The following is a 288,358-nucleotide window of genomic DNA, read 5'->3' on the forward strand; positions in this document are numbered from 1 at the left end:
TGCAGGGTCTTGACCTAGGGTCCTGACATTCTGCCGGCAGGTGGTTTCCTCTGCAGTACACGCACTGGGTGTGCAGACGCGTAGGTCGCCTTAATATGTCTTGTATTTTGGCCAGTTCCGTCTTGACCTCGGCCAAGCCATGGTCTGCCTCGGCGGCCTTCCCCTTATCGTGGGATGACGTGTTGGATCGCTCGCTAGTGGTTGGCGTTCGTTCTAAACTTCGTGGGTTGATTTCTCCCGGGTTCGAGCTCCTGGAGCTCCGCTCCCTCAACTGGTCATCGACCCGAATGGCCTCCTCAAAAACCCTAGCCACCACGTCCCTTTGCAAGCTCGAGTTGCCCGCTAGTGCTTTGTACAATTCTTCATCCCGAATCCCGCTGATGAACACGGTTGACACTGCCCTGTCGGTCGGTCTTTCACCCAAGGGGATTCTCTTAAGGAGACTTCTAACGTGGGTCACGTAGTCACGGATGCCCTCCTTCTCCTTCTGCTTGACGTTCATCAGACGCACTAGCAGGTTGTCAGAGTATCCGGATTCGGCAAATCTCTTGACGAAGAGGTCCTTGAGGTTATTGAAGTTGGCTCGTTCTACATCATCTAGACTTGTATACCACGTCCTACCCTCATCGCTTAAGCAAAGTTCGAATGCTTGCGAACGCTGGGTCTGGTCGTTGAGGCCATTGGCTTCGCAGACCTGCTCGAACTACTCGACAAAGCTGTACGGGTCGTCCGGTGGTTGGTACTTGTCGAGTTGCTTAGCGACAATAGGTATTTTGGCTTGGCTCTTTGAACCCTGGGTTGCCCCTAGTCCTGCAAGTAGCGAGGTTGCTAGTGCTGCGGCATTTTGTTCCGCCGCGGTGTTATCGAGCAGCCGTTTCATGAGGAGCTCGCCCAGTATCAGGTCTCCCTCGAGTGCTCTTTCCTGGTCTGTTCGGTTTCGGCCAGCCAAGTTCAACACTCGCTGCACCTCATGCAGCTCCATGCTTTGCCTTAGGCTCCTGGCTTGTTGGTCCCTATTATAGTCTACTATGCCCTGCAACGCCTTGCGGGCTAGCCTCCTCTCCTCCTCTAGGTCTGCAATAATTGCCGTCCGCTGTCCTGCCATGGTGTTCGTATCGGGCGTGCGCATCGTAACTGCTCACCATTTGCTATATGGCTTCCGGAAACGTGCTAACATCTAGCTCCCCCGCAAACCGATGATCTGAAACTCCCTCTGTCATGGTGAAATCCTCACGCTTGGTTGTCAGTCAAATCCTTGTCGTTGTTGCTCCTTGCTTGATCCTGCCCTGGGCTCTGTGCGTCTTCACGCTTGGGTTTTCTCCTAGTGGTGGGTTTTTGTTTTTTTTTTGGCAATTTATCTGAGTGAGTTCTTTTTAATTTTTGAATGCAGTGCTCAACTTAGGGCCACTCGTAATTGTGTTATCCTCGTGCACTCGTGCTCAAACAGGCTTTCGACTTTCCTAAGTGTTCTTCAAGTGCGGAAATTCAATCAAAGTGCTGTGAGTGCTTTCCCTGCGCCTTGCTCACTCTTGTTCGTTTTGGGCCTGACAGGCTTTGCTACTCTATTACTGGTCGCCTTATGGGTCACAGGGCCCTATGCTGCTTCCTGTTGCGCACGTGGGGGTGGGCCACTGGGGGAGTGCCCTAGCGTGCTCCTAGATGGGTCAGGTTTTGTTTTGGTTTGACTCTGGGAATCGGACGTCTGATTTACCAGTGGTCCGATTGTGGGGATCGGACCTTGTATGTTAGGGCGAAGTGGGGGTCTTAGGGTCGGCGTGTCCGATTCTCAAGAATCGGACGGGCGAGTGTGCGAGGAATCGGTCCGATTCTAGGAGGTCCGATTCTAGGAGGTCCAATTCTAGGAGGTCCGATTCTCGGAGGTCCGACTCTAGGAGGTCCGATTCTAGGAGGTCGGATTAGACATGGTCCGGACTGGTGACGTGTATTACTCCGTCCGATCGGACTGGGTGGGTCCGAATCAGGGCGTCCGAGTGGTCCGAGTAGTTGAGTCGGACGAGTTGGTCCGAGCGTCCGATTTTAACAAAAGGGACTGGTCGGTCCGAGTGCCACATGGCACGTCCGATCGGACCAGTTAGTCCGAGTTTAGTGATTGAACGGGTGGTTCCGATCGGACAATTGTCCGAGTGTCCGATTCTGGGAATCGGACACTGGGCCGGTCGTCCAATTCCGCCGGTCCGATGGGTCGCGCACACCGATTTACTCGATTTTCACTAGGTGTATTATCCTATTGGTCGTGCGATTACCCCGCGACAGAGTTGGAGTGGGCGGACGAGATCGATTACCTGAAGTACCCGAATGCGATGTCCTCCTAGCTCCAGTCTGCCCAGCTCGCTCACTCTCTCACTCTCTGTCTCTTTCACTCTCCGTTGGTTGGAAATGGGGTCCTCCTGCCCCCCCCCCCCCCAGAGTTTTATACTCTGCTAGTTCTGCCCTACACCCTCCAGGTTCCTTCCCTGGTGTTTCTTATGCCGTTACCTTGCATCTACTCCATTTTTTCCCTTTGTTCCTGTGATTTCTCCCTTGTTTCACAGCAGCAGCCCTCTACCTTTTCGTGTGTGATTTCCTACTGCTAATCTATCCTAAACACATCCTGAATCGAAAACAAAACACTGAACCAATTTCTCTACGTTTTCCAGTCATTAATAACCAGATTGTTCCAAAACACTTACATGTTCTGAAGATCAAAAACATTAGACTTCCTACCTATCTCAAGCTCCGTTTCAGGGTGGATGACCTACTTCGATGCTCGATATGGGGCGCGCGAGTGCTCGAGCTTGAATCCGTGGTCCCGGCAACGGAACCAAAATGTGGGAGCTTTCGGTCAACCGCCAAGACCCACGGACCGCTTATTGTTCAAGCGTTCCAAGCGAGCTCTCATGGCTATCTCTCACCTAGCCGACGCGCCGTCGATCCTACGAATGCAGTGAACTTACCTTGATGCTTGATCGAGTGCCCTCCTCCCTCTCACACTTCGGTAGCTCCACGATTCTTGATGCTAGCTCAAGCATCCTCAAGCCTCCTCCTTCTCCAAGCCTCATTCTCCATAGCCGCGCGCGCAAGAGAAGAGAAGAAAGGAGAAGAGGAGAAGGGGGGAGGAGATGGTGGAGAGCTTCACCCTCTTGATTCCTTACTCTCTCAAGTGCTCACTCCCTCACACTCTCCCACTTCCTCTCTCAAGAGCACACACAAGCAAGAAGAAGGAGAGAAGAAGAGAGGAAGAAGAAGACTAGTTTTGCCACATCAAAGAATGAGCTCTTCATTCACTTTTCAACTTTATATACAAAACTCTACTTCCCTTTTGGGCGGTCATTCCGTTTTTTCCTTTTTTACATGGCCGGTCATAGCCCAGGCCCTGTTTTCATTGTTCTTTTCTCTTCCTTGCTTTCTTTTCACTACCCTTTTCTCTTTACAAATAGCACGGGTGAGAGCCCGGCACTCTTTTACAAGATTTTAGGGTGCGCTTTTTATGCGCCTTTCCCTTTTTGTGGTTGCCTTGGTCTTTAACGGTTGTCCTTGCGCTTTTGGGCTTTTCTCCTTCTTTTCCTTCCGTCGGGCTACCTTCTTTTCGCCTTTGCCCTGCGTCTTCTCTGCTTTCTTTCGTTCTCGTCGTATTGGGGTTAACACGAGGCGAGCTCCCTAGGTATGTCCTGCCCTTAATGTGCCCTGAACAATTGTGAGGGACATACAAAGGGCTAGGGGATTAGGGACGGAGCCAGCCGACCAAGGTCACTGGACGTACCTAATTTGAGGACCCCTAGGTGCGGTGCTGTGATCGTGTGTGCTTTTTTTTTCTTTTTTCTTTTTCTTTTTCTTTTTCTTTTTCTTTCTTTCTTTCTTTTCTTTTCGTTACTTTTCTTTTTTTCTTTCTTTCTTTCTTTTCTTTTCTTTTCTTTTCTTTTCTTTTCTTTTTTCTTTTTGTGGGAAAAGTGAATACAATCAATGCCATACATTGAGACTGTTAGCCTTTCATTTGGATTGGGAAATGTTGGGATTCAAAGGATATGAAGAATTGATATTACAGAGATGATTGTGTTACGAGCCTTGATGCTAGAGGAACTTTTGTTGAGATAAAGAGATACACTTGAGATTTTGCAAACCTCTTTGTAACATGTGAGACATCTAACAATTGAGGTAGCACTTGGAGTGAGCTGTGCATGGACAAGGGCAGGGCATCGTGCGAATTGAATCCTGGATGATGAAGAGACGTTCGCCCTTGTTGAGAGCGTGGCTCCTGCCGGAACATAGAGTTTGGCCAAGAAGGAGGAGGTAATCTTTGGCCATGCTCAGTTTTGGCGGTATGTGCTTTTTCTGCAGATGTGTCCTTGGGTTCTCATCTAGTGGCATTTCTGTAATGGCTTTTGTTTCTTGGTATTCCTGTCACTTCCTCCATAATGGTTCTTTGTGGGGTTGGTGGTCTTGTGGTGACTTGGATATAAAACGCTTCTAGACATTGACTTGTGTTATTCTGCATCAACTTGTCACTTCGTGAGAGTACATGCATGGTATATGCTACAGCTATAATTTATATTTTGGGGCCTCTAGAGACTAGTATAGTAAAAGTTTCAAAACTTCTTAATACTAGCTAGTGGTGCAAAACACCAAAACCAAGTTGTAGTACCAATAAATAATGGTATGTACAAAGTAAACCACTATTTGAGGCTCCTCTAGAAGGTGGATTGAATTACACAAATGTATGGAATAAACCATCAACTTCACTTGCCATTTCCAGGTGATGTTCTCATGATGTTTGGCTATTTCTAGGTTTCTTTTGTGGATTACCATAAGCTTGATAGCTTGAGATATGTTGATATCAATGTTATGTCCCCTACTTTCTCCGTTCATTAATGTTAACATTGTTGATTTCTTCATGAAAAACTCATGTAAAGATATTAGGATCTTCACATGATTCAATATGTTGTGGATGTTAATCAATATAATTGCTTCCAACTCTTCTGACTTACTCTACATAGCATGGAAGCAAGGATGCTAAAGTAGTTCATCAAAGATTTTCTTCCTAGCATATGCATCCATCCCAATGGTTGATAACTAATAGTGTTCTACCATGGATTGATATATTCTAAATTTATTTCACCCATCAAGCACCCAATTATTGCATTCCATCCTAGAATTGACCATTATGTCTCATTGCTTGTGCTTTTCAGAAGCTCAATATTCTTGTTTGATTTTTTGCATGGAATTTGAGCCTCCCTATTTATTGAAGAGCTCTTAAAGGATTCCATTATTGCAAAGGATTTGCTTACAAGATCAATAAGACATGTCATTACTAGATGCTCACTCTTTACAGAAATGTAAAAACATCTTGTATTGATTTACAACAATACTAGCTATGCATATAGGATATGGTTGTGTCCCATGAAGGATGTAGAAGAGGAGCCAAGAGAGTGCACACTAAGACTACATCAAAGTGTGAGTGTGTGCCCCTTGTGATGCCTCCAAGAGAGAGAGAGAGAGAGAGAGAGAGAGAGAGAGAGAGAGAGAGAGAGAGAGAGAGAGAGAGAGAGAGAGAGAGAGAGAGAGAGAGAGAGAGAGAGAGGGGGGGGGGGGGGGAGGAAGGGAGGAAGGCAAGGAGATGCAACTTGGAGATATCTCGAACAAAATGCTTTTAAAGATAAATCTCATAGGAGAGCACTTTAATTTCAAAGTGTGTAAGCACAAAGACAAGGAGAAAGAAAGAAAAAAAGAACGAATGAATGAATCAATGAGAGAGAGAGAGAGAGAGAGAGAGAGAGAGAGAGAGAGAGTGTGTGTGTGTGTGTGTGTGTGTGTGTCCACCTATAAGAAATCATATGTATAACATGCATTCATATGATATTAATAAATACCCGTTCTTTACATGGGATAAGGCCTTAAGATGACCCCTTTTACTTTACTAAACTTACAGATTTTTTTCAAAGTATAATTTAAAAAACCCTTTTGTAAATATAATTTTGTAAAGTTTACTAAATATAATATCCCTTCTTTTGAATTCACATGGTATCTTACATGTTCTACAAGGGGTGGACTCCCCGGGGTGTGTGTGTGACTATAAGGTCGAGACCTATAACCACCAATCTATTTCTCCATTTCATTAAATAGAGAAGAGCTATTTTTTCATGTATAAATTACACAATTTAATTTTTATTATATCTAACTATTGAGATTCTCTTTAAGATTATAAGTACTTTCAAATGTCAAAAAGCAATGTCCATAACATTACTTTTTAGGCCACCTATACCTTGTTTTACCCTCACCTAATTGATTAGCTAATGAAAATGGAGTGATGGAGGCATGTAAATATCTGAGAGTTCAAGGAGGGTATAATTCTATCATGGTGTCATAGATATGCTAGCCAAAATAGACCTTGTAAAGACAACTTATAAAGCTTCTAACACTACAAGACTATTTGTCAATGAGATTTTCAAGCTCCATGACCGATTCAAGAGAATTATTAGGTGATCAAGATTCCCTATTTACTTCTCGCTTTTGGAAAACCATATTTGAACCCATTGGAATGCAGTTCTATTGTAGTACAATTTATCATATGTAGAACAAAGGTCAATCAAAAAGAGTTAATCAAGTGATAGAAGACATGCTATGCGCTTATTACTACAAAGAGCCCATAAGGTGGATCCAATATCTATCATTAGTGGAATTTGTCTACAATGCCGCTTATCATAAAATGACTCTATTCTAAGGTTTCTATGGGTAAGATTTCTATCAGGGGATTCACTATATATATACCCTCTATATCGCATGCATTTAAGGCATATTTAAATATACCCTTATCTAAAAAATTTCAAAATATAGCATGCCACTTTTCTATTCTAAATGGCCCCTTTATATGACACCCTTTTGTATGTAAAAATTGTGTAAAAATGGTATATTAAAATCCCTTCTTCTAAATCCACATAATATCCTTACATATTTATGATCCCTCCCTCCCTTTGAGAGATTTCTCAACTCTACTCAACTTCTTCGATCCAACTCTATTTGTAGATCCATCGTTAGACATAAAGAGTCAATCAAGTGATAGAAGACATACTAAGGGCCTATTGATACAAAGAGCCCAAGAGTTAAACTCAATATCTATCCTTCATGGAATTTGCCTATAATACCTATTAACATTAGAGTATCAAAATGACTCCACTATAGACTTTATATGGGCAAGATTGCTCAACTCTTCTCAACTTCTCATATCAAATCCTAAAGGTGAAATCCAAAAATATGTTAGAAGATATGGATGAACAAGTCAAGCCAATAATGCAAGATATCCAAGTCGTGAAAGATTATTAGAAGGCATACATTAGTCTAGGGAGGCAAGGATGAGTCTTCAAGGAAGGGAACATGGTATATCTCCATGTTTGATTCAAGAAGATTTTGATATCCTCGGCAAGTTCAAGAAGCTAAGCCCAAGCTACTACAAACCCCATTTCATGAGAAGCCTTCTGTTACTATACAACCAGTTAATTAGATAGTCTATAGCAACCGATGCTTCAACGGCCCAAGACCATGATGTTAGACAAGAGGTATAGGTGCATTGCTTATTTTGAGGCATCTACTAGAGATAGATGTCAGTTGATTGGTTTGCGTCCTCTATGGATTATGTTGGTGACAGATATTGGTGAGCCTCTTACCTATGATGATGAGGCCATGCACAGAGGTGATAATCACTCTTGAAAAAGGGCCATGTAGTCAAAGTATAACTCACTACAAAAAAATCATACATGGGATTGGGTTCCTTTTCCTAGTGGAAGGTGTGCTTTTTGCCATGCAAGGGGATATACAAGTTAAAAAGTACCCCCAGATGCCCCAAGCCAACCTATAAGGCTAGATTGGTCGCTAAGGATTTTAAATAGGAGCATGGTATTGACTTTGATGAAGTCTTATCTCATGTCGTCAACATGACTACCCTATGCTTGGTTTTAGCTTTGGTTACACAACTGGATCTAGATCTCTATCAGATGGATGCCAAGACAACTTGCTTACATAGGGACTTGCATGATGAGATTTATATGCATCAACCTAAGGGCTTTGAGAAAAAGGGCAAGGAACATTTAATATGAAAATTGAGAAAGAGTCTTTATGGCCTTAAATAGGTATCTCGAAAATGGTATCACAAGTTTTATGCTTTCATACATTCATAGGGATATACCCATAGTGATATGGATCCATGTCTATACACAAGAAAGGCCCATGATATCATAGGGATATACCCATAGTGATATGGATCCATGTCTATACACAAGAAAGGCCCGTGATATCAACCTTGTAATTTTGGTACTCTACGTGGATGATATATTGATTGTTAGGAGCACTCATGATGAGTTACAGATACCCTAAAAACTCAACTCAAGAAGAGCTTTGAGATTAAGGACATGGGATAGGCCTCACATATTCTTAGAATGCACATCATGTGTGATCATTCTAAGGGACTCCTTTATTTGTCGCAAAAGGAGTACATCTATAAGGTCCTTGAGCGTTTTCATATGCAAAATGTTAAGCCTATTGGATATCCTTTATCTTCTCATATGAAAGTTAATCAGTCTAGTATCTACACTCTGATGAGTAGAAGGCTAAGATTACCAAGATCCCTTATGCATTTGCAATTACCAGTTTGATGTATGCCACAATAGCCACTCGCCCTAACATAGCATTTATAGTGGGAGTTGTGTCACACTATATGGCTATACCTGGCACATGGCATTGGGATATCGTGATAAATAAAAACAAACAAGAGGGGAGAGAGATGAAGAACCCAAGAGCGCGCGCACGCACACACACACACACACACACACACAAAAGTAATGGAGACTTGAGAACACGAAGAGGTAGGGTTGAAATCTTCTTCTTCTTCACCCAAAAGAACTAAGTCTATAATATGATGGATCCACTAGGAAAGAAGAGGTGGCATAATGAATGTGCCATAATCAAGGATAGACTACATGGGTGTAGTTTAGTTGTAGAATCACTGGCATATCCTCACATCAGTCACCTAACATGCCAGTCAATAATATCATGCCACATCAATAAAGCACATAGTAGATGCGAACTCATGTAGAGCTCAACATCTCAACACTCCTTCTTAAGCTCAACGTAACCTTGTGAAATCTAAGCATAGTCCTAAAGCGTTGAAGCTTCTCATCTCCTAAGGCCTTGGTGAAAATATCACCAGCTTAATCCTTTGTGCTGACATAAACTAAGTCAATATCACCTGTTAAAACTCACTCCCAAATGAAATGGTAATTTATCTCTATATATTTTGTCTGTGCATGATAAAGTGGGTTCCTAGCCAATTGAATGCTACTAAGGTTATCATAGTAGATGATAACCTTCTTATCCACCTACATCCCCAAATCATTGAGTATATACTAAACAAGGCAATTGTCGCTTGTTTCTTGTTACTCCAAGTAGCAACAACACTTCAAAAGAAAAACATAAAACCAGTAGTAGATCTCCTATCTAAAATACTACCAGCCCAATTTGCATCTGTGTAACCATGCAAATCCAATGGTACACTTGCACCCATAGAATTAGGCATAGTCTAATATGGACTTGACATAATGCAATGTGCAACGCACTGGATCCAAATATAGCTTCTATGGAATCTGCATAAACTAACTCTCTGAACCAACTATATAGTTTAGGTCTGGCCTAGTGTTAATCAAATAGATAAGACTACCCATAGTCTTCTGATACATAGTGACATCTTCAATCAAGTCACCGTGATGTGCACTAAGCTTAACATTAATATCCAAAGGTATATAAATAGGCTTGTAATAAGCCATACTATACTCCTTCAACATATCCAACGCATAATGTCTATGTAATAACCATATACCCTCTAGAGTCCTAATTATCTCTATGCCAAGAAAATAGCATAGCTCTCCTAAATCCTTCATCTCAAATTCAACCTTGAGAAGACTGTTTACATCGTCAATCTCTCTCTTAGTATCACCCGTAATGATCAAATCATCCATGTATATAGTAATGATCACAATACCTGCATCACTCTCATATACATAGAGTGAGCAATCAATCTGTGTTCTATGAAATTCAATGCTAACAAGGTATTTTGTATTCTTGTTATGCCATGCCCTAGGTGCTTGCTTCAGTCCACATACAAGGCCTTACAAAGCCTACATACATAATCCAGATTATTCTCATTCACATAACTAGGTGACTACTCCACATAAACTTTCTCTTGCAACTCCCCCTATAAGAAGGCGTTCTTAACATCCATTTGATGCATGATCCAACCTTTTAATGTAACCTACTATAACAACCCTTATAGTAGCCATTTTAGCCACTAGAGCAAAGGTATCCTCATAATCAATACCATGAGTCTATGCATACCCTTTGGTAACAAGCCATTCTTTATAGAGCTCGATAGATCCATTGATATTATAAATCCATTTGCAGCCAATAGCTTTCATTGAATCCTCAAAACAAGTGGGTTCCACATCCTGCACAACCTTATCCATGCATGCATACACAGTGATGAGCTACAAACTTATAATATGTTAATCATTGTGTTGGCTTTCTCACTCACTTAACCTGCATGGACCTAAATCACTACCAGGTGCTTTAGTATCCTCTTGTGCCTTCCACACACCATGTGTTTTAATACATGGAATCCCAAACTTTTCATCCAAGCTCTGCTTAGAGCCATCTGAATCAACATCAACATGAGAGAAACATGATGATATATCTGTCACAATAGGTGAGTCCCCATGACTACGAGACTCTTTTGGTCTACTCAATATCTATGATGACTACTAACCTATTTTTTGCATAACCACGCTCTATGCTCATCAATCCTCAGTGTATTATGCACATTACTGTACCAGCTACTCATTTCATTAAAAACAACATCGTTGCTAACTATCAGCTCACATATAACAAGGTTGTAACATCTATATCCCTTCTGCTCAAGAGAGTACCTAACAAATACATATTTTTCTATTTTGGGATCCAATTTACCATGCAACTCGTCAAGAATATGAACATAACCAATACATCCAAATACTTTCAGATGGGACAAATTTAGCTTTCTACTCGTAACTTCTCTTCAGGTGTTATACCATATACAACAAAAGTGGGTGTCCTATTCATAATGTACACAAGAGTAGCAACTACTTCAACATAATAGTAATGAGGCGAGTTTCTTTCTCACATCAATCCACGAGCCACCTCTACAATATGCATGTTTTTCCACTTAGCAACACCATTTTTCTACAGAGTATATCTACATGTATACTGCCTCTATATACCATTTTTTTTACAAAAAAACAAAAAACTCATTGAAGAGATATTCGCCCTCTTCATTTGAACTTAGGAATTTAATATGCAACCATATCTCCTTCTCAACTAAAGCCTTAAAGCTTTTAAAGTGAGTGAACACCTCACTTTTTTCACACATAAAGTAAACCCATAGTTTGCAAGTATGATCATCAATGAAGGAAAGATAATACTTGCAACCACTGAAAGTTGCAATCCTTGTAGAACCCCACATATTAGAATGCATTAATTCAAGTAGCTTCTTGCATACATGCTTTTCATGTGAAAATGCGTGTATTGCTTACTTTCCAAGTTAACATGCTTCACATATTTTATGCATCCCATCAACTCTAAACTTAGGTAAGCTATCCACAATCAATTTTGACTGCATATTTTTCAAATGTTGTACATTCATATGACCAATTCTCTTATGCCAAATTTCAATATTAGCCACAATAACTGAACCTTATGCAAATATGGCAGCATCCATTTCAAGTAGACTTACATCAAGATCAAACAACCCGCCATCATGTTTTCCTTTTGCAATCAACCTACATTCATTTTTTAGATATTCTATATAACAACCATTAGATGTAAACTGAATCTGAAATTCCTGTTCTACTGTCTAGCCAACAAAAACAAGTTTTTAATCATGTTTGATACATATAGCACATCAGCCAACTACTTAGTTTTGCCATCGTGCATACTCAAAAGAACATTTCCAACATGAGTAATGGGATGAGCTATATAATCCCCACTCTCCATATAGCCAGATGACCTTAGATTGTGTATCTCTCTAAACCACTCTCCATGAGAAGTCATGTGGTTAGAGACACTTAAATCTACATACAATATATTATTCTTTGATGAACCATCAATAGTCATAGTGTTCGTAAAGTGCTACATAACAAATAATTGTTCACTTCTGTCATCATTGTTTCTACTATTGGATGCATAGTTACCTTGTTGCTTTTTTTCATTTAATTTTAGTCTTCTTTTTAGAGCAATTCTTAGAAATATGGCCTTTATGACCACAATGTCAACACTCTCTACTATCACTAGAATTCTATTGCCTATTAGAATCTATAACTTGCCATTTTTGGCTTCCCCTTCCTTAAGAGTATCCTCCTCTATTTTGTTGTGCATCATAACCTTGACTATGATAACCACCTTGGTCTCTACCATGACTTGTACCTCTACTAATAGAGTAAAATAGTTGTTCAAACTTGCTTTTGCTTCAAGAAGAAGAGGAATCCAAGTCAAGGTTCTTCTCCTTAAGTATCAACATAGAAATCAAGTCTGCAAAATCAGGGATATCATCCCTTCTTTTCATAAATGACTTGAAGTTTTCGTATTTATCTCCAAATCCATTTAAACATGCACACACAACATCATCATCATCAACTACCACACTAATAGATCCAAGAGCTTCCATGGTACTCTTTATCTTCAAGGCATAATCATTAATGGATAGGTTTTCTCTTTTCACTTGGTTCAATTCTAACTTGAGCTACAGCTTTTTGGCCTTTATATTTACTTCAAATAACCTTGCCAAATTCTTTCATACAATAGCAAGGGTTTCAGATTCTTGCAAATAGCCCATCATGCTATTTGTGACAGTAACAAATAGCCAATATATAACTTTACTCAGTATCTGCTCCCAATCTTTCTTAGCCTTTAATTGTTCCACAGTAACATTTCGTGCAAGAACTTCAATTGCTACTGCCATGTCTCCTTCAATGTGATTTCAAATACCTTTGCTATTCAAGAAATTTGTCATCTTGAACTTTCATGCATGATAATTATTCTTATCAAGCTTCTTATTGACAATTTGGTTGAAGTTGTCAAACATTTTGACAAAATAAAAAACCTTGCAAAAACCTGCAATTTGCAAGCAAGTTAATACCAAGTGCATCACAACTAAACATGCAACCTTTTTTCATTGATTGTACAACAATAACTACAATATGCAATCTGTATGCAAATGCCTTTTGTGTTTGCAACTAGCAAACACTTGAAACCTTATAGATTCAAAATCTAAAACTTGTGCACATGTAAATGAGAGGCACAACTGAAACTATAGTATACCCAAAAACTATTGTCGGGGCCTACTTGCAAGTCTAGAATGGAGGCCTAAATGACCTCAAAAGCCAAAAATCACAACGGGCAAGCCCTAAAGGGATTGATCTACAATATATACACCGTTTTTCCTACTTACCAAGTTTCACTGCAATCGAAGGCTATAGCCCTGCTAGCCTCAAAGGCCTCCTACTGCTATAACCTAATGCAAATCGAGCAAGGTGAAAGAGCTTCTTATATGTTGCTTGCTTCCATGCTCCGACGTCTTCATCTCAACTTCAATTGAGCTTCTCAACTATGGGATGGCTCTAATACCATGAAAATAGACCAGATGGGAGAGAGGTGAAGCACTTATGAGAGGACACACACAAAAGCAATGGAGATGAGAGAACATAGAGAGATAGGGCTGAAATCCTCTTCTTCTTCTTCTTTCTTCTTCTTCACCCAAAAGAACTAGGTCTACAACATGATAAAAGACTAATATAAAAGTACCACAATATATGTGCACATGGTTACTAAGTGTGAACCCACTAGGAAAGAAGAGGTGGTATAATGAATGTGCCATAACCAAGAATGGACTACATGGATGTAGTCTAGCTATAAAATCACTGGCGTATCCTCATATTGGTTACTTAACATGCCAGTGAATAATATCATGCCACATCCTCAAGGCATGTAGTGGATGCCAGCTCATATAGAGCTCAACATCTCAAAAATGAAGGATATCATGTGTATCTTGAGGACATTGCATGCATGTGTATATGTTATGGTGGCTAGGATACAGGAGTTGTGGGGGTAACTAACTTTGATTATGCAAGACATGTAGACAAAGTCTACCTATGGCTATATCTTCACCTTTGCTAGAGATGTTGTTTCTTGGATGTCTAGGATGTAGAAATGCATGGCTCTATCTACTATAGAGGCAGAGTATGTTGTAGCCACAAAGGCTTGGAAGGAGGCTCTCTAGTTAGGCCGTCTGATCATAAACCTTGGTATTAGTAATGTAGTCCTTATGTTGCATTTAGATTCTATGAGTGCTATTTAGTTGACTAAGAATTTGGTCTTCCATGAAAAGACAAAGCACATTTAGGTACATTACCAGTTTATTAAAGAGATTATTGATAATGACAAGTCCATTAAGCTTGATCAAGATCTTAACTAGCCCAAATCATGCAAATCTGCTCACTAAAAGTCTCTCAGCGGAGCGTTTTTCCTTCCTTAGGAAGCTTATGGGTGTTGGATAAGATGACGTCTTTCTTCATCCTATTGTAGTTTATGTACATCTGTACTTTGTCACTTTTTTCTTGTTCTCTCCTAACACTAGGGACACATTTGCCTTTAAGTGTAAGGTTGCCAGGGGTAAAGGTACATGTGCTTACACATTCCATGTATTACTATATTGATAGTACCCTGCATACCTATACAGTGCAAGTGGAAGGCACCTATCACTATTACTTCATTCTTTATTCTTTCAGTGACATTTGAATAAAGGAAGGCCAGTCACACATTGTGTTCGTTGGAGTTCTCACATCTTGAGTCTCTCTCTCTTGCTCTCTTGCACCATCCACCATAGCTCACTCCTCCATTGCTTTTGCCTGCTCGTGCTCTCACTCAAGCTTCTCCCTTTGAAGATGGAGGAGGTGGGAGGGATGATTGCACACGTCCTTCTTCTTCTTCTTCTTCTTCTTCGCCTCCTCCTTATCTTGACTCTTTTTTGTTTTCTCCTTCTTTTTCTTTTTCTCTTCTTCTTTTCTTATCTTTCTTCCTCTTTTTCTTCCCTCCTATCCTAACCCTTTTTTTTTTCTCCCTTTCCTTTTTTCGGGTTTCAAATTAAATATAAGGAAGAAAAAAAACAATATAATTAATTATACCTACTTGTCATAGATATTTGCCTCACACTTGCGACACATTTGCCTTTAAGTGTAAGGTTGCCAGGGGTAAAGGTGCATGTGCTTACACCGTCCATGTATTACTATATTGATAGTACCTTGCACACCTGTACAATGCAAGTGGAAGGCGCCTATCAATGTTACTTAATTCTTTATTCTTTCAGTGACATTCGAATAAAGGAAGGCCAGTGTAATTTATGATTTTGATTCTTTACATGGATGACTTATGTTGGAAAATATATATTCAATATGTATGCCTTGTTTGCATGAATCCAAACATGAAAGATTCATATTCTTGGCATGAGAACCACACGGAATAGAGATAATAAAGTTCTTTATTTGTCTCAAAAAGAGTACACATTGAAAGTATTTGAGTTTTTCAATATGGAAAGGGGAGACCACAAGCATTCCATTGCTTTTACAAGTGAAACTTAGCTAGGAGGAAAGCCTCAAGTTGATTGAGTAGAGGGTAAAAACGGCAAATATACTTTATGCATCCATGATTGGTAGCTTGATGCATACTATGGTAGCTACATATCTAAACATTTTTATCATGTAGCACTAGTCACATTTTGTAAGGTGGATATCAGGAGTATTAATGTATTTTGTGTTGGTAGCAAATATTTAAGGATTTGAAAGAAAGGTGTAAGTCACTATATAGAGTGTTTTTAGGAAAATGCTTACGCAAGTGCGGTTGGTTGCTAGGTCTCTAACTATGAAGGTTTGAAATGAGAAGAAGAAGAAGTAGTAGTAGTAGTAGTGGTAGTGGTAGTGGTAGTGGTAGTGGTAGTGGTAGTGGTAGTAGTCACACATAATCTATCAAAACCTTTATTTTCAATATCCTTGTATAGTATTGTGTAGATAGTACTAAAATCCTATTGGTAACTTAGAACTTCAATTGTAACTATAATTGAGCCTCTTTCATTAGGGTCATGGGTGATCCAGGTTTCGAAACCCTATTGAAAATTAATCAAGATACCTTACCTGAGGCTCAAAGTATAACGTAACATTGATGTCTCCATGCCCTGCAACATAAGTAGAAATGTAGGTGAACTAGCTTCACTATTTCTAGCTCTTTAACCTACACTATGCATCCACAAAGAAACAAACTCCATAGCATTTAGAACAAGGAAAACACCTTGAAAAGCATATTTAACTTACACATTCAATAGCTACAAAGGCTAAAGCTCATCGTATGAGCCACAAAACTTCTTTGAAGTTTTCCCAACCCATAAAGAAATAGCATTTCATATACCATGCATATTTACCTTATGCCCTACAAAATTCTCATCTTCTTATAAGCATTTCAATACTTTTGTAGTAGATGGAATGAGCATAAGTGGCGATTCCTTCTTAATGGCATCTATGCATTCCATCCATATATCACATTGGATAGCATTTGCAACCATCACATCAACATCACCAACAAAAGACAATATTTTTATGCAACAGAAGAGTTATGGTTTGGTAGAGTTATTAATGAAAATTTATGAATAAAATTTTTACAAAAGCCAGCTAAACTTAGAAAATAATGAACTTTATGAACAAACTTATGTGTTGGCCACTCACTTATAGTAGTACTTATCTTTTTTGGATCAACTTGTATACCTTTGACAGAGATTATGTGACCCAAATATTCAAATTGGGTTTGAAAGAAACTACTTTTAGAAGGGTTAGCATAAAGATGGTTGCGATGCAGCAAATAAAAAATGATTGACTATTAGGGATGGGGGGAACAGCGATGCCGGTTTCCGATGAAAATTACTGGCGTCGCTATTTGCATAGCGATGATACCCAGACAAAAAAAAAAACGGCCGAAACCCAAGTGCAGCATTTTGCGAAAGAGAGAGTGAAAGATTAGAGAGCGAAAGAGGGTGGGAGAGGGAGAGAAAGAGAAGGAGGGAGAGCTTACCCCTGCCGTCGCTGCCACCGCCACTGTGCCGACGTTCGCGAAGAAGAGGAGAAAGTGTACGAAGGGCGAAGAGGAGCCGTCGTGAAGAGGAGACAAAGCATTGTGTCTGTTGGAGTTCTCACATCTTGAGTCTCTCTCTCTTGCTCTCTTGCACCATCCACCATAGCTCACTCCTCCATTGCTTTTGCCTGCTCGTGCTCTCACTCAAGCTTCTCCCTTTGAAGATGGAGGAGGTGGGAGGGATTGTTGCACACGTCCTTCTTCTTCTTCTTCTCCTCCTCCTTATCTTGACTCTTTTTTGTTTTCTCCTTATTTTTCTTTTTTTTTTACTACCACTACCACTACCACCACCACCACCACCACCACCACCACCACTTCTTCTTCTTCTTCTTCTTCTTCTTCTTCTTCTTCTTCTTCTTCTTCTTCTTCCCTCCTATCCTAACCCTTCTTTTTTCTCTATTTCCTTTTTTTGGGTTTCAAATTTACTACTACTACTACTACTACCACCACCACCACCACCACCACCACTTCTTCTTCTTCTTCTTCTCCTCTCCTATCCTAACCCTTCTTTTTTCTCTCAACCCTTCTTTTTTCTCTCTTTTTCCTACTACTACTACTACTACTACTACTACTACTACTACTACTACTACTACTACTACTACTACTACTACTACTACTACTACTACTACTACTACTACTACTACTACTACTACTACTACTACTACTTCTTCTTCTTCTTCTTCTTCTTCTTCTTCTTCTTATCTTTCTTCTCTCCTATCCTAACCCTTCTTTTTTCTCTTTTTCCTTTTTTTGGGTTTCAAATTAAATACAAGGAAGAAAAAAACTACTACTACTACTACTACTACTACTACTACTACTACTACTACTACTACTTCTTCTTCTTCTTCTTCTTCTTCTTCTTCTTCTACTTCTTCTCCTCCTCCTATCCTAACCCTTCTTTTTTCTCTACTACTACTACTACTACTACTACTACTACTACTGCTACTACTACTACTACTACTTCTTCTTCTTCTTCTTCTTCTTCTTCTTCTTCTTCTTCTTCTCTAACCCTTCTTTTTTCTCTCTTTCCTTTTTTTGGGTTTCAAATTTACTACTACTACTACTACTACTACTACTACTACTACTACTACTACTACTACTACTACTACTACTACTACTACTACTACTACTACTACTACTACTACTACTACTACTTCTTCTTCTTCTTCTTCTTCTTCTTATCTTTCTTCTCTCCTATCCTAACCCTTCTTTTTTCTCTTTTTCCTTTTTTTGGGTTTCAAATTAAATACAAGGAAGAAAAAAAACAATATAATTAATTATACCTACTTGTCATAGATATTTGGCATTAGCACATTCATGCCCCTCTTATTCCACACAAAAGAAAAGTTTGGAAAAACCTAAACTATTCATCATGTAAATTTTGAAGTCATTGCAAAAGCTTCTCTCCTATTCTATAACAAGAAACCATGTAAGTGACTTCATAGTTGATGTGTCCTTGGTCCTGACACGATGGAACCAAATTGTTGGGCAACACACGCTCAAAATATTTGGGACGTTTGAGCATACTCCTATTTTTTTTACTACATTATTTATGACTACCTCTCACAATCTCTTGCACACAAATGCAACCATTTATTTGTAGTAAGTGGCATGGCCTTCCTTCAACCCCATGAAGGATGCTCCTTGCATACTCCATGACTCATGATGCACTCGTTCATTCCTTACCCTATAAGGCCATTGTCATGCAAGAGAGAAGCATGGGTAAGACATGAGAGAGTACTAGAGAGGAGACATTAGGCTTCATCCTTTTGGTCCCTCACACTCTCTTTCCTTTAATCTTTACCCCTCCCTCCCTCCCTTACTCTCTCTCTCTCTCTTACAATGACAAGAAGCAAGAGAGCAAGTACAAGAAGTTTGTGCACATGTGAATAGCTTGTTCTACTCCATCTCAGCCTCTTTATACACAATTTCTATGATTAGGATTTCCCCTATGCCCTTGGGAATCCAACCCTTTTAGTGGCCCAATGACTCAGTTGATTGGTTATCTCTTATTGTATGCTTTTCTTAGGGTGGGAAATGGATAGAGCCTCTTCGGTTTGAATCTCAGGAGCCTACACTTATGTTATAAATTGCATGGGATCAAGCTCGGCTTGCGAATTTACATGACAAATTAATACATATGGCGTAATTGTTTTACAATTTAATTGTGCAACTGCCTTGTGCACATTTCAATAATTAATCATTGATTTGTGATTCACCACTAATTTTATAAAATCACAAACATACTATCATTCCAATAACTCATGTGCATTCTCACATACTGCAAAAATGCTATGAATATCGAAGCAAAATGTTCAAGAGAAAATGAAAGGTCTAAGGACTCTCATGACCTCATTTGAATGGATAGATGCCTCAAGCTCCCTCATGACCTTATTTTCTTCTCTCTCATTTTGCATTTGAGCACAATCATTCTCAATTTGATGATTAAGCTTCTCCCATTTAACAACTAGTGTGGCGTGTAATGCCTCTCGCTTGTAGCCTTCTCGACTCTCCTCTATCTCCACAAAGTGGTCCATAAGATGCCTTTGAGTATAATCATTCTCAATTTGATGATTAAGCCCATCCCATTTAAAAGCTATGGTAGCATGTACCGCCTCTTGCTCCTAGCCTTCTCGACTCTCCTCTATCTCTGCAAAGTGGTCCATAAAGTTGCTAAGTAGTCTCCCCAAGATCTCTACCTAATGTTGTCTAGTTTTGTTTGCGGTGCTTGTGTCCACTGGTTGTGGCACTCTCAACTAGAGATTGTTCTTATGCAATAGCCTATACTCTTACTTTTGGCAAGGATGACACATTATCTATGTCGCTTAGTGGGTCTACACTATTGGAAATGCAATCCACACTTGCTAGAGAAAACTAGCTCATTATTGGTGTGGTAGTGATGTATTGAGACTAGGTTTGAATCCTTGGCCAAATGGAGGAAGATTTGCATAATTGAATAGACTGTAGGTCATCCATCACCTTAAGATTTTTGGGGCTAGATGGCTCGCCCAATTATGGGAAACTTTTGGTTAAGTGTGCATTTGCATGAACAATACTGGGATGGGTGACCTCCCTGGAAGGGGAGGTAAAAGGGCCTCCACCCAAATTCTAACTTGGTATCAGAGCTTAGGTTGCTAACTTGGGTGGCACTAGGACCTCAAGCAAGGTGTGGCTTGAGGGGGGGTGTTGGAAATGCAATCCACGCTTACTAGAGAAAACTAGCTCACTATCGATGCAATAGCGATGCATTGAGACTAGGTTTGAATCCTAGGCCAAAATGGAGGAAGATTTCCATAATTGGATAGATTGGAGGTCATTCATCACCTTAAGGTTTTGGTGGCTAGATGGCTAGTCCAATTATGGGAAACTTCTAATCAAGCGTACACTGGTGTGAACAATATTGGGATGGATGACCTCTCGAAAAGAGGTGGTATAAGGGCCCCCACTCAATTTCTAACTTGCATGAGCTGATGTTGCTACAATTACAACCCATAATCTTAAGATAGACCATTTGAAGTGATTTCATGCCAAGAGAATGATGAGGCATATATTTAGATTGTGATTTCATACTAAAAGAATGAAAGATAGAATGAATACTTTTACAAATGCAAAGTTTGCCTTGGGAAAGAACAACTTTGGAAAATCGTAGCATATTGCACTTGGAGTATCGAAGCAAGTGTCCACAATATTATCTGTCAGGTCCACAACTTGACCACCTTCAAGACGGCTTTTGATGCTATCATATATAGATATGTCAAAAGAGATAGATAGCCTTCTTACCTTCTTCTCCTGCTAGTCACTTGCCAATACAATGGATGACTTGATGGAATTTAATTCTTGTGGTTGAAAATTGCTTTCCATTCACAATTAATGCGATTCCATCTTGTTTTTCATTGCCTCACTGTCCTCTGAACATTGCATTTTGTGCATTACTTCGCCAATGAATCCCATCTCCGACCAAATCTAATGTGGATAGGCAGCCTACTAGACTCAATCATATCCTCCAAGTCTAGTTTCATTCAAATGAGGACATGCGTCTCTTGTCTGTCCCATGGGTCAATGTTTTGGGGCTGGAACTCATTTGTAGGAGGTTGAGTGTTGCTATTAGTACCACCATTTGTTTGAGTGTTACTATTAGTACCACTATTTGGTGGGGTTCCATCGTGCACACGTTGCTTTGTGGCTCCTAGTGTGTCTACTTGATGCTCTTCCTCATTTTTTGCAAAGGGCATGTTTTGTTTGGCTCTCGTCAAGAAGATGACCTGGACTATGGGTGGCGGAACCAATGGCAATACTAGAGGCCATTCCCAAGTGCCTTGCAACAAGTCTATGCAAGGGGTAGACCCGCTTCTAGGAAGCCAAAACATTTGTGTAGATGGTGATGGAACTATTTGGGAGAACATTCGATGGTTGACGACATGACATGAGAATGCTTGTATGTGATGAGGAGGTGAGTTAAAGGGATTGTCAATAGGCCTTGGGAAAAATAGGCTCATGGTAGCAATGTTATAAGGAAGAGAATGGAAGGGATTGGTTAGTGTAGCAAGGGACATATTGCTGCAACGACCACTCCATGCTCCAGGGGGAGTGAAAGGGGATGGGCCAAGAGAGAAAGGGATGGTAGAAGCACCCATTCTAAGAACTCTAATGATGGGAAATGCATATGTTCGTGTTGAAGGAGAGCATGTCATGGTGTGTTCTATGACGCATTTATAGATTGGAAGGGTTCATTGTAGATGTCAACTTGAAGTTGAGTTGATGGCACAAAAGATTCATCAAGGCCATTGAGATTGTTGGCTTGAGACTGGTCATTTGAGGCCATGCTAACATCATGGAAGCAGGATACAAAAAGGGGATCATATTATTAGGAAAAGGCATACAAAAAAAGGGGGAGGGGGAACAAACTTATCTATTAGGAAAAGGCATACAGAAGGAGGAAAAACAAACTTATCTTATCCTTTCTTAATACAAACTTAACGCCTTGGCGAACTAGTGTGCATATATTTCTACAAGCATCAAGAATGCATGCTTATGAATGCTACACAATAATGACAAACAACCAATCATGAAATAAAAAATGCATATGCAAGATTTAATTAGAGCAAGTACATATGAAAGTTTGTGATAAGTGCATGCCACAATTAAGTGAAATAGAAAAGAAATTATTAAATACACGAACTAAGTTGCAATGGTTGCGTTAGACAATACAATTTTGACATGCTGAACTGAAATATAAGGAGAATAATACAATGGAGCAACATAATTGTAGCATTCAACATGCACTTTATACTTTGTGCATATTACAATTGATTAGGCCAATGTGAAGAAAGTGTAGAGTGCCAAAAGACACAAAAGCCTTACAAGTTTTAAATAGTGACCGTAAACCGTCAGAAGGAGCTCTTTTATGCATGATTTTAATATGTTTCGAAGCACACAAATTACAACCTAATGACCCTATTTGCATGTGGAAGGCCCAGTTGAATTGTATAGACTAAATATGCAGTTATTATTATAATGACATGTGGTATTACAAGAAAGTAATGCACTTTGAAAACGTTAGAGGATTGGCATAGTAATTCATTGATTCCTACTTGCCCTGGGGATTCGATTTGTTCTTTGAAACTCAAATCAAAGAAAAAGTGAGATTGTTTAAACTGGAGTCCTTATAACGGTAAAGTGAGTTCACAAATCAACCACACGTTAGCAGCAACGACGTACCTTAAGAGGTGTATTGACTTTGCACGGAGCTACTACAAATACACACCTAGCACAAAAGAGGCTAATGCATAGAGGACCCACACGAAACAAAGGGCTCTATAAATATCGAAGAACTTCAATGGCAAACTTGAATTTTTTAAGACCAATTGTTTGTAAGCAAAAATCTCCTCATCGTCCACTATTTGGGGATTTGAATGAATGGGTTGTTTGAAGTCACTTACATTGATGAAGCACGATCTGCATTTACAGGCTATCGCAAGGAAGGCTAGTTCGCAATTCAAATGTAAACTTGCACACTATTTAATGAAGTTAGCTTCCTTATTGCCTCTACACAAAATTGGAAGAAATCATGACCATAGGCACAACATGCAATGAATGAATTGCAAACACAGAATTATGGGAATAAATTAAACAATCACAACAATAATAAATGCATCCGTTCAACAAATACCTTGGCTTCTGGACATGCATGGTGGGAGGATGCAAGAGAGTAGAAGATGCCAATGATGGAGGGTAAGAACAAGAAGCAACGCATGAAGCGAATAGTGATGAGCATAATGCGTCGAGACAAGGCTGGCATGCAATTCAAATGAAAACTTGCACACGATTTATTGAAGTTAATCCCCCCATCGAGTTTGGACAAAATTGGAAGAAATCACGATCGAATAGGAAGTGGCATGCCTTGCATGAAGTGGACAGTGATCAGCACAAAGCCTTAAGAACTATGCATGGACAAAGTTGCATTTAAAGAAGCCTAACAAACTAGGCTAGAGAGATTTTGTGTGTGTGTGTGTGTGTGTGTGTGTGAATGGCAAAGAAAGAGACTAGATTTTCATATGTTCATGTGCAAAACCTTGAAGTTGATTGCACAAGACAAAGACAACATTGTAGAGTAGAGACAATGGGCTGTCAAGGTGGTGGAGGAAGAGATGCTTGCTGTCGTCGATCAAATAGGCATTGGATGGGGGCAATGCAGGCCGAATGGTCCAATGTCAAAAGAAAGCTTCATCACGTGCCAAAACCCCTAACTGGGAGGAGATTTTGAGATGGAAAACGGGAGGATTCATGACTCTTTGAAAATTGGGGGTTTTGATAGAAAATTGGGAGCCTCCCCCACGCGTCTTGAAGGGGTTCCTGATCTTTTGAGAAAACCTGATCCTAAAACCCATGCCAAAACCCCCATCCTCCCCCCCCCCCCCTGTGAACAATCCCATAGATTTATGTTTGGAGATCATTATTTGGCAAAAATAATAAAATTTAATAATAATTTTATGGCAGGTTATTAAACACCCTCACAGCGCTAGCTCTCTATACTACTAAAGCTTGAAATCTACACTGGGATATGAACTTTGCTTCTTAGGCTGGTTACACACCAAAAAAGGGCCGCCCACTTTTTAAACTTTGACCAATCAAAACACTTATTTAAAGGTTGGCGTCCGCAGTCCTTTACACACTGGAGAGGACATGACCTGTTGTTTACTTGTTAAACAGGTGAACTCCCCGCCCACTTTTGGACGGGGAGTCTCCCCTGCCCACTTTGTAAAGTGGCGAACAAGGGTGTCCTTTTTACATTTGCAACCAATCAAAAGATTTATAAGTTTATTATTTTTTATTTTTTTACAAACTGTGTCCCTTTGGTGTGTAAAGGTATGATGCCCATGTTTGTGCTCAATTTCAAAAAGTGCATGCCCACACTCTGGGCGGGGGTTGGCCGTCCATTACTTGGTGTGTAACCAGCCTTAAAACGACACACAGATGCTTTAATGGCTACTCTACTACAACTCTCTTTTGCCTCTCCTCCGTAAAAACACACACACTCTCTCTCACAGACTCACTCTCTCTTGGTATCTGTCCGTTGGTTTGTCTGCCTGCAAGCTAATTGATCGTTTGTCATAAAAGGCAAGGAAATCATGGAGTCCGAAGCCGCCGAAAACTTCACAGCAGGTTAGGTTCCTTATTGTCAGTTAACTCTGGATGCGCAAGTTCAAAATCATTAATACGAGGAGCTGAGCAGGAAATCTTGCCGCTCAAGCGGATGAAATGGAGGTGCTTCAGTCCATATATGGCCAGGACTGCATTTTCCATAAAGACAATCACTTATGTGAGGTTTGTGCTTTGCTTCTTACAAGCCGTCTTCACAGTCTTTTGGATATGCTTTATTTATTTCCTGTCCTGTAACTGCGGTAAAGTGCAACAAATGATTGGTTTTCATGTCTCCATGCACGACCGGTCTCCAAGTTGTCCTGTCGAATTTAATTTACCGGAGGTGGAGCCTAGCAAAGTGAAGTTATAGAAATAGAGATGCCCTTATTGGTTACGAGCAATCATGGGACTGCTGAATGTGAACAAAGTGCAGCAAGTTTACAGGACATGGTGCATGTATGGAGAAAAATAATTTCGAATGAGTAATCGATGTGATGTTGTGATGCTGCCACAGTCTTCATATCTCCAAGTTATGTCTTGAATAGTAGCTTGGTGAATACACAGAGCAGCTGCAAGCATATTGGTTGTAAATCGTGAGTTATAGACAAGATTCATCTTGAGAAAAGCAACTCAAACTATGTGCTTGCAGATGATATGATAAAAGCACATCAATTAATGATTGAAGCAACCAATAGGTTATCAAAGAGCGACCACTGCAATGTCAGAGACTAGCAAGTAGCAATAAACAAACAATTCCAGCCCAGAGATTTGACTACAATCTTGCTAAAAACTTAGAAAATGTCCATACCATGCAAACAGAAACATTAGGCAAAATTTGAAACCTAGGAATGTTGTAGGAGGTTGTGTCAGTTGCTTTAGAGAGGAGAATAATGTTTCGGTTGACCATGTAAGTTCACTGGCAGATACGTCTAGCTTTTAAAGCTATCCATATGTCTTATTAAAGCATCATGCTAGGCCCAAGTGTTGTTAAGCATCATTGCCATTTTTTTGAACCCTCTTGTTTGTAACCTCACATGCAATGATAGGGTACCCCTTGAGGGCCCATTGGATTTGAAGAAGGAGAAGATTGATGTAGCTGTTGGTTGCTTTTTCCATCATAATCTCATTGACTTTGATATTGGCAAGGTAAAACCATTAATTAAGAATTTTTGTTAATGAATCAGTGAATATTAGATCTCACTATTTGTTAATTTTATTCCATGGCTACGGGACAACATGTACTATTAGGTCAAGGTATTTCAACAGAATGTTGAGGATTATGGTGCTATATACATACAATCATCATCAGAGACCTTGCATACTACATCGTTAGAGATGGGGAGACTCAAGGTTGAGCAAGTTGCAAAGATAATAAAGTTTTTATGGGCATGCCATGGGGTGATTCTTATCCCAAATGGTTGGAGTGACACATGAAAGAGATTCATCCATGGCTTGTTGCATTCTCTCATGGTGAAAAATGATGCTTCGGGTACAAGGCTTGTTGATGTACTTGCCCATGAGTGGACATATGGGATTGATATAGTTGGGGTAGAGAATGTTGTGGGTTTTATGACAAATGGTGAGCCAACAAATAGAGCTATTGATGCAATACTTGAGGGATATTATCCTCACATTACAATGTTGTACTACATCATGTGCTTGTACCTCATGAGTTCACAAAGAAGTCAAGAAAGATTCTCCTCTAGTACTTTGACACTCAGTTTGCTTTCAACTTCTTGATGTTGGGTTGCTTGAAAGAGTGTAGTGGTGCAATGAGAGAGGTTATCTTCAGTGATGAGTTCATGAATTCTCCCTTGTCTTGTACTCTTGTTGGGTTAGCATGCATGGGTATAGCCGAGGATATGGGCCTTTGGAATGAGTTGAAGCGAATTGATGCCATGGTTTTGTTAGCAACTATGTTTGTCATGCACTATCATCTCCTACTTGTGAGCCTCAATCTAAGTCAGACGGGGACATTTGGAGCTTTGACATGTTTGTCGTGTGCTTTCATGGAGGAGCCAGCTCTATTTGAGCATGCATTTCTTGGCATGTGCAGCCCCCCGTAGATTGTGACCAGCCATCCTAGATTGTGATTGGTCCTGTTTGCCGTTTCGGCATTTATGATGCCTTCATTTGCATTTTCCACATTCTTTTTGTGCAGCTGATTGCATGAAATGCTGTTGGCCAGATTTTATGGCTTCCTACTTGGTAGATCATTCTTCTCTCTTCCTCAGCAAGTGCTCCATTGGTTGCTGCAGTCTCCTCCATCTTCAGCATGGACAACATGCTGGATATTCTCTGTCTCCATCACTGTCACCGTCACCGTCGGTGCTGCTGTCACCATCGGTGCAGCTGATCGCATTAAATGCTGTCGGCCAGATTTTATGGTATCCTTTGATGTTGGTTGGCTAGATTTGGGGGATTTATGTTATTTATAGACAAAACTAGTCGGTAGATCATTCTTCTCTCTTCCTCGGCAGGTGCTCCGTTGGTTGCTGCAGTCTCCTCCATCTTTAGCATGGACAACATGCTGGATATTCTTTGTCTCCATCACTGTCACCGTCGGTGTTGCTCTCATTATGTCAGGTTGATCTGGTGCCCTCATTGACACCTTGGGTTGTGTGTAGGAACTAATCGGTCCACTCTTTTGTATTCAACATTCTTCTTTAGTTAGTTTAGATTTCTTTATTCATTTCTTGCTCTCTCTCTCTCTCTCTCTCTCCATGTTTGTTGTTCTCTTTTGACGCGCACTCTCACATAGTATCAAAGCCGAAGTGAGTACATAGAGTTACCCCATTGAGGGGAGACTGCCTGGGCTGAAAACACAAATTTTCAGCCTCAGGTCCTTGCTGGAAACACATATTTTCTGCATTCTACTGATCTGTACAACTCAAACGGGACATCTACAGCCCTTCCTTTGCGGAGATGTAGCCATTCTTCACTATTTGGGGCCATTTGTAGCAAAACACAAATTTTTGTGGGTGTTTGTAGGTGTTGAAGATGTCTTATCGTTGGTTCCAAGGCTTTGATGACTCAAATGAGGAGTCTATTCATACTCCCTCAGAGAGGTGGTGTGATCGCCGTGTAGATCGGAGGTCCTAGCCCCATTTGAAGGAAACTCTCTTTTGACAGGCCACATAGATTTGAGCAGCCATCTACTCCCCTCTCTCCATGTCTCCCATGGGGCTTGGAGTTTGTTGCCCACCCTATTTCTTGTCAGTGGAGGATCCTAGAGTGGGCTCAATGATGGATCATACAACCCTATGGGATTGGCCCAATTCTAGAGCTCAATCTTTTCTCTTTATGAGCTTACAAGATTCTGTTCCAGTGCATGTGTGCAAGTTGCAGGGGCAGGTAGAAGAAGTGTAGATGAAGCTTGCTTCTTTGTACCATGAGTAGACATTTGCCCATCGGATTACTCTTGAGAAGCAATTACGGATGTGCACTATTGATGAGTCTTCTTCCATGACGGATTACATCAACAAGTTAGAAAATATGAGGGACAATCAACAAGTTAGAGAATATGAGGGATACACTTTCTTCCCTTGGTAGGATCATCTCTTTGGAGAATATGGCCATGGTTCTTTTGACTTGGTTGCCACCTTCGAAGTACGATGTCTTCTACACAAGTCTTCTTACATCAAGGACTCGAGAGACGCTTCTATGGGAGGAGCTTGCCCCATTTGTGGATAGCAAGCTAGATATTCTCTATCTCTGTCTCTGCACTGTCTTTGTCACTGTTGGTGCTACTATCATCATTTCAGTGTGATTGTGTTGTGACGCCTCGGATTGTGTGCAGGGATTGATCAATCCACTCTTTTGTATTCAACATTCTTTTTCAATTAGTGCAAATTTCTTTCTTTCAACCCATCGTGCATCTATTATGTCTTGTAGATGCTATGTGGCCATGTATTGGCAAGGTCTACAAGGTTATGCCATAGGATGATTGAGAAACTATAACAGCTGGTGCATGATAATGGTTAGTATGAAGGAATCCATAACTTATGTGTCACACAGTAGGACACCTATAGATCTCCTTTGCATGCAATCGCGTTTATGTTGGGCCTAGAGTTTCAAGGTTGTGGGTAGGAGAATGACAAGGAGGTCCGTGATCTTTGGAGATGCATCTTGGAGTGTATGGTACTTGATGAAGCCATGAGATGCATGGTCATGGATCAACTTACAACTTACATGTCCTTTAGAGGTTCATTTGGTTGTGTCAATGCACAAGTGGATAGATTCACTATAGAGGGTGGTTTGTGGTGGAAAGATTTTGGATATTATGGGCTTGAGCTTTAGCGGTGACTGGCAGTTCACATCTTAAACTAGGTTGTTAGTTGCTCTTGTTCGGAGCAATTTTGGAGCTCTTGCAATCATATTGTCTCAAAGAAGAGGAGCAATCTTGGTGTGCAAAAGGCTAATGATCTTGACTTCATCAGTGAAAATTTTTGTAGTATTGGGCTGAACAACTACCAGATAAATTTGTTTTTATTCCCTTTAGATTTAGTATATAGATCTACTAATCTTGGTGTGCAAAAGGCTAATGATCTTGACTTCATCAATGCAAATTTTTGTAGTATTGGGCTGAACAACTACCAGATAAATTTGTTTTTATTCCCTTTAGATTTAGTACATAGATCTACTAATTTTGCAAGGAGGATGGACATTCCACTTGGGACTGGCCATTCTATCGGAGGAACTAGTACATAATATAAGCCTATTTTCTTTTCTCCTTCATCTACTTATGTGTTAGGTATTCCTATTTTTAATTTGGTATTGGGATCTTTTGTTCCTACTCTTTATAAGATTTTGGTGATAATCAAGAGAGAGAAGGCATTGTTCAATCTATTCATAACAACTCAAGTCTTGAAGAAGACCGATATCTTTATCTAAACACAAGAAGAGTTGCTAATAAGACAAAAATCAGTTATTCCTTGTAGGTTTCCTTCTTTTTCTTTTCCTTCGAGAGTTCTAGTTCTCAAGGTTAGTTTGAAGTTGGGAAAACATTACATTCTTCTTTTACATCATCATCCACATTTCAATTTCAAGGATTAAATTAAAAAAACCAATTTGATGAATTTATATCCACCTTGTCATCACCTAACTTTTAATTCCCACCCAACCCACTCACTTGTTCTGCTATGTCTCCATTTCCATTCACACCTTTCACTTTTCCTTTCCAAACACCACTAGTTACATCTCCCATCACACCTTAGTGATATCTCCTATCACAACTATTGCCTTATGCTTGATTGTTTGACTAGTTCCATAGTACGACCACTTACTCTTTAGAGAGGGCTCTTGTTACCACTTCTCATAAGGGGCAACAAATGAAATACAAGAAACAAAATCAAAATCCAACTCAAACTCAAACTCAAAATCAAAACCAAATCAAGTAAATTACAAGAGAACACCTAGTGTGCTCTCAAACTTGGGTGGCAAAATGTACCTTAAAAAATAGGTATTGCCAGTAGCGTCAAAAGGCTAGCCATTTTGACGATGAGTGTTGATCAAAAGCAAGAGGCACCCAACCTAAACCCAAAAATTAGAGAGAGAGAAGAGGACTTTGACCCACATTGTTGTTAGCAGATATGTCAGTTCATGGGTGAGTCTATGCATGTGATTTAGTGGGCTAGGGCACCAGTATATTTCCTACATTATTTAGGCATTATATGTGGCACTTTATGATGTCTATTTTGGGCATTTTTATGCTGGTCGACCAATATTAAATGCTGGCCAACCTACTGCCATTTATGGCATTATTTTTGCCTATTTATTTCAGGCACTCCTCCATAGTCATGTATTCATCATGTGACGTGTTTTGGGGGAGGGAGAGGAGCAGGTGCCATTGCCTTCACAATCGGTGACTCACATTGGTTCTGCACTATCTCATATCTTGGTATACAGATTCCATTTCCTAAGCATCTCTTTGCTGCTGAGTTCTTTGTGTAGTGTTCTTTTCTTTTGCAGTGTTTCTGTTTCCTTTGTCTCTTGTGTTCAGTAGTCTATTACAGCAGTTTTCCACACTTCCATAACTGCATCCGCCTCTGACATGGTATCAGATTGCAGGGTCATTGTTCTTGCTGCTGTTTTACACTATTTCAGGTCTGAGTTTTGACTTTTAGTCTGTTGTTTAGACGTGTTTCTGACTGCTGCGACTGACTCAAGCCTGCAACCATCTTTTGATTATTTTTGGCCTGTTTCATCAGCATTTTGCTGACTACCATTTGCATTCGCTGTTTCTTGTGGCTGTTTCAAGGCTGGAGACCTTTTTTTGACCCTTCTACATGAATGTTTTGGTGCCTGCTGGCTGAGGCGACCTGTTTTCCTACAAGATGATTGCAATTATTGCCGTTTCTACCTCCCTTTTGTCATCAGCATTTGCAGTTTGCTCTTTTGGTTTTGTGCAGGGCTGGGCAACAGGTTTCAGGCTGTTTTTTGGCTGTGTTTGGTTCATATTTTCCTTTTGTGATACATTGCTAAGCTTTAGAGAGGGTTCATGTGCATCCGATTGTCATGTTCTCATCACTATACTTTGGTTACTATTGCTATTTTCTCTATGTGCTTTCTTTACTGCAAAGAACTCATGCAATCCTTGTGAGTCTATATTTTTGGCGCACTTTTCTCGTGAAGATCCCTTGTCTATCTTCATCTTATTTGTATCTCCCTCCTCATGGCTCCTCCTACATCTCCTCCTGATGGTCAGCATGCATACATTATTTACTCATCTCCTTTAGGTTTTTGTGAGGATTCTATCTCTTGGTGCTTTAGATGTTCCAATTTCATAGAGGGGTGCCATATGACGGAAGAAGAATAAGTCTCAATGCTATTATTGTGGTAGGAAGGGACATCTCTAGAAGGACTATAGGACATTAGCGGCTTTATGGCAAGAGTAGGAGTGGACGGTGATAAATAGTCGCGACTCTCTGTGTGTGTCTTTCTCATCTCCAAGTCTAGGTTAAGGCTTGAGCTATGTGACCCTGGCGATGGCTACAAGGGCCTCCCTTTTAGGTTGCTAGTGTAGATGATATGGTCATCCCTTACAACTCTTCATTGCCAGAGAGTGGTGAGATGGGGTCATAGAGCCTCATCTATATAGATATATAGATGCACGGGTTCTTGAAAGGGGTTTTTTCGACGCATCGATTGAAGTTTGACAAGTTCAAATCCTGGAGCTGAGATTGACATCTAGGTTCATGATGAGTTGGTTCTTTGATAGAGAGCGGGTTTGGCTCCTAGTCTAAGTTCACATGAGGGGATACTTTGGCTATCTGGCCAAAGGCAGAGAATCCATGGTCACATATGTTCAAAGGCATTTTTGATAGGCTGGTGTCTTGTATGCTACTGTGAGACATTCTTGACAGATATTGAGAGCTGCTATAATTCTTCTCTATTTTTAGGAGATGCTATGGTTGACACTGACATTAAGTTTTCTTCGAGGCACCTTGGTGGTGGCTTGTACACCCATTGCTTGGGTATCCATGGTTCTACTATGGTGGTCCTTGTTGTATGTACTATGATGCGACATTTTCATTGTATATTGTATTGTATTGCATCACCCATGATCTGAGAGAGGGTGTTAGTAGATATGTTAGTTCATGGGTGAGTTTGTGCATGCGATTCAGTGGGCTAGGGAAGGAGTATATTTCCTAGATTATTTAGGCATTTTATGTGGTATTTTATGATGTCTATTTTGGGCAATGTTTATGCTGGCTGACGAGCATTAAATGTAGGTTGACATGTTGCCATTTATGGCATTATTTTTACCAATTTGTTTCAAGCACTCCTCCACAGTCATATATTCACTAGTTGATAGGTTCTGGTGGAGGGAGGAGAGGAGCAAGTGCCAATGCCTTCACAGCCAGTGACTCACATTGGTTTTGTACTGTCTCATATCTTGGTATATGGATTCCATTTTCCGAGCATCTCTTTGCTTCTGAGTTCTTTATGTAGTGTTCTTTTTTTTGTTGTGTTTCTCTTTCCTTAATCTCTTGTGTTCAACAGTCTATTACAACAACTTTCCATTGTTCCATCACTGCATCCACTTTTAACAATTGCCACCAATCTAGGCATCATAGTGAGAACATTGTTTTTCTAGTGCAAAATGGTCTTAGAGTGATGCTTTTAAAGTATATTTGAGTAATTGTGAAGTCTTTATCTTACATTTTTGAAAAAATATCTTAACTATTCCTATTTTTGAAGTTCTCATTAGTATCCTTTCCTTCATTTTTTGTAAAAGTTACATGTCGTAGCGTACAAAATCTAAGTGAGGAGTTGAGAGTGAAACTAGCCTTCCTTTCGTGGATGGGTGGTAGCTCCTTGATTACAATCTAGTTACAGTAGCAACATTTATTACAAAACTGAGAAATGCAAATTAACTTACAATCTTGGACAATGGATACCCTCTTGGCCCCAAAACTGATGCTCCTTTCGGTATTTCTTTAACTTAATTGAAGAAGAAGTTGATGTACAATGGGATTTTTCCAATCCCTTTCGGTATTCCAACTTTCTTGCTATCCAAAATGAACAGCAAGTCTTCAATTAGATTTGCCTTTTGATTCGGGTAGTCAATTGGCTAGGAAACCAGGCTTCATTACGTGGATGGGTGGTAATTTCTTGATTATAACTTAGTTACGACAGCAACATTTATTACAAAACTGAGAAATACAAATAAACTCACAATCGTGGACAATGGATACCTTGTTGGCCCCAAAATTGGCGCCCCTTTTGTGTTTCTTTAACTTAATTAAAGAAGAAGTTAATGTACGATGGGATTTTTCCAATCCCCTTCGGTATTCCAATTCCCCTTGTTGTCCAAAATGACTACCATGTTTTCAATCTTATTTGCCCCTTGATTCGGGCAATTAATTGGCCTTCACTTGCTCTGATGGAGATGCAAAATTCCCCAAATTCTTTGATTTTCTGGTCTCTCTACTTGAATTTGATTGAAAACAGCTTTAGCCTTATTGAATCCAAGTCTTGGAGCTTTAATTTTTGGCATGCTTCTCGAAGCTGTTGTTAAATCCTAATTTCTGCTGCAAATTAGGGTTTAGAGCAGAGAAATCTGAAATTTCTCAGCTTTTGGTGATCTCACTGTTGTAATCTTCAAAGCAAGGTTATAGAAAGGCTGGGTGATGAGGGAGAATGCTGAGAGGAGAGAGAAAATTCAAACTATCTTCATTAAGAACTAAAGAAAATCAGTCACTTATTGCTGCTGCCTTGTCTCAACAGCCTATAGATGTTGTCACCCTACTGCTGATTGGTCTTCTCCTGCCCGTGGTTGCCTTAGAAGGTCCTCCAATGGCTGCAAATCAAACCAACAACATCTTCTCCCTCTCCCTCTCTTTTTCCAGCTGAATGTGCTAAAATGCATGGCATCCTTCCCAAATGGTTTTTCAGCATTATTTATAATTAAATATTAATTGTTAGTCTTTAAATAGTGAAAATTAATCTAATAATTGTTTTGGTGCCTAGAAAAATAATCTGACTGGCCAATAATTAATTGGCCAGGCAACTTTCATTCTTGAGTGTCTTTGCGCTATCTTTGACCATCAGATTGGCATTAGGTACCCTTAAATGCCGCTTCTCTAGTGTCACCAACCGACAATTATGGCCAAATGAATGACCAAGGCTAACAATTGGCACTAGATACCACCAAGAACCACTTATAGCAACTTTTACCTTTGACATCTCGTGATTTTCTTGGATCTCGGGCTTGTAAATTTACTCTAACCCCAGTTACACCTGACATGTGTACCATTTACTTTAACCATGTGATTAAAAATTAATCCACATGTTAAGTGATGTTTCAAAAATACATGTCCTCATGACAAGAGAACATATGACAAATAAGAGGGGAACAGAAACTTCTTTAATTCCAAACAAACTAATACAAAGTGGCTTGGTTCACTCGTGCGCTTTCACTATGAAGCTTAGATGGTGGTTTATGTAGGCTATCTCGTGGGTTATGTGTTGATGCCCTTTGATCCATGATCCAGGCTCCTTAGACATTTAAACTATCACTAAATGTAGTTGTTGCCCCTAGTGTCCTAGCACGAAATGACACTAGGGTTAGGGTTTATTTTAGGATTTCCTATGACGGTTAAGCTGTTAGGGTTTCATATTTTATTATTTAAAGACACTTCGTGCCTCATTTTGCACATGTGTGGCATTATTTAGTGTGATGGTCTAGAGTGTTGTACTCTCTCCTCTCTCTCTCTTTCATTAATTCGTTATTTCTTTTTCATGATCGAGTATTGTTGTGCATCGATTAATTCTTTCATTCTCATTTGTTTTCTATTAAATTAATCTCACAATCACTCTAGCGCTACACCTCGGCCGACTACTTCTCGAGACTGCTTCTAGAAGCCATTGCCATCGCACTAGCTTTTGTCGTGTTGGTTTTCATTGTTAGAGATTGGTATTCCTTGGATAGGCAAGTGCAGGTTTGAGCAGTTTTTGGCGGGTGTAACGGGCAGTCCATGTGGTAGGCAGTTGATATCAGTAGGCGACAGGCAGGGCAGGTGACACGTGTCAGGTTGGACAACTATGCTGTAGTCTGACTGTGCAGGTCGGTCTGTTTTTGTCCAGTAGGCTGCATTTAATACAGCTGACCTGCATTATTTGATGTATTTTTCTTGGGCTATTTATAGGCCCTAGTTTCCACATTCTTGGATAGTTGTGTTCTTAATTTTCAGACTGTAGACTGTGGAGACTGCCCTTGGTTTTCACAGAGTATGAGATCTTTGAGGTGGAGACATACGCAGGCATTCTCTCTGCACCTGTGTATATATCTACATCCTTATATAACGTTCTTCATTGTAGATTTTCTGCGCTTCATTCTCTTATTCTCTCTCTCTCTCTCTCCTCTCTTTCTTCACTCTTTGTCTTGGCCATACGCTTCTGCAATGCTTCACTTTGACATGGTATTAGAGCATTGAAGGACGGACCTACCTGAAGAGGAGATTTCAGCACGACACAAGGTTGCGTTTTAGTGTTCAAGGGTGAGCAAGAGGACTGCACATCAAAACAAGGCTGAGGCGAGTATGGATGTGTGAGAAAGGAGCAAATTTGGTGAAGTTGTGATTTTTGCTATTAGAGAAGGAACAAGGCTGCATTTTGGACCTTTAAGTGTAGATTTTACCTTTTCATCGCCTTTGGCCTGTGGCAGGTGAAAAAGGAGTGGGATGAGTAGCAAAGAGTCCTAGGAGGTTGCTTTTACACAATCAGAGGGGGCTGTTTTTTTGTGTTTTGTGCAGGCATTGTAGGTGAATATGTCTTCTAAGGCAGAGATAGAGTTTTAGGCGATCATGGTCATGAAGGTGCTTGTGTTACCAGCTCTTCCATTAGATCAAAAGCTCGATGGTGAGAACTACCTCATTTGGCAGTTATGATGCTTGCCATTTTGGAGTCCTATGATTTGGCAGAGCTTGGCTATTCATCATCCTTCGTATGACGAGTCCAGACTCTCTTCTAGTGACAAGTTGGAGTCGGCAAAGGCTCAGGCACATTGGGACAAACTCAATGCTTGCATTTGCTCGTTTTTATTTCTCATGCACTATAGTCGTTCTCTCTCATATTGAGCATTTGACGGTGGCTCGAGAGATATGGTTGGGGCTTGATCAGATATATAATCGTATGACTGTCATGAAACGAGTTTCTTTGGAAGTGCAGATGCGGACCATGAGTGTCAACAAGTCATCTTCTATGCGGGAGCATATTAATAAGCTAAGGTAGCTTCAGATGCAGGTACAAAATGTAGGGAAGGTGATCACTTCTGAAGATATGGCGATAACTCTTCTTTCATAGTTACCGCCCCATTTCAGTGGTTTTTATTTCGCCTTGATTGCTTTAGGGTGGCCTGCGACTCTTTAGTGTGAAAGTAGTTGGTTCCTATGGTATTGGACCAAGAGGAGCAATTGAAAGGGACCAATGCTTCTAAATCTAAGGCCTTGGTTGGTCAATCCTCTTATAAGAAGGGGAAGGATCCAAAAAAGGAGGAGGACAAATCAAAGAAGGACAAGAAAAAGGAGTCTACTTGTCACATCTGTGGCAAGACAGGTCATTGGATGAAGGATTGCCCCGACAAGGAGAAGGAGGAATCTTCAAAGGATTCTTGAGCGGTGGCTGCTTGTTTATCAGCTACTTTCACCTCCACTTGGAGGTTGTTGAGGAATTGACCCTAGAGGCTTTTGATGCTACGTTGATGCCCCCATCCACTTGGGAGTGGATTATTGACAATGGTGCCTCATGACACATGGCTCCTACAGCAGGTGTTTCTCATTTGCGGCCTTCACATGGTGAGATTCTTATTGGTAATAGTTCTTCTATCCCTATTCAAGGACGGGGTGACACGCATCTCATTCCAGATGGGCGAGGTGGTGCCCATTCATTCAAGGTGCTTTATGTGCCGGCCTTGGGATGCCATCTACTTTTGGTGCACAATATTTGTGCCCTTTGTCTCTTTGTTAAATTTGATGTGGAATTTTTTCGGATTCTTGATTGTGGATCGAGGCAAGTTTTTCCTTCAGGTTATGAGGAGAATGGAGTCTATAAGTTGTAGTCTTATTCTGCCTTGACTTCTCTTCTTCTTACCTTTAAACTTAGTCCGAGCTTTGGCATTTACCTTCGGAAGGCATCTAAGGAACAACTTGTTTGATGTTTATCTGATATTGTGGTGAGCCAGTAGCCTTATGTATCTTGCATCCATATGTAACTTGTTTGATGTTTATCTGATATTGTGGTGAGCCAGCAGCCTTATGTATCTTGCATCCATGGGAAGCAAACTCGTGATGCTATTCCGAGCAAGGCTTTGAGGCGGTCTTCAACACCCTTGGAGCTTGTTTGTACCGATCTTTGTGGACAGACGAGGACAAAGTCCCTTAGACAGAGCTTGTATTTTATGCTCATTGTGGATGATTACAACAGAATGACATGGGCTTATCTCTTGCAGTTGAAGTCGGAGGCTTTTTCCAACTTTACGGATTGGTTGGTCTTTGAGAAGAACTTGCTCATTTTTTTGTAGATCGTGGTATATTCACCAGGAGTTTGCCAATACAAACTCCCTTCAAGATAATGGCATATTGGAGTGAAAGAATCGTAGTGTGATTGAGATGGACTATACCATGATGGAGCATCATTAGACACCTCAATGTATATGGGCTGAGGTTGTGGCTATTGCAGTTCACATACTTAATCAATTCCCTACTTCTGTAGTTGTCGTTGTGACCCCTTATGAGGTGTACTTTGTGTCTAAGCCAGATGTTTTTTATTTTTGGGTTTTTGGGTGTGATGCATATGTTTACATCCCGAAAACATAGCGTGACAAATTTGAAGTGCCTTCCAAAAGACAGGTGTTTGTGGGCTATAGCTCGTAGTCTCAAGGTCACTGGTTATATGATCCCGTTAAGCGGGATGTCTACACAAGTTGTGATGCTCGGTTTGTGGAAGTTCCAGCTTCAGAGGGGGTTGAGGAACACCCTATTCTTGGAGATCCCGGTGATAGCTGATGAGGAGCTTAGTTCTTAGCTGCCGGACTCACCGATTGCGCCCCAATAGTCGGTGGGCCTTTGAGAAGCGATGAGGCGAGATCTGGCCTCCTTCTCATTTGACACTCTTCGTGATGCAGGGATTGAGGGGTTCCTTGAGGAGTGGTAACCGTAGGATGGCTTGCAGCATTCTCGATGGAACTAGGCATACCACACCGAGCTTGTATACACTAATTACTGTTTAATGACTCGTGTCATGCAGGATCGGGAGCCAACCTTAGTGAAGGAGGCTTTACAGCATGATCATTGGTAGAGAGCAATGGAGTAAGAGCTAGAGTCGATTGAGAGGAATGACACTTGGTACCTTGTGCTGAAGTCTGCTCATGAGAAGATCATTGGAGTCAAATGGGTCTTCAAGACCAAATACCGTTGTGATTGCATGTTGGACAAGCACAAGGCCCGCCTTGTTGCTAAAGGTTTTGCACAACGCCCAGGCATTGACTTCCATGATACTTTTGCCCCTACAGCTCGGATGGCCACTATTCGCGTAGTTCTTGTGAGAGTGCGCAACGGAAGAAGAACACGAACACAGAGGAGGGGAGAGAATGTGCTGAGAATGACTGGGGGGGCTGCTATATATAGCCCCAGGCCAGAAAACTGGCCGACCTGCCAAATTTGGGCCGATTGCACACCAAAAAAGGGCCAGTTTGGGCTGTGTGACTCCCGGAAAAGGAATGCAGACACAAACAGCAGATACAAAGCTGACAGAGCTCCTCTGTCTCTTGTCAGACTCTGACAGGAGCTCACAACCAGGAGATGACAGACTGAGAATGAAAATAGAGCAGGCTAACACCCCCTCTTAGATCCTGGGAGGGTCTGAAGACCTAAGAACCGCATGTGATGAAGCAAAGAAGCCTGAGGCAAAGGCTTCGTGAAGAGATCAGCCGCATTGGCCGCCGTAGGACAATAGGCCACCACCAGCTCCGAATCCACGATCTGCTCTCGAACATAGTGATACTGAACCTCAATGTGCTTCGTGCGAGCATGAAACACCGGGTTCTTCGCCAGAGCAAGAGCACTCTGATTGTCCACGCGCAGCTCCGTAGGTCCTGTCTGGGAAAAGCCAATCTCCGCCAGTAAGCGATGAAGCCAAACTGCCTCCATAGCGGTCGAACATAGGGCCCGATACTCACCCTCTGTAGAAGAAAGTGCCACAGTAGGCTGCTTCTTGCTGCTCCAAGAGACAGCACCGGATCCAAGGGTGAAAGCATAACCTGTAGTGGATCGTCTCGAATCCACATCACCTGCCCAATCAGAATCACTCCATCTAGAAAGGGTGATCCCATCTCCATACATGATCCCGTAGGATCGAGTCCCCTATAAATACCGAAGAACACGCAAGGCTGCCTTCCAGTGATCCTGTGTAGGAGTCTTCAGAAAAGAAGACAACAAAGCCACCACAAAAGAGATATCCGGCCGAGTGTGAAGCAGCCAGATGAGAGAGCCTACAAGGCACCTTTAACGAGTGGCATCTGTAAGGGGGACTCCATCTGCCAAAAGCTTGGACTCAGGGTCCATGGGGCAAGAAATAGGCCGACACGCGACCATACCAAACTCCGAAAGAAGCTCGGAGATGTACCTGTGCTGCGAGATAAAGATGCCCTGTGCCATCTGATAGATCTCCAGGCCTAGAAAGAAGTGAAGGATCCCTAGATCCGTCATGTCAAACTCCTGCTGAAGAATGGACCGAGTATGCTCCACCTGCTGAGTGTCGCTCCCTGTAATGATAAGATCATCGACATACAAAATAAGGAAAACACAAAGAGAATCCACAACCCGTAAGTAGAGGTTGGGATCATGAGCGGAGCGTTGAAAGCCACTCTGTAGAAAGAAGCGGTCAATCCGCTGGTAACAAGCACGAGGAGCTTGCTTCAGGCCATAAAGAGCCTTCCGCAGCCTGTAGACATGATCCTCCTTCCCCTGGACAAGAAAACCAGGAGGCTGAGAAACATAAATCTCCTCCTCAAGGACGCCATTCAGAAAGGCTGACTTGACGTCCATCTGATAAACAGGCCAATGGTGGTGAGCTGCAAGAGCCAAAATAACTCGAATGGTGGACATCCAAGCTGTAGGAGCAAAAGTCTCGAAGTAGTCCAATCCTGCTCGTTGTGCAAAACCCTTGGCAACAAGCCTAGCCTTATACTTGTCCAAGGAGCCATCTGCAAGATACTTGGTCTTAAAGACCCATTTCACACCTATCACCTTCCGTTTCTTGGGACGCGGTACAAGCTCCTAAGTATGGTTTCGCTCGATGGAATCGAGCTCTGCCTGCATAGCCTGTCTCCAAATATCCTGTGCAAGAGCCTCCTCCACAGTGGAAGGCTCAGAATCCTGAAGAATCTGAGACATAAGAGCATAGTTCACACACAGTGAACTATCCCGCTGGGCCTGTAATTGGGCCGATCGACATGGACCTGTAGAAGAAGCAGGAAAGTGAGTAACACCTGAATCCTGCATGAGCCGGCGATACCATAAGGGAATCCTAAGAGACTCCTCATGCTGCGAGGGAGACTGAGTAGTCTCCGGAACCTGCAAAGCACCCGTATCGGAGAGGGACACCCCCTCACCAAATGAAGATAGATCCTCCTCACCGAAAGAAGGCTGTGTATCCCGAGAAGACTCCTGAGGGGAGGCTGAAGGGGTGGAAGAACTCGTAGAAGAAGGAGTCACATCCGCCAAAGGAGAAAGGGAAGCCGTAGGAGGAGGAATGGGTGGGGTGCTAAGGGGTATCCTGGAAGGTAGGGAAGGTGGGGGGGGGGGGTCCGGCGATGTCGCAGAAGCGCCTATAATAGAACCATCAATCGGATCCTTAGAGGCCGAAGCCTCATCAAAGATCATATCCCTGCTCACCTCAACCTTCCGTGTTGTTGGGTCGTAGAGCCGATATCTCTTCGTGGTCGTGCTATAACCCACAAAGATAAGCTTTCTGGACTTAGAGTCGAACTTCGTCTTCCTTTTCTTCTTGTCCATATGGACAAAAGCATCGCACCCAAAGATGCGAAAGTGGGACACGGAAGGCTTTTTCCCAAAGAAAGCCTCATAAGGAGTCATGTCCTGTAAAGCCGAAGTCGGAGAGCGGTTGCGAATATGCGCCGCTGTAGCCACCGCCTCACCCCAAAGGAAATGAGGAAGACTCCTATGCTCCAGCATAGATCGGGCCATCTTGACCATGGTCCGATTCGCACGCTCCACCACACCATTCTCGGATGGTGTGTTCTGATGGGAATACTCCACCCGAATACCATGATCCCTGCAAAACCGAGAGAAAAGGTGAGAAGTGGACTCGCCACCGTGATCAGCTCGAACGCCTCGAACTTTGGAAGTTGTTTGGGTCTCCACAAACGCTTGCCACTCACAGAAACGGGAGTACGCCTCGCTCTTGTACTCCAAGAACTAAGGCCACACATAACGACTAAAGTCGTCCACAATCAGCATCAAATACGTGGCCTTCCCAAGGGAGGCCATGCCCATAGGTCCGCAAAGGTCGGTGTGAACCAACTCAAGCGGAGAAGTAGCCCTCCTAGAGGCAACCTGCGGGTGAGGCTGCCTATGCTGCTTGCTCCTCAAGCAGCTAGGGCACAAAGTGTGAAGAGGAGGGAAATCTAGAAGTCCCTCCACCATCTTTCTCCGAGAAGCCCGTCGAAGAGAATCAAGGTTCAAATGACCATACCGAGCATGCCAAAGCAGCCCAAGCTCATGGGAAGTCCTCGCAGCCAAGGCTGTGAGCGTATAAAGCCCACCCTCCTGTGTACCCGTCCAAAGAGCATCACCTGTAGAAGCATCCTCCACTGTGACTGCATCCTGAGTAAAAATGACTTGGGTACCTAGCTGAGTAAGGCTATGCACAGACAATAGGTTAAAACCCAAATCAGGTACATAGAGAACTTTGGCAGACGAAGACCGCCTGTCAGAAAACATAGGTAGAGTCCCCACGCCTCGAATAGGAACTGTAGAATTGTCACCGATGGTGACAGTGTCCCCTCGGGAACGAAGATCCTGAAGCCAATCCTGTCGGAAGGTCATATGTGAAGATGCTCCACTGTCCATGAGCCAAGGCTTCTCCTGGATGGTAGAAGCTAGGGTTGTATCCTCCTCAACAAAGACATGCACAAACGTAGATTCTGTCTTGGCTGGGGCCGCCTTCGAGTCCTCCTTGGGCTTCAAATGGGGGTACTTCTGCCAACACTTCTCCTCGGGATGAGTACCCTTCCCACAGTGGGGACATTTGGGCGGCTTCTCCTTTGCATCCTTCTTGTCGTCCTCCTTCTTGTCCTTGGCCTTCTCCTTCTGTTGTTTCTTCTTCTTGCCGCCACCTGTACCTGCCGTAAAAGCCTTGGTGGAGCCACTGGCACCCACCTCTTTGAGTCACTCGTCATGCTCCAAGACAAGCGGGGAAAGTTCCTCCCATAGGAGTTTCTCACGGGTCCTCGAGGTGATGAGGCTGGTGTAGAAGACATCATAACGGGGTGATGGCAACTGAGTCAACAGAATCATTGCCATATCCTCAGACGATATCATACGACCAAGGGAGGCTAACTCGTCTCGCATGTCCTCCATCTTTGTGATGTGCTCCTTCATGGAAGAAGAATCATCAAGACTGAGCATCTGCAACTTCTTCTCGAGAGGGAATAGTTGGAACCATCCAACTTATCTTCCTTCGGAAAGGAAGGGAGAATCGGCACCTGAATAGAGGGAATCAAGGAAGGCATCCGCACATCTGAAGCAGTCTTCATGGAAGACACCTTCACGGTGGATGGAACCCTCTGAGATGCATGGACTGAAGAGGGACGAGTGCGAGGAGGCTCCTCCCGACGTCGAAACTCCTGATAATCCAGCCTCCGCTCAGAGGAATGATGAGAAAGGAGCTCATCCTCTGAGTCTTCAAAGCCTGAAAACTGGTAAGATATCTTCCAATCTGCAAAATACCAAACACCAAAGAAAACTGTGCCGAAGCCGAAGTATGACCAGCAGTATGGTCACCAACCACCAAGACGCAGGCTGTGACAGCCTACAAACACCTGAATCTGTAAAACGCAAAGATAACTGATGAAGATCACCAGAAAAGAAGCTGCTAGCACCAAGACGCAGCCTGAAAGTGGGTCGCCAGCAGGAGATGCGCCGCCAGGAGTGGAAACAACCATCAGATCTGCAAAACGCAGCCTGATGATGTGTCGCTCAGCTGAAGGAGGGACTGCCTGATGGAAAACGCAAGCAGGAGGGGTCGTTGGATGACGTGGGAGCCTCGGGAGGAGTCGTCTGCAGCAAACGCAGGAAGAATGGCCACCTGGAGGGGCCGCCTGGGCAGTTGGAGATGAGGTGACAGCAGCAGAAGATGGCTGAGGTATCTCTCCACAACGTTAGGTCCTCCGTGCTCTCAGTCATGCGATGATACCATGTGAGAGTGCGCAACGGAAGAATAACACGAACACAGAGGAGGGGAGAGAATGTGCTGAGAATGACTGGGGGGCTGCTATATATAGCCCCAGGCCAGAAAACTGGCCGACTTGCCAAATTTGGCCGACTTGGCCAGATCTGGCCGGCCTGCCAAATCTGGGCCGACTGCACACAAAAAAAGGGCTAGTTTGGGCTGTGTGACTCCCGGAAAAGGAATGCAGACACAAACAACAGATACAAAGCTGACATAGCTCCTCTGTCTCCTGCCAGACTCTGACAGGAGCTCACAACCAGGAGATGACAGACTGAGAATGAAAATAGAGCAGGCTAACAGTTCTTACCTTGGCTAGCCATAGCGAATGGTTGGATGTAAAGTCCACCTTCTTAAATGGGGAGTTCAAGGAGGAGATCTATGTTGAGTAGCCTCCAGGCTTTGATTCTTCTGATGGTATGATGTATAGGCTGAGGAAGGCTCTTTATAGCCTTAAACAGGCTCCCTGTGCTTCGAATGAGAAGATTGACTCATTTCTCCAAGAGAAATTGGGTTATTGGCGTTCCAAGTCTGACCCCTAGCTTTATGTTCACGCCTCAGGTGGAGGTCGTGTGTTGTTTGTCCTTTATGTGGATGACTTGATTGTGATGGGTGACCATGCTCAGATGGTCGAGCAGATGAATGCAACACTTCATGAGAAGTTTGAGATGACGGATATGGGCCTTCTTAATTTCTTCCTAGGTCATGAGGTCTATCAGATTCCCAGGGGGATCTCTATTTCCCAACAACGGTATGTATAGGAACTCTTGGCTACATGCAAGATGGCGGGATGCAAGTCTCTTACGACTCTTGTGGACTTGAATTGGAAGGCTACAACTCATTTCGATTGTCCTTTGGTGGATGCTACCTATTATAGGTAGTTGGTTGACTCCTTGATTGGCTTCTCAATACTTGTGTTGACTTACGTTCTACTATAGGTGTGCTAGTTGGTTTCATGAGTGAACCCAAGATGGTGCATTGGCAGGCTGCTTAGAGGATTTTGCGGTTTCTCCGTGTCAGGTGTAAAGGCCCTTTTACTCCTGCTTCCATGTATAAATTTACTTGTACATGTGACTGCACCCTTGTGGGTGTAAGTGTACCATACCCTAAGTATAAATACATTCTTTTATTTTTTTTGTGTACCACATTGGTACACACCCAATTCGAGTCTCCACTCTCTTAGCACTCTCTACTGTTGAATACACCTCATTCTCTCTATGCACACCACTGAACTCTCGCCCCCCCCCTTCAAACTGGTATTAGAGCTCCGGTGAAGGTGTGCGGACTTCCTGAGGACTGTATAGGTCAGTTTCTGCATGCGCACACAAAGAGACCGGCAAGTTGTCATTTTTGTGTGCAGACAAGAGTGTCTTCAGCAGGCGACAGGCAGGCATGACCAGCGGCAGGTGGCGGCACTAGCATTTGACCAACAACTGCAGGCGGCACCAGCGTTTGACCAGCGATTGCAGGTGGCACCAGTTCTTTCAAGCGATAGCGGGTGCAGGTCACAAGCAGGGAGTGGGCATCACGTTTTTGACCAGTGGCGACCTGCGGTACTCTGCGTGGTAGGTGGCGACCATCATGCTGGTCATGTTGGCATATTTTAGGCAGTTTTCATCATGTTTTTTTTTTCTTTTCAATTTTTGCAAACAGACCCGTTGCTTACTGACAGGGGTTCACGTGCGCAAGAACATTGCTCAGATTTGTACCCAGAAATTTGGGGCCTTTCCCAGATTTGATGCGGTTCATGCAAAATAGAGACATTTGACCCAAAAACTGCAGACATTGTGCCCATTTGCCCGGGAAATTTTGGGGCTTTTCATGTACAAGTAAAATTTTTCTCAGCTGATTGAATTTTACTGAAATTTGTGCACAGGGATGATGTATTAATGCAATTGGGGCAGATTTATTGCAAAAATTTTGGGGCTTTTCACATCGGTGATGCATTTTGAGCTGATTTGTGCTCTGACAGTGAAATTACAGCAGACTCACTGCTGAGTGGGAGAAATTTGGACTTGGGATGTATTAAATGTTGTAAAAGTGCAGCTTCTCTTTGTACATGTATTGCTAAATGCTCATTGTGCAGTGAAATAGTGGTGCATACAGCACTTGGGTTATTGCATTTGGGCATTATGGTGATGTATTATTGAAGTGGGAGCTGCCTTTTATGCATATGTATCAGATTTGGTTCATGTATATGCTGTAATCAGCCCTAGGGACTGAAATTGCAGAAAAATTGTTGCTTCTTGGGCACTTTTGGAAGTGCAAGTTTGAATACTTGTTGTTATATTCAGCAACCTTGCTATTGGCTGAAAGTATTCATCATTTTATTGTTGTTTTTGTTGCTGTAAATGGCTGGTAGTGCTACCACATTTGACACAAAGAATCTTTTTGAGATTCACAAATTTGACAGCAATGGCTTTGATCTTTGGAAAGATCGTATGTAGGGTATACTTTTTTTGAAGGATTGTGATGATGCTTTGGCAGAACATAAACTTGTTGAATTGTTAGACGATGATTGAGCTAAAATGAATAAGAAAGCCATCACTTATGTCAAAATGGCAATCATAGATGATATCTTGGTTGATAGCAAGGGACTCAGCATTGCATATACAGTTTGGGAGAAACTGAAGGCTAGGTATGAGAATACGACTCTTGTCAATCAGGTCCATCTCATGCGAAAATTGGTCAACTTGAAGCTCGATGAGTTTAAGCCCGTCTTAGAGCATTTAAATGCTTTCACTGGTATTTTGAGCCAGTTATAGGATGCAGGCTTGCTAGCTTTTGATCCTAAGCTGAGGGCTATCTTCTTGCTCATGACTTTGCGAGATTCATGGGAAGCATTGGTTGTGTCATTGAGCAACAACCCCGAATTGACATTTGATGGTGTGCATGGTTCTATTCTCAATGAGGAGATTAGATGCAAGACAAGTGGGGAAAATAGTGGATCAGTCTACAATGTAAGTGGACGAATTGAAAAGAGGTCAAATGTTGCAAAGAAGCATAAAAATCATAGCAAAAGTAAGGAAATACAGCAAGATATTACTTGCTATTAGTGTTGACGCAAAGGGCATAAAAAGCCCGATTGCAGGTACTATAAAAAGGAGCAAGAATACAAAAAGCAGGCTAATGCAAAAGGCAAAAGGAATGAGAAGGATGGCAGCTCTACCCCTAAAGAAACAGAGAAGGCAAATGTGGTATCTAATGTTGTTATTGAGGAGATAGAAGAAAATAAAGATGCTGATTTGCCGGTTGCATCTTCAAATCCACATGCTATGACAATGGAAGACATGTATATTACTTAAAGGGATGTGATAGATGCCTTGTTGTTTGCTAATGATAGTTTGTCTCAATTGTGGATTGTTGACAGTGGTGCTTCATTTCATGTAACTCCATTTTTGGAGTGATTTTCTTCTTATGTAGCAGGTAACCTTGGGAAAGTTTACCTAGGGAATAACCATGTATGTGATATTAAAGGAGTAGGCATCATACACTTGGCTCTTGAAAATGGCTAAGAATTGATTTTTCATGATTTTAGGTATGTACCTGGCATAAAGAAGAGCTTTCTTTTTGTTGGCAAGTTAGACAATAAGGGTTACTTCACTACCTTTGGTGGTGAAATGTGGAAGATACAAAAAGGTTCCATGCTAGTCACTAGTGGCAGTAAAAAGGGAACTCTATATTATCTTCATTGCAAGGCACTTCCTAGAAAGTTTGTTGCAATTGCAAAAGTGTTGTCATACATGGAGTTATAGCATAAGCATCTTGGACACATGAGCCAAAAGGGTTTATAAGCACTTTCTTCACTTTGCAGAGTTGATGTGAAAAACTCAAAGCTTGACTTTTGTGATGACTGTATGTTGGGAAAACATGTAAAGAGTTCATACTCTCATGCAGCCTTTAGGAAGGCATGTATTTTGGATTGAGTCCATTCTGATGTATGTACCATGCCAATAAAAACTCATAGTGGTTTTCATTATTTTGTATTTTTTATTGATGACCATTCTAAAAAGCTATGGATTGAATTTCTTAAGTAGAAAAGCAAGACATTAGAGGTCTTTAAAAGGTTTTATGCATTTGTTAGTACTCAAAAGGGTTTAAAATTAAAATGCATAAGAACTGACAATGGGGGACAGTATGTATCTAAAGAATTCAATAAGTTTTGTGATATCAATGGGATTAAATCCATTATCTAATGGTGTGGCTAAGCGAATGAAGCACACTTTATGTGAAAAGATTGGATGCATATTGTCCACGGCTAATCTATTGCAATCGTTTTGGGGAGAGGCACTTAAAACTATGGTGTATATTTGCAACCGATCTCCACATCATGCACTTGAAAGTGGCATCCTTGAAGAGGTTTGGTTTGGCAAACCTACTTCATATAACCACTTAAGGGTCTTTGGCTTTGCAAATGATGAAGGTGAAATGGGTTATAGAGTTTGGGTTAAGCATGAAATAGGTATTACGCAATTGAGATGTGGTATTTAATGAGTCAAAGATGTTGAAAATGCCACATCTAGTGATTTAGACAAAAAGAAAGTAAAATTTCAGCATGATCAGCCATTGAAAATTCAGCTCCATTCGATGTTGGTTTTGGCTGTAATCAGCGTATCATTATTGAGCCAGATGAGAATGGGCAGCAAAGGGATATATTGAAAATCAGTTTGGGCAACAAAATCAGCATGCTGAAAATGAATTACAACAGCTTGAAAATGTATACAGTAACCTGAAAATGCAGTTTAACAGCCAAATAACGAGGTCATTGACATTCCTTTGGATGTGGATCCATTGCCTGACAACATAGATCATCGGGTGAGAAGGTCTACATGTGTCAGGAGACCTATACAAAGGTTTGATCCCTCTTTGAACTGCATTTTACTCATAGATGAGGGTGAGCCTCTCACATTAAAAAGGCATTATCGTGTGAGTTAAAGAAAAAGTGGGAGTTAGCTATGCAAGAAGAAATGGAATCTTTGTATCAGAATGGTACTTGGGATTTGATTCCATTGCCCAAAGATAGGAAAGCTATTCCTAACAAATGGGTCTATAAAATCAAGTGTGTGGATGGCAAATCTAAATACAAAGCGAGGCTTGTGGCTAAGGGTTATACATAGAAAGAGGGGATTGACTTTCAGGAAGTCGTTTCACTTGTTGTCAAAATGATCACTCTACGAGTATTGTTTGCTATTGTAGCATCTATGGATCTTGAACTTGATCATATGGATGTTAGAACTGCATTATTGCATGGTGATTTAGAAGAAGAGCTGTACATGAAAGGGCTTTGTTATGCTAGGGAAGAAGCATTTGGTGTATAGGCTTAAGAGAGCTTTTATGGTTTAAAACAGGCTCCTAGACAGTGGCATAAAAAATTTGATGCCTTCATGCTCTCACATGGGTTTAAAAGAAGCAATGCAGATCACTGCTTATATATAAAGAAGGCTGATGATGGAAGCCTTATAATCCTTATGCTTTATGTGGATGATATGCTTATTGCTAGTAAGCATAAAAGCTAGGTTAATGCATTAAAAAGACAGTTGAATTCAACTTTTTCGATGAAGGACTTGGATGCAGTTGAATACATTTTGGGTATGTGTGTGACGAGAGATAGAGAGCAGTAGCTCTTATTTCTCTCACATGAAAAGTACATTAGCAAAGTACTTGTAACAAACCTTTTGTATATGGTTCAAGCACTTGGTGTTTGTGGTTTTGTTTCAATAAATTCTTGAAAAGGGAGAGGGGCCGGTTTCCCTCTCAACGTGGTGTTCTCTTTTTTTTTTCTCTCTCTCTCTCTCTCCTCTAATTTTTCATGGTGATAATTGATTAAGTTGGTTAAGTTCAAAGTATTGTCATTCTCACGTTCTTTCCCCCACTTACATTGGTATCAGAGTAAGGACTTCTTTGCAAGAACTTTTTTGGGTGACAAGATCTTTGGACCCAATTTTCTCACCATGTCAATAGGCGAAGAGGAGAATATAGGTGAACAACTGGAAGGCTCTCGATACTCTGTATTTTTATGCTTCTCTGATTATGAGAAGATACAAAGATACAAGGAGTTGGAAACTGATCAAGAAATTCAAGCTTTGATGGAGAGAAGGGCTAAAGCATGGGTTAAAGCGAAGGTCTTTGAAGATTGCCTTACTGAGAAGGCTCTTGAGATAGATGGTATTATGGCTGCGAAGGCCTACCTTAGCATGAAAGGTATCAATGTTATTGATGCAACTAAGTCTACAAAAGGTAACATATCACCTATTGTTTGAGGATTCACCCAAGCGGTGACTTCAAAGTCTCATCATATACAAGGTGCCTCCTTGTCCCAGGAATCCGTCTATGAAGAAGAGCATGGAGAAAGTCAAAGAACCGGCTATTTTCATGGTAGTTGAATCTCCAAAGATGCTCTTAGCAAAGGAAAATGATGCTAAAAGAGACTTCAGGCTTGGAGAGAAGAGCATTAAGTTTGACGTTTTATATAGTAAGAGAGATTCTCAGAAAGTTGTGTCTTTTACTAGATAAATGATGCTGCTTTTGGTGGTGAAGATTATACAGAAAAATAAAAAATTAGAATGGTTAAAATGCATCTAAAGAATGCCGCTTTGAATTGGTGGCTCAAAGTTGTTCAAGAAAAAAGGGAACCCAAGTCTTGGAAAGAGTTTAAGGAGATGTTCAACAAGAAGTTTTCGCCTTCATCCTTTCAAGCTAATGTACAACAAGAATGGGATGAGCTAAAGCAAAGCCATGGAGACAATGTTGAAACATATATCAACAGGTTTGCAACCGTTTCTCTTAAGTTTACATCTCTTAATGAAGTTCCTTCCAATATGGAGATGAGAAAGTTTATCCATGGATTGCATGTGACGGTACGACGAGCTGCCAAGATGACAAAGCCTGATACTTTGGAAGCAGCCCAAGATGCAGCTTTAGAAGTTGAAGGATTGTATATGCCATGGATGCTTGGTAAAGCCTCAAAAGAAGAACCACAAAGAAAGAAGATCGAGATGTTTGACTAAAGAAAGGCAGATAAACAAGAACCAAAGCATAAGAATGAAGGTAGACTACCTTTGCCATCCTAAAAGAAGCTAATATATTAGCAATTAGTAGAATATACAAGAGAAGGACAATGTTTCTCTTGTGAAGAAAGAGGTCACATGGTTGGTCAATGCCCTAATAAGACAAAGAAGGAAAACCGATCCCTAAAGACACCCCAAGCAAATGCCGTACTTAAGGAATCCTTGCAACAGGACAAAACTCTATCAGAGAAAGGGAAGCTTTTTATGGCTTGGGGTAAGATTGCTAATCAACCCGTTCTCATTCATTTTGATACAGGGGCTACATATCATTATATTCGTCCTCGGATTGTTGAAGTTCTACATCTACCAAAGGAGAGGTTTGGAACACCAGAAATGTTAGGTGTTGCTTTTCAAGGAATGGAGTCTGAAGTTACTTTTTTCTTAGGGAACTACGAATCGAGATACTCGGATTGTTGAAGTTCTACATCTACCAAAGGAGAGGTTTGGAATACCAGAAATGTTAGGTGTTGCTTTTCAAGGAATGGAGTCTGAAGTTACTTTTTTCTTAGGGAACTACGAATCGAGATAGGAGCTTATGTAGATCATGGGAGTTTTATCATGGGAGATCTTGGTCATTATGATGTTGTATTAGGAATACCTTGGCATAGAAGAATAGATCCAACCATTGATTAGAATGAAAATAAGTTTAGATTTCCTTTTAAGGGTAAAAATATATCTTTTGATATGGGAGTAGAAGGAAATTCTATTCTCATCTTATGCCATGTACAAATTTGTAAAGCAATGAAAAAGTCTATTTACTCGTATTTGATTTTTATCAAAGATTCTAACAAAGAGTCTAGAATTGAAGAATCCATCTCAGATATGAATGAGGATCGAATGAGTTTCTTAAAGGAGCATGAAGATTGTTTTGTAGATACTTTACCTTATGAGTTACCACCAGAGAAGCTAGAAGATCATCACATTGATCTCATTCCTGGGAGCTTACCTCCAAGTAGGCCACCCTATCCTGTGAGTCCAACACAACAAGAGGAAACCATGAAGCAAGTGAATGAGCTCTTGGAGAAGGGTCTAATAAGACCCAATTCCTCACATTTTTGCTCTTTAGTCTCTTAGTGTAGAAGAAAGATGGATCTTGACGCATGTGTGTAGACTATTGGGCACTCAACAAAATTACAATTTGGAATAGATTTCCCATTTCAAGAACTAATGATATCTTGGATAGATTGGATGGATCCAAAGTATTCAACCTGATTGACTTAAAGAGTGGCTATCATCAGATAAGGATTGCTCCTCAAGATATTCATAAAACAACATTCAGGATAACTTTTGGTTTGTATGAGTTTCTTGTGCTACCATTTGGTTCCACTAATGCTCTTGCAACCTTTAATAGAATGATGGAAAGAATCTTTAGTGCACATTGGAAGTGTAAAGGTACTTTCCTTGATGATATATTGGTTTATTCAAAAGATGAATAAGAGCATAAGTGACACTTGAAAATAGTGTTTCAAAAAGTCCGCAAACACAAACTTTATGTCAATGGCAAAAAAGGGAGTTTTTCTTAGAAGAGATTCACTACTTGGGCCATATTGTATCCAAATATGGAATTTGGATGGATTCAGAAAAAGTGAAGGCTATTATAGAATGGCCAAAATTGACTAGTGTTCATGAAGTTCGAAGTTTCTTGGGATTATGTTCTTATTAGAGGAGATTCATTAAATGTTTGCAGTTGTAGCTGGACCGTTTAACCGAGAAAGCAGTGGCATTCCGATGGACCAAACTAGAGAAGCAAGCTTTTGAAGCTCTAAAGTTCTATATTAGCAAAGAACTTGTTTTGAATATACCTAATTTGTCAAGATATTTCTTTGTGGAATGTGATGCTTCAGGAGACTACATTGGTGCAGTCTTAAACCAGGAAGGGTATACATTTGCTTATGCAAGCAGAAGGTTGTAAAATGTAGAAAGAAATGCCACTACCTATGAAAAGGAGTTAATGGCTATCATTTAAGCTTTAAAATATTGAAGACATTATCTTTTAGGTGAAGAATTTCTTATAAAGACAGACCATGACAGTTCTAGACATTTTCTCAACCAACCAAAGATTTTTGAAAAGCATATTTGATGGGCCAATTATTTAGCTCAATTTAACTTTCAAATATTGCATATTCTTGGAAAGCAAAACAAGGTACCTGATGCCTTGTCAAGAAGACCTCAGATTTATGCAATGTCCATGATTTATCATGCAGATCCCTCATATGCTTTTGATGAAGATTTTAAAATCATATGGGAGAATTTACAACTTGGTAAAAGAGTAAACTCTTATGCTATTAAAGATGGGTTTTTATGATGGAGAATAAGTTATGTGTTACTAAAGATTTCATGCCTAAAGTAATTGAAGAATGTCATGCGGCACCTTACATGGCTCATCGTGGTATTTTGGCTACAACTAAGATACTTAAAATATATTTCTTTTGGCCAAGTCTTTGACGAGATAATGGGTTACCACAATCCATTGTGGGTGACAAAGATCCACAAACCACTAGTCTCTTTTGGCGAGCTCTTTTTGAAAATTTGGGTATAAAGCTTACCTTTTCTTCTTCTTATAATCTTAAAACAAATTGTCAAAGTGAGATAGCCAATCTCACAATATTGGATATGCTGAAGTGCTATTGCCATTAAGCCAACCAACATTGGGAAAAATATTTGTCTTTGGTAGAATGTGTCTATAACAATACAATTCTTACTTCTACAGGTAAAGTATCATTTGAGATGATATATGGAAAACCACTTTTATTATCTATTTTCAAAACCAAGAAGGAGATATTTCATGCTGATGAGTTCATGGTTGATTTGGATACAATATTCGCCCAAGTTAGATGAGCTATTCAAAGATCTTAAGAAAAACAAAAGAAAGTAATAGATACGTATCGAAGGTAATTGATTTTACAAAAAGGAGATTGGGTGTGGCTGAAATTTGACAAAGCTCATCTAAAAAGCTCTAACAAGCCTTCATTCCAAGTCGTTGCAACAAGAAATTACGGATCATTTCAAGTCACTGAAAAGATTAATGATATTTGTTACAGGTTACAACTTTCAGAGCATTGAAAAATTCACAATGCTTTTCATATCTATCTTCAGAAGCCTTATGAAGGGCCTCCACCATTGGAACTTGTAATAGAGGATCCACATGAAATAGATGAACAGGAGATATGAGAGCAGATAGCATTTCATATAATTAGAATACGAGAAAGAAATATTTCTAGAAAATTGCTTTTAAAATTTTAAAATTACTCTAATTTAGATTCTAAATAGATGCTAGAAGAGTATTTTAAAGACTATCTAGAAATACTTGCAGCTTATGAAGAAGCTATAGGATCAAAAATACTTCAAGCAACGTCTTGAGGATAAGATAGATTTCAAGAGAGAGAGATGTAAAAAATCTTTGTATATGGTTTATGCGCTTAGTGCTCGTGGTTTTGTTTGGATAAATTCTTGAAAAGGGGGAGGGGCTGATTATGCACGGTTGGCCCTTGAGTCCTCCAAGCAGCTTGCTAGAGAGGATGATACTTCATGTTGGTATGCACAGATGTCGGCTTGGTTTGAGCTGCATGGCTTTAGCATGGACAAGTTACCCTCCTTCCAGTACTACCTCGATGCACCATCTCTTGATCTGAGCAGGTCAGAGATTCGCAAGATCATCAGGATGGATCTTACCCAGTTGGATATCAGGCGGACATGGTTGATACCAAGGCAGGAGCTAGGGACGAAGATGGCTTTCTACCGCGAGCATTTTCTTCATACTACAGATGATGAATTTATTGTTCGCGCGCGATACATGGACATCCCCCTTCATGGTTTCAGATGTACTATTGGCTAGTTGCGCACCTCCTCACATCAGCTAGAGATTGAGATTGGCAGATATAGATCCATCCCACCGAAGGAGCGCATTTGCCAGATATGCCAATTAGAGCCAGAGACAAAGGAGCATTATGTCTGCCATTGCCCAGCGTATTATGAGGTCCGTGTTTGTTTCCTCTGTCGCTTTAGAGACGGATTTGGACCACTATCTAGAGTCATGGATTTTATCGATCAGCAATGCCTTGGCCTCTTTTTTCTCGAGATACGACGGCTTCGTGACATGCGCCTCAGGAGTACAACTGCTCTAGAACATCGAGGCCCTTCACAGAGGCAGCTCACAAACTCCTTTGCAAAGGAGACCTTGAAGACTTCAGTACAGTTATAGCCACAGTCCACACGAGAGTCTCTCTCACCGCCACAGTCCACACATAGACAAGGAGTACTGATTGATCAAGCCATTCAACTTAGCCGATCCAGACGTCCTAGGCCTCGACATAGACACCAACGACACCTTCATAGGTGAATACAAGGGATTATTGCTTGGGCTAGAGCTAGGCTCTCCATACCCACATGAGATTGTATCATTTGGAGCTCATTATTACTAGACAGAGCTCTATGTTTTACACATAGCTATAGTTAGTTTCCTTTCTTATTTTGCTTTGTGCTACATATTTTGCCCAGACAGTTGTACCATCATACACATGATTGTAACTCATGGTCTCATAGGTCATTTTGGCCTTTTGTAGACGTTAATATATCATTTCATTTCATTTCTCTCTTTTAATTTTTCATGGTGATAATTGATCAAGTTGGCTAAGTTTAAAGTATTGCCATTCTTATTTTTTTGGCTCCTTCCTCTTTTCAGGAATTTATTGAAACAAAACCATGGGCACCAAGTGCTTGAACCATATACAGAAGGGTTGATTTGTTGCAATTTTGAAAACTAAGGTTTTGAAACCCTAATTTTTGCAAACTCCGGGCAGCAACTTGATTCTTTTCTTTAGTGCTTGAATTAGATCAAGCTAAGTAGAAAGTGTTTCTCGGAGAGTACAAAGCATGTGGCTGAAATTTCAGCATGAGAGCTTGTTTTAAATGAAGAGAGAGACCTTAATATATAGGTGTGGGGCTTAGGTGCTTAAAAGTGGAAAGTAGATGTTACAAATGATAAATGTTTGTTGAAAATGACAAGTGTAGGGATACATGTCTCTTCAAAATGACACATGCTCTCTTCTAGATGCCACATGTCATTTTTCTAGAGAAAGAAGCTTCCAAACCTTGCACTCTAAAAATCTCTCAAATGGTTAAGAATTTAAGATAGTTGTTGGAGACAAAATTGTTCCTTACAAAATTTTGGAGCCTTTGATGTAAATAGAATTTTCATTTGAGCAACTTTAAAAAATAGTAACCTCCTAAATTTTAAGAGTTGCCGAATTTAGCTTTTGGAGAGCTTCATTATATAGGTTCACTGGTTGATGGTTTGTTTCTTTAATCATGAATATTAGGTTTCACTTTTTGAAACCACTCATTATATAGACTTCTAGTCAATGTGACTATCTGAGTGTAAAAGTCTTATTATCCGAGCTTTTTGGTCAATCTGGCGGTCCAACTAAAACTTTCAATTTCTCTTGGACATCTTGTCAATGACGACTCAAGTATAATTATAGGGCGTTTTGGCCATTGGTCAGCCTTAGATAGAAAGATGGACATTTAATCATATCTTAAAATACTTAGATAATACAAATCACCTTTCAAAGTATATGAGCATCAAATTGATTTGGAATCATTGAGCAAATATATCTTGATAATATTGATATACAAAAGGATTGTTTCATAATGTAAGTGTGGGAAGAATGTGAGAATGATAATACTTTGAACTTAACCAACTTAATCAATTATCACAATGGAAAATTAGGGGAGAGAGAGAGAGAGAGAGAGAGAGAGAGAGAGAGAGAGAGAGAGAAGAGTTGACACCATGTTGAGAGGGGAATTGGCCCCTCTCCCTTTCCAAGAATTTATTGAAATAAAATGGTAGGCACCAAGTACTTGTATCATATACAAAAGGTTTGTTAGATACTAAGCCACTTGGTATTCCTTTACCACCATACCTTAAGCTTAGTAAAGAAGATTACCCAAAAGATGATAAGGTTGCCAACTCTAAGGAGAGTGTTTCTTATGCTTCAGCTTGTGGATCACTCATGTATGCTATGGTTGCCACTAGACTTGACATTGCTCATATAGTGGGAGTCGTGAGCAGGTTTATGTCAAATCCTAGCAAAGTGCATTGGGAGGAAATGAAATGCATCTTTCGGTATCTTAAAGGCACATGAAGAAAATGTATTTGCTATGGAAAAGATATGTTAGATTTACAGGGATATTGTGATGTAGACATGGCAAGTGACTTGGATACTTGCAAGTCTTCTAGTTGGTACATATTTACCTTAACTGGTGGGGCCATTTCTTGGTGCTCTAGATTAAAAAATTTATAGCACTTTCTACCACTAAGACTGAATATATTTCAGCCATTGAAGCTTTGAAAGAAGTTGTTTGGCTTGGTCATTTAGTCAAGGATTTTGGGCTGCTCACCAAAGCACCTATACTTGGATGTGAAAGCCAAAGTACTGTATGTCTAGCTAAGAATGCCATGTTTCATGCACGTACCAAACATATTGATGTGCGGTATCACTTTATCAGACAGGTACTTGATGATGGTCTAGTCACACTGACTAAGATCAGAACTCAAGATAATCTTGTAGATGTTCTCACTAAAAGCATTGCATTCAGCTAGTGGGAGTTGATTAAAGGTTTGCTAAGGACCTTTAAGTGGGAGTTTGTTAGGTGTAAAGGTCCTTTTACTTCTACTCTTATGTATAAATTTACTTGTACATGTGACCATACCCTTGTGGGTGTAAGTGTACCATACCCTAAGTATAAATACATTCTTTTATTTTTTGTGTGTATCACACTAGTATACACCCAATTCGAGTCTCCACTCTCTTAGCATTCTCTATTGCTGAACTCTTTGCGCACACCACTTGAACTCTTGCCCCTCCTTCACTCCGGGGAACGCCGGATCTTGGGCTCTATTATCGAGTAGGTACAGGTGCTACAGACTTGGTACTTACATGATGGAGTGATTTAGATTGAGCTGGTGACGTGGATCATCGGAGACTCATGACAGGTTATTGCTTTACCTTGGGTGCTGGTGTTGTTTCATGGTGCAACAAGAAGCAACTCATAGTTGCCCTCTCTTCAATTGAGGCAGAGTATCGGGCGTCTTCTAGTACATGTGAGATAGCGTGGCTTCATAGGCTCTTGGAGGAGCTTGGTTGCCCACAGAGAGATACTACTGTTCTTGAGTGCGACAATGAGAGTTGCATTGCCTTGGCCAGGAACCTTGTGTTTCATGCTTGGACGAAGCATATTGAGATCCAGTATCATTTCGTTCGGGAGACGATTTTGGATGAGATCATTCCCTTGATCTATTGCAAGACAGAGGACTATCTTGTAGACTTGTTTACAAAGGTGCTTCTTCAGGCTTTACTTCGACAGTACTCCAGATCCGTTAGCCTTCTGCCATGTCTAGGATCTAATAGGGGTGTTAGAGATTGGCATTCCTTGGAGAGGCAGGTGTTGATCTAAGTAGTTTTCAGCAACTACACCAGGTAGTCCACGTGGTAGGCAGCTGACGTCAACAAACGACAGGCAGGATAGGTGACATGTGTCATGTCAGACAAATGTGCTGTAGTCGGGCATTTTTTTTCTAGTTGGTTGCATTAAATACAGCCGACTTGCATTATTTGATGCACCTGGGTTAAGGAAGACCAGGGATGTTTTGAGAGCACCTGGGAGTGAACCTACTTTGCGCAGGTCTACCAGAGCTAGGTATTCTATGGATAGGCTAAAATATGATGGATTTACAGCCATTCACTCTACATATATGGTCAAAGTGATACAAGAACCAGAACCCACTTCTTTTGAGCAAGCCATGGGAAAAGAAAAATGGGAGAAAGCCATGGATGAAGAAATGGATGCCTTGGAAGCAAATGCTACATGGGAATTGGTACCTTTGTCTAAAGGTAAGAATGCAATTGGCTGTAAGTGGGTTTATAAGGTGAAGCACAATGCAGATGGTTCTGTGAACAGATACAAGGCAAGATTAGTAGTCAAGGGGTATGCACAAACATATGGCATTGATTATGAAGAAACATTCAGTCCGTCTTAGGTTATTTATAGGCCTTGGTTTCCACACTCTTGGATAGTTGTGCTCTCAGTTTCAAACTGCAGATTGTGGAGACCGACCTTGGGGTTGATAGAGTGTGAGATCTTCGAGGTGGAGACATACGCAAACATTCTCTCTGTACCCGCGTATATATCTGTATCCTTATATAACATTCTGCACTACAGATTTTCTACGTTTCATTCTCATTCTCTCTCTCTCCTCTCTCTGTTCACTCTTTGTCGTGGTCATACGCTTCCGCATTGCTTCACTTTGACATTCATTCCCCCGACTAGTGGTCTTGACGGTTGCACGCCATTGTACTACCATTGTCGTTGCCAATTGCTTGCCTTGTTGTCAACCCATAGAAACATGAAACAGTCGGAACAGCCTCTCGACACGCGGAATTGCCGTCCTTGGTATAAAGCCGTCATGGGACGCGTTCCAAGTCAACGGAACGTTCCCTGTCCTGTTTCAGACAGGGAACGCCATGTGGCACCCACTTACCTTCGGCGGGCCATTGCTCTCGCCCGCGATCGTTTGCGATTCTGTGCCCAATCGTCTCGCGTTTCCTGCCTGCTGCTCCCTCCCGATCCTGTTTCCACCCCCCGTGACCAGTCGGCACAGTGTCTGCTAGCCGCCAATTCCCTCGTCCCCATCTCCTCCCGCCTCGCCTCCAAGCTCTCTTCTTTCTTTTTCCTTCTCTTCCTTCTTCTCCTCTTCTCTTGAGTCTTCCTTCTTCTTCAAGTTCTAAGTTCTCCATTCTTCTTCTCTTCTCTTCTTCCTTCTCCCTTCTCTCCTTTTACCTTCTCTCTTGACTCTTGAGCCTTCTCTCTTCTCTCGAGACTGGAGTTCTTATTTCTCTCGAGCCATTATTATTTTAATTTTCAGCTTGAAATGGCTTCATCTTCCCGCCCCGCTCGTTGGGCTGGTGGTCGAGGAAGAAGGTCCGATGATTGGTCTTGGTGGGAAGAAGTAAATGCTGATCGCCCATTGAGTGGTAGAGGATCTCGACCATGGACTTGCAAGCTTTGCCCATACAAGCGAACTAGTGGAGCAAATAAGGTAATCCATTGAGCCGAGCATTTGTGTTTCAAATTTTTATCGATTTTAATTCTTCAAAGTTACTTAAATATTAAAATATGGAATACCAATTGCTACTTGTTCCGTTTTATGTATAATCAGGTCTGAGCTCATCTCATACATAAGCCAAATTCAGAGGTACAGTTTTGTCCAAATGTGACCTTGGAGAAGCAAAGGGAGCTTCTGACTGTGTAGCAAGTCAACAAGCTTATCTTGCATCTAGACCACGACATGTTTCAGTAAACCCTGCAACTTTTGTGACACCATCCCCATTAGATGTGTCTAGAGCAGGGTCGGTATCAGGAAGTGCTACCTCCATGTCTACTGAAGACATTGCATTGGCTATGGCATCAACAACGTCTGTGTAGACAGAGCACACTTGATACTAGTTGGGATCCCAAGAAGAAGGAACATGTGGATACATCAGTGGCACATTTTTTTAATCATGACCACATTCAATTTCGTGCAGCCAGGTCAGAGTATTTTAAATTGATGTGCAAGAAGATTGGTGAGTATGGCCCTTTGTATGTACTTCCATCATGAGAGACATTACGCACCACTTTGCTTGACAAGGAAAAGCGCCTTGTTGAGTAAGAAACAGTGACTACAAAGAGCCTGTGGGCTAAAAATGGAGTTTTCTTGATTGCTATTGGTTGGAGTGATACATGCAAGTGATCCATTCATGGTATGGTTGCTTATGGTTGCTTATTCCTGTGGGAAAATGTATTTCATATCTTTACATGATGCATCGGGGACAGGAAAGTTAGCAGATATACTTGTAGCAGAGTGGGTTACAGGTATTGAGCTTATTGGCCTAGAGCATGTTGTGGGATTTGTTGCAGATGGAGAGCTCGCAAATAGGGCAGTAGGTGCTATTATCTAGGGATATTATCTGCATATCATAGTTTCATATTGTATGGCTCATTGCTTGAACAACCTACTAAAGGATATTGGTAACCTATCATGGATTGCACTTGTCATAGAGTAAGGAGCTCAAATGGTTAGCTTTGTTTTGAATCACAAGTTTCTTTGCCATCACTTCTCTTTGCGGTCGAAGAAGACACTTTTAAAATACTTTGATATCAGATTTGCCTTTGACTTCTTGATGCTAGGTTGATTAAGAGAATGGAGTGGTGCCTAGAGGCAGTTATGTCTTAGTGATGAGTTCACCTCATCAACATTGGTAGATACTCCTATAGCTATCTTATGCTTGGAGAAAGCAAATAACTCCACTTTTTGGGATGATGTAAAGCGGATAGATGCTATGGTATTACCTATTGTTCATTTATTGAGGATTATGGATGCTATGCAACCTTGCATTGGCAAGGTATATGAGGCTATGGATAGGCTGAATGAAAAGTTGCAGGAGTTGGTACCAAATGATGAGGCGTATGAGGAGATATGCCATTTAGTTGTGATGAGGTAGAACTTCTATAGCTCACCCATGCATGCAGCTGCATTTGTTGTGGATATCCTGAGTTCCAAGGCAAGGGTTAGGAGAATGACACTGAGGTTATGGATGCATGGAGACTTATATTGTCTCGTCTAGTGTTTGATCATGGCACTAGGCAAAAGATCAGAGATGAACTTTCATGTTATAGGACCTTTCGGGGTTCTTTTTGGTTGTGGGGATGCACAAGAGGATCGCTGTAAGATTGGGGCAGCTTTGTGGTGGGAGGACTATGGTTCAGATAGTCTTGAGTTGTTGCAGCAACTAGCCATTCGTATTTTGAGTCAGTTAATTAGCTCCTCTTGTTTGGAGCGATTGTGGAGTACATACGCTCACATTGCTTCAAAGAAGAGGAACCGTCTTGGTGTGGAGAGGGCAAACGATCTAGTATTCATTAGTGCTAATTTGAGGATGTTATGTAACAGTATGACAACAAAGCCCGATCCATTCATAGAGTGGGAGATGCAGCAAGAAGAGGAGACACATGTTGATGTTGAGGGAGATGCAGCAATTCATGGTACACATGATGATGAGGTTGGCACTTCAGGAGTAGCTAGAGCAGCCTCAGATCATGATGATGATTTAGTTTACTTATCATGAGTCTCATGATACATGACACATGTACATTGTATTGTATATGATATTATGATCATTGATGACGGTGTGACACTTGGGCTGTTGTGCCATGCCGATATTATATTTGTACTTGCAGTCTTGCAGTTGCCCTTTGGGCTATTTTGGCATGCCACATTTTGCTTCAATCTAGAGATTAGACTTTATTTTTTAGGTAAATAAGCATGTTCTTTCAAAGATTAGACTTCATATTTGTAATCTTTTAAGTTTTTTGGCAATGGGACCATAGGCACATTTCAGCTTAGAATTTAAAGTTTAGTTTATTGTTCATTGTTTTATCATTTATGGCATATGTATTATGCATTTTATAATTGAATAGCTTACCTCTTGAGCCTTGTAAGTTGCAATTCAATTTCTAATGAGTAGTTTTAGAATGATGCATGATATCTTAAAGTTAAAACTTAAAATGATTTGTCCTTGTGGATTATATACCTTGGTTTTAACACTCCAGAGTCCACATGGATTATCGCTTGAAGCCACATTGGTTGCATCAAATTGCCACGCTTGGCAAATTGCATGGTGAACGTTTGTGTTGGTGTGGACAACTTGACATTGTTGTGCTGCCTTGATCGTCAACAATCGCTTGAAGTTTGCCACATCACCGCCTGTCCCTTTTGTCATCTAGTCGACATGCTATTCTCTTACTTTAGACATGTTGGCGATCAAGGCATCAACACAATTATTTTCTTGATTAAATAGAATAATTATTCTATTCTCTCACTTCAGATATCAACAAGCCCTTGATTTGTGTGCGAATTTCACTCCAATTTTACCACCAAAATTGGGGCTTTTCAAGAATTTGGCATTTTTCATTGATATTGAGGCACAATTCATCATTAGGCGCAACATTCGACATCTTTCGAGTAAATCAATATTGAGGCTCAATTCACCTTCTAGCATGGAATTCAACAATAATATTTGGGTAAAAAATTTACCCAAATTCTTCAATTTCTCGTCATTTTTCGGCTAATTTTTGGGGCTTCTTCTCAATTCCACCACCAAGGTGCCCAAAATTTGGGGCTTTTGCTTGAATTCATTCTCTTAGCCCTGGACGTGTTCCAAAATTATATTATTCGGCTGGTGGCCCTGTTCTTTCCCGACATTGAAGACAAATTTGATAATTTTGGTGTATTATTGGGCAAATTTTCAGTATATTCAGCTGATATCCACATTATTGGAGTGTTTTCAGCCATTAAACTTTGATTTATTACCCTTGATGGGATAATATTTATTTTTGAAAAAAATTATTTTTTGCATATTTTTCTCTCTCCTTAGCAGAAAAATAGTAAGAGAAATTATTATTATGCATATTATTTGACTTCAGTGAGGCAGACAATAATTGTTCTACTAGTGGCTTTTTATTATTTGGGCATCTATTTTCTCTCTTCACTTGGAAAATATTATTTAATGCTGATCTGATCATTATTTATGGCTAGCAATAATAATGATGTTGGGCATGCTTGGCGCTGACTACAAGCTTGATGGCACCAATTATCCAATGTGGGCTTACATGGTGCGTCATCTTTTTTTTGCGAAAAATCTATGGCACATAGCCAGCCGCACTGAGCAAAGGCTGGCTTCTCCAACATTGGCACGACCTCTTGCTTCCATATTGCGAGGTGGCTCTCATGATGCTGAATTATCTTTCTCTTCGACAACGCCTCCCACTCAAGATCAGATTCGATGGGATGGCCATAACACCCAAGCACATGCCCTAATCGCTTTATCTATTAAGAGAGCCATCATTCCATACATCCGATCATGCAAGACGTTTAAGGAAGCATGGGATAAGCTTGCATCTTTATATCAAGTGTGCAATGAAGCGTGCATTGCTTACCTACGTAAGAAACTGGAACATGTTTGCATGGAAGGAGGAGGTAATATGGATGCCTATCTCACCGACATTAAAGATTAGCAATTATTAAATATTGATGAAGAAGTTCCTGATAACTAGCATGTTTCCATCAATCTTAAGGGTCCACCAGAGTCATATCAAGGTTTTGCTACCACCTTGCGGTTGGTAACTATGGGTAACCAAGCTACCTACAGCTTCGACTAGCTTGTATCTCTTTTGTTACGGGAGGATTAAAGCTGCCTCAACCGCAATGCTACCATGGCAATTGGATAGGCCTTTTCCACCCATCATTGTGGAAAAACTAAGCCCAAGCTAGAAAACAAGGTTGCTGGTTTCAAAACAACAAACTTTGATGCTGGTCATTCTTTTTTCTCCACCCCTTCTACATCGAAGACACCCTCCATACTAGTCCATCCTCTTTCAATCCTCCAAGGGTCCAGTCAACAAAGCTAAGAGGTGTAATTATTGTTGGAAGATAGGGTACGACATCACTGAACGTCGTAAGTGCATTGCATTAGAGGAGTCTGGTCTTGCTCTTACACATGAGACCGCGGACTATTGTCAGTTTAAGGATTAAACTTTTTTCATTCAACGGCAACATAATCCTTCTATTCATGGTACTTGTTTTTCTATTACTGATGTAGCTTTTACTTGATACTTTGATAGTGGTGTATCTAAGCACATCCCCTCTTGCCGAACATTATTTACATCCCTCTCTAGTGTACCTGAGGGGTGTATAGTTGTGTGCGCTAACAATGCTTCTTATGTAGTTAAAGGCATGGACATGTGTAGGTTCTCCCCGTCTTGGGCACTCCTTTGACATTGCATGATGTTTTGTATGTGTCTGGCATCAAGAAGAATCTTATCTACATTTCAGCCATTGCTACTTTCGGGTTTCGCGTCATTTTTGATGGCCCCCTATTCTTGATAGGCACCTTTACTAAAGGTCTCTACCGTCTTGATATTTATGATTAACAACTTGCTGAAAATCCTATTGACAGTGCCTTATTAACAAAGGAATCTTTTCATGATACACATTTATGGCATTAGAGGCTTGGTCACATAAACTATTGAGCATTGATGAAGCTCCAATCAAAGGATAAGATCTTCCAAAAATTCACTTGCCATCAAATCACATTTGTGAAGGCTGTTTACTTGGTAAGGTGCATTGATTGTCCTTTCCTAAGGATTCTTATGTTCATTTGCCATCTATTTTGCGTCTCCTTCATAGTGATGTTTGTAGTCTTATGCTTACCAAATCCATTGGTGGATTTTTATATTTTGTCACATTCATAGATGATAAATCCCGATTTACTTGCGTGTTCTCTTGCTTCAATATTTTTATTGCTATGGTGGAAAACCAAAGCGGCTCTTGCCTTTGGACCCTTCGCACCGACAAGGGGGGTGATCCACCAGGTTTGATTGATAATGGCTTTGGAGGGGTTTTCTTTTTATAGGCCAAGTAGGTATTTAGGTTGGTCTATTTGCCTCGAGCCCCAAAATAGGGGTCCTTGATGACTCCCATACCCCACAACTTGATGTAGTGTGCCTTGAGCTGGTACTAGCTTAAGTACTCTATATAACCCAAAGGCTAGATCCACAAGGTTACCTTTTTGCCATCCGATCACATAGACCTCATGTGACATATAAGTCAGGGCCCAAGCTCACTCATGTGACGTACAAGTTAGGGCCCAAGCTCACTCATAGCGTCTCCTCATAATAGACCTCATGGCGTCTCCACAAGGTTACCTTTTTGCCATTTGATCACATAGACCTCATGCGATGTACAAGTCAGGGCCCAACCAATGTCCAAGCTCACTCATGGCGTCTCCTCATAATAGGGCCTTATAACTTTGAGCACCATGGATCATTGGTGGCACCTTATGAGGGTGGGGCATTGAGCATATCTAATGTTTTTCTTATAGTTTTCATATATTTCTCAGATTTTGGCTACATGGTATGTGTTATATTGATGTGTGGGCCCACAACACACTCAGTTTTGTAGCCATGAACATCACTTTAAAGAATATTGTGTTTATAGTACGTTGTACAATGGAGGAAACGTAAAGGGAAAGGAAATCATGAGGCCTAATTGGGTGTTGGACCGTCACTCACTCCCAATGCCACAACGCAGAATTGATCATGATGATCCCTTCAAGATAGCGATCTCTAATATATGTTAATAGCACATGCACTAAGAAGCTTAAAAAATATATGGCCCTATTTGCTTAAAGAGATGTAGCGAGTCGAATCAACATAGCACATGAGTGCTAGCATACAATCCCTTGGCCTTTAAAATTGCAACTAAGTGCCACTAGACCAAAGGGGATGGGCCATGTAGGCTCTAACCTAAGTGACTTAGATTGTTGGCCAAGCTCCCTATGCATTTCCTGTTCCTTGTTCCATGTTACTATGGCAGAAGTTGCATTGCACTTTATTCATTCTTGGATGAATATTAGTACCACTTGTATCTATCAACTTTCATGATTGGGATTGTCAGATTGAGGAGGTAAGAACAAGTGATTGTGGGTCTGACAACCCCAAGAAAGGGCTATTCACTTTTCCACATGAATATTGCACTTGAACTGTTGGTTGCCACTGGAAGGGTTGACAACAGCAAACTATGCTTTTGTCTCGACTGCTTTACAATGGCATTGGAATTTTTCAATATGGATAGAGCTGCCTTGAACAGGGCACAAAATGGTCCATCAAGGCTCAAAACTGGGAACATGGTGGTAGCCTGCTATCCCTACTGACAATGAGTCCATTGAAGCTTTGGCTAACAAAATGCGAATCTGGCTGAATGCTGTGCTGAAAGTACATGTTTGCGATGTGTTTTTATGCTGGAATGTGCATAAGATTTGTTGAGAAGGGTTGTGGGAGCTCTCACTTAACCAAACTTTATATATCTCACTCTGATTTTCTATTAAACAACTGCAAGTAGGCAAGCACTTTTTGTAGAGACTGGACACTCCTTGGAGGTCAAGGTTTGATGAGGAAATCAGGTGCAAAATATAAACTTCAACAAGTAAAAAGGGGCTGGGATGAGACACCTTCCAACTTTAGAGGCACTCTTGTGTGAAGATGAGCTCTTTGCACAAGTTGGCCTTTAGGGCATACTAACACAAAATTATGTTTTGAGGTTGATGCAAGATGTGCAGATGTCTAGTCTTCGGTTGAAACATGTGATCCTTGTTGCACCTGAGTCTTCAGCCCTTGGTGTGGAGGGTGGTCCTTCAAATCATACCTTGTTGGATATGCTAGGAGAGGAGAAGGTAGACATATTGTAATATCCTGAAGAAACAAGCCCTGTTCATGATCTCTCTGTTGGAATCTGATGACAGTCATATGAACAAATTTAGCCAGGTGGTGCATTCATGTTGTTGCTTGAACTTACGGATAGTACTTATTTGTGCGCAACGCTTACCAGACTTGAGCAAAATACTTACTGGAAGCTATCCTTCAAAACAGGCAAGAGAGGCATGTGTTTTTGAATCTCTATCTATGACTAGGCTGAAATGACCCCAGTTATGTCGAGCAATTGAGCAGACTTATGGTTATATGGTCTACGATTCATGTGTCTTTTATTCTCTTTTCATTCCTGATTTCGCAAGTTGCAGTCAGATTTATTATTTTGATGTGATGATTAAATGTAGTCACAGTGATAGTTTTGACAGCTGGATTCTTTAAATAAAAACTCTCTTTTGTTTATCCTTGGCAGGTATTTGTCCACCCTTTGGATGGTTCTCATATTATCCCCTTACAGTTGTGTGTCTATTTTCCCGATTCTTATCCATCAACATCTGCACCCATATTAGAGCTAGAAGCACCCTGGCTTCTGGAGGAGATTCGGCAGAGGCTTAGTGAAGAGTTGCACAAGAGATTCATGGAGAATCTTGGGAATGTCATTGTTTTTTCATGGGTAGAGTGGTTGAAGGTATGCAAGGTTCCAACACTTCTGATCAATTTCTCATTCCACAGTTGCAGAATGGATCTTGCTAGAATGTTACATTTTGTTCCATAAGTAATGTAACCTTATATTTGGATAATCATGTTTCAAGATGAACTTATCTTGGTGCATACCAAATATGACAGGTTCACAAGCACCCATGCCCTTAGGACTACTCCTTCATTTTTTCCTATGAAAGGAGGGAGTGAAGCCACAGTCATTCAGTTATGTACTTGGAAATTCTTGGTTTTAAGAGAGGGAGCTTGTGCAGTGTGTGAGCTGGTGCTCAACCATTTACTCTTGATTCCCCTAGAGGATTCCTATTCCCAGTTACATTGTCTCTTGCATTTTATCTAGTCTCTCTTTCATTGAGCTTGTGTATTTCATTATTCTGCTGCCTGTTTTGCTCTTCTAACATGGGTTCAGATGTTAGGGTTGCTAATAGAGATATGCTTCTGATTGATTGCTGACATCGTGTGATTTTCTACATATTTTGGCAGTGACGTGCCCTGTATTCCCTGCTTTGGTGTATTTTGACGTTGCCAGCAGGCTGGCTAGCGTTTGCCACCACATGGCATTGGTGTGTCTGCATTGATCTCTTTGCTGTTTTTGTTGGGATAAAGGGCAGTGCCCGTGTCCACCCATAAGGGCCAGGCTGTACATAGTACATATACCTATCTAAAACATTATTGAGGTGCACTCTTCAGTACCACAAATCGTGTGTGTCTATCTCTTCTTTCTCTCTCAACCTGCATCTCTACACAGAAGCTCTATTGCAGCTACCTCAACAAACTAGTATCAGAGCTTGGTTTAGGCAATTAGGAGCTTGGCATTTCTTCAGGTGTAGGAGCTTGAGGTTGAAGAAGAGTTCACTGTGAAGAGTCTGCAGGCAGGGCAGCAAGGTTTGAAGCTTCTTCTTCATTCAACCTTGTTGGCATCTATCATTGGCCACTTGGGGACCCTCCCCATCATCTCCAACACTTTGACCAGCATTCTAATCCCTTCAGGGCTGAAGGTGCCATTAGCATGGGTATGCAGATTTGTTTTTCAGCATGCTCAGGACCTACAACAGCTGCTCCTCTTCATTTGGCATCATGGTTGTGCTCCAGACTTTGCATCTAATGCTTAGCATTGAGCATTGAAGTGTAGTTTTACACTTAAGACTGATATACATTCAGCTCAGGTTTGAAATACACAGTATTCAGATCTGTAATAAACAGGGCAGCACCTGCTCTCTTGAGATTGATGCTCATTTGATGGCTATTGGATATCTTGATGCTGGATGCTTTGGGAATCATGTGGCATTGTCTTGAGGCCATTGTGAGCTAATCTTGGCAAGGATTTGGCTTAGTTTGCAGATGTGCTTGTGGCTGGAATACATAGTCCACAGTCTGCAATTTATAGGCAGCTCTCTGTCCTTTAATGACACTGGTCCTTGGACATGCATGTTAATGCGTATACATGCTCAAGTGATGTCAAGACACTGAGGAATGATATGCCTATGTATTGAAGTGCATTTGGGCTGATTTTGACTGAGATTTCACTTAGTTTTGACAGAGATTTTGTTGCTGGAATAACAGGGCTGAATGACATTTTGAATGTGTATGCATTATGTCTTGCTTCTAGACTTGGTCTCGGGCAATCTATACCATGTATTCATGCTTATGGTTGATGTTACATGCTTGGATTTGATTCCGGAATGCATTTGAGAAGTAATTAGAGCTCATTTTTTAGATCAGCTTTACTTACAGGTCTATTGCTATACATTCAGGACAATTTCCTGAATTGCAGGACAGCCACCTGTATTGTTAGGAAATTTTGGATAGTTTCTTGAATTACAGGACAACCACCTGTATTGTTAGGAATTTCAGGACTGCACTTTGTTTTTGTCAGGAAATTGGTATGTCTACTGTCATTGAATGCTTTTGAGGCATTTTGGGCAATGAATTGATGTATGTTCTTGCTGTACATACTTCGGGATATTCTTACTACTGAGTGGATTTTGAAGCTTTCATTGCTTGGCATTAGCTGTCATTTACTGTCATACAGTTATTTAGCTGTGAATCATGGCTAGCAGCAGTGACAATCATCTTATGCATATGAAGAAGCTTGAAGGAGCACACAACTTTGCAGTTTGGGAAAAGCAGTGCTATAATATCTTGTTGCAGAAGAAGCAAGCAAAGCCGATTAAAGTAAAGGGAACAAAACTAGCTGATGTAGAGCAGGATGATTGGGATGAGCTGAATGAGCTTGCATGCTCGACCATTGAGCTATCGATTTCTGATGCCTTGCTGTTTAACATTGAAGGGTTGAATTCTACTTATGACATTTGGAAGCGACTGGAAGAGTTGTATGCCCATAAGAGTGTGACAAGCAAAGTCTACTGGCTGAAGAAACTCATGGATTTACGTATGAAAGAGGGTACTGTAATGTCTATTCACCTCAGTGAGTTTAACTCCATTTTCAGCCAGCTTTTCGCTTTGAAGTTCAATATTGATGATGAGTTCAAAGCTACATTCTTGCTTTGCACTCTGCCAGAGAGCTGGGATACTTTCAGGAATTCTATGAGCAATTCCAATGCTATGCTTTTGTATGCTGATGTAGAGAGTGCTCTACTCATGGAAGAAATGAATCGGCAAAACAATGCATCTAGTAAGTCTTCCAGTGCTTTGCATACTAGAGGCAGATCACATCTGAAAGGCAAATCTGATAGCAAGGGATGCAATAAATCACATGGTAAGAATATTGAATGCCATCATTGTGGCAAGAAAGGTCACCTTAAACGTGATTGCTATAAATGAAAGAAAGAGAAAGGGAAGGGCAAGTAGACGGATGATAGTAAGGAAGAGAAGAAAGAGAGTCAGCACTACTAAGAAGTGCAATGTAAAGATCGAAGAGGTGAATGTAGTCAACCATGAGAGCGACAATGGGAATGATGTACTCTTTGTTTCTTCATGTTTCAGTGCACATGCTTTGATAGCCGATACGGATGATAACATGTACACTTGGATTTTGAATTCAGGTGCCTCTTTTCATGTTACCCCTCACCATGAATGGTTTACAGACTATACAGGAGATCGACATGGTATTGTTCATCTTGGGGATAATTATACATGTGACATTGCAGGCATTGGCAGTGTGCAACTGCAGTTTTAGCATGGATTTGTCTTCACTCTTTAGAATGTAAGGCATGTACCGCAGCTCAAGAAGAGCTTGATTGGTACTGGTCAGCTAGATGACGATGGTTTTCATATCACCTTTGGTGATGGAAAATGGAAGATTTGTAAGGGATCTAGGGTTATTGCTAGAGGTTGCAAGAGTGATACTTTGTATCCACTTCATGTATCTAGTGTGCATGACCATGTTGTCGTCATGACCGAGCAGCCAAGTGTTTCCTTGTGGCATGGCCGGTTGGGACATATGAGTCAAACAGGATTGAAAATACTTTCTCGTTTGGGTTACTTGCCTTGTCTTCGTTATGCTGATTTTGAGCAATGTGATCATTGTGTTTATGGTAAGCATGCGTAGACATCTCATAAAAAGTCTCTTTCATTGAAATCTTTGCCTCTAGAGTTAGTACATTCTGATGTATGTCAGATGCTAGGATTATCTCTAGGAGGAAAGAAATACTTTGTCACATTTGTTGATGATGCTACTCGGAAGGTATGGGTTTACCCTATTCGTAGCAAGGACGAAGTGTTTGACAAGTTTTAGAAATTCTTGGCATTGGTTGAGAATCAAACGGATAAGACACTTAAGTGTCTTTGCTCGAGGGTTGTCAGGTACGAAAGGGATATGGTACGGTACGATAAAACACGGTACTAATTGGTACCTTATGATTTTATAAGGTATGGTATGATATTAGTACGAAAAAAAAAACTTTATTATTTTGGATTATAGATAATAGAACACAAGTTTAGAGCTAAAATAGCAATGCCACTTGAGTTAATAGGATGAATACATGAGGATAAGAAGGAAAAACCTCATGTACAACATGCACAATGCTCTACTAGAAGACAGATGGGAGTGTATATGTAATACATCAAAGAACAAAGCAAAGTTTAGGGTGGATGGACAAACAGGCCCTTCATTCTTGTGTGTGTGTGTGTGTGAGAGAGAGAGAGAGAGAGAGGGGGGGGGGGAAAAAGAGAGAATCTGATCGCACGATGGCGGACCTGGCGCCCCCGTGACCTAGCGACGGGATTCTGGCCCCTGCGTTGCCATCGATCCCTGCCGTCAAACCTTGCCATCGCTGTACCACCGCCCTGTTGACTCCTGGACCTGCGCCCCCCTCTCCGCTGACGCCTGGACTTGTGCCCGTCGCCTGTTTGCTGCACCCCGCCCGCCTCATCGTCGGTCCGTTGCATGCTGTCGACGGCTGGCTCTGGGCCCGACTGAGTTCGCCAGGCAGTCGCCTCGCCCCTAGTCACCTGATGCACACCAGGTCGCCTCGACAGGCTGCGCCACCTATCCCGATAACCAGTACGCCCTCGCTGTTGTCCCGTCTGCCCTCCGTACTCCGTCTACTTCCGGTGGGCGCCTGCAAAGAGCATCTTGTGGTGACGCGCGAGCGAGAGAGAGACATAATCGGGGAGCACGCGACGGAGTCTCGACACAGAGTACAGAATTGACCTGCCCCTGTACAACAAGCGAGAGAGAGAGTGAGCATGAGTGAGAGAGCAAGAGAGTGAGAGACAGTGAGAGAGGACAGAAGCATGGCTGGTTTGGATATGGCTTTTATCGACCAAACGGTGGCAGCACTTGGTCCGGATTCTGATACAAAGGAATCGGAGGATATTTCCTTGCACAGAGGAGATGCCTCCTGGTTTTGACTTTCAGCTTGTGGGCAAACGCTCCAAGCATACTTCCGAAGAGACAATGGGTCATCAGGAACGTTCTTATACTCAGGTTGCCTCTGATTCTGTGGATTCGCAGGAGATTGACTGGGAGCATTTGCTGGAGTTTGCCAACACTCTGCTTGGCGATTATGTCCAGCATAATCATGAAGCTTTTTCTGACTCGGGAATTGAAGAGGTTCTGGAAGCCACGGTGGATCCGAAAACTGTCTTGCGCTCTTTTTCGGTGTTTTATGACCATGCGGTTATACTCTTCTTCATTGGCAGGATCAGTACTTTCCCATATTCGCCAGTGGCTGCACCATTTACTACAAGGGGAGTGTGTTGAGGAGATTTTTGTTGGGCCCCGAGGCTTCTATGAGGTGCTGCTGAAATCTAAGAAGCATCGGATTGAGCTCCTGTCCAAACTGCCATTGTTCTTTGATCGCCGTTTGGTCCATGTTGTGCCATGGCGCCCTATGGCAGACTTTCAGCGCCTGCTTCAACGTGAATGCCCGGTGTGGGTTGAGGTGGAAAATTGCCCCGGCTGTCTATTGGCCATTGTTAAAGGATGCCATGGCCGTTGTGGGAACGGTGCTGGCCCTCCGAAGCCTAAGGGCAATGAATCGAAACCGTTTGTGTATGTTATGGGACACTGCCAGGAAAAGGCCTGCGTGGCTGTGCCTTAATTGCTCTGGCATGCATCCTTTGCACTTTTGCTTGAAATGGGGCAACTTTGCAGGACACTGCTTTTTGTGTGGAAAATTGGGGTATTTTATGGCCGAATGCCCAGAGAGGCAACCGTCTTCAGATGATGCGCATGTTGTGCTGCCTATGGATGACATGGTGCTTGATGCTCCGTCACAGGAGGAAACCCAGCCACCTAATGTTTTGGATAAAGGTAAACAACAGGTTTTGGGTTTGGATTCCCGTAGCAATGACTGGCTACAGGCACGTCCCAAAAAAGGTAAAAAGTTGGATGCTAGCCTAGCGGATTCTGGGCCTAATGTGTCACAGGATTCCATGCGCACGTATATGCGCACGAAAGAAATGTTCTCTTCACAGCATGCTGTGCGTACTATGGTTCCTCCTGCTCCCCGTAATCAGTCTACGAGGAAAGTATATACAGATGGTCCAAAGGGCCTACCTGCTAAGTTGGCGTTACACCCTGGGATCGTCGTTATCCCGTTCCATCCCCAAGACAGTGGATATCCCATCTACCTCTAAAGCTGGCCGTCAGAATTCTTTTGCAATGTTAGCTGATTTTCTGGATGGTGTCCTTGATATTCTAGCAGAAAAGATTAAATCGAGGCAAGCGACGCCTCATTCCTGATTTTCTTTTTGAAGATATATGAAGATAGCCACGTGGAATGTGCGAGGCATTTGTTCTCGCCATAAGCAACATGCCATGTGGACTGTCTTGCATGAGAATCAGTGGGATGTCTTGTGTGCGGTTGAGCACAAGAGCCACGGTGGAGCAGGAAAAGTTGTGGATTGCCATGGGTTTTGCTTGTTTTATGCAGGGACACATGCTATGCATTACTCTGGTGTGCTTATGATTGTCAATGAGAAATATCAGCCTGTTCTTATTAAAAATGATGTACAGGGCCGCTTTGTGGTAATTGAAATTTTATTTGAAGGAGAGATCTTATGGTTGCTGGGCTTCTATGCTTTGAATGACCCTTTATCCCGACGGGATCTTTGGAAGACTTTGCAGAGCTCCATGTCACTTGGCAGAAGGGGTTTTTTGATGGGGGATTTCAATATGTGTGTTGACTCTTCACAGTCCACTTCAGGGCATTGGGTGATGGATGCACCGGAAAGTTGGGTGTGGAATGCCTTTGCTCTTGCGGTACTTAAGCAAGATCTATGGTCTTGGCTACATCCTTCTTCTACAGGGTTTACTTTCCATTCCGCACAGTATGCAACTACATGGTCGCGGTTGGACCGAATGCACATCAGCACATCATGCAGGATGATGATTTTCTTCCTGAGATGCTGGAAATGAAAGTCTTGCAGCAATATGCCTTGTCGGACCATTTCCCTCTCCAGCTTGAGATACTTGCACAACCCATTGCACCTTTTATGCAGTTGTTGGATAGACTCCCTTTATGTTTCAACTCGTCTTATTTGAAGCATTCAATCTTTCAGGGCTATATGTAGCAATTGATTGAGAGATTTTTATTGGACTTCACCTCTGAGGGCACGGCTTCCTTTGAACGACTGCTCTCTAATGTGCAGCGGGTTGTTCGGCGGTATGGGATCCATCATGCCTCTCTTTATCGGTGGCGTCGACATGCAGCGGAGGACTTACTGGCTTTGGTTCGTTCGCTACTGGTGGACACCCCAGATGATGAATTTCTGCTGGCATTGGCGATGCGTTTGGCTGATCTTATTAAAGAATTTCAGTTGAAATCTTATCAGTAGGCCAAACTGCACAATTTGACTGACAATTTGCAAGGTAGTGCTTGTCAGACTCATAAGTTCTTTCGCGCACTGCATGTTTCTCCTGCTCGAGAAAATATGACTAGGCTCCAGGATTCAGAAGGTCGAATGGTCATTGATCTGTAGACCATTGTCAATATGTGCAGGAATTATTTTCTAGATCTTCTTGATTCTTCTCCGTCACCTTCTGACCAGGTTACGCATGCACGCTCAGTCTTCTATGATCTGGTCCGCCATGAGGTTCCACTTGATATGCAAACTACTTTGGAGGCAGATATTTGTGAGGAGGAGGTTATGGATATTTTGTTACAGCTGCCTAAGGATAAAAGTCCCGGTTGGGATGGTCTCACCAACGAATTCTTTGAGAGCTCTGGTACCCAACTGGTGAAGCCATTGGCGGCTATGTTTCAGCAGGTTTGGGAAACAGGGTTCATGCCTTTCTCATGGAAAGAAGGCCTTATCAAACTGCTTTCAAAGGTTCCTTCGACGTCAATGTTGCAACATTGGAGACCAATTTCTTTGATGGGTTCGATATATAAAATCTTTTCCAAAGTGCTGGCGAATCGGCTCCACAAGCACCTTCCAGCTATTGTGCATCCTCTTCAATATGGTTTCATTAAGGGCCGCAACATTCTGCATAATATCTTAAATGTGCAAATGGCTATTGACTATACAAGGCACTCTAGTCAGGAAGTGGTATTGATTCAATTGGATTTGGAAAAGGCTTTTGACTATTTAGACTGGCCTTTCATTGCAGAACTTATGTCTACTATGGGTTTTGGTACTCGGATGTCCCGATTGATCTACACCATTAGTGCCGCGGCTTCTTTGCGAGTTATGCTCAATGGTGGTGTTATAGAGCCATTTGTCCTTGCACGCTCGGTGAGACAGGGTTGCCCTTTGAGTCCTCTCTTCTTTGCCCTGGCGACTCATCCGGTTCTTTCAATGTTATCTTCAATGGCAGCTTCTACTCAGCTGGCCGGCTTGTCTCTTCATTTGGGACAGCACTTCATTAGCTAATCTTTGGCTGATGATAGCTTTATGATTTTGCGTGCGGACAAGGACAACATTCGCAAGGCATTAGATGTTTGGACACTCTTTGGTTATGCTTCTGGTCTTCGTATCAATGCTTTCAAATCAGCTATTCTCAGTTGCACAGAGTCTGATTTACAGTCATTGGGCTGGCAGGGCCAGGTTGTTCCCCGTGGTTCCATTGTCAGGCAACTTGGGTACCCTTTGGGTGTTGATGTTCGGCCAAAGCAACTACTAGAGTGGGTTTCATAGAAACTGGCAGCTAAGTTTATGTATTGGAAGTCGCAAACGTGGCCCTTCCATGTTCGCCTCAAAGTGGCTCAGACAATTATGCTGGCAATGCTCACATATTTCTTGCCATTGCTGTCGTGGACGCCTACTACTTTGAAGTTTCTCACTTGCCCCATTCGTTTCATGTTATGGATGAAGGATTCATTGCATGCAGGTATTTCATGGATTTCGTGGTCACATACATGTACCCCCAAACGCTTGGGTGGTGGAGCGATTTTGGATGCAGAAACTCATATGCTGGCACTTCGTTGGTCTCTTTTTCGTGCCATGTGTGTGGATCATCACCCGTGGGCCATTATAGCCCGTTATTTTCTTGAGGACAGCGGGCTTCGGCATGGTAATACACAACTTCGGAGCTCCTGGTGGCATGTCCTTAATGTAGACTCTCGGTTTTCCAGTCCGTCCTCATCCCTGTTACTTCATTTGGTCGGCTCCTGGAAAGTGGTGCTCCAAAAGGCGCGTTGGCATCCAGTGGAGGACCGCTTGCATACTAACTCTTTTCAACTGGAATTGTTGGCAGTCTCCAGATTACTTTCATGGGAAGACAAACATGAGCTTAGACCAAAATTTAACCGCATGGCCCGTTTGGGTGTGACTTCAGTTGCGGATGCCACCCTTGCCAGTCATAATGTCTTCATATTGTTTCGTACTACCAGGGGACTTTTCAGAATCCCGCGTGGATACCGTGATTTATGGGAATAGCTTTTGTTAGTGCTTCAGAGCAAGCAACCCTTTCCTGCCCTTGCTGTGGATTGTCCTTGGCAGGACTGGGACCTTGCAGGTCGGTTGAGTTTGGAAAAGGCCTCAGCTAATCAGGTGTACCATCTTCTGATTAAAGATCATCAATGGCTGGTTGTTAAAGCTAATACTGTATGGGGATTGCGGAAATCTTAGTCATGGTGGAAGGCAACTGTGATGGAGGGATGGTTGAATAAGACACATTTCAAATGCAAGGTCTTTCTTTGGAGGGTGATGATTGGTGGTCTTCCTCTTGCCTCGGCCGCCCTTTCCAAGCATCGAATCTCGAACGGCAATTGTTTCTTCTGCACCACTATTGTGGAATCGGCCCGTCATCGATTTATTTCTTGCCCGCTCGCTAAGAATATCTGGTCGCCCTTGTCACAGGTTTGGCGAGCTGTGGTGGGCTTCTCACTAACCCCTTTCGATAGGGTTTTTGTGCGCCCAAAATACCCCACACCGCCACAGTTGCATATGAAGATCTTATTCCACTTTTTTAGATACTGGGGATGCTGGCACAATTGGACCACTCAGAATGCCTTTCTTTTTGATTCGGCCTCTAATGTACCGGGACACATTGCCAGGCTTAAAGGTCTCTTGCATTGGCAGATAGATCTCATTTGGCACTCGGACTTGCTCCCTCGGGAGGACTTACTTCCTTGGCATATGGCAATTTCCTCTGCGTCTTTGCCATGACTTGTGTAACTCTTTTGTGGCTTCGTACTGGAATTTTACACACGTTGGCTTAGAGCCCTCGTGTATCTTGTAATCATGTAAACTTGTACCTTTTTTTTCGTAATTAATACAATTACCTTTTATGAAAAAAAAAAGAGAGAGAGGGGGGGAAAGGGATGCTCTTGGAATTGTATACTTATCTTGGAAGTTGGGGGAGAGAGAGAGAGAGAGAGAGAGAGAGAGAGAGAGAGAGAGTGTGTGTGTATGTGTATGTGAGAGAGACTTGGAATTATGATAATAAACATAAGGCTTAGGAGTTGGAAGATATTGTATGGTTTAGTCTTCAGAGGCCAAAAATAGCTTGTTTTTTGGTACGAAATGGTACGGATACGTATGGTACGGTATGAATCATACAGAAAGAACTAGTCCGTACGTAGTGCGAATGCAACTATGCTTCGCAGAGCGACAACGGTGGGGAGTATGTGTCCAAAGCCTTTGAGACATTTTTTGACAACAAGGGGATAAAGAGGGAGCTCACTGCCCCTCATAATCCATCCCAAAATGAAGTTGCAGATTGCATGAATTGGACCATACAGGATACTGTCTCATGGTGCATTACCCCATGGCTTTTGGGTAGAGGTTGTTATGATAGCCGTTTATCTGATTAACAGGTCACCGAACAGGTCTTTGGGGGGAGAGTCCCTCATGAAGAGTGGTCGGGCAAGCCACCTTCTTATACTCATTTGCGAGTGTTTGGCTACGAGGCTTTTGTGCACATACGGAAAGAAGAACGCAACAAACTGGAACCAAAGTCCTGTAAATGCATATTCCTAGGATACGGTGACAAGGGTGAGATGGGGTATAGACTGGCAATTTAATGTATGCTATGGTTGCTACACGTCTTGACATTACTTTTGTAGTGGGAGTGGTTAGTAGGTACATGGCAAACCCTGGCAAGAAGCATTGGGAAGTAGTGAAAGGTATTATGAGATACCTCAAGGGCACAAAGGATTGGTGTATCTGCTTTTGTAAGCATAAGGCATCTGCCATTGGCTTTACGGATGCGGACTATGCTGGACATGTGGACTGTAGGAAGTCCACTTTAGGATATGTGTTTACCTTCACAGGAGGATCTGTTTCTTGGATATCCAGGCTGCAGAAGTGTATTGCACTGTCTACTACGGAGGTAGAGCGTGTGGCTGCCATTGAGGCATGCAAAGAGGCCTTATGGTTGTCACGTTTGGTTGCTGAGCTGGGGATTACTGAGGTTCTTGTCCTCCACTGTGATAGTCAGAGTGCTATCATGTTAGCACGGAACCTTGTCTTTCATGCAAAGACAAAACACATACAGGTGAAGTATCATTTCATCAGAGAGGTGCTTGACAACAAGAGCATTGAGCTGGTCAAGGTGAACACTGATGATAACCTTGTAGACCTTCTCACGAAGGGTCTCCCAGTAGAGAGGTTTGCCCATTGCTGGCAAAAGATGGGTATTGGATAGGTATAGTCTCTTCAGCTTTGTAGGTACTTAGACTTAGCTGATTCTTTTCCTCTACCTTGTCTTTCATGCAAAGACAAAACACATACAGGTGAAGTATCATTTCATCAGAGAGGTGCTTGACAACAAGAGCATTGAGCTGGTCAAGGTGCACACTGATGATAACCTTGCAGACCTTCTCACGAAGGGTCTCCCAGTAGAGAGGTTTGCCCATTGCTGGCAAAAGATGGGTATTGGATAGGTATAGTCTCTTCAGCTTTGTAGGTACTTAGACTTAGCTGATTCTTTTCCTCTACCTTTGGGCACATTGCCTTTAGGGGGGAGGTTGTTGGGATAAAGGGCAATGCCCGTGTCCACCCGTAAGGGCCAGGCTGTACATAGTACATATACCTATCTAAAACATTATTGAGGTACACTCTTCAATACTACAAATCGTGCGTCTCTATCTTTTCTCTCTCTCTCAACCTGCATCTCTACACAGAAGCTCCATTGCAGCTACCTCAACAGTTTTGTCATTCTAGAAAAACCTGATGGCTGGTGTGTAGTGTGTCTTTGGGACATTGACATTGTGTCATGTGTTTGATCCCTAGATGCTTTTGGTGACTACAGCCAACTGCAGTTGTCTGTGTTGATGCTGCTACTGTGATGCCTTCTCCCTGATTGTTGTTGAAACTGGTGTTGCTGTGATCTTGTTATGCTGCTACTGCATTTGCGGACTGCTGTTGCTGTGATGTCAATGCTGACTGGAATTTAGTTCTGAGCACTGATTGCTGTTGATGTCATTTTCCTGTCTCTTGTGGTTGTCCAATGTGGCAGTATTGATGTGCTATTTTGCTGATGCCCATGCCTTGATGATTGAGAGTCTGTGCTGTTGCTGTTTCGCTTTTGTTTTCACACATATTACCAACTTTGGCCTTGTATTAGCGTTCATATGAAATACTTGTGAGGATATTATCCATGTATTACATGCTCTACGCTTGAGTTTTTTTTACAGGTAATCACATTGCTACTGTCTCTCTAGTTCCAACCACGGTAACATACATGTAATTTTCATTTCTCATTTCACTACAATATGATCCACAAGTGCCCTTGTAATTGAGAGATTATTTATTCCAACATATTTTATGGAGTTGTGGTTGAGTCCTTTGGTGCTCACTAGTGCTTTTGAAGGAGGGTGTTGGAGTTCAACATGCACAGGAGTCTTTCTTCCATCGCGATGCAGTGAAGCAGTGGTCACACTCATGAAGGAGAAGAGAAGGAATGGTGTGGCCTAGTGTCGCATTTGAAGAGATGAAAGATGTGAAAGACATGCTGCTTTTTCATGTAGTGGATATTGTGGTCGTGCTTGGTGGAGCACGAGATTGCATTCAAGTCTACAGAATCTTGTTCTCTTTGGGGCATATTGATGAGTGGAGTGAATAGTTCTTCTTGGCTATAGTGAAGTTGCATGCCTTTACAAGCTCCTAGCCTGCTCTAGTGGAGGTATCTTGGTGTCACAACGAGCTGTTCACAATCACTAGGATTGAATTGTATCCTCCTTAGACACAGGTTAATCCAACTACAAAATTCATGCTGATAATAGAGCTTGTGTGGATATAGGAGGTGCAAAGTTGCTAGCTTGACTATTTTTCTTTTAGAGAGGGATTATGGCTCTTGAGCTAAAATAGGCTTTACAACTGATTAGCATTTTCAAACAGTCTCAAAAACATGCTTAATTAATGAAAACACAAATTTGGTGCATGGTTCAAGAGAGTTTCAGTGGTTCCCCAAAGCCCTAATTTTTTGGGGTACCCTTCAATATCTATAAATAGATAGTTTGTCCACCATTCAGCCTTATCCTTTGGTGTAGGTTTCTCACTCTATCATTTAGATTTTAGCCATCAGCCACCTACCATCTGTTGTCTAGTTATCACCGACTACAGCCCATCACTATCCAACCCTAGGCGTCATGTTTTCAACCATTGCGTTGCTGTTTGGAGGTCTCCATTTGTGGCATCATCATGCACGTGATCAGCTTGCGTTTTCAGCATTTGGTACCAAGCGGCAGGCTGCTGCCATCTCTCATACCAAGCTACTGTTGCAGTACTTGTGCTTTGCTGTCCAACAGGCCGTATACATCAATAAACACCTCTCCTATTGTCGCCTTAGTTTCCTGACACTTCGGTTATCAGCGTTTGGTGTTTTCTGTACTCCAACACTCCAACTAGTGGTCACAACACTTGGGATCAGTCTCTAGTGGACGTTACTCTCCGACACTACCTTGTTGTGCCCTTGGGCATTCCGTACACTATTACATTCATTTACAACATTCATCCATTTCAGAGTTTCTTCTCTCTGTGTTTGAGTTTTGAGACTTTGCATTTTGCATTTAGGGTTTGAGTTTTGCTTGTCTCTGTTTAAGTCTTTGTGTTTCAATCTTGGTCGTACATACTATGTTTCCTCAGTGCAAACCCTAGCATATCTTCACATGGTATTAGAGTTGATGCTCTTCTAAAGAGTATCCTATGGGATTGTGGAGCCTAGTCTTTATGTGAGACTCACACACGACCCGATTTTGACACATATATCTTAGGCATCTTCTTCTTCAGATCCTATGATGCCCTGTTAGTCTTCTCCATCATTGGCGGCTCTGAGAAGGAATTATGGTGTCGAGGAGGAGGTAGACAAACCTTTACCTTTACCATCTTCTTTTTCTCGATTTGGTCATTGTACAAATGAAGAGTTTGAGGAGAACTTGCACATCATGTGTAGTTCGGTTTATACTCCTCCAATGAGTACTACTACTTTGTCTAGACCAATTGGTGAGATTGGCCATCTCTTTGATCTTGAAGGAACCACAACATTTGGCATTTTTCGATCCATCTCCTTTATCTCAGCCAGGCCTTATGTTAGGTTCCTATACCCCTTTTGAGTCATATGAGCCAAAACCCTCTCTTGTTTCTCCTTTTGGTGTGCAGGAGCCGGATGGTTTTCAATATGTTAACTTTAATAGAGGAGGCTCTCGAAGTAGATAGTCTTCATCGGGTATGTCTATACTATCTACTTCATTTGAGCAAGTAAGCCACACTTTTGGACTTGGTCCCATGCCACCACTATCTTCTCCACATTCTAATCTACTCACATCTTCATTTCAAAATCTTGGATTACATTTCACTATCACTTAAAGCATATTGGGGGTGGATCTTCCATCTCCGCTCCCAACATCTTCTCATTCTCCATTCCACCATCTACCTATCCTTCATTCACTCCATCTCTTGGTATGCCGTTAGGGGGAATGCCACCCTTTAACTTTGTACCTACCACCTATCCCCACTTTACCCCATCCTTTCACTGTGGGATGGTTGTGATAGATATTCCCCTCACTATCCTCAGACATTCACAAATCCCTACACGACCTTTGAGACGCAAGGATATCCATCCTTTGCTTATGGACTCTCGTCACACATCCCTTGAGTCACTCCTATGCAAGGATTTCCATCCATTGCTGGCCGTGTTCCTATCCCTCTACCTTGGGCTCCGTACGCAGTTACCATACCCATATCCAATTCGCCCTTACTCACATTTGGATCTGTTATGTACACTTTTCGTATGCATGGTGGTCACTCTGGGATTACTTCCTAAGTGTTCTCCACTCCATCTCCTTATCCTCCCTATCCACCCTATCCCCATTAGACATCTTTTCCATCTCTTAGCACTACCACTCCTATTGCACGCAGCACCTGCCAAGAATGCCTTCATGGATAAGACTTGTTTTAATGTGTCAAATTTCACCACTTGATCGAACCCTACCTCCATTAGACACCTTTTCCATCTCTTAGCACTACCACTCCTATTGCATCGGCCAAGAATGCCTTCATGGATAAGACTTGTTTAATGGATCAAATTTCACCACTTGATTGAACTTCATGTAACAAGTGCTCGAATCTTAGGGACTTTGGGACCTCATCGTTGATACCACTCTCGATTGGCTCACCTTGATCACACTCATCAATGGAGAGCATACATTGCCACAACGAATGTTGAGTTGATGTAGGGGTTTTTTCTTGAGTTTGACTCTCAATTACAATATTTTTCCCTTGTATGTGAGCGTTGAGTCATCTCATTGATTGCTATGCGGCTTGAGATCACACTTGATATATCAATCTCAATTTTGAGCTTTAGGAGTTTTCCATTAAGCAAGGGGATGATTTGAAAGTCAAGTTGACCGAATATTGGCAGTTTCTTGCCGAGTTTACTACTATTAGCTCCCCAAAGTTAGGCGAAGATCAAGTCATGTTCTTCTTGAATAAGTTGCCCGACAAATGCTTCCATTTTATCTAGCACATTATCTCACTACCTAGATTACCAACCTTCTATGATTTCGAGTGTGAACTCTTGTATTACACGAGGTTGCATGATCAAGTCCACAAGAAGTGTACATTGCCACAACGAATGTTGAGTTAATGTAGGGGTTTTTTCTTGAGTTTGACTCTCAATTACAATATTTTTCCCTTGCATGTGAGCGTTGAGTCATCTCATTGATTGCTATGCGGCTTGAGATCACACTTGATATATCAATCTCAATTTTGAGCTTTAGGAGTTTTCCATTAAGCAAGGGGATGATTTGAAAGTCAAGTTGACCGAATATTGGCAGTTTCTTGCCGAGTTTGCTACTATTAGCTCCCCAAAGTTAGGCGAAGATCAAGTCATGTTCTTCTTGAATAAGTTGCCCGACAAATGCTTCCATTTTATCTAGCACATTATCTCACTACCTAGATTACCAACCTTCTATGATTTCGAGTGTCAACTCTTGTATTACACGAGGTTGCATGATCAAGTCCACAAGAAGTGTTTCACACATCCATTCAAAGGGGCGGGGTTGGTTGTCTCTTTTTCGGGAGTGAAAACTACCAGTGGTTATTTAGCTAAAAATGCATTAGCTTTACCTTGCTTAATTAATGAAAAAACCTTGTTTATTTAAAAGAAACGCGATCCTAGAGAGTTTTTGTGTCCCATAAGCACAAACCCACTTGGGAGAGCCCAAACTTTCTATAAATACATATGTTGCTCTCCATTCAGCCCTCAATCTCGTTTTTGCAGATTACAGGTATTTCAGCTTACTGCCTACGCGCTGTTTGTGGAGGACATCTCAGCCAAAGCTGTCCATTGTTGTCTACATCAGTTGGCGCCTGATTTTCAGCTCTCTTCTCGCAGTTTGGAGCTGATCCCAGCTAGCAGGCGATTGTTGTTCCTGCACAGACCTGCTATCGTACTACTTGCTACGTCATCTGCAGCCTGCGTTTGGCAGTTTTCTCTCTCCTTCAGTTGTCGCCCAGCTTTTGTAGGCTGTCACTAGGCTGTCCAGCTTGGGTTTGGCAGTTTTCTCTCTCTTGCAGGCCGTCCTTGCGTTTTTAGTATTTCTCTCTCCTATAAGCTCTCTTGCTTGCATTTTTAGTCTCTCTCTCCTGCAGCTTGCATTTTTAGTCTTTCTCTCTCCTCAGTTGTCTGGATCAGGTCTAGCTTCTCACTGTTGCGTTTCTTGATGTTCGACGTCCGGAGGCTAGCCGCCTTGCTGCAAATCGGGATCCGTTCGGAGTACGATACATTCTTCAGCTCATTACCCTTGCCTTGATCCTTGAGATACAAGAGTTCAAGGTTTAGTATCCATTCACCGTATAGTGTGTTTGTTGCATGAGCATTGTATATTCAGTAGTTATATCACTTTAGTTATTTTTTGTGTTCATTGTCTCTGAGTTACCCTAAACGTAACTGTGTTGTTTTATGAGTCTGTGCTTTGTCATATAATTGTTATTTGTGTTTCTGTGTCAGAGTATTTCTTTACATGGTATGAGAGCTTGATACTCTTTGAGAAACCTAGGCCTTTGATCTGAAAGCTCTCCTCAAGAAGTAAATACAATAGTAGGTTCAAATGACTTCGAATACATCAACATCAATTTAGTCTCGAGAATAACCTATATGCCGAGAACCGGGTGAGAGTAGGTAAAACAACTTGCTCCACAAAGTTTTGACATGGTGGAAGACACTTCTGACAACACGGAAGAAAGGCTATACAAGGTTTCCATTAAAGAACATCGTGTGATCATGGACTTTAGATGAAAGAAGATTGAGAAGCTCGATCGAAGGATTGCCCTTCAGGAGAAGCTACTCAATGAAGGTATGCATGAATTTCTCTCTTCAGATGTTGCGCATAAATATGATGATATTGCAGGGCTGTCGATACCTCCCTCAGGGATGGGCCCTCCTGTTGGAGAAAGAGATTTGGAGTATGTTTCATTCTTTCATCCTCTTCTGTCCACTCCGATGCAAGGTACTTTAGATTTATCTTTTGTTCCTTCGTCTTTTACCTCTTCTGCTTTGCAATATGCTTGTAGAAATCATGAAGAAGATAGAGTACAATCTGTTGACTACGGAAAAGGTTCTCTTGAGGATAAATTCTTGTATGTTAACACACGTCGTGGGGATTTTAAGAAAAACCCAGGTACCTCTTCTTCTACCCTTCCTTCTTTTTAGTTTATTTCTCAAAATTAGAATGAATTTGGTGTTTCTATTTCTACATTGCATGGTGCATCACGATCATTATCATCATTCAATTTTCAATTATTAAATGGTAAAAATGAACGAAAGGCATTTGCACCTTTCACACCATAAATTCAAAACGTACCCATCCCACCACATTCTTCTGTTGCTTTTCCACTTTCTTTCACACCATTTACATTCCCTATCAAACACCTCATGTTGCACATCAGACTGCACCGGGGGTTTATGAAAATATATGCACTGCCTTTAAGATCTCATCCTTTTCTCCATCGGGTGGTGTTCCACTTACTTCTCACACACTTTTGGAATCATTGCAACCTGGGTATCCCCTCGAGTCTCTCCGGAGTGTGGATTAGTTGGTACCACAGCTTGCTTATATAGCATTACCTAGTGGACCTCCTGGTCATTCTGATGTGCCCTAGCCAAAATCTTTGGACAGGGCTTTCATGTCCTAGTGCCTTCATCTCCATCGGCACCTTATAAAACCATTCGTGTTTGAGTGCCTTCGCATCAATCGGCACTCATTGGATATTCCCAACCTATTTTTGCCTACCCACCTTTTTTCCCTCGTTCTTCCTGTCAGACACACCCTCCACCACCATCTTACCCTCCACCTCCATCTTATGCCACTTTCTCGACACCTCATGGTTCCACCTCATCTTCTACCAAGCATGTTTTCAATGATAAGACTTATTTTAACGGGTCAAACTTTACCACTTGGTCGAACTTGATGAGACATGTCCTTGACTCCCAAAACCTATGGGATCTTGTGTAGGGGTTGGAACCCCAACTCGATCTCACACTGGTTCCATATGAGGTTGTCCACTCATGGAAGGCTAGGAATGCCTCCGCTATAGTTGAGCTAATGCAGGGCTTATTGCCTGAGTTTCATTCTCAGCTTCAGCATTTTGAGTTAGCGTCAGAGCGATGGGCACACTTGACTGACCGCTATGCGGCTCGGGATAGGACCCGTCGAATAAATCTTGACCATGAGCTCTTACTCTTCAAAATCACAGAACGGGATGACTTGAAAGTCAAGTTGATTGAGTATTGGTGACTTCTTGTCGAATTCTCTACTAGGGGGACTCCCAAGTTCTCTCTGACGATCAAGTCATATTGATTCTGAACAAATTTTCCAGGAAATACTTCAATTTTGTGGAAGGTATAGTTTCAAAGCCTACCATGTCTACTTTCTATGAATTTGAGTGTCAGCTGTTGCGTTATGCATAGTTGTTCGATCAATTTCATATAACCTCTTTCTTAGAGGGGGCTTTTGTTGCTCATTCTTAGAAGGGGCAACAAGGAAAGGGCAAACTAAATCAAACCTTCACTTAAAATAAAAAACAAAATCAATTCAGGGAATCACAAGGAAACTACTAGTCACAACTCAAATAAGGGTGGTAGAATGTACCTAAAAAGAATAGGTATTGTCAACATTGTCAAAAGAATGGTCATTTTGACGACGACCAGTGTCGTTCAAAGGCTAGATGTACAACATCCAAATCCAAGTCTCAAATCCCCACCCCTTAATCTAGCAACCCCCAGCAAGGGAGGTAGGGTGATGGCAAGGGGCAGTTTAAAGGTCAAACTCATACTGCCACCGCTTAGCCTGTTAGAAGTAGAGTCATCCCCTAGACAGGCAGCCAGACATGTTAGCAGAGTACGGGAGTGCCACGTTAGCAGAGTACGGTGGAGGATACGTCAGCAGACACCATGTCAGCTGTGCAGTCGAACACATTTTCTGTCTGCAGTTGGCTAGTTTTCTGCTGTCGGCATCCGACCTGGTACTGTTATTTATTATTTTTTGGCTATTGATAGAGGGTTTGTGGCACACTCCAGCATTTATTCAGGAACTGATCTTGAGATCTGTTAGCTGAGACAGACTGTGCTTGGGTTGACGGAGATTGAGGTCATCAAGTCGGAGACTCATGCATATATTTTCTTTGTCCCCGTGTATATTTTTGCACTCTTATATAGCATACTACACTGCAGATTTTCTGCGTTACACTGGCTCCTTTTCTCTCTCTCAGTCTTTGTCCTATGCTTCTGCATCGCTGCATTTTGACATGGTATCAGAGTGGTGAAGACGGACTGACTGAGGTTGAACCTATCTAAAGAGGAGATTTCAGCGCAACAGAAGGCTGCGTTTCCAAGATTCGAGGGCAAGCAGGAGGGCTGCGCATTGGATCAAGGTTGAAGTGAGCATGGGCATGCGGGAAAGGAGTCTAATTTGGTGAATTTGTTGTTCGAAGGGGAGGAAGGCTGCGTTTTTAGGTCTTCCATTGCAGATTTTACCTTTTCATTGCCTTGGGTGCGTGAAGAAGGTTTGGGCAGTGAAGGAACCAGCCCTAACACGCTGCATTTACACAGTTAGAGGGGGCTGATTTGCGTTTGTGCAGGCATTGTAGGTGAACATGTCTACAAAGGCTGATTTGGAGTTCTAGGCGATCATGGACAAGAAGGTGCGTGTCCTACTGACTCTTTCATCGGATCAGAAGCTTGATGGTGACAATTACCACATTTGGCAGGTGATGATGTTGGCCATTCTTGAGTCTTATGATGTGGAGGAGCTTGTGTTGGAGAAGATCAACCGATCCTCGATGCTAGATGAGTCCAAACTCTCTTCTAGTGCTTGTGCGGAGTTGACCAAGGCCCAGTCTCATTGGGACAAACTGAATGCAGGATTCGTTCTTTTCTTTTTTTGTCTTGCACCATAGCAGTGATAGCTCACGTCGAGCACTTAACGGTAGCTTGAGAGATATGGTTGTAGCTCGACTAGATGTACAACCGGATGACCCTGATGAAGAGGGTTTCTTTGGAGGTGTAGATGCGGACCTTGTCCGTGAATTAGTCTTTTTCGCTTCGGGAATACATCAACAAGCTTAGGCAGCTTTAGATGCAAGTTCAAACCGCGGGGAAGCCTATTTCCTTCGAAGACATGGCGATCACTTTACTGTCCCAGTTGCCGCCATGATTCGGTATCTTTTATTCCGCTCTTATTGCATTAGGGCGGGAGTTGACTCTTCGGTGAGAAGAGTTGGTTCATATGGTCTTGGACCAAGAGGAACAATTGAAGGGACAAAATGCTTCCAAATCGGAGGCTTTGATTGGTCAAGCCTCTTAGAAGGGGAAGGACCAAAAGAAGAAAAAGGAGGACAACAAATCCAAGAAGGACAAGGTGAAGGAATCGACTTGCCGTATTTATGGTAAAACCGGTCATTGAAAGAAGGATTTCTTTGACAAAGAGAAGAATGACACCAAGAAGAAGGACACGAAGGATTCTGGAGCAGTGGCTGCTGCCTCATGAGTTGCTTTTTTACATTTAGCAGTCATTGAGAACTCTACACCAAAGATTTCTGATGTTGCGACGAACAGCTCCCTAGGCTCGAGAGTGGATTGTGGACAGTGGTGCCTCACGGCATGACTCCTTCCGTTGGTGTTACCCTTTTGCGACCTTCGTATGGGCAGATTCTCATTGGAGACAGCTCTTCGGTGTCTATTGCTACGCGGGGTGAGATGCAGCTTATTCCAGATAGACGTGGTGGTACCCACACTTTCGAGGTGTTGCATGTGCCAGGCTTGGGATATCACTTACTTTCGGTTCATAAGATTTGTGCTCTTGGCCTCTTGGTGGAGTTTGATAGTGATACTATTCGAGTCCTTGATCATGGATCAAGGAAGGTTCTCTCTGCAGGGTATGAGGAGGATGGCATCTACAAATTAAAGTCCTCTATAGCTCTTACCTCTCAGACACAGTCCGAGCCATGGCATGCTCGGTTTGGCCACCTGAACGTATCTTCGGAAGGTGTTGTGAGGATCGTTTCACGTTTGTCCGATATAGTGGTGAGCCATCAGCTATGTGTCTCTTGCCTTCGTGGAAAATTGCATCGGGATGCGATTTCCGACAAAGCTTCGAGGCAGTCTACTACACCCATGGAGCTTGTATCTACGGATCTTTGTGGGCCGATGAGGACCGAGTCCCTGAAGGGGAGCTTGTACTTCATGTTGATCGTAGATGACTACAATAGGATGACTTGGGCCTATTTCTTGACTTTGAAGTCAAAAGACTTTCTTCCACTTCAAGGATTGGCTTCTCTTTGAGAAGAACCGATCTAGCCGGTGATTGAAGACCTTGCATTCAGACAAGGGTGGTGAATTTATGTCTAATGAGTTTGCTCGTTTTTGTGTAGATAGGGGCATTCACCAGGAGTTTGGTGTTAACGGCATTTTGGAGCGGAAGAACGAAGTGTGATCGAGATGGCGCGCACCATGATGGAGCACCGACAGACATCTCAGTTTCTGTGGGCCGAGGCCATGGCTACCGTAGCTCACATCCTCAATCGATCTCCTACTTCGGCTCTTGACAGGATGACTCCTTTTGAGGCTTACTTTGGGACTAAGCTTGATGTCTCTTATTTCAGGATCTTTGGGTGTGATGCCTATGTGTACATCCCGAAGACTTAGCGTGACAAGTTCGAGGCGGCTTCCCGACCACAGGTTCTTGTTGGCTATAGCTCCCAGTCCCAAGGTTATCATCTGTTTGATCCTGTCAAGGGGGATGTCCAAACGAGCCGAGATGTGTGGTTCGTGGAAGTTCCGGCCACAGAGGGGGGTGAGGAGCACTTCATCCTTGGAGATCCAGGGGAGAGTTGGGCTCTCGAGACAATTCCTATGTAGCCAGAGCCTCTTCATGGAGATTCTTCTTTTGATTTAGAGTCTTTCCTTCCACTGGCGACCCTCGAGGAGCTTTCACCGGTGGATGTACTTGAGTCTTCAGTAGATGGAGAGTGATGTCCTCCTCCTCGTTGGGCCTGTGACACACTTCGAGATTCAGGGGTCGAGGGGATTCCTGAGGAGTGGGAATTGTAGGATGGACTGTGGAGGTCACGGAGGAATCAAGCCCATTCTACGGAGCTTATTTGCTCTAACTATTGTTTGATGACCCGTGTTATGTAGGATCGTGAGCCCATTTTAGTTAAGGAGGCTTTGTAGTCTGACCATTGGCGGAAGGCTATGGAAGCCAAGTTGGAGGCTATTGAGAGGAATGACACTTGGACTCTTGTGCCTCGTTCCTCTCACAAGAAGGTGATTGGCGTCAAGTGGGTCTTCAAGACTAAGTACCTTAGCGATGGTTCTTTGGACAAGCACAAGGCTCGCCTTGTTGCGAAAGGTTTTGCTCATTGCCTAGGCATTGATTTCCATGATACTTTTGCCGCCTTGTATGGCCTCAAGCAGGCTCCGCGTGCATGGAATGAGAAGATAAACTCGTTTCTTCAGTCGAAGTCGGGATATGGGTGCTCCAAGACCGATCCGCAGCTTTATGTGCACACTTCCAAGGTTGGTCGTGTGTTGTTTGTGTTGTGTGTTGATGATTTGATTCTGACAGGGGATCATGTATAGAAGGTCTGAGAGACCAAGACAACATTACATCAGATGTTCGAGATGACGGATTTGGGGCTTTTTCATTTCTTCTTGGGTCACAAGATTTATCAGTTTCAGAGGGGGGGTTTTCATCTCTTAGCAGAGATACATTCAGGAGCTCTTGGTGACTTTTGAGATGGAGACTTGTCGGACCATTACTACTTCTATGGATCTGAATTGGAAGGCCACTTCACACTCAAATTCTCTCGTGAAGGATGCTTCCCGCTATCGTCAGTTGATTGGATCTTTGATTTGGCTTCTCAATACTCGTGTTGATCTTTGTTTTGCTGTGGGTCTTTTGGCCGGGTTCATGAGTGAACCAAACATGTTCATTGGCAAGATGCCCTGAGGATTCTTCGGTATTTGAGGGGCACCTCTGACTTAGGGATTTCTTATGCAGCAGGTACAGATGCTTCCGATCTTGTTCTTGTAGGTTGGAGCGACTTGGATTGGGTTGGTGATGTGGACCACTAGCGGTCTACTACAGGCAGTAGTTTTACCTTGGGTACAGGTGTTATCTCTTGGAGTAGCAAGAAGCAGCCCACAATAGCCCTTTCTTCTATTGAGGCAGAGTATCGGGCTGCGTCTTCGACCACATGTGAGGTTGTGTGGCTTTGGAGATTGTTGGAGGAGCTTGGCTGCTCCCAGACTCGTTCTACTCTTTTGTGGTGTGATAATGAGAGTTGCATTGCCTTAGCACGGAATCCTGTATTCCATGCCCGGACAAAGCACATTGAGATCCAGTATCACTTCATTCGGAAGAAGCTTCTGGATGGGACTATTGATGTGGAGTATTGCAAGACAGAGGATAATCTTGCAGATTTGTTCACGAAGATGCTTCCCCAGGCTCTTCTTCGGCCGCATTCCAGATCCCTTAGTCTGATGCCTTGTCGAGGATCTGAGAGGGGGTGTTAGAGGTAGAGTCATCCCTTGGACAAGTAGTTGGATACGTTAGCAGAGTACGGGAGTGCCACGTCAGCATAGGACGTCAGAGGACATGTCAACAGGTGCCATGTTAGCACTGCAGTCGGACAGATTTTCTGTTTACAATTGGCTAGTTTTCTGCTGTCGGCAGCCGACCTGGTGCTGTTATTTATTATTTTTTGGCTATTTATAGCCAGTTTGTGGCACACTCCAGTATTTATTCAGGAATTGATCTTGAGATTTGTTGGTTGAGACAGATTGTGCTCGGGTTGATAGAGATTGAGGTCATCAAGTCGGAGACACACGTAGATATTTTCTCTGCCCCCGTGTATATTTCACATCCATTCCTAGGACATCGATTGCACTTTCTAGGACCACTTACCCACCTCGCCGTATGCGATGGTAACCACATTTTTAGCCTTTCTCTTTTTAGACTTCCGCTGTATACTTACATACTCATTGCATTGTACTTAGCTTTGTTTTCTTTTATTTTCATATCTGTTTTTTGGAGCATCTTACTACTCACCTCTGTGCTTGCAGATTTTTTGATCTCTTTTGCAAGGTTTTGTATTTTAGTGTTAGGCTAACATGCAAGCTTGCACCAGTCCTTGGTAAGCTAGAGAAAGGGGATGTGCGCCATTGCTTTCATGGTTTCATCTACTTGGAGTTTTGCTCTTCTACTAGCATGGAGGCTTCCTTTCTTGCAGCCGATCGTCTTGCATCTCTCTTGATGCTATCATGGTTGTGACTTCTATCCTTGCTCTTCTAGTAGGGATTTTTCATTATTTTCATCCACATGGTTCTTGGCACCGCATGAAGATCGGCATCCTCAGGTTTCTCTTTCTTTTTCAGCATTGACATCTAGGTTGAGAGGGGGTTCCTATCCTTCTTGGTATTCTACAGGTTTCGGCACTTGTCTTTGACATTGACCTTTCTCCCCTTGTTGTACCTTCTCCTATGCATTGCATGATTTCATCATCTTTGTACTAGGGCACTTGGGCAAGTGAATAATTTCCTCATGGGAAACACTGTCTAAGTGGCATCTGTTGCATGAGCATTCTTGAGCATGTAGCATACTATGCATCCTATTGTGTAGAGCGCCACTAGACGGTTTCTAAGTTGTTTCCATTGGCGGATTACACCACCATCCTTCTTCACATGATACTTCATCACCTTTCTCTCGTTATTGATATCCTTGAGTGGATGGGTAAGCATGTAATGTTTTGTGATGTGTTGGGTGTACCATCCCTACTTCCGTATTCTGGGTCACTGTTACTTGATTGGTTGCTACCCCTCGAATTCGCTTTCCACCCCCTAAAAAAAAAACTGCTCAATGTGGTTTCATCCGCTTTTGTAGGGCTTGGTAGTCGACTGGGCAGCCAATGAGCACCCTTTGTTTGATGCCTTGTCCTCTCTCGGTTGACAACTTGGACTCCCTTGGTAAGATAACCATTGCCTCTGTAGTCTTGGTAGGCCACTAGGTAGCCAACATGCACCCTTTGTCTGATGCTTTGGTTACTTTGGGGTGGGACGCTTTGGGATACACATTGCTAGCCTTTCCTTTTAGACTCAGTTTTGGGCTTGAGAGGGGGTGTTGAGCTTAAGACATGTTTTACATCTGATTAGCATATTTGAAGCCCCAAAACACGCGTGCTTAATGAATGAAAAACACAAATTAGGTGCACGGTTCGAGAGAGTTTTAGTGGTCCCCTAAAACCCTTTTTTTTTTTTGGGCAACCTTCAATATCTATAAATAGATAGGCTGCCCACCATTCAGTCTTATCCTTTGGTGCAGGTTTCTTACTCTACCGTTCAGATTTCAGCCATCAGCCACCTACCATCTGCTGTTTAGCTGGCACCAACTGCAGCCCATTACTATCCAGCCCTAGGTGGCTTGTTTTCAGTCATCGCCTTGTTGTTTGGAGGTCTCCATTTGTTGCGTCATCATAGCACCTGATCAGCTTGCGCTTTCGACATTTGGTGCTAGGTGATAGGCTGCTGCTATCTCTCCTACCAGGTGACTCTTGCAGTACTTGCGTTTTTGTTGTCCAGTAGGCTGTCTACATCAGAAAAATCTCTCCTGTTGTTGCCTCAGTTCCCTGACACTCTCATGATCATCGTTTTGTGTTTCTTGCATTTCAACTAGTGGTCACAGCACTTGGGATTTGTCTCCGGTAGACTGCACTGTCCGACACTACATTGCTTTGCCCTTGGGCATTCTGTACACTCTTACATTCATTCACTTCAGAGGTTCTTCCATTTGCGTTTGTCTTTGTATTGAAGTTTTGAGTTTTGGCGTTTGGCACTTGGGTTTAAGTTTTGCTTGTTTCTATTTAAGTCATTGTGTTTTAGTCTTGGTCGTACATGTTGTGTTTCGTTAGTGCAAACCCTAGCATAACTTCACAATGGCATCATGACTTCTGTAGGATGCCTTTTACCAAGGCGCATCTAGTGAAATGCACTTTGTTGGAGTATCTATGGTGTATCCTAGGTGTTCTTGTTATTTGCTTGTCTGCTTGTGCTTTGAGAGAGAGTGTTAGAAGCGGTCATATCACAAGTTCATGGGCACTTATGCACTTAATTCATGGACAGCCTTTTATTGTTTATTAGATTCTTGGCCAACCTATTTTGTGCCAGCACAACTCTGTTATTTTTGTTCAACCAATGTTTTTTTGATTCTCATAGTGGATTCCAATTGCTGGTTAGATTGTTTCATGCGTTTTCATATTGTGTCCCTTTCATTGATCTTTTCTCTTTTATTATTCTATTGCTTGTTTTGCTCTTCTAACAGCTTCGGCAAGAAGGGCTTTGTTTTTTGGCCCCCGGTTTTGCGTGCGGGCGGCCGGGGGGCCGGGGGGGGGGGGGGGGGAAACGGGTTTTTTAGGGGAACATGCAGACTGGGCTGGGCTCTAAGTTTCAGTGACCTTTTTTCCTTCTTTTTCTGCTTGAAATTTTGAAGTAGTTCTTTTGACAAACTGGACTACACCTAGCAGCTAGGATTGTCTTCTGAAATTTTGTGTGTTCTTGTCTAACTCTATAACCTTATGTCTAAGTTGTGAGGAAACCTTTGTTGTTAAGATTGTCGTAATATCTTGTAGGAGCAATCTTGGTTATGGGAGCAGGCAGCAAAGTGGACTGAAAACAATAAAGGTCACGTTGAGCCTTCTTTTGGTATGAGATAGTTAGATTATGTTAATATTCATTGTGCTAAGTCTTTCATATCTAAACACGACATGCATATTTCAGTTTAGCAACCTGCACCAGTTATGACATACTGCAGCGATTGAACATACATATAACTGCATCTCACAATGTTTCTTTATTCATTTTGTAACAGGTGAAGCTGAGAGCAGAACTATTGATTGGAAAGGCTCCTCTTCTGCAGTGTAAGTCTCAAATTCAGGTGTAATCTGAACAAATATTAGCAGTGATGAGAAATTTGTGAGATGCATAATCATTAGGGTTGAAGGCACAACACATGCACTTGAGGATATGAAAGCATTACATAGCGTAACATGTGAATGCTCAGATCTGTGCAGATGGTAAAGGGATTGTGTATGCCATGCTTGGAGCCTGTTTGGTGCTCTTACCCTTCTTTGATCAATGAAACCTGTATGGAGTTGTATGTTGGTTATAATTGTTTTGCCATCAATAAACAGGTAGGCATGAGAGGACAAGGCAAGTCATACTAATGATTTTCCTCAATAAGAACTATTTGTGGATTGATGTATTGAATGTGAAGGTGCCATGTGATGGCTACCATGTGTGGTGAGTCGATAGTGTTAGCCTTAATAGTATTGGCATATGTGATTGTGTCTTCCTATGTATAGGTATCAAGGTCTCTCAATGAAACCGTCTGCTTTGGCCCTCAGAAAGTGGTCCCTGTAGTATGACATCTTCAAGGGGAGTGGTTGTTGAGGTGTAATCCATTTGTGCTGTATGTGGAGCAGCTGATAGAGATCCTGACTTATTACCAGGTTCCTCTCAATGTGAGAGAAGTGTATGGACTGGGAGTTTGGGTCATAGTGATCCCCTATCCCATGAGCCATTGCTCCAGTTGTGTGTACCATGATCTCTCATGTCCTGCTTGTGCAGCTTGCTTGTTCTCTCCTTGAAATTTTTTTTGGATGCATACTATTACCTTGTACTTTGTAGATGAAGCCAATGATCTGAAAAAGGCCTGCATCATCTAGGGGTGCTGCAAACTGTACTCTGGTGACCTCATGTGGCACCGATGGTTTGCTGCGGATCATTTGTGGGAGCATGCTAATCTGCAGTCTCTGCATCTGCGTCCATAAGGATTTAACCAAACCATGGGTCCAGATAGGTGCTCCATGCATCATAGCTGGTGTAACCACTGACCTTGTGTGCGGGGCTCATGGAAGTGTGCTTGATGGCACTCTCTCCCCAACATGGCTAATGCTGTATATCCTCATGTAAACCAATCTCTAGCTGCCTGGGACATGCTGAATCTCCCAACAGATGTGGTAAATATAACCACCAAATAGACATAAGAATCCATCACCTCCACTTGTCCTGCTCCTAGAGTGGGAACAGTCCTGGGTATTAGGAATGGTGAGTGAAAGATGAGGATCTTGGTGTTCCCAAGATTCACGGACAGTCCCCTCTGTATGTAGAAATGTGTAGAGCATGGAGATGTTGCTGTAGACCCTTCTCTGATTCAGAGACCATGACAATATCATTAGCATAAAGCATAATAGAAGCTGATGGTTGACAAAGGGTCTCCATCATCGTAGGAGGTATTGCAAACTTTGCTGTAATAATCTTACATCGTATTGATGGTTTGCTGCTGATCATTAGTGAGAGCTTGATAGTTTGTAGCCTCTTGATCTGCATCGGTAGGGATGCAGTCAAACTAGGAGTCTAGATAGGTGCTTAATTTACCATGGCTGATGTGACCAACGTATTAACCACTTGCGTGTGTGGGGCTCATGAAAGTGTGGTTGTTGGTAGTCTCTCTCCAACATGGCTAATGCTGCATATCCTTGTGTAAGCCGATCTTTGGGTGCTTGTGACTTGTTGAATCTCCCAATGGATGCCATAAATGTAAGCACCAAATGGACAGGAATCCACCACCTCGACCTATCTTGCTCCTAGAGTGAAAACAAACATCCTTCATACTGGGGCTGATGTGTGAAAGATCATGATCTTGGTTTCTTAAGATTTACAAGTAATTCTCTCTATATGTAAGTATTATGTAGAGCATGGAGATATTGCCATAGACCCTTGTGCGACTCAAAGACCAAGATGATACCTCATTAGCATAAAACATAATAGGAACTACTGTACCTACTATGTCTACCCTTGCATTGCCACCTTGTGTGATGCAGTCCTCTATCCTATGGATGTAGATCCAAAGAATGTCCTTTTTATAGGACAGTGGTGTACATTGAGTACATCAATTTATAGCAAACAGTAAATCCATACAATAAATAATAAAGTGAAAATTTGACACTTTATCACTTTGGGCTAGATTGCCCTCAAGAAATCGAGACGAGTTGACACTTGATTAGTGTAAGGAATCAGGGAGAGAGATGGACAAAGGCCAGTCAAGAAGGGTAGCAGACATGCTCCTTGTTCAATCCATTATTATCACACAGTCAAGTCAACTGTAGTACTACACACTCATACAAACAAACTAGTAACCTAGATCTAACCATGGTTAAGTCAGTATGACTTAACCTTATGCAACTAAGGTAAACAACTGACTAAAGACTATGAGCTTGACTCTCAACACTCCCCCTCAAGCTCAAATGGGGTACTTCACTCCAAGTAGCTCTCTGAAATGCACAAACGTATCTTTACCCAATGGCTTGGTAAAGATATCTGCAACTTGGTCTTCTGTCCTCACATGGACTAAATCAATGTCACCTGCAATCACTTTTTCTTTGATAAAGTGATAGTGTACCTCAATGTGCTTAGTTCTAGCATGATAGATAGGATTATTGGCTAGGAGCACACTGCTCATATTGTCACAATAGAGTGTGACAGGCCTGACTTCCTGCCTACCCAAATCATCAAGAGGCTTCATGAGACATGCTGCCTCACATACAGCTAGTGCAGCACCTCTATACTCTGCCTCAGTACTAGAGAGAGCAACTGCAGGTTGCTTCTTACTGCTCCAACTGACCATACTACTTACTTCTAAGGGAAAATTCACATATCTTAAGATCCTCCTCAGTGCATCCAAGTGAGGCTTCATAGGCTTTTGCATAAATTGGCTAATTAGTCCAATTGAATAGCTAAGATCTGGTCTAGTAATGGTAAGGTAAATCAGGTTACCCACCATTTGTCTATACATAGTGACATTCTCAATCTCATGTCTAACATTTGCAAGTAGCTTAACATTTTGTTTCAATGGAGTGCTCAAAGACTTGCAATCCAACATACCATACTTGGTTAACACGTCTTGTGCATACTGCTTTTGCAACAACCAAGTACCATGAGGTGTAGAGACAACCTCAATCCCAAGGAAATACTTTAGTTCACCCAAATCTTTGACCTGAAATTCAGCATGTAACATTTCCTTGATCTCTCCAATTCCCGTGACATCATCACCTGTAATGATCAAGTCATCCACATAGATGACTAATATCACATAACCAGCCCTTGTCTTCTTTGTGAATAGGCTAAAATCAGCCTTGCCCATAGTGAAAGCAAGTTTCTGTAAGCATGCAGTTATTTTAGCATTCCAAGCTCTAGGTGCTTGCGTCAGCCCATACAATGCTTTCTTCAATCTACACACACGTGTAGGAAATCAGGATGTACATGACCCTCGGGCTGATCCATGTATACTTCCTCAACCAAATCACCATTGAGAAAAGCATTCTTCATCCATCTGATACATACTCCATCCTCTAGATGCTGCCAATGCAATTACTGTTCTCACGGTTGCCATTTTAGCAACGGGGCTGAATGTCTCTTCATAATCAAGACCATACTGTTGTGCATACCCTTTTGCCACAAGTCTTGCCTTGTATCTTTCCAATGTCCCATCTGATTTGCACTTCACTTTGTATATCCATTTGTAACCAATAGCCATTTTGCCTTCAAGCAAATCAACCAAATTCCAAGTGTCATTTTCAGCCAATGCTGAATATTCCTTATCCATTGCCTTACACCAATGATCATCTAAAATATTTTAGAAAACTTTGTGGGTTCCTTGAAGCTAGTGACTTTTGCCATATATGCATAGGGCCTCATTGTGTAACCACTGTATATAAGCTTATCCACAGGCTTCTTGACTCTTTTTGATCTCCTTAATTGAGGTGCAGTATGAGACTCTCCTCTCTCACGAGGTGGTACGTATCTATGTCTCACATCAGGAGTCACAACTGATGGAATACCAAACTCACTATCCAAGCTGTCAGTGCGAGATGAATCATAACCACAAGTGAGTAGTCCTGTAACATCATCAAGTTTGCCTTTGCCTTTATCCACATTTCTCCCCCTCATTGACATACTCCTGTCAGTGGATAGAGATGGTGAAGTCCTCAATCTACCTGTCCAAGGACTAACAGATGTAGTAGCATCTTTAGAAGGCCCAGAAATTTCTGCACTTTCATTTGTACTTGCATGTACATAAGTCTCCTGACAAGCATCATCATCATTCATCAAGACGGTCTTCTTCTCATGCCACTATTTCAACTCATCAAATACTATATCTCTTGAGATTAATGTCTCATGAGTGGAAGGATTGTAGCATTTGTACACTTTCCTATCCTGTGCATACCCAATAAAGATGGCCTTTTTTGCCTTTGGATCAAGCTTCTTCCTCTTCTCATTTGGAATATGTATATATGCCAAGCATCTAAAAACCTTAAGATGGCTAATGTCCGGCTTTATCCCATCAAGCCTCTCACGAGGAGTCACCTCATGTATCCCTACTATTGGTGTACGATTCATCACATACACAGCAGTCATTACAGCCTCTGCTCAATATACATTTGGTAGGCTCTTCTCATTCAGCATGGCTCTAGCTGATTCCATGATTACCCTTTTTCCCCTTTCTGCCACACCATTTTGTTGTGGTGTGTACCTGCATGTCAATTGCCTTTTTATCCCATGGGCTGCCAAGAAGTGATCAAAGTCTTTAGAGACATATTCTCCACCACTATCAAATCTCAATGTAGCAAGCCAATTCTTTCTCCACATGTCTTTTGAAGTCCTGAAAAGTATCCGTAACATCACTCTTGTGCTTCAGCACATATAACCATGTGTACCTACTATAGTCATCTATGAATGACACATAGTAACGTGATTTCCCAAGAGATGCATTCTATGAGGGTCCCCATATATTAAAATGTACAAGCTGTAATGGTCTAGTAGTAGTGCTTACATGTTTCATAAATGGAAGCCTTGATTGCTTCCCAAATTGACACGACTGACCATGTCCCAATTCCACATGCTTGAACTTAGGGAGTCCAATTACAACTTGCTTATGCTGCATATTCTTCAGCTTTTGAACATTTACATAACCAATCCTTTTATGCCATATCTCAATGTCCCTTATTGCAGCATTGTCATGTGAGTACATAGTAGCATTCAATGTTGGAATTTTCGTATCCAATGTAAATATCCTACCATTTTTTTTGCCTTTAGCAATGAGTTTGCATTCTTAACCATACTCTTCAATGTAGCATTCATCTCTATTGTATCTAACTTGTAGATTTTGTTCAACCATTTGTCCCACAGAAAGCAAGTTTTTGGTTATGGAGGGTACATGATAGAGACTCTTTTTCTTGTTACCATGCATCATGAAGGGAACAATACCTGTATGCATAATGTCATGCTGCGTATCATCCCCTGTGTAAACATATCCATGAGCACCTTCTACCAATGTGTCAAACTACTCTCCATGAGGAGTCATATAGTTAGATACCCCTGAGTCTATATACCATACATCATCTGCTTTGCCTTGTGTAGGCAACCATTTCTTCACATGTTGCATAGCAAACAATCTGTCATCCTCCTGCATACCACTAGAAGAGGCATAATTACCATGTTGCCTCCCTCTTGCTTTCTAATCATTCTACTTTTTGTAGCAATCCTTAGCTACATGCCTGTATTTGCTACAATAATGACAATCCTTATTTGCATTTGATTGTTGTCCATGACTCATTTGAGGCTGCTGCCAAGTGCCTCTTCCTCTAGATGAATAACCCCCTCTTCCACGAGCATTTGAGGCACCTCTATTTGCTTGAGGTTGCCTATTTTTCAATCTAGTAGCTTGCTGTCCACGGGCTGCATATGCATTTCCAGCACCTCTTCCTCTAAAGTTTGATCTTCCTCTTTCACCTCTACCCCTTTGATTTGAGTAGAAGGCACTGTCCCTGCTGTTTTTAGATCCATTGGAACTTGTATTGAGTCCAAGTTTCACTTCTTCATGCAAAAGAAGTGCCACAAGTTCATCAGAGTCAGGTTGCTCTTGACGTACTGATATGGGAGTGTCAAACTGCTTATACTCATCTCCAAGATGATGGAGGATAGTGGCCACCAAATCATCATCCTCAACTTCAGCTCCAATTGAGCCTAGCTGTTCTGCAATGGTTCTAATCTCACTTACATAGTCTTCAATAGACCTTCCATTCTTGGATATGTGGTTGAATTTTTGCTTTAGTTGTGTCATTCTTGCATGAGTGACATGTCCATAATTCTTCATCAATAAGTCCCAAGCAGCTTTTGGTGAAGTACAGTTTGCAATCTGCATAGCTTTTGTGTCTAACACACATAAGGACAGCCAATGCAAGACCTTGTTAGCCTTTTCCAACCATGTCCTATGTGCTCTTAATTGATCTTGTGTTAGAGGTCTATCCTCTGATAGCTTTGGCCCATCTTTAAGACCTGTGACTAGGTCCCAATAGGCTCTTCCAATTAAGAAATTAGACATCTTGAATTTCCATAGAACAAAATTGTTGTAGTCCACCAGCTTCTCACCAACTATCTGAGTGATAGTGTCATTCTCTCCTGTGTTTGCCATTCCAAAGTTTCAGCTTTACAAAACAAGTTTGAATGTAGAGAGTCAATCTCCCAAAATGCCAGCAGGCAATGTACTTCAATGACCCTTGCAATTCACAAAAGGTTTATAACCACCAATCTTCCTTTAAAGTTCACCTTCTCTCTTGTGTTTGCCATTCCAAAGTTTCAGCTTTACAAAACAAGTTTGAATGTAGAGAGTCAATCTCCCAAAATGCCAGCAGGCAATGTACTTCAATGACCCTTGCAATTCACAAAAGATTTATGACTGCCAATCTTCCTTTAAAGTTCAGCTTTCGAGCATGGAACATGCACAGATAGTGCTAACAAACTCAACCAGAATTACATACAACAGAAAATGAAGCTGCAGCATTCTGAACTTGCTATTGATGTGCTGTCTTTAACATCTTCTTCAGCATTGATGTCAGCTACAACTGATTCATTGTTTCCTGTTTCAGTTGACACGGAGTTATCTGCTGCTATTACATCATCAATACCTCCTAATGCATTCTCTGCTGAGACCTCCTGTATAGCATACAATTGAGAGCAAACTTCAGCTGTTAATGAAATTGCACAATTTCCAAAAAACTTTACATTCCCTGAAATAAACTAGTGTGATCATACAATGTCAGCTGCAATGATCTGATAATCCAACTTGGGGCCAATAAAACATGATGACACTGATCAGGACAATGGAAAGTATGAAACTGAAACTGCAGAACCAGTCAGGAATCTTTCAGTTTTATACTGTCCTTCCATTTCTTCTTGTTTTGCTGCCACAATGTCTTTCCCACTTGGATGAACCCATCATCTTGCCAGATTTACACTCATTGCAGAAAACTTGATGCAGCATAGGGAAACAATCAGCTTCCTTTGGACAGCATACCATAGGTACGAAATCAGGGACTGTATCTAGTTTGATCTCCATATTATTAGGCTTCTGAGATTTTTCTGTTTTTGCATTGTTTCAATTCCAGATGACCTCTTGCAGTCAGGACATGGCATATTCAGCTCCATTTCCTAAGTCCTTGAGGCGCTTGCTGCTGATCTTGTCACATTCAACATGAATCCTTATCTTACATCTGTCACACTGGACCAGTCTTGTGGCATAGGCAATCAAAACAGCAGCTGGGCGCAATGGATACATTTCTCCGCCATTCCATGCCAGCAGCTGTCTTAGTAACGTCGCTAGCATGCTCTTTGGAATTGCTCCGTACTAGATGTCGGATGCCCTGGCATGCTATCACGAAAGCCTTGCAAGCGGACAAGCTGTGCGTACAGACCATTGGAACACTGCATGAGGAGGCGATGGGGACCAATCTCACAAATACAGCCTTATTCCAGCACTGCAATCAAGTGGGCAGAGTGAATAGTGGAGAGATGGTGGCAACTGTGATAATGGTGGTACGTGTGTGAGCGACCATTTTCTCAAGGGCCTCTTGAACCAGAGCCTCAGACTGAGTATCAAGTGCACCGGTGGCTTCATCCAGTAGCAGTATCTTGGGCTTTCTCAGAACAGCTCTAGCTATGGCAATTCTTTGCTTCTGTCCTCCAGACAGCTGTATTCCCCTGTTGCCCACATGAGTTCTGTAGCCTTCAGGCAAGGAGCTTATGAAACCATCAGCATTTGAAACCTGGGCAGCTTCCCTCACCTCTGCCTCTGTTGCCTCCTGTCCACCATATCTTATGTTCTCTTCAATGGTTCCTGTAAACAGGACAGGTGGATGAATGTGAACCCAATGATAAGGTGCCTCTTACCAATGGCTATGTTTCAAGCTCTGATACCATGTAAGGAATCAGGGAGAGAGATGGACAAAGGCCAGTCCAGAAAGGTAGCAGACATGCTCCCTGTTCAATCCATTATCATCACACAGTCAAGTCAGCTGTAGTACTACACGCTCATACAAACAAACAAGTAACCTAGATCTAACCATGGTTAAGTCAGTATGACTTAACTTTACGCACCTAAGGTAGACAACTGACCAAAGACTATGAGCTTGACTCTCAACAATTAGCTCCAAACAATTGCGCCCCTTGTAGGTATTTCTTTTCACATTCATCCCAATGCCTGTTGTACAATTGAGGCTTGACTTGAATCCTCAAGAAGAGTCAAACCTTGCCTTGAATTTAAGAGGTTTGCTCTCAAGAATCCCCTTGTGATGTATTGATTGATGCAATTCTCCACAACATTTGGAATACTTTTGTTGTCCTTTGTAACCAGCAACCACAAGATCCAATTTGCCCCTTGTTTTCATTAGCAATCATTAGTGCCATACAAGCCACTCTTATGTGTGAGCCTCAATTTGAGTCAGATGTGGGCTTCTAGAGCTTTGACATTTGAGATTATTTGTCAGTTTGTGTCCTAGACACTTCTGATGCACAAGTGCATGTTTATTATGGCATAGTGGCCATATTTTAGGACGCATTAATTAGGTTGGCCATATTTTGGGCTTCTACATCAGGTTGGCTAATCCTTGGTTTTTTTGGCTATAAATAGCCAGCTCACACTCCATTGCATTCATTCCATCATATCATCTTTTCAGCTAGCCCTTTGTCATCATCTTCATCTCCTGCCTCTGTTTGGCGCCCACATTGATGCCTAGAGCTGTGTGTTAGGGCTAATGAATATCTTTGAGAGTGCAATAGAAGAGATGCATGAACATGGAGAGGGAAGGGAAGAGAGAGACTGTTTACGAAAAAAAGAAGGGAAGAGAGAGACTGAAATGAATGCAGAGAATGGAAGGACGAGAGACTAAAGGGAACACAAAGAATGGAAGGAGGAGACTGCATTGAGCTGAATACAAAGAGGACCAATCAGTCCTTGCATGAAGCTCGAGGCATCAGTGAGGACGAAGCAGGGAATGCAGACTATGGAGAGAGAGAGTGCTGGCAGCAGTTGCAATGGACAAAATGACCAGCAATGGGGGAAGGGGTAGGTATAAATAGGTGTCTCTGCTAGGAACTGGATGATGAGAGCTGATGGTATCATTTAATGCAGTCTGTCAGCCTCAAATGCTGCTGACAGCTTTGCCAGTGTGAACATAGCCCAAAAACTAGCACAGACTGAAATGCATTGAATTGATCACAAACTGACAATGTGAACACACTAAAACTGAAAAGCAAAGCTGACAACTGAAATGTAAGGGCTGTCAAAGCTCCGATATCTTTATCAGACTTTGAGGAGCTCAAGCAAGAAATGACCAACATAAAATACATGAAATGCTAATAGCCCTTGCCAGATCTTGGGGATTTGCTGAAGGCCAATAACCTCATGTGATGGAACATACAAACCTGAGATAAATTCTTTGTGAAAAGTCCAATGTATTGTCCTTTGTAGGATAGTAGACCATCGCTAGCTTGGACTCCACAATTGCTCTGGAACATGATGGTATTTGTAACGTGCCTATCTAATGGATCCCGATGGTGTGAATGTTTGGTAGTCCATTGAGAAGTAATCAAGGTTACTTTCATTCGGAACTCCTTGGAATAACTGAACTCCCTCGCCTACCTCACAAGGAAGCTATGCTTCAGCTCCAAAGGGATCAACTTGAAGTGGAAACTAAAGTTATTACTACAGTTTTCTACTAGGATTTTTTAGCATCAGCTTTGAGGTGACGGCTTTGCTATTAGCCCTCAAATTGAAGTGGACCATTGCTGCAATTAGTTCAAAGAGAGTAAGAAACAAAGAGGAGCAATGCACATCGACACCTCTATCCATAAGGTATAGTTTGGACTCCGGTCCCCTAAGACGGCGTTGTTCGGGATCTAGGACAACACACTAGGACAGTTAGCATTTGGACCTTCCTAACTCGTCCTATTCTAGTGTTTCGATTTTCTTTTGAAAACCTCTCTACTAATTGAGACCACCTTGTTGTAAGAAAGACCCATTGGGATCTAACCATCCGCTTCTCTTGAGGAGTAGTTTTAGTTTTTAAATTATCTAAATACATTTTAGTTTGACATATAAAGCCAGCTTCGTTAGTTAACCCATTAAACAGTATTCTTTCATGGAAGTCTAAGCACGAACACAAATACAAGAGAAAATAGTTCTTTTGGAGAATAAATATTTGTTTAAATTCCTTGTTTTTATTCTGTTCGGGATCTAGGACAACACACTAGGATAGTTAGCATTTGGACCTTCCTAACTTGTCCTATTCTAGTGTTTCGATTTTCTTTTGAAAACCTCTCTACTAATTGAGGCCACCTTGTAAGAAGAAAGACCCATTGGGATCTAACCATCCGCTTCTCTTGAGGAGTAGTTTTAGTTTTTAAATTATCTAAACACATTTTAGTTTGACACAAAAAGCCAGCTTTGTTAGTCATCCCATTAAACAATATTCTTTCATGGAAGTCTAAGCACGAACACAAATATAAGAAAAAATAGTTCTTTTGGAGAATAAATATTTGTTTAAATTCATTGTTTTTATTCTTATTATAATAGTTGTTTTAGTTCATATTAGAACGCCATATGAAGGCCCAAAAAAACCCACTAAGTTTGCCCTTAGCTAGCATTGGGGCCTTTTGGGAGATCCATCCTAGGCTCATAGGGGGTAAGCTAGTCCTAACACCCAAGGCATTACATCTAGAGTCCCCTTGGCTCCATGGTGCCTCCTAGCTAAATGATAGGTCCCTATGGAGAGATCTCTTATGCCTGGTGTTGGTCCTAGCAGTTGGAGCGGTAGTTCAACTCTTTGGTGAAAAACTAATGCAACTAACCTTGGGGGAGGTCTATTGTGTATATCCGAGAGTTAACTTGTGGATGAATTGTTTCTTAGAATCCATAAATAGTTCAAACACTCCTTTCAATGAGACAAGTAGTATGATAAGTATTCTTGTGGATAAGTGTTGTTCTAAGCTCCGAGTCTACAAGCATAGGTTTCGCTTGACTTAAGTCATAGTTTTATCTTGGGTCTTAGGCTTTGCTGATGAGATGCCTATCGTTGGTCTATTTCATTCCCAATCTGAGTAACAAGAATGAGATGATGCTTCTATTTGAAGCATTGAAGGGCTTTTTTCTTCGGAAGGTCTAAGTATAGCTAAGTTATCTTTTTGTTTCAATTTGATTAAGATTTATTGGTCTAAGTATAGCTAAGTTATCTTTTTGTTTTAATTTCATTGAGATTTATTTTTATATCTTATCATGGAGATACTCTGCCACACAATTTTCCAATGAAGAGTTGGTGTGTTTTTCGAATCCTTGCTAGCTTGAGAGATCAATCATTCCCTACTAGTTAATCTTATGAGATAATTAAGATAGTACTTAACATCATCCCTAGTTATCTTAACTTGAGTTTTTTTCTCCTTTCAAAAGATAGAAGTTAATATTGATTTGTGACCAATCAATCATTTTCTCATTGCAATATAGCAATCCAAATTGTTTAAAAAATTCTAAGAATGGATTAGGTACCATCATGATAGGTGTTATTTCTATTGGAACTTCCCTCCTAAGCACCTATGCCTTTGTCCATCTACTTGATCATTAGGCTTTCCACAAGGATCCTAGGGCTCAAGTTATTGCAATCTATGTTGTTGTCATTATTCAACTAATATTTTCATTATTTTTGTATAAAAAAGGTCTTTTCAAAGCATAGGGAGGACAACTGGACTTGAAATATCATTGGTACGTACTATTTCTTACCCAGCTAAAACATTACTTTGTTTTGGGGCCATCTTGCGCTATCAATTGTCCTAGTGCCTCTCTCGTCTTGCTTCTTTTTTGGGCCTTTGTTAGTCTTGTAAGGCTTGTGCGTCCTTGAGGCAAGGCTTGGTGAGGTAGGAGGATAAGCTCAAAGGATATATGGAGTTGAGTAAGAAGAAAGTCTCGGCTTATGAGGAGTGAGCTCGATAGTAAGAAATAAAGGGGAGATATGATAGATTGGATGTTTTTGATGTATTCTTGGGTGAATTTAGGATGGAGAGTAGGAGATGCAATAAAGGTAAAGGTGAAAATTGGACAAAAATAGTGATAGGGAATGGAGAGGGGATTGGTTTAGATAGTTAGGAGTCACTAGTTTTGAATTGGGATTAATTTGGATGGAGGGAGGAGAGTGATTTGTAGGGCAAGGTGATTCGCAAGGAGGAGGACGAGATGAAGTGGCTTGATTCTTGGAGTCCTAGCACGTCTCTCTTCACTTTCTTTCTCTCTTTCTTTGTCTCTATCTCTTCTCTTTCTCTCTCTCTCATCTCCCTTCTTTCTCTATCTTCCTCACTCTTTCTTTCTATCTTCCCTCTCTCTCTCTCTCTCTCACACACACACACACACACACACAGTGTGTGTGTGTGTGTGTGTGTGTGTGTGTGTGGCACAATTGATAAAAAAAAAATCTGTAGTCCCAAGCCTTGGTGGCTAAGGCTTTATTTATTTTTTTCCAAATAAAATGTGGCTGATTATATTACTTAGAAAAATTGATTACAATGGAGTGTTCATGCTCAACAGACTAGCTGGAGCTGATGAAAGTCACAAGTATATCATGTATACAAGCCTCTCAAGGCGGTTTTTGGGGGGGGGGGGGGGGTGGGGCAAGAAGCCATGCCATGGAGGGGGGGTGTATTGCCATCTGGGGCTGCTTGCCTGCATCACGAAAAACAGATCCTGGCCGCCGCAAGTGCGCATGAAATGACATCGGAGCTCCTGTGGAGCCTTGGGATTCACCTTGCACCTGATCCCATCGCCCGCGGAGGGAGTGGATGATGGAGATCCATAGCTTTGCTAAAGTCACCTGTACTGAAAGTCTCTCTCTGCCGAAAGCTTCTTGACTTCGCGCCTTCCAGATATGCCAACTAGTAAGACTCCCTATGATCTCCCATACCTCAGAGCGGTCTGCTGTGGGCTCTAGTACCTAGCGGATGGGTAGCGTCTCCAAACAAACCATTGCGCACGACCTTGTCTCGATAATGAATATCATGTCCTGCATCTCGGCCTCATACAGAAGGTGGCGGCTCTGGTTGACTGCCTGCCAGCAAAAAGCTCCCCACGAGATACATCCAAGGTTGGGTGCTATACGGCGAAGGATGTGGCATGCACCTCTCCACACAAGCTGCGCCGCCTTACACAATCAAAGGCAGTGCTTTGGTGTTTTCAGAGGCTGTCGTGTGCAGTGCATACAATCTTCCTCCTGCTGCATCTGAACAAGCCAACTTCCCACTGCCAAGCCTCCATGTGCCACCAGCCATAAGAAATACGATACCCTCCTCGATCTCCAACTATCCCATAGGCGGCGCCAGAAGGTCCGTCGGAAAGGCTCTGTGATGCCGTGCTTCACCTAGTGCGTGGCGCCCAATCCATATCCTCCTGCATCAGTACATGTCTGCCAATCCTGGCAGTGTACTCCAAGAACCTCGGTGGCTTCTTGGCGAGCGCGGTGGCCGGCCATAGCCACTCCCCCAGGTCCCACTCCAGCTCATCAAGTGGCCTACTCCTAGATCCAGAGGCGCTACTCCCTGAGCTCCTGCCAAAAGACAAAAGGGTCCAACCACCATGTCTTCCCCTGAAGGCTAACCCCTCATCCTGTTGCCCTCTGTCAAGGGCCAGATCTCCCCCTGCTCTTGTATGGTGAAGAGGGTTCCAGGTGGAGCGCCGCCCACTCTATGTGCCACCTGTAGGGGGATGCCTGCTAGTGAAAACCTAGCGGCCCATACCTCTCCGGGCTCTATCGGCTCTTGTCTCGGGGGAGCAAGCCACTCCTGAGGTATTGTTGCGTCTATCTCTCTTCTCCTGAGCTCCACTCCTCTTTGGTAGTCATACTCGCTGCAGTAGGTCCTTGTTCACCATCTTGTACACCTCTTGCCATGTCCTGATGGTACGAGCCGGGCTGGCCTCCCAGCCAACCCACGGAATGTGGGGGTACTCACCAAGTTGTGCTCCTTCCCGATCTTTGACCTGGGGGTTCCAGATTACTGGCTGACGATCTATCTTCTCCTGGCAACTTGGGAGGCTTTGGATTAGGGCCTTATGGAGACCTTGCCACACGCACGCGGATAGCTGCGCAAGAAAGGTGATCTGGGCAGGGTGATTTGGGCTGACGTGAAGATCCATCTCAGGGACAGCCTCCACTCACCGCCAAGCCTTAGTCTACAGTCTTGAAGACCCTCCTGCACTAGGACCTTCCATGTCTGCCCTTCTGGTGTGAGGCCGTAGCTTGCCCAAGAGAGCCATACTCTGATACTCTTGATCTATGATTCCCAGGTCTCCCTCTGACCGATGCCGTATGATGGTCGTCCATGCCACCTTGGCCTTGGAATCCCTGGAATCGTTTGACCTAGATCAAAAGAAATTCCGCACTAGGTGGCGAAGCTGCACTATGCAGGATGAGGAGAAGCACCAACATGAGGCGATGTACCAGGCCGTCGCTAGGAGGACCTGTTTAACCACCGGGGCTCGACCCGCTAGTGAGAGGTGAGCCGTACTCCAGTAGGTCAGCTTCCTCCGAATAGAATTAAGGACTGGGAGAAACTGCTGGGCGGGAGTGATGTCGAGTCCCACCTGGAACCCTAGGTAATGGACGGTTTGCCCTTTGCTCACCCATCTAAATCCCAGGTGGACGCTCCACTCCGTGCTAGAGTCCGGTCAACCGACTTTCGCCGGTTGATTTTTGCTCCCGCTGTAGAACATAACACCTCAAGAGCCAGCCTTACTCTCTCCAGCATCAACTCATTGTCCTCTATGTAGAGTGCTGTATCATCTGCATACTCTGAGTCTAACAACTCAGTCTCCTCTCACGGAAAGTCGAAGGCCGCGTAATCCGCTCAGAGGTGACATGAGGAAATGAGACATCGCCTCTGCAAAGAGTAGAAACTGGTACGGGGCCAGGGGGCAGCCCTGCCGGACCGATCTCTTCAGTTGAAACTCCACCCCTCGCCTACCACCTATGAGAACCCTGTTGGTGGCGGATCTGTAAAGTGCGGAGACCCCGCGAATCCAAGCCTGGGAGAAACGCAACCTCACCATGGTGCCCTCTAGGAAATCCCAGTCCACACTGTCATAAGCTTTCTCGAAATCAAGGAGTAGTACAGCTAGTCTCTGCCCACTGTGCTGCGCCCACTCTGTCGCCTCAAAGAAGGTGAATATATTGTCTAGGATGCTCCTATCTTGGACAAAGCCTATCTGTGTGTCATGGATGATATCTGGAAGCACAGGGCGTAGTCACCTACCAATCATCTTTGCCACTACATTATAGGCTACTGACAATAAGATGATCGGTCTCCACTGGGAAAGCTCCAACCGGTCTCCCCCTTTGGGGAGAACACTAATAAGGCTTGTCGAAAGACTCCCTGGCATGTGTCCTGAAGTGAAAATCTCTTGGAAGGCCATCAGTAGGGGGTCCTTCACCACCTCCCAGTAGGTGGTGAAGAATGCCTTAGAGAGGCCATCCTCTCCCAAGCATTTCTGCTCATCTTGTGTATGAAAAGCCTCCTCTAGTTCCTTCTTTGTGAAGGGGGACTAGAAGGGAGCGTCCCATCTCTTCTGTGACAAGGGATGGGATGTGATCCCAAACCTGCTGCCTACATTGCTGTCCTCTAGCTGAGGTTGTCTCCTGCTAGAAAAGGTGCCTGCTGTAGTCGGTGTGGCAATCTCCATCACCTCATCTGGGCTAGAGCGAGTCCTTCCATACTGATCTCGAAGGCTGCATATCTGCTCTCCTGAGGTGCGAGGCTGGTGCACCTGGAAAGACTCCCTGCACATCGTATCCCCCTTCCGCACTCAGAAAGCTGCGGAGGTGCGGAAAGAGAACTCCGATTGCCTGTTCTCTAAGCCAGCAATGGCTGCTCGTGTGTGTGCCTTCTGTGCGTGGAGGGTGGGGTCCCCTAGTGCCTCCTGTAATAATCATTGCGTGGCTGCAAGGTCTTGCCGCAGTGCTCTCTCCTCCTCCTAGCTCTGCTGCCTGGCCTGTATGGCTGCCTCTTGGTAGATACTACTCGATTGGGTAGGACCTTTGCAACCTCCTCTGCCATCCGGTCCCTCGTGCCCCACTCCCTGTTCCAAATCTGCTCTATCTATCTCGTCACCTCCGACAGGATTGTGTGTGTAGGGTAGATCTGGCCTCCACGAGAGCCATCCCACTCTCCCACATAAAACTTGTCCAATCGCTCAAGCAGGATTCCACCTAGCCGCCTGTATTCCCAAGAGAAGTCCAATGACCTCTCCCTCCTGTGGAAGGCAGGGTCTCTCCAGGCATCGCGTGCTCCTATTGCCAGTAGAAAGACCTTCCATGCCTCTTGCTCCTCCCCAGCCATGCCCTGGTAGTTTTTGCCTTTGCCCTGTTGGTCCTTTAAAGCCTCCAGGTTGTTGAAGTCTCCTCCAACGATCCAGGAGTCCACCTTTAGGAGTACATCCACGATCTCCACCCAGAACCTATTGCGTGCCCTAACCTCCATAGAGGCATAGACATTGAGGACTCCAAGGCACGAGTTCCCAATATCTAGTGTGATCCATAGAACCGTCGCTGCCACTAACATCCCGTGGTCTTATACATAGGCGGTGAGACTCGGGCCGATAGAGGTGCATACACCTCCACTTCTGCCGTGGGCACCTATGGCGTGCTCCCAGTAAGTGCGCAAGCTGCCCGGGAGAACCTTCCCTACCCGCTGGGCCTGAGTGGGCGTGAGCTTGTGCTCCTGTAGAAGTAGGATGCCGATCCGTCTGGCAAGGGCAAGCTGGAGCTCTTGCCGAAGAATCAACTTCCTAGAATCACATGCCCCACTATAGTGGAGACTGTTCACATTCCAGGATGCAAGGTGTAAGCTCATGGGGAAATCTGTGACTGACCGAACAGGCATCTGTTTGGTGTGGAGGCTGCTGATGAGGAGGAGAAACTATGGGGCATGCAAGTGCGCTTTGCCGTAAGTGTGGACGGTGAACTCCAATCCCCCATGGTGGCCCTCGGTTGGACCATAGGGGTGATAGATGCTTCAGGTGGTACTATTAATGCATCTATGAGCCATGCTGAGAGTCGTGACTCTGTACACTGGTAGAAACGGGCCACTTGTGCTAGGAGCCACTCAATCACATCCCGTGGAGCTCTCCATTGTGGAGGGGCTCAAAAGATGATGCTCAAGTGTGGGACCTCGGCACCAGTCTACCAGTTAATGTCCATCATGCAACTAGGCCACTGCTGTGCAAATAGTGCTAGTCTTTCTTCTCCCATCCATTGGGAGATGTGGTCCTCCACCTGACTCTTCAACTCCTCCTCTATCTGTGTTGTCGTCCAATCCCCTGAGTGAGAGGACTGTAAGGAAAAAAGCGTAGTTTGGTCCATCCGATGGTGCTAGTAGATGGACCTTGCCCCTCCTTGACTTACGAACCAAGAAGATCTCCACCTCTAGAGATAGTGGCAACTCTCCACGCTCTGCAACTCTCAGATAGAACCATGGGCCACTGCGGAAGAACTCCTGTGGCAACAACTGTGCTTGTCTTGGGAAGGTGTGACGGGCGGCAGGGGAAGATGAGCTGGTGGCTAAGTGGGAGGGGGAGAACTGCTAGTGCGAGGAGGATGTAGGCGTGTGTGGCTCATCACCTCGTGTGGGGGGGGGGGTGGGTCTGGGGGGGGATCACCTGAACCGGGGGCGGATCGGGGGGGGGGGGGGGTGCTCAGTAGGGGGGGTGGTGGGGGGAAAGAAGATGGAGGGATGGTGGGACGGTCGGAGGTACATGGCGGGTTGGGGGGGGGTTGGTGGCCCTGGAAGGGGGGGGCGTGGGCCTGAGTTAGTGGGGGGGTCATGGGTGGTTGGGGGGGGGGGGTCGGTATGGGGGCTATGGGATCTTAGGTGAGGTAGTCTGTGGCGTGGGTGGTGGATGTGGGGGGCTGCGGTCCTGCCGAGTGGGGTGGGGTGCGGAGTGCTCTACTGAGGGGGTGTCGCTCGCCCTCCTGCTCCTTGCTTCCTGCTCCTTGCTGTCAAGGCTGCGTCCGAGGAGTTGGCTGTAGCTCCCTTGCCGTCTCCCTGTTTATCGTCTTTGGACCCGTGTGAAGTCGTCAGTGTCCACTTGTGGGCCTATCGACTTGTGGGGGGGGGGGGGGGGGTTTGGTGTGGGGGCTATGGGATCTCAGGTAAGGTAGTCTATGGCGTGGGTGGTGGATGTGGGGGGCTGCGGTCCTGCCGAGTGGGGTGGGCTGCAGATCTATCTCCAAGAACTTGGGTATACTCTTTGTGTCTTTCACGGCCACTTGTACCTTGGGGACTCCTGTAGCTATCACTACATTTGCAAAGGAGGTAGGAAGAACTGTGCCGAAGAGCCCCGACCAAAGTCCTCCACTAACCAGCGGTACTCTATTGCCAATCCGGGGAAAAGTAAAGTGACTGGGTGTTTGAGAAATCTGTTGTGGAGCTCAAATGACTCCACTGTGAAGCCGCTGTACCAGGGAACCATGTGAATGACCCCCTTCGTGGAGGCATAGGGCGAGCTCTCCACTAACAAGCTGCGTCCGCAGAGGTGAGACGAACCATGAAGATCCCACGGCCCATGAGGACTGCCTCCTTGATTTGCGCTGTGCCAATGCGTAACGTAGAGTGGAGCCAATCCCGAAGCTGGGCCCTAGATGGAGAGTGTCCTATTACTTGACCGAAAATCGCTGTTTCTTTAAGCTCCAGCTTTGTGGCACGGACGGGCAAGAGCTGTTCCTGAGAGAGGACAACGGGCAAGGTGTTTGACTAGGGGGCACTCGTAGAATGCGTCGCGTCTGACCACAGGTTTCCATTGTGCTTCCCTATTGAGAACCTACCAATCACACTGTTGCACTGCTAGAGGCGGGAGTGTTGCTGCAAATGGAGGGAGCAATCGGCCCCGGGGGGGGGGGGGGGGGGCGATGGTGAGGAAAGGGGGGGGGGGGGATTTTGTTTTTTGATGCCGATAGAGGCGCTGTGGGTGCCACGGATGATGGTGTGGGAGGCGTGTAGGCAGGTGGCCGCAGGGTAAAGGAGATGGGAGACAATGCGGGTGAGGTACCAGGGCGTGGGGGGGGGGGACTAGGTGTGGGGGTGACTAGGGTGGGGGGAGGTGCCAGAGCGGGGGGGCTGTATCGGGCAGGTGGGGGGGGGGGGGGGTTAATCAGGCGGGGGGAAGCAGTAGGGCGGACGAGGGGGAAGCAACAGGGCGGGGGAGACACCGGGGCGGGAAGGGGAGGGGTAGCGCGAATGGGGTGCAGGCGGGCGGAGCCACAAGCGATGGTGAGGAAAGGGGGGGGGGGGGATTTTGTTTTTTGATGCCGATAGAGGCGCTGTGGGCGCCATGGATGATGGTGTGGGAGGCGTGTAGGCAGGTGGCCGCAGGGTAAAGGAGATGGGAGACAATGCGGGTGAGGTACCAGGGCGTGGGGGGGGGGACTAGGTGTGGGGGTGACTAGGGTGGGGGGAGGTGCCAGAGCGGGGGGGCTGTATCGGGCAGGTGGGGGGTTTAATCAGGCGGGGGGAAGCAGTAGGGCGGAGGAGGGGGAAGCAACAGGGCGGGGGAGACACCGGGGCGGGAAGGGGAGGGGTAGCGCGAATGGGGTGCAGGCGGGCGAAGCCACAAGGCAAAAGGGGTGCAGGCGGGCGGAGCCACAAGGCAAAAGGGGTGCAGGCAGGGGGGGGGGGGCAGCGTGATGGCGAGGAGGGAGGGGTGTACTGTGATGGCAAGGAGGGGGAGGCGCAGCTTGATGACGAGAAGAAGGGGTGGGGGGGCAACGCGATGGCAAGGAGGTAGGCGAGAGGGACCCCGGGGGGGGGGGGGGGGGGGGGGGGCGATGGCCAGTTAGCGGGGTGCAGCTCGACGGGGGTACGATGGCGGGGCGAGGGCAGTGGTGCGTTGGTAGGGAGCCTCAAAAGTAGAATTCGAGGACTGCAGCTAAGGCTTTATATAGCCTATATAAAGCCTTAGCCAATGTCACTCTCTTCCTCTTATTGTCGTACTTTGAGCTGCCATGGCCTAGCTTTACTAAGATTGATTCACGATGATGATTGTCTTAGAGTGTAGCAATGTGGATGTGAATGACTGTGACTAAGAGTGAACAGAGAGAGAGAGAGAGAGAGATTGAAACACAGAAAATCTGCAGTGAAGAATGCTGTATAAGGATGCAGAATTATACACGGGTGTAGAGAGAATATCTGCGTATGTCTCCACCTCGAGGATCTCGATCTCCATCAGCCCCGAGAGCAATCTCCGCAGTTTGCAGGCTGAAATCTGTGAGACACAATTGCCAAGATTGCTGAAATCACAGCCTATTTATAGGCTGAAAATAATGCCTAAAAATGATCAGGTGGGCTGCATTAAACTGATGCAGTCTGACTGCTGCCACGTGGCATTTGCTTGTGTGGCTTGGCTTGCCAGTCCAGGGAATGACTCTAACACCCCCTCTCAGATCTTGGACAAGGTAGCAGATGGAGGGATCTAGAATGTCGGTGAAGTAAAGCCTAGGGAAGTGCCTTCGTAAACAAATTTGCAAGATTGTCTTCGGTCTTACACTATTCCGCATCGATGGTCTCATCTAGAAGCTTCTCCCTGATGAAGTGGTACTGGATCTCTATGTGCTTTGTCCGGGCATGGAATTCTTAATGAAGCGTGTTTTAGCTCAACAGACCACGTGTAAAGGCCTCCTTGCTAGTTGGTTAGCTATTACTATAATACCAATCCTGAAAGTTGGAGACCCCATGGTTCCTATGAACTATAGAACAGTCATGGTTGGCCAGGTGCTAGGTATGCTTTATGGATCCATACTAGAGCATGAGGTGAGCAAATGGGCAGAGAAGCACCAACATTGGGCATGTGGATAGTAGGCAGGGTTTAGAAAATCTGTTTAAATTCAATGTGTTTATTCGGGGAATACTGGTTCAAGGTCTTCCCCTTGCCTTGGCACTCTTAAAATGTCCTATTTAAACTGGTTGGTGCTTCTTTTGTATGACGAGCACAGAAACCTCTCATCATCTGTTCTTTCTTGTGAAGTGGTGAGAAGAATTTGGTCTCTTTTGTGTGCTGTTTGGTCTTGAGTGATTGGGCCCTCCATGCTTCCTAAGGACTGGGTCTTTGGAAACCCCAAATTGCTAGACTCTATGCAGTCGCATGTGAAGGTGGTTTTCTACTGGGTTGTTGGCACATATGAACTACTTGGAACGCCTTCATTTTTTTTCTCCTTTTGGAATACATAGCAATGTTACCCGTGTTCTGAGAGGTTGCATTCATTGGCAGGTTGCCATGATTCAGCTAGCAGATGTTCCTAGACATGATTTACTTGGCTTGCAACGTCTTTGGTCTCCTTGTCAGTCATATAGACTGTTTGTAGTTATTATTGTACATCTGAACTAATACAATTACACAGAGAGAGAGAGAGAGAGAGAGAGAGAGAGAGAGAGAGAGAGAGAGAGAGAGAGAGAGATTCTCTAACCTATCATTATGCAGCATCTCAAAGCAGTCAAAAAATGAAATGATCCCAAGTGATGACAAATTTGAAGAGTTCAATGCAAAGAACTTGGAAGAACTTGATACAATTTTGGGTATCATCCATGGTGCTTCTTTCACTGAAAAGAAAAGTGAGTTTATAACCTTGTGCTGCTTAATGGACCTTTGCTCCTTTTCCATTCATTTTGAGGCTCTTTTTACCTCAGGCACTTTTCAGGCACACCTAGCTTCTGTCAGTAGCGTGGATCAGGTAGAGACTGTGATGGAAGCTTTGATGCAGAACAGAAAAATTGCTGGGGCTACACATAACATCATGGCCTATCGTATCAGCATCCCAGAAAAAATTACAGTTAATCGATTTTCACTTTCAGTGCTGCATTGTCATGTTCTTCTTTAATACAGTTAATCACTTTTCAGTTTCTGTGCTGTATTGTCATGTTCTTTCTTTCCTGGAAAATAATTAAGACAATATATTACCACCCTCATTAGCACTATGCGTTTGGTTTGTCTTCGGGAGCATGCAATAATTGTTGGCACCCCATAAAAAGATTCAGTTAATCACTTTTCACCTCGGTGCTGTATAAAGGTACTGTCATGTGCTTTATTTGGGCAAAAATTAAGACGATATAGTAGTACCCTTATTATGTCTATGCATTTGGTTTCACTGTGGAAACATTCAACAATATTTTTTTCCCCCTGTGAACTAGCAAGCAGGTTCTACAAGACTATGATGATGATGGTGAAACTGCAGCGGGAGGTCGCCTTCTTCATCTTCTACAAATTGTGGATGCCATTAATGTGGTAATTTTGTGTATATTCGAAAGTGCAAGGTGGCATCCTTTTTGGCTATTTTGTCTTGACACCATATGAATTATAATTGGCCATGTTGTTCAAGCTTCCAAGTAGAAATCACTTTTGAAGTCCTTTTAGGAAGCACAATTTGGTTTTAAATTGAAGTATATTCAAAGGCACAAGCACTATAACTCTCAGGAACAGCTAATCATGCATAATTTTCTTTTAATATACAATCGCATTCCCCACAACCAAAATCCTTGGCCTTTCACGTAAAGGGCATTACAGCTGTATGTAGACATGCTCTATATCGTAAACTAACCATCCTTTCTAGGGTGAATGAAAAGAGAGATGACACTTTTATCTGGTGCAAAGGCAGGCAGCATAGAGTTTGGCCGCCTTGCCAACCATTGAGAATTGAATTCCTCTGTTAAAGTATCTTCACTAGAATAATGGAAAATATGAGAAGAATGCATATGTAGCTACTGGTCCAATTATAGGAAAAAGTTGATGCCTGGATTAAAGGGGAACTTAGATCCTTCTACTCATATATTATGTGCTGATTATGATATAGACAAGGGAACATGCTGCTCAACAATCCACACTCCACACCAGCCTATTTGCAATCCTACATATGCCCATTCTCTGTATCTGGAGAGTACATGTGCTTAAGCCTCTTGGTTTTGCGGTTGCCATTGCAACGTGGGAGACAAAATCAGTTGGAACCATCCCTAGTATTCTTCTCTGGGAAGATCTTCTGATTTTATCAATCTTCATGTTTTTCAGAAGGATCTCTAGGTTCCAAGGAAGGTTGACCAGAAGTGGTGTACAAAGCATAACCTGTGAAACCAACTAGTGAGCAGGACATAAAAATGGTGACCAGAGTTGCAGTTTCTTTGGCTAGCTAGTCCAATCCTTGACAAATGCATGCTTGAAGAAGGCTCCAAAGGCAAGGATCTCAAAGTAGATTTGAGAGCTTGGTGAAAGGGGTGAGTTAACCATTTTTAAGGCCTCATTGACTTTTTGACCAGCCAGCCCATCAAATTCAAAACAAGCCAAAATCTCAAAGTTTATTTTTTCAATAGGGCATTCGTTTTGGTCCATGTTTTATAAAGTGAGTGATTGCATTCGACCTGTCACATGGCATCCAATTTTCCTGCCATACAGATGTTTGCCTGGCTGCTTGCCATGTTAGCATTGCTGCAAGAGTGACCCTGTTTCTGGGTAGCATTCATTGCCACCATAAGGGTTCATCATAGCAAGGCTACTTTCCAAAGTACCCAATCATGCTAAGTAAGAAACTCTTGCGCTGGTACTCATCCAAGCAACCTCATTAACCATCGCTGTAAAGAAGTGTCTCCACAAGTTGGAGAATTCTCAATTGGTGAACTAGCTTTGCATTTGGGAGGTCTTCTTTAGACTTTGAAGAAACACTGACAGTTATGGACTCCAGAACTTGAGAATTCAAACTCCAAAGCACACACTTGGTTCCCTTGTTGACACTCTTTCATGGCTGTTACAAGGAAACTTGGTTTCTTCTCCCAGTAAGGCAAGACATCTCCTTTTAAGAGCCATTAACAACTTTTATATTTGCAAGAGAGGCAAACTCCACATCTATGTCCCATATACCTTATTCTCCTTGTGATCTTTATTAGCATTGAAAAATTTCTATCTCCAGGGGAACCTCTCTAGGAGAAGAGCTATGCCACATTACCTTTGGTTCCATGTTATTTGCACTCTGCTATTCCCCACCACTTGTGGGTGCTTATACAAAGAAAACACATCTTGGACCAAAGCTCTCAATGTTACTTGAGCTGTGGTGACTCTCGGTCTTGGAGCAAACCATAACAAAACAATAATTGTGTATATTTTACTGGAGGAATTCAAACTTCAGAGTGTTGCGATCCCATATCACAACCTAAATCCAAATTGAGTCACTACCACTAATTTGTGGTGAACTCTTTCCTTTGCCAAGGGCCCTTATCATGCTTGGGACTTTTTTGCTTGTACGTGAAGTATAGACATTTGTTCTCGTCCTGCATCTAGTGTTTCCCCTGACCAATAGTTGACTGTGGGGAGAAGTCACCTCTGCACTATCCTTGGACTTGCATCAGCCTCTCTCCCTTTCCCTTCGCTGTAGTGCCTCTTTTCTTTTGCTTTTGCCTCTTCTTCTAAATGGGAACTCACTCTATTGCTTGCCCCCATGTGGTCACCATATATGTCATCGCTAGCAAGAGAAAAAGGGTTAATCAATTAGGAAAGTGATAAACTTGGCGATCAACACATCCAAATCCTCATTTGGCTTTACTTGAAAGACTCACACTCGCAATTGGTTGTGGGAACTCTCCCACTAGAAGTCGAGTCTGACACAACTCCCCCACTAGGAGCCAAGCTTGCTTGGGGTGGAGGACAAAAAGAGGAAGAGAGTAGTTTTGTAAATGAGAGGCTGAAGCATAAGGAGGGTGGAAGATGTGAAGACACTCTAGGGTTTGCAGAGGAAACACACAAAGTGTATGAACATGACTAACAAACCATTGAACTTAGACAAGGATGTAGATGAAGAAGAAGAAGATGGATGAATGCTGCAACTCTTGAAGGGCAATTGAGGGAAGATATACAACTCTGTGTGCTCAAGGGATGTAAGCTGTCCAACAGCCATACTCTGTTGTGGGAGTGAGCTGAGGGACAATGCTGGAGAGTGTTGTCCTTTGTGATGAATCTTAAGTGCACCAAACCACCAACCTCTGACACTCGAGTCTGATGTAGGCAATAGCCTGAGCCTGTATGGTAGCAAAGGCAGCAGTTGCTGACTGATGGAGGGCATCAGGGGTAGGAAGAACAGCAAGGGATGCCATCAGCAGCAGGGTGTAGGTCTCATGGTTAAAAGCAGCCATTGAAGGGTGGGCTACTGTCACCAAATGCAACCCTAGACTGATGGGCTGTAGGTGCAGAAGTCAAACACAACACAGCCTTTGATGATGACGTCAACATGTGGAAGATGATGCCAGGGCTGTAAATCGTATTGCTTGACTGACAATAGTTCAGATATGGTAGAGAGGCACTCTTGGGGATGGCTATGGCAGGAGAGGAGGGTGAGGACTGTGGTGATTATGAAGAAAGTGGAGGGGAAGCTTGCACAGATGAGGGTGAAGATGAAAGATGTGGGATGAAAGTGGGAGTGCACATTGAGTCCCCTTGTATATAACATTTTGATCCAGATGATGTATTGAAATGTCTCTTGTGTCATCTTTATTGGGGCTGATTTAAGTCCCAAGCTTGCGGGAGTGGTCTGAGGGAGGAGCTGGAGTGTGATTTCAATTGGTGGTAGATCCCAAGTGTTGTAGCCACCAGCCAAAGCTGAGAACTGAATGGGCAGGGCAGCAGCTGGCAACAGCCAGTTAGGGGCTGCAGTAGTGGAGGAAGCTGTCCAATGCATGAGAAGTAGTCAGCAGACTGTTCCCTGGCTGTAGACAGCAGCAACACAGGCAGAACAGGTCGTGCGAATGGGCTGAATGCTGTCATGAGCTGGCTGGAGCAGAATGCAGCAGGTAGGCACCTGCAGAAGGCTGTGCGACAGTTGGTAATCAGGCTCCATGCTGAAGCAGTTGGTGAATAAGTTAGCAGCCACTGGGTGAGGAATTGAGTGCAGTAAGCACTTAATCCCCGAGTTGCTAGGTGACTGAGCACACAGTCTTTTTATGGATGAGGAATCAAGTGTGGGAGTTTGCTATGGGACACAAAAATTTAAACGAGCTAATTAAGGTTTAATGTTTAAATGCTCGCTTATTAGCTCAACACCTCCATCCAGATTGCATGCATGGTGATCAAGTGCAATCTTTTATTTAATGTCCTAAAGCAAGAGCAATGGAAAAAGATGGTGAGAACCATTGCCAATGTGGGCCCATGTGAAGGATGGAGAGGTGTTATATACAATGACATGAGGACGAAGAAGATTAATAAAGAGAATGTTGAGCTAAAACATTCATTACTTGCTGATTAGCCTCTTAAACACCCCAAAACAGACTAAAAAATGCTATTTTAGAGTAAAACCCTAAAACAAGGAGCGGTTCGAGAGAGTTCAATGGAAACTCTAAAACGGGGAGCGGTTTGAGAGAGTTTAGTGGAAACCCTAATTTTTGGGGCGCCCTTCCACATCTATAAATAGACAGGCTGTCCCCATTCAGCCTCATTTTGTCTTTGTAGGTTTCTCACTCCATGTGCAGATTTCAACCATCAGCCTCCTTCCATGTGGCTGTCCAGCCCTCGAGACTACTGCCACTCCATCCGTGTTTGCTTCTGCTGCTGGTGCCTTCATCCATGGTGAGGTTAGCTGCTGGCGACATTATCATCTGCTGCGATCTAATCATCCAGTCATCGCCAACCATATCAGACACTATTTCAGTCTGCTGTTTACAGTAGACCGTGCATAGTTTCCGGCCCTTGATCTATGGTACACTGTTGCGTTTACTAGTTTCCAACCTCAAGACTGCTGCGTTTTGGTGACCAGCCTGCTGCCATTCACTATTCAACACTCCTACACTTCGACTAGTGGTCACTGACTTGGGATCAGTCTCCGGTGGACGTCACACTCCGACATTGCTTTACCCTTGAGCACATTGTACACTCTTACATTTATTTACAGCATTCATTCACTTTATAGAGTTGTGTTTTCTCTCTCCCTTCTTCTATTTGTGTTTGAGTTTTGAGTTTTGCGTTAGGGTTTGAGTTTTGCCCTCTGTGTCTGTGTCTTTCTCTTTGTGTCTCTGTCGTGGTTGTACACTCTGTGTGTCCTCAGTGCAAACCCTAGCAGTTTTCTTCACAAAAGAGAAGGAGAGAATTGATAAAACCCTTGATTCTATTTGGGCCGCATTGACAAAATATGGTTGCTGCATTCTCACCGACAGATGGAGAGACCGTAGGAAACAGAGCATCATCAACATACTGGTTTTATGTCCACTTGGCATATATTTTTTGCGGGCCGTAGACATTGGCAAGAGGGAAAGCGAAACGACCGGCACATTCATCTACCACCACATTCGGCAAGCTATCATTGAGATATATATTGCCTTTTTAAATTTTAAAGTTGTTGCTTTCATTATTATAATTTTTAATTCATGCCCCCTGGAGCTTTCCTTATAATAAATTTGAATTTGTGCTATGTATGATGTGGTTGTAGGTGGGCCCGTCAAATGTGGTACAAGTTGTTATTGACAATGTATCTAATTGTCGGCGCATGGGCTGTTTACTTGCGGCCGAGTTTCCTTCAATAGTGTGGACTCCATGTGCAAGTCATTCTTTGGACTTGTGTTAGGTTTCTTTTGTCTATTAAATGCAAATGAAGAAATTGATGAATCACTAAAATCATATTGACCATCAAATGTAAAAGCGGAAGGAAAAGATTTAGGAGGAGTACTTACCATAGATTCTTGCAACTTTTGTTTACGTTTTCTTAAGTTCAAAAAGAGAAATCTGTCCTCTTTAGGGCTTATGAACCAATACTTGGTATTAAGCGTTCCTTCATCTTGAGCATCACCAATATCTTGCTGAAAGGAAGAAGTAAACTTAAAAGATTGAGTAGTGTTAGCGTGCTTACCTAATATAGGAGTGAATAAAGGTGAAGAAGTACATGGAAAAGATGAAAGAGGTAGAGATGGAGATGATTGCGGTAGAGAGGAAAATGGTTTATACTCCATACCAGTTTCCATGTTTTACCTTCAATCTCTTGTTGAGCTTGATATATGAGGATGAGATCATATGGTTTGTGGACCCCATGGTAGTTCAAAGATTCTTTGGCCATTTCGGATGGAGGAGCAAGTTGTGAAACCCACTTCATTGCATGTCTCGATATGCTAGGCTTGGGAGCATCATGATGTGGTGGAAGGGAACCTTGCTTTTGCAAAAATATAAATGAAAGCGTATGATACAACATAAACTCAAAAGAACATAGTTAGGGTTAGGGTGACTCAAAGACGATGAACTCAATGGAATCTGAATGAATGACTGAATAATGAATATACAATGCTCATGCAGCAAACAAACTGTGTAGGAATGAAAGTTGGATCCTAAACTCTTGTGTCTTGAGGATTGAGGCAGAGGAGCTGAACGGGAGAGTGTATTGTATTCCTAATGGATCCCGAAATGTAGCAAAGGCAGCCTCCGAGAGTCGAACACTAGCAAATGTACCATTAGTGTCGGCGGATAGGTAGGGAGAGAAAACTGCAAACACGGCAATCCACTGAGTGATTTAGTAGTATGCAAATCTAACAGAGTGACTTATGCTATTAGGAGATTTGGTTTTGAGGATTATGCAACTCACCATTGTACATATATGGTGAAGATAATTGAGGATAGTCATTTAAGGAGGCTATTATATTCATAAGGATGTAGCAATGGATGAGAAAATGACTGCAATGGGGCCATTAAGACTTGGAATCTAGTAATTTTTTCCTTAACCCAAATTTTCATGTTGAAAATGAAAGAAATAAGCAATTCAATTGTGTACAAACTTGAGCTATTGGTGTAGCAGACTAACTGCAGCAAAAACGCAGGTATGATGACATGGCAGGCTGATGGTAGTAAAAACACAGGTATGATGTGGCAGTCTGTACAGCAGCCAGAGATCACAAACGTAGTAGTTCAGCAGTTCGCCAAGTGTAGATGATGTGGTTGATTAAGAAACACAGTAGAAATTGATGTAGATTGTGTGATCAAGGTTGTAAGCATACACCTGATGGATGAAGACAGCAGTGGGTAGCTTTGGTAGAGATGTCCTCTGTGAACGGGTTGTGGGCAGTGAAGCTAGAGGGCATGAAACCTACAAAAACGAGATTAAGATTGAATGGAATTGGGACCCTGTACCACGCAAACTCTCTCGAATTGTGCACCATTTAAGGTTTTCATTAATTAAGCATTTCGGGGGCCGTTTAAGTGGCTAATTCAGCATGTAATGCTTATGTTAGCTCAATAGATCCATGCCATAACCTCTAGTTTGGTGTTTCCAACGGGACTAATGTCAATAGATACTCAGAAACGTGTTGAGAGCCCTCCATCACAATCCCATGCGGGATCTTTAGGATAATAGGAGAGCTACCAACTCTTTGTACAGAGAATCTACATAGCATCTACCTTCACGTTTACTAATTTTTGAAAACTATGAACGGTAGTGGAATCATGGACTGATCAATTCAAACAGTAATGGAGCAGGCAATGTTTCCAATTATGGTAATGGAATGAAGGTAAGTATTGAATATGTCTATAGTGCACAACAGATTGTTGAGTTGGTATTTTGATTTGCATTTATTGGTAAGAGTTGTACGCATATGGTTCCCATTGAAATTACAAGTCTGCTCTGACAGCTGAAAATTGTGTTGATGTAACTGGCAACCTATCCTGCTTAGGGACATTATATTTTCTACTGAAGTTGCTTGAATGTTACCCTGATGTAGACTTGTTTGGCATACATATATACAGAATCACGGCTTTGAAAGAGATTTTAGCTCGCAAAGAAGAAAACATATTGTTCAGATATTGGCTGAAGTGCTTTCTGTGACAATTTGTTTGTGCAGATCAATTCATGTGTCATTTTGTTCTCCTGTTTGTGTGCATCTGAACAGGTAGTGGTGGTTTCACGTTGGTTTGGTGGTATTCTTCTTGGGCCAGATAGATTTAAGCATATTAACAACTGTGCCCGGTCTCTTTTGAACTCTTGTGGATACATAAAAGGATCAGGTCAACCAGGTCCTCACAAAGACAAACACAAGGTGCACTCAAAAGGAGCCTTACAAAAAGGTATGCATAATTAGGACTACTTTTATTCATTGTTTTGCAGGGACTATTTTGTCAAGTCTGTGAATGGTCTTTTTGCAGGCAGGAAACAATAGATGGTAGAGCTGATTGTCAGCACTTTATCATGATGTAAATGGTTTTCACTCCTACATAAAGGGAAGGTGGAAGTACCCACCTAACAATTTTGGTGTAGCACAAGAAAAAATGAAATTGGTTTGTTCTGTTTATGTTGAATTGTAAAACTAAGTTGAAAGAACCAAATGCCTGAAGTATGTGAAGTAGAATAAAGGCCTATTATGGTTTTTAGTTTCAGATTTGGGTGAGATGCTTAGGTATGTGAAGAGTAGATATTATCTTTTATTTACTATTGAATGAATATACCTTTCTCTTATTGTACTTGCTTCTTCTACCTTGCATGACTTTTTTGCGATCTTTTCCCCCTGCATGTCGCTCTATTTATAATTCTCTTTGTCGCTAAGGGAAGTTCCAAACCTCTAAAGGGCTTCTGGAACCTCCAAAAACCTTCATGGGACTTCATGGTAACACCTGTCATGAGGCACAAAAAAGGCATAGCGGAATGACACACAAGATATATCAATAAGGAATCTTTGTATTCATGATATCAAGAGATACAACATTGAGGCACATCTCAAGACTACACCTGCCTGATGCCGCACGTATGAAGGTTCACCATTGAGTATAGGGAAGCACACATAGAGTGGAAATCAAGCTGAGCTTAGAGTCACAACTACTCTCGATATAGGTGTTTCTGGCTCTTAGTGTTATAAGATTCGAGATACATGCTTGATCTTCTTATATGCTTAAAAGATATATGGTGAATATTATGCTGGCACAGAGAGAGAACATATAAGAGAAAAGAAAGATGTAGAGAGAAAGAGAGAGAGATAGAGAGATTGACAACACACCAGGGGCTGCAAGGTGGGCCAGTCTCCCCTCCTTGTGGAGTTATATTATTGACAAGGAGCAAGCTCCTCCGTTACGCATAAACCGGTTCTTAACTTGTAGATCTTGGGAACAATATCACAGTTCCTTGCACCATATATAACCGGCTAATACTTGCATAACTTGGAAGTTGATACCTTTTGATCCTTCTTGAGTCTCTCCTTCTTTTCTACACAATGTGTAGGGATATTCTCTTGGAGCTTGATTTCAGCAGAGCTTCCGCAACCCTTGCACCTTCTCTCCTACACAATATGTGTAGGGATCTCCTCTCAGAGCTTGATTTCAGCAAAGCTTCCGCAGTACTTTGTGAGATTCGAACTGCCTTATTTTCTCCTCTTGCATGTACGTAAAGTGATGCTTCCTTTATCTCCTCCACACCCAAGGAGAGCCTCCTCTTTTATAGGCTCCAAGAGCTTCTCTTCGTGGAGAGAGACTTGAGTGCCAAGATTGGAAAGGTTGATCTTCATGTAGGATGTGGCTGTTTCAGAATCTACTCTGTAGTACAAATTTTGAAATATCTCTTTGTGCGTTGCTCAGATGGAAAAACGTCCAACACGAAAGTTGTAGATCTTGTTGTTTTTGATAACCTACTCAGGCTGTTTTGAGAGATCAGCTTTCTATCGCGAGATATTTTAAAAATGAATTTACCATGTCTTTTTAAAGAAAAAGTGGCTTTTTAAACTCTATTCTTAACTTATGGTCCATGCAATATCTTGAACCATAGATAATGAGAGTTCATTAGATTGCCTTGGGTCTCAACCTTAAGATTGACTTTCACACAAAAGCTTGTGTCATTTTAGATCTTAGAAAGGAAAAATCACTTTTTTTTTGACTTCCTAAGGATCACATCTCTTGTCTTTCTTAGTACGAGAATCACCTCTCTCGTTTTTTCTTAGTGAAAAAAATACTTCTCTTCTTAATTCATGTAGAGAGAAAAAACCTTAAAACTTGACTTGTAAGGGAGAGGATGATCCCAAATGAATACAATGCTCATCACATACAAGTAAACGTTTCTAGGCGTCCGCGGATATACACCTAAATACATATACACAATGCTAATGCACTTCCTCTTTTTAGAACTTAATCCATTTTCATTTATGTGTAACTCCTTGGTTCTTGTGTACACCCTTACACTTGCTAGAAACTTCTTTCCCCCTTCATAACTTGTACTACTTGTACTAGATATCCCCGTCACAGTGCTCCGATCACCCCATTAAGTGATGCACTAAGAATATTGGTATCTAAATGGTCTCATGGCCATGCTAGATCATCATCAACACTTAAAGAAAAGTGAGTTATTAATTTATTAACATAAATTTATTAAATAGAGAATGCGTAATAAGCAATCAATTTAGTGACATCCCTCTGGCTTCTAAACAGTTGGCCTCAACTGTAGAGGGGATACATAGTCCTTAAAAGGATCTGGAAAGTCTTGTAGTTCTCTCTCAATCATAAACTAAGCATCCAATGGGGGATAATTATTAAACTTAACCAGATACTTACGTAATACCTTACCTGAGCTGAGAGTATTGTCTTGATGGTGTAAAATTCTTTCAACCACAAGGAATTCTTCTGTTTCTTCTATGTCAGGTAATTCTTCCTTGATTGGTTTCATTGGAAGTTCTTCAATATAGGGATGTAGCAAACTTATATGGAAAGCATTATGAATGTTTCAATGACTTGGTAGATCCAAATAAAAAATCACATCGTTTATCTTATCTGTGATCTTGAAAGGGTCATAATAGCGATTAGAAAGCTTAACTAATTTATCCTTTTGACCTTTCAACTTATTCAAAAGCGAGCCTTCTTAAACTTAAGAAGAACATACTGTCCCAACTTGAGATCTAACTTACAACGATGGTTATCAGCTTTGCATTTATGCTTCTCTTGTGTCCTTTGGATAATAGCTTTTACTTGAGTGAAAGGTATATCAATGTCTCTAACAAACTCATATGTTGCAAAGATCTTACCCTCATAAGAAGAATGGATGGTAAATGAGGCTCACCATAGATGATCTAAATGGGTGCCTTACCAATACTAGAGTGCACCGTGTTATTGTATGCAAACTCTACTAAAGGCAAATACTTTTCCCATTCTCTTTGATTATCAGAGGCATAGGATTTCAAAAGGTCCAGAATAGTAGAATTAGCTCTTTCACTCTGCTCATCCGTTTGAGGATGATAAGAGGATGAAAATTTTAACTGAGTCTCGAGTTTCTCGAAGAGAGCCTGCCAAAAGAGGTTGGTCATGCGAGGATCTCGATCACTTATAATGGACTTAGGCATGCCATGATACTTCACAATATGAGCAATGAATAGCTTAGCCGTATGATCGGCTTTGATTGTCTTTCGCACATGTATAAAGTGAGCTTACTTATTACTGAATCTATCAATGATTGTCTAGATTGCATTTTTCCTTGCATTTGTGTGAGGGAGCTCCATGATAAAGTACATGGCTATACTTTCCCAAGGCTCATTGGGAATAGGTAATGGCTTCAGTAGACCAGGTGGTTTATGTTTGTCATACTTTACTTTTTGGCATGTCTTGCACTCGCGGATATATATTTCAATGTCAGCTCTAAGAGTGGGCCAAAAGAAATATATTTCCAATGCTTGAGTAGTGGGTAGAATACCCCTATGTCCAGCATATGGAGATGCATGTGCTTCATCCATTACCTTGTGTCGCAATGGTAATGCTACACAAATTGCTTGATGATGATATAAATAATCATCTCGAATCGAGTATGGTGTAATTGATTGACCTGAGTTCAGCTGATCCCATATGGTTGAGAAGTTGGAATCAGTTGCATACATTTTGGGTAAATCCATTAACTTGTTATGGTAAATAGTTATGATTGCATTCACTCGAGGTCGTGGTGATAGAGCATCTGTTACCACATTCCTAGTTCTAGATGTGTGAAGGATTTGGAAGTGAAATATAGATAAGAAATTTGCCCAACGCATCTGTTTCTCTGAGTGCTTCCGAGTGAGGAAGTATCTTAGACTTTTGTGATCTGTTTTAACAACAAAATCTACACGAAGTAAATAGTGTTTTCATGCTTGAAGAGCATGTACCACTGCTATAATCTCTTTCTCATATATTGGAGCATGTAACTCATGGTCCTTAAGGCGTCGGCTCTCAAAGGTTAAGCACAACTCCCATGTAATCCCCAAAAGCATTGTAGTGAACTTCAAAAGGTTTTTGAAGATCTGGAAATATGAGAATTGGTTCTTGAACCACAAGAAACTTAATTCTTTCAAAGGCTTGTAGTTGCCTTGATCCCCAGCGAAAAGGCATTCGCTTCTTAGTAAGGTCATGCAGAGGAGATACATCATACACAAAACCTCGTATGAACCTTTTGTAGTATGAACATAGGCCCAAGAAACTTCTAACTTCATGTACTGAATTAGATGTAGGCTATTCAACAATGGCTCAAATCTTCTCAGTATCCATTCTCACCAAATTGTGAGAAACAATATGGCCCAAGTAATGAATTTTCGAAAGAAAAAATTCACTCTTCTTAGCATTGACCTGTAGTCTATGCTCGCAAAGCTCTTGAAAAACAATAAATAGATGTTTTCTATGCTCTTCTTTAGACCGTGAAAATATTAGAATGTCACCAAAGAAGACACCTTGAACTTTGAGTGAGGTCTGAAAATTCTCTCCATCATTTGATTGAATGTGGCGGGTGCATTAGTCAAACCAAATGGCATGACTAAAAACTCGTATAGTCCAAACATTGTTTGTACGAAAAGTTGTCTTATGAACATCTTTAGGTGCTATTCGTATCTGGTGATAGCTGGTCTTGAGATCAATGCGACTAAAGATACTAGCCCCTTGCAGTTTATCCAATATATCATCTATCCTTGTTGGGATAGGAAAACGATTCTTCATTGTGATTTTGTTTAAAGATCTATAGTCTATGCATATACGAAAAGAACTGTCTTTCTTTTAAACAAGTAAAGATTGGAGAGCAGTATGGAGAAGAACGAGGTTGAAGTAACCCTTTTTCCAATAGTTCATTTACTTGTTTTAGGATGTCCTCTTGCTAACTTGCACTTACTCGGTAAGGCGGTTGGTTAGGGGGTGAACTACTTGGGATGAGATCAATTGTGTGATCTTCCAGGCACTTAGGAGGTTACTCTTCTAGGAGTGAATCACCAAAATAATCTTTATATTGTTTAACAAAATCATGTCTAGCTTGATTGATTAAAGAGGGGTTCGTTTAAAGGCAAGATTTAGAAGCATTAGTTGGTATTGTGTGTTCATTAGAGGCATCAAGTGCCCTTGAATCATTAGGTTCTTTTGACTCTCTCACCAAATCATGTACGCAGAAATAACTTTATTTATTTCTTTAGAAATGCTAACATGACTAACCATTGGCACATGCCAATCTCCAACATCAACAATGCATACTATGTTTCGACCCTTGAATTGAAATGCAAGGGTCTTCTTAACAATGCATACTATGTTCTGACCCTTGAATTGAAATGCAAGGGTCTTCTTAACAAAATTGGAAAGAGGTCTAATCAAAACTCGTCGATTGTTGAGTGTCCCCCACCCTTTAAGAGTTTTCTTGTCATTTGAATGAGTGTTAGCTTGCACATTCGGAATAGAATTTGAGGATGGCGGAGAAGGATCTTTAACCGCATTTGCTTCCTTCCTTTTGTGAGGAGAATCAGGCTTCCTCTTTGTATGTTTGTATCTCAGAGGGTGAGAGATATTTGTGCTTCTTTTTGTTACCCTCTAGCTTTGAATATTGGTCATGGGTAAAGGTAGGTCTTCTTCGATTAGTCCTGCCTCTTGGTTGATCATAGAGCTGCTCTTGTCTAGCTCTATAAGAACTCATCTCCAACTTTTGACATGTACCAGGTGTATGCAAACTTGCAGCTATGATGGTAGACTCCATTATGCGAGATAAGGTTTCATGTGGATACATCTTCATGGTTCTGTGTAAATGAGGGAGTAGGCTAGCTTCAATCTTCTTTTTTTTCTCTTCATTGTTGATCTTCATGAAAGGAGTAACCTTGAGAAGAGTAGACCAAAACTTGTCCACATAACTACTGACCTTCTCATGCTCTTTTTGGCCTAGCCAATCCCACTCCTTGACATCATTCTCAAAATCACGAGGTGAGAACTAAGCATAAAACTTCTTTTTGAACTTTTTCCAAGTCGTAGGTTTCCTTCCCTCCAAAATGAGAGTCAACCACCAATTGCTAGCGATGTCTTTCAAGTGCATGCCTACTTGCATGAGCTTGGACTTTTTCGAGAAATTACTATCAGAAAAAGCAACTTCAAATTGCTTGACAAAGGCTAACGCCTAAGCAGGATCTCTCTTACCAGAGTAAGAGTCAAACTTTATGTCCTTGTCCCAAGTCTTAAAAGTCTTAGTCTTCTTAAGCTTGCTTCTCTTATGGTCCCTCTTTGTCTGTTTGCGGATTGCATGATACTTAGAACCAAGAGAGTTTGAACTAGAAGATGAGGAGGAGGAGGAACTTGAGGAATCAGCGGAGTAGCTGGTTGTTGAGGGAGTTGTCTTCCTTATCCACCTCACTCGAGGTGAGGTATTTTTACTCTTTTTGACCCGAAAGTCCTTCCTTCTAGGAAGCTTCTTAGTAATTGGATGCTTTGCACCTTCACCATCAATTAATATAGTAGTGTTTCCTTTAGTATCACCATCTTTTGGAGGATTCGGTCGTTCATAAGTAGCTTCTTCCCTTGCTTTTAAGTTGTCAATCGATTGACATACTTCGGGAATCTCCAATAATCTAAGATACTTTGTCAATTGAGCGAGTAATTGCTCACTTGTAGGCTCTTCATCAATTGCCATCTTTACCTTTTTCTTGCAAGGATCGCCTTTACTTTGAGAAAAGCAAAGAGACCTACTCTGATAACATTGTTATAAGATTCGAGATACACGCTCGACCTTCTTATATACTTAAAAGATATATGGTAAATATTATGTTGGCATAGAGAGAGAATAAATGAAAGAAAATAAAGATGTAGAGAGAGAGAGAGAGAGAGAGAGAGAGAGAGAGAGAGAGAGAGAGAGAGAGAGAGAGAGAGAGAGAGAGAACACACTAGGGACAGGAAGATGGGCTGGTCCCCCCCCCCCTTGTGGCGTTATATCATTGACAAGGAGCAAGCTCCCCATTACACATAAACCAGTTCTTAACTTGTAGATCTTGGGAACAAGATCACGGTTCCTTGCATGGTATACAACCGGCTAACACTTGCACAACTTGGAAGTTGGCATCTTTTGATTCTTCTTGAGTCTCTCCTTCTCTTCTACACAATATGTGTAGGAATCTCCTTTTGGAGCTTGATTTCAACAGAGCTGTCGCAATACTTGCACCTTCTCTCTCCCAGACAATATGTGTAGGGATCTCCTCTTGGAACTTGATTTCAGTAGAGCTTTCATAGCACTTGCAACTTCTCCCTACATAATATGTGTAGGGGTCTCCTCTTGGAACTTGATTTCACCAGAGCTTCCGTAGCACTTTGTAAGACTCAAACCGCCTTCTCTTCTTCTCTGGCATGCATGCAAAGTGATGCTTCCTTAACCTCCTCCACACCCAAGGGGAGCCTTCCCTTTTATAGGCTCTAAGAGCTTCTCTTCTTGGAGAGAGACTTGAGTGCCAAGATGGGAAAGGTCGATCTTCATGCAAGATGTGACTGTTTCAGGACCTATTGTGCAATACAGATTTTGAAATATCTCTTTGTGCGTTGCTCGAATAGAAAGACATCCAACACGAAAGTTGTTTTCGCCATTTCAAATAACCTTGGCGGGCCGTTTTGCGAGATCAGCTTTTTATCGCAAGATATTTTAAAAATGGATTCACTGCGTCTTTTTTAAGAAAAGTAGCTTTTAAACTCTATTCTTAACTTATGGTCCATGCAACCACCTTGAGTCATAGATAAGAAGAGTTCATTAGATTGCCTTGGACCTCAATCTTAAGATTGACTTCTACACAAAAGCTTATGTCATTTTAGGTCTTAGAAAGCAGAAAATCATTTCTCTCCTCACTTCCAGAGGATAACGTCTCTTGTCTTTCTTAATGAGAGAATTGTCTCTCTCGTTTTTTCTTAGTGAAAGGATTACTTCTCTTCTTAATTCATGAAGAGAGAAAAGACCTTAAACCTTGACTTGTAAGGGAGAGCATGACCCTAAAAGCGTGACCCCAAATGAATGCAATGCTCATTACACACAAGTAAACGTTCCCAGGCGTCCCCTGGATGCACACACAAATACATATACACAATGCTAATGCACTTCCTCTTCTTAGAACTCAATTTATCTTCATTTATGTATAACTCCTGGGTTCTTGTGTACACTCTTATACTTGGCAAACACTTCCTTCCTCCTTCATAACTTGTATTGCATGTACCAAATATCCCTATCATAGTGCTTTGAGTGCCCCTTTAAGTGATACACTAGGAATATTGGTCTCTAAATGGTCTCATGGCCATGCTAGATCATCATCAACACTTAAAGAAAAGTGAGTAATTAGTTTATTGATATAAATTTACTAAATAGAGAATGCGTAACAGGCAATCAATTCACTGACACCTACACCATGGTATAGCTATAAAGCCCATACCCTTACACTCACCCTCGCTTAATGATTTTATGTCCTCAATAATTAGTGGTGGTTTTTTGACTCATTCCGAGGTCTTAACACAGCTTATCCTATCAAGCTGGTCAGTATCTGTCGGTTTAGGACTGACTCCTTAGTGGGGTCTTAATGCAGCCTTTTCTATCAAGCTGGTCAATATCTGCCACACTACGACTTGGGGGTCTTAACACAGCTTATCCTATCAAGCTAAGAAGGGTCTACCCTAAGGAGGGTCTACCCATTTAGAATTAGTTCTTTTATTGTTTTTTGCATTCCAGTCCACTCTTGACTCAATTACATTTGAGGAGTGGAGGCTTCATAGTCCTACTTGAGGTGGCTTGGTGCTTATGGCTTTGCATGCCAAGCTTTGTAGGCACAATCCCAAGTTGTCGCGCTATTAGGATCAAGGGGTGGTGGCGCGGTTGTTGCCATGTTGTGCCATGCCTTACGGGAGGCAGTCCATTGAGTTGCTCCTTGTGTCGAGCCTCCCTTTCTTCATACCATTGCCTTGGGCGTTGGGGACTTGGGTCTCTTGGATTGCTTGCCAAGACGCTTCGCCCTCATTGCCAAGTCAAGTAGTTGGGTTGCTTTCTTTGGCCTCTTTGCCTGATCTTTCTTGCTTGCTTTGTACTTAGACAAGCTTGTTGGTTCAGCTTGCCTTCTCGCACGGAAGGTGCGGTCTTTGTGCATGGCATCTCTTTGGCACTTCTTAGCCTCATTTAGAGTTGACGTTCTTGGTGGGGAATCGACAAAGTCGTCACATGTAGCTCAGATTTTTGGTTTGGGGAAGTAGAGATATCCTTGAAGTTCTTGGGGTGATGCCCATCTGTGTGGTGCTTGGTGTGTCACGGATCCATAGGATCAGGATGACAACTCCTTGCACTGTTTGTGGCTTGAATGCTGAGATCTCAATCTTTGTTAGCATTGAGTATGGTCCTGTGGAAAAGCAGAGTTTGCAACTAGAAGAATGTGCACAAGGGAGATGAGAGCTCAAAGTATAAGAACAAAATCTTGCTTACCAAGTTACTTAGAGTACAACTTGGGTACACTCTCTCGCCTATGATAGTGACCCATAGGCTGTTTATATAGCCTTTGCCAAGCTAGGGTTAGGGTTTTCCCTGCCCCTTAAGGTCATTCACATCCATCTACCCTCATAAACCCTTGCTTAGGGTGAATTTCCATGCCTATATTCTAACAGCCTTCCTTAATGCCAGGGTGGCATTGCATCGCAAGACATGCTAAAGTCCCTCCCCCCCTCTTCAATCAAATGGGATGCCTTTATAAATCAGGCTCCAAGGATATTCATAGGTAGAGGATGTTACAAGACTGAAAAGAGTCAGTCATCTGTGGATTGGGAGGCAAAGTTGGCCTCCAATTCCTTAGGTACTTCTAGAACACTAGGACACTTATTGGTGATATGCCCGGTCTTTTTGCATTTATTGCACTTCATTTTGTCAGGATATTTCTTCCAGCAATTTCTTCCAATATGCTCTTTTTGGTAATAGAAGGAGCACTTAGTAGAAGCGGTATGGACTAACCCTTGCTCACAGGAAGTGAATGCCGAAGTTCCTTTTGTATGGTTTCTTTTCTCTTCATCCTGGCAAGACTGGATGGTACTTGCCAAGGTTGAGTTTGGAATATTAGTTAGGGTAGTCACAAGAGTTGGAAAAACCTTCTTCACAGACTTTAGAAGGATGGCAATGGCATCTTTATTATAAATAGGTGCTTGAACGGAGGCAAGCTGTGCCATAAGCCCCTTCATATGTGAAATAAACTTGCTTAGGTCTTCTCCCTGTTTGTATTCCAAGTTGAAAAACTCAATCTTTAGAAAGATCTTTGAGTTCATTCTTATAGTATTGTAGAGGTTTTCAAGTTCATCCTAGTTCTCCTTGGCAGTGGAGAGTTGGTCAATATGATGAATTAAAGATTCATCTAAATGAAGCATGATGATGGCTTGAGCTCTTTCGTCATCTTTTACATCAAGGAGATTGGATGCATCAATAACTTTGGATTCTTTTATGAAGGGCCAGTAGCCTCTTTCCATCATTTTGTATTTACCAAGACTTGCCAAAGGTGGAAATCTTTTTCATTGAACTTGCGAATTTGAGGCCTTACAACTACATAGGCCATGGCCATTATAGGAAGGTCTTACCTATTTCCTTAAGCAATATCAATGTCTAGTCCTTTATAGGTGGCCAAGTACAAGTGAATAGTAGAACTGATAGCCAACTTTTAAAGTTGTAGAGTTGAAAACGGTTAGAAGTCAATACATATGAAATATCTCAAGATAGGATTTAGGAGGTCCTGTTCATTGAACAACTCTTGATTTAAGCTTTACTATTTTCTTAGGTTTCAACAAGGTGAGCTTTGACTAGACTTCAGGCTCTTCCTGATAATGTGGCCTATTAGAAGAGTTCTTGGTGGAGCACCGCTTATCAATTAACTCTATGCTGTGGGATGAATCAGAGGAGAGTATAATAACATTCATATCTCTGATGTACATAAGCAAACTGATATTGGGATATGGTCTCTGTGTTTATAGTTGTGCACATAGCCTTACAACCAAGCAAGAAGAGGTTAATGACATAGAGCACTTGATGGTTTTAATTTTTTGATGAAAACCATGAGATTCAATTAATATCCAGCTAACAACATGATTGTAAAATGCAACATTAGTGCTTACAAGCACTCATCTCAAGGTTTTATGCCACTTGAGATGTGAAGCATGGATTGTTAGATGAACTAAGGAGGTCCACTAAGGGTAAGAGACATTGAATTAGCCCTTTCGAATCTTCAACTCACTTTGGAGAAGATCAATCAGTGGTTAGAATCAATGTTAGTGCTTAGAAATTGAAGAAATTGAAAAATGGAAAAGCTTGAAGCTTTTTAGCTATGGCTGCCAGGAGACAAGCAGTTATGGTTTGCCTCTGTGTGGCCAGTAGAGATAGAATTTTGTCAAACCCTTTTAGGGTTAGGAAGCGCACTTAGGGGGCTATCATTGCCCCAAGACTCCCGCCATGATTGTGCCTTCTATAGGCCGCGCCAAGGAGCTAAACAGGAGGCTGCGAAATCTATGCCGCCAGATTTACGATTTCTTCATTGCTGCCCTCCACGATGCATCATGTTGCCCTTTGTTGTGCCACACTAGGTCGCCTTGTGTTGGGGAAGAAGTCTTTAGTAGAAGTCAGGAGCTGAAATGCTCTGCTTTGGCTTTCCTAGGTCCTCCAAGGTCAAGGGGTCAAGGTTTGGCTACGGAGGTAAGAGGGAAAAGATGAAGATGATGGAAAATCATGTGCACTTAGTGAAGTTGAGGATAGAGGAAATTGAAAGGATCAGAGGATGCTCTAATGCCTTGTGGAAAGTAGAGTTTGCAACGAGAAGAATGTGCACAAGGGAGATGAGAGCTCAAAGTACAATAATAAAATCTTGCTTACTAAGTTGCTTAGAGTACAACTTGGGTACACTCTCTCACCTCTGATAGCGACCCATAGGTTGATTATATAGCCTCTGCCAAGCTAGGGTTAGGGTTTCCCTAGCCCCTTAAGGTCATTCACATCCATCTGCCCTCATAAACCCTTGCTTAGGGCGAATTCCCATGCCTATATTCTAACAGGTCCCAACGGGTTGCATAGACCAAAGACATTCACCTTAAGAGTGAGTTGGAGAGCTCTCCAAGGCTCAACTAGCAAGGTTCCCTTCCATGGCACTAAGTTACCTTGATTAGACCATATTGCGAGCACTCCCTCATGCTCTCCCTTCTTTGAGGCTTTGTCCTATGAGTTCTTCTTTTCAAGCTCATAAGGATTTGCCACTTCAAGCTCAAAGGTGTGAGTTGAGTTTTTCCTTAGCCACAAGTTGAGTTTGGGGGGGTTTGGAGGCATCTTCATTCTCATCTCTCATCTTGGCTCTATTACCTTGCCTCCGTTTCTTGGGGTTTGGTTTCTGTTTCTTCTTTGTCTCATTCTCATTCTCATTCTTCTCTATCCTTTGCTCTTTTTCTTCCTTCTTGTCTCCTATCGTTTCTTCTTTCACCTTACTCCCTTGATCTATCTTTTCTTGCTCTTCTTGCTCTAGCCTAACTTCTTCCTTTGGCTTCCTCGCTCTCCATATTTGTTCCTTCAACTTGTTTTCTTTGTCTTCTTCTAGCTCAATCTTTTTTCTAACTTTCTTCTTGTTGTTTTCTTCTACTTGTTTCCTCCTATCATGGTCTAGCTTCTTCCTAGCTAACTCTACTTGTTCTTCTATCTCTTTTCTTCTATTTTCTTGTCTCATGTTTTCCTTGATCTTCTCCATGGCTCTATCTAACAAATCTCTTTCTTCTTCTTTCCTATCATCTTCTTCTATCTCATCCCATATTTTCATGATTCTCTCCTTCAACTCTTTTTCTAGCCTATCATCATTGAACCGTGAGGGTTTGGTTGATTCTTGTTGTTGGGGTTGTCGGGGTTGAGGTGTCCCAAGATCTAGGATGAGCTCATCCTCCCCCTCTTATTCTTTCTTCTCTTCTAATTCGTCTCTCTTTCCTTTTTCTTCACCTATATCATCATCTAAAGTAGAAGTGTTGGTTCGATGTAGCAGATGCCTTGCCCTAGGTGCTTTTGCCCTTCCATTCTCATCTTTTAACTCTATCTCTTCATCTACTTCATCATCTTCTTCTTCATCAAAGGCATTCCGTGCCTTACAGCAAGAGGAGGGTGCTAACCTAGCCTCACCCTCAATCTTAATGGGTAGAGGTATTCTAACACTGGTTCTTCAACCAACTGGGATGCAACTTGTGGGTACAATGGTTCATAATATTTTCTACCTTTGAACTCCATATTTTCTTCAACCAATTGGGCTGCAACGTGTGTAGAGTGGCTTCCTATTCTTTTTTGTAACTCCATCATAATATTTTCTACATGTGAACTCACATCTATTTTCCATCCTTCTCCCTTCACATAATATTCCATTATTTCTTCCTCTTTTGGAACTTCTTTGGTTTGGCATTCTTCGGGATAGGGGTAGTCGGTGTAGAGGTATTCTCCTTTCGGGTGGTAGTCGATGGGAACATCTTCAGGGTAGCAATATCCATCTCCTTCAAGAGGATATTCGTTGTCGAAGTATTGATCTTCAAGGAGTAGCCGTCCACTTCTTCTTGGAGGCGACGTGTTCTAGGATCAATGTCGAGCTCATCCTCCCCCTTGTCTTCATCTTTGTCTGACCATATTTCTTTTTCTTCCTTTACTTGTTTTTGCTTCTCGTGGCTGTTTGGTTCTTCTTTGGTTGGCTTCACTCCATTCTTCAGCTCTTGGAGTCTTTTAGCCTGCATCTGCTTCAAGTATGGTTCGGCTCTCTCTTTGACTTCTTCAGATCCAGAGGCAGTCTCCCAGTCCCACCTCAGCATGATTTTCTCTTGTAGCTTCGTGTCAAGGTTTCAGGCTATCTTCACTTGCCACAGTCTGGCTCTCTCTCGCACCATGATCAACTGGTATAGTCAACCTCTTCCAGGTCTTCATCCAGCTCTTCAGCCTTCTCTTCGAGATCATCGAGCACATCTGCTCCTTGTTGGGTCTTCCTTAGCATCTTGATGGTCTTCTTTGTCTCCTCAATCATTTTGAACCATAGCTCTTTCTTCTTGTATGTGATTTTGAGCCAGTGACATAGCTCATCTTTCTCTTCAAAGAAAGTGTCCTCCCACAGACTTAGCTCTTTCCAAGTCATTTTGAATGGTATGCCGCGCATTCCTATCATGCCATGGCTCCCTCTCAACTTTGTTGGCACATCAGGTTCTCTTCCAATTTCTAGAAGAAAACTTGCTCGGGAGGGCGTCATGACGTGGGGCATTGTGCTGTGTGGTGTTCGTTTCGAAGTGTCGCGTCGCGTTGCGAGACGTGTTATGGTAGGATCTCCACGTTCGTGAGCCTGCTCCCCTTTCGAGCTAGCATGCTCCGCGCAAGAGTTGCTCTGATACCAAGTGTTATGTACCTTCACGAGACTTCATGGTAAAACCTGTCATGAGGCACAAAAAAGGCACAACGGAATGGCACACAAGATATATGAATAAGGAATCTTTGTATTCATGATATCGAGAGATACAACATTGAGGCACATCTTAGGACTACACCCTCGTGACGCCGCACATATGAGGGTTCACCACTGAGTAGAGGGAAGCACACGTAGAGTGGAAACCACGCTGAGATCAATTGTAGTTGCCTCTGCCACGTCATTGCCTCTTGGTCTTGCCATGCCACCAACTTTTTATTTGTAGTTATAGGTACGCACCTTATCATCACCTCTAGTTGTTCATCATGAGAACACATCAACTTCTATGTTTGTTGTTGCCATAGCTTTTACTTGTGTTGCTCATGATGTTGATTTTGCAAGAGCATCTTGCTTGCTCTGTCGTGGGATTTATTGGGTGACTCTCTCTCTCTCTCTCTCTCTCTCTCTTTGTGGTATCTAGCATGCAAGTTGCGCAAAGAGCTAAACATCATCCCCCCCTCCCCGCGCCCGCCCAAAAAAAAGAAAAAAAACACCCCAATACATAGAAAAAGATCCCCTCGCCTTTGGTGGGGGGTGTCTATGTTGGCAAGTGCACATGTAGCTTCAATGGCTGATTGTGGGTGTATGATACATATAGTAGCTGTAAATTGTAGATGAGAGTCAGGTGAATGGCATGATGACAATGGACATGAGAAGTGGACATCATATGGAAGGCAAATATGAGAAGCATGTTCTACGCAGTTGGTGAGAGAATGCGATGTGTGTTGACAATGGTGATGGTGAGCGATAAGACTATGGGTAATATATGGCATGCCAGCACAGAGAAATAAATATATATAATCTTATAAGGCCAAATTTCACCTATGAAGCAAAAACCATGGACAATGAGACATTAACATGTGACATTCTAAAGGAATATACTATGCAAAGAAGTTATGGCGATGTACATGACAAGACAATGCTCATGTTGGGATACAATAGGACGAAATAGTACATGTCTAGCTCTGTGGGTGAATATGAATATGATACATTCATAACGAGCTCCAGCTAGTCAGCATTGATGGTGGGTATAGTATGTCATACATCCTTGATGAAATAGTATATGGGGTAGCATTTGATTAGATCCCTCAGCTTTGTTAGGTGTTGTGTTGTTGGAAAATCTCCCTCATCTCTCTTTGGTGTAGCTTATGTCTAGTGTCCTTTAATCTACGGTCAGTTTCCTAGGTAGTTTGTTTGGGTGTAGCTCGCATACTTTATGCATGAAACTAAGGTTCTAAAATAGGTCTCCAGCATCACGATGGATACAACAAGCTCTCTTGTAGCGATCTCATGTGGAGCATATGGTTTGTTGCAAATCATTCATAAGAGCATGATGATCTAAGGTCTCTCAATTTTTGCATAGATATATAGCCAAGTCAAGGGTTCAAATTGGTGTACCATACATAATAGGTGGTGTGACTAGTGGATCAAATAGTTACCTTCGCGTGCGATTTGATCCACTAGTCACACCACCTATTATGTATCATTCGACCTTCCTATGACTCAGAGAGCATAACAATATTGTGACGTAAATCATAATATAGACTAGTGTACATGTTATGTCCAGCCTATCATCCCCTTGTGTGATGTGGTATTTTCTCACATTAATGTAGAGTTCAAAGTGTGGGGAAGAACACATCCTTATGTTACTCTAATGGTGCTAGATACTACGTTTGGAAGTCCTCTTTGGTATCTCATTCGACCCTTTTTTCTTTTTTCACCTTCTTTTTTATGTTCTTTTTAACTATATCTACCGACCCTTGTTATGTAGCCTGAAGCTTGGCGTCCATTGCCTTGGAGATTTCTTCCTTTATGGTAGTGATTGTGTCTTCTTAGATCTTCCCTACCTTTGGTCTGATGCTTTCTAATGCCAAAATCTCTTCCTTTAGTGCTTTCTTGTTTCTCCATTCTTTGTCTTCATTCTTAAGTTTTGTAATTTTGCATGCTAGGCTATGTTGCTTGTTAATGCTTATGTTGGGTTGCTTTGTATTAGTGATTGCCATCCTTAGAGCTTTCTCTAGGGTGTCCAGATTGGAATCAATGCTCACCATTTGTGTGTAGTAATTTTAATCCTTGTTTTCATCTTTTTTTTTTCATGTGTGCGAATACATTTTGTAGATAAAGTAATATGGATAGGGTGGAGTTAGGGCGGGTCAGTAGGGGTAGGGGCAAGGGCAAGGGTGAGTCAATAGGGGGTAGGATTGGTTCAATAGATTTGGATAGGGCGAGATGACATTAGGGTAGGGGTAGGGTAGATTGATAGGACTAGGGCGGATTGGGTAGTACCTAGGGAAGGTATTGCAAGATGGCAATGGGAGAGGGTACGGGTAGGATGATAGTTGGGGCACGTCGAGGTGGGTTGATGGGAGTAGGGGTGGTGTGGATAGTAGATGGGATATTGGTAGGGCAGAGTAGGATATTAGTGGGGCAACGTGAGGGCGGAATTGTAGTTGGGGTAGGGTGAGGGTAGGATGGCAATGGGAGAGGGTAGGGGCATGATGATAGTTGGGGCACGTCGAGGTGGGTTGATAGGAGCAGGGGTGGTGTGGGTAGTAGATGGGATATTAGTAGGGCAGAGTACGATATTAGTGGGGCAAGGTGAGGGCGGAATTGTAGTTGGGGTAGGGCAAGGGTAGGATGGTAGTGGGGCAAGGGGGGGTGGAATGGTAGTGGGGTAGGGGTAGGATGAGAGAGAGAGAGAGAGAGAGAGAGAGAGAGAGAGAGAGAGAGAGAGAGAGAGAGAGAGAGAGAGAGAGAGAGAGAGAGAGAGAGAGAGAGAGAGAGAGAGAGAGAGAGAGAGAGAGAGAGTCTATAAAATGCAAAATTGGTGTATGGGACTCGAGCATTTAGTACAACTATAGTGTTGTGTCATCAAAGAGTATAATCCTAGTACATCTAAACAAGTGAATCGAACGTAAAGGTCTATGTTTAAAGTAGAATAGAGTATTGAAAGAAACAAAACTAAAAGTGTGAACTAAATCTAGAAAATTGAAGATGGAGTCTTTGCACATATTGAGATTTTTCTTATAGGATGTAATATTAACTTCAACATGGGGGATTGAGATATCGTGGTAGGTATTAGGTCTTGAAAGAAATCCTCAATCCTTGGTGGGCATTAGCTGTGGCGGGCAATGACAATCATATTTATTGATGGTGAGGATGGTTGCCTCATTGCCTTGGGGATTGGGGACATCTCACTCAACATAGGGATATGGCTTGCTCTAGGGTGATTGCACGTAAGGATGAACTCCCCAAGGTTGAGGTAGTGGCATCATTGGAGAAGCCTTGGTGGTCACTAGTGTGTGAAACTTTGTCATCACTCTCTTCTAGGTGGATTAGGATGTGTTGTTCTCTTGTCTCTCAAAAGAGTCACAAAAGGAGAAGTTGATGATATACTAAAAATCTACAAGGAAGTGAACCAGTATATTTATGCTCATGAAAAGCTTGTATTGACCATAAAAAATGTCATATACTTACTCCACAAAGAGATCTACAATCAAATCCACATCATCCAAACCTATCCATTTAATGCTATAATTTATATTGTAGGCAAGTGCTTAGAAATATATTTTTTAAAACCTCAAATATGTTTAACCCAAAAAAAGCCCATCTCTAACAATGACTTTCAACAAAATTGCTAGTTTAACAATATATGTTAACTAAATATCTTACCTTCATTTGATTTAAATTGTTTTATGGAGTAATCACATGATTAAAAAATATATTTTATGTTCAACTTTGTTTTTCAAGAAATAAAAAGAAAAACACACTCCTCCAAACTCGTCAACAATAAGTACTGGGAACAAAGGAAAAACATACTCCTCCAAATTGGTCAACAATAAGTACTTGGACCAAAGGAAAAAGCATAACCTAAACCTAATTATTAACCTAGTTATAATAAATTGTACCTCTGGACTCGTTCTAATGCTTGCCTTTTTATTGCGTCATTCATCAGGGGTTTGGCTCCACTATGTTGTTAGTGCTCCACAGAGGGTTAACAGAAGACTTCAATCTCTGGAGGACTCTCTTGCCAACATTTCTTCTACTTCTTTCTTTTCAATGTCCCTGAATTCTGCTTTCATGTCACTGCACAAAGGAAAGTATTCGGTTCTGAAGGTGTCAAAATGCATACGTCTGAGCATTGTAGTGGTGCCATCATCATAGTAATGCCAGCTTCTAATGGTTTAAACAGTGTATGTTGTGAAAAACACTCTGTCTACCAACTTCCAGTGGGTTGCTAATTGAACAAACAGAAGATTATCAGTACACCAAGCATCCCATGTATCTTGCTGTTGAGCGTCCACGAACAAATTCCAACTCTTTTCCTTCTTGTCCTTGTGAACCTCTACAGACCAAGACTCCTGAAGCTTCTTCACAATCTCCCACTTGATGTTGTTTGGAAACTTTTCAATGAATGCCAAATCTTCCATGGATGGTCATTCTCTCTGTTTCTGCTCTTCAGTTTGTTCCCAAACAGTTTGCCACCAAGATGCAAGTTTTTGGTGCTTCAATAGAAAGAGGAAACTGTCCACTACATAGAGCATGCATCATGATGGTGATGTGTTTCCGCCATTGTGGGATGAACTTCTTGTGGAAAGTGGCTTTGATTATGAGAAATTCCAACTCTTCAGTGGAAGAAGGAACTTTACAAACATCCATTGAATTCTTCTCTTCTTGGCAATGCCAATTCCTTCATTTTCAGTCTCTTCTAGTGCTTGTTGATGGCAAGTTTCCCCGGCTGCGCACCAAAAACATGGAGCCCCAAGAGGAACACCAAAGAAAAGTGAATTCTCTTGCAAGAAAATCTATCTTGTAACATCAACAAGCTTGTTTATCATGTTTCATATTATCACAATGAAGAAAAGAACACCAGGCACAACAAATCTTCATACAACATCATGTAGATCTCCCACGGTTTTGATAGAATCAACCATATTCTTCAATATCTTCACAAAATCCATCAATAGAACAAAGAAAGCAAAGAAATACACCATCTTTGAATGGAAATACATCACATAGTATTCATCTTCAATATCTTCATAGTCTTCTCTCTCAATCTCTCATATACAATCACTCTGTTTCAGTAGAATTGGCTATCTCTGACTCTCTCTCTCTCTCTCCATCAATAATACATCATATCCTCACTACAATCTCTCAAAATCACACTCAATAATCCTTCTTAGGTCGTGGATACCCCTCCCAAGAGGTATATCTGATATGAAGAGTCACCAGAGCCACTACAGTGTCCTTTCATAGCTCACTACTGTCACTTTACTCTAGTCTTTACTTGAGTCTTCAGCAGCTACTTCTTCCACTTCTTTTAGCTCTTTTGCACTTGTATTCACCTCTTTCCAAGGTTAGAAAACTTTCCCAAGCTACACTCTCATCCATCAGAACACATACAGAAGCATACAGAACAGTCTACAGAACAGTACCAGAACAGCTACAGTACAGAACAGAACAGAGACAGAACAGAAGCAGAAGCTCTACAGAAGACCTACAGAAGGTTACAGAAGGTCATCAAAACCACATAGCTCTCTCAAACCATTCCAAACTCTCACAAACCATTTAATAAACTTTCACAAAATCTCAATCTTCATCAATCAATACTCCATCCCTCTTTACAGAAGACAATCAGAACAAAACAGAGCAAAACAGAAGATATACAGAACCTATCAGAACATCACAGATTCATCAATAAATATCATGGTCTTCCAAAACACAATCATTATCATCCAAAACACTCTCAAACCACTTCTAAATCAATCAATCATCTCATAAAATCAACCATTCAGCTCTCAAAAACAACAAAAATCAGCCAAAAAACAAGTCATTTCAACACTCAACATATCCCCACACTTAATAAGGAAGCGTCCTCGCGACCCAGGAAAAAGGGAATACAAGGGCATTGAAAAGCGCAACTTTGATCTTCAATATCTTTTCACAAAGAATCCATCCACCACGACCCCAACTTATAACTTGTTTCTAATATAAAAATACAAAGAAAGGAAAACCCTTTATACATTAACACCTCTTAGCAAACAAGAAAATCACAAAAATGTGTAAAGGATATAAAAGTTTGTGTTTTCTTTATCAGCATCTGCTTCAACTCTCCATCCACGATCCCAGCACCACAATTCTCCAAAACGGAGCTCGTACACGAAATCCAATAGGAAACCACCACGTTCGTATTACATAAATAAACTCACAACACAAACACTAATACACAACACAACTATCTGAATGACTCCTTCAAAAAGAGAGTTGTTCATTAAAAAGCTTCCATTATACATTGGAAAGGTATCAATGAAGATGATCCCTCTTAAAAGGTTGATGTTGTCGGAAACGATCCATAGATAAGGATTCATCTACAAAGTTTTTGGGAGGATTTTGAAAAAATTGGAGACAGCACATCCTTTGCAACAGGACCAAGTATCTGCTAGGCAAACAGAGGGCATGAAAATACAATATGTCCAGCTGCTGGGAATCAATGCTTACATTGACATTCATGCACAACTTTGGAATAGGATTGGAATCATTATGAGAGTGCCTATGCATATACGCCAGGTACCAAGCAAAGTGAGCAGTTAATCTCACTGAGGGATCAGCAGACTGTGAATACTGCTGGGCAAAATGAACATAGTTCTGATAAGCTTGACTGGAAGCTGTTCATTCTCCTGGAATTACTGGCCAATTGATTTGCGGTCTTGTAAGGCAATCATCCGAACTCCATACCCTTCTTCTGGAAATCTGATTATCAAACCCGTCACAGTCACTAACCAACTGAGGTGGTTGAGATATAGAAGTGTTAGGAGAGGGTAGTGGAATAAGAAAGAGTGGATGAAGGGAAGGATATGAAAAATCATAAAAAGAAAAAAAGGTTAAAGGAGTGGCAGAAATTTGTAAGGAATTACTAAGCAACGGTGTTAACTGATAAATAGGAAATGTGGAGGGTACATTAATGGATGGAGAAGGACAGGGTGGAGAAGGGAAAAATATCCTATCCTCAATAAAGGAGCAGTATGTAAAAATGGAAATTTGAGGGAAAGATGAAGGTTGGAAAAGAAGGGGTAAAATAATTGTGGAATTAGATTGACAAAGGGAAAGATATATAGCATAGCGGTGAGCCATTTGTTGGTAATAGAGGAGGGTAGGAACAGAAGGTCCCAGAAGAGATCGTCGATGATATGCATCAAAGAAGGGAGCATCAAATGGATTATGTTTTGAAAGATAGGCTAAGAGATCTATCCTCAGTTGATTAGTACTCTGGGCAAAGGTAGGAGCTGTGTTTTGTCTTTGATTTAGGACCACCGAATCAATCATGGGATGCCACGAATTATCATGACAATCAGCCACTTTGGAGGAATAACTCTGGAACATGTCAGCTATGCGCAACTCCAAATGATTGACATACAAAACAACCTGTAAGACCACATCCCCCCACATACCATGCCATATCCACCTCATCTGGAATTAACAAGTCTCCTCGTAGATACATGTATGACATCAACATGATATCTGGCGTGACAGAATCTTCAAAGAGCATTCTGACTACCTCTGTCAACAACTCAGCAGACCAAGCTTCATGTAGAAGACCAACTTCTGTAAGTGGTAGTGGACAAAGAAAGAATGGTCTGGTAGAACATATTTCTGAAACTGCTCAAAGATAGACCATAACAAGTCCATTCGGGACTGCAATCTTTCCACTTTATCTTGAAATAGAGGGCACAAAGTAGCCTGTCTCTGAAGAGCAGCCAAGTCCTGCTGTGAAAGAGAAGGAATCAAAGGAACATTAGGGCTTGGAGGAACATGGCAGGACTTTGCAAGTTGATCTTGCAACTGCTGGATTTGGGAGGCTTGGTTGGCCACTGTGTCATTAGCAATCTGTAAAGCTGAAAGTTTGTAATCTAAGATAGCTTGGAATTCCTTCGCTTCTTTGGACATCCTTTCCTTCTCCTCTGAAAGGCTAGTAACCTGGGATTGAGCCTCGAGTAACTGGGTCTTCAATGAAGAAATCTCATCGCTTTGGGTGGCAACCAGTTGGGTTTGCTGTTCCATTTGCTTAAATAAATCTGCTAGGGTATCCTTAGCAGAAGTTAACTCAGATGTTGCCTTATGCAACTGGTCCTTAGACTGCATGAGCTCTTCATAAAAAGACGCGTACAGCTGTTGAACACAGGCTGTCACTGAGAACTCAATGGAACTTTGAATATCCTTGCAGAGGAAAGGAATGGCATCTTCTGAAACTAGATTGTTCAGGGAGGGAACTGAGATGTCCAATGATCCTTCTCGATGTGCTCTGAATAGGTTAGTACAAGTGAGATACCCAGGGAGTTCACTGCAAGAAGTAGCAGGGATGGGTACTGAAGGAAGTACTGAAGGAGCTTTATCCGCTACCCTCTTCAAGCGTTTGCGCTGTATGACCAGGGGAGGTGGAGAATCATCATCCTCTATGTCAATAGGTTCTGACTCTTCTGAAGGTGGAGGAGGAGGTACTGGAGTCTTCTGTAAACTTGAATAGGTCAAGAAGGCAGACAAATAGGATCCATATGTGACATTGGTAACATTACCCCTGGTGACTTTGATGAAATGCTGATCCATTTTAGTGAGGAGGTAAGTGCTCCAATCAATAGCAACTCCTTTCAACACCATCCGGGAAGCTGTAAAAAGCTCTTTGGACAAATAGTGGGATGGCGTTTTGGCAGGCATAAACCTGTCCTGAAGAAACTGACAGATCGTCTTCCATACGGGATCAGTGATCATAGAAAAAGAAACTCCTGAAGAGTTTATCACATTCTTAACATTGAGGATTTCCCTTGTCTGCTTTTGTAACAGCTTTAGAATCTCTTCATTAGAGAAAAGCTGACGAGTGGTCACAAAAGGTTCACATTTGAAGGGAAGAGACAGAGCCTTCCCTAAGCCTCGAGGTGTCAAAGTCATAGAAATTCCGTGGACTAGTCCTGTCTTCTTGCTGTAAGAGGCCAGGAACTCATCACATAACGACGGATCCTCTGGAAGCAGGGGAAAAGGAGTAGCCACAAAAGCAGCAAGGCCCGCCTTCGTGAGAGGCTCAAAAGTAAGTAGGAAAGAGTAATTCCTACTAACTAATGGGACGTACTGGATAGGGGGAGGAGCATGAGAAGGCGCCATTCAGATGGTTACACACACACCACAAATACAGACAATCAAAGAGAATGCCTGCAAAGCAACAGACAAAAAACCAAGGATAAGAGAATAACCAAACAAGAAAACGTGACTCGACCAACTAACCCCAAGCAAACCACATCCTAGAAAAAATTTGACATGACCTTGAGACAAATGCGACCGAAAGCTTCATGCAATGCATCAGACAAACACCTAGAATCCCGTAACAGGCAATAAAAGAAAAAAAACTGCATACCGTACCCGTAACCATAGCAAAGACAATAAACCAAAACAATACCATATCCGACACATATCAATACGACATCGATGATAAACCAAGACTGGACCATGGAAAATAACTCTAATGACTGCGCATATCCATCCCACGATACAGTTCATTAAAAAGGGGAATTAAGTGCAGTGAGGGGGAATTAATTTAATGAAGGGTTGATGTTAATAAATTATTAGGAATGGGTGAAATTTTATTAGGTGATAAACCTTAGCAAGAAAACGGCTGTTCCTTATTATAAATTAAATTATCAATTATTAGGTTAAAACGGTGCTTTTATTCGAATCCCGGACTTCGATACCTGACTGGGTCTCTAAATGCAAGTTCAGTGATTACAAATTAAGGTGATGTGGAGCGCTTTTTTGCCAGCGCGTGCTTATGTGACGGCTGGTTCATTTTAATTAAAATTTAAAAGTGCCTCTGTAGCGCACGTAGCGCGTGCTAAGTGAACGACGGGTTTATTTTAATTAAAAAGTATGTGTGTTTAGCGCGAATGCGGGTGGAAACTGTGAGTGAATTAAAGAGTTCATTTTAACAATTAATTTGTGATTAAGAGGGAAATGAAAATAAATAAAACACATAAAATAAATTCTTGGAAGGGGTGTGTATGTAATGCAGAAATGTGCACGGAAGAGTCCCCCAAGAGAAGTGAATCCAGTAAAGAAAAAGTAAAGATCACTGATGAAACAACAAACACAACACCTTAGCAGATGTGTGGATTTAGTTTGTATGGGTTTTTTATTTTTATTTTTTGGTTTTGGTGTTAAGTTGTGATTATTTATGGTTGAATAAATGAAAAATGAGCAAGGGAGGTGAGGGGAATTTTTTAGAAATTTTTTTAGAAATTTTTACTATTTTTAAATGAATTTTCTACATTTATTGATAATTTAGGGGATTAATTAGGAAATATTTAATTTTCAGAAATTTTAGGGTAGGTAATTTCCAGCGAACAAACTCCCAAAAATTGGCAAAAAGCAAAGGGAATTTTTAGAAATTTTTCTGAATTTTGTTTGATGGAAAAATTAATTAGATCATATAAATCATGTTAATCAGATAAGGCAGTTAGAAGTAAGTCAGTTAAGTCTGGTTAGTCTGGGTAAGTCATGTTAGTCACAAGAAGTCAAGTTAAGTTAGTCAGGTTGAATAAGTCAGATAAGTCCAGTTAGTAGAAACTAACCTAAAGGGGGTTAGGTAATCTAAGGTGGGTTAGGGTTAGTGGGATGGTAACTAGGGTTAGTTACAACTAACTAGGGTTAGTTAGTTAGTTGTTAACTGGAGTTAAGTTAGAGGTTAACTAATGTTAAGTTAATTGTGAGTAACTAAGGTTAGTGATTAACGAAGCTTAGGTTAGGGATTAACCTTAGTGTGGTTAGAGGAGGAGGAGATGGGTAGAGGAGGAGGAGGTGGAGGTAGGTGGAGGTGTAGGAGGAGGGTGTGGAGGGCGGCGGCACGGCCGGCAAGCGGCGGCGTCGGCGGCAGTCCTGCGCGGCGGCGACGATCGCGGACGGGAGGCGCTGTTCTACGGGCTGGCGGAGGCGATAGTGGTGCGGGCAGGAGGCGTAGGCGGCCTGGGACGGCGTGGAGCGGGCAGGAGACGGCAATGGCGGCGCGACGGCGGTGGCGGCGCGACAGCGGTGGCGGCGTCCACAGGCGACGTGGCGGCGACGTCGCATTCAGAGCGGCAACGGGGGATGGGGGAGGGAGGAAAGAAGGAGAGGTGGAGGAGGCGTGGGGAAGAAGGAGGAGAAAGGAGGAGGGGGGAAGAGGGAAGGGATGCAGGAGGAGGGTAGGAGGAAAGAAGGAGGAAGAAGGGGAGGGAGGAGGAGGAACGCAGGAAGAAGGGGAGGGAAAGGGAGAGGAGGAGGAGGGAGATGGAGAGAGAAGGAAGGGAGAGGGAGGGAGAAGGGCACGCATAGGGGGAGATGGGGAGGGAGGTGGTTGGGGGGAAGGGGTGGGCAGGGTCCAAGGGGGGTGGGGTGGGGTGGGCAGGGTCCCAGGGGTGGGCAGGGACAAAGGGGATAGGGGGTGGGCAGGGTCCAAGGGGTGGGCAGGGCCAAAAGGGCACGTATCCCCGTCTCGCGCACGTGCGCGGGGCGGGGTAAAAAAATTTACCGTGACGGGATTGAAATGGCACCGGGATGACGGTACGGGTCATGCGTACACGACCGGGGCGCGTGGAGATGCGTAAAATCGAAAAAGGGCGCGTTCACGCGCAAAACGGGCGCGCGAATACACGTAAAAATAAAGAAAAATTAATAACTTCCAATCCGGACGGCAAAACGAAATAGCGTAAAAACAAAAAGTGGGCAGGACGACAGGAGGAAAACAAGGAAAATACTGGACAGAGGTTCCGGGGGGGGGAAAGGGCGGTCACATGCAAAAAAAATCCAAAAAACGAATCAAAAAATGCAATTAAAAATTAATATAAAAAAATCAGTGCATCGGAATGAGGTGCAGAAAAAAGGAAAACTGTGCAGAAAGATGTGCTCGACAATCCTATCTCATCAAAACATAATTCCGACTAAGATAAGACACGTTCACATGGGAAAAACCCAAAAAACAAACTTGAAAATGGGATCGAAAATTGATATCGGATGAAGCATTCACCGGAATGACATGCAGTAAGAAGGAAAAATGTCCGCAAGAAGGAGTAACACAGGGTTATCATGTTAAACCGCAGTTCTGGTGGAAGGAGGAGGGGTTCACATGTGAAAAACTCCAAAAATACTCCCGAAAACTCATTTAAAAATGAATAATAAAAAATCCAAAAGACGAAAGAGGGTGGAGGAAAAAGGAAAAAGGTGGGGGAAGGCACAGGGGACACGGCTGGCAGATCAAATTGGAATTCCGATGCAAACAGGGCAGGCTCACATGGAAAAATGTCAAAAAGATACACGAAAAAATCTTAAAAAATCGAAAAATTAATAATGGACAAACCGTGTATCGGAATGATGCGGAATAAAAAGGAAAAATGTCAGGGGAAAAGTGGATGGCAGGGCTATGACGGCAGAGTATGGTTCCGAAGCAAGAAAAGCGCATTCACATGGGAAACCGGCTAATTTGCGCAAAATGCTTCAAAAATTAATAACTCAAAAACCGTGCACCGGAACAAGGGTAGGTAAAAAGGAAAAATGGTCCGTTCAAAGGGAGGAACAGGGCTATAAGGTTGGATTTGGACTTTGGTGAACGTAGGGTGCATTCACATGGAAGGATCTCAAAATCAGGGAATGAAGGAAAACTGCAAGGGAAGAGCCCCAAGGGTGGGTGGAACATAACCGGGTGGGTGGGAAGGGACCCCATGAGGGTAAAAGCAAGTCATGGCAATCATGCATGAGTAGGTTAAGGCATATGCAGAGGGGTATGCAATATAGACACGTAGGGACGCGTCCCCACACTTAAGACCTTAACGGATAGGGTTAACCGAGCAACAGGGACCTAGGACCACGCCACAGACCATCCACTAACATCCCCACACTTAAAACATGACCGTCACGAAGAAACAGAAGGTGTAGGGTTAGAAAAACTTGGTCCATTTCGTCAAAAAGCAAGGTTGAGTGTCGATGGCACGTCCAGTGTGGTTGTCGGCGCTGGAGGGACTAAGGCATCTTCTCGGCACACGTTCGTCATGGCAGGGGCCACGCAGCAGTACCCAGGGAGGTAGCTGATTGAAGGAATAACAGGAAATTCGTCGATGATGAGGGATATTACACTCAACTCACAGTCACTCAATTGGAATGAAAGAACAGTCACTCGCCCCATGACTAATATCACTCGAGGAATAAGGATTGAAACCCATATCTCGTACCCGATTGAAGAATCGACGAGGGGGAAATGGTGTAGAAAGAGTATGCCAGGGTGCACAGTTGATGGTGCATTAGTGCGTCCAACCCGTCTGGCATAGGTGCAAGGAGGAAGGCAAGGGAGCCTTAGAGTGCAGTGTACAGAACAGGGTGATGTGTCTTGTGATGACAGCAAAGACCCATCCCGTGGGTGCATAGGGAAACGGGAACATACCTGACTCCAAGTGTCGTAACGTCCCTCAATCTCACCTCTCGGTAATTGATTGAAGAAACTCCAGTCACACTCATTCCACCCTCTGTCTCACGCTTTGTTGAGAGATACAAGAGGGCAGCCTTTCCTGAAACCCGTTGATGTAATCCTCAGGGTCACTGGTGCAAAGATTGTATGCCTTGTGCGCATTTGATGGTGCAACGGTGCATCCCGCCCTGTGCCGGCATACGGTGCGAGAAGGAAGGCAAGGGAGCCTTACAGTGCAGTGCACAGAAACAAATTGTGCTTTGTGCATTGAGAGGCCCATCCCGTGTGTGCAACACTTCATTCACACTTCTCACCTCTCATTTGATTTGAAGGGAAAAGACTGGTCTCTCGACCCACTCTCTGTCTCTCTCTGTTGATAGATACAGAGGGCAACCATACTCACTTCCCCATCCGGTTAGGATGAAAGCTCACATCACTCAAGGGGTTGTCGATGAAGATCGCGTCATCAGTTGTTGAAGAGGCTTACCCAGGGAGGTAGCCATCAAATCGAACGTTGTATTGGACATGAACATGTCGTCTGCTAGAGGATAGTTAGACACTCTGCAGAAAGACCCAGGACACAGCGTACCAAGGGAGGCAGCTTCGGAATTGGATCCTGGGAATATCAATTAATGAATCCACTTTCTGGATTGCTGGGTATTACCACCTTTTCCACAGCCAGCTTCTCGCCCAAGGGTGTGTGCCTCCTTTTCTTGGAACGAGGCCTGCTATGACAAGGAATTGCTTCCTTTTCTCTCATAACAGATTTGTTTTTCTTATTTTTTTCCTTTTTTTTTCTTTTTTTTTGTTTTCCCCTATTCCCGAGGGTGTTTCCACCTTTTCTCGAAGAATAGGTCGGCATGACAGGGACCTAAGTCCTTTTCTCCCATGATCGATATGTATATTTTTTTTTCTTTTTTTTTTCCTCTTCGAATTAAACAAGGGAATGGAAGACAGACCATTTGTCAGAACCAACCTCGCCACTGTCGCTGGTGGAAAATAGAAGATAAGAGATCAAGGTTGGAAGGGGGGTTTGAGGGGACAGAGGGTTGCGTCCACTTCATCAGGAGTAACTGAAGAACAGCTATCAGGAGTAGCATCATAAGAAGTACAGTGCCGCGCCAATGAGGAAAAATATCAAGTGACCGTAATTGTCAAGATCCCTAAGGAGGGAAGTACTTCTTCAGGCGATATCCATTGATCAGAAAGGGATCATCAGAGGCATCAACGGTCTGCACTTGGACAGAGCCATTAGGGTTGACGACAAGTACCTTATAGGGGCCCATCCACCGCTGCTGGAGCTTGCCAGGAAACTTGCCAAAGTGTGAATCATAGGCTAGGACCAAATCACCTTCTTTGAACTCCTTGTGGTTGATGCAGCTATCATGGTAAGCCTTGCGTCGAGCTTGCGTGGCTTCCATGCACTGGAGAGCTATCCTACGAATTTCGTCCAAACATTCCAGGTGCAGGAGACGGCGTTGCAGTGAATCATCATCCCCCAAACGCTCTTTGATGGCCACTCTCAAAGAGGGTAATTCCAGTTCAACAGGAAAAACAGCTTCTGTACCATACACCAGCTGGAAGGGTGTCTGTCCTGTTGCTGCTTTATGGGAGGTTCTATACGCCCAGAGGGCCTCTGTAAGTCGATCATCCCAATCACGACGATGTGTGGCAATCGTTCTTGTCAGAGTCGAGCAGAGGATGCGATTCGTGACTTCGACTTGGCCGTTGGCTCTAGGGTAATAAGGAGTAGACTTGCGATGGCGGATCTTATACAACTCTGTCAACTCTTCCATGACTTTGTTAAGGAAATGAGTGCCTCTGTCACTTACCAGCTCTAAAGGACTGCCAAAACGGGTGATGATATTCTCGTACATGAACAGGGCCACGCTGTTACCATCGTCCCACTTGAGGGCTTTAGCTTCACACCACTTTGTGACATAATCCGTACATACGAGGATGTATCTGTTCTGTTTCCTTCTAGTGGGAGGGTCGATCGGACCTACGAAGTCAATGCCCCACTTCTCAAACGGCTTTAAGGGAAGGATAGGTTGCAATGGCATGGCACTTGTCTTCGTGGGTTTTCCCATTCTCTGACAAGCATCACATCTTTTACAGTAATCATAGGCATCCTTATGAATGGTAGGCCACCAATAACCTGCTAGCATAGCCTTCCTGGCTGTAGCTTCTCCTGCAAAGTGACCTCCACATGGCTTGTCATGGCAAGCCTTCAAAACAATCCCAATCTCATTTCCTGCAACACATCTTCTGAGCACTTCATCTTTGCCTTTCTTGTACAGTGCGTCACCTAGCAGGGTGTAGGGGGCTGATTCTAGCATAAGCTTCTTCCTCTCCCGACTAGAAATGCCAGGAGGATACTGTTGGGTTGCCGGCAGATTGGCAATGTCTGCATGCCAGGGAGTTACAGTTTCTACCAAGAATAGGGAAGCATCAGGGAGGTCTGGATCATCCTGCTCCTCGTTCGCAGTTTGTGGGATACGCGACAGATGATCAGCCAAAACATGGGAACGACCAGGCTTAATAATCACCTCAAAGTCGAACTCCTGGAATAAAAGGAGCCATCTCATCATTCGTCCTTTCACATCCGCTTTGTTCATCAGGAAGGATAGAGCCTCATGATCCACATAAAATTTAAAGTGGGTAGATAGGAGGTAATGGCGAAACTTCTCTAGGGCAAACACCATTGCCAAGCACTCCAGCTCTGTCACTGTATAGTTCCGTTCCCTATCAGGGACTTTTCGGCTTGCGTAATAGATCGGTTGATCTAACTTCGAGGAGCCCTTTTGGCAGAGGACAGCACCTAAACCTTCAATTGATGCATCAGTGTGTACATGGAACTCTTTCGTCCAATTAGGAGGTTGCAGAATGGGTGCCTCTATCAGACACTGCTTCAGAGTGTGGAAGGCTCTGTCACATTCGTCCGTCCAAGTAAACTCTGCATCTTTCCTCAGAAGCTTGTGCAAGGAGGTTGCCTTTGTTGCAAAATGGGCTATGAACCTTCTATAGTAACCCACATGGCCTAGGAATCCCCTTAACTGTTTGAGGTTGGTGGGTGCTGTCAGAGCTGCAATCTTTTCGATCTTTGCAGGGTCTGTTGATATCCCTTGTGCAGAGACAATGTGGCCCAACAGAACTCCAGAAGAGACCCCAAAGATGCATTTGTCGGGGTTGAGGGAAATCCCATACTCCCGGCATCGGTCAAAGCATTGTTCCAAGTGTTCCCAGTGTTCACGGATCAAACTATAGACACAGAAGTTATCCAAATATACCTCAATAAAGTCGTGCAGATGATTTTGAAATGCAGCCATCATGACTCGCTAGAAAGTAGCAGGGGCATTGCAGAGTCCAAATGGCATCACTCGGTAAGCGTAGGTTTCCCATTCTGTGGTGAAGGTTGTTTTGGATTGGTCTTCTTTCGCGATTTGGACTTGGTCGTATCCGCTGAATCCATCCAGAAGAGAATAAAGCTCATGTCCTGCCACTGTGTCCAACAGTTGGTCTGTGAAAGGGATAGGAAAATGATCCTTCTTCGTCTTGGAATTAAGCTTTCGGAAATCCACACATATTCGCAATTTTCCATTCTTCTTGGGTACAACCACGATGGGTGAAACCCATTCACTATTTGCCACTGGATAAATGAACTCGGCTTCTAGAAGCTTCAGCAGCTCCGCTTTCACCAATGTGGAATAATTCGGGTTCATTCGTCTTTGTCGTTGCCGTACTGGCTTGGCATCAGGCTCCAAGTCAATATGATGTTGACATATTGTGGGATCAATCCCCTTTAGGTCTTTGTAGGACAATGCAAACACGTCCAAATTTTCTTTCAACAAGTTGTACAAGGTTGACAACTCCTCTGGGAGGCTGCTACCCACCTTCAAGTGGCGTTCAGTGCCTTCTGCATCCACAAAGGTTAACTGCCGTTCACCTTCTACTTCACGGATGAAGGTCCCGCGGACTGCTTCTGGATACAGATCTGACTCCTTCAAGGGAGTGGTGTCCTCTTCTGATGTCCCACTAGAACCAATTTCTTCTTTTGGTGGAGACTTAGGTTGCTCCTTGAGATGTTGAAATGGGATTAGAGCTGTTTCGGGTTTGGTTTCAAAACTAATTACCTCTTGGCTTGAAGACTCCTCTTCTGAAGATGACACATCCAGGAACGTCACATAACAGGGACCCCCTGATGCCTGTTGGGTTTGTGGGACTGGTGCTCGTTGGCACGGTGCATCATCATCATCATTCTTTGGCAAGGATGGGTGAGGATGGCAGGAGCCACTGTTGAAAGACGGCTTGTTCTTCTTAATCCATTTCTTATAAAGATTTTGCATATGAGAAGATCCATTTACCAGACCAAATGGTACCATCACCATTCTGTCCCATAGCATGAGCTCATCGGCTTCTGATGCTTCTGGAACTTCTTCCTCAAATGTATCCTCTTCAGGTGGGATAGATTCTTTTGGCTCACTTTCATAATCTTCTTCGTCCATATCATATTCATCCTCTTCTGTCTCTGTCTCTGCTTCTGCTTCTGCTTCTGTTTCTGTCTCTGCTTTTGCTTCTGTTTCTGTAGGCGCTCTGTAACAGAAGAACAGATTCCCTGTTTCCTCTTCTGCCTCTGTCTCTGTTTCTGCTATGGCCATGTAACAGGGAGAGCAGTACATCCATGCTTCTATCTCACTATCAGAAGTGATTTCAGAAGTCATTCCCGGTTAAGGCAGTAAGTATTCACCCATTGATAATGGCTTGGCATCTTTTGGAAGTCGGCCTACAGTATCCACTGTTAAGGAACGTGCCACTGTTTTCTTGGGAAGGATCTGTTTGACAGCATCTTCGTCTGCTGATGTTCCATCTGTAGCCTCATTAGGGGAGTCAGAAGATAATTCCAAGGAGGTGGATCCATGTCCTTTTTGAGAACCATACAGTTTCAGCACCACTTTGTTGGGTCCTCTGTCCAAGGTCAAGGTTCCTTTGAACCAATCCGTCCTTGCTCGGGCTTAAAAAAGCCATGGTCTGCCCAGTAACAGAGGATAGGATGTACCATAAGAGTTTGGCTTCACCACCAGATAGGTTAGCCAATAATCTTTTCCAGCCACTGTAGTCTTCACATATGGGAGAATGCCCAGAGGCTTGATCCTACTCTGATCCGCCAGTCTGATGAGCCATTGGGTGGGTTGTACACCTTATAGGCCTAGATCCTTCATTGTAACATCCGTCATAATGTTCACTGATGAACCACCATCAATCAGTGCATTTGCAATAAAGTAACCTTCTATCCATACGCCAGTCTCTGGAGTACCTGGATCTAGGAAAGCATTAGCCATATCCACTTTTTTTACAGGCTCTGGAGCCTTGTTGGGCTTTATTGCTGTTGAGGGAGCAATCCTTAAACCACGTCTTCTTGTCAGTATACTTTTGAACCTTTTTCGGCAACTGGGAGACAACATCAATAATTGTCGGAATGTAAGGTTTGGTTTAAAGGTATCTAGATCTCTGACTAGATCGTATTCCTTAATAGGATCCACTGGCTTCTCTAACCGATTAGGGAATGGGACAACACCCATTTTCATTTTCCCTCTTTCTTCCAACAGAGGAATTACAGGAACTTCTTCTGCCACTTGTGGCACTTCCTCCTCTTCTGTCTCCTGGACCTCTGGTCCTGTCTCTGTAACTGTCTCTGTAACTCTCTGTGGCACTGTAGTGCTCTGTACGGCACTGTTAGGCTCTGTTCTGTTCTGTTCTTCTGGTGGAAGATTGAACTTTATTGTTCTGGCTGGAGGGTTATTTTCTTTCTGGACAGGTGGTTCCTTCTGCTTTGCATGCGTGATGGCAGCAACTTCCAATTCCACCAAATTGGAGGTAGGCTCTTGGGCCTTGGCCGGACTATCAGTAGCACTGTTTTTCTCTGGGGCTGGGCTTGGACAGTCTTTTGCAGTGTGGCCTTCTCCTTTGCATCGACTGCATAAGGGCTTGTAATCCACTGACCTTCGAGGATTTGGACAATTTGGTGAGATGTGTCCCTTTTCTCCGCATCTGTAATATTCCACTTCTGATCTCTGACCACCGCCAGACTGTCTTCCTCTGTAACTTTGAGAGGGAAATCTTCTGGGTCCGAAATTAGGACCAAACTCTCTAGGCTTGGGTCCAATATCCTGTGTTGTCATTTTGGATTCCAACAAGTTGAATCTTGCGTCTTCTTGCTTCCTTCTCCTATCATGTATCTCCTTCAGAGAGCAAATGTCCTCTGTATGGTTCTTCCGCAAACAGTAGGAACAGAAGGCTCCAGGAATGGTTGGTTTTCGTGTACATTCAGTGGCTAAATGGCCTCCTTGATGACACTTACCACACCAAGTATTTGACCGTATTACATCTCTTCCTGCTCCTGCAACATTGGATAGACTAGCGGTATTCACTTTCAACGTCTGTAGTTGTTCTGTAATCACATCCATCAACTCCTTTTTGATGTTTGCAACTGAGTTGGATAAGTAATCCTTCAAGCTTTCTCCTCCGGAGGTACTAGCAGGAGGGTTTTGAGGAGTCTCTGTAATCACTGCATAAACGGGTTGGGCTGGTACAGAGGGGTCTCTGTTCTAGTTCTGATTTAGAGCTCCTGTTTGAACTGTTGGCTGTTGGCTCCAGTTGGTAGGATTCCACTGTTGCTGCTGATTTGGCATTGAGGAAATTGGTTGGGACCATTGTTGTTGTGGTTGAGCCATCATTTGAGGCATGGATTGTGGCCACTGTGGATTTGGTGCACTGTACTGTGATACCGGGGGCATCTGTTGGTAGAGATAGGAAACAGTCCCTGGAACTGCATTGGGTGGATACATCATTCCTGGCATCAGATGAGGTAGGACTTCTCTTCCTGTATTCATCACTAATCGAGCTTCCACTTCATCGTACAATCTTGCACCTTCTGTTGCAGCTTGCAGGGTGGCTGGTCTTTGCAGCTCCACAAACTTACGGACTTCTGGTTGTAATCCTCTGAGAAACACCCCCTTCTGAATGCCATCATCTAGATTATGGTTAGTCCATCTCTTCAGGATGGATTCCATTCGTGAGACATAAGCTTCTACTCTTTCTCCAGAGGATTGACTTAGGTTCATAAATTCCTCTCTCATCCGCTCTTCAAAACCTTCACGCCTGAATTTAGTAAGGAAGGCCAACTTCAGGTCGTCCCATGTGCCAAAAGTTCCTGCTGCTTGTCTCTCATACCACTGAAACGTCGCGCCCTTGAAAGTGGCGGGGAATATTGCTAACCAATGCTTAGGGGTTCTGGCATTGTTAGCCACACATGCTACCATAAACTCTGCTACATGAAGATCGGGGTCTTCATTGTACTCTCCCTTAAAAACTAGCAATGGAACTACATTCGCTGGCCTGTCATCAATATTTCCAGGACGGATCTGGCTTGGAAGTGGACCTCCAGCAGGAGGAGGAAGGGCTTGATATGCCATTGGGACTTCTGTAAAGAGTTTCGCAAGGGCGTCAAAGGCGGCTTCTGCTGCGAGCTCGCTCTCGGCTTTGATTTTTGCTTTCTCTCTTCTCACGTACCTCTGGACTCGTTCTAACGCTTGCCTTTTTATTGCGTCATTCATCAGGGGGTTGGCTCCACTATGTTGTTAGTGCTCCATAGAGGGTTAACAGAAGACTTTAGTCTCTGGAGGACTCTCTTGCCAACATTTCTTCTACTTCTTTCTTTTCAATGTCCCTGAATTCTGCTTTCATGCCACTGTGGCACAGAGGAAAGTATTCGGTTCTGAAGGTGTCAAAATGCATACGTTTGAGCATTGTAGTGGTGCCATCATCATAGTAATGCCAGCTTCTAATGGTTTCAACAGTGTATGTTGTGAAAAACACTCTGTCTACCAACTTCCAGTGGGTTGTTAATTGAACAAACAGAAGATTATCAGTACACCAAGCATCCCATGTATCTTGCTGTTGAGCGTCCACGAACAAATTCCAACTCTTTTCCTTCTTGTCCTTGTGAACCTCTACAGACCAAGACTCCTGAAGCTTCTTCACAATCTCCCACTTGATGTTGTCTGGAAACTTTTCAATGAATGCCAAATCTTCCATGGATGGTCATTCTCTCTGTTTCTTCTCTTCAGTTTGTTCCCAAACAGTTTGCCACCAAGATGCAAGTTTCTGCTGCTTCAATAGGAAGAGGAAACTGTCCACCACATAGAGCATGCATCATGATGGTGATGTGTTTCTGCCATTGTGGGATGAACTTCTTGTGGAAAGTGGCTTTGATTATGAGAAATTCCAACTCTTCAGTGGAAGAAGGAACTTTACAAACATCCATTGAATTCTTCTCTTCTTGGCAATGCCAATTCCTTCATTTTCAGCCTCTTCTAGTGCTTGTTGATGGCAAGTTTCCCCGGCTGCGCACCAAAAACATAGAGCCCCAAGAGGAACACCAAAGAAAAGGGAATTCTCTTGCAAGAAAATCTATCTTGTAACATCAACAAGCTTGTTTATCATGTTTCATATTATCACAATGAAGAAAAGAACACCAGGCACAACAAATCTTCATACAACATCATGTAGATCTCCCAGGGTTTTGATAGAATCAACCATATTCTTCAATATCTTCACAAAATCCATCAATAGAACAAAGAAAGCAAAGAAATACACCATCTTTGAATGGAAATACATCACATAGTATTCATCTTCAATATCTTCATAGTCTTCTCTCTCAATCTCTCATATACAATCACTCTGTTTCAGTAGAATTGGCTATCTCTGACTCTCTCTCTCTCTCTCCATCAATAATACATCATATCCTCACTACAATCTCTCAAAATCACACTCAATAATCCTTCTTAGGTCGTGGATACCCCTCCCAAGAGGTATGTCTGATATGAAGAGTCACCAGAGCCACTACAGTGTCCTTTCATAGCTCACTACTGTCACTTCACTCTAGTCTTTACTTGAGTCTTCAGCAGCTACTTCTTCCACTTCTTCCAGCTCTTTTGCACTTGTATTCACCTCTTTCCAAGGTTAGAAAACTTTCCCAAGCTACACTCTCATCCATCAGAACACATACAGAAGCATACAGAACAGTCTACAGAATAGTACCAGAACAGCTACAGTACAGAACAGAACAGAGACAGAGCAGAAGCAGAAGCTCTACAGAAGACCTACAGAAGGTTACAGAAGGTCATCAAAACCACATAACTCACTCTCAAACCATTCCAAACTCTCACAAACCATTTAATAAACTTTCACAAAATCTCAATCTTCATCAATCAATACTCCATCCCTCTTTACAGAAGACAATCAGAACAAAACAGACCAAAACAGAGCAAAACAGAAGTTATACAAAACCTATCAGAACATCACAGAACCATCAATAAACATCATGATCTTCCAAAACACAATCATTATCATCCAAAACACTCTCAAACCACTTTTAAATCAATCAATCATCTCATAAAATCAACCATTCAGCTCTCAAAAACAACAAAAATCAGCCAAAAAACAAGTCATTTCAACACTCAACAATGATTGTGCTTACTAACTTGTTGGGAGTCATATTGGAGATTACCCTTATGAAGTTGATGTTTTGTTTGCCATGGAACTTGTGTCAATCCTATTATCATTTGTGCGATGTGTCATAATCTCACTTTTGCAACCCTAGTAGATATCAATACATGACATCCAGAGACCAACTAGCATGTAGCATCAAGAAGGTGCATTAGCAAATTTAGGCTATGCTTACCATTAAGTTCCAGGATGCCTACACCTAAAGGATGTAAAACATTTGGTGGTAAAAGGAGATAGTGCTTGTTGGAGTCCTTTAGTGCAATTCATGAAAGTAATTCATAATTTTTGATGCAGTTAATGTCTTCCACTAAGACACATTGATTTGAGATAATATGTAATCTCGTGTTTCCAATATGAAATAAATATAAGGAGTCAATGATCACCCAAAGTTTGCGTATCTATTGACTTGAAGAAGGCAATGTAAATGTTCTTACTAAAAGGTTGAATTCCAATGTAAAATGAATGACAAATTTTCTTTAATAAGCCATCAAATTTCATTTAAAGCATTAAAAGAACTTTTTAATAATATAGAGTTGACATCTTTAGTAGTGTAGAAGTATACTTCATGCTTTTCATGCTTTTAATCCCAAGGAACGAGAATAATATACATTGTAATTGTCACATTGATTGCAAGCTAAGAAAGCAGTAACTAGTAGCTTGAACTAGATGGGGATGCTTCAAGAACTCCCTTATAAATGCATGTAGAGAATATAGTGATGAGACTAGTAGTAGTATCTCATCAACATGACTTGAATTGCTCAACCATGTGCAACTTATTTCCTCTAGTGTAAGCATTACCTCTTCTCTTTCATTACCACCACGTCCACACTAATGGTAGAGCACTGCACCACCTGGTTTTTTGTTAATAGAAGCATTCAATCCAAGCTTTTACCCCCTTAGTTCTATATAAACTAAACTTTTACCTACTTTGGGCATATTTGCTTTATTTCAACAACATAGTTACTAATGTTCTATTTTCTCTTTATGTACCTTGCAATTGATGCTTAACTTGAATCTTTCTTGCTTCATTGTTCTTTCTTGCAATTGATGCTTAACTTGAATCTTTCTTGCTTCATTGTTCTTGCCATACATCTTTAGGATTTTATCCCAAGTCTATTCACATGTGCTAGCCTTTTTGAAATATGGACTCAAAGTTTCTAATAGGCATATAGGCATCCAATAGAAGACCTTCATTCAATCTCCAATCCGTTCTTAATATGCTTTCATTTCCTTTCATAATAAGTTGCTCTCGTATAGTTCTTAACATGCATCTAGCATACTATAAGGTCACATAGAGCTTTTCCTATCAAGAAGTTCTCCATGAATTAATACCATATGAAAGTTATTATTTCTCACTTTCTTTTGCACTTTCTTCTATGACATTTTTCCTCTTTACAAGGATATTCTTCTATAGTTCTAGAAATGTGTACTCACTTGTAATAGGTCACATAGACCTTTTCACATTAGGACCTTCTCCATGAAGACCATCCTAAAGTAATATTTTGTCAAAATCTTACCCTTAATATGTGTGACATGAGAATTTTTTAATATGATTGATCCGATTTAGCAATTCAAGAGACTGATGAGTAATGGGTCATATGCATAAGCCAAATATGCAAAAATACATCTATCATTTACTCAATTAAGGGAGCATAAGCATGTTAATGCATCCAATGTGTATGGCATATTTGATTATTGATGCACATATGGGGTAGGTTATAATATAGGTTACTAAATTTATAGACCTAAAGGTGCTCCAAAAAGCATTAAAAATGTTATAATTTACTTTTTATATTGCGTGTATTTTCAAGCCAATCTTGTGCTTAAAAAACAACTTGTCCTTATCTAGCCAAAGATGGGGTTGGCTTCGAATAACCCAATCAATCTAGTGAATTCAATTGAATAAAAATTTATCACCAAATTGCATCTAATCTAATCTCACAGGTGCTGTATTTGGGAACCATATTTAGTCAAGGAGTTGAGTGAATGAATTGTGTCCCTTAATTTTTCTTGGGCAACTTCAATGTTGTGGTAAATTGTAGCTCCCATGAGCTTATGAAATTTTTTGCTTTGATGGATCTAATGCTTCAATATAATGAACTAAATAACCTTGAGCTAAAATCCACCTTTAGAAGGTTTATACTCACATCAAGGTGAAATGAATCCCAAAATTAAGGTGGTGTGACAAGCAAGAAAAGAGACTTGATATTCTGAGTAGACTGAAAATGGAATGAAACTCATTTCAATGAGAAGATATAAGCTTGTGTTCTTTCATACGAAGGTCCATGAGTTTCCTAAATCAACATATTTGTATTGCAAGACTCTGCCTATCATAGAGATCACAAATTTTATTCGTAATGCATAAGCACCACCCTCAGTCTCAATGACATTAAAGTATACTTGCTTTGATAATGACAAAATAATGGTAGACTTGCATAGCTCATCAAGCTCTTCTTGATCATGTGCATCATAAAGTTTTGGCTTTATGCCCTTTCATTTCAATAGTTTGAATTACTTTTTTTGCACCTACCATATTAGAAGTTATTGTTATCCAACTTCTCTATGTTGAAGATATGTATTGTCATTGAAGCATTTGAAGCACCTATCATTATGTCTACCAAACAAAGGGAATACATGTTGATGTAGTGATAGTAAACCAGCCTCAAAACCAAGCCAAAAAGCATGTAACAAAAAGAGGACTAATCCAATACAATGATATCCATAAACAAGAAGTACTAGGGTATTGAATACAAGTACTTGCTCTCAAAGGAACTGCTCAAAATTGTTTTTCAACATGGCTATCCATAAAATTATAGTAAATTAACATGTAATAGTAGGCAAACATACAAAATAGTAAGCTTCCACTATTAGGGAAATCTAGGTAGCAACTGGGATGTATAATGCAATTAGCAGTGCAAATTTAGAGCATAAACCATCAAGCACCAAATACTATTGAAACATCCAAGGTGTCATATACATAGATGCATACCAAGCATGTATACAATTGAAACCCCATTAATAATAAGCCATATAAGGAGTCCAGGTCAAAGGTAAATCAACCCACAATCATAAACCTATGCAGTAATCACAGTATATGTATAAACCAAGAAAGCATAAGAGAGTGTCCTACTAACTCAAATGAACTAAGCTCTACGAAAAGAAAATGCCATGTACTCCTATTGAAGCAAATCCAAATTAACAAAGAAAGTTCAATGCATAGATCTCATAACAAAGTGCATCATGTATGCATCCAAGAGTGTATACCTTCAATATATCTTCAAGCCTACAAGTGAAAATCACCAAAGCAAATAACCATTGCTCAAATGCAACAAATCAAGCTCAAATCCAAGGATCAAGGCTTGCCATAAGCATATTTGTGCACAATGAGCAATAACAAGCATTAACATAACCATGTAGCACATTCAAATAGCATATATACATTCAATACATAGACATGCACTGTGAATGCTTGTTGTCCAAACTTTGCTACAAAAAAGAATCCTTCAAATGTTGAGCTATTCAAGCTCTTATCAATCCAAGGTCGCCCATGCATCAAACCAACATCCGAGTGTTACAATAGACTTGCTCTATATTTATAGTCAATGGTTGAAGGTATTCAATCAAAATGTGTGCCCAAATGCAAGCCCTCAATGTCAAAAGTATACCCAAGTGTTTGTTGAAGCATTAGAGACCAAGGAAGGAGCTATAGGTGATCTGTGTGAGGTAGAACATATCTGAAATCAATAGTGCAAAGAATGTGAGTTATTCCTACCAGATTCGGGGATGATCTTGGTTGTGTTGGCCACAATGAAGATACTCAATTGATCCTCTGAAGACTTTGGATCAAAGCTGGAGCTACTTGAAGTAAAGGAAAGATCAATGAATACCTTGAGAATGTAGAGTTGGGGAAGCCATGAAAGCTGCAAGGAAGCTTCTGTTCCTGAGCTAAATGCAATGTTGAAGAAGGTCCTCAGATGCCTGCTCTGATACCAGTTGAAAGGTAGAGCAGGAGTGGAAGCGTGAGGTAGAAGCAAGAGCTATGGAGATTCAAGCAAGATAGTGTGTGAAAACTCCAATAGTCACAATGTGTAACTAGCATTCCCTTATTCTATTATCATGTAGAGAACAAAGAATAAAGTGAGAGTGATGCGTGGTCACCACCTACAATGTATAGGTATATGGGTAGTAAGTACAAGTAAATGTAGGCGGCTAGGCACATGCGACCTTACTCCCAATCCCTTTCTCTCTCTCTCTCTCTCTCTCTCTCTCTCTCTCCACACACCCTCTCTCTTTCTTCACACATACGCATACACTCACTCACTCACTCACTCACTCATACCTCTCTTTCACCTCAAATACAATCTCTCTCCTTGCTAGCATACGTTGGCTCCTAAGTAGGGGTGGCCTTGGTGCTTTCTCTTCCATTTTTACTTACTAAAGTCTAAGGACTACAATCAAGAAATAATTAGGCTCAACATTGCAATTGCACCTTAATGTATGCTGTTATCAATAGCCCATTGAAGTATTGATTCTACCACATTCCTTGATGGTCACTTTTCCTTATGTCCCCTTTTTCATATGTGTATCATTCAAATGTAGTAGTTGAATACTATTATACATTCACTTGAATCCCATACTCTCTTGATTAGAAGTTGAATACATTCTCCATTTGGCTTCAAGTATGGTAGGTCTAAGATCTCTAAGAGTACTCAACAATAACTTGCACTAAGCTATAATTTTTCACTATAGTTGTGAATTAGAACAACACCATTAACCTTTGTGAGGGAGGGACTAAATATTTAGCTAGGTGTAGTTGGGCACAATAATAAGCCAAGTTTAATTCTCAAATGTCTAGGTGGCCATTGTGCTATGAGGTTAGGTGGCCATTTTGGATTATTATGGGTCTCCAATACTAATGCCAAGAGGCATATCTTACGGTGGATTCCGTGAGGTTTTTCGGTGGATTACGTAAACTTTGATGACCCGGACTCATACACAAAGTGGATTCTTTGTGCGAGAAGTTGATGGGGACGCCTATCCTTTTCGGGCGTTTCATTAATTTAGTGTGTACATGGGTGATTCCATAGCGGGTGATTTCGTAAAATGCATATTAAATTAATAAACGTTTGTGAGTTTAGAGTGCGTACTCGTAATAAATTAATGTTAGGATTGATTTCTAACCAGTTGATTTATTTATGTAGCTGAAGACTGCTAAGTATTCACTTTTGTCAGTTTAATTGTATTATTTTACTAACGATTGTGAATGCTTCAGTTGATGTGTAGAGATAGCAGCAGTGCGGAGGAAAGCATTAGAAGAATAACGAGTATTCGAGTTATCACTTATATTTTGATGGGCACATACCTTAGATATGGCGCCTATATTTTGTCGCACCTATTTATTGAGGCGTTGGATATTTGTTTATTATTTTGTATGCGCATGGACGCACGATTATGTTATTTGTACTTGGATATTGTATTGGGTATACCTGACTCTTTGGGCACCGTACCGTCCATTAGCTTTATTTCTATTTTTTGCTAAAGCAAACTCAAAAGCTAAAAGCTTGCTATTTTGTAATTTGGGTTATTATTTGAGCTTGAAGATGATTAATACATAAAATACATGCTTTGTGGAGCGCTCACACAAGGCATGGGGGAAGATTGCATCCAATTGGTCTCTTGTTCATATCGTGCATGCTTTTTACCTTGAGTTTTGTGCAAAAAGTAGAGTTCTTTTGTTATTGGGGACCTTCCGGCATTTACTACGCAAGTATACGGCATCCGATCTGCATACCAGTGGTATTAGAGCGAAGCTGAGATCAAGAGCTTCCAATCGCTATCCATCTTGTGCGAAGGCGGAGCTCCTGGAACGATCGATCTCTACGGTCAATCTCGTCGCGAACAGTCGATACGGTTGGATTCCTGGCGATCAAGAACCTCTGTTTCCATCTTCAGATTGTGAAGGACCGGCCTGCAACAGCGGAGGACTACTCCTACATCCTCTTCTCCAAGTTGTCTTCTCACAGACTACAGAGATAAGTTTTATAGTTTCATAAGCTTAAAAGCTTGAGTTTTAAGCTTATAAAGCTTAATTAGAAGATAATTAAGCTTCAAGTGATCAAAACGGCGGCATGGCGGTATACTGACGTAAAATTCGGCGGCGAAAAACAGTTACCCCCCTCCTAAAATTCGAATCGACGGCAGCAACCAGTTTAATAATTCTTAAAGACTAGTCATTAAAGCTTTATAAAAGCTTAATCACTAAAGTCTTCCTAGTTTACCAAGTTCTGCAAGTCTATAAAGTCTAAATCCTGCAAGTCTGCCAAATCAACCAAGTTCTGCAAGTTTTGGTGCTCTGCAAGTCACATAAGTTTGCAACTCTGCAAGTCAGACAAGTTATCTGAAGTTAAAACTGACTTTTGTTTAAAACTCATGGAAGGATTGTTCCTGCACAGAAACTTCGAACTGCAAAGTTGTTCATTGGAAGGTACTATTTGCATACGCAGGTTTGCTGAATCATTTTCAGCACGCGCAGAAGATTAAAACACAGATTTTTCAAAGCTTACAAATCCTGCAATAGCCAAAGACGAAGATTGTGAAAGCAAAAAAAAAAAGCCTTGTACATCCGATCTTGAGCTACGCTCATCTCGCTAATTTGATTTTGAGAGTGTGAGGTCTTTTGAAGTTTTGCAGGATGACGGAATCACATATGGATGATTTAATGGCTGAAGGTGATCTTCTTGAACCTACGATGGAGCAAAAGCTGGATTTAATTATGATGCAGTTGGATGAAGAACGATGAGCTAGGCAAGCATTACAAGTTCAATTGGCTATTTTACAAAGATCGACTACCAACAAAGGGGGACCACAATCTGAAGATCTTATTCGGCGTACCATCGACGCGACTCTCGAAGCTCAATCCATCCGCAAGGAAACAAAGATAAGTAAAAGAAATTTCAAATTCTGTACTTTCAATGACACTCGAGAGGGAAAAACTGTTCTTGCATTTATCAGTCAGTTTGATGACTACTTTCATGAGGAAATATATGCAGAAAAAAAGATAAAATCAAGTGTGTCACTAATCATTTAGTGGATAGAGCATCTCTTTGGTGGACTGTGGTTCGTAAGAGTATAGATTGTCCCACTACCTGGGAGAATTTCAAGAAGAAGTTTATGCAGAATTTCCTTTCTCCACAATTCCATGAAAAAGCCATAAAGCAATGGGACCTTCTTCAGCAACGAGATCGTGAGCCTATTTCTCAGAACACCGAACGCTTTTGGAATGCATTACTCCAGTTACGCATGCTTGAAGACATACCTGAAGCGACTCATAAGCGCAAGTATATGTCTGGATTACTTCGGCATTACTACGCTGAAGTCAATATGTTCAAGCTTGCAACTCTTGAAGACGCAATTTCATTAGCTCATGACACTGAAGACAAGCTTCGAGGAAGAGAAAAGTATCCACAGCAATTCCAAACGAATGGTAACTATGGATCTAAGTAATTCAACTCAAATTTTAGAAGATTTAATCAAGGTCGTTTTCCTTCATCATCTTTCCGTAAAACTTGGGCAAAACCATCTGCTTTACCATCCAATACCAATCAAAACCCCAAGCCCATTCCACAGTCAAATCCTAATATTCCTAGACTTCCTGCCATTGCAAACAATGTATCTAAAGCCAAACCTATAGTGTGTTATAAATGCCACCAACCTGGACATCTAACAGTCAATTGCCAATCGAAGAAGCCACATGTATCAACTACCTTGGAGCAATGGAATATTAGAAACATGAAGAAATGCTTGATTTTACGGAAGATGAAGATGACATTACCACTCCTTCGGATACTTTACCAGGTATGTCAACTCCACATTCTTTATTGACAATGAAATGTTTAGTGCATGGAAAAGAAAAGATTATTTTGCATGATGATGGTAATACTCATGATTTTATTTCTGCAAAGCTAGTAAAAGAATTGAAGTTACAGACTGTACCTATGCATTAGCGCATTAAAGCAGCATTTTTAGGCACTATGTATAATGGAACACAAGAAGTGCATGACTTAGAAATTCAAATTGGTCAATACACTGAAAGAATGAATTTTCTAGTTGTACCATCACAGTCCAATAATATTATTTTAGATATGCATTGGCGTCATCAGCATAACCCTGATATAGATTATTCTACACATTCAATTAATATTCAATTTCAAGGAAAACATATTACATTGTATGGCATGCATGCATCTAATGCTTTTCCACTGCTTTCGCATACTCAAGCTAAACATGCATTACGCAAAAGTAGTAAATCTTATCTCATTTGGGTGAATGAACTGCAAGTTAAAGAAAATCATATGTACCCTAGGCATAAAGAATTTCTTGCACACTTTAAAGACTATTTTACAGAAGATCTACCACGTGGTTTACCTCCTTCACGTCCAGAAGACCATAAAATAGATTTGATTCCTGGTACACAAGCACCTTGTAAAGCACCATATATGCATAACCAGATAGAGCAAAAAGAAATTCAAAATCAAGTTGAGGAATTACTAAATAGAGAATTGATTAGACCTAGTAGTTCTCCATTTGGTGCATCTGTTTTGTTAGTAAAGAAGAAAAATAATATCTATCGTATGTGCATTGACTATCGTGCTTTAAATAAGATCACAGTAAAGAATAGATATCCAATTCCTAGAGTCGATGACCTTATGGATAAACTGCAAGGTTCTGTCATATTTAGTGAAATAGACCTTAAATCTGGTTATCATCATGTGAGATTAGATAAGTCTGACATATTCAAGACTGAATTTAGAACACAATTTGGTCATTATGAATTTTTAGTGATGCATTTCGGATTGACTAATGCACTTGCTACATTTAGTAGAATGATGAATCGTATCTTTTTGAAATATCAGCATTGTGTTATTGTCTTCTTTGATGATATCTTGGTATTTAGTCAAAATGAGAAAGAACATTATGAACATTTGTCCTTGGTTTTTAAGTTGTTGAAAGATAATCAACTGTATGCAAATCCGGAAAAGAGTGAGTTCTTTAAAACAGAAATTGAGTATTTAGGTCATATCGTATCATCTGATGGTATTAAGGTTGACCCTAAGAAAATAAAAGCAATATTGAACTGACCTATACATAAAAATGTGCATGAGTTACGATCATTCCTAGGTCTTGCTAGTTTCTACAGGAAGTTTGTGCGTAATTTTTCATTACTTGCTTTATCTTTGACCAAACTTTTAAAGAAAGGAATTGTTTATCATTGGTCCGATAATCAACAAAAATCCTTTGACTTATTGAAACATGCATTAACCCATGCTCCTGTATTACAACTGCCTGATTTTAATAGACCATTCTTTTTAGTAGTGACTGATGCTAGTGGATCTGGAATAGAAGCCGTACTTATGCAGAATAATCATCCTATAGCCTATTATAGTTGTAAATTGAAACCTTCCGAACTTAAATATTTCACATATGATAAAGAATTATTAGCTGTAGTATAAGCTCTAAGACAATGGAAACACTACTTAATGGGTTTTGAATTTATGATTAAGACCGATCAACAAAGTATTAGACATTTACTTAGCCAACCCCAAATATCTGACCGACATATCAAATGGGAAGCCTTTATTCAGAGTTTTCATCCTATCATTCAATATCAACCCGGTAAAGAAAATGTAGTGGCCGATGCATTAAGTAGAAGACCTGCCATTCAAAATATTTCTGTTATATCATTTGATTCTTTAACTCCTATGAAAGATACTTATCATCAGGACATTACTTTTCATGCTGATTGGAATAAATTAGTTGGAAATAACTAGATTCCTATTGATTCACTGTCTTATAATGATGGATTCATGTTTTATGAAAAGAGATTATGTGTTACAGTTCCATTCAGATCTTTTGTTTTGAATGAGATTCATTGTTCTCCATATCAAGATCATAGAGGTATCATATCTACTTTACGTACATTAACTGAAGATTTTTATTGACCACATATGGACACTAATGTATCTAACTTTGTTTCTGAATGTTTGATTTGTCAAAGAGTTAAGAGACATCATGGTAAACAGTATGGATTATTTATACCTTTATCTATTCCATCAAGACCATGAGAACAAATTTCTATGGATTTTATTACTGGTTTACCTAATACTAAAGCTAACAATGATATGATTTGGATTGTAGTAGACAGGTTTAGTAAACTTGCATATTTCATTCCATGTAAGAAAACTTTAACAGCATCACATGCAGCACAATTATTTTTGAAAACTATTTTCACTAACCATGGATTACCAAAAGTTATTATTTCTGATCGTGATTCTAGATTTTGTAACAACTTTTGGATTACTTTATTTGCTAACCTAGGAACTAAAATTGATTTCTCATCTGTATTTCATCCTGAAACTAATGGACAAACAGAAGCCACTAACAATACTATTCTAGATATTTTATGTGCTTACACTATTTCTAAACCACAGACATGGGATACACATTTGCATTTATTACAGTTTGCATATAATAATACACCACACACATCTACAAAGAAAGCACAGTTTGAAGTGATTTATGGTTATAGATTGTCTACACCTGTTGCATCTTTATCAAATAGAATTCAGAGTGCTGATGATATTGCTACTATGCACACTACTATTTTTGATGAGGTTAAAGATATGATTGCCAAAGCCCATCAATCATATACCAAACAAGCCAATAAGAAAAGACAAGCAATGAATTTCAAAGTTGATGACTATGTTTGGTTGAGAATAGAAAAACGTAGATTACAAAGCGTAGATAGACACCCAGTTGTCAAATTAGCCCCTAGATTTTATGGACCATTTAAGATCATTCACAAAATTAATGACAATGTATTCAAGTTAGAATTACTACCTCATTGGAAAATTCACAACACATTTCACATTAGTTTATTAAGACCCTTTAGAGGCCAGTTACCTGTACACCCTGTTTATGAAAACCCACCTTTATTAGAGGAAGAGACTGAAATACTTGAACCTGAAGCTATCATAGATATTGACTTTATGACTACTAGAACTGGCCGAAGATATTCTAGATATCTAGTCAAATTTAAGAACCATCCTGTAGAAGAAGCCCAATGGATGCACGCTAGAGACTTAAATGCTTTCCCCACTCTGCTAGCTCCACATTGAGCTAATAGCAATTAAGATCAATTGTTATCCCACCTCGGGGGTATGATGCTAGGAGGCATATCTTACGGTAGATTCCGTGCCACGGTGGATTGCGTGAGGTTTTTCGGTGGATTCCATAAACTTTGATGACGGGGGCTCATACACAAAGTGGATTCTTTGTGCGAGAAGTTCATGGGGACGCTAAGTTTATGAGTTTAGAGTACACACTCGTAATAAATTAAGGTTAGGATTGATTTCTAACCAGTTGATTTATTTATGTAGCTGAAGACTACTAGGTATTCACTTTTGTCGGTTTAATTGTATTATTTTACTAACGATTGTGAATGCTTCAGTTGATGTGTAGAGATATCAGCAGTGGTAGCGGAGGAAATCATTGGAAAAATAACGAGTATTCGAGTTATCACTTATATTTTGATGGGCGCATACCTTAAGCATGGCGCCTATATTTTGTTGCGCCTATTTATTGAGACGTTGAATATTTGTTTATTATTTTGTATACGCATGGGCGTACGATTATGTTATTTATACTTGGACATTGTATTGGGTATACCTGACTCTTTGGGCACCGCCCATTAGCTTTATTTCTATTTTGTGCTAAAGCAAACTCAAAAGCTAAAAGCTTGCTATTTTGTAATTTGGGCTATTATTTGAGCTTGAAGATGATTAATACATAAAATACATGCTTTGTGGAGCGCTCACACAATGCATGGGGGGAGATTGCTTCCAATTGGTCTCTTGTTCATGTCGTGCATACTTTTTACCTTGAGTTTCGTACAAAAAGTAAAGTTTTTTTGTTCTTGGGGACCTTCCGACATTTACTACGCGCACATACGGCATCCGATCTGCGCACCAAATACCTTGGATTTACTCCAAGAAATGGAGCATGGTTAAGTAGACCAATGATAGGAAAAACAAAGGCAAGTCAAAAGGCCACATCAAGCAAGTATAATGACAATAGTGGAGTTGCAAGAATCCATTGGCTTGGCTTTATAATTATGGTCCATGGGCTTGATAAGGAGTCAAAAGTGTGAGTAGCCATCTCGAGCTAATGGCCCAAATTTAGCATGATGATGTTGGAGTGTGAAGATCATAGACTCTTACTACTAATGTTTGCCTGCTACTTAGTCACAACATTTTATTTTTGAATTACAATATGAGAAATTTGATTTTCTAACACTCTAGCTATCCATTAGGGCCAAAAACCTAAAAAATAGCACTTTTGTTAATCCCTTGATTAAGAAAAGAGCTAAAGAAAATCTACCATGTATACAAATATATGGTATTGTTGTCTCCTTCGCTTTGGAGATAGTAGAGTCCATTTCATAGTTCTCTCCTCTTTTTTACCTGGAATATCTAAAGTTTGACATGTTTTGGTAGTCCTAATAATCCTACTCACTAACAAAAGTTATCAAAAGATATGACAATGATGGGACTTGAAGTTTATACTCGATCATTTAAAAATTGCAAGATCTTTTTAGTCGAATATCTAAAGTCTAACATGTTTGAGTAGTCTCACATAATCTATAATAGAAGTACATGTAAAACTTGAAAGCCCAAAAAATTTATTGTAAATGATTAGATTACAATACTACCACAAGGTGAAAAAAGCAAAACAAGAGGATGCATGCTATCATTGGAAGAGATGTATTACTACTTTCAAATCTACACCTCAAGAATATTTGCTCAACTTTAGCATATCTATATGGCTAGGGAGATATGTGTACCTCCAACTAAATTGTATTTTTTTACAAATACATAGCAAGTTATGATGCAAGTAATAAACATAATTTTTATTCTATCAAAATAACTAATAAAAATGGATTATTTTCTACATGCATTTGTCCATCAACAAGTTTTGACTTGTACATATAGAGAGATTTTATGGTGCTTTCTAGGACATTAGAATATATTAGAGATATATTGAAGTTCTTGATAAGACAAACAGAAGTTCAAGATACATTCACAAAAAAAGCAAGTGCTTAAAAATTCTGTTTGTAGATCTCTTCCTCTTTTTCAAGTTCTTTAATATTCTCATCATGTCTAATACAACACAAATAGCGGGTTTTAGCCATGGTTGAATCCCCTTTTTGTATAGTATCAGATATTTTTTCATCTTCATAATTTTCTAAAGTTTTCTTGAACTATCATTAAAGTGTTTGATTTTTCTAGGATTTTTCAATTTTAGGGTAATGGTTACTATTCCATTAAACTATGTGATAATCCTAGAATCTTTACTTCAATGAGACCTTATACTTGTCAATAATAATATTTTAAAATCCCATATATATATATATTGTGCTTTGAAAAAAATTTAAACTTTTCAAAGAATGTTTCGATTTCATTTGCTATTTTTAAAATATTTTTAGGTTAAAAATAAGCTTAAAAATGATAGAAAGTCACAAAGCATGGGACTTGCTCATATGATATCTTGAGGATTGGTATCTAACAATCCCCTTAATGGTGTTATATGGGCAAGTGCAAGTTCTATTTTTTGTGATTTTTGGGGTTATTTTAAAGCTTTTTCTAGCCTTAAAATTTTCTCAAAATAGTTAAAGAGTTGGGTTTTTTTTTAAATTGTTGATTTTTCTCAAAGCACAAAATATTCATGGATTTTTCTTTACTAGTGTAAGGTATCATTAAAAATAATGATTATAGCATTATCACATAGTTGAATATAGTAAGTGACCATTATCCTAAAACTAAAAAATCCCTTAAAATATCAAGCATTTTTTATTTTTCATGGTTTTTAAATATACTTTTAATTAATATGGTTTGATACAAAGATTGTTAGCTAGTTTAGAGTGTCACTTAATGGAAAGACCATTATAAGTATTTTAAAGTATCTTAAGCATAACAAGTCTTTCAAAAATTTTGGTTAGTTATTTGCTATTTTTTAACCTATCATTACATAATTTGGATCCAAAAGTGACTATCTTTTTAAAGAGATATTGCATTAGTATATCGTAGCTACATAAATTCTATCTTCTTTATGAGCTTTAAAAATATAAAAGAGTTGTTGAATAGTTATATATTTTTGGGATAATACATTTTAAAACCATTTCTTTGCTAATTATTCAATCATTTCATTGAATTATTTTTATTTAAGAGAGACCATATTTTTGAAGAGTTTTTGAGTATATTGTATCTTTGCTAAATAAAATTTTTATCCTTTTGAGGTATTAAAGAGATGCTGAATAACTATATCTATTGCCATGGGTTTTTTGTAAGAATTTGACTACAAATGACTTATTTTTTTAACTCCATTGACTTATCAAAAGTTCATATTATTGCATATAGGTAATAATGATTTATTTATCTAACTCCATTGACTTATTAAAAGTTCATCTTATTTTATGTAGAGAATATTATCTAACATCCTATAATACTCTTTAAACATTTTCAAAAAAGAAATAAAATTGTGAATGCTATAGAGTAAAGAATATCTATAATCACAAGGATTACTATGATAGACTTTTTATTCTGAAATGTGAGATATATTACATTTGAAGAGAGATATACAAGGATAATGCATCAATAGTGCAATGATATTTTCAATCCTAAAATCAATCTACATTAGAATCAAAGTTATGAGAGAAAGGAATAGAATTAAGTCCTTTCTATTTCTTCCTACAAATCAAGGGGAGAGATCTTAGGATTTTGCTAAGGTTAGGATAACATAAACAACATTATCATATGACACCAAGCCACCATTTGGGTACTAAAATTTGATAGTATTACTAAGATACACAATTGAGGATATTGAAATATGTTAGCGCTATTAAGAGTCACAATTAAGGATATGATGAGAATAGGACTCCCAAGAGCTAATATCAAATAAAAAGTTGTATCCTTTGTATTCTTTGAAGTATCTTGCACACAGGAGTTCCTCTTAGTCTTGAAGTGGATATGCTACAAAATGTCACTAATATATTTATATATTGCTAAATTAATATTTTTATATTTTAATAGATTAAGCATTAAACAAAAATATTTTGAAAAGGAGGCTTACCAATATTAGTATGATAATTTAAATCAATGTTCTTGTGTTTCAAAAATCAAAATAATTCATTTTTTCTAATTAGAATATGTTACCCTTGTCTTATCCATCAGTGCTTACTAAAAAGTTAACATTATAATATAGTATAATGAAGATATTCTATTTTAAGTAATAAGATGAAGGTGAATCCTACCAGTTTGTGTCAACACCATGAGTCTCTTTAAACCATTTCCTTATGAATCAAATAGAAGAGATGGAAGATTTGGTTGAAACAAAGTCTTATTGAATGGATAACTTGGGGGATGAAGTAGACATATGGCTTGGATGTCCCAACCCAGTCAAGTTTGTCGAAAATTGACAAGTGAATCTCCTTTCAGGTCCATGAAGGCTCATATCTCTATAGCTAAGTCGATAACTATGTGGCATTGGTCCTCTAGGTAGAGACTCTTTTGATTGTTAATGACCTTCTCAGGGGTCTATGAAAGGAGATGAGGGAGACCAAAGATGATTGGTGGTAAAAACAGGATTTGATTTTAGTGAGAAAAAGTATGATTGAGTATAATTTGTTCTAAAAACTAGGAAACAAAGAGAAGAGGAGACAACAATGGTTCAAATGACTATAGACAAAAAAACAAATATGATTCTCGTGGAAAAATCCAATAATATAATATTTAACCATTCAAAAAGACAGAATAATGGTCGAAAAGTGACCCCTGATATACGAGTTAATGTCCTTAGGCATTTAATGACCGCCCTCTTAAGTGAACAATATATTCTCTTATTAATCACGTCTGAATGGCCCAATTCAGAGGGTCCATTATTCTAAAACCTCAACTAAATAGCAATTCAATCATTTTTTTACAAGTGTTTTTTTTGAAGCATTTTGGCCCTAATGCTTCAATTGAGTAGCCTTGTCTTCATCATATCATTGATAACTTGGGACTCAATCTTCACATATTAACCCAAAATATGAAAGCTATAAAAAAAAGGAAGCCAAGTAAAGAGTTAAAGGAGTCAATAAAAGCCAACTACTAAAAGAGGAGTGATTTTGGAAATAAAAGAAGTAAGGATGAAAGTCAAGTGAGGTTCCCAAAACAATGGAAATTTTGAACATTTTGGAATTTATCTTAGGCATCAAAATCAATCAAGAAATATGAATAAATTATATCATATCATGCAAAATTATTTTTGTAAAAGTAATAGTTGAGCTCACTTCCATACATATTATAACATTTGTCATAATCACATCTTTATTTATATATCCACAAAATGTCCCCACCACAAGTAATGCGAACGTGTGGGGAAAGTTATTTAGTCATGTAAAATTCTATGTCAAAGCACTCATCTATCATGGATAACCATGAAGGCCATTGGTCATGTAATAGATAGATCATTGAGCTTGAGAGATGAGAAGGATTTAGGCCACCTACCATGAGATTTTATGTGTATAGTGTGAAAGATGAATAGCATCTCACATACTTGTGTATGCAAATGTGAGATATCTTGCCTCCTTGCTATTGTGATAACCAATGCTTAAGAGAGTGAGAGTGTGTGAGTGTGAGGGTAGAGTGATGGACCAAGGATGATAAGTTCTTTACTCCATCTTCTTCTTCTCCTCCTAGCTTTGCCATCTCAGATGGATAAGCCTAAGGCCACCATACCCATACTTTGAGAGAAAGACAATAAGAGTAAGTGAGAGTGTGAGGGATCAAGGGGAGAAGCTTCTTCTCCATGCCCACTTTATTTCTTCTTTCTCTTTCTCTCCTCATCATATTGACTATGGAGATAAAGATGGATAAATGGAAACAACTTGAGAGAACTAAGAGGACATCACTTGGATTGTCAGGTCCTAGAAGCTCCTCTTGGAAGAGCAGACTACAATCAGAGAGGTAAGTTTATGTGACCCCACTATAGCTTTAGATTTTTATCATTCTTAGGCATTTATGGGTTTGAGTTGAGAGGTCATATATGATTTAGAGTAAGAGTATGATCTGACTATATGAGAGATAGCAAGAGATATAGAAATGAAATGAAATGATATATTAACGTCTACAAAAGGCCAAAATGACCTATGAGACCATGAGTTACAATCATGTGTATGATGGTATAACTGTCTGGGCAAGATATATAGCACAAAGCAAAATAAGAAAGGAAACTAACTATGGCTATGTGTAAAACATAGAGCTCTATCTAGTAACAATGAGCTCCAAATGGTACAATCTCATGTGGGTATGAGGGCCTAGCTCTAGCTCAAGCAATAATCCCCTGGATCTGCCTTTGAAGGTGTCGTGGGTATCTGTGCCGAGGCCTAGGACGTCTCGATCGGCTTAGCTAAACGGCTCGATCAATCAGTACTCATTGTCTGTGTGTGGACTGTGGCGGTGAGAGAGGCTCTCGTGTGGACTGTGGCTGTAACTGTATTGAAATCTTCTGAGTCTCCTTTGCAAAGAAGTTTGTGAGCTGCCTCTGCAAAGGGCATCGGTATCCTGGAGCAGTTGTACTCCTGAGGTGCGTGTCACGAAGCCATCGTATCTCAAGAGACATATTACATTGAGATAGTGGAAACGACCACGGACCTCATAATATGCGGGGCAATGATAGATATAATGCTCCTCTGTCTCTGGCTCTAATTGGCATATCTGGCATATGCTCTCCTCTGGTGGGATGGATCTATATCTGCCCATCTCAATCTCTGGCTGATGTGAGGAGGTGCGCAACTGGCCAATAGTACATTTGATCCCATGGGAAAGGTGGGTGTCCATGTATCTCGGGCGAACAATAAATCCATCATTTGTAGTATGAAGGAAATGCTCACGGTAGAAAGCCATCTTTGTCCCTAGCTCCTGCCCTAGCATCAACCATGTCCGCCTGATATCCAACTAGGTAAGATCCATCTTGATGATCTTGCAAATCTCTATCCTACTCAGTTCAAGATATGGTGCATCAAGGGAGTACCAGAAGGGGGGTAACTTGTTCATGCTAAAGCCATGTAGCTCGAACCTGGCCGACATCTATGCATACCAACATGGAGTATCCCCCTCTGTGGCAAGTTGCTTGGTGGACTCAAGGGCCAACCGTGCATATTTGTGTCTGGGTAAGTCTCATAGGCTATGTATGTATGCGACCGATTGGGTGAGAGCCTCTACCACAATCAGTGTAGCTGCTAGCTCAGCTCTGAGGATCTCATGTGGCACTGAAGCCTTACATCTGATCATCTTGGATATCATAGACACTAGGGGTAGAAAGTGAAAGTTCTTGAAACAATATGAGTTTTGAAAATATCCCAGTATTGAGCCTCAACTCAAAATCCATAATTGTAAAATAATGATAGAAAGATCTATAATAGGGTTACCTAAACTCACCTCTCTCATCATAGTGCAATACATTGAGAGCAGCTTCATAGCCTCACAATCCAAATTATGATCTCTTAGTGCTCTCAAGCCACCTTTTTCATTAGATCCACCTTCGCATCCATAGTTGATGTGATGAGGAGGAAGGCAAGAGGAAGAAGAAATGAAGAAAGAATAGAGAAGAAGCTTGTCTTCTCAATCCCTTACTCTCTCTACCATACTCTTTCTCACTCTCTCACACACTCTCACTCTTTCTCTCTCATGATATGACTATGATTGCTTCAAGTTATCCATGTGATAATGATAAAAGGAGAAGAAGATGGAGCATAGAGATTATCCTCCTTAGTCTCTATTAATACCAAGACAAGCTTATTCATCAAAGCAAAATGCCTATGTTCTATCAGTCATTAGAGTCAAATTCAACATTGCAATGAATTTTGGACTCAAGACTTTGATGACCTCTATGCCTTCCATGGACTTGCGAGAAGAATCGAGTGACTTTACTTGTAACTAATATATGCACATCAATCCCAATGATCCTAAGGTCCTAGGGTTGCAAAGGAGGTGATTGGTACTAGTTGTGGGGATTCAATAAGCTTGCAATCATGGTGATCTCCAAAGTAGGCATAATGAAGTAGGGTATCTCTCTGGTTGGCATTGTATACATTGTGTCTGATTCACTATGCGTACTCAAGGGGATGTATAAAGGCAATTAGGTAAAGCTGAATGAATAACTTAAGACACAAGGTAGTCATAAGAGATTAGAGAGTGACTCAAAGTAGTAACTTCTAGTGTTTGGATGCTAGTAGTTAAGGTGATTTTGACGCACTCATGGTGGAAGTGTGTATAGACATGTGAGTGATGAAAGTTCTAGTGTTTGGATGCCTAGTATAGTGAAGGTGATTTTGGCTTGCACTCGTAATGGAAGTGTATACAAACATGCAAGTGATGAAAAAAATCAATCTAATTAGTATGTCATGCTAGTGGAGATGATGTTTGTATCAACCATGGTGGTATCATTATCCTTAGGTAAATCATGGTGACATGGGTAACTTTTTGAGTCAGTTGTGGTGGTGAATTTCACCATCCAACTAGGTTAGGAGCTATAAGGTCAATACCTATGTATTTACAAGGCTTGTGTGTGATCAAGGTGGTATGTCAAACATTCAATGAGGCTCTACTATACCACTCATGGTGATTTCAACCCCTTTTATTAATCCCAATGGACAACATCTACAAATTTAAAACAAAGGTAAGGTGGAAGCTATGTGAATGTGGACATAAAAAAGTCAACGAAGGCTAACCATAGAGCAATTGGTACTTGAAGTATTAGAGAAAAATTATATAATTTCTAAAATTTCATTGTATTTATCTTAAGTAATGCAAATCCTTAATGGAATGCAAAAGAGAGGACCTTTTCCAAGAATAAGTGGGTTGATGTTGGCCACTCCTGAGACTCTAACCCTATGTATATAATTTGTAAATTGAATAGAAGCTCTTATTCTTGTCTATCCAATGCTTGGATCCTCTTCTTCTATATCTTTTCACCTAGATACTTTAAACCACAGCTTGAGAGTGAGGGGCTTGCGAGAAAGAAGCTCTATCTTTTTCTTTTTCCTCCATGTCTTCCCCCTCTTTCTTCAATAATGAGAGAGAGAGAGAGAGAGAGAGAGAGAGAGAGAGTGTGTGTGTGTGTGTGTGTGTGTGTGCATGGATGCATGCACATGCACATATGTGTCGGAGAAGCTCCATCTCCATCATCATGTTCTTCTTATTCTTAGACTTCATCATCTTCTACTCTTGGCTTGGAGCAGTGACTTGTAGATCAAAGATAGCGAATGGTAGTAACTTGAGACATACACTACTTGGATTGTACAATTTTCTCTTCTCCACTCTAACTACAATGATAGAGAGGTAACATTGGTGAGCCTACTACAACTCATGAGTTTCCTTGCTTTATTTTTTTAATGGGGAATGTAGTGGATAAGGCATAGTACCCTAGAGCTAGAGTACAAATAGGAGGCCAAATGTGAAGATAGATAATTTGATGGAATAGATAGCATAGAGTAGAGAGTCAAGGAAAGTAGATTCATTCATATTACAAATGAACTAGAAAATCATAAAAAGGTTCATCTTCAATAATGTGTAAACATTGATTATGCATTACTTTCAATTTTTTTCTTGCATCAATTGAGAGCATACATTGGCATATCTACTTGAGAGTATATGATTTGACTCCTTATTGTCTTCTAAGTTGGTTTGACCTCCGCAACTAGCAACACCCCATGATTGATAATATATAGATGTTTTATAACTATGAAAAGCATAGAATTTCCTTTTTGGCATGCTTTTTATAATCTCCATGACTAGTATCATGCTTGATTCCCATGACTACACCTTGTAAAAATATCAAGGATTGCCACAATCCTCCATGAGTTCATGCTTTTTTATCACAATTGCAAGCTTTTTCATCTCCATGAGTTAGTAAAGCCTAGACTTGCTTTTTAGCATGAATTTGAAGAAATCTAGGATTACAATTGCTTAAAGATTCCATGGCTACATTTGCGATCATCTCCACAAACTACAAGCAACTTGTCATATCCATCACTGATGCTTTCATGATATCCACAACTACTTGATAGCTTGAAGATCGCCATTGTTGCTAGCCACGATTGCATGATTGCAGAGATCTCCACAGTTACTAGCCATAATTGCATGATTTACATCGCCATGACTACATGCTAATGGCAATACCATGATTTTATGCTTTTTCATCACTCATACATTTGTATATTAAGAAGAGAGGAACACACACACACACACACACACACACACACACACACACACACACACACAAACACAATTGTAAGGGTAGTTTTGAAGGAGCTTGTGACACCATAGCCAATTTATGGAAGAGAGGAGCATGAATTGATAGTCACTTTTGCAAAGTGAATCCACTACCACACACCACACATAAATTTTCAAGGTAAGTTTCCATATCCTCTATTGCTTCTATTGGACATGGACATTGTGTTTGGTGGTCAATATGATATAAATTAGGGTTATTGTATCACAATGCTCACTCTATCCTCTCTTCATCCTCATCATAATGTTCTTCTCACCTTCATTGTCTCACCTCCATCTCAACACTTGCATGTGTGGGAGCATCTCCACGACTGATGGACTAACATATGTTGTGATCTTCACAACTAGACATTGAGAAATTTCTGTGTAACTACATGCATGCTTGATCTCCTCCATTGCATGTCTAAATTTACCTACGCCCTACAAGAAACAATTTGGGGCTTGCTTTTGTGATCATATCTAGAATTGTATATTGATGGCAATGGCTTTTTGGTGTAGGGTGTGAAAATATAAAAAATTATGAGTTGAACAAAATTTTAAGTGTTGATTATTGTGGGCTAGGCATTAAATTACAATCTTGCAATTGAGCATTGTTTTGAGTTATTCTTGATTGGCTAGACTAAATTGGTGTAGGGGGTAAAAATATCACAAATAATGGCATGAAGCAAAGTTTATGTTGAATAGCATGGGCTAGATATTAAATTAAACTTGGAATTGATTCTTGATTTGAGTCATTCTTAATTGGTTGCATTAAATTGCATAGAGTTGAGAGAAACTGCATTGGATTGAAAGAGGCAATTTCATTAGATTAGCAAGGGCAATCACATATATTGAAGGAATAAAAAGGGTAATGTGTTACAAGTTACACAGAATTGGACATAAATGATTAAATACCTTGTCTCTTAAAATAATCAAACCCTCAATCCCACAAAGTCTTAATTGAGACATAAGCTGAACCAAGGAGTTAACAAATAGGAACCTACACTCACAACCATCTCCTAGATTTTATACTTTGAAATCGACTAAAATGTATCCTAATAATAGACCTCTGAGGAGAGCCTAGAACCACAAACCATAGGTAAAACTAAGAGGTTTCTATTGGCCAAGAACACTCCTAGAGCCCATAAGAGGGCCTCTATAGACCTTGATAAAAACGTTGAGGAGGGAGGAGAACTAGACAAAAAGGCTAAGGGGACAAAAACCTAGAAGAAGACAAAAAATCATACTACTTTGCTTGAAATATCATAAAGGATGTGAAAGAGCTAGGAGAAAAGATAGTTCATGAACCTAATGCATGCAAAAAGGATCCTCTTAACCTATTCAATTACACAAAGCATAATATTGATTTATACACTTGAGAAGTTGATGGAAGATAAAATTCCCAATGGCGAGTAGATCTCCATAGCTCATAGACCATAATCCTACTAAGAGAGAGAGCGGTAGGTAAAAGACCAAAAATTTTAAGAATATCTTCATTCCATAGCTCCTAGACCACATCATCAAAGCAGCGACCCAAAGACTAACCAAAGAGGAATTACCATGATGGAAATAGAAAGAGATGATAGAGAGGTTCTCCATGACATATGAGAGTCCTTGGTTAGTTTTTAAGAAGCAATAGATTTTTATGTGACACAAACGATGAGAGAATCCATCCATTACAAGATGTAGACTCTAAAATGTCAAGGTCTAAAAATCCTTAATAGAGTCTTGGAACTTAGTAGCACAAAAGTAAATAATAGAAATATGGAAAAAGATAGATACTAAGAAACTAGTATTGACTCCATGAATTGTAGAAATAGAAGTATGGAAAGAGATAGATATTAAGAAATTGGAATAGAAATATGAAAAGACATAAATATCAAGAAACTAGTATTGAGTGCATGAGTTTTACGATTCCCTAACAATTGTGTGTTAGGTCTAGTTCAACAAAGATAGCTTCTAGATTACTCTAGTGCCACCCAAGCTAACTTATAATAATGGCAAGCACCTTACTAATAGGGATAGGCATAATAACTAGTTCCAAAGAGAAATCCAAAATAACCTTAATTATGAAGCATATAGGCAATTATAGAGTTGGAGTTTATCCTTATGCCTTTTTTGACTAATTCAAATGGATGTGTGCGACTAATGACCTCATCCAATACCAAAAAGGCTCAAGCCTTTAGACTTTGCTTAGGCAAGTAAGGAAGAATGTGATTTGCCAATTCGGAAGCCACTAAGTAGATCAAACCCTAAGATAATTTTATCATGCACTTTGTAGAGAGTAGATATGGGAATAATCTCAGTGTTCAATTGGCAATTATAGCATATTAGGAAGGAGAGACCTTGAGAGACTATGTCTCAAATATAAGGAGTCTATACAAGAGAATGCCATAGGTGAAAAAACCCAACATTAAAGCTATGATCAAAGTGTCTATTAAAGGAATTGTGTACAAAAATCTGTGAGGTCATAGATATCAATTTCACTCTAGATAGGTCTAATATAAATGGTGTGCTTGATAAGGCCATATGCAATTAAAATCTCTATAGAGAGAGAAGCACAAAGGAGCGAAGCATGGGATCACAAAATTTCCTACCTATAAAAAGTAGCTTAGAGTCTAGTGTGATGCAAGACATCATAGCTACCTTGCAACAAGAGTAAGAGCTTTCAAAACTCATGAATACCCTCAAGCAACCCAAGCTTTAGTGAAAAAATGTCTAGGACATACACTATGGTAGGGATCAACTATCATCAAAATGTTCTAGACATCAGCAAACTTATACTAAATTTTACCAGTTTGGGCATAATACAATTTTTAATAGAGCCCCTAGATAGCTACTGCCATAGCCTTTTTCCTATGCTAACAAGGGCTATCAATAGAATAGAGGACCATTCTATAGAAGACCACAACAATTGCCTCTCCTAGCTCCCCCCCAAGGCAAGCTACACTTGGATTAGATAATAATCCTTAAAGAGATTCCTAGAGCTCCACATCCAATCATATTCCTCAAGTAGATAATAATAAGGAATTCTCAGACCTCAATATCCAATTATACATCATTTGTCAAGACAGACCTACAATCCTTGAGAGATTGGTAGACCTCCATGTCCAATCATAACTCATTCCTCAAGCAACACTCTAGTTCATTGCATCAAATGACAACTTGAAAAATACATGCATTTATGTGTCTTATGATGATGAGGGTAATGATGTTCTTTTAGAATACATGTTAGCTCAGGTGATGATGCTTGGATGTGTCCAAGGGCAAGGACTAATTCAATCTAAGGAAGTAATTGAATGCTAGCACTATGTTTAGCCAGATATATAACTTCCAAATGCCTTTAAAAGAAGAAAACAAATTGAGAAAACAAGAATGATCAAATATGTGATCTATGGTATCACTTACATGTATCAAGATTTCCTAGGATTAAAAAGTACTACAAGCTAGGTAATCACCCTCTCAATATATTTGAGCTTGTTTGGAGTAGAATTGATTGATGATAATGAAACCATCTTGATTTCAACTAATGTTGCCACTAGAGCACAAAGTCAAAAGCATGCATAAAAAAGTAATGACATCAAAGACAAGAAAGAAAAGCTGAAAGAAGAGAAACAAGAATTATATAGTCAAGATTTCTTTAAAAAGAAATAGTACTACTATGTAACCCACAAGAGCTAATTTGGAGCAATAATAGAGTCAAGTGTGCGAGAGGAGGTAGCTATTCATAGAGAGAGTGGAACCTCTTAAAATAGTAAGAGTTTCACCATTGTGCATCCATTGACCTTGTAGAGCCCAACATTTGCGTTTCATTTCCACAACCGAGGAAAAATCTGCTCACTTCAAGTTTCTCATATTCATATCATCATGTAAGAATAGGAGGTTGTGATTGCTTGAGAGCATTGAGACCTTGCTTTCCACTTGTGCAGTTGTAGAAAATTTAAAATACACATGAGTAGCTATAAAGGCTAAATCAAAATGGAGTTGGTTTTATGGATGAAAATGGGCCAATATTAAAGTGGAAAATAGATAGATTAAATTATCTTTCTTCTTCTCACAAGACTTAAAAGACCATCAAAAGAATTATCCACAATCTTGTGTAGAACAACAAAACGCATAGTATACATCCAACATGTTTACTTGTATAACATAGAAGTATAAGACTCTTTTGCCTCATTGCATCAATTTGTTTTTCCAATATCATTGGAACTGCTCGTTCTTTTGTTCTCATTATATGAGATTAATGAAAGACATAATCTAGGTATGCAGTATCAAGGTTTAAAACTTTAGAATTTCTTCTCAATTTATGTGCCAATAGTTAGCTAATGTTGAGATTAGATCATGATAGCCACTTTCAGAGCCAATCAAAAACTATTAGAACATCAATAGAACATATTAGAACATCATATCTTCTCCAAAACTATCATGAGTTTCTTAAATCTAATCAACCTTATCCAAAATACACTTCCAAACCAACTAATCATCATGTAAAATTAATAAAAAATCAACCATTTAGTCCTAAAATACAACAAAAATAATTTAAAAAATCAAGTCATTTTAACCCTCAACATATCCCCACACTTAATCAGGGAATGTTCTCCACATATTCGACACTTTATCAGGGAGCATCCTCGTGACCTAGTAAAAGAGAATAAAAGTTCAAAATATATCTCATCTTGATCTTCCAGAGCATCTTCAAGAAACACCACCCAAACACGACCCCAACTTATAACCTGCATCTAATAAAGAATTGCAACAAAAGGAAAACACCTTTATCCATTAACGTAGCTTTGAAATAGAAAATCATGACAAACTTTTAAAGATATAAGATGTTTCTTTTCACCATAAGCATTTGTCCATTAGATGGAATCACAAACCACCATCAATCAACTTCTCAATCAGCTCCATCTTCATCTTCAACTCTATGAAAAAAGGAAAAAACACCACATATACACCATAGAACATATATAAAACTCACATAGACACAAGACAATGTAGTCTGAATGGAACATGCTCCCAAAAAATGAAGAGCAAAGAGGAAGATTTTCATTAAAAAGGATCAATACATCCAAGAGAGTGTCCATAGGCTATGTAGGATAAAGATATTTTTTCTTGAACTTCATACTCAGTTTGAGACATTCAAGACTCTTGTTCTCATCCATAAAATGTAGAGACATATTCTGGAGAAACTGCAAACAACACATCCTTTCTAATATGATAATAAACCTGGTAGGAAAAGCTTGCATAAAATAATATAATACATCCATATGAGCAACAGTCATATCCTCATTAGGATTAATCATCAAGTTCTTCAGAATGCTCTTTTTAGTATTCAAGTGAGACTGTTGATGCCTAAAAGCAAGATACCAACAAAAATGAGACTCTAAGCATACCAAAGCATCCTCAGATTGAGCATGTGTTGCTCTAGCAAATTGAAGACAAGAAGTAGAACATTGCATAAAAGTGTCCTAAAGACCATGAATGATAGGCTAACCTCTCAAAGAATCATCCAATGTCCATTACTGTTGACGGAGGATATCACTATTATACCCAAGAGTATCCATCACTAATTGTGGAGAAAGATTAATATAATCAAATAGAGATTGTAAGAAAATAATAAGGGAATAGTGAAGACGTGGGTAAGATAAATCATAAAATGAAGATATTTAAAGGGATAATGAGGATGGGAAAGAAAGTAGAAAAATTTGAAGGGATTGTGCTGGGAAAACAGAAGGAATAGGTTCAATAGGAGTATGTGAGGATATATGATCAACAATAATAATTGGGCATGTAGTAAAAACTGGACTTTGAGGGAAAATTGTAGGAGTAAAACATAAGAGAGGGATACTATTTGGATTAGATGTGAGGATGGCAATATACAAAGGTAATTGAGGAATAAGATATGATATCACGAGGATCAGATGGATAGATAGAACATTAAAAATCAAAAGCTGAAAAGAAATCCTTAGTGAATAAGGGATTGCTAGCAATATGATTCAACACTTGGGATCTCAATGGTTGAATATCTGACTTGTGAAAGACACTCCATCGACTGAGAACATCATCCTCCAAAGGAGGATGCCAAGCATAGACTTTACACCACAATTTCTACTGATGATAATTCTTCAGGCCGTCAACCAAAGTCATTTTAGCATAATGTACATACATGTCTGCCTGCAAAATCACATCTCCTACATAAAATATGTCCTCCTCATAGGGATGCGGAGATCTTCTCGAAGATACATAAAAGATAATAACTGGGCTTCATGAAAGACCGACTCATCAACAAAACTATCAAGCACTGCTTTGAGTAAATATGCAGACCACATGTTCTACCACCCATCCTCCTCTAGAGGCTCCAAGTCCACATTACTCAAGGAAATGTACAACACAAAGTGCTGCTATTGATGCTGAATCTAGAATGATGATGTAGGTGACACCAATTCAGCATAGTGGACAAAATCTTCCTAAACACAATTCATACGCTATTGAAGGCACTCTACCTTGGCAAAAAACCCATCACATAGTTTAGCCTTATGTTGCAAATGATCTAGCTCTTCCTTAGACAACAAAGAAGGCATCACCCACGTTGGAGAAGGAACAAAAAGAGTAGCAACTTTTTGATTAAGTTCTTCAATAAACTTCTTTTGCAACTCTATAGTTTCTTGAGAATGTTGCGATTGGCCCTTACATATACCAAGCTTACACGTTGATTCTATCATTTCTTGAAAAGTGGAATTTTTCTTCTTCATTAAAGACACATTCACTTCCTCTAAAAGTGGCAACCTTAGCTTCTAACTCCTTAATCATGGCCTTTTGTGAATCCATCAAGGTTGTAGCTATAATCATTTGTGTATGGATATCACTCAAAGCACTCTTTTCAGATGCTAAATCCTCTAGTAAGCTGACTGGTCAAATAATCCACCTTGTCTTGCAATGAGGTATACAATCCTACATAGATTGTCTGAAGACAGGAAGTCATAGAAGTCTCCAAAGCAGACTCAACACTAGAAACTAGCTGTGAAAGCATAGATCTAGAAAGTATTGTTTGCAAGTAAGAAGGAATTTGTGGATCCAGTTGTTCTTCCTGTTGCGCTGCAAAGAGGTTGGTACAAGACAAGAATGGGGGGGAAGGGAGCTACCAGACACCTCAGGTATTAGAATCTGTACCATAGGGGGGCTGGAATAGGGAGAGGATCAGAAGGACCCTAGGTGCGATGCTTCTTTTGAATGATTCTGATAGGGGGTACATTGGCTAAATCTGAATTGACTTCCATAGGAGGAAAAGGAATAGAAGGAGATTGTTGTAGAAGTGGAGCAGGATAGGAGAAAGGAATGCCACCTGGCGAAGGTGCCAGCTGAATGATCTTTGTAGGAAAACCCCATAGGACACAGTAATGAGTTGGCCTTTTGTGACACATTGAAAATGTTGATCCATTTTAGCCAACAAGAAGGTTGTCCAATTAATATTAACCCCCTCCAAAATCTTGATAGATGCCGTGAAGAGTTCTCGAGACAAACACTTTGATGTAGTCTTGCCCGACATAAAGCAGAGTCTTGCCCGACATAAAGCAGTCTTGAAGGAATTGGCATAACTACTTCCATAAGAGCGACAGGAAATATATGCCATTGATACTCTTGAACTAATGATAACCTTATTTGCTACCAAAGGAGTAGAGGTCTCCTTCTGTAACAAGGCAAGGATTTTTGCAATGGATAATAAATTATTACCACTAAGCATAAGGAAAGCTGCAAAAGGCAAGAACAAGGCGTGATTGATAGTAGCAAGGGATGAACAAAACCGATGGCCATAAACCAACCCAAAAGCTTCTTGTAAGTCTCTAGAAAAGAGTAATAGAGCTTCGTATCCACTGGAGGGAACTTCAAGGCCACAAAGAGATTAAGGCCAACCTTGCGAATATAATCATCATCCAAAAGAAAAGAGTAATCATGGACTGGGAATGGTACATATGTTAAATCACAAGTGGAGGTATGGAAGAAGATGCCATTTAGACCACATTGGATTACCCACACACACACACACAACTAGGAAAAGGAGGAAGAATTCATGCAAAACCCACACATACAACCACTGAGATAGATAACAAAGAAACAAAAAAATTGACTGGACTAGACTAGACTTCCCCAAGAATTCCACATCCTACGAAAAATTCGACATGACCTACGCACATATGCAACCAAAAGCTTTATGTTATGCATACATATAGGCACCCGAAAACGTCGTAATCAAACACTCAAAAGAAAAGAAAATACCACGTGGGCATACCGTATGCTAGACAGACTAAACCATAGACTTGGGCCATTACAATAAATATAGACAGACAAGATTCTTGTCTTTGACTAAGAAAAGCCCCAACCCCCATAAGCGTATGTTGTACACCTATGGTGTGGTGAAGTGGTGAGTGAAAACTATACAACTTGTTTTTATTAGATGAATAAGTAATCATAGTTCATTATTAAATTTCCCATTAATGCATGGTGAGTGATATTCGTATCCCAACCCTTACTTAGTGCATGGTGAGTGATATACGTATCCCAACCCTTACTTAGACTGACTTGACTGGACTCGATTAGCGATCTTTACAAATGCAATTCATTTTTAAAGATTAGATGATGTGTGATGCAAAGTGCATGCATGCGTGACTTCGAGGGGCTCATTATTATTTACAAATAAAATGCATGTATAGCGTGTGTGCGCAGGCACTGTGAATGGATTTTAAATTACTAAATTAAGTGGGCTATAGTGCTATGTGCTCGTGCAACTGTAGGGTTCCTTTTGTAAATTAACAACTAGTTCTTTTTAAATTAGAAATTTATGAGGTGCATTTTGTTTGTTTTGTGGATGCAACGGTTGGTTAATTTTTAATTACAATTATATATGTGTTACGATGCATGTAAAGGAGGAAAAAAGAAAAATAATTGGCAATGTTGGACACCTGCAAGGTCTGATACACAAAATCCCACTTCCAAACAACCCAAAGAATAGAAAAATCATTGTACAAAAACAACAGGTCGACTAAGTGGTAGTCAGCCTCATGTAAGGTATGAAAAACCAAATACTAATACCAAAATAAAAAGAATAGGGACAAGAAAGGGTTTGGTACTTGGGTTATTATGTATTTTTGTTTTTTTCGTTTATTTGTGTTGATGTGTTTTAAGTTGGTTTTTTTTTTGGGTTTTGATTTTTTTAATAAATAAATAAGTAAATGGGAGTATCCAAATGACAACACAAATATCATGAATACAAAAAATAAATTTATAGAAATTTTTATACATTTAAACAACCATTTTTGTACATGCTTTTATTATCTCATTGCTTAAGTTTTTTTTTTCAAATAAATCATTCTCAATATGTTTTCTAATTTTTATGTATTTTTGACTTGTCATAATCATGATGGAAATTTTTAATTGAATTTTTGTCTTTTTTTAAACTTTTTAATCTTGTTAGGATTTTATTGATTTTTTAGTACACGTTAAAGTTTTTAATTTTTTTAAAATATATTTAATATTTTTCTATTATTTTTGGTAATTTTCAATTAATCTAATTTTAATAATCAATTTGTTTCTTATAATTTTTTCATTTTATTTGAATTTTTAATGGTGTTTAGATATTTTAATATTTTTATGGTTTTTTCAGAATTTAAAAAGCTCGAAAATAGGGTATCCGAGTAGGACTATGTTTTGCTGCATATGTTCACAGCTGCAAGCTCACCACTGTGCAAAAAAAGAAAACCGCATGCGCCTCCTTGCACGTGAACAATCGCTATCACGAATGTGTTCGCACAACCATTAACAACCCGCACGTGAACAACACGTTCGAGGGCAACACACCAATGGGGCATGGTGGGAGAGGACAAGCACCCGAGAGAGGGGGAAAATATATGTGGAGAGGGTTTTAAAAAAAAAGAGGTGGGGGTAGGGGGATTTTTTAAAAATAGTGTTTTATAAAGAAAAGGGTGTGGGGTATAGTAATGGGTGGTTAATAGGTTGGGGGGTAGGGGGTTAATGGGCGGATGGCAGGGTTGGGGATGGGAGGGGGGACGTGAAGGGGTTGGGTGGGTAAGGCTAGGGAGGGGGTCAGGGCTGGTGGACGGGGGATAGAGGGATAGTGTCATCGGCATCGTGGGAGCATGGTAGACGGCATCGTCGGTGGTCTCGACGAAGAGGGAGGGAGGCGAAGGGAGGATGGTGAGAGATGGATGGAAGAGAAGAAGATCCGAGAAGAGGAGAAGATGTAGGAGGGGGAGAGGGGCGAAGGGGTGGGTCAAGACAGTTGGGAAGGAGAGGGAGAGGAGAGAAGGGGTGGGTCAAGACAGTTGGGAAGAGGGGGAATTTTAAAAAAAAATTATGGTTTTGTTTTGTTTTGTTTTTAAAATGAGGATTCCCCCACGTCCTGCACATGAATGTGGGAGGCGGGGGGTAAAAAATTTTACACTGATAGGAATGATCAGAAGCGACTGAAAATCCGAACACTTAAACGCGACACTGCCATGGATGGACACACGGATCAAGGTAAAAAACCGGTCGTTAACGTGTCACTTAGGGGTCAAAATTTCAAAATTAAATTGAAACATTAGTACAAAAAGATTTGGGTATCGGATGAATGTAAAAAGCAAAACTGGGCAAGGCAACGGGAGGAATGACATGCACAATGCTTACAGCGGATTTGTCAACAAAAAGAGGGGTTCACATGGAGAAAGATGCAAAAACAAGCACGAAAACTCACACAAAAATTAATTTCGTAACATTATGTTAGTCAAAACGAAGTGTGGAAATAAGAAAAATTGTTCGAAATGAGGAGGCGGACATGTCTATCATGTCAAAATGCGGTTTCAATGAGAATTGGAGCCATTTGTATGGAAAAAATGGCAAAAGAAAACCCAAAAATAGAATTGAAATTTTTTAAAAAAAACAACAAAGTTGGAATTGAAAGTAGCAAGAAGGAAAAAAGTGTGGAGGAACAAATGGAAGAGGGTTATTAAGTTGAAACGGGGTTTCGATGACAAATGGGAGGGCTCCCATGGAGAAAATAGTAGAAACACTTGAAAATCCAAAAAAAAATTAATTCCAAACAATCCATAAGTCAAAACAAGGGATTAAAAAAAATGAAAAATGTCCAAGAGATGGTGATCAACAGGGTTGTCAGATCAGAACAGTGTTCTGATGCAAAGAAAGGTGCATTCACATGGAAAAAAAATGAAAAATGAGCACAAAAACACATGTAAAAATTAATAATGCAAAAGGGGTTTGCCAAAACATGATGGAGCAAAAAGAAAAAGTGTGCAAGGGATCAAGATGGACAAGGTTATCTAATTAGAGTTGAATTTTGGGGAGAATAGGCAAGTTCACATGAAAAAAGAGCAAAAATCAAATACGAGAATATCCTAAAACACGAAAAAATTAAAAATAGACAAATCGTCATCGGAATGACAAGTATCAAAAAGAAAAAATGGAAAAGGGAAGGTGTAGGTCAAGGTCAATACATTAGATCGTTGTTTTGAAGAAAAAAAGGCACGTTCACATGGAAATACGTCACATTTATAAAAAATTCTTCAAAAATTAATAGCTCATGAACTGTGGCTTGAAATAGGGGGCAATGAAAAGGAAATTTGGCTAGTTCAAAGGGATAAACATGGTTGTAAGATCAGATTTTAATTGCGATGAACGTAGGATGTGTTTGCATGGAAAAATAGCAAAACAAAGATAAAGACAAATGAAAAAAAGGAATGGCCCTAGGAATAGAGTGAAAATAGGACGCATGGGTGGGGAAGGGACCCCATCAGGGAAAAATCAAGACATGGTATACATGAAGGATCTGATAGGGATGTTTCCATGAGGATATGCAAAAACACTTACGACCTTAACAAATCAGGTTGACTAATGAACAATGAGTTAACAGTTGACCACCACTCATATTGGTATATTCCCACACTTAAAACATGACATACACTTTTGTAAACAAAAGAGGTAGGGTTAGAAAAACTTAGCCTAATTTGCAGATGGTCGAGATGAATCGTCACTGACACGTGAAGGATCGTAATTGTCGGCAAGAGGTACCACAACTTGTCATATCACACTCGTCTAGCATGACAAGGACCATGTCATAGCATCTAGGGAGATAACATTATTGATGAAGAGGTGGTTAAGTTGTGGATATGATGAAGAATAAAGCAGTCAATCTCAACATTCACTCATATTGGAATGATAGATCAGTCGCTCACCCCATGACTCACATTACTTCAAGGGATAGTAATTGAAACCCAAATCTCACACCTGGTTTAGAAATCGATAAGAGAGATGGTTCAACTAGAGTATGCTAGCGTGCATAATTGATGGTGCATCGATGCATCCCAATCCATCTAGCATAGATGCAAGAAGGAAGGCCATGACACATTATCATGTAGTGCACCAAATAGAGTAATGTGTGTAGTGACAATGGTGGAGGCTCATTCCATGTGTGCAAAGGAAAACAAGAACATACTTGACTCCAATTGTCATAACGTCCCTCAATTCTCACCTCTCCATTGATGAAAAGGAAAATCAATGACGCTCAACTCCCCCTCTGTCTCATGCTCTATTGATGAATACAAGAGGGCAATCAAGTTCCTTACACCCATGGATTGAATCCTTACTATTGCTTGTACGAAGGTTGTATGCCTTCTTGTGTGCAGTTGATAGTGCAATAGTGCATCTCGTCCCCTGTACTGACATGTGTACTGACATATGGTGTGAAAAGGAAGGCCAGGGAGCCTTATAGTGCCATGCACAAGAACAATTTGTGCTTTGTGCATTGAGAGGTCCATCTCATTCATATAACACTCCATTCACACATCTCACCTCTCATTTGAATATAAAAGGAAAGAACTAGTCACTCACCCCACCCTCTATCTCACACTTATCTGATAAATACAGAGGGCAATCCATATCACATGCCCATTTGGTTAGGATGAAAGCTCACAATGCTCAAGGGTTTGTTGTTGAGAAAGATCAACTTCGTTTTGTTGATGATGCCAACTTGGATTAGTTGATGGAAAAGGTGTACCCAAGGAGGTAGCCAATAAGTCTGGTACTTGGATTGCATATTGAAAATGTCTTCTTCCGTGTTGTAGGAGTCAGAAGCACTTATGCGGTTGTGGAATACAATGCACCAAGGGAGGTGGCTTTCGAACTACTTCTGGAAAAGTTCTGCTAGTGATTCAACTATCTTGAACTGCGAGGTGTTACCACCTTTTCCACAGCCGGCTTCTCGTCCAAGGGTGGTTGCCATCTTTTCTTGGAATGAGGCTTGTTTATGACAAGGAATTTATTTCTTTTCTCCCATAATAGTTTTGATTTTTTTAAATCTTTTTTTTTCGGGCGTTTATACATTTTCTCGAAGAATAGGTTGGCATGATAGAGACCCAAGTCATTTTCTCCCACGATCGATATATATATATATATATATATATATATATATATATATATATATATATATATCTTCTTTTCAAATAGAAAAATGGCAAGAATATTATGTATCAAAACCATCATCGCCACCTCTGCTAGATTAGACAAAAAGGGAGCAAAGGAGGGGTGGAAGATGGCTGTGAGAGGGGCTAGAAGAACGAGGCCACCTCATCAAAATAAGTAGGAGGGCTATCATGAGCAATAAGCAAAACCTTACCAATCGATGCGCAAGGGATGAAGGGACTATTGATTATTAGGACCCCTAGGGAAGGTAATACTTCTTTAGGCACAATAGCTATTAATTAGGAAGGGATCATCAAAAGCATTGACTATTTGCACTTGGACAGAGCCATTAGGGTTGACAACAAGTACCTTTATAGGGGCCCATCCATCGTTGTTGAAGCTTGACTGAAAACTTATCAAAAGGGGAATCGTGAGCAAGGACTAAATCACCTTCTATTAACGTCAAATTGAAATGGCAAAAAAATGAAGGAAAAAGAAGAAAAAGAACGGAAAAAGAACAAGGCGTAGAGGTGGCCTCTAAAACTAAACTGAGGCAAAAAGAGCAATTTTAAAGGGAAGGCATCTCAAAAACTCTAAAAACTCTTGTAAAAGAGCGCAAGGCTCCCTCTTGTGCCACTTGTAAAATAATAAATGGGTATAAGCTTAGGGCATGAAGCAAGAAGATGAAATTAGAAAAAGGAACCTTGCCACAATGACCGGTCATGTAAAAAGGGATGGGCGTCCATGGGGGTTTTAGGGTTTGTATATATAAAGTTCAAAAAGTGAATGAAAGCTCATTCTTTGGTGTGTGGCTAACAAGAGTCCTCTCTTCTTTTCTTCTTCTCTTCATCTTGCTTGTGTGTGTGCAAGGAGGGAGTGTGAGAGTGTGAGGGAGTGAGTGAGTGTGTGGGAGTGAGGGATTAAGAGGGTGAAGCTCTTCACCATCTCCTCTTCTCTCTTCTTCTCTCCTCTTCTCTTGCTTTGCACGTGTGGCTATGGTGGATGGAGCTTGGAGATGGAGGAGGCTTGAGGATGTTTGAGCTAGCATCTAGGATCGTGGAGCTACTGACTTGTGTGAGGGAGGAGGAAACTCATTTCAGCATCAAGGTAAGCTCACTACACCCCGAGAGGATCAACGTCATGTCCGCTAGGTGAGAGATAGCCATGAGAGCTCGGAACGGTTGAAGCAATAACTGGTCCATGGGTCTTGGCGGTTGAGCAAAAGCTCCCACATTTTGGTTTTGTTGCAGGGACCAATGGATTCAAGCTTGAGCACTCGCAAGTCTTATATCGAGCATCGAAGCAAGGGATTCATCCCTGAACCGGAGCTTGAGGTAGGTAGGAAGTTTGGGTTTTTGATCTTCGAAACAAGTAAATATTTTGGGTTATTTTACTGGTTTGATAATTGGAAAAGATGGAGAGATCATTTCAGTTTTTTACCTTCGACCATTGTTGCATTTAGAGTAGGTAAGGATTAGGAAATCAGATAGGAAAAGCGTAGGATTTGCTGCTGTAAAACAAGGTAAAATAGGGCACAAGTCATGCAAAAATGGGAAAAAACAATGCTTGGGATGTTAATGTCGGCAAGTGAGTGATTGGGAACATCAAAACCTTAATCAGGAAAGGATTTAAGAGCCAAGAGAACAAGGAAGAGCTCATTTCATGCCCTGATTTTGAGAGAGAGTGAGAGAGTGTTTCCAGCATTGATTCAATTCGATGCCATTGGGGAGTTCTTCGCGCAATTCAGGTACGTCAGGACCTCCATGCTATGTATTTGTTGCGATCTAGAAGGCGGTGTGCCTGGTGGTTGGGCGGATCGTTAGATTCGACGAAATCGTTTCCGATGTGGCCGTCGTCGCGCACGGCTCGGCTCGTCCGAGTATCGAAGATTCTGGGCCCAGTCCTAGAATTGGCCCTCGAACCACTCAGCCCATTCGGCCCTCGGCCAACTATACTCGGACACCTTTCACTCGGCCTGTCCGAGTGAAGCATTCGGACCAACTTTAAAATTCGGCCCTCGGCCTAGCACCACTCGGACAAGTTGACACTCGGTCCATTCGGATCTCGGTCCACTTGACCACTCAACCCTCGGCCCATTCGGACCAGTTACTATTCGGCCCTCGGCCAACCCCATTTGGACTAGTTACCATTCAGCCCTCAACCCGTCCAAGTAAATCCACTCGGCCCACAATTCCATTCGGCCCTCGGCCCATCCGAGTGACACACTCAGCCCTTGCAACTTAGATGAGTTGGGCCAAGTCAAGATTTTTCCAAATTCTCCGGCCACGTAAACCTTTGTGAGTACCCTTGAGGTGCGAAACTCGATTCTAGCGCAGGGAATAGGCAAATTCGTAGGACATGGTCACCTAGCAGCTTGAGTAGGCTATTGCTAGACCCAAAGTCCTAGCGACAACCAGCTGAGCCAAAGACCCTGAATAACCCTAAAACGAGCAAGATAACACAGTGAGAAACCCTAAAAACGGACAAGATGGCCATACGCAGGTTAACAAGCCTATTAGGCCTAAAACGAAGCAAGATAGTGCATAAGCCGCTTAGATACTTGTTTTCCACACTTATCCTGAATTTTCGCACTTGAATTACACTTAAGGACAGCTAAAAGCCTAATTGAGCACAACTGTACGAGAAAGAACACACACATATTGAGTAGAGGTAAATTGAGGATTGGATGCAATAAGTCAAGGAACTCACTAAAATAAACACCCCAAGGAACCCACAAGTAGGAGAAGATCCCAAGACATAAACGGACAACCAAAGCACAGAGTAGGACCAAGCAAGCGGCACTAGAGAAGTGGATCTGAGCAACTTGTTCAACCTGATCGACAGCTTGGTGGAGCACGAGAATGCGATCATGTCAGAGGAAAGCTCAGATTACAGGCCAAACGAGGAACTCGACTTAGAAGTTTTCCCAGAGGCGATTCAGTAGTTGGTAAGCAGCTATGATGCGCACGCTCAGTATGAGCACCACGACAGAATAGCATAAGCTATCATAACAGACTTGGAAGAGGAACGAAAGCTAGCCCACAAGGCACTGCAAGGCATAGTGAAATACAACCAAGACCAGCGTGCTAGGAGCTTAAGGCAGAACGCATAATGAGGTACAACGGGTGCTAAACCTGGCAAGTGAAAATCGAACCGATCACGAGAGAGCCCTGGAAGGAGACTTGACATTCAGTGAGCTTCTCATGAAGCGATTGCTCAATAACATAGCAGCGGAGTAGAGTTCTGTAGTACTAGTGATATAATTACTAACATGATTAGGAACAAACCAAGGCTCTAAGGGCCAATCTAAAATCCTAATTGTGGCAAAGTAACTCGACAAGTACCAACCCCAAGATGATCCATACAGCTTTGTAGAGCAATTTGAGCAAGTCTGCGAGGCCAACGGCCTCACCGACTTGACTCAACGCTCTCAAGCATTCGGGCTTTGCTTAGGCGACAAGGGTAGGACTTGGTACACGAGTGTAGATGCCGGAGAACGAGCAGACTTTAACGGCCTCAAAACCTCTTCATCAAGAGATTCTCCAAGCTTGGATACTCTGACAATCTGCTACTAGGACTGATGAATGTCAAGCAAAAAGAGAAAGAGGACATTCGTGACTATATCACCCACCTGAGGAGCCTCTTGAAGAGAATCCCCGTGGGCAATGACCTACCGAGAGAGTGGTGTCCATCGTATTTATTAGTGGAATACAGAGTGAGGAGCTGTATAAGGCCTTGTGTTAACCCCAAGTCGAGATGGAGGAGAAAGATGGCAAATAAATGAAAGAAAAAGCAAAAAAAAATGGAAAAAGAGCAAAGACATGCAGGCAGTCTCTAAAGCTAAGCTGGGGCAAAAAACACAATTTTAAATGAAAGGCATCTCAAAAAGCTCTAAAAACTCTTGTAAAAGAGCGCCAGGCTCCCTCTTGTGCCATTTGTAAAAGAATAGATGGGTATAGGTTGAGGCCATGAAGCAAGAAGAGGGAATTAGAAAAAGGGACCTTGCCACAATGGCCGGTCATGTAAAAAGGGACGGGCGCCCATGGGAATTTAGGGTTTTGTATATAAAGTTCAAAAAGTGAATGAGAGTTGATTCTTTGGTGTGTGCCTAACAAGTGTTCTCTTCTTCTTCTCTTCTTCCCTTCTCCTTGCTTGTGTGTGCTCTTGAGAGAGGGAGTGTGAGAGTATGTAGGAGTGAGGAATCAAGAGGGTGAAGCTCTTCACCATCTCCTCTTCTCTTCTTCTCTTCTCTTTTCTTCTCTTCTTCTCTTCTATTTTCTTCTCTTTTCTCGCGCACATGGCTATGGTGGATGGAGCTTGGAGATGGAGGAGGCTTGAGGATGCTTGAGCTAGCATCTAGGATCATGGAGCTACCAGCGTGTGTGAGAGAGGATGCAACTCATTTCGGCATCATGGTAAGCTCATTACACTCGTAGGATCGACGGCACGTCGGCTAGGTGAGAGATAGCCATTAGAGCTCCCTTGAAACACTTGAAACAATAAGCGGTCAGTGGGTCTTGGCGGTTGAGCGTGAGCTCCCTCTACATTTTGGTTCCATTGCCAGGACCAATGGATTCAAGCTTGAGTACGCGCACCTCATATCGAGCATCGAAGTAAGGGATTCATCCCCGAACTGGAGCTTGAGATAGGTAGGAAGTTGGGTTTTTTAATCTTCGAAGCAAGTAAGTATTTTGGGTTATTTTATTTGTTTGATGATTGGAAAACATGGAGAAATCATTTCAATTTTTTCCTTTCAATTCTTGTTGCATTTAGCGTAGGTTAGGATTAGGAAATCAAATCAGAAAAGGGTAAGGTTTATTGTTGCAAAACAAGGAAAAATAGGGCACAAATCATGCAAAAAATGGCAAAAGGATTGCTTAGGATGCTTAATGTCGGCAAATGAGTGATTAGGAATGTCCAAACCTTACCCGGGAAGGGGTTTAAGAGCCAAGAGACCAAGGGAGAGCTCATTTACAACCCTTGCACAGAGAGAGAGAGAGAGAGAGAGAGAGAGCCCACAGAGAATCGATTCAATCTTGTCGTCGGAGAGCCTACCAATCTCTTCAGGTATATCAATCACTTCCACTTGCACCCTAGTTGTGATCTGGAAGGTTGAAATGATTAGCTAAATCGTCAGTTTTGATCAAAATCGCCTCGGCGCTACCTCATCGCACACAACTCGGCCCATCCGAGTGGTTGGTTTCTGGGCCGAGTCCTAGAATCGGCCCTCGGCCCTTTGTCTTTCGGCCGACTCGGCCCAAAACCCTACTCAGCCCGTTAGAGTGACATCAGTCAGCCCCACTTACAAACTCGGTCCTCAGCTAACCATCCCGCTCAACCCTCGGCTAGTCCAAGCGATCCAATTCGGCCCTCGGCCCGTGCAAACTGGGCCCTCGAACAAACATGATTTGACCCTCGGCCCGTGTGCCTTGGCCCATCCGAGTAGACTCCCTCGGCCCGTCCGAGTGACCCCGTTCAAGTGGACCTTTTCAACCCATTCGAGTTAGTACCTCAGCCCGTTCGAGTCAGCACCTCGGCTTGTCCAAGTCAGCACCTCGACCCGTTTGAGTCCACCCTGTCCGAGTTGTCCATTCGGCCCTCGGCCCGTGCGTCTTGGCCTTTCTAAGTCACCCACTCGGCCCTTGCAATTCGGAGAAGTTGGGCCGAGTGTGGACTTTTCCAAATTTTCCAAAAATTTGACTAGACCCAGCTAGAGCTTAGTCACACAACCTGTCGCAAGTCCTCTTGACGCTCAGAACTCGATTCTGGCACAAGGAATAGGCAAAATCGTAAGGCACAGCCGCTTAACAGCTTGCATAGGCTGTCATGAGACCTAGAGTCCTAGAGACAACCTGCTAAGCCATAAGTTCTGACTAGACCAGGAATTGGACCGAGAACAAGCAAGGAAACATAACAAGAAAACCCGCAAGACGGCCAGAGAATTGATCGACAAGCCTATCAAGCCCAAAACGAAGCAAGAGTGTGTAAGACGCTTAGATATTGTTTGCCGCACTCACCTTGAATTTCCGCACTTAAAGTACACTTAAGAAAAACTGAAAGCCTAATTGAGGACAAGTGCACGAGAAGGAACACACACACTGAGAGGAGATAAATTGAGGATTGTATTTAATAAGTAAGGAACTCACTCAGATAAACAACTCAAGGAATCCACCAATAGGAGAAGGCCCAAAGACATAGACAGACTATCTATACATGGAGTAGGACCAAGCAAGCGGTGCCAAAGATGTGGATTTGAAAAACTTACTCAACCTGATCGATAGCTTAGTGGAGCACGAGAACACGATGATGGAAGAAGAAAACCTAGACCGCAGGCCGAACGAGAAACTCAACTTAGGAGTCTTCCCAGAGGCGATTCAACAGCTGGTTAGTAGCTACGATGCGCACACCCGGTATGAGCATCGTGGCAGGACAGCAAATGCCATCATCGTAGACTTAGAAGAGGAGAGGAAGCTAGCCCACAAGGCATTGCAAAGCATATTAGAGTACAACAGAGATCAGCAGGCTATGAGCCAAAGGCAAAGCACAGAATTACGCGAGGTACAACGGGTGCTGAACCTAGTTGGTAGAAACCAAACCGATCACGAGAGAGCCCTAGAAGGAGACTTAATGCTGAGCGAGCTTCTCATGAAGCGACTTCTAGACAACACAGCAGAGCAGAGAAAAGTGCCGCAGCACTAGCGACATCACTACTAGCAGGATTAGGAGCAAACCAAGGCTCTAACAGCCAGTCCAAAATCCCAATCATTGCAAAGTAGCTCGACAAGTACTAGCCCCACGATGATCCATACAGTTTTGTAGAGCAATTCAAGCAAGTCTGTGAAGCCAATGACCTCATCGACCTGACTCAGCGCTCTCAAGCATTCGGGCTCTACTTAGGTGACAAGGGTAGGACTTGGTATACGAGTTTAGATGCCGCAGAGCGAACCAACTTCAACGGCCTCAAGAATCTCTTCATCAAGAGATTTGCCGAGCCTGGATACTCCAACAATATTCTAGTGCGACTGATGAATGTCAAGCAGAAGGAAAAGGAGGACATTTGCGATTACGTGAACCACATGAGAAGTCTCTTCAAGAGAATCCCTATGGACGAACGACCAACTAAAAGAGCAGTGTCAACTGTATTCATCAGCGGAATTTGAAATGAGGAACTGTATAAGGCTTTGGCAGGAAACTCAAGCTTGCAGTAAGACGCGCTGGCTAGGGTTTTTGAGAAAGCCATCAAAGTTGACGAACAGTTGAAAGAGAAAAGCTCCAGAAGCTTAAACTTAGAAGAAACCAACTCACGAAGCTCAGAGAGAGCTTCAACCTCTAGCAAACGAGTAGGCCCAACCACCCAAGATAAGGGGAAAGCCACCGATACAAACTAGGACTTGGTTGATGTAAAGATGGAGATAGCCAAGCTGTAAGACATGTTGAGACCACCAACGTGCCCACATGTCCAATGTGTGTATTGTAGCGGAAACCACTTGCCCGCCGAGTGTCAATACCCTAGGTCAAGACCTTGCGCTAATTGCGGTAGGTTCGGTCATGACGTCGCACATTGTAGATTACCAAGAAGACTTCCGTACTCGCAACCATATGGCTAGCCCTACCTAGCAAACAGGTTGCAGCCATTTTTCGGAAGGGGAGCCCATTGACCCTTCCTACACCTAATGACATTAAGCTAGTTGTTCCTAGGATAGACATAAACCCTACATGCATATCTAGACCACCTGGTCCCTACATGACCCATCCACCGAGTGACGCTCCAGTCCACTATGTGGAAGAGCCGAATGAGGAAGAGACTTATGTATACCCTTACGTCTTGCACGACGACGAGGGCAACATAGTCCTTATGGACTATCGACCAGTACCGATGATGGCATTAGGAAGAGGACAAGGTAGAGGCCTAGGAGGGCAGATGCAAAATCCAATCATCTGTTGGACTTGTGGTCACCCAGGGCATGTCTCATCACGCTGCCCTAAGAGAGAGCAGCAGAACAGAGACAAAATTGACCTAAGGTTCGTTGAGTGCTGGATCGTTCATCTCTTCATTGACTGCCCAAAGCAAAAACCATCTTCAAGATCAGCCAACGTGCCATCTGTCCCATTGGGGCTATTTGGTTTCGAGAACCTCGAAGGGGAGGCCACACCTATCCCATTGCGGGTCATGACTCATGCCCAGACAAAGCATGTCGGCATATCACTGCTAGGGCCTAGCAACCTCGATGTACGTCGATAGGAAAGAAAAGTCGTAGGCAGAGAAAGAAGAGGCCTGAAGCTAAGGTTGCACTGAAAATTGAGAGTGCTACTACTATTCCTGCTAGAAAGAAGGTCATTGATGTAGAGGCAGAAACTTCAGTCCCTAATATGGCCGAAAAGGGAAGTGCTAAGATAGGGGAATACCCACATCCGAAGTGCCAACTAGAGGCCATAGAGAAAGTAAAGGAATGGGTGAAAGAGGCCCAAGAGCACCTAAAGGACGCTGAGCCCATCCTAGAGGATGAGATTGATGATCTCTCCAGCATGAGCACGCCAGTCTCACCCCCTCGACCAAAGTCGGGGGATGCGATTGCACCACAAGTAGTACCGCTTAGGCCAAGTCTTGATGCTATAGGCCCGCAAATCAGTCACGGCCATTGGCCAGGACAATCTGGATTAGGAGAGAGACGAGCAGCCAACGACCTCCTTACCACGCTGGTGACCACCCCTGTGATGCTAAGTTTGGGAGACCTGCTGAAGCAGCATCCCACCCTATGGAAAAACCTGAAACAGTGGGTTGAAGGATCACGAGAACAAGACGCTAATCTGCACAACCATGATGCAGAGACAGAAATACCGACTCTGACATTAAACTCTATTCCAAAGTCCTTGCATGTTAATGCCTTCTGGGAGGGCACTGAGATGCATACAGTCTTACCGGTCCTAGCTCTAGGAGACACAACGACATAGACATGGGAGCTGGGGTTAGTGTGCTTAGCCACGCAGTGCTTCAGACTTGGGGAAACCCACCTATTGAGACTACTAAGTTCAATGTCACACTAGCAAATGGTATGAGAGTGAAACCATTTGGGGTGCTAAAAAATTGGCCAGTGAAAATCACAGGTGTCCAGTACTCGGTTGACTTTATAGTCATGAAGGGTATAGACTACGATATCCTATTAGGCCGACCCTGGATGCGCAATGCCAGAGTCATCGAAGATTAGGGTAACGGCTTAATCTTCCTTGGCAATAGAACGGATGCCGTGAGGGTAGAGATGGACACCTGGAAGACCTCACCAGTCGACTTGGATGCCATCTTCGCGATGCTTAAAGGGAACACTCAAGCCAAGATGTCCTATGGACCATTGACCAAGTATATTCCACGCCCAGAGGATGAGTGAGATTGGATGCATGTCCTTGCCACAATCGACCTGCTACTCTCGGATCATGAGGCATACGAGCAAGCCATAAAGATAATCGGTAAACTAAAGATGCACCCTCCGTACCAGTTTGCATGATGGTAGGAACCCTTCAGGGAAGACCTAAACCTGTCACCTTCCAAGTGCCAAATACAAGAGGGAACTCTAGGAGATTCTGGAATATTCAACGGGCAAGCTAGCTGGCAATCTAATAGCAAACTTCAAACCACTCCAGGATCTCTTAGATGAATCCAAGTGGCAATGGACCAGGGTGCATGACTTGAACCTCATGTACAGCTGGGCCCTAATCCCCAATCAAAGACAAGAGATATACCAAGACCTAGGAGATGACGAGCAGTCTGGCGAAGAGGACTCCAACAATGAATACGAAGACTGCCGATCTTTCAGTGAACGAAAGGGAGGGTGAGATGGATACCGTAGAATACGTCACTGAGGGATGGGAAATAGAATAAATACGGGTAGACTCCAAGCTGCAGAAAAAGAGTGTCTTCAGGATAGAGCGAGGGGTCATGCACATCGATTGTGATTGCACCTGGTTAAAACATGTAGGGGCCATAGATTTTGATCAAGTAGGCTTAGCCCAATCCAGTACGACACCAGTGCTTAGAACAGAGTCACCATTTGAGTTGCGACCACCAGAGGAGACCACCTCTTCTAGTGAAGACGGGGAGTTCGACTCCGAGTTGGAGGTAAGTTCAGATTGTGACCCATAGATACCTAGGCCGGCCAAGACCAGACGCACCAAGGGGGACCTACCCGTCCACTTGAGGCGCAAACGATTGAAAGAGGAAAGGATAAAACAACCCAGGGACACACGAATGGAACAACAGAGAAAACCACAAGACCTCCCTAAAAGATTTACAAAATTCAAGAAAGGGGATAGGGTAGTGATCATGTTGGGTGCCAAACATCAAGGGCAAACGAGTAAACCGCGATCGAAGAACCGGCCAGGGTCAAGGAGGTGAACCTAGCCCAGGAAGGGGAGACATCTCGACCAGTCTTCATTGCCGATGACTTGATTGAGGAAGAGGAAATGAGTCTTGTCGCTCTCTTGGGAGAGTACATAGACGTATTCGCTTGGTCCTTAGAAGAGCTTAAGGGGGTAGATCTGAGTGTAGTGACTCATAACATACCCATGACGCCAGATGCTACACCGGTCAAGTAGCGACCGTACCCTATGAATCCAAAACACACTCACACGGTCAAGGAAGAGATTGACAAGCTGATGAGAGCAGGATTCATTTACAAAATTGAGCATACGGACTAGTTATCGCCCATATTCATTGTCATGAAGAAGAACGAAAAAAATAAAGTGTATGTCAATTACAAGAAGGTGAACGCTGCTACTAAGAGGGACAACTATCCATTGCCGTATACCGAGCACGTGCTTAAAAGAGTGGATGGCAAGGAAGCCTACAGTTTTTTGGACAGCTTCTCAGGATACAATCAGGTGCAAGTACATCTTGCCAACAGGCATAAGATTGCCTTCGCTACTGAGTGGGGTGTCTTTGCTTACATAGTCATGCCCTTCGGGTTGACTAATGCCCCCGCCACCTTCCCACACCTCATGTGCGCCATATTTAAAGACATGCTTCACAAAGAGTTGGAATTCTTCGTAGATGACTTGTGTGCTCACTCGACCTGGAGAGAACACTTAGACAAACTTCGAGCAGTCTTTGAGTGGTGACGCTTATATTGTCTCTCCCTGAACCCCTTAAAGTGCCAGTTTTGGGTGAAGCATGGATGCATCCTAGGGCACGTGGTGTCAAAGAACGGCATTGCCACTGACTTCTTAAAAGTCAAGGTTATTGTTGATCTTCTGCCCCCAATTAACTATAAGGGAGTTCAATGCTTATTAGGCCATATGTGTTAAGAATTGCACGGTGGGGGGACTTGCTTGAGGTGTTGTGCCAAACACACACTGTATACACAAGAGGAAGCTCACTCAAGAACAAAAAAAGAGAGATGGAGGCCAAAACATTTTTTGCTAGTTTTTTCTTCTTCTTCCACACACTATACAATGTACACAAAGTATAGATAAGATACAACATAAAGGAAAGTGGCCTACTAAGTCAAACAGTGCATAACCGACTACACTAATTGACTGACGTCATATCTTTGCCAGTTGTAGATAGGTGTAATAAACTAAATATAATAAGTGATAATTCAGTGGCCATGTGAGTATCATAATGACCACCAACATGCTAAGTGTAGACGTGCAGACCCATCTAGCCAAGCGGTCCATCATCAATGTTCGCGCATGTTGAGCTTGCCATCTCAATACTCTCCCTCAAGCTCAACTCTATCACTGCAACTCCAAGTAAGCTTCAAAACTTTCGAAGCTTCTCTGCACCCAATGCCTTTGTGAAAATGTCAGCTATCTGATCCTGTGTGCTGACATATACCAAGTCAATCTCTCCTGCAAGTACCTTCTCTCTCACAAAGTGGTAGTGCACCTCAATCTGTTTTGTCCTAGCATGGAACACTGGTTTCCTAGCTAGCTATATACTGCTTATGTTGTCACAATGAATAACAACTGGACCATCTCCCTACACGTATAAATCACCTAATAACTTTTGCAACCATACCACCTCACATGCTGCCATAGCATCACTTCTATACTCAGCCTCTGTACTCGATAAAGCAACTGTAGGTTGCTTTTTGCTACTCCATGTAATTGTTGCACTACTAAGGGAAAACATGAATCCACTTGTAGATCTTGTGTCTGACATGCTATCAGCCCAATCTGCATATGTATATCCAAAGACTTGTACGTCCTTACCTGCCTCATAAAAAAGTCCATAATGTAAAGTGGACTTCACATACCTCAATATACGTCTAACTACATCCAAATGAGGCTTTCTAGGCATTTGCATAAACTGACTAACAAGGCCAACAGCATAGCTCAAGTCTGGCCTTGTGATAGTCATGTAAATCAAACTCCCTACTATCCTCCTAAACATAGTAGGGTTTTCTATCTCATGTCCAACATCAGCATTCAACTTCACATTTTGCTCCAATGGTACTGAAAGAGGCTTACATGCTTTCATACCATACTTGGATAACATATCCAAGCCATACTGCCTTTGGGATAGCCATATACCATCATCACATCTGATCACCTCAATACCAAGAAAGTATCTCAGCTCACCCAAATCTTTCATCTCAAACTTCTTCTTCTTCAAGAAGTCCTTAACTTCAGCAATCCCATTGTCACTGTCACTTGTAATAATCAAGTCATCCACATAGATGACTATGATGACCAACCCTGCATCTCCCTTTCTCACATAAAGTGAGTGATCAACATCAAAAATACAAAATCCAATATTGACAAGATACTCTCCAATCTCGTTAGACCATGCTGTAGGTACTTGCTTCAGACCATAGAGCGCCTTCTTTAACCTACACACATATGTGGGATGCTCTAAATCCTCATAGCCTATTGGCTGCTCCATATATACTTCTTATTGCAATTCACCATGCAAGAAGACATTCTTAACATCCATTTGATGCAAACTCCAACCTTTGCATGCTGCCCCAAGGTAATCACACACCTAACATTTGCCATCCTAGCAACTGGACTGAATGTCTCGTCATAATCTATGCCATATGTTTGAGCATAGCCTTTTGCAACCAGCCTAGCCTTATACCTGCTAACTGAACCATGTGCATTATGCTTGACTTTGTAAACCCACTTACAGCTAATAGCTTTCTTACCCTTAGGTAAGGGTACCGAATCCCAAGTCTTATTGGCTTCTAATACAGCCATCTCCTCATCCATTGTTGCATCCCAATGAGCATGACCAATAGCATCCTCAAAACAAGTGGACTCAACATCCTCAACTAGTTTCACCATATAAGCATAATGGTGAGCTACATAACCTTCAAAACTAAATATTTTAACATGGTATCTGACCCTGCTAGATTTGCGTACCATTGGATCACTCAAGGGAGCCCTTACATTACTATGAGCTCTCTGTACACCTGGCTCCTGACTGAAGGAATGCCAAGCTCATCATCCAAACTCTCCGAACCACTAGAATATCCATCAAATCCCCAATGAATGATAGATGCATCATTACCATCCAGCACTTTCTTCTTTTCTTTGTCCTTCCCTACAACACTTATTATAGATCCACCTAAAGGTGTCGGGCTACTCCTTAGTCTCCGAGACCAAGGGCTCACTATAGGTGTAGTACTAGATGATATTTCTGGTCCACTAAGACTCCATGATTCTTGTTTATCTTTCTGCACATAGCTGTCTTGATCATTATCATCATCCAAAACATCACTAGTAGGTGTATACCAACTTCCCATCTCATCAAAGATAACATCCCTGCTCACTCTGAACTCACCTGTGACAAGGTTATAACAGCGATACCCTTTCTGCTCTAAAGAGTATCCAATAAAAACATATTTTTCTGCCTTTGGATCAAGCTTCTTTCGTAGCTCATCTGGCACATGAACATATGCAACACAGCCAAATACCTTCAAGTGTGATACATCAGGCTTCTTACCAGTAAAGCATTCTTTAGGAATCATCCCATGAACTGTAACTGTGGGAGCACTTTACTTTTAAGCATGTTTCTATTTCAACAGATGCCTTAAAAGATTTGAAGTGGTCAAACACCACTTTTTTCCTTCATGAAGTATACCTATAACTTCCTTGAACAGTCATCAATAAATGTGACAAAGTATTTACTGCCACCAAGAGATACATTCTAGCAACCCTATAACCAATGCTCTGGACTGCATTAATTTCAGCCTTTGCATATTTTCATGTCCAATATATTTATGCCATATTTCAATATCTGTGACTACTCCTTTTCCTTTAGAATACATAGCAGCATCCATCACATGAATTTCCGCATCTAATGTGAACGTTTGGCCAACTCTACTTCCTTTTGCGACCAACCTACACTTATCATTAAAGTCTTCTACAAAACAACCTGCATTGAATCGGACCTACAATCCCTGCTCTACCATTTGGCCAACAGACACTAGATTCTTTGTAATTGATGGCACACGTAATACATCTGTCAGACTCTTTGTCTAGCCATCATACAAGGACAAGGGAACCTTTCTAATGTGCAAAATTGGGTGGCATCATCACCCGTTTGCACATAACCTGGGTTTTGTAAGTCCTGCATCTCTCCAAACCATTCAACATGACTGGTCATATGATTAGATGCACCTGAATCGACATACCATACATCATCATGTGTCCTCTTTCCTGTAACTGCATTCATCATATGCTGCATAACAAACATGCACTCATTTTTGTCTTCATTCTGTTGTGAAGATGATGCATAATTTCCTTGCTACAATTTACCACTGCGAATATCATTCTTCTTTGCATAACAATTGGCTGCAATATGTCCTGTTTTGCCACAATAATGGCAAATAATAGTAGAATTTCGAGAACCTCTATTCTGCCATCCACCTCTTCCTCTAGAGCTCCCTCTGTCTCTAAAGTTTCCTCTACTTCCAGAAACTTGCATTTCACCAAACTGTTGATTGAACTTGTTTTGCTGGTTATCGCCAGCACATCCCATACCACGGCCTCTCAAAGAGGATCTACCACGTCCCCTTCCTGAACTCGAGTAAAATGCTTAGACATGTTCACCATTTCCTTCAGACGAATCACCCTACATATTGATCTCTTCAGTAATCATGAGAGAGATCAGCTCATCAAGATCTAAAAATGGCTTTCGTACATATCCTGAAGTAACAAATGGTTTCCATGCCTTCTCATTGTTAAGGCCACTCAGAGTGGATGAAACCAAATCATCATCATCCGACATTGCATCAATCGCTGCTAAAGCATCTGCAATGCTCCTCACCTTCAACACATACTCATTGACAGACATTTTTCCTTTCTTCAAGGCATTCAACTCTTGCTTGAGTTGAATCTTTCGCCCCTTTGTATTTACTGAAAATATGCTCTCAAAAATTGTCCAAGCTGCATGTGAAGTTTCTGCATTCTTGATATGTCCCGGCATAGTATTATCAATGACTACAGATAGCGAGTACATCACCTTTTTGTCTTTCGTATTCCACTCTTTCCATGCTTTTAACTCATTTGCAGTCGGGAGGGATACCCAGCTCTAGCTCATTTTCTTCACCCTGAATCAAATTCATAAAGGCTCTTTCCAATGAGGAAGTTCGTCACAGGGAACTTCCATGAAGGATAGTTGTTCTTGTCGAGCTTCTCAATAATGGGATTTCCACTGTTCTCTGCCATTATCACAAACACGGATATAACACAGCAAGCTAGCCTTATGCAATCTTTCACAACACGTGCACAGCAATACACCAAGTAACCTTTTTCACTGATTGCTCAATAGTACATGTAATCTACAACTTGTTTGTAAATAAACCTTATGTTTTCTTCTTGCAAACACCTCAAAAATTACATATTTGTAATATGTAACTTACACACCCACTTTCATTCAATACAGCCGAAATCACACTGTACCCTGAAATTGTTGTCCGCAACCTTGCGGCTCTAAAATGGGGCCTGAAACGGCCTCAGACGCCCAAAATAACTGCAGTCATCTCTAAAGGGCTTATTTGCAGAATATACAGTGATCTGGTCGCACACCAAATCTCACAGCAATCTAAGATTTTTGCTCAACCCTGCGTCCTGTGCCTCCACAGGCACTATCCAAGAGAGAGAGTGGAAGAATGGGAGAGCTTCTTACCCGTTGCTTTCTTGCTCGAACCTTGCTTCTTCTCCTTCACTTCAGCCTTCAAAATTAGCTTCTCTCAGTGGCACGGCTCTGATACCATGTCAAGAATCGCGTGGTGGGGGGACTTGCTTGAGGTGCTGCGCCAAACACACACTGTATACACAAGAGGAAGCTCACTCAAGAACACAAGAAGAGAGATGGAGGCCAAAACGTTTTCTTGTTGTTTTCTTCTTCTTCTTCCACACTCTATACATTGTACACAAAGTATAGATAAGATACAATATAAAGGAAAGTGGCCTACTAAGTCAAACAGTGCATAACCGACTACACTAATCGACTAGCGTCATATCTTTGCCAACTATAGGTAGGTGTAACAAACTAAGTATAATAAGTAATAAGTCAGTGGCCATGTGAGTATCATAATGACCACCAATGTGCTAAGCGTAGACGTGCGGACCCATCTAGCCAAGCGGTCCATCATCAATGTCCGCACATGTTGAGCTTGCCATCTCAACAATACGGGATACTATCGACGGTTTGTGTTGAATTACGGGTTGATTGCCAGACCTTTATACAAGCTACTGATTGGACTGAAGCATGCCAATGAGCATACGAAGAGTTGAAAAAGGCTCTAACCACAGCACCGATTCTACGAGCCCTAGATTAGACCATTACCTTCCACGTGCATGTCGTTGCCTCAAAATTTGTTGTGGGGGCAGTGTTGTGAGCATGAGATGTTGATTATGAATCATAGCATATCCACCTCGCCATAGGCAACGTTTGCATTGTTACAGCCTTCACCAAGGGCTGCGCGACCTCGTCAAAGTCCGCAAGACCACCGGTAGAAATGTTAGCAGCCAAGTCTAAGGAGGGGGTAGTACTCAGCCACCACCCACCGAATCTCTAGAATCGCCGCTCACAGTAGCAAAGGCTAAGGTCCAACAACCTAGGCTTCAATGGAGGCCCAAGCAGTCACAACTGTCGCTTAGGAGAGTCGACGCTCACATCCTCATAACACCAAAAACTCTAAACGTGGGAGGCCAAGGCGCAGTTACAGAAATCGACGCATGATCAAGCCAAGATGGGTCCCTAAAGCCCTCTTGCATGCACAAGGCTACTATGAGGGAAATGACTGGATATGGATTCCTAAGGCCCGCACGGCTAGAGGCACTACTCGCACACCGCCCTCAAGTTTGATCACACCAAGCCCCATAAAACCTCAAAGCCAGAAGTCGTAGCGCTTTCAAGACCCATATCCATCAAGCTCATCCGCACATATGCCCAAGAAAGTTGAACAAGCCTATTAGCCCAAATGACAAACACTATCACATGAATCAACACCTGATAGAGCCACTCAGACTTACCTGATCCATACCAAAGGTAGCAATTCGTCAGACATCACTACTACTACCCCAGCCCTAATTCAAAAGGTCCAACCGCAATCTCAAGAACACCCGCAATCACAACTATTTGTTGTCAAAGGCTCTAGTTGTATCAAACCCCAACCGCCAACAGGCCTTCAACCCCCTTATGAGCAAAAATTATTCTTAACACTAGTCATCGATCTGGCTAAGGACACAAAGGAGGATGTGGTTGATTGCATTAGACAACTCGATGCCACTTTCATGTCATTAGCTCTGAGCTATGATCGCTTGGATTTAGGCCTACTGCAAGAACCCTTTGCAAATGAAGTTCGAACGATGCCTTGTTCTTGGGAGACGTTTGAAATTGCATTCACAAAAGCCTCTAACTCTGCTACTGAATTGCTCACCTACGAGATATCCAAAGAGTAGGCCATCAAACAGTGCCTCATCACGTCCTATGAAAAATGAACCACTTATAGAATTATCAAAACTTGCTGATACTGAATCCCCGTTCTTAAGGCACTGGTACACTCTTTGATTGCAATGGGAAGTTGAAGGATGCCAAATAATGACCAATGCTGAGTAGAGCCACGCAGTCAAAACAGCGGAGTACGACCCCACTTACATCGCGCCAACCTCGTATAGAGTGTTAACCACTCTTCGTGACCAACCCATGGAAGAGCACATCAAAGGACACCCCTACCTCGATTGCCTACTGACTTAGGAAGAGTTACATATTGCTAGCCGTGTCGATTCTGGTGGCTTCCTAATAGATGTTCTCACATACATCGCACACGTAGGCATTCAACCATTCGATCTAGACCATGCAGCTCAGTTAGAGTATAATCCCAATTTTTATACTTGGCTTCTCTGCAAGTAAATCCTAGACCACATTGCAGAATGCCCTTGACCTCCTAACTTTCAATCCCATGAAGGATTCTTCTCAAGCTGGAAGGGGAGGGGGGTAAGGTGAATCAAACCAAAACCAAGGAAAACCAAGCAAATGCATAGACACGTAAAAAACGAGTGAGGTAGGGAAAATGGCATGAGAACTTTGAAATAAAGGAAAAAAAAGTCAGATCTGAAGGGAAGAATCTACATTGGATTTTAATGCTTTCATTCAATAAACACATAGAGTCTTTCTTTTCCAACAAATTATTATTTTGAAAGCACTAATGAAAACTTGGGTTCATGACAGGAACAAAAGATGTCGTAGCAAGATCGTGTCCACCGACTCCCGTTCATAGAGGAGGAAAGGATACAATATCACATCACCCTAGAAAACCGCACCTATAACCAGCTCAAATTTTGAACCATCCATAACATAGAGGGTGTGGTGGCCAAGGAGGAAACAGCCAAGTGAGTTGTCGAGCATTGCAACCTCACAAAGTACCTTGAGAAGTTTGCACAAGAGCCTGACCACATGAAGTGTGTGGAGTTCCTCGAGACATACAACCTAGACCAAGAGTGCGGCACTGTGACAGTGGGAAGGGGAGAAAAGGCCAAGTAGGTGCAAGTATACTTAAAGCCAACCTTGGTGGAGAAGGCATTGGGGTTGGAGCCGAAGATAGAGAAAAATAATAAGAGAGATGTTTATGCCATGCTTAAGATGAAGAGGGAAGAAGGGCTGACCAATGACGGCATCAGCATCCAAGACATTCCTGATGCGAAAGCTCGTCTACAAGCAAAGCTAGTACATGCGCTCTTCTTCAGCCAGTGCTACAACTCCCTGATGCATCGAATCAACGTGCCTGTGCTGGAGAATGTGGCATCTCGCACCTTGGACGAAGTTGACTGGAATGGATATGTATGTAAGACCATTGACTAGGTGGCAAAAGCGCTAGCTTTAGGCAGTAAACCAACAGGTGGGGATTCCCCAACGTCGAAGACCACAGAAAGAAAGAAGGCCTCATTCAAAGCCTCATCCATTAGCTACGAAAGAATTTTGATTGCCCTCATTCAGGAGGCAGTAAAACAAGCTCAGGATGCAGAGGAAGGAGAAGGAGACACACCCGAGAGATCACCCCCTCACCAGAACAAAGAGATATCTAGTGAACAGGACTGAGAGTGAAGAAGAAGGGGAAGAATAGAAGGAATAGATGAGCAAGAAGATAGCAAAGAAACCTGTTAAAAAGATGACATAAAAGAAGAAGCAAGATGAAGGTCGGAAAAAAGAGAAAGAGGATTTAGAGAGAGCAAAGAGGGAATCCCTCAAGGAGGCTGAAGAGAGGGAGAAGAAGAAAAAACAGGAAGCACATAGATTGGAAGAAGAGTCTAGGAAAACAGAGAAAGAGAGGGAGAGAAGAGCTGTTGAAGAAGAGGAGGAGCTAAGAAGGAAGGAGGAGTAAGACTTGGCCGAAGCTACATGCCGGTCAATTGAGTAGCAAAGCAGGGCAGATGACCTAGGGGCTATGAGCCTGCCCAAAGAGGAGGGGCCCGGTTCTAGGACGCAGGTTCCAGAAATCATACCACTAGCCGTCAGTGAGGGCAAAGGCAAGGCTCCCATCCACCCTATCCCGACCCTCCTGATGCCTCCCACTGAAGCAACAACCCTCACCCCAAGCATCCCCACTAGTGCAGATGTCTCAAACTTCGTGGCATGGATGCATTACTTTATTAACAAAGAACTGGCCCAAGGGAAGAGCATCGAGACCACAGCCACATGGCAGAAAAGGCCAGCCATAGACGCCGAGTCAAGGCAGGATCCGAAGCGCCACAAAGTGGAGGCCTCGACCACTCCCATCCACACAACAATGATGCCACTAACTAATTAAGAGGAGCACATTGCTAAGCTACTCTCTCAATTAGAGAAGGCTAAGGACGAAAGGAAGATAGCTGTGGCTGATTTGGCGGCAGAAAAAGAGTCGGTGGCTGCATTTCAGCTCGAAAAGACCCGAGTAATAGCCATGCAGCAAAGGGAGATCTCTGATCTCAAATAGGAACTAAAGGCTAAGGATGACAGGGAAGAGGGCTGGAGGCAGCACAGCCAGCTAGAGGATGAAACACAAGAACTCGTAAAGATACAAAGAGAATACAAGCTCTTGATCGTGCAACATGAAGAGTTGACTGCAAAAACCAATCAGATCGAAAAGCTTATGGTTGAGCTTACCACCAAGAATGAGGAAAGACAACAGGGGTTAGAGCAGCAACAGAAAGAGATTGAAACCATGACCAACAAGCTGGACCAAGGAAAGAAAGAACAAAAAACCATGAGCAAAGAGCTAAAGGACCAAGAGCAGAAACTTGTGTCCCTCGTCCAGAGGCAGGGTGAGAGCATGGAAGAGATGAAGAAGAGAGCCGAGGAATGGGCAGGGCAAAATGAAAGAAGGGTGAAGACACTAGCGCGGCGCCTAGCTCTGGTAGAGAAAGAGAAGATCTTTGTAGAGAGCAAAGCAGAAGCCACCCATGTAGCCTTTAATACCCAACAAAAGGCCTTCCTAGATTCACTGATAAACACCACCCGCCTAGAAGAAGGAGAGTCATTGGAGGTGGTTAAGAAGAAACTCAGTATCGCATGCAGAGCTCTGCACGCAGGGCTGTAGATGCCACCCCAACCTGCGGAGGTTAAGTTGAGCTTGGATGATCAATGAAAGTACCTATTACTGGTCAGCCTAACCCCCCAAGAAATTGATGCACTAGGGTTTGAAGAGGAAACATAATAAGGAGACCGGCAGGGGAACGAAGTTGAACTTCAATTCGATATGGGAAGGTTTAGAGAAGAAGTGATCTCACAGCCCCCCTCGCCGCATTCCCAAGAGCAACAACCGGTCGACACATATGCGGAAAGACAAGCCGCGCTTAGGGAAAGAAGAAAAAAATTAGTAGAAGAAACAAGAAAGCAGCTAAGGGCCAAGCCAGTCGTGCAGTTGTCTGCGTCCCTTCCACCATGCCCTGATGACATTCCCACAGGATTCCACGCAGAATTGGTAGTTTGGGAGCGACAGGAAAGAGGACAAGAGCCATTCACTTTCAGCTTTCTCATGCCCAACAGCCTACGGAGGGTCTTACCACTCAAGGTGATGGAGGAGGTGATTGGAATTGGTAGCCGACTAGGATAGAAGTGGCTAGAAGAAAGAGAGAAGAACCCCACTCTTTGGGAAACTAAAGAAGCCAAATTTTGGCAAAATAAAGTGTTTGAAGTGCCACATTCCATGCAAGGTTATAACTACCATCCCCTATGGAGGAGGTGGGTGTACGACATCAGCATGCTCGACTAGATGGCTTTTTGCAATGCCCTGCCCTACAAGAGGAACAACCCCACGTTTATGGCGTACCCTCGTAGGGTAGGAGTGGATTTTGATGCCACCCTCCACAGGCGATATGATTTTCCCATTATCTACAACTCTAATGTTGTCTCTTTTGAACACGCCCTCATCTTCAACTCGGAAAGCTTGGATGACTCCATGACTCACTTCCTTGCCGACTTCTCCTCTTGCCTTGATCCAACTTTCATAACTACATGTAATTATCTTAGGCTTCTTAAATTATTACTTAAGCAAGACCCGACTCTGTAAGAATGTGGCCTGCCTCTCCTCTTCTTTGATCCTAACGCCATCAACAATTGTGCTATGGCATACCTGATGATGAGGGCTAGCCTCCTCCCTTCTTTTTGCATAGCTCTCCTGGAAGACATGAATGATAGCCAATTCACCAAATATAATCATCCCTTTCTCTCCGCCACTTCACTCCACGTTCACATGAATCTTAAAGGATACATGTCGAGCTGGCAATTTTTGAGTGAATCCATCCAACCTCCTTCTCCACCTATTTCAGACAATGAGAATTAGGCACTGGTTGTCATCCTACTAGTGTAATACTTATTTATTTTTATTTTTATTTTTTTAAGAAGAAGAAGAAGAAAAAGAAAAAAAAGAAAAGCATGAAAGGAAAAGCAAGAGGAACATTGCAAAGGACATGGAAAAAACGACTCACTTGAAGAAGCACTTAGCACCACATAAAACACGATCACTGCACCTAAGGGTTATCAAGTTAGGTGTGCCCGGTGGCTTCGGTCGGCCAGCTCCGCTCCTAACCCCCTAGCCCTTTTGATCCCCCACTTCACGCTTAGGGCCCATCAAGGGCAGGACATACCTAGGGAGGTAACACTCGCCTGTGGTTAGACTTGTCACCCTAAGCTACTTGCACCTCACCTCCCTTTGCATGAATGGGGTCCTCAAGTGTGGATATCACCCAGGCTTGCCTGTGGTTAGATCCACCTCCCCATTCCACTAGCACAAGCATGATGCACCACACAATAAGGTAGACACTCCTCTTAGGTAGCGCACCGCACCTTCTCCTTTCATGCATTACAAAAGGCGACAAGCCACCAACTTTGGACGCCCCCATCCTCCACTTGGCATCCAATTGGCTTCTCTGACAAACATCATTACCAAGCTTCCACAAGCACCTGAGTCTACATATGGCCCTATCCTCACCCAAACAATTTGCCAACTGCCTATCATTCCCCAACAGCAGCCAGAAGTGCCATGGGACTGGCACCCGTCTCGGAGGGGGGTAATGTTAACCCCAAGTCGAGATGGCGGAGAAAGATAGCGGAGAAATGAAGGAAAAAGTGAAAAAAAGATGAAAAATAGCAAAGACATGCAGGCAGCCTCTAAAGCTAAACTGAGGCAAAAAGCGCAATTTTAAATGAAAGACACCTCAAAAAACTCTAAAAACTCTTATAAAAGAGAGCCAAGCTTCCTCCTATGCCATTTGTAAAAGAATAGATGGGTATAGGTTGAGGCCATGAAGCAAGAAGAGGGAATTAGAAAAAGGGACCTTGCCACAATGGCCGGTCATGTAAAAAGGGATGGGCGCCCATGGGAATTTAGGGTTTTGTATATAAAGTTCAAAAAGTGAATGAGAGCTGATTCTTTGGTGTGTGGCTAACAAGAGTCTCTTCTTCTTCTCTTCTCCTTGCTTGTGTGTACTCTTGAGAGAGGGAGTGTGAGAGTGTGTGGGAGTGAGGGATCAAGAGGGTGAAGCTCTTCACCATCTCCTCTTCTCTTCTTCTCTTCTCTTCTCTTCTCTTTTCTCACGCGCACGGCTATGGTGGATGGAGCTTGGAGATGGAGGAGGCTTGAGGATGCTTGAGCTAGCATCTAGGATCGTGGAGCTACCGGCGTGTGCGAGAGAGGAGGCAACTCATTTCGGCATCAAGGTAAGCTCACTACACTGACCCGCACGTCGACTAGGTGAGAGATAGCCATTAGAGCTTGCTTGAAACCCTTGAAACAATAAGTGGTCCGTGGGTCTTCGTGGTTGAGCGTGAGCTCCCTCTACACCTTGGCAGGCAATTCAAGCTTGCAACGAGACTTGATAGCTAGGGTGTTTGACTAGTTCATTCAATTGGATGACCAGCTGAAAGAGCGGAGCTCCAGGAGCTCAAATTCAGAAGAGACCAACTCGTGAAATTTAGAGAGAGTGTCAGCCTCTAGTGAATGATCAGGTCCAACAGCCCAAGACAAAGGGAAAGCCGCTGAGACAAACCAAGACTTGACTGAGGTAAAAATGGAGATAGCCAAACTACAGGATATGTTGAGATGACCAACACGCCCACATGTCCAATGCGTGTACTATGGTGCAAACCACTTGCCGACCGATTGTCAAAACCCTAGGTCACAACCTTGCGCTAATTGCGGTAGATTTGGTCACGACATTGCACATTGCAAATTACCAAGAAGACTCCCATACTCACAACCCTATGGCCAGCCATATCTAGCAAGCAGACCCCAACAATTCTTTAGAAGGGGGACCCCATTGGCCCTTCCTACACCTAACAATGTTAAACTGACTGTTCCTAGAATGGACATAAACCCTACAAGCATAGCTAGACCGCCTTTTCCCTACATGACTCATCCACCAACTCACACTCCAGTCCACTACGTGGAGGAGCCAAATGAGGAAGAGACTTACATATACCCATACGTCTCGCATGATGACGAGGGCAATGTAGTCCTTATGGACTATCAACTAGTACCGGTCATGGTGTTAGGAAGAGGCCGAGGTAGAGGCCTGGGAGAGGAGATCATATGTTGGACTTGCGGTCATCCAGGGCACATCTCATCACATTGTCCTGAAAAAGAGCAACCAAAAAGAGACAAGGCAAACCTAAGGTGCCCAAAGTGCGGAATCACTCACCTCTTCATTGACTATCCCAAGTGAAAACCATCCTCAAGTTCAGCCAACATGCCATCTGTCCCATTGGGGTTGTTTGGCGTCGAGAATCTCGATGGGGGGGCACACCTATCCCATTGCGTGTCATGACCCAAGCACAGACGAAGCAGACCAGCATATCGTTGCTAGGTCTGAGCAACCTCAATGCAGCTTCGATCAAGAAGAAGAGCCATAGACAGAGAAAGAAGAAACCCGAAGCTAAGATCACGCTGAAAACCGAGATTGCCACTACTATGCCTACTAGAAAGAAGGTCATTGACGTGTGGAGGTAGAAACCTCAACCCCTAAGACGGCTGAAAAGGGAAATGCTAGGGTAGGGAATATCCGCATCCGAAGCGCCAACTAGAGGCTATCGATAAAGCGAAGGAATGGGTAAGAGAGGCCCAAGAGCACCTAAAAGATACTGAGCCCATCCTAGGGGATGAGATCGAAGATCTCTCCAGCATAAGCACACCAATCTCACCCCCTCGACCGAAAGCAAGAGATGCAACTGTGCCACAAGCGGTACTGCTTAGGCAAAGCCTTGACGCTATAGGCCAGCAAATCAGTCACGGCCATTGGCCAGGACAATCCGAAATAGGAGAAAGACGAGCAGCCAATGACCTCCTTACTATGCTGGTGACCACCCCTGTGACGCTGAGCCTAGGAGACTTGCTTAGGCAGCATTCCACCCTATGGCAAGACCTAAAGCAGTGGGTTGAAGGATCACAAGAACAAGTTTTCGTAGACATGCACGATCATGATGCAGAGACACAAATATCGAGCCTGACGCTGCACTCTATGCATAAGCCCTTGCACGTTAATGTTTTATAGGAAGGCACCGAGACGCATGTGGTCTTACCTATCTTAGCCCTAGGTGACATAACTAGAAAGAGGATTGTAGACACAGGAACGGGGGTTAGTGTACTGAGCCACACAATGCTTCAAACATGGGGAAACCTACCTGTGGAGACCACCAGGTTCAATGTCACACTAGCAAACGGTATGAGAATGAAACCATTCGGGGTACTTAAAAATTGGCCGGTGAAGATCACAGGCATCCAGTTCTCAATCAACTTTATAGTCATGAAGGGAGTGGACTATGATATCCTATTAGGCCGACCCTGGATGCGCAATTCCAGAGTCATTGAAGATTGGGGTAACGGCTTAATCTTCCTTGGCAATAGAACGGAAGCTGTGAGGGTAGAGATGGACACGTCATGGAAAACCTCACCAATCAACTTGGATGTCGTCTCCGCGATGCTTAAGGGTAACACTCAGGTCAAGGAGTCCTATGGGCCCAAAGGATGAGCGAGACCGGATGCATGTCCTTGCTACGACTGACTTGCCATTCTCAGATCATGAGGCATACGAGCAAGCCATCAAGACAGTTGGTAGGACAAAAGACACACCCTCCATACTTGTCTACATGATGGCAGGAACCCTTTGTGGGTGACCTAAGCCTATCACATCCCAAGTACCAATTAGCAAGAAGGAACTCCAAGAGATTCTGGAGTTTGATTGGCACGCTAGCTGGCAATCCAACAACAAAATTCAAGCCACTCCAAGATTTACTAGACGAACCAAGGTGGCAATGGACCAGGGTGCATGACTTAAACCTCATGTACAATTGGGTCCTAGTCTCTGACTAGAGACAAGAGATATGCCAAAACCTAGGAGATGATGAGCAGTCAGACAAAGATGACTCCAATGACGAGTACAAATATTGTCATTCTTTTAGTGACAAAAGTAAGGGTGAGATACGCACGGTGGAAAATACGACACTGAGGGACAAGAAATAGAATAGATACGAGCGGACTCCATGCCACAGAAAAAGGGTGTCTTTAGGATGGAATCAGGGGTCATGCGCATGGATTGTGACCGTGCGTGGTTGGGACACACAGGAGCCATAGATTTCAAACAAGCAAGCCTAACCCATCCAGGAACGACACCAGTGATTAGAATAGAGTCACCCTCTGAGTTGCGACCGCCAGGAGAAACCACCTTTTCTAGCAAAAATAGTGAGTTCGATTCCAAGTCAGAAGTGAGCTCAGATACCGACCCAGAGATACCAAGACCATATGCACCAAGGGGGACCTACCCGTCCACCTGAGGCACAGACGATTGAAGAAAGATAGGGCAAAACAGCCTAGGGACGCACAAACGAAAGAGCAAAGAAAGCCGTGGGATCTCTCGAGGAGATTTACGAAGTTCAAGAAGGGTGACAGGATAGTAATCCTGTTGGGTGCCAAACGCCAAGGGCAAACAAGTGAACCCATCGAGGGACCAGCCAAGGTCAAGCAGGTGAACCTAGCACAGGAGGGGGAGACACCCCGATCGGTCTTAATTGTCGATGACTTGACTAAGGAAGAGGAGACAAGTCTTGTTGCTCTCTTGCGAGAGTATATAGACGTGTTTGCTTGGTCCCTGGAGGAGCTTAAGAGGATGGATCCGAGTGTAGTGATTGATAATATACCCATGACACTAGATGCAACACGGTTCAAGCAGCGACTGTATCCGATGAATCCAAAACACACTCATGCAGTCAAAAAGGAGATTGACAAGCTGATGAGAGCAGGATTCATTACGAAATCGAGCACACATACTGGGTGTCGCCCATAGTCATAGTGATGAAGAAGAACGGAAAGATTAGAGTGTGCGTCAATTACAAGAAGTTGAACGCTGCCACTAAGAGAGACAACTACCCATTGCCGTACACCGAGCACATGCTCAAAAGAGTGGCAGGCAAAGAAGTCTACAGCTTCCTGGACGGCTTCTTTGGATACAATCAGGTGCAAGTGCATCTTGCCAACAGGCATAAGATTGCCTTCGCTACTGAGTGGGGTGTCTTTGCTTACATAGTCATGCCCTTTGGGTTGACTAATGCCCCCGCCACCTTCCCACAACTCATGTGCACCATATTTAAAGACATGCTTCACAAAGAGTTGGAATTCTTCGTAGATGACTTGTGTGCTCACTCGACCTGGAGAGAATACTTAGACAAACTTCGAGCAGTCTTTGAGTGATGTCGCCTATATTATCTCTCCCTGAACCCCTTAAAGTGCCAGTTTTGGGTGAAGCATGGATGCATCCTAGGGCACGTGGTGTCAAAGAACGGCATTGCCACTGACTTCTTAAAAGTCAGGGTTATTGTTGATCTTCTGCCCCCAATTAACTATAAGGGAGTTCAATGCTTCTTAGGCCATACGAGGTACTATCAATGGTTTGTGCTAAACAATGCATTGATTGCCAGACCTTTGTACAAGCTATTGATCATCTTCGAATGGACTGAAGCATGTCAACGAGCGTATGAGGAATTGAAAAAGGCTCTAACTACTACACCAATCCTATTAGCCCCGGATTGGACCATTACCTTCCACGTACATATTGATGCTTCAAAATTCGTCGTGGGGGTAGTACTTGCCAACCTGGAGAACACAACCTTGACTATCCAGTGAGCTTTGCTAGCAGACAACTCACTAAGACCAAAATGAACTACTCAACGATTGAGAGAGAAGGCTTAGCCATGGTGTTAACCCTCAAACGAACGAAGTTGGAAAATCCGAAAAAGCTAAAGCAGAAGACAAAGACAAAGGCTAAGGCAAAGAGAAAACGGAAGACAAAGACGCACAAGGAGAAGAGTCCTAAATAAGGGAGAAAGGCGCACAAGGAAAAGCGCAAGTCAAAACTTTTGTAAAAGAGCGCAAGCTCATCATGGTTTAATTCAAGGAGCGCCGGGCTCTCACCCGTGCAATTTGTAAATGTAGACGGGCGGTGGAAAGGAAGCTAGGAAGATAGAAGGACAATGGGAAAAAGGGCCTAGGCTATGGCCGGCCATGTAAAAAGGGGAAAAGGGGATGACGCCCCAAAAGGGATTTAGGGTTTTGTATATAAAGTTGAAAAGTGAATGAGAAGCTCATTCTTGTGTCTGGCCAAAAGTAGCTCTCCCCTTCTTCTTCTTCTTCTTCTTCTTGCTTGCTTGAGCTTGTGCTTGAGAGAGAGTGTGTGTGTGAGAGTGTGAGGGAGTGAGGGTGAGGGACCGAGGAGGAGAAGCTCTCCATCTTCTCCTCTCTTCTTCTCTTCTCTTGTCTTCTCTTGTCTTGCTCGCGACAATGGAGCTTGGAGCGTGGAGCTTGAGGAGGGAGCTTGCTTGAAGCTTGCACTTGGATCATGGAGCTACCGGAGTGCGCGGGAGAGGAGGTAACTCAAACGGCACGGAGGTAAGCTCACTACACCCGTAGATATGGATGGCGCGTCAATTATGTGAGAGGTAGCCATTAGTGCTCGGCTTGGAATGCTTGAAACAATAAGCGGTCCGTGGGTCTTGGCGGTTGAGCATGAGCTCCCATATTTTGGTTCCGTTGCTGGGACCAACGGATTCAAGCCTTGAGCACTTGCGCGCTTCGAATCGAGCATCGAAGTAAGGGCTTTCCCTGAACTGGTGCTTGAGATAGGTAGGCAGTTTCGGCATTATCTTTTGGCTACGCCTTTTACTTTCTTCGTGGACCATCAAGCCTTGTTGTATCTAGTGAAACCTTGCACTACAGGACACATAGCTCAATGGCTCCTTTTGCTTTTAGAATTCGACTTCTCCATGGTTGTACGGAAGGGAAAACAGCACTACATGGCTGACCACATGTCACACATTCCCACGGGAGAGGTCACTGGACAAGGCATTGCCAATGAATCGCTAGACGCCCATTTGTTCAACCTTTCCAGCGAAAGAGATTTATTCAAGGCTAATCTAACACCATATTGGGCAGATGACATCGTCCAAATACTGGAGCACGGACTGCCTGAGCGACAAATAGAAAAGGCCCAACTTAGGTGACCTATCCTCAAAATCCAACCCTATCAGTTGATAGCAAGCCAACTATATAGGTTAGGGAAAGACGAGTTATTGTATAGATGCATATACGAGCATGAGATGCACAATGTGCTCACATAAGTCTATAGCGGGATTACTGGAGGACACTTTAGCGGAGACAGGACAACCCACAAGGTGCTGCAGTCTCAATTGTGGTGGCCCACACTTTTTTGCGATGCAACACGATTCATCAAACATTGTGACGAGTGCCAGCGGATAAAGGTCTCGATTCACAAGGATCAAATGGAGTTAACCCCAATTATTGCACAACAACCCTTCAAAAAGTGGGGGATCGACTTCGTAGGACCCATTAGTCCTGCGGCACAGTACTCCCAGGCCAAATATATCATTGTGGCCACGGACTACCTAACAAAATAGGCGGAAGCGAGAGTGACATGAAAGAATGACGCTAGAACAACTGCCAAGTTCTTATGGGAACAGGTGATCTCACAATTTGGCTGCCCCATCGAACTAGTTAGTGACTAGGGCACGCACTTTATCAATGAGGTGATTGGGCATCTTCTATCCACCTTTCTGATCATCAATCAAAAATCCTCTCCATACTACCCCCAGGCAAACAGACATGCAGAATCCACAAATAAAATCCTTGTAAATGTCCTGACCAAAGTAGTTTTTTCTTCACGCAGCGACTGGGATAACAAGCTAATGGGAGCCTTGTGGGCTTACTGTGTAGCTTATAAAACGGCTGTCGATTAAACTCCCTTTAAGTTAACCTATGGGATTGAGGCAATTCTACCAATAGAGTTCTTCGTTCCTAGCCTGAGAATAGCACTTCAAGAACGGTGGGAAGGAAAGGAGGCATAGATACAACACATGGTTGAACTCGAACACCTCTTGAAAACACGCATTTTAGCCACTCATCCACTCATATGCGAGAAGGCACGATGCAAGAGCTAGTTTAACAAGCATGTCAAATAGCGCGACTTTGAACATGGTGACTTAATGCTCCTGTACTCAGTTAAAGGACACAAGCAAAAAATGAAGTTTGGAGATCTTGGGCCTTTCAAAGTTCGTGTAATCAGTCGAATTGAGCTTGAGACTCTAGACAGCGAGGCTATAAGCTTATTTAATAGCAGTCGCATTAAGAAGTACTACTCTCCCACGCATCCACCGCATGAGCCACCAATGCTGGAACCCCCTGTCATGGTACGAGTCGCCACAATCACAAAAATTGAAGATGAGGACAAGGAAGCCGTAGAACCCGCATACCTCCACATCAGGGTCACTGCCAAGCAAACATGCACTTTCAATGCCTTGATCGACGATGGAGCTGACTTCAATGTCTTAACTCACGATCATTGGACCCAACTTGGTAAACCACCACTACAACCCACTAACGCCCAATTAAATCCATATGGAGGCCATTCCTATGCACTTCTCCGCAAGTGCAAAACTGCTATTGCTATCGAGTCTGAGACTGTACTAATGATCTTTTACGTGTTGCGAAATACTAAAAACGCAGGCACAGAGTCGTTGCTAGGGCGAACCTTCAAGAAGCAAACTCATTGCAATGTCGATTATGAATCGCAGCGCATCTACCTTGCCATAGACAACGTCCGTATTGATACAACTTTCAGCAAGGACTACGCGACACCATTAAAGTCTGCAAGGCCACTGGTAGAAATACTCGCAGTCAAGTCTACGGAGGGGGATAGTGCTCAACCACCATCCACCAAGTCTCACGGGCTGCCACTCATGGCGGCAAAAGCTAAGGCCCAATAACCCGAGTTTCAATGGAGGCCTAAACAACCACAACCGTCACCTAGGAGTAGACGCCCATGTCTTCGTAACACAAGAAACTCTAAACCCAAGAGGCCGAGATGCTATCACAGAAATCAAAGCATGATCAAGCCAAGATGGGTTCCTAAATCCCTCTTGCTCTGCAAGGCTACTATGAGGGAAATGCCTGGCTATGGATCCCTAAGGGTTGAATGGCCCACGGCATCACTCAAACGCCACCCTCACGCTTAATCACCCCAAGCCCTGTAGAGCCTCGGAACCAGAAGCTGCAGCGTTTCCCAAACCTGCCTCCTACCAGCTCACCGAAGCATAAGCTCAAAAGAGTTGAGCAAGACTATCGGCTCAAGCCCCAACCAACGTTACCCCCTTCAATCCCTACTAATGCTGATACGACTTGCCAAATCCAATCCGAGTATAGCAGCCCATCCGTAGCAGCCACTACTCCGATGCTTATCCGCAAGACTCAACCCTCCCACTTAATGATGTCTGAAAACTCTTCAATGAAGGCCAAATCTCCCATGGATGGTCATTCTCTCTATTTATGCTCTTCAGTTTTCTCCGAAACAATTTTCCACCAAGATGCACATATCTATTGCTTCAATAGGGAGAGGAAATAGTCCACCACATAGAACCTATATCAAGATGGTAATATGTTTCCGCCATTTTGAGATAAATTTCTTGTAGAAAGTGGCTTTGACAATGAGAATTTCCAATTCTTCAGTGGTGGCACAGGGAACTTTGCAAGCATCCATTAAATTCTTCTTCTCTCATTACTAATGTCATTTTCTTCATTTTTAGCCCCTTCTGATGCCTGTTGTGATGGTAGTGTCCCTCGGTTGCAAACCAAAAACATGGAGTCACAAGAGGAACACCAAGAAAATGGAGAATCTACTGTAGGAAAATCTATCTTGTATCATCAACAAGCATGTTTTTAATATTTTATGTAACCACAACAAAGAAAAAGAAATACTAATATTCACGTAGCATCATACAACAATTCTCCCACGGATTTATCACAATAAAACTTCAACACATTCTTCATATTCTTCATCAAAAGAGTAAGAGAACACGGCTGAATGCTCCACTTTGAATGAAAATCATCACATAGCATTCTTCTCCAATAGGTCCATAGTCTTCATAGTCTCTCTTACAATCTCGCACTCATAGATACATTGTTTTGCATAGATTTGGCTATCACACACACACACACACACACACACACACACACAATATCTCTCAATGGTATAATGGAATAATCAAGAATAATCATTCACAACCCCTCCCTGGTCATGTATACCCCTCCCAAGAGCTACACATTCATCCAACATTACACTTACATAGGCATACATAACAAAAAGAAAGGCTATATAGATGGTCAACAAAGGGTTACAGAACCATACAGAAGGTCATCAGAAAGCCTTTAGCTCAACTAAAACCAATCATAACCATCAAGAATCATTCAATAAGCTTCCAAACACTCTCAAAATCCATCAACCATTATTCCAACCTCTCATATAGAAAGAAAACAAAGCAAAACAAAAGCTCAACAAACTCAATCAAACACTATCAGAACATCATATCTCCTAATCTGAAAACTATCATGAGCCTCTCAAATCTAATCAACCTTATCCAAAAAAATTTCAAACACTTTCAAACCAACTAATCATCATATAAAATTAATAAAAAATCAACCATTCAGCCCTCAAAAAATAACAAAAATTAACCAAAAAATCAAGTCGTTTCAACCCTCAATAGATTATCACTTAGAGAGCATTGTTTGATCACTATTATCACCCAGTACCCTTGAGAAATTTGTCCACCACCTTCAATGATTTTTCATCCATTAGAGGAGATTCAAACTCACTTTTGGGCCTTGTAAGAATTTCCATGTCATCATCCTATTAAAAAGGGGGAGTGCATAGATAACTATGTCCATTATACCTCAAAACTATATCATATAGCATATCATTGGAAAGATCTCAGTGAGAGGATTCTAATGTACCAAAATCTAGCAAATTTGGAGTTCATATACTCAAGTTATGGCCTCTTGACCAAAAAGTGATCTCAAAAGTTCCATAGCAATAGCTTCACCCTTGTTTGTCTTTATAGAACATTCCTTAGAATCCCAAAGATCTTAAAAGGCCCAAAAGTGAGTCCAAATCTCCCCTAATGCGCCAGGAGTGACAAAAGCTTTTGTATGAGTAACTTGAAAACCACCATGACTATATGCTTCTTTACTATGACTTCATCCATACATTTTGCATGTAGAGCTCATGGGGAACAAGGAGTTGGGGCTATCAAAACTGGTGGGATTTTCAAATCTCATCAACTCATCTCTAGATTGCAACTCGGTGAGTCTCAACCACATCTATCTCTTTGGTTGATTTGAGAGCCTTAGTTGACAACATATTAGATTTGCAGTTAGGCTTGCCTTGCAATATCAAGGGACAAACCTTTCATGGTGTGAGACAATATGAGAGAATGCATTGGGCATTAGAGAGAGCATGATTGATATGCTCACATCCATCTAAATCTCACAAGTGTGGGTTGTGACCTACAATGATGATTACTAGAGTTGGAATCAGTACAAGTCGCCATGGGTGCATGACTTCATACTTTCTTTCATGGTGTGAGAGGCCATGAGAGACATCAATGAGCATTAGAGGGACTATGATTGATATGCTCACATCTATCTAAATCCGATGAGTGTGGGTTGTGACCTACAATGATGATTTCTAGAGTTGGAATTAGTACAAGTCACCATGGGTGCATGACTTTATACTTAATTTACCATGATTATTGGATATTGTCAACATAAAGGGCACAAATCTTATATAAGACTACCACAATTGCTTAACTATAAAGCATATCAGGGATACACTACCACTACTATGCATTTTTTGTTCATTTAAAATCTTTTGTTCTTTCACCTTGAGTCACCATGAGTGCATGAGGTTGTATGATGATCATCACAACTGGAAACCATACATGTTATAAGCGTCCTCGTTGATTTCACCTATCTCCACTATTTTAATTAAACTCCACCATGAGTGCTTCTATGCTCCAAGAAAGTGCATCCACCATGAGAGTTTCATAAATTACTTGAACTTCACCTTGACTATATCAACAAACACCATCATGCCCCACACACAACACATACTCTACACCACAACGACTAGACCCAAAGGGGCCAAAATCACTATGATTGGTTGGTTGAATTGAGTCTCCTTGAGTATTTTTCATACCACCTTGAGCACCCACAAGCCTTGTAGACACATATAGGAACTACATAGATAAGCTTAAAGCAACCATAGCCAGTGGATAAGCTTGAAGTGATCATACCGTTCTACACACAAAAACGTATTTTAGGGGGTTCAAGCTCAAATGGGCCCCCAATGTTTAAGAGAACATGCAATCAAATTTTCTAAAATTTTAATAGTTTGTCAAATACTAGAAAATCATCCAAAAATATCTCATGAAATACATAATTTAGGGCCCAAAGATTTCCTATGTGTGTTAAAAAGACAAGGGTGAGACCAAACCACATTACTTATAAACAAATTCTCTTCACGTTGTAGTGAAAGCCATTTTGCATTGTGGATCAAGGATGGTGGCTTCCATAACTTCTTTATAGTCTCCATAGATCAAATCTTTTTATTCTTATTGGGAATAAATCACAATAGGTGAGAACTTATTTACCTTATATCCTTACATTTCTTGATAGAGGAAAAGCCCCTTAGTCTTCTATATGACTAAGGTCAACATACACACTTCATATACACACACTTACAAACTAGCAAACAAGGAAATAAATATCCAAGAATCCCCCCTTCTTATCTAAGGTAAGTAACCTTTAACACAAAACATAGATGATAATGTGAAACCAAGGGGAGGTCTTACCTCTTTCCAAGTTCGGTAACTTCTTTTCCCAATTTTATACAATATGAATGGAAAGGTCTTACATAAAATAGGCAAGGTCTAATTCCATAATATAACAAATATAGTACAATTATATTTTTAAAAACTTCATGAATACAAGGAGTATAATTATGAAGAAATCAAACATTTTCTTCATCAATTATTTATGATATCCCCTCACCTTGCAAACTTTATAATCTCCTCACCATGTAGGCTCTCATCTTGCACTTCCCAAAACCTCAACTATCATGAGGAAATGAGAATAGCCATGCCAACATCCCCACTCTCATGAAGGTATGATAAGAAAGGAAAACTTGAGAAAGATGATTGATGAAGTAACTTACTCATTGCTGGACTAAGTTGATGAAGAAATCTTTAAACATCCCAATTAGGTTCATCCTTGTGGGAAACCATAAGTCTCCATGATTGCATATTGTGCAACAGTATAAGCTCAAATTCAATCATATTTTTCTAGGCACCATCCCAAGTATTGTATAAAGAGATTTGTGTGCCCATTTTAATCAACAATGATAGTCAATGTGGCCAACTCACTTGCAACAATTGCTAGCTATTCAATACCTCTTTTTCCAACTTTGTCAAAGAGATAGTTTGAGCCTGACTTATCATTTAGGCATTAATCCTCTTCAATTGGAAGCGCCACCATGTCATTGTAGAAGGTATTGGGATTCACACATAAAGTGTCTAATACCTCATGATATTATGGTAGGTCTTCTACAGTAGAGAGAAAAACAAAATTATATTATTTTTTAGTTTAGAGAGAATGAGAGATTATCAAGTCCATGAATAGTTTTGCAAATGTATTCAAATTCTCAATAAGAATAGCGTTCTATCACTTTTAAATTAACAAATTTTTTTAAATAAAAAATTTAGAGTGGTTGATTTTGTTGCCAAACCATCTTTCAAGCTACTCATAGTTTTCTTTGACTGGTTGATTGAAGTCAATGTATGCACCAATAGGGACAATAAAGTGATGCAATGAGGCAACCTCACATGTCTCGTAGGTGCAAATCTCACATGCAGTAAGCCAAATGATATTATATCCTTGATTGAGAGAGATATATGCATGGAGAGAGATTGAGAGGATTGAATGACAATGAGAGAGAAAGACCAATTACTCTTCTTCATAAATGGGAAAACTATTAAGGTAAAGGCCAATGTCGCCAATCACCCACCTTACTCAAAAACCCTAATTATATATGTATACACACATTCTTTATTCTGAGGGTGATAAGACAATAAGGCATTGCTCACAAGAGAGCTATTAGAGGCACCACAAACATAACATCCCTTGTGTGTGTGTGTGTGTGTGTGTGTGTGTGTGTGTGTGCGTGTGCGTGTGCGTGTGCGTGTGCGTGTGCGTGTGCGTGTGCGTGTGCGTGTGCGTGTGCGTGTGCGTGTGCGTGTGCGTGTGCGTGTGCGTGTGCGTGTGCGTGTGCGTGTGCGTGTGCGTGTGCGTGTGCGTGTGCGTGTGTGTGTGTGTGTGTGTGTGTGTGTGTGTAATCTCCATTCTCCTTGTATCTCCAATAGCTGGTATCAAAGTGAAAAAGAGGCTCCAACCAACATCACCAAACATAAATCTTCACAATATCTATCAAAGTTGGCTACTATACTATATGTAGCAAGTGTCACAGGAGGATAGGCTATGATGTATATGTTGTAGCAATCCTTGAGCTACACGGATTATTATATTGTCCATTCATATTTACTTGTGAATGAGCAAGAACATTGTTCTTTAATATATTGCAGTAGTTTCTGGGAGATTAGTCTTCTGATGTGCTTTTGAATAGTTGGTTGTTGTTATGCTATTATATTGGCGAGGAAGCATTGATGTTATAATGCCATGCTTTAACTAAATACAATGACTTTCACAACATTTGGGCAATGAAATATGCATTATTACTAGGTAATGGTTCATTTTCTATCTTAGCTTAATTTCCGTTATATTGAGCAAGTGTTGTAGAAAGTCTGGAAATTTTGTAGAGCAATTTATTGATTTTCTTATTGTTGTCACTTGATAGTTGATTTTTGTTTTGAACAGATGGCTTCATCATCTACAATGGATAGTGAATTGTATAACATCAAGAAGTTTAATGGTACCAACTTTAGTTTGTGGAAAATGCTACATTAGGGAATTTGGTAATTCTCATATAGTTTGGGAATTCCCAATATAGTTAATATTTTGCCACATGATCAAATCTTCTCCCCTTACTTGAAAGTGGAGTCTACCCTAATTATTATATAGGTTGTCTTTCCAAGTCCCACTTCAAAGCATGGGTTAAGACTAAGCAACATGGGGCCAAATCTTTACCCCTTAGTGGGACTTGGGAGATTCCCAAATTCTGTAATATGGTGTTGGAAGGAGCAGATCCAAGTTTTCATTATTGAAAAGAACAAGTTAAGGCCCATCTAAGGCCTAGATGGAAAACCACTAGTCATATTTAAAGATGATTGGTCAAAGCGTGATGCATTGACCCAATCCCTTATTAGGTTGCACTTGGAAGAATTTGGGTATCGTATAGTTGTGAATAAGACTACTATACATGACTTAAGGAAGAAGCTATGTGAAACTTACAAGAAAGAAACTGCCTCTAACAAGGTGTATCTCATAAAAAATTTGTTTGGGGTGCAAATGAAGAAGGGCTCTACTATTGCCTTCCACCTTAATGAATTCCACATCACATTCAGTCAAATCTATACTCAAAAGTTGAAGTTCAAAGATGAGGTCAAGGCAATCTTTTGTTGTGCTCCTTCCCTACATCATGGGATACTTTTTGAACAACAATCAACAATTCAACTCTAAATGTTGAATTGAAGCTAAATGATGTTGTGAGTAGTTTATTGTCTAAGAAGATATGCAAAAAATCCATGGACTAAGGCAAAAATGGTAAGGCATCGGCAACTCAAGAAGAAAGAGAAGAAAATAGTATAAAGGTAAGAACTAGGACCATTTGGTACATCTTATTGAACTACAAATATAGTTCTACAACTATTGTGATATTTTTCATAAACTAGTGTACGTATAGAGGCTGGATTTGTCAATTGTCTCTAGTTGAGACATGGACCACACCTTCATAGATATAAGAATAGGTCATATATATTTTGAAACCAATACGTATCACATGATATAGGTCCATAATAGTGGGAAATCGGTCCCAACAAGCTTGTCTTCAAACAATGATATATTGGATCTCTATTATGCACCTCTATATTCCTCAAGTTATTACTATTGCAAAGCATCCCCAAGACACAAAAGTAGCATCTTTGTTGCAAACACATGAATGGTTTTGTATTTGAGTGTATATGTTTTGCAAAATGAAATTGATGCAAAGTATAAGGATCATCCAAGCAACAATTAGATAGTTGATTGAATTTGAGATTATTGATGTGACTTGCCAAAGGAGTCAACTCTACCATTTTTTTAAAAAGTCCCAAATAGATTATATATCAATTGTTGAGGGGTTACATTAAACACCAGGAAGCCCCTTATGAAGCTCAAAATGCACCCAAAACATTTATTTCATGAAATGAATACAAAACATTGAGTAATTTGTAGGAAGACTACTTTACACACGGCACACCTCCATACAAGCAAAGCCAACCCATAAGGGTACTATAGAAAGCGCACATGTAGGAAGATGGAACTATAGCTCTAATATTAGTCGAGTGAAAAATAAGAACAAATGGTTATTGTGGTATATGCTATGTGACATTTGTAAAGTAGTCCTTTTCTACGGCCAAAATTTGAAAGCCATGATTATGTCATATACTAATTCAACTTTGTATCATAGAAGATGTAAGAAAAAGGCCCTCTTTACTCTATTCCTAGCTAGTACTGGTCAAAATGCTACCTTTTTTATACATGGATCATTTCACATGGCAAGCAGTTGCAAATAATTTGATGAACTATTTGTCACTCTAAATGTGACCCATAACGTAGAGAACAACCCTAAAATTAGCATAGTACATACATTCATGTTGTTGTTTCATAATTGAGAGCGATATAGTAATTTACTCACCATGCATAGCTAGCTCTTTCTTTGCTTACTATGCATTGTCCTCCATCATTACTTATTAGCACCACTTACAAGCTCTAAGACACCTTTGAATTAATGGTAATAGGTTTCAATGGGCATCTTGCCATCTCATTCTATGTTGTTCCAAGTGTCATTTTTTTCATCTCATTCTATGTTGTTTCAAGTACCATCTTGCCATCTCATTCTATGTTTTTTCAAGTGATGTCTTACCATCTCATCCTATGTGTAAAGTGACTTGAGTATTAATTTATCTCATCATGTCATTTTGCTTGCTTGAGCCATACATATTCTATACCTTCAGCTAGTCCAAGGTCAATAGTCGCACTAATATAGCATGTCTTCTACTAGCTATTTGCTTCCTCAAAGGATTCTCTCTTCACATTCTTTTACTAATTAAACATTTAAGAACTTTAAAGTCATGGTGTTACTCAAATAATGCATTTCATAATGTCAACATAGGCCAATGTGCTTGTCTCAGAACGAGACATTGTTACATATGTAATGTCCTAGTTTTTATATTGTGCTAGCCAAAAGTTTTCAAAAGACCATTTGATTGTTTGTATAGCAAATGGTAGGCACACAATAAGTAAAGCTTCCTAGTGAGCACCAAGAATATTCCTAAACTTCCCAATTCTAGCTCTATCAATAATGAATGGTTTCTTTCTTAAAGTTTCGTCCAAGTTGAAATAGCTATAAATACCTTAGATGAGCTTTTAAATGAAAGAAGTAGGGGTTTTTTTGTTTTGTTGGAGTATTTTGTTAAAAGCAAGACATTTTTGTGGGTCCAAACTTTAATAGGTCTTGATCAATATTCAACAATAATGTTTCAAGGAAGAAAGGTTGACAGTTACTTAATTTGTGATTCAAGTCGTAGCAGCATTGTCATTTTCACTCACCTTGAAAGAATCATATAAAGTTAACCAATCCTTTTTGTATCTTCTTAGGGTTCTGTGAGGGGACTTCTGTTATTGTCACCATGGGATTGAGAGGATCTTATTTAGGATTTAGATTTACATTGAAAGTCATAGAAATGACATTGAAAATGTTAGTTGGAAAAGTCATTTGCATGGCTTAAGAAAAGCTTCACTCAATCTCCCCACATAAGCAAGACTTCCTTATGTAATATTTATAAGACACCTATTTTGTTGCAATTCTTGTCGCTTAGTTTAATAGGGTTTGTTTTAAGTAGATTTGTTTCTCAATTTGTGTCTCCTTTGTACACGTTATGATCTATAACTCTACTTTGTCAAGGATTCACTTCCACTCATCACATGATTGAAAGAAAGATAGGCTACGTGAGTACAAAAACATGAGGATTAAATATTCATGTCACATGCACCAAAAACCTTTTCATTCTGAGTTTAAGAGATTGAAAGGTTTCCCTTAAAGGCCATTTTGTATTCAAAAAGCCAAGTTCTTATGAAACTAAGTACGCATGGTGGAAAATGGCCCCTCAAAAGTATTGAATGTACAAAAGCATATTGTACATTTCCTTATGAGAAAAGTTATTATAACTCTTTAATGTTTTTCACTTACGTGGTATGTTGTACTTGTAAACTTTATTCAATGACGTGATAATCTTGTTAGTTATACCTTTATCTTATCTTTTTAGGGCTGTTGTAGATTTTCTCTCGTCATCTCATTGAGACGTTTAGTAATATGGTGTACATTAGATTTAGAGAATTTTACATTAGCTTTGAGCTTGGTTAGCATTGCCAATCAAGCTTCTAATCATGCCTCACACAGTATAATGCAACCAATAGCAACTATACAAGTTCAATGGGAGACAAAAAGAGTTATTGTGCCATGAAGTAGATATGTCTATATGAACTTTTTTTACATCTATGTATGCATATGTGTACATGACTATATATGACTTTGTTGTGTGTATGTAAGTGAAAGGATGTCTATCAATGTGATGAAAGTTTTCATGCCTATGTACTATTGCTATATCACCAGATCTATATCTATGTATTCATGTGGAAAACTCATTTTTATTTTGAGATATTTTGCATGCACCTAAACACCCATAAAGAATGTATCAAGAGCATGGGGGAACTCTAAAATGAGCTTAGTTGATTTGATGCAACTTCTTTAATAAAAGAACAAAGGTACTCTAGACTTAGAAGAATTTTGTCAAAGAGTTAACCCATGGAGGCTCACAAATAGTAAGGAGATGCACTATTCAATAAAAGGACTTGGGGAAAGCATTACTTTTTGTGCCCTATGTTGTCCAATGTTACCATACATAATGATCTTGGCTTAGACTAGACCATTGCAAAACAACACCATTACAAAGCCTAAAAATAAGTTTGGTTCCAACATCATTAAGAGAGTAAGATGGGCCATGAACACTATTAAAATGATTATTGCCATCAAATATAACAAATGTCATGTTTGCCATCCATATAGTTTTTAGTTTGGGGAGTTGAAGGCCGTTCAACTATGTTTTTTTCTTTTTTTGTTGAGCAACGGCATAGTGGCCCGGAGGGGGGTATTATCTTAAAAGGGCTTGCTATGCACATCAATAGTCCTAGTCATCACACAATAGCTATGCTTTGCATGTATGTAGGATTGGCCACCTCAAATGTGATTAACAAGAAGTTGAGAGGACTTGGGGTTGTTGTCATTGCTAGCTACAATCATCAAATAGCTTGCTTAGACAAGGAAATGTGAATGTAAAAAATGACCACATAGTCGAGTGACTTCAAGCATGTTGTAACCATTTTCAATAAGGCGCTTCCATACTTGGAAGTAATGCAAGAGAGGCTCATGAAGGCATACCACTTCCAACATGGACCGCAATAGCTAACCAAGAGTTAAAACCGCTACCACGGAGGTTGACGACGATAGCCAAAGGAGAGAGAGAGAGAGAGAGAGAGAGAGAGAGAGATGCTATGGGACTTTTTAACATTCTTCCCACGATTATATTAGTGCCTTTTGCAATGGTAAAGTTTAAGGGCCATGCTAATGCTCTATCAAGTTCAATTTTTGCATTGTGGGACAATTTTTGTCTAATGAACAATGTATCCTCGTTACATGCAAGTGTACATATTTTCTAATTTTTGGATTGCAAAGGCTATTTTCAATGTAATATTGGTCTTCTCATTGGTTGTGAGCTATTTTCTCTTTCCTCTAAAAGGCTCTCTAAATGACCTCCAAAATTTCCTAGTACTTAGGGAAGAGGTGTTCTTTGACATTTCTACAATGTTTGAAATTTTTGTAGAGATCTTGTACTAGTAATGTTTCTCCCAGTAATATTTCTTTGTAGAGGGCTAGATTTATGGCTTTTGCAATATTAATGTTTATTCCTTCTAGAGGGCTAGATTTATGGCTCTTTACAAAAAGAATGTACTCATGTAGCTTGTGTTATTTTGGTTTTCCTCTTGATCAAGCATCTTTCTAAACCTTTCCTCATTTCTTGCTCTTACAATTATACTTTTGCTTGCACTTCTCCCTCTCACATAGTTCAAGTTTAAATGATCCTCCTTGAATAGAAAATGCCATCTTGGAAACACATAATTGTGATTAAAGACATAAGAACTCATTTTAGGTTGATGAATTTGTGCTGAATGTAGATGAGAGTTACAAGGATTCAAGGAAGGTTATGGGATTGAAAGATGACAAGGATTCAAGAAAGGACAAACAGAATGAATCTGCAAGCCAAGGATTGCGAGGTAATGAAATGGTGAGATAAAAAACCAAGGTCACGGGTTCCATTCTCATCAGTAGTAGGGCGGCAACTTGTATGATGTATAATGTAAGAAGTTAATTATGGCAAACAGAGCGAGCAATCAAGATGGGCATTGTAATGGGACCATTTGTAAAAGTTGGAGGTGAAAGGGTTTGGGGAGGCCTTGATTAGAAGGGTGGAGGCAAGCCACAACCTGGCTGCCCATGCCCAACATTGAATGAATAGAAGATCATGTGATGTGTGAAAGGGGTTTAGAAAGGTGGAATGGAGGGGGGGGTGAAGGGTCAAGGGGTGGTTGGTAGGGATGGGTTCTTAGAATCTTATGTCACGTCCATGTGAGAGAGAGAGAGAGAGAGAGAGAGAGAGAGAGAGAATCCGGTTGTAGGTGGGACGTTACGTTTGGGCGGGGAGCAGAATTGCTTGTCTTGTCGCGCCTCGTATATTAAGCCCAAACCATAGATTATTATATCGTAATTTTGGACGTGGAAAATCATTAAAAAAATCGAAATACCCCCAAGCCAACTTCCATGCTTTGTCGCAGATTCGTTGACGCTGCTAGTCCTATCACCCATCAGCCTTCTTCTGTCCTAAGCCTAACCTTCTTAAGTTTCACCTCCGTAATTTCTCCCAAAGAATCACCTTTTTTCCATTCCATAATGTTCACCTCATTGCCCCACCATTGTATTGTAGCATATCCCCTAAGAGATCATGTTAATAAATCTTATTACATATCCGCGTGTGTTAGCAACGAGTTTCTTGTGTGCTAGAGATTCATGAGTACCAGCAACGAGTTTTAACCTCCAAAAACAGCGGGGGGAAAAGAAAAGCTCATACACCAATGCGAGAGGGATGTGTGGCAAAAACATACACCAATGAGAGAGAGTTGTGCCCTAACAGATAATGTTAATAAATCTTCTTAGACAGGGATGGGCGGCAAAAACATATACTAATGAGAGAGGAGTGTGCCCTAACAAATAATGTTAATAAATCTTATTAGAGAGTCATGTGTTAGCATCAAGTTTTTACCCCATAAAAGAAAGGGAAAGCTCATACACCGATGAGAGAAGGGTGTGTGCCAAAAATATACACAAATGAGAGAGACATGTGCGGTATAAACTCAAAGTCATGATCCCATCACATAAGGGCCACTCTCCATAAGGAAGAGTGCACTTTCATGCACATAATATTTGTGGAACACCCTACCTTGACATAGGGCCCCAAGTAATGACTATCAAGTAAATGATCATTATCATGCCCATCAACTTTCTTGTATGCAAAGTATTGCAAACCCACTATAGGCATTTCAAATAATGTAGACAATTTTAGAGGAATAGCATGGAGATAGGCCCTCCAAACGATGATTATCAAATGATTAGCCTTAACAAAAGCATTAAGCCCCTTGGTATAAACTAGTTCTATATGTTTTAAAGGTTCCTTTTGCTAAATCCTATTGAGATATTATTGGTATTATAGAGGGTCCATGTTTGTTTCTATTTATTTCTCTCTCGTAGAATTTGGCCCTCCGTTTTGCAAAAGTGTTCATATAAATGCAGCCTTTCTAGGCAATTAGTTTGTCAAGATCAAAGGTTTGAATCCTCAAATGGGTGGCTTAGGTGGTGTCGGATACCTACATGTGCTCAAACCTTCATGTTGCAAGTCCTTTTGGCAATTGGGCTTCTATATATCTATATAGCACAAAAATTAAAAAAATGACACCAATTAACTCACTCCATAAGATATGTTTAACATGAGAGCGCTAATGATATTTGCTAGGTAATTCATCCATTGTAAAACATAAGCACAATAGATAACTTAGCCATCATAAAGTTGAAAAATATCACTTCCACTTTGATGAATAATCAATCTATAAATGAAGCTTTGATAATATGTACAGTCTACTTTGAGAGGATGGGAAAGGTAATATCATATATTGTAAACAAAAAATTGGATGATGATGGGAAATTAGATTCCAATGTTGTTGGTGGTTGAGATACCACAAATGACATAGAATGATTTGATGTCCAAGAGAGTGCCATTGGTACATAACCATTTGTTTCCCAAGAAAGTAATATCTTTCTTCCAAATCATCTAAGCTTAATCATCATGTCTAATGAAAGTAGAAAAAGTACATGGAACTATGACTATAGGTGCAACTATTGTTTGCTCGTTTTTGTCGTTCAATTGTTGATAGTTGTCAAGCCTTTTTAGACATGCTTCTTCATGCCTTAGGAGGTAAATTCCAATGCTCATTCCTTCCATGCACTCTTTTTTATTAAGATGCTGCTTCCTTTTATATTTTGTTTATTATTAAACTTAGAAATCCCCACTATGTTTCCTAGCAAAGAGACCAATATGTTGCATCTAGGACATGATTGTAAAAAAAAGAGAGCTATCCAATATCTAAGTAAGCAAGACACATACATACTTTAATACATCTACTTAGATTTCTTAGAGAAAGGAAACATTATATGTGGTATGATATTAAATATTGGTTGTTTATTAAGGTGACCCATGATAGGCAATAACACTTGAAGTTTGTTATTCCAAGACATTACATGAGAAAAGAAACCATGGCCCTAAGTAATTTTCTTACCAACCAACCTTTAAACCACTCCATGGTGAAGGATTGATCAGAACAACAAAAGCCCTTGCCAAGGAATATGAAACTTCAAATCATGTTTTGTCTTTTTTCCCCAAGCTTTTAACCATCCCCTTTATAATACATGTCATGAAATAGACATAAACTACCATGTTGTCAAGATTCTTCAATGATCACAATATCAACATTTTTACCAACAAATCTCATCATGATACTATCCAAATGGAGGATTGAAATCACTATAGAAACCTTAAAGAGAACTAGTTGAAGCAAGGAACTAGGGAGTTTGAGTCCAACTTGTCACTTTAGCAACATATGAAGTAGATAATATAATTCTAAGCTACATATTTATGCATAGCATATTTAGTTGATTCTTCGATGACCTCAAATTTAAAGGAATAAGGTGAATCCAAAGCTTTTGAAGGTGATCCTACCTTAATATTTAATTCAACTACCTCAATGGATGCTACAATATGGAAAATAAGGCTATGAAAAACCGCTTCCTTGGTTGTGTAAACACGCACTCCTATATCAAGATAACCCTTTTAGAGGTCTAAGGCACCACAAATGACATAGAATGATTTGATGGCCACGAGAGTAACATTGGTACAAATCCATTTATTGCTCAATGGAGTAATATTTTTCTCAAAGTCCATTCAAACTTAATTATCATGTCTAATGCAAATAGAAAATTTACTTGAAACTATGACTATAATTGCAACTATTGTGCACATATTTGTTGTACAATAGTTGAGCATTGTCAAACCATTTTAGACTTGCTTCTTCATGCCTTTGGAGGTAAATTTTGATGCTCCTTCATTTTTAGACTTAATATAGTATTTAACATGTTATATATATATTTATATATATATATATATATATAGTGTGTGTGTGTGTGTGTGTGTGTGTGTGTGTGTGTGTGTGTGTGTGTGTGTGTGTGTGTGTGTGTGTGTGTGTGTGTGTGTGTGTGTGTGTGTGTGTGTGTGTCTGTGTGTGGGGACTCATTTGAAGAGGTATTATCATCATTCCCTCCCTCCTCATCCTCATCCTCATCACCATCCTCATCGCCCTCCACATCTGTTAGGGCTAAAGGCATTTGTGGCAGCCAACTGCTCATGTGTTTAGTATACTAATAGTACATGCACACTTGTATATTGCAAGTGGTAGGCATCCATCATTGTCAATTTATTTTGTATTCTTTTAGTAGCATTTGAATAAGGGAAGGTCAGCCACACATTGTGATTGTTGGAGTTCCCCATGTTGTGCCTTCTCTTACTCTTGGTCTCTTGCCTCTTCCACCATAGCTTTTGCTTTCACTCATGAGCTTTCACTTGAGGCTTCCTCCCTTCAATTGATATCAAATTTGAGATCGAGGAGCTTCTCCGTTAGTTTACTTCACCCCAAATTTGAAAAGCTTCAACTCTTCATCAATGGCAGCCATGGCTTTAGTTGAAGAGGTGAGCATTTGATGTTTCCCACTTCTCGGCTTAATCCCATGTGTTAAGGCCTATTCCAAGGATTCAAGAGACCTTATTGCCCATTGCTAATTGCTCAATAGCATCCAAGAAGACCAACAGGGCTAGTAGCATGGCCAACAACACTGTCGTGAATTGCACGTGTTGATTGTTGCCCATTCTCTAATCTATTTATCATCTCCTACAGCTCCCATGCGTTTTGGGCCACATTGGCACTCTTCTTCTAGCTTCCCAGCATTGGCATTGTGCATCTTGGACATCATTTGGTGCTCCCAATCTTTGTTATTATTGTATCTGAATAGCAGACCTATTGTATCAGACCTGGGATAGTGTCTTCTCGGAGTTTGTGGCTCCCATACTACTCTATTGATGCTTGTATGCTAGCATATTGATGTTGGATCATTAGGGATATTATATTGATATCCTATCATGCTTTTGGGACTGATTTGAGCTCAAAATAGCTCAGATTTCACTGTCATTTAATTGTTGTAATAACACAGCATCAAGCATTTATGAGTGAAAGGCTTATGCCCAATGTTCATTGATGATTTACAGGATACTCAATGGATGTACAGCTACTTGGATTGTTATATATACTTCCTAATATGCAATGGCGTGCTTTTGAGCTAAGGTTTAGGCTCTGTTACATTGATATTGGCTACGGTCACATGCCTTTGCTACTTTAGTGGGGCTTGAAGAATCTATTGGGTTTTATACTCTCAGCTTATGCTTCATGTATCTTGGATACTTGGATATCATGTACTTGATGTTTTGAGCTTGCATTCCTCATTTGGCATTTGATTTTGTTCCAGTGGGAGTTACTTTTGCTATTTTGAATACTACAGAGAGCTATGGATTTATACAATTGAGAGCTTGAGCTCATTCCATTGACACCATGGGACGACACTTCATGTAGATTCTCCTTTTGATATGTATTGGATGTAGCTACCCTACAATGGGTTGATTTGATTGCTTACTTTGGATTTGGTACTTATGTTTGTTAGTGTATTGTCAATGATATTTATATGCTTTTGTGTTATGTATTGAGCTTTGCTCAGTGGATTATGCATTTGGAAGTTATCTTCTCTTTACCTTGAGATCTCCTATGATGTATATGCCTACCGCATGTATGGTTACTAACACATTGCAATTGTGACAACCTTTAGTGCTAGTTGTTCCTAATCTTTCTTACTTGGTTGCTCACACTTGGTGGTTGGCATATTGCTGCATTTCATTATAGCAACCTGTCATTTCAGTTTTATGCATTCTATCTTAGGGTAGTCACTTGGATTTGATACCTACTTAATTACAATTATTGGAAGCTCATCCTTGTGGCAGTTTCTCTTGATCAACCCCTAATTTGGAAGTGAAATGGGGCACTTTTATGCTTATTTATAGCAACCTGTTTATCTTGGAATATGCTTTCATTTATTGCATTGTGGATGTTGGGTCAAATGACAATATCCTTAACATTGAGAAGTTTGATGGCACCAATTATAATTATTGCAAGGCACAAATCTGGCAAGATCTAGTGTAGAAATTGCAAATTAAGCCATTGAGACATAAGGATGTAAAGCCCAACTACTTGATGCACTTCTATGTGAAACACCTTTGATCAACAAAAAATCTCTTTGCATAAGGTACCTAGGGAAATTATGAACACCTTGGAGTGAGAATTAAGAAAGATCCCATAAATGGCAGCATCATATGAGGATATAAAGTGACAGGAAACAATACACATTTTGTGATGGAAGTCATGCACATTAAAGCAAGCTATTTGATTTTACAAGAAAGAAAAATAAAAAGAAATTTCTCATGACATTTTCTTTTCCTTTATGTACCTTGAAACTCATGATGAAGCTCTTATTGGCATTTGCCTTTATGTTTTCAGTGTTAGTATTGGCTTCTAGGTGTTTTGACTGTATCCATGTCTTGGTAACTAGGTTGATATACTACCCATGTATCTATATGATGTTGTAAACATTGTATGTTCATGCATCTCTATGATGTTGTAAATAAAATTACCTTTTAAATTTTTTTAAAAAGTCCTAATGTGAAGGTGTATGAAAGCCTTGCTCATACATAGATACATGTGTGTGTGTGTGTGTGTGTGTGTGTGTGTGTGTGTGTGTGTGTGTGTGTGTGTGTGTGTGTGTGTGTGTGTGTGTGTGTGTGTGTTAAATTTACAATCATTTTTTCACTCTCTAAGCAGGTCTACGATAATGTTGTCTCTGATGAGTAGGCTACCTAGCAATTATAGGATAAGCTTCATAATGTCTACAATAAGTAGTGCCCTGTCTCTTAAATGTATTGGCTAAAGCAACTCATGGGCCTTCCTATGGAGGGAACTTCCATGTCCACACACTTAAATGAGTTTCATTCTATTTTCAATCACTTATCTTCACAAGAAATTGAATTTAAGGATAATCTTCCTCCCTTGTCCTTACCCGTTACATTGCCTAAGTCATGGAACACATTCCATACTACTATGTCTGTGCAAATATGCCTACCAATGAGCTATAATTATAGGATGTAGAGGGTGTGCTCTTGAATGAAGAGGTTAACAAAAAGAATGCTGATGCTTCAAGCACCTCTCATGCTTTGACAATCAGAAGCAATCATAGTAGGAGTGGTAATGACCACCATGGGAGAGACTCTCAAAAGTCTCGTTCTCAGTCACATGAATAGTCTTGCAATAAGTCCTATGGTTGTAAGTCCACATTGGCTTGTCACTGTTGTGGAAAAAAGGGTCCTATTTGGCCATAGCATCATAAAATGCATGATGACAAGCACAAGGAAAAGGGGAAAGATAAAGTGCAGGAAAAGAATGATGATCGCAATATTGTCCCTAATAAGTCCAATGTCAAGATTGAAGAGATTAATGTCATGCACATTGATTTTAATTATGACTATATACGTGTAACTTCTTCTCTTGATGTTTTACAATCAATTGATGCCTTGTCTACCTATGCTCAGTGTTGGTTGCTTCATTTAGGGGCTTTATTTCATATCACCCCTCATCGAGAGTAGTTCCACACCTATCATAACATGATTGGATATATCAAATTAGGTAATGACCTAGCATTGGATATTATTAGTATTGGAAGTTTCTAGCTACATTTTCCTTTATGCAGTATGTTTACTTTGCATGATGTATGCCATGTCTCGGCTTTGACCAAATGCCCACTTTTGGCTATCTATACTTTTGGCTCTACATTGGGATGATGCAGGTTATGTTATATCTTTTGGTGATTCCTCATGGAAGCTTACCCATGGAAATCTTGTCCTAATACGAAGTGCCAAGTTTGGCACTCTTTATCCCTTACTTGTATCTGGGATTATTGACCATGTTTTGGCAATGGCTATAGTATCATATATATCGTTATGGCGATGCTACATTGGGCGCATGTCTTAAAGGGAATGAAAATGCTTACCCATTTGCAATATCTTCCATCCCTTGACTACAGATGTTCTAATTCTTGTGATCATTGTTTTTTATTGTAGGTAGACTCGTAATTTGCATAATAATTCTAGTATCACATGCATGGATGAGCCTTTGGCTCTTATTCATTTTGATATTTATGGACCTATGCCTTGCAAGTCTTTAGATGGCATGAAGTATTTTGTTACTTTCACTCGCATAAGGTTTAGGAATACCCCATAAAGAAAAAATTGGACATCTTGGCTACATTTCAACATTGACTTGCTCTTGTTGACAACCAGTCTGGTATAGACTGAAATCCCTGTGTTTTGACAATGAGGGTGCGTATGTATCTAAAGTGTTTGAGCAGTTTTGCAATAAGAGGGGTATTAAGCATTAGTTGATTGCAATGTACACCCCACCCTAGAATGGTATGGATGAGCTCATAAATAGAACGATTCAGGAGCAAGTTCATAGTATGGTTAGCCAAGCAGGCTTACCACAATACTTTTGGGTAGAGGAAATTACTACTACCATACATTTGATTAACCAATCCCCATACACTACTCTTGACTATTAGGTTGCAAGGAAAGTATGATCTAGAAAACCTCCATCATATGATCATTTGTGTGTCTTTGGTTGTGAGACTTTCTACCATGTTCCCAAGGACAAGCACAATAAGATGGATCCTAAGTTCATGAAATGTATCTTTCTTGGTTATAAAGATGCAGGTGAGATGGGCTATTTCCTTTGGGTTCGTAGGCTTAGAATGTCATCCATAGCTATGATGTCATTTTCCATGAGGAGAAATTTCATAAGTAGCTTGAGTAAGTCATTGAGGTCCGCAAGGTGATATTTTAAGAGGAGCCTCCTATTATTGTATAGTCAACTAGACAGCCTATAGCAATTGATGCTCTAGTGACCCCAGTTCATGATCTTATATCAGAGGTACAAGCCCCACTGCCTACTTTGCAACCATCTACTAGAGATAGATGTTAGCCTAATCAATTTACCCTCTATGGTTTCAGTTATGGTACCAGATGTTGGTGGTCCTCTAACCTATGATGAGGCCATGCACAAAGGTGATAATCGCTCTTGGGAGAGGACCATGAAGTAAAAGTTATACCTCACTACTAAAAAATCATACGTGGAATTTGATTCCTTTTCCTAGTGGAAAGCGTGCTTTGCCATGCAAGTGGGTGTACAAGTTGAAAAGTAACCCTAGACACCCCAAGCCCGCCTACAAGACAAGATTGATTGCTAATGGTTTTAAAACAAGAGTATGGTGTTGACTTCAATGAAGTCTTCTCTCTTGTAGCAAGATGGCAACCCTCTACTCAGTATTGGCTTTGGTTGTGCACCTAGATCTAGACCTCTATCAAATGGATGTCAAGATAGCTTTCTTACATGGGGACGTGCATGATTAGATTTATATATAGCAACCTCATGGCTTTGAGGAAAAGGGTAGGGAACACCTAGTGTGCAAGTCGATAAAGAGCCTTTATAGCCTTAAGTAAGCACCTAGGGAATGATACCACAAGTTTGATGCTTTCATACACTCATATAGGGATATACCTGCAGTGAAATGGATACATGTTTACACACGAAGAAGGCCCATGATGGCAGCCTTATGATTTTGGTACTCTATGTAAATGATATGTTGATTACTACTGCAAGTGCTCATAATGAGGTGGATACCTTGAAATGTCAGCTCAAGAAGAGCTTTCAGATGAAGGACATGGGACATGCCTCACATATTCTTGGGATGTGTATCACGTGCAATCACTCTAAGCATCTCCTTTACTTGTCGTAGAAGGAGTACATCCAGAAGGTCCTTGAGTAATTTCATATGCAAGAAGTTGATTTTAAAGGTTGTCCTTTACCTTCTCATGTGAAGGTTAATTAGGCTGATTGTCTCTAGTCTAACAAGTAGAAGGCTAAGATTTCCAAGATTCCTTATGCATCCACAGTGGGTAGTTTGACGTATGCCATGATAGCCACTCGTTCTGACATAGCATTTGCATTGGGAGTTATGGCACACTATATGGCTACACCTAGTAGGCAACATTGGGATGCTATAAATGATATCATGAGGTACCTTAAGAGCATTGCATATATGTGCATATGCTATGGTGGCTAGGATATAAGAGTTGTGGGTTATACTGACTCTGATTATACATGACATGCAAACAGTAGGAAGTCCAACTCTAGCTATGTCTTCACCTTTGCTAGAGGTGGTGGTTCTTGAATATCCAAGGTGCAGAAATGCATGGCCCTTTCCACTACAAAGGCAAATTATGTTGCAACCATTGAGGCTTGCAAGAAGGCTCTATGGTTAGATTGTTTGGTGGCAAATCTTGGTATTATTAATGTGGTTCTACACTGCATTTGGATTCTATGAGTGCTATTCAATTGGCCAAGAATCTAGTTTTCCATGCAAAGACAAAGCACATTGAGGTGTGTTACCATTTTATCAAAGAGGTTGTTGAGATCAAGTCCATTGAGCTTGTCAAGATCTCAACTGACCAAAATCATACTACAAGTCTCTCAATGGAGTGTTTTGCCTTCCTCAAAAATTTGTTGGGGGTAAAGGCGTCTATGCCTGATCGCCCGTATATTCATTACACTAACAATATCCACACACCTATAACTATAGGTAATGAATGTCCATCACTATCACCTTATTCTTTATTATTTCAATGACATTTGAATAAGGGAAAGCCAGTCACACCTTGTGACTATTGGAGATTCCACATCATGTGTCTCTTGCTCTTGCTCTCTTGCTCTCTTACTTCTTCCACCATAGATCTTGATTCCACTCGTGAGCTTCTATTCCATGCTTCATCCCTTCAATATCACCATCCTCATCACTCTGTTCATTGCCCTCCACATCACCCCTTGCATTGGCTCCCTTTCTCTTTGTCCACCTCATTGCATTGCTGCTCCTATAGATGTGGAAAATTCAAACTTACCATAATAGCTAAGAAGTTCCAATGTGTATGACAAAAGAACAACTTAACAAATTCTTCTTACCATGATTTCATGCCAAATTTTCTCAATGATAACACTCTCCTCATATAATTGTGTACACACTTATAAGGCATCACATAGCTAGTGGGATTTTGGTCCACAATGTTAAACTAGAAAATGAAAGTGAGTATTAGAAACAATCAATCACAATTTTAAGCATGTATAAACTTAAGAAGAAATTTAAATACTTATAAACTCGGTCTCCCGCATATCGATGCCTCCTAATCCAAAATGGGGCAAACCAAATCATTCCATTTGGTTTCTCCAAGCCTCCCTCTGTTGTGGGCTAAAGATCCCACAATATATCATGATTTGCACTTCGACCGTGACTTTGGAGCATGTATAGTAATTGGCATTGATATAAGATCAAAGCCTTGCTCTCTTCCACTTGTTTCCTATCACACTCTCTTTAATCAAAGACCTCCTATTGGCAATCATTTTTCGAATCATTTCTTATGCCAAATGGTTTGTCGTGCATAAGCATGGCATACACATATTGCACAAATATATAAGCATATGCAAAGCCTATGTATAAGCTATGTGTAGTATATGCATATGTACCTTATGTGTGTATAAGCTATGCATGCACATAGGCTACAAACAAGAATACATATGAGCTATGTACATGCATGGCCATAGGCACATGCATAGGATACACACATACATACATATACATATACATATATGCATACACATAAACATAAGCTACGCATATACATATGTATACACACACACATATGCATAGGTTAACAAATACTCATGAGCATGATAGATGCATATGCATACACTTGCACGTATGCATATGCATATGTGAAGCTATGTATAGCCTATATGTATGCATGTGTGTACAAGCATATGTATATGTTGTGTATGTATTATCGATATGAGAGAGAGAGAGAGAGAGAGAGAGAGGAAAAATGAAATAAAATTACACACACACATACACACAAGAGAGTGTTGGATTTATTTCATGTCAAAAAGGGGTTCCCAACATCCTTCTTTTATAATGTTACATTATATATTAGTTTATAATATAGAAAATATTAATTTTATATAAAGGTGTTAATTAGATATCAACATATATTAATCTAATATTACATACAACAATATATATGTTAATAGGTGTGTGCATAGCCATGGCAGAAAATGTGGGGAATTTATCACTCGAATTGGAAGTACTCCAACCATCAATAGTGGTTGACTCAAGGTAGCTGGATTGGTTTTTGGATTGCTTTGCAAGAGATTTGGGTTCACCTACTTGATGTATGCAAGCATTGGGGCTAGTTAAGCAAGGGTGCAACTTAAACAAGGGCTTTGCTTGTGCCCAAAAGCAAGGAAGTAGCTTAAATTTGAAGTACAGGGCCTGCTTATGCTAAAGCAGGGATTTTGCTTCATCTACAACAACAAAGAAGAAGAAAAGGCGATCTAAAGTTGATTTGTTTACCATCTTTCATTGATTATCCTCTTTATTAGGCTTTAAATTTATCAAGCATGGTGTGAGGATGTACTCAAGGGAATTGAATGTGGACAAAACATGCTATGAGCCTTCACTATTTGGGCCATTTCCAAAAAATGCCCTCTTCTCCATGATAGGGCTTAACCTTTACTAATAAAGCTTTTTTAACCTTAAACCTTTTTTAAAAACCACTTTCACACTAGTATTTGGTGAATTAGTTCAAACATACAAAACTCGTTTCACACTAGCATGGTAGTGAACTAGTTTTTTGGGTCAAACTAGTTGAGAAAAACTTTGGTCACATTGGACATTAGGAACCCAGTTCTTCTTGAAACTGCATTCACATTGCAATTATTTTGGAACTAATTAAAATTGGATACTTTTGGCAAAAAGGCCTATATTAACACTACAAGTCTACAAACTAAGTATTTGCAAAGCTATTTTGACACTAGGTGCATCTCAATTGGTTCAAATATTTTGCGTTTACAATATAGTAAGGAAATAAGTTGCTTTGGAAGATAAGTTGCATTTACAATAATGTAGTAAGGAAATAAGTTGCTTTGGAATATAGACACATTGTTTTCGTGCAGCTTTTCAAGAGTTGTTTTATGCCTTTAAAAAAGTCAAAAATTTTAGAGAAATTGCAAAAAAAAAGTATTTGTTGAGGAGTGCTTGGGCATCATTTTGGCATCAAATTTGGGTTGCTTTGACATCACATTAGCCATTGTTTAGCTAGTACAATAGCACTCAAGTTGCATCTATATGTAGCTAATACCATATTGGTTGCTTGTTGGTTTGTACATATTGCAATGGTTATGGCTTTGTCTCCTTCTTCAAAAAGTGAATTCTTTAATATTATAACATTGGATCCATAAACTTCTCATATGGAAAAGATTAATTATATAAATAATATGTTGGCACCAAAGAAGCATAGTAAGCCTATCAAATGCAAAAGGAAAGGCTTGAGGACATGGATAGAGATATATGTGATAACGTTGACGAACTTGCAAGCTCTATCATTATGTTAACTCATTCCAAATTAGTTTACTTTAATGTATAGAACATTAGGGGTGGTATATATGGAGTTTAGTAGAGGTTATGTAACCTCTATAATAAGCAAAGCATTGCATCACAATTTACTTACTAGAAAACTTCACAGATCCTTGTATGGAGTAAAAGATATCCATGTCCAACCATTTAAATGACTTCAATACCATCTTTAGCCAGTTTTTTACACAAAAGGTTGCCTTTGAGGATTCGACTACAATTATGTTTTTAATGCTAACCTTTGAGGATTTGGTCAAGACTATGTTTTTACTATAGACCTTGCTAAAAGTTTGAGATCATTTTAGGACTACAATCAATAACTCAACATTTGTTAGTGATCAACTACTGGGAATGTGGAAATTAGCTTGCTTGTGCAAGAGTTGAATGGAAACAATAATGGAGGTTCCAAGAGCTCTAAAGAACTTCTAGTTAAAGGGAAGTCAAATGCAAGAGAGAAACCCTATGATGGAGGGAACTCAAGAAGTAAGTCTCACATAAGGAAAGATATGAAAGGTTTTTATTGCAACAAGAAGGGTCATAACAAGAAGAACTACTTCAAGTGAAAAAAAAAGAAAAAATGCAGGCAAAAGAGTGATGAGGATGTCCTCAATCATGGAAAGAAAGAGGAAAAGTTAAAGGCAAAGAGGGTAAATACCCTATGTAGTAGCACATGATGGTGATGTACTATATGTCTCTACTCTTGGGGATACATTTCTTTTTGCGGTAGATGATGGTATGTCTCAATATTAGAATCTTAATTTAGGGGTATCATTTCATGGTATTCCTCATATGGTATGGTTTGCTACTTATAATGCTAGGAGAAGGGGATATGTTTGATTAGGAAATGACTTTGCATGCAACTTTGTTGGAGGGGAGATATATACTTGTCACTTATCAATGGTTTCTCCTTGTACTTAATGATGTTCATCATGTAGTGAAGTTAAATAATAGCTAAATAGCTAGATGGTTGTGGTTACAACATTCTATTTGGCAGCCATGCTCAGGAGACATGCAAAGGGTCATTTGTTGCTGCTAGAGGGCCAAAGTTTGGTAGTTTATACTTTTTATATATATCTATTGTGAAGGATCACATTTTGTCAATAAGCATCCATTCATATGTCTTTGGTATCATCACTTGGACTATATGTCAAACATTGGAATGAAAGCTCTCTCTTTTGCAATATCTTCCTTCTTTTAATTTCTTTGACTTTGAAATTTTGACCATTGCATGTATCAAAAACTAACTAAAATGTCACATAAGAAGGGTCTTGGTATAAGGAAATCCAAACCATTGGAATTGATACATAATGATATATGTGGGTCTATTCCGATAATTTCCTTGGGAGGCACATCTTATTTCATTACATTCATTGATGATGCTAGTAAAAAAGTATGGGTTTATCCTATTCATAAGAAGAGTGATGTATTTGATGTATTTCAAAAGTTCCCAACTTATGATAAGATTCAATTATATAGAAAGCTCAAATTCCTAATTGATAATCATGGGGACTATAGTTCTCATGCATTCCAAGACTTTTATGAGATGACGATATCAAGAGGGAATTGACTCCTCCTAAAAATGCTAATTGAAATGGGGTGGATGAAAAGATAAATGGGACCATATAGGAAAAGGTTCAAAGTATGCTATCAAATGTTGATCTCACTAACAAATTTGGGGTTGAAGTTATTAAGATAGTGTTCGCTTGATCACTCATTTACTTAGAAAGCCATTGGATACCAAGATTCCTAAAGACATGTTGCTTGGCAAGAAACCATCTTATGATCACTTGTGGGTATGCGGTTTTGAGGCTTATATGAACATCTCATAAGATAAGTAGAACAAGCTTGCTCCTGAATCCAAGAAATGCATTTTTCTTGGATATGGAGATTCAACTGTGATGGGATACTTTTGGGATCCAAAAGCCAAAAAGATAGTTCGTAGATAGCCAATAAGGAGAAGATGCACTAACAGTCCATCAAGATAGTTGAGATATGTAGGGTTAGTATTCTAAGAGGATGAATAGCCACCATATGAGCTTAGGGAATTCACCGACGCAAACCCCTACTATCACATGTGCTCAAGAATAAAACACATCCTTTTCTTATTAAATTTATGAATATCCCCATTAAATGATACTCTAGATATGTAAAAGAGTGTCTTTAAAAAGGATTTTTTTATCCCTTCTTTTGAATCCACACAATACACTTACATATCTAAAAGTGATCCCTCCCTTTACACCTACCTCCCCCGCCCCAAGCATATAAACATTATGACCTATCCCACATGATGTAGAGCTTGGATAGCTAGGAAATGTTGAGGTGGGATTGCCATAAGTAGGTGGACAACCTCACATATAGTGGGATATACGGTTGGGATAGCTAGATGCTCAAGTTGACCTAGTATTGAGATTGTCTACAAGAGTCTCTCTCCATCTCTTGACTAGGTTATGGTGATAGATTATAGAGAGACTTCATGATGATATGACTACAAATGATATTTATAAGTAGAAAAGGGCTATGTAGTTAGAGATGGAATCTTTGGTTAAGAATGCTACTCGGGAGCTAATTTCTTTGCTAAGGACAAGCATGAATTGCCATGCAAATGGATTTATAAGTTGAAAATGTCTCAATTTGATGCATTGCCTAAGTATAAGGCAAGATTGGTAGGGAAGGGATTCAAGAAATAAGAGGTAGAATTTAATGAGATTTTTTCACTAGTAGTCAAGATGGCCACTCTTCATATGATGCCTGCATTGGTAGCCATGAAAGACATAGAGCTTGTGCATATGGATATTAAGACAAATTCATTACATGGGGATCTACATGAGGATATTTATGTGCAACAATTAGAGAGTTTTGCTATGCAAAGTAAGTATCCAAGCTCCATAAGAGCTTATGTGGTTGAAGAAAACTCCTAGGGAATGGTATCACAAGTTCAAGGCCTTCATGAGGTCTCAAGAATACACTAGGAGTGAAACTGATGATTTCATATACACATGGAAGGCTATGGATGGTAGCATTATGATCTCGACCCTTTATTTTGATCATATGTTTATTGCTATGAAGTCATTCATGGATGCAAATGGATTGAAGAAAAGGTTACATGAAACCTTTGACGTGAAAGACTTGGGAAATGTAAATCACATTTTTAGCACGTAGATTATGAGGGAAAAAGACAAGAAGCTTTTCTATCTATTTCAAAAGGAATCAATTGGCAAGATACTTGAGTGTTTCGATATGTAGAGGGGGAAGGTTATCAATAAGCCAAGAGGGCATCCCTAAGTCAAATGAGTGGAAATTTGGAATGGTCAATGTACCTTATGCATTCGTGATTAGTAGATGCTCATGTAGCTACACATCTAGATATTACTTCTATAGTGGAAATGGTTAGCAAATCTATGTCAAGTCTTGGCAATAGAGTATCACGATACTTGAATGACATCAGAGCTATATGCATATGATTTGAGAGGAATGATGATTCTATCCTTGGGTATGTAGATGCTAATTTTGCAAGGAATGTGGACTCTAGGAAGTCTATGATAGGTTTTGTCTTCATATATATAAAAGGTGCAATGTTCTGGGTCTCTCAACCGGAACCATGTATGACCTTATCTACCACTAAGGACGCATATATTTTGGCCACTAAGATATGCAAGGGAGCCATATAGCTTACTTGTCTACCATATAGCTTACTTGTAGTGGAAGATTTGCTAGATAGGTACCTATTTTGGATTGTGATAGTTAGAATGCCATCTAGTTGGCATGGAATCCTATCTTTCATGCAAAGATAAAGCACATTGAGGTGAAGTATCACTTCATTAGGGAGGTGCTTGAACATAACCAAATTAAGCTTGTTAAGGCCCACAATTACATTCCACTAAAGGCATGCAAGGAAGCCATATGGCTTACTCATCTAGTGGGAGATTTGGGCATTGCCAAAGAGGTACCCACGTCGAATTGTGATAGTCAAAGTTCCATCTAGTTGGCTCAATATCCTATCATTAAAGCAAAGATAAACCACATGGAGATAAAGTATCACTTCATTAGGGAGGTGCTTGAGGAAAAACGGATTGAGTTTGGGCATATTTTGTAGCAAGTCTTGAGAAAGATTAATTACTTCATTCCATGAATGAGTGGGGAGTAACAATCATTATGCATCACAATGATAGTACATTTAGCACATTCTAATCTTAAAAGTGATGGGTCACTATGGAACCACCCAACTTTACTCATGTGCCCTTGATTTGAAAGATAGGCTAGTGATGAGATACTAGTATATCCTTCCAAACTTTACAAGAGCAACTGATAAATATGAGGATTGAACCAAATGAATTGTAAGCTTTATCAAGTTTGGCTTTCCTTAGAACATCCTTTTTTTGGTTATTAGTCCATGTAAAGCTAGAATCATAACCCATATCAAACATACCATGCAAACTCTTACGTAAGCCAAGAGGTTTTATTACCATACCTTTGCAAGTATTAATCATTAATATCTACAACCATGTTGAATTCCCTAATCAAAATCATGGGGCATTGGATGACTTTCAAAGATTCCCATATCATGTATCTTTTGCATTAGGGAAGATAACATACAAACAAATGACTATAAGTTCTTCATCACCTTTAAAGAATACCACAAACTAATTCTTCTCAAGGTCTTTAAGACTTAGAGAGAACATTGATTTATTTTTTTAATGCACTCCAATGACTGCACCCCCACTCCTAAGTAGGTATTCAATGTAGTCCAATTCATAGTCAGTGAATTAATGTTAGTGGAGATGTTGTTCAAGTTCTTGATCAATTATGGGCCACATACCTTGACTTTTTGTTAATAGAAAATTATAGGAGGGATAGAGTTCTACCTCATACATGACTTAATTACGTTGGCTCTAATGGGATAAAATTGATTTAATTTTATCATGCACTCTAATTACTACATCCCCGCTCTTGGTGGGTTCAATGTAGTCCAACTCATAGTTAGTGAATTAAATATTAGTGGAGATGTTGCTCAAGTTCTTAATCAATTGTGGGCCATCTATCTTGACTTTCTATCAATAGAGAACTGTAGAAGAGATAGAGTTCCACCTTATTAATGACTTAGTCACCTTGGCTCTAAGATTTTAAGTGTTGTCTAAGGAGATTATCTTTAAGGAGTTAATCATTAACATGATTTGTTAGATTTTCATTTTGTGACAATCACTTTACTTTGGGGTAGAGGGGATTCAATTCTCACCTTAAGAAGTCTCTTCTAAGGCCATTTCAATTGTTAGTGGTGGATTTATTATCCTTGATCAGTCTTCCTAAGAGGTCTTTCTCCTCATCTTGAGACCTTTGGCTTGGGTAGGAGATCTAAGAGGACTTGCTCTCCTTTTTAGTTGTTGGTAGGGTGAGACTTTCTAAGGGGTCGAATGTTTCAAGATTAGCTAGATCCATGAGAGGGGGGTATATATTTTGTGTTTTCACTTTATTCTTACCGTTTATTATTGTTATTGTAATTGTTCCTATTATTCTTTTGCCCTTTTGTATTTTTGATCATGTGAAACCCTTTTTCTACAAGGTCCAAATTCGAGTTCTCGGATGAATAATGTTGTTTCATCTCAGCATAGTCATTGATGAAGTAACATTTTTTAAAACACTTGAAGCATGAGTTAGGCATGTTCTTATATAGCATCTCTTGATCCTTGATTACAACCCCACATTAATGTGAAATTTGCAACATCTCAATAAGAAGGTCAACATTGAGATCTACCTCTACCATGATTTGGGGATTCCACCTTGGATTTGAAGAAGCTAATTAGTTTCTAGCCTTGTGTTTTTCCCACCAAGGATGATGACAATAGCTCCAAATAGGGGTATAAAAGCATTAGAAGGTTTGAAAACTCAATCTCGAGTAGTACTTTTAACGGTTTGGGCTAGTTAAATCAGAAGCCATGGTCCATTTCAACAAAGTGAGTGGGGAGTTTTTGAAGATCTTAAAACCTTATAACCTAATACGTCCTAATTTTTTCTAATCCAACTCTTCAAATTAATCAATTGGAGGTCTAGCTCCATGATATAGACCAATCAAAGCCTTGGATTGATACGAATTGGTCCACTAATTAAGTTCTCTAGGGATAGTAATCACAAACTTACATGATTTCTTAGTTGTCATTTGATTTTTGTCATGCAAACCTATGGGGATTTGACCATTCCTCCAACTCTTCATCCAGAACTTGTGGGATCTAGTTAACCTTTTGGTGTGGAAGGTGGGACTGATGATGAATGCTTCCTTGATTTTTGGGTCTTCCACAAAGGTACTCTAAAAGGAGGTAGTTCAAGTCATGGACCTTCTCTAGGTCACGGTGTTGTGAATATTCATTTCATTTGTATGATGCCTTGTAGAACCAGGTTCCATATTTTTCCACATGTATGGATATTCCCCATATCTATTTGAAGCCCCATTTTTGGAGGGGTCATAATAATGATAATCAATAGGAATGTGTAAGTTTCTCACTTCACTCCCAACCAAACCTATATAGATTTTTTCAGAGCTCCACTCCATGGCAACTTGGCCTTTCATCTATGAGCATTTAGAGTTTATCTCATTCATATTTTCAATATATGTTGTTAAAGTGTAAGTTTCACACTTCTCCTAAACTCTTAATCATCATTTCAACACATGTATTAGAAAAACTCCCTCTCCTTTTGCCATGTTTTTACCACAAAAATTTCTAAGCATAAGTTCCAAGTAGATTTTTTTAATGAAACTTTGAAGAACATGTTAAACAATGCTAGCTTTACTTGTAAAATTCAAGAGAACCTAAGTAGTCCTTAGCATGGAAGTAATCTTTACACATGCAAGATCTAGATTAAGCCCATGATCAACCATAGCTTAGATCATTAATGAAAGTGTCATTTCTTTTGATTGTATAAAATGTTCAACCCATGTAACCATCTCCTTAGTACATTATAGTGAATCTTGGAAGAGAAAGATGCCGCATTTGGTGATGGTTTATTCAAAAGGACCTTTGCACACAAATTAAAAATGCTTGAGTTTCACTTATATTCTTACAATGACTATGTGTTTTACTAAATGTTTAAAAAAGAGGTGATACAATTCTAGAAACTTAAAAGGCTTTTACATACATTCAACTAAGCCCTTATATGAGAAACACATGCAATTCAACGTTTAAAAGGAATTGAAATGTATGCATTCATGTTGATGCTCATAGAGGAGAGCTCGACCACTAGGTTGCATGATTTGGGCTACCATATGCAGCAATTGAAATCGTATGCAATAATGATTATTGTGTCCCGCCTAAGAACAAAGACTGCACGTGCAGAAGTGTAGGCATGCATACATAGGCAAGCACACACACATGTAGGCATGCATATAGGCTTCGTAAGTTTAAATGTCTTTTTACTACCTAGCTTGTAACTTGTCATCTTATGTGGTTACTACTAAGGAACTATTCAAATCACGTGTTCTAGTTTTTACATTCAAATCCCTTTTACACGTACTTGGTAATTTTAATACATAGTACTCCAAAAAATACATTTTTATTGGAGGGGTTGTATATGCATTTCTCTCATTGTCATTCACTTTATAGGATATATGTCATTGTTGTTTGTAATATTTTCTCCACTAACATATCATTTTCTTTAATGGATAATTTTTTCTTATTTGGAATGCTTCCTTATCACCATCACCACAACCCTTGATTGAATTGCCATCCCATGCGCTATGACATGATAATCCTTTTTGTCCATCCCCTTCAATGTAAACATGTTGCTTTAAATGCAAAGCAAGGTTAACCACAAGGCTGACATGATAGGTTGCGGTGGGAGAGGGGGATTGTTTAACATGATGTATGAAAAATGGAGGAGAAACTATCATCCCCTATGTGTATTTGCAAGCCAGAAATATTGAAAATCTGTTTTTGAATAACTCATGTGATAGGATACATTGGAGTTGTCAATCATTTATTCTCATAATGTATAAGTATCCATCTAAGCGGTACCACTAGGAAGAGGCTTGTCCGGACATTATAGTCATACCAAGTACTACACATGTCAAACCATTTTGTGCATTGCCTTTGGTGTGAATGTGCCCTAACTACAGAACAAGGTGGGAAACAGACGATGGGGTAATTCTTGGAGGTTGGACTAGTGAAAATTTCGTTTTTGTTTTGATGGAAAAACAAGTTTATCCTAGTCACTTTAGTTGTAAAGCCAAGTAATGTCACTTTTTCTTCCAAAGGCAGGTCACATTTTAACGTCCTTCCTTTTTTTTTTGTGAACATGAAGTAAAAGGAAGGTGGGTATGATTGTTTGTCATGTTATGTGAGAAAGGGGAAGAGAAGCTGCCACATGTATGTACAATGCATAGGCTACATGGGCTCTTACTCTTGTCTGATGATGAAGCCAGCCCCCCCAAAAAGAAGAGACAAAAGGCTAATGTGATTAATAAACGGCTGCCTTTTAGGGCTTTTTGACGTTGCATGGGACTCTGATTATACTCTCTCTCTCTCTCTCTCTCTCTCTCTCTCTCTCTCTCTCAATCTGTGTCTCTTTCTCTCGTTTTGTCCTGTGTCTACATCCCAGCAGGCGGCTTGCAAGCACCCCCCACAGGCCACGCGCCTTTCTCTTTGATTGGCGACAAGTGCGTATGCAGGTTTCATGGAGTTCATCTGATCTCGGTTGTTGAAATTTGAACCCATGAAAAACCGATTACCTAATCCAAAAGAAAGATTTTTAAATTAAAAAACACTTGTTTACCTACTACTATTCTTCGTTGAAATAAGACCCAAATCCAGAAAAACAATCAATCTATTGATTCTCTCTGATATGATTATTATTATTCTGTCATGGGCGCTTTTTAAAGGGTTGATGGTTTTTCCTCATATAACCCACGAATCGCAGGTTTTGGAAAGAGGCACATTGCTACATTCATCGGTTTATATGACTGCAATTGCAATAAGAATTCGCATCATGTCTGCCAGCCTTCACACATCGAATATGGTCCCCCAATCTTTGAGATACCAAGCTTATAGTTTCTTGTCCTGTCAGAAACAATCCTTGCAGGTGCCCACCTCTCACAATCTCCACGCATTTCTTCAATCCTCCTTTGCCTTTTCAGTATATGCAATCATAGCTTAACCTTTTGGATACATGCAGCTCCATCCGTCTCTGCAATCTCATATTTACCTTTCGAGTATATGCATGCATTCCTGCAGTCACATTACCCTCCAGTATATGCCATGTACTCACAGTATGCTGCACTTTCTCTGATACTAGTATTTCTGAGGATCTCAATGCTCGAGTGGATGAACTTTGCCTAAGGCCATTCTCTTTTTTTGATGCAGAATTCTAGGGTTTGCATAGCAGATGATTGAGATATGTTCCCATTGGTCCCTTCAATCAAGCTGCCGCGTAACAGTACTCTCTGTTATGTGCACAAGCTGCAGACAGTACATTTTGACTTCTGGAAGCAGAATTGATATGGGAATCTTTGTAAAGGACTGCAATTGATAAAGAAGGGTCTCCAAGAGAAAGTGTTTGCCTTCTTATCCAAGTCCCAAGAGAGAATCTACCTGCATCAGCTTCTGATCAGCCTCTATACTGATTATAATTGTCAGCGCTATATTAAGTGTAGCCTTGCCTTTATCCTCCATCCTCAACCTTGCACCAGAGAGGCTCTAGAGGGGTTATTTTGAGTCTTTCCAAGCCAGCTAGCAGCTTGAATTGTACCAACCTCCCATGGCTGACTTCGAACTAGTGAGTCCTGCTGCCAACCGTTCACCCCAATTCAATGCCAGAGCCTCCCCCAAGATGGGCTTCACAGAGACATCTCCAAAGTTTCTGGCTGCCGATGTCGATGACGATGGCATGCCTATGCGAACAGGTACACCCTCGCATCCGTTGCATTCAGCAGTCATCAAATTCCTACTTTCAGCATGTGTTAACTGTGTTGAATAGTGCCTCGAGTATATTCAGATTCCTACTTTCAGCATGTGTTAAGTCTCTTGAATACAGAATCCTAGTGTCAGCATGTTTTATCTTTCTTGAATAATGTTGCAAGTACAATTTGTTCACAATCTTTTTTTGCTGTTGTAGGGACTGTCTGGACCGCATCAGCTCATATTATCACAGCAGTCATAGGGTCAGGAGTGCTCTCCCTGGCATGGAGCATGGCTCAGCTTGGATGGGCTGCCGGCCCCTTTGTACTGCTTGCCTTTGCCCTTGTCACGTACTTCACATCCTTGCTTCTTGCAGATTGCTACAGATCACCAGACCCTGTTACAGGGAAGCGGAATTATACATACATGGATGCTGTGAGAGCAAATTTAGGTGTCTTCTTCTCTTTCGATAGCTCATCTCTCTCTTAATTTCATAAGAGTGATTTTGGAAATGCAAAATCTTTTTCTAAGAGTGATCTTGGCCTGCAGGCCTCTTTCTGTGCTAAACATAGTGTTGCTTGTTTTTCTGATTTTCATTGCTCTCATAGTGAAGAAACTTTGTTGCAATAGGGGGCCTTCAAATTCGATTGTGTGGACTGGTTCAGTATTCCAACCTGGTGGGAACTGCCATTGGATACACAATCACTGCCTCAATAAGCATGGTGTAAGTTGTCCTGATGCTCGGATACACAATCACTGTATCAATAAGAATGGTGTATGTTTTGGGATTCAGTGTTCTCTGTTAATTCAAACTGTGAAATTGATCTCAGTTCATAGCTGTATTCAAACTGTGATTAGCCTCAGTTCATAGCTGCATCAATGCTAGTACATAAGATCTCTGTTGGTCTTTCCTACTGTCTGAGTAGCATTTCTTTCTGTTGCAGGGCTATCCGTCGTTCAAACTGTTTCCATGATGAGGGAGATGGAAAGCCATGCCATGTTTCTAACAATCCATACATGATACTCTTTGGAGCACTGCAGATTTTTCTTTCTCAGATTCCAAACTTCAACAAGTTGTGGTGGTTGTCAATAGTGGCTGCTGTCATGTCATTTTCTTATTCTTCAATTGGACTTGGCCTTGCTGTTGGTAAAGCTACAGGTATCAAAGCTGAATCCTTCTATTTAGCACAGCACATAGGCCATAGGTTGTCTTTTCTATTTGTTTATATACATATGGAGAATGCTTTTTGATGTTGTGATGACCACACTCGATGTAATGAGTACATCAAATACATATAAACACTACTTTAATCAGGCCATTCGTCAAGCTTATGCTTCAAATTTGTCTATTTGTGTTCATACATGCACACAAATCCTTTGGTTTGTAGGTTTCATCAGTCGCCCAAAATGTTAATTCGGAAAATTCACTTTGGTTATTTCTTTTCCAGAGACTGGCCACTCATATGGAACTCTTGATGGGACAAGTTCTGAATATATGTCAGAGTCCAGGAAAGTTTGGCTGATATTCCAAGCTCTGGGGAATATTGCATTCGCATACTCGTTTTCCATGATCCTCATTGAAATTCAGGTACTTGGTCCTCTTATACAGGAGTGCTTAATGTTCACAGGATACAGAAGTGCTTTCTTATACACTTCTAGTGTAACATTTCCAACACTGTTCAGGTTTTCTTCATTTATCTTATCTATTTCTACAGGATACAGTCAAATCCCCGCCTCCAGAAAATCGAACTATGAAAAAGGCTACCTTGCTTGGAATATCCACAACAACAGTATTTTACATGCTTTCAGGTTGCTTAGGCTATGCTGCCTTTGGAAATGCTGTTCCTGGGAATCTCTTGACAGGATTTGGGTTTTACAATCCATATTGGCTAGTTGATTTTGCCAATGGTTGTGTTGTTGTGCATTTGGTTGGAGCATATCAGGTACATGCTTGACCACTTCTTCTCATTCATTATTTTCTTTTCTGATACCTGAACAACCCTAGGAGAAACCTGAGGTAGTAAACAAAGTACAAAAAGGATCCTGTGAATGGACTGTGAAGTATGTCATAAGTATAATGGTTGAGTGATGTAATGCCAGACCATGTGAGGGGCTAAATGACAGAAGGTAACAGAGACAATTCCAATAGCAAACAACAAGTCAAAAGTTCATGTTTTTCTGAATGTTCTGGATAATTAGGAACCCTCCCACAGCATCTTCAATAGCAAACAAAGCATCAAATCTTCATATTATCTTTCTGAATGTTCTGGGTAGTTAAATTAGCCTACAAAAGCATATACTAGTGCTTCAAGTTGTCAGTAAATCATTCTACAGAAGCATATAGGGGCATTTGAAGCTTTACTAGAAGAGAATCTTTTTCCCTTTCAAGGACTGCTAAGTACATTCTAAGTACAATCGTTGAGTGAACAAGCAATCCAGTGGCTGTAATGGCAGACCATGTGAGGCACTAAATGCAAGAAAGAGAAGGTACTGGAGGGCATTTCCAATAGCAAAAGTTTCATGTTTTTCTGAATATTCTGGGTAGTCAGACACTGGAGAGCATTTTCAATGGCAAACAATGAGTCAAATGTTTCATGTTTTCTGAATGTTCTGGGTAATTAGGTTATCCTGCAGAAGCATATAACAGTCTTTGAAGCAGTCAGTAGCTCATCCTACAAAAGCATAAGGGCATTTGAAGCTTTATTAAGAGCTCTTTCTTCAACTTGAGAGAGAGAGAGAGAGAGAGAGAGAGAGAGAGAGAGAGAGAGAGATGATTTTTGTTCTGTCCACAGGTATTTGCCCAGCCCTTATTTGCATTCATTGAAGTTGAGGCTTCAAAGCTGTTTCCAATGAGCGGGTTTATCCAAAACGACTACGCGATAGATATCCCAATGTATGGGATGTACTCTATCAATTTGTTCAGGCTGGTGTGGAGAAGTGCTTATGTGGTCTTGACCACAATAGTTGCAATGCTTCTCCCATTCTTCAATGACATTGTTGGAATTCTTGGGGCTACAGCATTTTGGCCCTTGACTGTCTACTTCCCAATTGAGATGTACATAGTCCAAAAGAAAATCAAGTATTGGACAGCTCAATGGGTTGTATTGCAAATCATCAGCATAGTCTGTCTGCTGGTATCCCTTGCAGCCCTCTTGGGTTCAGTGGAAGGTGTGCTACAGGACTTGAAGGTTTACAAACCATTCAAGACACAATATTGAAAAGGCTGTGGTCATCTGATTACCAGCCAGCATGCCCTTTGGATATCTAACTCGTACTCAAATTTTTCACTCCGGAGAGCTTGGGGTGGCAGATGCCAGTTTCTGCTTCAAAGACCAGAGGCAGCATTTAGGGAAAGTCTAATATCCAAAAAGCTTGGCTGAGACATGGAAGGAAGGCTCCTCCATATCCGAATACTACTGCTCATGCCTAAGTAGAAGACAATGGAAGGAATGCTCCTCCATATCCAATTTATACTAGTGCTCACTTGTTACACCTCAAGTGTACAATAATGATTCTCATAAGTTTAACATTACTTGTTCAGATGACTTGATGATGACCTGCAATAGCTCAAGTCGTCGCCCTTTCTTCATAATGACTATACCTGCTTGTTCAAATCAAGGTGACCAATTAATCAAGTAATCTACCATTCTGCCAACTCTGAGGCTTGGGAGTTCAGATTTTAAAGCGACTTACCAGATTCAAGAGGTAGTCATTGGGCTGGATAACTCGAGGAGAGTTCTCTTTTCTGTACCTAAACCATAAGCCTAGTTTGTACAATGGTTTTAAGCCATGGTCCTTGGGTTGGATAACTTGTATACAAAGTGACGAACTGTGTATACTCTCTCTCTCTCTCTCTCTCTCTCTCTCTCTCTCTCTCTCTTTGGAATATTCAAAACCTTCTTCAAGTTTTGGAATTTTTGCTTCAAAAGTTTTGTACTCTCTTTCATGAAACTTTAACTTTTCATGAACCATAAAAGCAACCATATTACCCAACATATATTTTTCTCAAATGCATCCATAGTCCCCAACATATATTAAGTATAGCACTCGGTCTTTCATGAAAACCTTGCTCATGAATTAGAAGCATATGAGGAATGAAGGGAGAAGCCCAATTGAAAGCATGAGCAACTAGAAGCAAGAGAGGTGTGAGCTATGGCAAATGAGCAAGAGAGCAAGAGAGAGAGAGACTCAAGATGTGGGAACTCCAACAATCACAATGTGTGATTGACCATCCCTTAATTCAAATGTCACTAAAAGAATAAAGAATGAAGTGACAGTGATGATGGGCACCTGTCGCCTGCTATTGCAATGTTTAGAAGCGGGTACTATAAGTGTAGTAATATATGGGCGGCTAGGCACAAGTGTCTTTCCTCCCAACAACCTTCCACTTAAAGGCAAATTTGCCTCTAGTGAAGAGGGAATAAGAAAAAAAAAAGTAACAAATTACAATGTGTACATAAGAGTACAATAGGATGAGGAATGGAGGTCATCTCATCCAACACCCATCAACTTCCCAAGGAAGACAAAACACTCTGCTTCTGTTGAGAGACTTTTTGTGAGCAGATCTACAGGATTTTGGTCAGTTGAGATCCTAACAAGGTCAACAAACTTGTCCTCAACGACCTCTTTGATAAAGTGGTAATGCATCTCAATGTGCTTGATCTTCGCATGGAAGACCAGATTCTTGGCTAATTGAATAGCACTCATAGAATCCAAATGCAGTGTAGGAACCATGTCAGTCATACCAAGGTTTGCCACTAGACGGCCTAACCAGAGAGCCTCCTTACAAGCCTCAATGGTTGCAACATACTCAGCCTCTGTAGAGAGTGCCGTGCATTTTTGCACCCTAGATATCCAAGAAGCAGCATCCCTAGCAAAGGTAAACATATAGCCAAAGGTGGATTTTCTATTGTATGCATGTCCCGCATAATTAGAGTTAGTGTACCACTCCTATATCCTGGACACCATAACATATGCATATATCTGGTGTGCCCTTCAGGTATTTCATGATACCCTTGATGGCATTCCAATGCTGCATGTCAGGTGTAGCCATATAGCATGCCACAACTTCCACTGGGAAAGCTATGTCAAGACGAGTGGTTATCATGGCATACATCAAAATGCCCACTGCGGATACATAAGGGATCTTGGCCATTTTGGCTTTCTGCTCATCAAACTATTGCAGACAATCGGCCTGGCTCACCTTTACATGAGAAGGCAAAGGATAGCCAATAGGCTTAACATCCTGCATATGAAACTGCTCAAGGATCTTCTAGATATACTCCTTTTATGACAAGTAAAGAAGCCCCTAAGAGTAGTCACGTATAGTGCACATTCCAAGAATATATGAGGCCTATCCCATGTCTTTCATCCTAAAGCTCTTCTTGAGCTGACTTTTCAAAGCATCCAGGTCATTAGGAGCTCTCCCAGCAATCAACACGTCATCCACATAGAGTGTCAAAATCAAAAGGCTACCATCACGAGCCTTCTTCATGTATAAACACGGATCCATATCAGTGTGTATATAGCCTTGTGAATGCATAAAAGCATCAAACTTGTGGTACCATTCCCTAAGTTCCTACGTAAGGCCATAAAAGCTCTTTCTCAATTTACACACTAGGTGTTCCCTGCGTTTTTCTTCAAAGCCCTTAGGCTACTTCATATAAATCTCCTCATGCATGTCCCCATGCAAGAAAGTTGTGTTAACATCCATCTAATAAAGGTCTAGATCAGATACATCAAGTACATAGCCAGGAGCATAAGACCCAATAAAAGCTTCAAGCCCGTAAGGTCATAGGCCTCTGAAGCATCCAATGAAGTAACTAACAACATATGTCAAAAGTCCTAAGCTCAAATCAAAGCTCAAATGCATTCAATAGCATAACCAAGCATAGAGCTTCAATGTCATGCACCAATACATCTGATAGAATGCCCGAATTACATGAAAGAGCATTAGGCATAGACTATCCTTGTTAAAAGCTTGTTGTTCATTGTATGTACATCGGTAAAATGATAGTCAAGACTGAGAAAAAGTGAGCTCAATTGAAGCCCAAAATTATTCCAAGAGCATGGTCAAGCATGTGGCATCAACCATAGACATCAATGTATCATCCAAGGTAGCTCACGAAGAATGTGTCTCTGATACCAATTGAAGGGAGAAGCCCAAGTGAAAGCATGAGCAAGCGAAAGCAAGAGAGGTGTGAGCTATGGCGAATGGAGCAAGAGAGCAAGAGAGAGAGACTCAAGATGTGGGAACTCTAATAGTCACAATGTGTAACTTGCCTTCCCTTTATTCAAATATTACTAAAAGAATAAAGAATAAAGTGACAGTGATGGGCACCCATTACCCGCAGTGTGCAAGAGCGGGTACTGTTAGTGTAGTAATATACGGGTGGTTAGGCACAGGCGCATTTACCCCCAACAATCAAGCATCAATAGGGAGGCAAACAAACATTTATAACCTACTAAGAACGCACTTGCAAAAAGAAATGGCAACTATGGAGAGAACCATGTCATTCTTTGCACAAAACAAAGACACGTGAAATGCAACATCAAGCTAGGCCAACAATATGAATCAATCTAGCACTTAAATATAACAAAAACAATAGTAGAGCACACATGAGTCTTAATATAGTATGTAAATAAAGTGATGATGAAGCTACCAAAAGAGTCCAAATGGTCTTAAGAGTATATGACACAAAGGAAGAAACCATAGGCTCAACCCCAAGTTTACAAGATTTAAAGTACTATACTAAGGCATGAGAGCTTATGGACAAATATTGTTAAGCTCTTCTTGCATAGTCTAGAAAAGAACTTAAAATTTTGCAAGAAGTTTTCTTTAACAAGTGCACATGTTTATTTGGCTCTTACCTTGTAGCAAAGGATCCTTCAACATGGCTATTCTGAGTTGCTAGTGTCACTTTCCTACTTTTTGTTGAGGTGTGTAAATATCTCTATAAATGTATAACCTTGTGGTAATATATGATACTTCAGTAACCTGAAAAAAAATCATAAAACGATATAAAAAAGCACAAATGATTTTTATGATAGTATTGAAAAGAAATCAACGAAGCGTATGTACAAGGTACCTGAACAACTCGGTCACATTCGCATCGCTCCATCCACCCTTGCTGCTGGACTAGGAGAGAGAGAGAGAGAGAGAGAGAGAGAGAGAGAGAGAGAGAGAGAGAGAGAGAGAGAGAGGTGAGAAGAGGGAAGAGGAAGAAGAAGAAGAAAGAGAGAAGAAAGAGAGGTGAGAAAGAGAGAGGAAGAAGAAAAAGAAGAAGAAGAAGAAGAGGTAAATGTAAACCACTCTTCTCCCAAACATGAAAGTTAAGAATTTGTTCAAAAAGATGGGATTTCAAAATTATATGCCTTTTACATGTAGAAGCATTAAGCAAAAACATAAACAAAATGACACCTAATTTCTATGTATATAATAGCCTAGAGGATCAAAAGAGACATTATTGATGTCAACATTTAATAAGTTAGACATTATTGATGTCAACTTATTAAGTGCTTGGAAAAATTAGTAAGAAATTTGCAAAAAAAAATTGGAAACTATGTCCGAAAATTTCAAAAAACAACTATGTATAACGGAAACAACACTTATGTGATATCGTACAACTAGTTATAACTAACTTTGATGACTTTAGTGGATAAATCTATTTTTGTAGAACCAAAAAGAGGGACCTCAGTATTCCTAATAGCAACACCTTTTAAAGGAAAAATTAGACTTTTAAGCAGGAAGATTATGAAGAGAATAATGGTTTTAAACATCATATTGAATGATTGACTACGCATGACCTAAAATGAGTAAAATGTTAGCAAACTGCCACAAGGAATGCTTTCTTCAAAGTCTAAATATTCACATCATAAGAAACTAAACACTATCATACATGCATTTAAAGCATGATCGTTAGGGCTAAAAATATCTCCAAATGTGTTACTTGATTAGCTTTCACTAATGATAGGATTAGTGTATGCATGAATTTAAGATGATGCAATGTGTGGTCAAATCTCAGGTAATTCACTATATGTATACCCCCTATATCACATGCGTTCAAGGCCTATTTATAAATATCCTTATCTGTGAATTTTTTCTTAAGAAAACATAACCCTTTTCTATTCAATCTGTAAGTAACCCCTTTATATGGGATCCTTCTATATGTTAAAAATCTGTAAATATGGTATTTTAAAAATTTCTTATGTTGAACCCATGTGATACATATATATTTTTATGACTAACCTCCCTGAGGGTCAAATATTTGACTCTCAACTACTTCAACCAATATTCATGTGTCTAGCAAAAAGTTGAAAATTTCTCTCCAAAGGCATCCCCTCAAGGCATTTCTAGCTCAAGGCTTTGTACTTGATGTGACCTTTTTTACCTCCCTTTTCTTTTTTTCCCAAATATTACCACTCTTGATGTGACATTTGATAAGTGATAAAGTTTACATGGACCTTCAAATTTTAAAAATTAGAACATTTTGCTTTGATCTAATAAGAGATATTGGAATATATTCTTATTCACACCTTTTCTTTGTACAATTGTCTCCTAGCTCCATTGTTTGGGCACCTTAGCCCCAATCTAGCCTCATTTTTCAACATCGTCTCTAATTGAATCTCAACTTTTTTCAATTCCTCAAGCGCTTCTTCCTTCTACATAACAATCTAAGTCTATGCATGCATGCACATTTTAGAATATAAGAGAGGGTGATATATAGCATAGAGAACCTACAAGCTCTATGGTTAGATAACAATGATTTCCTCTTATAAAGGTCCTCCTCCCAAGATCAACAAATGGAAAAGAGAAAAGGTCAAATTCCATTGAAAAGGACAAATTGTGGACATCAAAATGTAAGAGTAGAAATGTATGTAAGTACACAACATGTACAAATCCTCCACCTAGCACCTTCTATGGATCAATATTTCTCCACACCTCATTGCAAAGCTATGATTGTAAAATTTACCTATATTGTTATTGTTTCAATGATTGAGTGATTGTGAGAACTTTGTGAAGATTTATTTCCATCAAGAAGTGTGGAATGGCAACCATTGGAGTCACAAGTACATACAATGTTATGCATGTAGAATTTGACAACCTCATTACCATGATCATCCCCCATCCTCCTTTATTGTAAATATTTTATCTTTTTCACTTTGCAATATACATTTTTCTAACAAATTCACTAGAGTGTAGAACCTTGGAAGAGCTCCATGATTTCAATTTCTTGCACATTGGGATGCACCCACCAATGAAACTATCCAAGCCTTCAAGTCTAAGCTTATCAAAGATGTTAGAGTTCGTTGAAGATTGAAAGAATATCGAAGAGAGTGTCTTCATTTGAATCCTTGAATTTGGATGTTTCTTTCAAGGAATGGATTTACAAAGAACCACAATAATATAATGGGATAAGAATATTGCTTCTACCTCATTATATGATATATTTAGACTGGATTGGAAGTCAATGAAGAAACTACATAAGCATGATTTTTTTCCTATACAATGCTTCTAAGAACCTCATGGTACTATTACGAAATATTCAGATATAATTACTACATCTATGTTTAAGGTATAGAAGATGGAAGAAGACTAAGGATAGATTAGTGCCTTTGGACTTTAAGAAAAGCAATGATCACTTTTGTCAACAAGGAGAGAGCTAAGAGGTGAGAGAAAGAAGAGTAGAGGAGATAGAAAAGAGGAGAGAGAATGAGTAATGAGGAGAGAGAAAGACTAGAAAGATAGGAAAGAAGAGAGAGAAGCCATGGAAGCTGTGACCAAGGAGGTGAGTTGAGAGACAATAATTGCATTATTGCCAAAAAGATATCAAAATTTACATGTCTCACACCTTTTATACCTATGTCAGTGTGACAAGGTATTATTAACACTTTCACAGTAAAATATATCCTCCCAATTGCTTACAATCCATCCCTATCCAAAGGTTTTTGCTCACAAAAGCAAACTGACAATGGTTGAGAAAGATGGATGAAACATAGTAGTACTCTGATTTCAACTATACAAGGTATGGAAAATAAATGAAGAATTGAATATATATATATTGATTGAAATGAAGACTTTAAGGAAAGCCCCACTTGTACACATGATCTGGATATCTTGAAAAAGAAATTGAAGCCTTTAGATCTTCAAGAAACAAGCTCAAGGATGAATAGATAGCTTGCTATAAGAATGGACCCTGTTGAACAAAATCTACCACCATAATGTCTAATAGAAGCATCCAAATGAAGTGTGCTAGATATCAAAACATAGCTATTGAAGAGTACTTTAACCCTATGAAGGTGCCATGTTTCTAAAAATTAGAAAGAATTAAAAATTGTTCTAAAACAAATTACTATCTGAACCGTGTCTACACCATAATTAACTCCATTGTAGCTATGTTCTTAGCCACTAATACATCCTGTAAGTAAGGAAGCTCATCTTATATAGTTTAGGCAAATACTCAATTATAGAATGAGAACAAAGCTTCTTCTCATGCTGACCTATGATCTTCTCAAGGATATACTAAATAAGACCTATGATCTTCTCAGGGATGTACCAAATAAGACCTTCTTCATCTATGGGAGGTAGCTCATCAACGGTGTCCACATGAGTACCATAAAAGGATACTATCTCAAAAGCAGAGGAGACAAGAATTCCATATTTTTGTCCATGTGGCAAAATCTTTTTGGCCCTTTCCTTAATCCATGGATTAATAAAAGTGCCATTTTTAACATTTTTTGTCCCTAATGACTTTCCCATGGAAGGTTATTCCAGATGGAAAGGACATAACAATGACAATGGATTTTAGTAAAGCTAACTTTGTAGCTAAAGCATACTTAGACATCATGAAGAGTATCTAGAATGCCTTGCTACCCCTCAAACAGAGAACAATCCTCTCACCACTAGTACCCAACTTCAGTCTACCACCTTGGAGCTCTTAGGACTCCATTTGGTTTAGTATCTTCTAGGTAGTAATAAATTTAAAGCTCTTTTGCAGGGCTCACAAAGTATTTAAAAGTGGTTGCATAGATCCTAGGAAGATATATGAGGCTACACTCATGGAGATTGGAAAGATCAAATAACCATTAACACTAAATTTGAGATCTTAGATGAGGACTTCCAGGTATTACTACAAAGAAGGGAGAGTTGGGGTCCCCATGTGAGTAAGACCATCCAACACCTTGAATTCAACCATAAAGGAATATGCTAGGATAATGACAAATCCCTATTGCACATTCAAAATACAAATAAACAATTTAGAAACTCTTTTATAACTTAAACAAAAGATGGAATCTAAATTGTAACTAGTTTCGATGGGCCTATAGATTCCAAATTATATGGTCCAAAAGCATACAATCTAAGGCCTCTTGTCTAATGCAACTCATCCTATTTAAAACTATCTAAACTAACATAATATAGGCATATGAGATGCAATATGTTCTAGATGCAAGAAGGTCCATGAAACAATCCCTCACTTGTTCTTTAGTTATGAAGCTAATGTTAATGCCTTTTTTTTGTTGTAGGTTACATTAGTCCCCCTACCATCCAACAACTATTGTTTGAAAGTAAGTACTTTTGGTGGAGATTTAGGAAAATCCCCCAATAATCTAGAATTGGCTCATAAGTATTTATCCTTGGCAAACATGGAATAAGAGGAATAAAGTAGTTGATGAACATGTATATACCAATTCTTTTTGTAGTACTAAACTTGAGTTCTTGCTAAAGGTTTCTTCAATTGGGGGGAAAATAGAGTAGGACCATTCCAAGTTTCTAAAGAAGAAGAAAAGAAAAAAGGCCATTGAAGAAGAAATTGGAGACCTACAAATAAAAATTTTCATCACCCACCAGAAGAAAAGACTCATAATGGAGAAAAGAGAAGCTATGTTCACTCAACTCATCCAAGACAAGAAATACTAGATAATTTTTGTTAGTGAGCTTTGAATGTCAATGTCGGATAACCTCTTGCTATTGTTGTAAAAAGGACTAGTTAGATACTCCCTAAATACTATAGTTCCTTGTTACAACCATCACTATGTTTGTTTCAGTAAGTATAAGGATCAATACCTGGAAAAAAGTCTAACTTTTGTACTCTTTTCTCCTCTTTTTTAATACAATCTTTTGTTTTCTTGAAAAAAATAATACTTGTCTCCTTTTCAATTTCTAGATCCTAGGATGAATCTAGATCACCCTAATGTTTGTTTCCTCTCTTCTTATCCTATGGCACCTCCATTCCTAATGATATGAGCAAAACCTATACCAGAATGAGATATTCTAAGAAATGCTGGACCTACTAGTGAGCCAAACCCTATTACACATAAGAGAAGGATTAGATTACACTTGAGCATTTATTTGAATATTTTCACGTTTAGATTATGTATTTTCTCCAAGAAACATGAAAATTTGGCTATTCAACTACATCTCTATTATATTTCTAGACTTTAAATAGCTACTTGAAGAAACTTGGAACCATGGACATATATGTATATATATATTTGCAAAATTATGTCCATGGTTCCAAGTTTCTTCAAGTAGCTATTTAAAGTCTAGAAATATAATAGAGATGTAGTTGAATAGCCAAATTTTCATATATGTAAGTACATATATATGTATGTATGTATGTATGTATATATGTATATACAGATATGTAAGTACAGATATATATATATATATGTATGTATATACATATATACATATATATATATATATATATATATATATATATATATATATATATATATATATATATATATGAGATTCAATACATGAGATCAATTACCTAGAAAATAAAGCATCCTTTGAGGTTAGAGAAATGAATATTCAAACTTCATTAGGAAGGAACTCAATAAGTATAATGCAAACATTGAGACATATAAGAAGAATTCATACTTGGAATCTCAAGATCTATTTGAAAATACATCTCTCTCTCTCTCTCTCTCTCTCTCTCTCTCTCTCTCTCTCTCTCTCTCTCTCTCTCTCTCTCTCTCTCTCTCTCTCTCTCTCTCTCTCTCTCTCTCTCTCTCTCTCTCTCTCTCTCTCTCTCTCTCTCTCTCTCTCTCTCTCTCGCCCTATAGGTTAATTAAAAGCACATTTTTGGATCCGTAAACATTTAATACCAAAGTAGTATTGAATATAAGAGAAGATTTGCATTTATATTAAATTGACCATTCTATGAGAAAATATTTTTCTTGAATAAGAAAGGTTGACAATTATGTAGTTCTATAGCGCATTGCTCCAATTATAATCCATACCATATGTCATATCTAGGTCTTGAGACTTGTGGCGAATTCCCACCTTTGGGTCCTATCTATGTCAAAAATCAATAGAAAACATAATATCTATGTTAGGCAACATACCTTTAAAAAATCAAGCAAATGACATATCTACAAATTTGATGAGCCCAAGATTTATAGTGTCTAATGAGAAGTAAATGACAAATAAAGACTCGTATTCATGATTCACGGTATGCTTGTTGTACATATTCTAAGGGTTGTTTTAGAAAGATGTTAGTAGTGCCACATGTCCCAAAGGTATCCTATATTCCACAACATGTATGTCATGTGGCAAATGGTCAAGCCCAATTTTCGTCATGTGTGCCATGTGTCACCTTCCCTCACATGCCATGTGCGACCTTAATCTCCATGTCCAATGCATGAATTCCATAAAGCAATAGGATGATGTTGTTGAGTGTATTACCCTTCATATCCAACTTGAAAAATTCAATCAACAATCCATATTTTGAAGATTTAGATTGGGTACCAAATAGTGTGTCCAATTGTTCCCAAGTGGCATGAGATGTATCATATACGTCTACATGGTGTATATAACCATCATCAAGCTCAAGCTTGATGATGGCTTGGGCTTTGTCATCATTATTTTGCCATATTGTTGCAATAACAACATCTCTAGGTTTCTTTTCTTGGCCACTAGTTATTGACCAAATTCCCTTCTTCATTAGGATCAACTTGATCATTGTCTGCCAAGTGTGGAAGCTCGTTCCTTTGAAGCTGCATGACGATGAATCTTTCCCCATACTGGATGGCAAGAGTAGTAGCAAATTAGCTTCAACAATTGAGATAAATCCAGCAAGAGAGTTGAAAAAAAATTGTGTCAAAAGACACAATAGCTATTAGTGTTTAAACAACATCATTTAGTATCAAGAGATACTATCTGAAGCTTAATGTTGAATGTTAATGCTTGATCTTCTTGAATCTTCTTCTTGCCGAGCTTGAGGGTTGCACTTGTGCTCTAACTTTAGTGGTATAGTGGGTTAGCGTTACAGTGGTTTGTTTGAGCCAAGGGAAGTGAGAACATGAAGGAAAGAATGAGCTTGAGTAAAAATTGCTATGGTGGATTTAGGATTTTTGAGACAGGGGCCTGGTTCTTTTCTCTAATTGTAGCCACCACAGTGAACCATTTGGCTTGAGATTTGAATGGAGAGTAGCCTAGGTCAAAGTCTTTGATTGCCCTATGGTTGCAAGATTAATTGTGGCCCGGAGCTGATGGCAGGAGTCGTAGGACAATAACAAGGCATAATCTGGATAGTGAAAGGGAAGAAGCACAATGCCAAGTAGAAGAGACCACGATGTCGAGGTTTGTTATGACAACTTGCACTTGAGCCAAAGAACAACTCCCCAGAAGAAAGCCAATTAAGATCTTGCTTGGATGGAGAGATCCAGGAGCTCCAAGGTAGGTAAGAACTACTGGCTATGACTGCCAAAAGAAGGGTAGAATGAAAAAAGATCAAATAAAAAATTTCACTCATATTGACACGTTATGTTGAAATTTTTACCACATAATGCACATTGTCATATCTCTATATGACATGGATCATACATGTCCCTCGAATACAATCCTCTTGAGTGAGAGATGAAGTCATCTAATGAAGTTGAGCTAATCAAAGGTTATAGGGAGCTACAGAAACACTAAGCTTAACTAAACCATGATCACCATGGCTCTAATACCATGTTGAGAAACACGGATCTTTGAGCAAGATCTGGTTATGAAAGACGAAAGTTAATGACAAGAAGCATGATGAGTGACAGAGACTAGAACTGACTATTACTCAAGTGAATTAGGTTCCAATATAGATTAGCTAGGACTCATAAACATAATCTTGAGTAGAGAGACAATACTAAAAGTACAAACTACAATAGCATTCATCATTTAACTCAATGTCAAGTACATGCTTTTATAATTGTAGGATGATTCCTCTTTTCTCAATGTGCCTATGGGATTTAGGCAGGTTCTCCTAGGCTATTGCATGTCCCTTATCTTACTACTCCATACAAAGAGGTAGTCTTAGGAGTGTGATTTCATAAATCTCAACAAAAGAAACCCCTCATAAGGAGGTTTAGTATTTAGCTAGGAGAAAATAATAAGAAAGAGTCCAAGTATGAACCAAATGATGATCCCTAAAAAAGAGGCATGTGGTTAAACATCTCCAAGGACCTTGAGGAGGACACAAGAGGCAAGGAGGAAAAGGGTGAGATATCTCCCTAGAGATGCCCCTAGAAAGACCACCCTGCCCCTTAGAAATGCCACTAAAAATATCTGAGCAAAGGAGTTGTGAGGAAGTTACTACAAGAATACTTGTAAAATTTATATAAACTTTTGTATCATCTTGATCTGAAACAAATCCAATATAAATGGTTTTGGTGTTGCAAGGAGGCAAAGGGTGAGATTTCCCCTTAAAAGGGTCCCTAGAAGGACCCGAGTAAAGGAGCTTCAAGGAAGTTACTACAAAAATATGTATGCTTTGTAAAAAATATATAAAATTTTTTATCATCTTAATCTGAAACAAATTCAATATATTCTCAATGATTTTTTGGACTCTATATTTTTTACAATGTTTTTAGTTTATCATGAGTATTGTGCTTTTTGTTGCTAAAATTTCAACTATTTCAATCCTAACCTTAAACAACTTGAAGCAATGAAAACATGAATTTCCTCTAAATTATTATTGTAAAGTTAAAAATTTTACAATGCCTTGTTAGAGCAACTCATCACATTTATATGTTTTATATGTCATTCTTCCAACCAAATGACCATTGACAAAAAATTAAGATTTTATATTTATGGCTGTAGAAAAAACATGAAGAGCTTCTCTTACATCTGCCAATGTCCATTTCTTGTTTATTGATTAAAATTTTGAACCCCCCATAAATGGACATCCATCTAAAAATTGTAAGAAGCTGGAAATATATATTTTCGTGTGAAATTGTCAATAATACCTTATCACATTGACACATGTATGAAAGGTAGAGACATGTAAATTTTGATGTCTTTTGGCAATAATACAATTACTATCTCTCACCTCATCTTCTTGTTCATAGCTTCCATGGCTTCTCTCTATTCTTTCCTATCTTTCTAGACTTTCTCTCTCCTTGCCACTCATTCTCTTTCCTCTACTCTTATTTCTCTCACCTCTCAGCTCTCTCCTTAACAAGTGATATCAGAGATCAGGGTTTTAATCCATTTGATTTTCTCATTTTTAGACACATTTCTTCCACTTTTCCACCATTAGATCTTGGATAGTACGTACAAGAGCCACATGGTAGGTACTTGCAGACATTCTACTTGGAGCATAGTCTAATCTTGGGGCTCCAACAAAGATATTGGAGAGGTTTAGCGAAGCCGTGGCTAAAATACCACATCATGGACCAATTTTTGCCTAGTTTGAAGAGCATTTTGGAGAACTATGGCTAACCATGGTTAGAGGAGTGGCTATGGCATAGGGGCTATTTTGCTACAAGAGCATGGAGTTATTGCCTTTGAAAGTTGCAAGCTTATAGATAAGGAGATGGCTATGAATATCTATGACCCAAGGATATTGGCTATTCTACATACGATAAAGAAGTGGCACCATTATTTGTATGGTAGTCGGTTTAGAGCTCAAATTGATTATATGGTCCTAAATATTTTCTTACTAGTCAAATCTCATTCCTAAGTAATGTAGGTGGATAGTTACTTTGCAAAATTATGATTTTAATCACTCATAGAAGGGGTAAGGACAATGTAGAAGCCTATTCTCTTTCCAGAATGTGGGCATGTAAAGTTTCAACTATGGTTGAGCTACATAGTGATTGGATTGAGGAATTACAAGAGGCCTATATTTTGGATGATGAACTTAGCCATGTTTTTAAAAAATTATAGCAAGGTCGCATGGAGTAAAACTCACATTATGAGCTTAAAAATGGCCTAGTCTAGTGTAATGGCAAGATTTCTATTCCCTCTACTTCTTTTTTCAAGCTAAAAATTATAAAGGAGTTGTTGTGCCTTTAGCTAGAAATTTTGGAATCTTTAAAACCTATGATAAGATCAACAAAAGCTTTTATTGGATAGGACTATGGAGAGATGTTAAGAATTTTGTTGTAAAGCGTATGCCTTGTCAAGAGAATAAAGACAACACCCATAAACCAAGTGGTTTATTGCAACCATTACCTATTCTTGAGGGAAAATAGACGCATATTACCATGGACTTCATTATTGACTTGCCTACTACCAAAAAGGGATGGAATAGTATTTACACAGTTGTAGATAGACTCACCAAAGCATCCCATTTTATTCCTACAAAGATACATTTTATTGCTTCACAAGTGGGTAATTAGTTTATGGAGCAGATTTTTAGATTACATAGATTACAGTAGGTGATTGTGCATGGCATGGATTCAAAGTTCATGAGCAATTTTTGGTAGGCAATATTTAGCTCCATGGACATTAAGTTGGCTCCTTCTACAACTTATCATCCACAGACTGATGGCCAACCAAAAAGGGTAAACAAGTGGTTAGAGACTTACCTTTGCCATTTCTTTCATGATGTGCACCAATGTGTGGGATTCTTGGTTGCATTTGATTGAGTTTGCTTATGATAATTCCAATCATGCTAGTATTGGGGTTTTACCCTTTGAGGATATGTATGGTTATATGGTGCCCTTACTTACAATCATTTTCAATGAGAAGATCAACCCTCATGGGAGAGAAGAATTGGAAATAATGCATACTCTTCTTCAATAGTGTAAAATGAATTTTAGAAAGGCCCAAGATCAAATGAAGACGTATGTTGATGTCAAGAGGCGACCTTTAGAGTTCTAGTAAGGATAAATAGTTTTGTTAAAGTTATCCAAGTCTCATTACTCTGCTTTGAAGAATGGATCCAGTAATAAGCTTTCTCATAGGTATTATGGACTCTACAGGTTTCTAAAGTGCATTGGAGACTTGGTATATTGATTGGAACTACCCTCTTCTACTGTAACGTGTCCGCATGTCCACTTGTGGGACACGTCTTAGCAGCCCATAAGGAGGGGAGTCTAGAAAGCGCCACTTGGCACTCGCAAGGAATGTCACAGGGTTTGCGATCTAGGTCTTCCCGAGTCTGCCCCGAAGTGGAAGTATCCAACCATTCCCACTTAGGACCAACCTAAAGTCAGGGTTTCTTTCCTATCAGCGAAGTCTCTAGGAAGTACCTAGCGTCGAGCTCCAGATGAACCGCTTTGCGTAGGAACAATAGAGTCACAGCGGATTTATGTTGCACTTGGTTCATGGAGAATGGGAAATGAGAGGGATGCGAAGCTCAATCTTTTTGCCCAAAAGGCATAGTCCCATTCCACTCCCCTAAAACAGCATAAATCGGGATTCAAACTCTACTGACTCTAGGTCTTCACAGTCTCGTTATCACCTCCTTTGAGAAAAGTTCCCAGCTAACCGGACCACCCTTTCGTAGGACGGACCCAAGTTGCATCCACCGCACTTTCCTTGGGTTGCTTAGTTATCTAATTACCTACCACATTATGTTTGACATGCAAAGGCAGCTTCCTTAATTAATCAATTTAAATATAGGTTCCTTCACGTAACTTAGGCATTGAAATTTAAAAAAACAATGTTAAGCAAGTTCATTTTTCAAATATTTGACCTTTATTTATCATAGTCTTGGAATACACAAGTATCATGCCAGAAGGCTATCCCAGCAATCAACAAGATTGATGCTCCAAGTTTTGCCCGTAGACTAGTACGCGGGTCTCGAGATCCCATCTTGAGTCACATCGGCCTCTTGTGTGGGATCCGAAGGCAAGGAATTTCCAACCAGAGCCTCCCTTAGCACCTAAGCGTCCTCCCGCTCCAAGCAGCACCCACGGAGAGACCTCTCGCAGCAGGTTCGGTCCATGTACCCGATGCAGCTAACAACCCCCTTGGATAGGGCTAGGCAGGCAGTTGGAGGTAACTAAACTTGCCTCTCCCTCCAGGCTATTAACATGAAGCATTAAGTGTTTGGCCTTGAATTAGTTCCTTGAGCAAAGAAGTTCAACAATGTACCTAAGAGTACAATCACGATCATTTCTGTGGTCGTTCATACGACCAACTGCTAAGGTGTGATTCCTTTTTCCCGAATACTCCCAGCATTCATTCCTGGATCATTCGCGACTTGGCGAGATTCCAAGGGCTTAGCAAGCTAGGTTGCTTGTTTCCCCTTTTTCTTTGGGTTAGGGTTTGTACCCTACCGACCCCAATTATCCTTACCTTAGGTCTCCTTGTAAAATAGATCTTGGACAACCTCGTCGTCCTCGGTTGGTCAATTTGCTTATTGGCAATTCACAATTTCCCTAAGTTTGACAAATCGGCCCCCAGAGAGAGAGAGTTGTAGTAGTGCAACTACTCGACTTCTTAACGAATCTAGCTTGTAATTAGATCTTGCCTCCCTTAGCCTAAGATGTAGTAGTAGCATCTTATGATTTAGTTGCAATAGCATCTGACCTTGCAAACTAGTTGCACGAGATAGGTAGCGGTGCCTATCTTGAGGAATTACATCCCTTTGTCGATATTACTAGTATTCGTGTCCTAAGGCTTGGTACCCTCTCATTACTCGCAACATAGAACAATCTAAGTACGAGAATGCTGGATTAACTCTGCAAGCGCAATACTAAGAAACATTTTAACTTAACTTAACCTATCTTTCATATTGAATGTAACTGTCATTTCATGCGTATTATATGCTTTTCATCAAATGAAATATAACCCCTTTTTCTTTTCATACATCTACTTATGCATGCAAGTTGGTTATGCATGCAAGTTATGCTACGTAAATTTATAATGTTATAAAAACATCTTTTCTTTTCCCATCCAAGTCACGCAAATAAGAATGCAGTTGCTTATGCGAATTCTAAATAAAATATAACTCTTTTATTCCTCCCCATAGGAACTATCCATTCATTAATTAAACATCCTTCTATGAATTAACCTATTTACGGTCGTCATAAGGGGTTTTTTTATTGCACAAATGCATTGTATATAACATAATTCATTCTTTCCAACATAAATTACCCAATGCAAACCTTCCAGAGCACAAGAACATCACAATTTATATTTAATCTATATGCGAGATGCAACTAGGACATTATTGCATAATTGCATCTTTTAACACATGAACCATACATTCAAAAATGCAACAACCTTTCATCATGATGGTGTGAGAAATATAAGTACCTTGTCATGCGATTTAAAACTTTTTTGAACATTCCTATGATCTTTTTTTAAAACAGAGCGTTCTAATTAAGTTTTCCCTATGTGAATTTATGCTTAATGCACCCATATCATGCGGAAGCGAAAATGGTGAATTTGATGGAACCTGAACATTTGCAGGAGGGGTATTATCGATTCTTACACTTCGGGTGGGGACTCCTACATGTCCTCCTCTTACTCCCATGTATGCTCCTCTTGTGTGGCGCTTTGGGGCCATCGCAATCGGGACTTGGGAATAAGTCGGACAGGTGGAGGGTGTGCTGAAATTCTCTGCAAGCTAGCAGCCCTTCCTTCCCGCAAGGGAACTCCCTTCGCAACTGTGTTGTGTCCTTCCGCGGTCTGCGAGTGAAACATCCCCTAGGAAGCTTTTTTGTGAAAGGTATCTAGGAAGCTTCTTGGAAGCTTTTTTTTTTTACTTCTTGTTTTCTGATAGGGGGCCTTGACAACGTCGTGCTAAGAAAGGAGATGGAGACGAAAATGATGTTGATGAAGGAGGCAGTGTCCTGGCAGCCTGGGGGGTGGCCCTGCATGTCAGGCGGAGGGAGGAGACGTGATGTGTAGGCGGAGCAAGGGGGCGGCGTTTCTGAAGACCACGAGGGGGGGGACTCTCCCCTTAAATAGTGGGGAGGGGGGGTGGTTCATGAGGAGGAGACGGCCGTTTAACGGCCGCCACCCCTACACCTGGGGATGCATGCTCCCTTCTCCCACTCATACTCTCTCTCTCTCTTTCTCTCCCGGCCATGCTGTTGGCAGGGGGAGAGAGATAGAGAGAGGTAAAAAAAATTAAAAATAAAGGGGGGGGTTCTCATGGGGGAGGCACGTGACAGATATTACATCCTCTCCCCCTTAGAGGAATCGAGATGTCCTCATCTCGAGAAGACCTGGGGGTATTGTTGGTTGAGAGTATTTTCATCCATCCAGGTGGCATCCTCTTTGGGATAATCTTTCCATCGGATGAGGTATTTTCTCAAGGTCCTTGATCTCAAATGCATCTCCCTAACATCTAGGATTCTATCAGGCCATAGCTCAAGGACTCCTTGGCTAGGCATTACAATTTGCTGATCACCAAGTACATGATTCAGATTAGGTAGATACTTTTTCAATAGGCTAACATGGAATACATATGAATCTTTAGAGTTGAGGGTAGCTGTAGTCTGTAAGCATTAGGCCCTAGGCACTTGATGATCTTATAAGGTCCACAATACCTCGGACTTAGCTTCTTGTACTCTCCCAAGGACAGTGAACTCTTTTTAGGGTGTACACGGATGAAGACCAAATCACCTTCGACGAAGGATCTGTCTTGCCATTTCAAGTCAGCGTAGGCCTTCTGTCTATCCATGGCAGCTTGAATGTCTTGTCTTATTGATTTGATTTGATCATCCATGTCTTCCAGCATCTGCCTTGAAGCTTCTACCCTCAAAGTTGGATTTGAGAAGTTCAAGGGGGTATGACAATCATGCCCATACAATGCTTGAAAAGGGGTCGTCTGAATACTCTGTTGGTAAGAAGCATTGTAAGAAAACTCAACCAGTGGTAAGTATTGAATCCACTTTTTGGGTTCGCGACAGCACTATGCCCTAAGCATATCTTCAATGACTTGATTGACTCATTCTGTTTGACCATCAGTTTGGGGATGGTAAGCTGTACTGAAACAGAGTTGAGTTCCAATAGCCTCAAAGATAGCCCTCTAGAAGTGTGATGTGAAAAGAGAGTCACGATCACCAATGATTCTTCTGGGTAACCCATGAAGTTTGAATATTTCCTTGATGAATAATCTTGCGATGTTTGAAGCTTTATAGTTCATCTTAACAGGGATGAGATGTGCGACCTTGGTGAGCATATCTACTACAACCAAAATAGAGTTATATCCTCCCTGAACTTGGGGTAAGCCAACAATGAAGTCCATACTAATGAACTCCCATTTCATTTGTGGAATGCCAAGTGGTTGCAATTTCCCAGGCATTTTAACACGTTCTGCCTTAATGCATTGACAAGACAAACATTCCGTGAGATATTTGAGTATGTCTTCCTTGAGCCTTTCTCAAAAATAGCTCTTCCTGACCGTGTTAAGGGACTTGGCATAACTAGGATGTCCTAAGAAAGGGGAGTCATGGGCTTCCCAAAGTATCTTCTGCTTGAGAGTTTGGCTTGTAGGGATACATAATCTTGTCCTAAAGTAGACAAGTCCACTACTGATGGAGAATTCTTGATACTTCGTCTTTAGCTTCGGGTCTTGATCCTTGATGGGGATCTTTCTTAGCATTTTCTGATAAACTGGGTCATGATATGCCCCTTCTTTTGCTAGCTCAAGAATCGGGTTATTTGGCATTAATACCTTTGTGGCTAGAGACCTTGCTGTTGATGGATCTTGCAAAATGAGAGAATTTAGAAATGCCTTGCAACTCAGTGTATCGGCAACCATATTCTCTTTTCCAGGCCTATATTTGATTTCAAAATCATATTCTTCCAGCACTTCGATCCATCGATGTTGCCTCATTTTGAGCTCATTCTGAGTGAAAATCCATTTAAGACTCTTATGGTCCGTTACTAAGGAAAATTTGTTACCTAGCAAGTAATGTCTCCAAAGTTTGAAAGCATGGATGACAGCCAATAGCTCCAGGTTGTGGGTAGAATAATTCCTTTCATGGCTCTTCAATTTTCTTGAAGAATATGCTACGGGATGACCTTCTTGCATAAGTATACATCCTAAAGAAAGTGTGCTAGCATCAGTTACCACTTCAAACTCCTTACTAAGATCAGGAAGTTTGAGGATGGGTGCTGATACTAAGCTTTGCTTTAGTTTGTCAAAGCTGGTCTGTTCAACAGGTGACCATACAATTGCTACTTGCTTCTTTAGTAGATCAGTCAGAGGTGCTGCAATCAAAGCATAATCTTTGATGAAAATTCTGTACCACCCTGTCAACCCAAGAAAACTACGTATTTCTTTGACAGAAGTTGGTGTTGGCCATTCCAGAACGTGTCTTGGATCCACTAAAATTCCTTTCGCTGATACAATGAATCCCAGATATTCAATTTGTCGCTTGAAAAATGCACAATTCTTCTTCTTGGCATAAAGCTTGTGTACTCTCATTGTTTCAAGAACAATGCAAAGCTAGGGTTCATGATCTTTTTCCTGCTTAGAGTAGACTAGGGTATTGTCAAAGAAGACGAGTACGAAGTCATCAAGATAGGGCCTAAAGATATCTTGCATTAACCTGTTAAAGGTAGCAGGAGCATTTGTCTGATAATATCCGGACCTGAGATCTATCTTAGAGAAGATCTTCGC

General features: G+C 41.1%; 2 protein-coding genes across 9 annotated transcripts; both read left to right on the top strand.

Moving 5' to 3' along the window:
• The first annotated feature begins 24,719 nt into the window (after positions 1-24,719).
• On the top strand, positions 24,720-169,425 carry LOC148014499 (uncharacterized). Of its 2 annotated transcripts, none has more exons than XM_087666270.1 (10): positions 24,720-24,900; positions 24,971-25,062; positions 67,693-67,908; positions 95,415-95,487; positions 95,654-95,702; positions 117,677-117,807; positions 117,883-118,025; positions 118,391-118,477; positions 126,082-126,256; positions 169,164-169,425. In XM_087666270.1, the coding sequence occupies exons 1-10, from the start codon at positions 24,867-24,869 to the stop codon at positions 169,172-169,174; spliced, it is 1,011 nt and encodes a 336-aa protein (XP_087522396.1). In that variant the 5' UTR covers positions 24,720-24,866; the 3' UTR covers positions 169,175-169,425. The 2 variants fall into 2 exon arrangements, with proteins under 2 accessions (XP_087522396.1, XP_087522395.1); XM_087666269.1 differs by lacking the exon at positions 169,164-169,425 and adding an exon at positions 126,335-126,579.
• Positions 169,426-263,223: 93,798 nt separating this feature from the next.
• On the top strand, positions 263,224-268,100 carry LOC148014500 (amino acid permease 3-like). Of its 7 annotated transcripts, XM_087667336.1 has the most exons (9): positions 263,413-263,745; positions 263,839-263,932; positions 264,027-264,565; positions 264,778-265,011; positions 265,191-265,284; positions 265,505-265,719; positions 266,009-266,148; positions 266,276-266,503; positions 267,353-268,100. In XM_087667336.1, the coding sequence occupies exons 3-9, from the start codon at positions 264,421-264,423 to the stop codon at positions 267,776-267,778; spliced, it is 1,482 nt and encodes a 493-aa protein (XP_087523462.1). In that variant the 5' UTR covers positions 263,413-263,745; positions 263,839-263,932; positions 264,027-264,420; the 3' UTR covers positions 267,779-268,100. The 7 variants fall into 7 exon arrangements, with proteins under 7 accessions (XP_087523458.1, XP_087523462.1, XP_087523459.1 ...); XM_087667332.1 differs by adding an exon at positions 263,224-263,323 and having other exon boundaries at positions 263,584-264,565; XM_087667333.1 differs by having other exon boundaries at positions 263,413-263,932.
• Positions 268,101-288,358: the final 20,258 nt, after the last annotated feature.

This window comes from Lygodium microphyllum, chromosome 25 (genome assembly GCF_053477565.2).
Source record: "Lygodium microphyllum isolate KBCC chromosome 25, Lygodium_microphyllum_v1.1.10, whole genome shotgun sequence".
NCBI classification, from domain to species: domain Eukaryota; kingdom Viridiplantae; phylum Streptophyta; class Polypodiopsida; order Schizaeales; family Lygodiaceae; genus Lygodium; species Lygodium microphyllum.

Coding starts and splice junctions, on each gene's coding strand:
- LOC148014499 (XM_087666269.1), top strand. CDS start 24,867: ATGGAGTCCGAAGCCGCCGAAAACTTCACAGCAG. Junction 67,909..95,414: donor CATGGGTAGAGTGGTTGAAG/GTATGCAAGGTT, acceptor AATATCTTGTAG/GAGCAATCTTGGTTATGGGA. Junction 95,703..117,676: donor AAAGGCTCCTCTTCTGCAGT/GTAAGTCTCAAA, acceptor ATCATTATGCAG/CATCTCAAAGCAGTCAAAAA.
- LOC148014500 (XM_087667332.1), top strand. CDS start 264,421: ATGGCTGACTTCGAACTAGTGAGTCCTGCTGCCAACCGTTCACCCCAA. Junction 265,012..265,190: donor TGCTGTGAGAGCAAATTTAG/GTGTCTTCTTCT, acceptor TTGTTGCAATAG/GGGGCCTTCAAATTCGATTG. Junction 265,285..265,504: donor ACTGCCTCAATAAGCATGGT/GTAAGTTGTCCT, acceptor TTTCTGTTGCAG/GGCTATCCGTCGTTCAAACT.